Source organism: Schistocerca americana, chromosome 3, assembly GCF_021461395.2.
Source record: "Schistocerca americana isolate TAMUIC-IGC-003095 chromosome 3, iqSchAmer2.1, whole genome shotgun sequence".
NCBI lineage: Eukaryota > Metazoa > Arthropoda > Insecta > Orthoptera > Acrididae > Schistocerca > Schistocerca americana.
In genome coordinates this window covers 425212663-425501020 of record NC_060121.1, presented here as the reverse complement: position 1 = coordinate 425501020, position 288358 = coordinate 425212663, and the positions used below count along the sequence as shown (strand labels likewise).

Here is a 288358-nt window from a genome sequence, read left to right as displayed (position 1 = left end):
GTTTCCTAGATAGGGGTCAAATTCCAAATGATGTTCAGGTTCCTCACTATTTAGTAACTGTTTGAAATATTTAGCCAATATCATTGAAGTGTCGTAATTGTTATGTGCTACCTTTCCATTTGTGTCCTTCATCATAAGAGTAGGTGGAGTGTATTTCAACTGGTACTGTTTGAATGCCTGATAGTAATCTCTTGTCTTGTGGCGATTGAAATCATCCTCGATAGATTTTAGCGAGTCCTTATGAAATTACCTTTTGACCCTTTTAATTTCTTTGGCGGTTGATCGTCTAGCATTTTATAATTCTTCCCTTGAGCTTTCAGTTCTCTTTTGTTGGTCATTTAACCAGGCCTTATCTTTATGTTGAATCGCTACATCGCATTCCTCATTCCGCCAAGCATATTTCTTGTGTTTCCGTACAGGAGCTACTTCTTCAGCCAAGGCTTTTAATTGATTGACAGTGGCTTTTAGATTGTCACTTAAAGGTATTCTTGATCTCTTGTAATATATCTGATTATTAATAATATAACTAGGATGATATGTTCTATTTGTATCCAACATTTGAGGTTTGCTTTTTCTTTTAGGTGTCAGTTGCATTTTAATTCTTGAAATGTAGTGGTCTGAATCAACAGCAACGCCACACAGCACTTTAACATTATAGATTTCCATGTGGAATTTCTGATCTATGGCCACATGATCCATCTGGAAGTCTCCTAGCTTGACGTTAGGGCATTTCCATGTCATTAACTTATGTGGTCTTATCTTAAACCTTGTTGTCTTCAAAACCAATCCATTTGTAGTACAAAATTCAATTAACTGTTCCCCGTTTTTGTTTGTAATTTTATATGCTAGCCATTGCCCCACCATACCTCAAAATTTCTTGTCCTATCTTCACATTACAGTCTCCAAGCAGAATTTTAATGTTACTATCCAGTATGGTCCTTACTAGTTGATCAAGCCCATGCCAGAATTTTTCCGTTCCACCCTTGTCAGTTCTATTTTTAGCATTTGTTGGAGCATGAATATTTATCAGTGTATATATTTTGCTTTTCCCCCCTAATTGTTAACAATGCCATTCTTGAGAAATTGGATGAAAAATCCTCCAATATTCTATTATGTACCAAGAAACCCACACCAAATTGAGGAACATGTTCTATTACCCTTTCTCCTGGTGGTCCCTTACAAAGTCGATATTCTCCCGATTTGATTGGGTCCTGGGCAGTATTGCGTAACTCTTGAAGGGCTGTGATAACTATGTTCTGTTGATCTAAGACGTCTATTCAATGTTTCAATTTACCAACTTTCCTCAAAGAATTAATATTTACTGTTGCAAAATACGAAAATCTTACTGGTTTGTTAACTTTTAGCACCATCTTATCTGGAATATGTTGTATGTATGTTTGTTCATTCAGTGCATCACTAGGTACTCCGACTTGCATTTGTCCTCTGTGTGACACCCCACCATATCTGAATGGTGTCTTCGCCTGGATAATTTCGTCGTGACTGTCACAACTGGTGGATTCTTTCAATACAAGACTGCTCATATTTGCTTGATTGTCTGATCAATTCAAGTGTCTGACCAAGGGCAGGGTTTACAATTCGAGATGTGTCTGGAAAGGTGATGTGTCAGTTATGGATGGTAAAAATGAGGTTGATGGGATGTGTGTTTGGTCTGCGAGAGCTATTTTATTTCGCTCAAGTCTGCCAACAAGCTGTTGAGGACCCCCCTATCTGCCAACTGGGACATGCCACGTAGGAGTACACCTCTCCTCCTATTACGACACCATAACAGGTTCATGGATTCAGTCTCTATACTTACAAGAAAACAGAAGTACAAGTTTTGTACCGATTACAGGAAGCTGAATGCTGTAATGTCACCAAATATTCACCCATGACCAAATCACTTGCGTTTATGATTTAACCAGTGGTTTGGTTTACTTTACATGTAGACAACAGGGCTAAAATATCATTCATTTCGATATTATAGATGCATACAAATACAACTGTCTCCCTCACAGTTTTCAGACTGCAGCGGCAATGACTTATGGATAGTGCCCTCAGAAGAGTGACACCTATGCAATGTCTGGTGTACCAGGATATCATCATTTGTGGTGAAGACATCCATCATAATCTTGAAGGACTATGAACAGTGTTTGAGAGTAGGGCTATTGATGAAATATTGATATTTTTTCCAAAAAATATTGAGATATATATTGGCAGTATTCTTCCTTCCAATATATTGATATAAAAATGGCAATATCAAGTGCCAATATTTTTATTTTGTATTGTATTTTTTCATAATTTTTGGTAAATATCTGAAGTTATTCTTTTGAAATTGTAGTAGAACATAATTTTACTTTCACTGTGTGAAGGAGTATTACTACTTGTTGGTCTTTCACCATGTCCAATCTTTCTCTTTGCACATATAAGTGGCACAAAAGAAGTAGGCCAGTTGTACTTGGAAGTGACAGTGTGAATCAAATAACAAAAATTCTGATGTCAAGAAATAGCACACCCGTTACATCAAAAAACAATTTTTCACACAACTAGTGTGCTACTTCGTCACATCAGCATTCTTCAAAAACAATTGCTGAAAATGATGAACAAAAGTCTGATGACAGTGGGCAGAGACGTGTGAGGGGAAATGCTGATGTAATGGGTGTTCAGGGGGTACCAATGGAAACAGCAACATTTAGCATCACCACACAGTTTTGACACTACAATTTCTAGGTCGTTGGCATTGGCAGAAATGAAAACAACAGGAAGTCAACATGTGATGAAACCGAAAGACAGACTCTTCAGACACCTTTTATTGTGCACTTACAAGCGGTTACCATTGTTAGCAAAGTGGTTATCCCCAAGTATGAATGCACATCATTTTCCTTTCAGTTCTTGTTCTAAGGGGGATAAGCAGATTTTCAGCTTGTTGATGTACAAAATATCAGATAATAAATCAGTACTTAAACATACAACTCTAAAACCGGCAGCATATTTACAATGTGCGGCCGATATTTTTATAGACCCATATATCAATAGTTTTACCATTGATATATTGATACTTTTTTTTCAATATATCAAGAGCTGATAATTATGTTTTTTTTTTAAATATAGATATATCGGATTCCCAATATTTTTAAAAATATCAAGTCCTATTTGAGATACTGCACAATTTGGATCTTTCCCTCTCAAAATGTCATTTTGCTGTGGCTGAAATAGAACACAGGATAACAGAACAATTTAAAACTGTTAGAAGCTGTGAAGAACTATCCACAACTGATTAATATGACATAACTTCTCAAAAAAATCCAAAATTCAAAAAACCCTTCATCCTGGTTTCTGATAGTAGAAATTTTCTGTTGGGGGTAGTTGTTTCTCACACTCTGAATAGGGCTGAATGCAATTACTTGACAACTGAAAAAGAGTTGTGTGCACTTATTTAAGACATAAAGGATTGCTGATGTGTTTTAATCAACTGATAATTCATTGTAGTAATAGATCATGCAGAACTGAAGTGGTTCCTAAACCTGTGGGACTCCAGTAGCAGGAACCAGATGGGCCTTGGATTTAAGTGAGTACCAGTTTAAGGTAGTTCATCAGCCCAGAAAACTACGTAGCAGTGCAGATGGATCAAGTAGGAAAGTCTGAGTATGTTTCACAATTGGCAGAGAGAAAAGAGATTAATTAACGAACAAGACGCTGAGATGCAGTGCCAGTCCTGGAAACAATATCATAAATTGAAAGTAGTAGATGGAATCCATTACAAGAGCACTGCTAAAGGGAATAGTATCATCGTAACTTATAGCCTATGAGTACAAGTGTTAAAAGACCGTAATCATGACAGACCATTAGCAGGACACAATGGCAAAAAAGAGCAACTTATCAATGAGTAGCACATATCTGTTGGTGGCCAAAACAGAAAGCAGATACTTTCATTTATGTTGAAGTTGTGAGTCATGCGGTAAGCAGAATGATGTGGGCAAAACTAAAGTACAACTGCAAGAACTCCCAGAAACAAGTGAACCTTTTGAACAAATTTGCCTTGTTATTATAAGTCCTGTTCCAAAACAAAAGATGGAAATCATTGTATCTTGACAATTCTGAATGCTTAACAATACATGTATTAGTGACACAAATCTTGGACCAAAGACCTGAGTTTGTGGTGCATGTTTTTGTTAAAAGTAGATTTTGAAATTTAGCTCACTTTCTTCTATAATTAGCAGTCATGGTTCCACTTTTACTGCTGAAATGCTAAACCAGATATGCTGATTGCTGAAAGTTGACAAGTTAAGGTCAACACCAGCTCATCCTGAGGAGGAGATGCGACTGTACTGGTGTGATGATACAGCTGCTTTAATAGCTTATGTGATCAAACAACTACAATGTTCAAGTCACATATTAGGGGAAACGCACAACTTTATTTGAAATATTGGCTCAGTATTGTTTTAGGATCAAGCCGTGCACCATCTACTTTTGTGCCCAGCAGCTAAACTAGTTGCAAAATTTTTTTAACTCCTGATCTTGGAGTCTAAATTTTCTATAAAAATGGCAAAAGATTGTATTCTTTGAGATAACTGCTTGTAGGCAACGTCAAAGGATTTCAATTACCTTCAGTAAATCACACAAGTAATTGGAATAGTGGTCCTACAGATATGTGTGTAAGCATGAAATAAAAAAGTAATAAAAAACAATTGCAGTAAAGATTGCATATTTTAGTGGTAGCATAGTTCCCAAAGACTAACCCGACATCAGTGGTGAAACATACCCATTCCAATAAAAGGTATACAAAATAATCACTAGATCAGAAATAATTCAAGTTCATTGTAGCAATTAATATAAATTATCTAATTGCATGTAATCATACTATATTCTAACTATTTAACTCATAACCATTCTTGTGTACTTGTTCTTGCTGTACAGGTCTGTTTAGTATTAATCTGACTACAAGTCTGCCTAACATTTGCAAACAAGACAAGTGAAATAAGAACTGTAAAAGTGACTATTATACCGAATATTATCTTTGAAAAGTTACTTAAAATCACTTATACCAATTACAGGGCAGAATATGATTTATGGTATTGGTAGGTGGGAATTCACAAGACATGACCTGCATCTCAATAGGAAAGGGAAGGGTAAACTGGATGGGATGATAGTAAAATCTTTAAGGGGAAAAGGGGGGGGGGGGCACTGAAACTCACAGGAGTACTTTTTTAAGCTAAGATCAGTGTCCAATCATCCTTCATTGATAGAAATTAATCTTAATGAGAAGTTCACAGGCAGGTACTAGAGACGTTAAAATATCACAAGATACTCATAACAGTAAAGTGAAAAATAATGTTAGTATGTCATAAGATTCACATAGAAGCACAGTGAAAAAATAATGCTAGTATATTGCTGAACAGTTGAACAGCATATAGTCACAGGTATGGAAATGGTAAATGTAGGTGGATATAAGCTTTCAGCACACGTAAGTAGAGACACTATGGAGAGAGGAGGAGTTGCCATATATCTTAAAATCTGTCCTAGTGTGAAAAATTTGGAAACTAAAAAAATTTGCATAGAGCAACATATAGAATCATGTGCATGTGAGCTTAAACTAAGTAATGGCACTTTTATAATTGTAGCCACGTATAGGTCCCCATTGGGAAATTTTCAGCTATTTATGAAAAACTTGGATTCTTTGTTGTGCTGTCTGTCACACAGAGAGAAGAAAGTTATTGTTTGTGGGGATTTCAATGTAGATTTTCTGAAAGAGTCTGATAGAAAGCTTGACATGGAAGTATTACTTGGTTCTTTCAATTTGACATCAGTTATTGATTTCCCTACTCAGGTGGTATAGGAAAGCAGCACACAGATAGATAATGTTTTCATAGACCGAGATAAATTTAATCAAATAAAAACTTTTCCTGTTAAGAATGGTCTATCTGATCATGATGCACAGCTAGTTACAGTATATGGTATAGCTCCATACAGTAATGCAAAATGGTCCGCCAAAATAGTGTGTTCAATTAACGCTTTAACAATACAAAACTTAAGGAAATCTTTCAACAGTTAGACTGGGATGAGGTGTACGGGGAACATGATGATAATTAAAAATTTAACCTGTTTCATGATACCTTTGTGAGTATATTTCAAAACAGTTTCCCTAAGAAAACAGTGAAATATAATTGTTAGAAACCATGTAAAATGCCTTGGCTTACTAAAGGGATAAAAATATCTTGTGAACAGAAAAGGGAAATGTATCTTATAGCTAGGAGGAGTAATGATCCCAAAACAGTGAAACATTATAAAAACTACTGCACTGTATTAAGAAAAGTTATTAAAAAGTCCAGAAATATGTGCATTATGTCTGAGATTAGCACATATGATAATAAAATGAAAACAATTTGGAATATTGTTAAAAGGGAAACAGGGCAACTGAGAGTACAGGAATACTGTATTTCTATCAAACACAATGAAAAGATTGTTAACAAGAAGTCAGAAGTAGAAAACATGTTTAATAGTAATTTTTTTAAGTGATGTAGAAAAATAAGATCGAGCCATTCGTTAGAAAATGCAAGGCAGTGAATGGAAGAGGCAGTACCTACACAATTTGATAAAATTGAAATTCAACCCACCTTTCCTGAAATTAGGAAAATAATAAATTCACTCAAAAGTAAAAGCTCACAGAATACTAAAAGCTTGTTTCCAACAAATAAGTAGGATTCTCAGCTACATATGTAGTAGCACACTGAAACAGGGCATTTTTCCAGATATACTGTAATACACTATTGTTAAACCATTGCATAAAAAAGAGATAGGTCTGATGCTAACAGCTACCACCCAGTCTCAATTCTGACAGCTTTATCCAAAATTCTTGAAAAATTAATGTATTCCAGAGTAGCATCACATATCTGTAAAAATGAAGTACTAACAAAATGTCAGTTTGGTTTTCAGAAAGGCTTTCCAACAGAAAATGCTATATATGCTTTCACTAATCAAATATTAAATGCATTGAATAACTGAACATCACCCATTGGGATATTTTGTGATGTCTCAAAGGCTTTTGACTCTGTGAATCATGAATTTCTTCTAGATAAGCTTAAGTATTGTGGTATGATTGGGACAGTGCACAAATGGTTTAATTCATACTTAACTGAAAGAATGCAGAAGGTTGAAGTCAACAGTACAGATAGCCTGCAAAAGTCATCAAAGTCCTCTAACTGGGGAGGTATCAAGAATGGCATCCCACAGGGTTCAGTCTTGGGTCCCTTATTCTTCTTAATATATGTTAACGACTTGCCACTCTGAATTCATGAAGGTGCAAAGCTAATTCTTTTTGCTGATGATACAAGTAAAGTAATCACACCCAACAAACAAGAATCCGCTGAGGAAATTGTAAATAATGTTTCTCGGAAAATTATTAAGTGGTTCTCTGCAAATGGTCTCTCCCTAATTTTTGAGAAATACAGTTTATACAATTCTGTACAATAAATGGCATAACACCAATGATAAATATAGACAATGAACAGAAGTCTGTTGCTGAGGCAGAATACTCAAAATTTGTGGGTATCAGCACTGATGCGAAACTGAATTTGAAAAAACACATCGATGATTTGCTGAAACGGTTAGGTTCAGCTACTTATTCTATTAGGGTTATTGCAAATGTTGGTGACAAACATATCAATAAATTAGCCTACTACGCCTATTTTCATTCACTGCTTTCATATGGCATCATAGAGTCGTCATTAAGAGCGAAAGTATTTATTGCACAAAAGTGTGTAATCAGAATAATAGCTGGAGCCCACCCAAGATCACCTTGCAGACATTTATTTAAGGAACTCAGGATATTCACAGTACATTCACAATACATATATTCACTTATGACATTTGTCATTAATAACCCACCCCAATTCAAAAATAAAAGCGAAGTTCATAGCTACAACACTAGAAGAAAGGATGATCTTCAGTATTCTGGATTAAATCCCACTTTTGGCACAGAAAGGGGTGAATTAAGCTGCCACAAAAATCTTTGGTCATTTGTCAAATTGTATTAAAAGCCTGACAGATAGCCAACTAACATTTAAAAGCAAATTAAAAGAATTTCTATGACAACTCCTTCTGCTCAATAGATGAATTCTTAGATATGAAGCAGTAACTGAAAAAAAATAATTATTTTGTGTAAAGAAAACTTATGTTAAAGTGACACATTCCACATCATTACAAAATGTTGTATTCGTGATCTATGAAACAAGAATTAATGTATGTATATTATTTAAATTTGTATCAGCAGTACAAGCTAAAGCTGCTGTTTGTAACTTGAATATGAAAAACAGTAAAGACTGGAAAAACCTGAAAAATATCTTGGTCCTCTGATCGATGCCCTTAAATGAAATAATTTTAGATTGCTTGTTGTTACTGAAAAAGGCAAAAAACAACATTTGAGTAAATTTGAATTTGCCATGTAATGGCAGCATGTCGGCATCCACTAATGATGTTCTGTTGACTAGCAGTGCTACATATATAAAATGCTAGAAATGCTGTAATAATTAAATTCATGACGTAGGGTATGTATTAACCCTGAAAGTATACAATTCCACACCTTATTATCACTTTGTCATATACAGTGACTACATTCGATATGACAGAGGGAGAGGGAGATGGTGGCTACTGATCCCACTTCTTTATAACAAAAAGAAAAAGATAATATTAGATAATACCCTTTCCAAGGATAATATTTCATATATATAGTTATAATTTTCAGACAGATCTTTTACTCACATTTGACTGCTATTCAGTTTTGTATTCAGATTTACTCTCATGAAACATTTCTCCCAAGAGGGGCTGGGGGGAATGATGAAAAACTGTAAATAAATTATGCCATTGAGATACATAGTCACATATCCTGTCCTGTTGTTTGGGGATGCTATAATGCCACCTGGAAGACTAGGGGGATACTTTCCAAATGTCTGTGCCTAGCATTCCACTTAAGCATCTGTCATTGTAGTACAAATTTTTTTTCTCTTATATTTTCATGCTTATTGCAGTGTTTATATATAGACTTGCTCAATCACCTTTCCATAACACTTCTGTCATCTCCAGTTTCATAGTACGGTTCATTAACATTGTATTGGTACAAAATTTTACAATTGTTTGCAGGGTTTTGTACAGTACCTAGCAATGTTGGAGATACCCTGTATATTATGGTATGCAGGGAACTATTTGCATTTTTTGGTCCTCCATTTGGACAAGGGCTGAAGGAATACCCCAGAAAACCCCAACGGAGCAAATAGATTATTCCATAAGGTTCAGAAAAAACTGAAACTTTTACAATATCACTACAAATGTTCTTTACAGTCACATACTTTGAAGAAATAGAATTTCATCAATTGTGAGGCTTTGTAGTTCAATCTTTGGACCATCTAGGTATTTTTTTGACATCAACTGTTCATGCAAAATTTACAATGTTGGCACATCCACACGTGATAAAATTAGAATATTTGTTATTCAGATTCTTCAAAATGTTTGTTTACATGGTGAATAAATACAAAAAAATTCTCTTAGTTTTATACAATAGTGTTTGAATTATTAATTTTTGCCTACTGCCATTGACTTGAAGTGTCGTCGGATTTTGTCAAACACCATTGCTGGTCGTTGTGGAATGGAGGCGTGGTGTGTGGAACCCATCGTTGTAATTTGTTATAACACCCAGCCGGAACACAGTGTCAGGTCACAGAGCCTGGACCCACCAATTGCACAGCTGCATGGCTGGAACTCGTGTAAGCTGGAGTAATGTTGGCGCCTCCCTTCTGCTCCAGTGTACAGCATAGCAGTTCGGCTCATCAGGAATGTGTGCATGAAATTAAATTCACATTGCCATATTATATTCTGACTAAAAACAAATGTTAATTTTTCTGTGGGATAGAATGTCAAAAAATGATTAGCGCTCTTATTGTCAAGTACAGAACCAGTTTCAATCACTGTCTATCACATGGCTTCTGCTTAATTATGAGTGTCCTCACAGTCCATAACATGGTTGCCTTGCTTACTTCATTCATTAAAGAATTCATTAATACTTAAAGATTGCTTCACTCATTAGTCTTAGTAAAACTTGCCGCTTGTCACAGCACAGTCATTATGTAAGCATCCAGCTACGATGACTATGTGCACTCTACTCACTGTCGCAGAAACATTTTTACTCCAAGAACATGCATCACTCATTTATTCAGTGTCGAGTGCAAGGCAGGAATACACATTGTTGTTGCAGAATAAGTGTTATATTTTGATTTTAGTAAAGTACCACTGTATTTGCATAGCACTTTAGATTGGGTCACTCAATTATACTGTGTTCTTTGTGTTGTCAGGAAAGAATAAAGCATCACTAGACACAGTCTTTCTGATACCTAGTGTCTTTTCTTGTACATTTTCTGTGTGTATACTGATGTCTCATCACAGATTGTACATCATGCTGGTTAAAATTCAATATTACACTTTGTCCTGCCACTAACCACTGTTAATTTGCAGTCAGTTAGCACAAAACCACTTGTCCTGATTGCTGCCGCTGTAGTCTAATCCACGAACAATGTTGGTTCATGCAGGCTGAGACAAGGTCAGAGATTGCATTGTTGCTGGTTCCAAGTGGGAGTTGTGGTATATGCATACTCGTGCTTTGTGCTTGATGAAAGCATGTATTCTACAAATTATGTCTCTCATTTACTTGTATAGAATTTGTTGCTCACCACCACCATCAGCCCTGACAACACACAACAAGTGGAATAGAAATTTATTAAATACCTCACTGCAATTGTGTACAAGGCTCGCACTGCATACAACATTCACAGTACACTGTTCAAAACACTGCTGAACACTCATTGGCTGTTGGAGAACGTGTGTCATAGGTGTGCAGAATGAACTTAAACTCAACCACTATCATTTCTGACTCCAGCCATTACACACTTTGAATGGAAACTTCACATTTCCACAGATTAGAATTTTACAATATTTGTTCAATGTCAATTTCATTTATGTGAAATAGTTCACATTTTGATACATTTATCTATGTGTGAGCATCAGTGTGCCTATTTATTTATATTTCTTATCATGTCAAGTTTTTCCAATCAATTGATCGTTAGAACTGGTATCCAGACTCTGGCTTGGCTTTACAATAATTCTCTCTTGTTATTCATTAATTGAAAAATGTCATGCTCTCTTATATGCTGTCATTAACCTGTATGATTGCCATGTATGCTTGTTAGGCAATTCATAAGCAATGAAGCTAATAAAAGCCATTTACAACTACTATAAAAATGACAATTTTTTGAACACATACATACTTATCACAAACATAATGTAATAAAGTAAGGTTCCTAAAACAGAGTTAAATTTTGACATAAGTTCCACAACTGAGCAAAAGCATGCACTCAAATGGCATGACTTCGTCTAAATTGGATATTTATTTTATACTTGAAATCCTGATGGCATCAGAGATGACACGACGCTTTCAATGTGCTAGTAAGCCACACAGATAATCATCCTTCTCCATAATTCTATCTGACCCTTCTTTTCTTATATGGTTTCTGTAATTGTACAGCATCAGTTACAAATAAAACATTAAAGGTTTAAAAATGCTTATGCATCTATTCTTTTAAGTAATGAGTGCTAAACTATTACAAATAAGGTCTCTTTCATTATTTAACTCCTCTCCTCTCGTTTCCTTTTACTTCACTCCACTATCTCAAAACAGAAATATTTAGTTCCTTTCTTGTAATATGCTTAAAATATGCAACCCTCTGTCAAACACAGACTTATTTGCACAGATGCATTTTGCATTCTTGTTAGGCAATTCACAAGCAATGAAGTTATTGATAGTCATATACAACTACTATAAAAAATGAAAATTTTTGAAACATTTACATACTTAACACCCAACATGACACAATAAAGCAAGGGAAATCCTATATCTACTGTACCTGGGTGTATTTTGCTTCAAAATACCCACCGAACAGCACCTGCAAAACATAGTACAAGGATTTCCCACCTATATCAAAGATACTAACCATTTCCTAGACCGTCTGAAATCTGTGCCCATCCCACTCCCACCACACACCTTACTGGTTACCATTCATGCCATGACCATCTATATCAACATCTCCCACGTACATGGTCTGTCTGCTGCTGAAGATTTCCTCTATCAGTGCCCACCTGATACCAAACCTATATCACCCGTTCTACTTACCTTAATCAATTTTATGCTTACCAACAACAACTTCACCTTTGAGGGGCAGACTTACAAACACATCAGGGGTACGGCTGTGGGAACCGGAATGGCTCCTTCCTATGCTGACCTTTTCATGGGATGCCTGGAGGGGGCTTTCCCAGAATCCATGTCTTCAGCCCTTCTTTGGTTTACATACATTGATGACACCTTTACCATATGGACTCATGGTGAGGCAGTCCTGTTAAAATTGCTGGAATCTCTGAATACATTCTTCCAATTAAATTTCACATGGTGCTATTCCAAATCCTGTGCTGCTTCCCTTGATGTTGATCTCGTCCTCACCGAAGGCCAGCTACGCACTTCTGTCCACTTTAAAACTACTAACAAACTACAGTACTTACATTTTGACGGTTGCCATCCTTTCCGTGTCAAACGTTCCCTCCCATACAGCCTTGGCATTCAAGGCAAACTTATTTGTTTGGATGCAGACTTTTTACAGAAATACACCACCATTCTCAACTTGGCCTTCACTGGATGCAATTACCCCACCAGCCTAGTTCAAAAGTAGGCTTGCTGGGCCATCACATCCAATCCTGGTACTACTGATCCTTCCTATAAACAACTATGGAGCACAGCACTGTTCACTCAGTATTATCCTGGTCTGGACTACTTTGACAAGGCCATAACTTTCTAAAATCATGCGCTGAAATGAGAGCCATTCTGTCTGAGATTTTTGCCTACCGCTTCAAATAGCTTTCCATCACCCTCCCAATCTCCACAACATTTTTGTCAGACCCTATGCTCCTACTTCACCCATCTCCCTACCCTATGACTCCTATCCCTGTAACCATCCCTGCTGCAAGGTTTACCCTATGCATCCTCCAACCACCACCTATACCAGCCCTGTAAGTGGCAAGACATATACTTTCAATTGGGGAGCCACCTGTGAAATGACACGTCATGTACCAGATGTAACAGATGTTGTGTAACCGATGTTCAGCCTTTTACATTGGCATGACTTCCACCAAAGTACCAGTGAAGATGAATGAACATAGGCAGAGAGTGTATACTGGCAAAGCAAAATATCATGTAGCAGAGCATGTTCTACAGCACGACAATCATGACCTCGATGCCTGTTTCACCATACGTGTCATCTGGCCTCTTCCCCCAGACACCAGTTTCTCAGAATTCCACTGGTGGGAACTAGCACTGCAACATTTACTTTGTTCTCACCACCCACCTGGCCTTAATTTACATTAATTTCTTATTCCTCAGCATTTCTTCACAGTAACTACTCCTGTCTTCATTCGTTTTTGGTTTTCTACATATTTCATTTTCTTACCTGTCTTTTTTTTACTGTCCCCCTCCCACCTCTGTTATGTACAATGGATTTAGCTTCCACTCTTATTGACTCATGCACAGTGTTTTAGTAGTAATCTCTGTCTTACATATTACCCTGTCTTCCACCTTTAAGCTCTCAGGTTTTCAAATCTTGTCCTGTGCCGTCCCCAACAATCAGTCTTTCCTTCTCATCCCAACCCGTAAGTCTCCTCTGACTTGTAGTTCTGGATGACTTTTCTGAGATCTACCCATTGTCCTGGACCTCTCCAGTCCTTTTCCTTCACTCTTCTTTCTTTCCCTTTAGCCCTTCTGCCTGAAGAAGTAGTTACTGGCTCCAAAAGCTTACCTAATTATAACCTTACTTTACGTGTTAGTTCTACAGCCACTTGGTGAGTAGATTTTTTATCTATCCAGTTAAATTATAGTGTCAAAACTTGATTGCTTTCATTGTTGTATCTTGGTGTATTACTGACTATACATCTTCAAATATTTGCAAAGGTAAAATTCCTTTATCTCGTTAGTTTCCACATCTGTCAAAACATACCTACAAATATGTGGTATGTCTACCATCTTATAAGGTCCTGAATACATCATTTGCCACTTCTTGTTCATTTTATGTGACAAAGATGACACAGTATGGTTTTTTAACAATACTAAGTTGCCTAATTGGTAATTTGCAGTCTTTTGCACGTGTTTGTCAAATTTAGCCTTTTGTTTTTGTGCGTATCTAGTGAAATTATAGAACTTCACTCATTTTCTTCTCTCTAGACTTAGCAATTCTTGGCAGTCTAGGCAAAGGCAAAAGCAGTTCAGTCATCCCAGGCATATCCAACATAATCTCAGGTGGTGTGTAGCCTGCCACTGTGTAGGGTAGATTGTTATGTATATTTTTAGATAGCAGTACTAACTCAGCCCGTCTGGCATACTGTTTTGATGCACGTGTTTGTGCAAAATGATTGAGCTCTTTAAAAATCCTCTCCACTGGGCTGGCTTCTGGATGAAATGTTGCAAATAAGATATGCTACACCCAATGATCTGCACGGAAAGTTTTTCATGTGAATCCTGTAAACTATGATGTGTTATGTAATAGGCTAGCATGACATTTTCCAATTTTTTGTATGTAATCTCTCAGAATATTTTTAGCTATAGGATTCACAGTTAAAGTCTTCATGGTATTCAACTGTAAATATTTTTTAAATGTATCTTAACAGCTAGCAGATATTTGACTCCACCCCTAGCTGTGGGCGCAAAGGTCCTCCAACAACCACTGAGACTAAATGCTGTAGGCAGGTGGTAATGCTTCTAGTTCTGTGACAGAGTATGACCTTTTGCAGGTGGATAGTGCTCTGCTAGTGAAACCAATTATTATTATCTCTTTGTTTCCATCAGTCTTGTCAACTTGAAACAAACACACCCCCACACCATATGAGGATGCATCAATCATTAAGCAAAAATCATTTTCTATATTAGGATGGTAAAGAATGTCCACGTTTATTAGTGCATGCTTAATACATTTGAAAGCTTGCTGACATTCATCCGACCAGACCGATGGGGTATTTTTATCTAATGGATTCAAGAGAGCATCACTGCTGAGTAGCTGGTCAGACACAAATCTTTTTAAAAAAAAAAAAAAAAAAAAAAAAAAAAAAAAAAAAAAAAAAAAAAAAAAAAAAGAGCATAAATACTTTGTTTCTTTGTCTTTGGCCATAGGAATTCTTCAGTGGCCTCCATTTTCTTCGGATTGGGAACTGTTATGGTACATCCCAGGAATTTTATTTGCTCCCTCCCAACTTCGATTTTTCTAAATTTTTACGCCACAATCTGGAAACTTCCTCGACACTCTTCCACGTAAATCAAAATGTTCTTCCCATGTGGAGGTGGCAGTCAGCAAGTCATTGATATAAGGTTACCCTGTCCACTAATTCAGGTCCTAACATGGTGTCTAAGTATGTTACACACACTCACATTAAGTCCAAATGGAAGTACTTTAAATTGCTAACATCTGCCTCCAAAAATAAATGCAGTATCCTTTCCTGACTCTTCTGTCAGTGGCCTCTGCCAGTTAGAGGTGTTGATAAGATACTGATATCTTTTTCCAAAAAATATTGATGTAGATTGGTGATATTTTTTTCACTAATATATCGATATTGAAATGTGCCACAAAGAAGAAGACTCATTACATTGGGGAGGGAGATTGTGGTGTGAATGGGATAACAAGATTTCTGATGTGAAGGAAAATCACACCAGTTGCATTAAAAAACAATAACAGGCTGCTAGCTTGTTGATGTACAGAATATCTAATACTAAATCAATATGTAAATGTGCAACTCTAAAACAGGCAGTATATTTACAATGTGCAGCCAATATTTTTATAGGCCGGTATGTGAACATATTTGCTGTCGATTTATCAATACTTATATATGTATATATATATAAAGATAATGTAACTTACCAAACGAAAGCGTTGGTATGTTGATAGAGACACTAATAAAAACAAACACAAAATTCAAGCTTTCGCAACCCACGGTTGCTTCATAAGCAAAGAGGGAAGGAGAGGGAAAGATGAAAGGATGTGGGTTTTAAGGGAGAGGGTAAGGAGTCATTCCAATCCCGGGAGCGGAAAGACTTACCTTAGGCAGAAAAAGGGACAGGTATACACTCGCACACAGACACGTATCCATCCGCACATGGATATATATACAGGGTGAGTCACCTAACGTTACCACTGGATATATTTCGTAAACCATATGAAATACTGACGAACCGATTCCACAGACCAAACGTGAGGAGAGGGGCTAGTGTAATTGTTTAATACAAACCATACAAAAATGCACGGAAGTATGTTTTTTAACACAAACCTACGTTTTTTTAAATGGAACCCCATTAGTTTTGTTAGCACATCTGAACATATAAACAAATACGTAATCAGTGCCGTTTGTTGCATTGTAAAATGTTAATTACATCTGGAGATATTGTAACCTAAAGTTGACGCTTGAAAGCTCCGACGTTCAGTTGCGTGTTGTAACAAACACGGGCCACGGTCAGTGAGCAGCATCTGCAGGGACATGTTTACGATGATGACCGTGTTTAAGAGTGTGGCTGTAGTGCACTGTTGTGGTTTGGTCTAGCTGTCGCAGTGTCCACATGTAGCGCTTGCTGCTATTGTTATTCTGCATTCGTCTCCGCACGCAGACCAACTGTAGTACACTGTGTTACCAGACGTCTGTGATTTACCAGACGTCTGTGATAGTGTAGTGTTGTGGGAACTGTGACCATGGTGTATTCGAACTCTGAAAAGGCGGAGATGATACTCATCTATGGCGAGTGTCGACGAAATGCAGCTGAAGCCTGCAGGGTGTATGCAGAACGGTACCCGGACAGAGAGCATCCAACGTGCCGCACATTGCAAAACATCTACCGCCAACTGTAACAACAGGTATGGTCGTAGCACGCAAACGGGTCCGTAACAGGCCCGTCACAGGAGAAGCGGGTGCAGTTGGTGTGTTAGCTGCTATTGCCATGAACCCACACATGAGTACACGGGACATTGCGAGAGCCGGTGGACTGAGTCAAAGTAGTGTCATGTGCATACTGTATCGTCACCGCTTTCACCCGTTTTCATGTGTCGCTACATCAGCAATTACATGGTGATGACTTTAATCATCGAGTGCAATTCTGTCAATGGGCATTAACAGAGAATGTGTTGCAGTTCTACCGGTTTACCGATGAAGCGGGTTTCACAAACCATGGGGCAGTGAATCTACGGAACACGCATTACTGGTCCGTGGACAATCCTCGCTGGCTCAGACAGGTAGAGCGACAGCGACCGTGGACTGTAAATGTATGGTGCGGAATCATTGGCGACCACCTCATTGGTCCTCACTTCATTGCAGGGGCCCAAACAGCTGCAACATACATCGCATTTCTACAGAATGATCTGCCAACGTTGCTCGAAAATGTCCCACTGGAAACGCGTCGATGTATGTGGTATCAGCATGATGGTGCACCTGCACATTCCGCAATTAACACTAGGCTGACCCTTGACAGGATGTTCGACGGGCGTTTCATAGGACGTGGAGGACGCATAAATTGGCCAGCCCGTTCTCCTGATCTTACACCTCTGGACTTCTTTCCGTGGGGTACATTAAAGGAGAACGTGTACCGTGATGTGCCTACAACCCCAGAGGATATGAAACAACGTATTGTGGCAGCCTGCGGCGACAATACACCAGATGTACTGTGGCGTGTACGACATTCATTATGCCAGAGATTGCAATTGTGTGCACCAAATGATGGCCACCACATTGAACATCTATTGGCCTGACATATCGGGACACACTCTATTCCACTCCGTAATTGAAAATGGAAACCACGTGTGTACGTGTACCTCACCCCTCATGGTAATGTACATGTGTGTCAGTGAAAAACCCCAATAAAAAGGTGTTATCATGTGGACGTTATGTGCTGTTCCAGTCTCTTCTGTACCTAAGGTCCATCACCGTTCCCTTTGGATCCCTACATAATTCGGTGCTCTCCGATACACACGATCGAACAGCAGAGGAGTGGTACTCAAGCGTCAGCTTTAGGTTACAATATCTCCAGATGTAATTAACATTTTACAATGCAACAAATGGCACTGATTACGTATTTGTTTATATGTTCAGATGTGCTAACAAAACTAACGGGGTTCCATTTAAAAAAACGTAGGTTTGTGTTAAAAAACATACTTCCGTGCATTTTTTTATGGTTTGTATTAACCAATTACACTAACCGCTCTCCTCACATTTGGTCTGTGGAATCGATTCGTGAGAGAGAGAGGGGGGGGGGGGCTGATAATGATATTTTTTTTAAATAGTAATATATTGGATTCCTGATATTTTTAAAAATATCAACAGACTGCCATTAAGATTATTTTAAATCTATTGAAGTTAAATACCTCACTCAATAGAATTTCTAAAGTTGTTCTCCAAGGTTCTCACATCTAGTGCGAACAGGTACTATTACTTTATTTATGTCCCTCATACCTGATGCTACTCTGATCTTTCCTCCTGATTTTGCTTTGGAGCTCAAGGAACTGCTATATATTGATAAAGCTGGCTCAGTGATTCCCCATTGTATCATTTTTACTATTTCATTAGTAACAACTTCTTTCTTAGGCCACAGGATGGAGTATGTGGTGTGACAAAAAGTTTCATGGGGCACAATTTCAATACTATAGGTATATCCTATAATCACACCTGGCTTTTCAGAAAAGGCTTGTAAGTATTCTGTTAATAGCTGAGTTAGATCATCCTGCTGGTTGCTCTTCAAATAACTGAATTTCTTTATCTTGGAGCTAATTAATTTCAGTCTACCAAGAATATTCTCTCCTTCAGTGTTTGAATAATAATTTCCTTCGCCCAATAAGTCAGTACTAATCTCTTGTATTTGTAGGCCCCTGCAGCTTATCTGGATACTCTGACAGTATTTGCTATATATCTCTCTATAGCACGCCATATACAGCACAATTCTCCTCCCACTGTATTCTACACTAAGTTCCACCTTTGAAAGGTCATCTAGCCTTTTTCTGATAAAGGAGATCCCATCTCAGAATGCAGACCACTGACAATCCTTTTACCATAAGAAAAGAGCATTTTATGGCTTCTTCTCCCATTCTCATTTCCACCTGCACATGGTGCCTGATAATTTGAGACTGTGCACCAATGGCTCCAGTCACTTTACAGTTTTGTTCTGGATTTGTGGGTAATTTTTGTGCCCAACTTATTGCTTTGAATAAGACATAACTCAGGAAACTGGCCATCACTCCTGTGTCTATGTACACATCCACATGTAAGCTACCTATTTTTGCTTATATCACCACTTCCATCAACTCAACTTCAGTGCTTTTGTACATATGTGTACAGTTAGCAGTTCTGAACTAAGTCAGTTGGAGTCTGGACCTAGTGGCGAACGCACTGGGTGTTGTCATCTGGAAGATGTGTACTAAGTCTGTTGGAGAACAAGTGATGACGGTACTGCTTGAAATAGAGAGTTCAGTCCTCTTTCCCTGCAATATCAGAGGATGTGAATTACATTAGTACAATTGCAGTTTATTATTTGATGCAATTTTGATAGGTTACCAGTGAAAAAACATAGTTACAGTCAAAGTTCATAGGATGTGGACTATTTCGTAGGTGTGTGTGTATATATATATATATATATATATATATATATATATATATATATATATATATATATATATATATATATATATATATATATATGTTTCATAGGTATATATTAATAACACTTTCTTTGTCATTAATGTTATGCAAATGTGTGCATATTTCATGTTTCAATTAAATTCCGGTAAAATATTAGACATAGAACACTGTGTATGGTCTGAGGGGGACTGACAGTGAAAGACACTTTTTTTAATATATGTGTAGTATTTGTGAATTGTACACATTTTGAATGGTGGTATATATAATTTATTTTTGTGATTGTTGTCAAATTTGGTGAGCTTACCAAAGGTTTATAAGGGCCTGTGAACAGCCACTCCTGCTCATTCTATGTCAGACGGTCACTGAGGTGACACGTACGTTGGAGAATGGGTAGGTTGGTTTAGAAACTATAAAGTATTTGATTTTGGGCAGCAAGTAGTTGTGTAAATACTTAAATGTTCAATAAAATTCTTCAGGATATATGACTGCAACATAAATACCAGTTTGTAAAATTGTCCAATCTTTTGGCCATTGTTGCAGAAGGGCTTCCTCAACTTTTTTTGCCGGCTGCTGAATGAGAAAAACTAAGTTCTTATGTTCTAGTGGAAGAAGCTGATTTCATAATCTGACAGGATATTTAGTATGAGGAGGAGGGGTGTTAGACATCATTTACTGGTGTCTGCTTTATTTCTTGTCACTGATGGAAACAGGCGAACGAGAAACAGGTGGCATTTGTGGTATACCATCATTTGCATGCCTCATGCTGCCTGTTGCTGGATGGGACATGTCAGTACTCTGTGTACAGACAGCCACTGTGGTCTCCTATGTACCTGTGTGAGTTGAATTTGCAAATTCTGTCATTCCATAACAATGTTAACACTGGCAGCCAAGAGGCTGAAAGTCTGTACCCTCTTCTCTATTCCTGCTCAGCTATTTCTTTTGCCACTCTGTTCTCCTCCTCAAGGTAAGTGGCTGTTCCACTGGTACACAGCCTTCTCAAAATTTTATCTCTCTGTCATACTCATCCTGACATTCTGCCACCATTTGGTTAATGTGTTGTCTCAGATGAATGTATCTTTTATGTATAGATCTCTGTGTGCTAATCTCACTTACAAACAATAGTCCACACTCACAACCAATTTCGTAGACTCCAGAAGTATGTAGCTTCTTGACTGCAATTTTCATTGTACCAAAGACTTCTTTTTTTATTGCTGCTTCAGAAACTTGGCTTGATATCTAATTGGTGAAGATTTTTGTCCATTTTTTTGGTGATCCCTCATATATATGGTAATAGGACATGTTTCCTTCTGCTCTACCCTACGACCTTCATCCTCTGTCATCATATTTTTATTTATCATCTTCATCCAATAACCAGTGGCTCCAAAGATAGACTGGAGGCTTTTTAGTTCCACCCAGAGATCTTCTTCATCACTGAGTATCGGGCCCTCTTGGTTAAAGTGTGCAGGGTGCATTTCTTTTGCATAAGTTGATGGTTGGAGGAGGTATGTACATAGCTGTCAATGCTGGAGGAGTTTTTGTGGCCAAGTTTACTGTCAGGTACTTGGTAAACTTCCACCCTCTGTTCATAAAACTCCCCTTTCCACCTGTAATAGGTGGTTGTTAACATTGATGCATTAGTTCATACACATTGGGTGCCACACATTGGTGTAGGATGTTCTTGAACTCTGACATTGGTACATTTGTGAATAAAGATTTCACATTAAAACTAACCATCAGATCTGTAGCCCAGCTACAGTATCATAAAACAGAGACATTAACCTACAAATCTATGTGTAGCTCACTATAAGTTGAAGCTTTGGAGCTAGTATTCTTGCTTGTTTGCAGGTCAGTGAATTAATACTATTTGCTGTGAGCCTTAAAGGAAATGCTTCTTGGTGCATCTCCAGTACCACATATATCCTTGTGGAACTTGCCAAAATAATCAAATTGGCACAAGCACTGCTAAGGCAAACTAGGATGAACTTCAACGTAGGCAGAAGACTCATTCCACAAGTTCCACAGGCACCAATGATATATGCAGTTCTGAAGGTGCACAAAGAGGCCTTTCTTTTAAGTATTGATTTGCCAACCTAAAAACTGGCAGAGGAACTGGCCCTGAAGATTCAACATCTAGTGAGCCACACAGATCCGTAAGTTAAGGAGGAATGTATCTGAGCCATGGGTCTGATGGTTAGTTTTGACATGAAGTCTTTATTCTCGAATATACCAGTTTCAACACCATGAACATCCTAGAGGAACGTGTGGCACCTGATGTCTGCAACCTGTGTGTCATTGTTTAATGACCACCTATTTCATGTGAAAAGGGAAGTTTTATACACAAATGAACAATGTAGCCACACATTCCCCTCTTTCCTCTATTGCAGCAGATATAATTATGAGACATTTGAATAAACAGCTCAGAACTTGCATTATTATGCCCTGAGTGCTGCCTCTGGTATGTTGTGATATCCTCATCACCTGGGCACATGGAGAACTAGTGCTGTAGAACTTCCACCAGCACCTCAATCAAAACTATTTAATTTGCTATGGAGATAGAAAAGAATGGGGTGCTGACTTTGGTTGACTTGGAAGTTTACCAAAAATATGATATTAAACTTGGCCACAGAATATACAAAGCAGTCAGAAAGACTTTTGAAAAGCTTGTAAGGGTGTTGTAGGAGAGGTTGTGCTAAGAAATAATTGTTTAGAAAAGAATTCAGTACATTGTGATCTTTCCCAGTTATTTAGCACTGAAGTTAGACAGTCAGGTCATTGCACAAGCAAATTCAAGCAATTGCACACACTAAAATGTGAGTTACCACTTGTTGAAATGCTCATTACTAGTTAAAATTTGTGTTTTTCTGAAATGATAAAGTGAAGCTTGTTGAGCAAACACTACATTTGTATGGTTTGGGGACACCAAAAACTTTTGATGACACTGCCTCTGGCAGGCTGTTTGAACCTGCACATGCAAGTTTCACTGCAGGAAAACAAGAGCATCATACAGAGAAGCCACGACGTGGCGCCATTGAGACCACACTCCAGATGTATTATCGACTATTGATTTTTTAATTTTTAATTAATAGTCACTGTTTTGTTAATTACCTTACAATTACATTTATGGTGATTGATCTGTGAGGCTGGAACATTACATTTTATAGATATGTTTTTAATCTTTTACTTTTTATAATGGCTTTTATACAATTGAATTTTTCCATTTCCAGGTTGAGAGCAATTTTTATGTGGATTTTAAGTATGGATCTAATTCCACATATAGTATGTCAGTACATGTTTTATGATCAGATGCTCGTTTTATCATGTGAAGTAATTTTAATTAATTACTATGCATACCGCACTTTAACCATTACATTTGTGATACTGGTTAATCCTGTACACTTGCTATAATGCCCTCTGCTGGCCTCAGTTTCTTTGTATAAATACCAGATGCATTATGATCATCACCAGCACTTACTATGTACCTACATGTTTAGTTTGATGTTGATACTACATCAGAATATTTTATGGTATGTATGACTGGTATACATGGCTGTTAATCATGTAAACACTTTTTATCTTTCTTATGTAGCACCAGGCCTTTTATAGATTTAATTCAGCAAACTGAACTTCGTTGGTTACACACCATTTTTGTTTGTAACAGATCTGAAGATGGCAGTAGCCGAAACTGGTAATAGTGAAGTTTAAAAGTTTGTGTGATCAAGACAGACCTGTAAAATAAAGTGAGTAAATTCAACTGGGCTATAGCATTGACAAACAAAATGACAGGATATGTAACTATGAATCCCAGAGGGATAATTTATTTATAATTTTCCATGATTTCCCCCCCCCCCCCCCCCCCCCTTGTGGGCAATGTTTCATGTTGAAGTGAAAATCTGAATATAAAACTGAATAACAGTGAAATGTGAGTAAAAGATCTGTGCACTGAACATTATAACTATGTGTATGAATTATTGTTCTTGGAAAGGGTATTATGTGATGTTGTCTTTTTCTTTTTGCTATAAAGAAGCGGAGTCAGTTGCCACCATCTCTCTCTCTTTCTCTCATACATTTTTGTATACTTAAAGGTTAATATATGCATCAGATATTAATTTAGTTATCATTTATAAAAACCTTGCATCCTGCATGTCATGGTTTTAATTATTACAGTGTTTCTAGCATCTTCTAACTGCAGCACCACCAGTTAACAAACCATTACGTCACCATTACACGGCAAATTCCAATTTTCTCAACTATTGCTTTTTACCTTTTTCAGTAACAGCAAGAACTATCTAAGATCATTTCACTTAACGAGGTCTATGAGAGCATCAAGCTATTTTTCAGATTTTCCCAGTCTTTACAGTTTTTTATATCCAAGTTACAAACAGCAGCTTTGGCCTATACTACTGACAGGAATTTAAATAATATAAGTTATGTTCATCCCTATTAATGATAGAAGAGATTTTAAGTAACTTTTCAACAATACTATTCAGAATAATATTCGCCGTTACAATTCTTATTTCGTTCTTGTTCTATGGAACCCAGACCACAGCAGAAATTATTTTTCGCAAATATTAGGTAGACTTGTTGTCAGATTAATACTACACAGACCTGTACAGCAACAAACAAAATAACAGTCACCCTCAAATGTGGGGCTTGATTAAAATAGAAATCAATACTTCATGTATATAAAATAGAGATGAAATTTTTCTTTCATGAGAAAGAGGAGAAAATACTAACACTGAAACTAGAAAAAAACAATATTCTACTCTGAGATGAGAGTAATGCTGTATTGGAATTGAAAATTTAAAGCCAAACATGAATATACAGAAACTAATGATGTTGCAAAATTCTACATTTAAGGCAGTTATTAATGAAACAAGTGTGTCATTAACCAAAAACAAGGGACATTTTATCTGTGAAAACCATTCAAGTTCACATACTGTGGCATATTTTAAACTATTGATTGTATATGTCACTTTGTGCTATTTGATTTAAAGTGATAGTGTTTATATATGTAACTTTAATTGTGTGAAGATATAAAAATGCGGTTAGGGATCAGATATGGTAAAATTTGGACCTACGATGGGTTCAGAACTCAGTTCAGATTTAGTGTAAAATGAAAATATGCTGGAGTTAGGTACTGCCAAAAGTGATAGTGTAGCCACTACTACAGCAGAGACTATGCTGTGGGCAGGTGGCAATAGCCAAACAGAACCCATTTAACCTACTGCTACTCCTAGATAGAAGTAGTAGTTCAGGCAGCACATACTCTGATGGGTAATGGGTTACAAGCAGATAGAACAATAGCGGCACTGTTACATATACTGCTGCCAGATCCATTTCCTGAAATATTATGAAACTGAAGAACGAGATAAAGAAAGGAACAGGCAAGTTGAACAGAAATTGGCCAAAAGCGGTAAAGAACACAACAGACAATTTGAACAGAAGCTAGCTGAGCCTGGCAAGGAACTAGTGTCACAAAGAAACAATCAGTATGAAAAGGTACAGTCGGAAATATCCAAAATGAAGAAGGCTTATCAGGAACTTCCAGATTTAGTTACTAATCTTGCTATTGGAGTAAAAACTTTACAGTCTGCACATAAAGTGTTGAAAGATGATGTGCAAAACCTGAGTAGCCACATAGAGCACCTTGAAATAACACATCAAGAAAACATTGATCAGCACTTAGCTGACCAGGCTAAATAGAGAAAAAGTTTAGTGACTGACTAGAGGTGAAAGACAATGAGATTGAGAGTCAGATTAATACAATCCAGCAAATCAGCAACAGTGTAGCTTTCAGTAATAATCAGATGCTGAAGTTTTTAAAACTGAAATAGACCAGACAGATGGAAAACTAAAAGACAAGCTACCACATTGCCAACTTGATGTGCAAGACGCATTTCCAGTATGAAATGAGACATTTCAAGTAATAAGAAGATAGGAGACAACACAATACCTCGAATGAACACACATGGTAATGCACCAAGCAATCCGTGTACTTACGAATACCTACACTATTACAGTACTGGGAACTACAGCCCACAAAAAGAACTACTCACACCAGATAATGTTACTGGGGCAGCTTCATCTCTGTCGAGTATTATGTTTGAAGAAAGACTTATTAACCACAGACACTTTCAGACGTTTAAAGATGAGAAACGACCAATTCACCCAGTAATCTTTATTAAAAGTTTTTGCAATACACTATCCTTTGCCTGGATAGAGAAGCAACTAGTGCAGTTTATTGCTTATCATATCCGAGGAGATGTCAGCATGTGGACCAACGAAATTATAGATATCACACTATCGAACAGTTCACAAGGGCATTTTTGGCTAAATATTGGTTGTTGCCTTGCATTAGGTATCCATTCACCTCATCTTTGATAAGGCCAATAACCTTCTTGTTCTGTGGAACAATACCGTAAGGATTATCGGCCGTTTATGAGGTTGTGTCAAATTCTTTACCATGGCACCTCATTACTTCATACGGATCATAGTTCTCCACCCAGTAGATGAAGCTATTTGTATCCATAAAAAGTGAGTTAGGATCTGCCAAATGAGTTTTCGCAAACTCATAATAAAACTGGTACATGTGGAGTTTGAATAGGTCTCGTATGTACACCTCCACATAAATTGGTTTTGTAAACTTAACAGCAGTGTTCACCATCCCCACAGCAACAAAGTTCTATTGAATATATTGACTTGCTTAAAATCTGGTCTGGCAATGCATTTTCTCACGCCATAATGCTCATCCTATTTGGTTCTAATCAAAATTTCATGTATTTCCCTCAAATTCTCCTTGTTTTACCGAAAATTGAATTATTCATTAATTTATAAAAATATTTCTCAAATCACACATTGTGGAATCTCTCTCTCGTAACGAAGTCAATATACTCATACTCCTTCAACCACGGAGATTGTTTGAAGGAGATAGCCCAGGTGATTCTAACCAGCTCCATCCCCAACCTGAGACACTGCTGGATATTGTGAAAATGAATAATGCATCTCCACTTATTCCCCAGCGTTGTCATCAGTTTTGGGGTGGAGCCACTGCGCAGAAGTATTTAATCTGGACACAACAGCAAACTGGCAAGCGCGTCATGCAAACTAACAGGATATGTGAGTTCTGCCTCCACCATGCATCAGAATTAGCTGCCATCCCCCCCATGATTTTTCCACCTAATCCCTTACATTCGTCTTTGGGCACCCATCGAAGCTCACCAATTTGGCAGTGATGGTTGCATGGCATGCCCATAGAAGTTACTTACGTTGAGGTACTTTATGTAACTCGAATCAAGAGATGCATTGAACCTGTCACCCATCCATGGGTTATTTGCATTGGCATGCCTATGGACACATTGGCAAAGTCTCCCCTGGATCCCCTGCTCAAAGGAAAGAAGCATGTCTGGACGAGTCAATAATTCAATGCTGCACTTCGTTTTCTTGAGCATTGTATCCGAAGACAATCCGGGTGCTGTGTAATAGAAGACGGGATCCAGAGAATATGCGGTCATTCATAGACTCCAGAATTCCTTGAAAACATCAACAAGCAAGTGTCTTCTGTGTCCACATAAATCCATGCATATTCTCCTAAAGTGGAGATGTTGAATTTCTGTCTGACATTTACGGCATGCTCATACTCTGCATGCATTGTGGCATCGCCTATGAGGTTGATGGAGAATGTAGTTATGTTGGGTAGCATCGCTCCGTTGAGTTTCGCCATACTGTCCACATACTCATATGGGAAAACCCTCTTCCTAGTCACAAGTTGAAACTTTTCCTCATTGGGAAATACAGTTCAAGTGATAAGCATATTCTCCAGAGGTAGAGTTTCAACGAGTTTCTGGAGTGATGCCTACATGAAACGTAGTGTATCAAGGAAGTGGAGTGTAATTCTTGGCGTCATTCGTTTGGAAAATTAAATGTATTTCTCAGCGCTCTGAGGCAGGAAACTGACCTGATCTTTCTCCATGCCAAAATCAGACAAGTGCTCAACTAGAAGGTGGGCATCATACCCACTTGCTCATCTGACTTCCTTTTCTTCTCCAGGCCATAAACATGAACAGATATTCCGGTATTCTGCATCTCAAATTTATGTTTGTTCTGGATCCCGACAGGGAACTCAATACCATCGAAGTTGTAACACCCACGAATATTATCACCTACATGGTATGTACTGGTACGCTGAGGATGATTTCTGTAATTGTAATTTCTCTCGCAAACCGTGATCGATTATGCAAAATGAACCTGGTCCTTTCTATTTTCGAGATTAATGCATGCATCCTTATTAGCTGCGTCCTTAGGGAGCTTGATGTAGCTAGAACCTCAATTTACCAGATCATAGACATGTGGATGGATGTCCAGGTGTAGTGTTCGGCTAAGTGCTTTATCTGTCCCTCTCACTTCCATCTCAGAAAATCGAGCCAGTAAGGTGGATTTACGAAACCACTCGGGGACTGACGCGTTCTGCGTTATCGCGCCAGTCGCCCCCGCCCTCTCCCCAAAGACAATGAAGACCTGTCTCTAGCTGCACGGAGTATTGTTCTTAGCAAAAGTTAGTTTAAGTTACTTTAAGTAATGTGTAAGTTTAGAGACAGATGACAGTTTGGTCCCTTAGGAATTCAGATACATTCGAACGGAGGTGCGATAGTTCAATGCAGAGCACTGGCTCTGCATTTAATGGTGGGATACTGCGTACCATTGACTACCTTGAGGAGCTCCTTTTCCATGACAGGTAAGCACGCCCTAGGAAAACCAGCAGGGTCGCGGTACCCTCTGGCCAAATTCTCGATTATCGTGAATGAGATTCACTCCTCAAAGGCGTCTGCAGTCACCGAGTATTCTAACTGCAGTATGGTGTCACTGACCTGAAGTCCTTCACTAAAAGGATAGGAGAGGGAACTGCCGCCAGCCACAGAATCATCTCTATTACTACTACTACTACTACTACTACTACTACTATGAGGTGATGTCCAGCCTGTCAATGATGGGGCTGGTGAGATGCTGAGTGGTACCTGCCTTGGCAGTCATACCTTTCTCGGGCGACGACTGTGACAGGGATGAGGCTGAGAAGGAGGACGAGGCGGCACTACCGGGTCAGGCCAGTGGCAGCAATCTGGCTGTGGCGATGGTTCCTGATGCTGTTGCTGCTATTATGGATGCTGCAAGTCTGACCTAGTAACCTGAGGGGTGGTAGCTCGTTGCTCAGCCCACGGACGCCAGAGCGGCGGTGCTGGGGCAACGGCGGTGGCGGCTTCCCACGCGTTGACTAGCGGTGTTCTTATAGGTAATGCGTGCTTATAGGACACCGCTTTGGCAAGGAAGATGTGGTATCGATAGCAACGATGCCACGGCATAGGTTCATAAGTTGGCACTACGAGTCACCGACGACAGCGCACTCTAGCCGGAGCGGGAGAGCTTTACGAGCTCCGTTCCAGTTTCAGCCCATTTGATCGAGAGCAGACAGCTTCGCACCTCAGAGCAAAGTTATGTATTACTCTTGTTGCTAAAGTAAAGGTGATTTTAATTCACACTGCAGTACCGAGAGATTTTCACCTTTTCCTGCTCCTACCCACACGCCGCCTTCCAGGTGGGATACAAAAGAAGAAGGTTTAGCTAAGACCGATATGCATACCATGCTGTGCTGTGGCTGCGAGGATGCGTCTGCTCTAAAAGAAAGAAAAAAAATTGAGTACAACATTTGCTGTAGGGAAAGAAAGAAAGAATACAAACAATCGCATGGTTATAGGCAGAGCGAGTAATTACCTTTCCCACTCTGGGTCCACGGCGTGAGCAACTCATCAATGTTGGCTGGTATTTCTACCACCTCTTCAGGGAAGTCATTCTCCTCCTCTAAAAGGGTAAGATCACGTTGCCTTTGTACTTCTTTGTCTAGGGCAATTTCCCTGACCCAATGGTACTTCATGGTCGTCAGAATGGTCAGTCCATTTATCTACAACAGCAATAAGACATATATGTAAATACACATACTTGTTAGAGAAAAACCCTGTACTACTACAGACATATACAAAAAAAAATTAGATTCCTTTTTACACTTACAGGGCTGCTCTGCCGTCTCATTAGGGGCTGGAGACTGCCGCAAATGCTGGAATGCCTCCAGCTGTCTATCTGGACCGTCTAGCACTTTTAGAAATATCGCTGTAACAAGATGAAATATAAATACATATATTTTTAAATACATAGCTACTATTACTATTACTACTACTGCTACATAGATATTTCCCTCTTTTTCTAAAAACTTTCGTGATTTTTGGCGCCATGTATACGTTGCCGGTGGAGACAGTTCCACAGCGAGTGGCTGATATATTTTTCCAGTCCCCAGCTGTGTCTCCAAATGCTTCTGCATTTCCAGTATGTGAGCTTTTAACAACAAGAACAAGAAATAATCCGTTAATACAGAAAAAACAAATTACGCAACCAATAAGAAAAAAAAGTTTCTTATACTCACGTGGCAGTCGTAGGCGCTGGCTTTCCACATGAGGACGAGTTTGCTGTGGCCCTGCCTTTCCTCCTCTGCCTGCCACCTATCCTCGCATTCCAGGATAAAGTCCTGGAAAAGAAACTGAATTGCTGAAGAGAGCTTTTTAATACACTAAATTTTTTCCCGATTTAAAAACCGGAACCATATATATAAATTATTCACTTACGTCGTATTTCATATTCTCCCTCGTCTTCTTCAGCCGTTCTATAGAGCTTGCTACTGCCGCTGACGCTTGTGGTGGTGGAGGTGGTGCTGCTGCTGCGCTTCATGATTGTTTGGTGAGAGAGAGGGAGGCATCTACATCTACATCTATACTCCGCAAGCTACCCAATAGTGTGTGGCGGAGGGCACTTAACGCGCCACTGTCATTACCTCCCTTTCCTATTCCAGTCACGTATGGTTCGCAGGAAGAACGACTGCCGGAAAGCCTCCGTGCGCGCTCGAATCTCTCTAATTTTACATTCGTGATCTCCTCGGGAGGTTTAAGTAGGGGGAAGCAATATATTCGATACCTCACCCAGAAACGCACCCTCTTGAAACCTGGACAGCAAGCTACACCGCGATGCAGAGTGCCTCTCTAGCAGAGTCTGCCACTTGAGTTTGCCAAACATCTCTGTAACGCTATCACGCTTACCAAAGAACCCTGTGACGAAACGCGCCACTCTTCTTTGGATCTTCTCTATCTCCTCTGTCAACCCGACCTGGTATGGATCCCATACTAATGAGCAATACTCAAGTATAGGCCGAACGAGTGTTTTGTAAGCCACCTGCTTTGTTGATGGACTACATTTTCTAAGGACTCTCCCAATGAATCTCAACCTGGTACCCGCCTTACCAACAATTAATTTTATATAATCATTCCACTTCAAATCGTTCCGCAAGCATGCTCCCAGATATTTTACAGAAGTAACCGCTACCAGTGTTTGTTCCGCTATCATGTAATCATACAATAAAGGATCCTTCTTTCTATGTATCCGCAATACATTACATTTGTCTATGTTAAGGGTCAGTTGCCACTCCCTGCACCAAATGCCTATCCGCTGCAGATCTTCCTGCATTTCGCTACAATTTTCTAATGTTGCAACTTCTCTGTATACTACAGCATCATCTGCGAAAAGCCGCATGGAACTTCCGACACTATCTACTAGGTCATTTATATATATTGTGAAAAGTAATGGTCCCATAACACTCCACTGTGGCGTGCCAGAGGTTACTTTAACGTCTGTAGACGTCTCTCCATTGATAACAACATGCTGTGTTCTGTTTGCTAAAAATTCTTCAATCCAGCCACACAGCTGGTCTGACATTCCGTAGGCTCTTACTTTGTTTATCAGGCGACAGTGCGGAACTGTATCGAATGCCTTCCGGAAGTCAGGCAAAATGGCATCTACCTGGGAGCCTGTATCTAATATTTTCTGGGTCTCATGAACAAATAAAGTGAGTTGGGTCTCACACAATCGCTGTTTCTGGAATCCATGTTGATTCCTACAGAGTAGATTCTGGGTTTCCAGAAATGACATGATACATGAGCAGAAAACATGTTCTAAAATTCTACAACAGATCGATGTCACAGATATAGGCCTATAGTTTTGCGCATCTGCTCGACGACCCTTCTTGAAAACTGGGACTACCTGTGCTCTTTTCCAATGATTTGGAACCTTCCGTTCCTCTAGAGACTTGCGGTACACGGCTGTTAGAAAGGGGGCAAGTTCTTTCGCGTACTCTGTGTAGAATCGAATTGGTATCCCGTCAGGTCCAGTGGACTTTCCTCTGTTGAGTGATTTCAGTTGCTTTTCTATTCCTTGGACACTTATTTCGATGTCAGCCATTTTTTCGTTCGTGCGGTGATTTGGAGAAGGAACTGCAGTGCGGTCTTCCTCTGTGAAACAGCTTTGGAAAAAGGTGTTTAGTATTTCAGCTTTACGAGTGTCATCCTCTGTTTCAATGCCATCACGATCCCAGAGTGTCTGGATATGCTGTTTCGATCCACTTACTGATTTAACGTAAGACCAGAACTTCCTAAGATACGCAGACACACAACTATACAGACGAACTGACGATTGCCTAATGAGACTGTGACTGGAGGGGAGAGGATTTATACAGACTCACCGATTTGGCAGGAACGAACCAGGAAGAGCTGTTGATGGGAAGTCCTGAACAGTATTTTCAGTAGCCAGTAGCAGTTTAGCATTGTACCCCATCTGCCGATGAATGCTGCTCTGAGCACATAGGACAAGTTGGTGCTGGTGTGCCCAGCTACAGTTTTCGCGCGCTCATGGATACAGCATGAAAAACCCTGATTCCGGTCTGCACTTCACTCTGTGGCAAGCTGCAGCCACTGACGGACGCGCCGCCACTTTGCGAGCCCCCCCCCCCCCCAGTTACGATCGTGCCTCGTGTAGCAAACTACTGTGGTTGCGTATTTAACAATGTTTTTACGTGATGCAGGATCGTCTTCAGAGTTTCAATACGTTGTATTTATGCTCATTTATTTTAGCGATGTATTTTTTCGAGTGTATTTTGCCGAAAAGTGTTTCCATTCTATGTGCACCTAGGAAGACAGTGCAGTGTTTTGTGTGCGAGAGTGTTTGAAGGCAAATTCTTCAAAGTAACATCTGCCATGCGATTTGAGGCGCCTTGCCACGTTTGGCGCAGCTCCTCACCGTCGGAGGTTCGAATCCGCTCCGGGCATGGGTGTATGTGTTGTCCTTAGTGCAAATTAGATTAAGTAGTGTGTAAGACTAGGGACCGATGACCTTAGCAGTTAAGTTCCAAAGGAACTTACCACAAATTTCCAAACTTTAGAACAACATCTGCAAATGTACTGAAGCATTAAACATGTTACCTAATTTGTATATGCATGCAGATATTGAGGAGTAGTGGAGGAAGACTGAGATGTTTCACAAGTGTGCCGCAGTTTTTCTTTCTTTCTTTCTTTCTTTTTTTTAAAAAAACAAAAACAAAAAAAACAAAAACGAGGCAATGGTGGCAGACATCGCAAAATTTAAGCAAACTACCATGCAGCGATCTTTCTGAAAGTGCGTTTAGCGAGATATTCGGTTAGATTTAGTAACACCTGAAGGAGCTCTTGCTGAAAGGTAAGGGTATTTCTCACAAAAGCGCGCGAAGTGTCTCAGGGACGTTTCACAAGTGTGCTGCGATCTTCGGTGTTCAAGTGTGACGATATACGGTACATCGCAACATTGAGGCAAACAGATGTGCAGCAGTCTTTCTGAAAGTGCATTTAGAGGCATTTTCAATTGAAGTGAGTAACTCCTGAAGCAGCTCATGCTTGAAGACGAGGGTATCTCCCACAAAAGCGCATGAAGTGTCTCTAGAATGGATTCACGAGTGTGTCGCGATCTTTTTAGAGTCTGTGTTCAAGTATGGCGGTAGTGATATTCGTCGGCTCCCACAAAAGCGCATGAAGTGTCTCTAGAATGGATTCACGAGTGTATCGCGATCTGTTTAGAGTCTGTGTTCAAGTATGGCGGTGGTGATATTCGTCGGAATAAAATGTGTAAATATTTAAATATTCTCGTGGCATATGCAAAGCTCTCTCTCTCTCTCTCTACCTATCTATCTATCTCTGTCCAGTGTCACCCTCCTCTGGCATTACCATTTTTTATAGAAATAACCGATACTATTATACTATCGATTCTTGCATAGGTTAAAATTACCTCAGCTGTTTCGCCAAAACAAATCATATGATTTTGTATATGATATATTATATTTAATGCTAAAATGTATAAAAAGAAATTAATGTGTTACAATAGATATGTACTCTCAGTCAAAATTACTCTTATTTTAAAAATAAACGAAATTACGAAATTTGTGGTACACTTAAAATTCATATAATTAATTGTACAATCTAATGCTAATTATTAAATTTGTTTCTGGATTTATTTATGAAATAATGAAATAATTTGGTAAAGATTCTTCTCCTGTCGAGAAAGTTTGTAAACTCTTTTGCTTTGTAAAATCTTTAGCTTTATAAACTCTTTGGAAATTGTGGGTACTGCGGAATGTAAGTAGTGGCAGGCATGCCTCTGATGAAACACACTCATATATTTTGCTAAGCTTGTCAACAACAATGTAATTTTCTATGTGATAGAAATGAAAATTGTAAAGTCAGAGTGATTTAGAAGAATGGGATAAAATAAAAAGAAAATCACAGCAACAGGCAAATCTTCATCAGTTATTTCGTCTGCAGGAACCCGTTAAATCAAAATTTCAGCCGAAAGAATGTACCCCTTGACTTGGAGCCTACAGCAGCAACAACAACAACAACGAAATAATCAAGGTAAGTAAAATAGTTCTTCTTTTGTAATCTACTCCTCTCGAAGTTTTCAAAATTCCTGCAAAGAATGAGAACCGTAATGGTGATGTATGGGAGGGTAAGATTACAAGTGGTACATCTAATTCCTGTGTCATCTTCAACTTATGTAGGTGACAATATTCCGCAACACCAAATGCAATAACTCCTGAAGCAGTTCGTGTTCAGTGACAAAGGCTATGTGTGAGCCAGGGATGGGAAGGAGGATGAGAGCCGCTGATATATCCAACGCAACAGGAAGTGCTTCGCGCGCGGCCCTGTGGCTACCACATGGCCGTAAGCGGATGTTTAGACTCCTGGGGCAGGGAACCCAGCATGTACCCTCTCTCCCAGTGGAGCGCGTGCATCAGAGCGAACATCTTGCCTCTTGTGCTTTGGAAAACTGACTGACTGGACTTTTATCGAATGATATACAGTAACAGCACACACATTTATCAGCATGAGTTGCGAAGTGTAACTTAGCCCCATGTTGCTGCATTTTCATTATTTCATGAAATGTATTCGTCTTCACCAAATATCATTGCTGTTGACACAGACCTCACATGCATGGCATAGACATCTCATCCACTGAACACAGTAAACAATTACATCCATCCTCCTAGTTCAGCAGTTAGATGTGGACTGAGTCCTTTCCCCGTCATTTTCCCCCCAGACCGCCATATTGACTTATGTCACAGGAGGGGAGATGTGGTGGGACGACAGCACTCTCTAGTAGTTGTGTTGTGAGCTATTTCAGTTGGACATCGTGGTGAGCGTACCGAATGGAGCTACTGCCTACGACAACTCAAATTGTTTAAATAAACAATGCATACAAAATAAAGACTTACATCCAACAGCCCAGCTCAGACTGAGTCCTTTTCCCGCCAAATTCCAGATGGGGGAAGTGAGGGGGGAGCAGGTTAGCTTAGTGGAGCTAGCCCAGTTGACCTATTTTCCCACCAAAATTTGAACTTCCCGCCATGACTTCACTGTGACATCGCCACGTCTATCGCTGCCATCTTGAATAAATCTGGCAACAATGCAATGTGGGGTGATGCCTGCTTTGTCTCCCTGCTACTATCAGCATCAGAAATGCATGGCCAAAGTACCATAATCCTTTGTAAGCATTAGATTCTTTCTTTAACCATTTTACTGGGTATAACACTTTGTTGTAATATCTAATTATGTTACAAATTGTAGAATCATGAGGTTTAACAAGCAAATGCAATTGAGCATTAAATATCTGAAGTAAATGAGGGAATCGGGTCATTCGAAAAACCAGATTATTCGGAAAATCTAACTGTATCCTTTTATTTATTAAAATAAAAACTACATATGTTTATAATAACATGAATCTCTTTTATTATTGCAAAGGCAAGTAGAGCAGGAATGTATTTAGTGCAGCCTAGTAAATAAAATAATTGTAATACATACACATTTTGAACGTACAATACACATTTATAGAATTAACACTTTAAAAATCCTTAATTTGGGCCCATCAAGCAAGCCTACTCACTTACTAGCAGCTATGTCACACACTTTTTTTAAGGAAAGACGTCTGATCTTTCATCTTGAGTTGCAAATCATGGCAAACCAGTGTCTAAACATGTAAATGCTTCAGAAGCAGCTTGTATATTTTACTCTTCATTTTCTGGAGCACTAGTTGACGAGATCTTGGTGGCATCAGCTTCATCAGTGAGGAGGTTTACAATTTCGCTATGCTGCATGATATGGTGCCCTGAATCTGCATTGTCAACACTCGTCCATTCTACAATATCTTCTTCATCACATTCTTTAGCATATTGAACATTTTGGACGTATAATCCTGTTCATCATTTTCAATTAACCTTCGAGAACTTTCCCCCATACCCAAAATTTTATCTCAGGTTTTTTCGAAATCTGTTCCTTTCCGCTGTTCCATGCTGCTGTGATCACGTAGGGTGCATCTTTCAAATCAATATTTTTGTGATTTGTTAACTGACTTCCCTCTCCCGCCTTTTCTCTTTCTAAGAATAACTTACATAACAATTCTTTTCTGTAATACCATTTGACAGTCTGTATAATGCTTGATCCATGGGATCCATGGGCTGTAATAAGGAGCTTACATTAGATGGAAGGAACAACACTTTTATGAACTCGTCCTCTCTGTTTAAGATATCACATGATATTTAGCTTGTATCCACAGTAAAATACTGCATTTGAATCTTTGGTAATGCTAAATAAGCTAGAGCATCTCAGCAGCCAGACCTTTATTGGATATCCTGGCTACAAACATGCAGACTAACTTAGGAAACCAAACACTAGCAAAGGGCCCTTCCAGGACCAAATAACTAAAAAGCTGGGACCTTAAGTCCTTGTTTGCCAACCAAATATAGAAGGAATTAGCTGAGCTAAAGGCGACTGCTTGTCAAAATTTCTTTTACGTAATAATACTGGTATGGTTTTAATCCAGGATCTCTATAAAAGAGGAATGGTATATGGCTATGAGCTTAGTGGCGCAACTTGCTGCAATGTTTATGGCGTTGCTACTTATGTTATAGCTAACACTGATCGTGCACACCTAATCTCAGAAAATACAGCTGATGAAATTTAAAATGTTTCAATAAAGCCTGAAGAGCTCATTATCCACAATATCTACAAACCACGAGTGTAGAGTGGCTGCCAGATGTTCTGCCAATAACTGTTCATCCATCAATATATGCTGGAGAATTTAATAGCCACCATGAGCAATGTAATTACGCACACAACAATGATTGTGGTAATGCACTTTCCCTCAAAATAAGAACCTGTACCTTATTTTTGACACCAGGGATTTGGATGCATTTAGATCAGCTGCCTGGCAGAGAGGCTATAACCCAGACCTCTGTTTTGTCTCCTATGATTGTAAAGACCAACCAACTCCTACATGAAGAAAAGTCTTGTCAGACTTCCCAGAAAGCCAACAGAGGCCTGTTATCCTCAATATTGGGTTATCCCGTTAGTTAAGTCAGTGTCAGGACCTAGATGGAATTTCAGAAAGGCAAATTGTTAAGATTTCTCATTTCACCTGGAAAAATGTATTTGTATCATTCCACCAGAATCCCAGAGCTAGGCCTACAACCGTTCTGTTGGACCTGTTCTTATATCTGCTAAGAAACATATTCCTTATGGATAGAGAAGAGAATATATCCCAAGGTGGGATGAAAGATCACCTACATGAACAATTTAACAGAACTGAAGACAGTGACACTATTTATGAACTTCTTCATAGTCTTTATAAGGTAAACAAATTGTGCTTGCCTGAGATGGTAGAAAACTTGAATTTCAAGCATTTAAATAGGAGGATTTGGTTCTTGGTCCATAAACTGCTAACAGACATACAGAGAACAGAGCAAATGTGCTGCAACTGTAGAATGTGTGGTTGGAGCTGACTGAATGCATCTGAGTACAGTGCTACACTGAGACGTCCAGCCAGAAAAGTAGTTCATTTGCTCTAGGTGTTGTCAGCTGTACTACATTTACAAGGAATTTTAGAATATGGAATGAGAAGCGATGTCATGATCACTGCTGATCGTCATGTCATACACCTCTGGAAACCTATGTAGTTTTTGTGTTACAAAGAATCAATGTTTTATTTGATGTGTGAGGAGTAGTTTTATCACTTAACAGTTTGTCACCATAGTTTATCGTAGAAAAACTTGCATGAAAAATGTATGTCATGTGCTGGGGATATATTTCTTACAGTGGAATATTAACAGCGCTGCATTACACACGACTAATAGGTTGGAAGTCATACCACTCCAGCGTTATAGGTGTTTTAAGTGCAGCACTGCGTAGCTTTAGGAATGCATGTGTTTATGTTCCAAGGTCATTTCTCTCTTAACTTCTTGGTACTGACCTCAGACAGTAGAACTGTACTTTTGAATTGACAGCACAGCTGGTTTATGTAAAATGCTTTGAGGTACATCCATCTGGAGCTCCATCATACATAAACCACATGTTTCTTCTTCATAACCATCTGTTATATCACTACAACACTCTTGTATCTACTATACACTGATAAGGGGTGCTAACCACCTACACATGCACGCGCCCAGAGAGATCTTGTGCATTTGGATGGGCGCCGTGAGTAAGATTAGTGTGGAACAGAATTCCCAGTTATGAATTTGGCTTGCTCTGTGCCTTCACGAGACGTGGAATGTGGCTGTCTACTTCTGGTCAGCTACAAATTAAATCAGAGACAGTGTTGCAGAGAGCATCAGTCAAAGACAATATGAGGAGATCTTTCAATCTCTAACTTTATCTTAAGAATATGAGAATTCTCTGTGACTCCCATCAGCATGGGGAAAGATGTGCAATCGTATTTGTAAATTACGTACTATAATCAAAGTCCTAGAAATATGTAGATCACTCTCTGGTATACTTTGGTGTATATGTTCGAAACATTGAATGAACATATCGCGCAGTGATCTGTCTATATTTGTAATGGTACTCACAAAGTAGAAGAGAGGCAGTTCAGTGATGATACAGAAATTGAGAAGCATGCTAACATGTCATTGGCCGGTGTTGAAAAACTAGTAAAATCGCTAAAATGGATCGCACTGTCAACTGTGATGCTTCTTATAGTACATTGATGGCGTTTTTTCCGTCGCATCCATCCACTGCTACACTGTTGATTACCACATAATGACTGACTGAGATCACTTTTTTGAGATGGAGAAAGAGTCTTGCTGGAGGGGCAACACTGTCTGGGGATGGTTAGCACCAGAACAGTGATCACGTACTTGACTGTAATATGAGGAATCAATGGAAATGGAACACCAACACATCTGCTACCCCATCACTGGGAAAGATGAGTTTGAATGTAGAGGTCATCAATCACTTTCTGGCAGCTGTTTGGAAATGCTCCACAATGCCACAAAACTCTTTCAGTCTGCTTATGTTGTGACTGCCTTTTATTTAAATCATCCAGTATGTGTGTTGTGGAAGCAGCAGCACCCTGATTTCCAAAGTGTGATGTCCAGTTTTCTGTGAGAGCCAATAGATCGAGGCATGTTAATGTCAGTTTAGAATCTGACACAGATCTCAAAGTCATGGTTGAAAAAACAAAATGTATGGTGGTGTTCAAAACTGTAGTAATACACTACATGGACATGTAATAGTAGAAAAAGACAATGTATCAGACAACAAAACAGGGACCCTCTCTTGCAGCTGATAGTCTGTGGGATATGACCCTCCTACGGTATGGGCAATGAAACTTTACACTCATCTGTGCAAGCGACTTCGATCGCTGGCCACCTGCTCCAGTGGAACACTACACGTATATTTAACAGAATCGCCACATATGATCGGTACCAGCACACAGACGGCATTTGTTTCCTGATATATCAGATAGAAAAATACGGTAAAATATTATCGAGTTCACTGTCGGATGATGTTAGCGGAACTTTTACAGTTTGTGGTTTTTCTCTGTTGAGTGGTAGAAAATAATGACCATAGAGAGAATATTTGGGTGACAGATGTGAATGCACACTGAGTGATGCAGATATCCTTTGGACTGTAGTACCTGTATGTAGTTTAGAGATGCACAGCGATGCAGTCGCAAAATCCTCGTCCTTCTTCCTATTCTCATACTGTCTTTTATACTACCTCGTGTTGCTGGAGAAATCTTCGTTTTGGCCCCCTTTTTATTGGTCACGGAAACCACACATACCCAACAGTATGCCCTCTTGCATTGATGAATGCCTGCATTATTTGTGGCATTGTTCATCAAGGTACTGTTGGTTCAGACTGTCCTGCTCCTCAATGGCGATTCGGCATAGATCCCTCAGAGTGGTTGGTGGGTCATGTCATCCATAAACAACCTTTTTCAATCTATCCCAGGCATGTTCGATAGGGTTCATGTCTGGAGAACATGCTGGCCACTCTAGACGAGCGATGAAGGAAGTCATTCACAAGATGTGCACGATGGGGGCTCCAATTGTTGTGCATGAAGACGAATGCCTCGGCAATATGCTGGCGATACAGTTGCAGTATCAGTCGGAGGATGGCGTTCAAGTATCATAAATCCATTGCAGTGCCTTCCATAACTACCAGCTGTGTACGTCGGCCCCACATAATGCCACCCCAAAATAACAGGGAACCTACACCTTGCTGCACACGCTGAACAGTGTGTGTCAGGCATTCAGCCTGACTGGGTTCCCTCCAAACACATCTCTCACAATTGTCTGGTTGATCTCTCACAATTGTCTGGTTGAATGTATATGCGACACTCATAGGTAAAGAGAGCGTGATGCCAATACAGAGTGGTCCTTTCAGCATGTTGTTGGGCCCATCTGTACCATGCTGCATGGTGTTGTGGTTGCGATGATGAACCTCGCTATGGATGTCGGGAGTGAAGTTGCGCATATTGCAGCCTATTGTGCACAGTTTGAGTTGTACCATGACACCTTGTGGCTGCACGAAAAGCATTATTCAACATGGTGGCTTTTCTGTCAGGGTTTCTCTGAGACTTGTCTGTAGATAGCGGTCATCCACTGCAGTAGTAGCCCTTGGGCGGCCTGAGCGAGTCATGCCATCAACAGTTCCTGTCTCTCTGTATCTCCTCCATGTCCGAACAACACCGCTTTGGTTCACTCCAAGATGCCCTGACACTTCCCTTGTTGAGAGCCCTTCCTGGCACAAAGAAACAATGCGAACGCGATCGAAACGCGGTACGGACGCGATCGAACCGCGGTATTGACCGTCTAGGCATGGCTGAACTATAGACAACACGAACCGTGTACCTCCTTCCTGGTGGAATGAATGGAACTGGTCGGCTGTTGGACCCCCTCCATTTCAAAATGGCTCTGAGCACTATGGGAGTTAACATCTGAGGTCATCAGTCCCCTAGAATTTAAAACTACTTAAACCTAACTAATCTAAGGACATCACACACATTCATGCCCGAGGCAGGATTCGAACCTGCGACCGTAGCGGTCGCGCGGTTCCAGACCCCCTCCGTTTAGTAGGGGCTGCTCATGCATGGTTGTTTACATCTTTGGGCAGGTTTAGTGACATCTCTGAACAGTCAAAGGGACTGTGTCTGTGATACAATATCCACAGTCAACATCTGTCTTCAGGAGTTCAACGTCTATCTTTAGGAGTTCTGGGAACTGGGGTGATGCAAAACGTTTTTTGATATATATATATATATATATATATATATATATATATATAGCTCACAGTCCATCAGAATTAATATTATTGTAAAAACCTTTGGTATTGCGGCTGTTGAAATTGGATTCTAAGTGTGTGTACACAATTACAATCTAACCCACCCAAATATGTAAACAACCACGCATGAGCAGTGCCTATTAAACGGAGGGGGTCCGACAGCCGATCAGTTCCAGTCATTCCACCAGGAAGGAGGTACACGGTTCATGTTGTCTTTAGCTCAACCATGCCTAGAAGAAATATTGTAAATGGCATGCTACTGGGATTGTGGAATTCAGTTTTAATAAAACTATCTCCACATTACTTTTTAGCTTAGGGTTATATATCTGGAGAAACTGCAAACATTTTCATCCAGTGCTACTGGAAAAAAAAATTGTAAAAATTGTTCTCGAACAGTGTTACTGTTGTAGCGTGTAAGTTCCGACTTAAATTGGAATGATCGCTTGGATGAAGCTGAAGGAGGGACAGGGCAGAGACTGAAAAACAGTTACAAGACGTAGAGGGACTGTCTGAAGCCACGTTGGAATTTTGCTGTAACAGGTAGGTTCGAAAAAGGTGACTAATTTCGAGATATGAGAATGGCATGAATATGATTCAGCAATGGCTGTAATAATTAAAAGACGTCTCCATAGGATCCAACACAAGTATGTAGTAGACTGGACAGACTTGATTCCAAATCGCAGACAGCATTTCTAACAGAAACTCTAATGCTATCTGTGACTCTTGTGTGTGCCTGTAGAACAAAGACCGCTTTTTATGCAGGTTGACGGTAATATAGTCATTGTGATCGTGTCTTTAATAGTGCAGTCCTTATGCGAAATGTATGTTGCCGGCAGTAGAATCTTTGTGTGGTCGGCTTCAAATGTCAGTTCTCAATACTGTTCCTCGAAAAGAACATTTGATATAATTAGTGAGTGTAATCTGACTACTGAAAAACAGAAATTATTCGCCATGCGAAGTGACTCTCATGCCAATTTAATTAATTAGCCTATCAATTTGATGTGAGTGACATGCCACCTGGCAGATGGAGGCGATGGCTGGGGCACCACAGATATGATTCTGAGGCGATGGCTAGGGCACCATAGGTATGCTTTTCTCGTTGCGGTGGTATCTTGTAATGATATTTGAATCTCTCATCTACACAGGGAGAGATGACCATCGTGATAAAATCAGATGTATTACCGAATTTGTATTGTGATACATAGTATAAAAATTATATTTACAACTGTGCTGTTACCGTAAGAGAGAGTCTAACAGTGAGGGGGCACTGTGACAGTGGTAAATCTTGGCACTCCATCGTGAGCCAAAAATGAGTTTAATGCTCTAGTCCTGTGATACAGTACGTGACAGGTAAGAAAAGATATTTTTTTGCCTGACGAAAGAATACTTAGAAGGAATATAAGCTATGCCATAGACCTGTACATGACTTTCACAACAAGTAACGATACTTTAGCGATGTAAAAACGTGTGTATTGTCTGACTTTGTACGTTTCGAAAATAACTCGTATAAACGGGAGGAATCTATATCTTGTGTGAGAAATTCGAGGCACAGAGGGGTCCAAAAAAATGTATCCACTGTTTAAAAGTCCGTAACTTGCAAACTAATTGACGAAGTTGTCTCATTTTTGGTGAAAGTGTAGCTTAAAGTCCAACTTAAAGATATCACTGTAGGTGTTCGAAATGGTCACCATTAACATCCACACAAAAACGATGCCGCCGAACTGCAGCACGAACTACTGACTGCAACGTGTTGAGTTGGATATTTGCAGATGAATGTACGATGGATTCTCGAAGTTCATCCAATGTGCGTGGCTTTTGTCGATAAACGACGTCCTTTAGTGCTCCCCACAGGTAAAAGTCCAGAGGAGTTAGGTCTGGGGAATGTGGTGGATACTCCACAGCACCTCTACGGCCTATCCATCTTCCTGGTAGATTTTCGTCGAGATATGCCCTAACACGATTTTGGAAGTGGGCTGGGGCACCATCTTGTTGAAAGTAACTCCTCCGTCTCCATACAAGTCTCGGATGGCAGTTAAAATGGATGTCTGGAGCTTCTGAAGGAACACCTCACCGGTAACTGTGCCATCAAAAAAAGAATGGCTCAATCAAGCCCCAGTAAGACAACCCACACCACACATTTACTCCTGGCAAATTCATGGCTTAGTCTACATGGACGTTCGGATTTTCGGCGGCCCAGTAGATGCAATTGTGGCGATTTACTGTACCATTGAGTTTGAACTGTGCCTCATCAGACCACACAATCATCTCTGCAAACTCTTCATCGTTGCGCACCATGTTAGTAAACCACTCGCAGTACTCCATTCTACGATCTGGGTCGTACTCATTCATAGCGTGTAGCAATTGTGGGATGTAGCACTTCCACTTTGCTGTCTTCAAAATTCGCCGAACACTCACTCCAGTTTCACGGGCACAGTGTCTCACAGTAACTAGGTGCAATTAAGAACAAAACACTGACTATCTGGCGACTGTCATCTGACAAAACAAAACAATGCAATACAACGCTTGTGTGGCGATTGCCGCAACTACAATCTATTACACTACGAAAGATGAGACAACTCCATCAATTAGTTTGCCAGTTATGGACTTTTAAACAGTGGATACAGTTTTTTGGACCCCTCTGTATATGGTCAACAACATCGCTGGCTCGGAATGGCTAAGGTGGATTTTTTAAACTGGTGGGTCTGTGTCGGGGTGGAGTTGTTTAGAACTGCTGTATGCGTCCAAGCTGCAGTTGCTTGTTTAGCAGTGCACCGTGGCTGGCTGCAGCGAATGTGTTGCGTGAGAGAAGATTCGAAATGATGGACATCTGCGCTGGAAGTATTGATAACATCTGAATTCCTGCCACTCCAACATCCCCAGATGTCCTCCATGGCCGGGGGTGGTGCACTCTGGCATACATGCGCTTCAACGACTGCGGCTGCGGCGATAGTTTTCACCGACGTTCAGTGCTGGCAGTGTTCGAAGATACGGTGTGCTATGTGTGGACGTCTGGGAGGTGAGTGCACAGGAAGTGCGAGTGTTAAGCCCGGTCCACACACAACGATCTGTCTGCGCAGACATCGGCGCAGATGTCTGTACATGCAAAAGATCGCTGCAAATGTGGTGTGTTCACACGACACAAACCCCAATCTACTACTCGCCCGCCATCTGTCGGTGTAGAAAAGAAATATCAGTGGCAAGCGACTACGCTCTCCGTAAACGTCAAAAATTTAATTCAGTTATTTTGAAATATAGAAATGGAGGAAGTTTTGTTGTGGTCTGTGTTCGCAACTTGTGTTGCAAAAAACATTCAGACCAACCGCAGGAAACAGAGAAAGCGGTAAAAATGGTATAGACAGTGGCTGCTAAAGCGAAAGCAGTTTTCTCACGTAAATTTACCGCGAGAGTTGCAGGGCGAACCTAACGACTGTCGAAATTATTTGCGGATAGATGTCGAAACTTATAATTATCTCTTAAAGCTTGTAACCCCTCATATTATGAGAAAAAATACTTCATGAGAATGGCAATTTCTTCTCATGAACGGCTGGCAGTAACGTTAAGATTTGTAGCAACAGGAAGGAGCTACAAGGATTTGGAATTTTCAACGGCAATATCGAAACAAGCGTTGAGTGAAATAATACCCAACACATGTGAAGCTATTTACGCTGTCCTGTAGGATGAGTTCATGAAGGCAAGTCAAGTAAATTAAGTCTGCCAAGTAACAGATAATATTTTTAATGTTGTAGACGTGTTTGAAACACAGTAGGCCTATATTATTAGAGATTATATACCTACATGACCAATGAGCTATGGTTTACTTTGTTTCTGAGTAGGCATTTTCAGCTCGCTACTGTGTAGAAGCAACCTGTTACAAACTTTTGTTACAGGATGCAAAACTCCACTCTGAATTTTAGACAGAGTTCGCAACGAATTTTTTTATTTTTTTATTACTGTTTCTCTGTTTGCCGTGGCGGCGACTGCCGGCAATTTTTCAATTACAGCATTGTATGCTGCTGTCTTTTTGTCTCCGTCACTATATTCCGTCACTATATTCTTTATTATCTTCCACAAACATGGGTGGTTTATATATATTTCAATGAATTCACTTACAAACTCTCGAGAACACTGACGAGTATCAGCCATTTTAATGCCCTGTGCGCACAAATACAAACACTAGACTGAGCAAACAGCTGTTTCGCGCCAGGTTTGCGGCGATCTGCTGTCCACACGCTCCAACTTGTCTGCGCAGATGTTGTTTGAACCCACAGATTTGAGAGGTTTCGCTCAAACCTCCAACTCCAACTTCCATGTTTGTACACACCTCAGGTTGGTGCAAAACTCCTGTCCACACGCAACGATCTGTCTGCGCAGATGTGATGTGCGCAGACATTTGCGCAGACAGATCGTTGCGTGTGGACGGGCCTTTACAGCGATCTGTGACATCTACCCACAGCAACTACTGCTAAAGACTGGGTCGTGCTTTAAGTGTGTCATGTTTAGCGCTTCTCAATACATCGCAGTGGATTCTGTCTTGCAGTGGTATTTGCCGTTGTCTCTATTGTATCATGCAGTAGGCCTTCCTCCTTCTGAATGTAGCGAAGAGAACCAATTTAAGAATTCTATAGTGCTTTTAAAAAAAAATACACTTAGCAGACCTATATTTGTCGGGAACTCTATAACCGTGACGGTATAAATTCACGTTGAAATTTGAAATTCCAACTATCATTCCTATGATATATATTCTGAAGCACCATTTGTGTGCTCTTCAAGATATGATATTCTGCACCAGATTTAATACCTCCTGAAACACTTCGTGAAATGCCACACAAGAAAGTGCGCCAGGAAGGCTCGGGCAGCTTACAGCCCATGATGGAATGAAATACCCATGCTAGTTGTTATATAATCTGCAAAACAAACTACAGCTCTTTCTCTCTTTGTATGCAACGATCATTTTTAAAGCAGATATCGCGTCAGCCTGCTACTAGTTTTGTGAGATCGTCAATTTTTGTGTGAGAGATAACTGCCACAATCGCCTTATATACCCTACATCACCATCGTGTGGCCGAGAATTAATTATTTATTAATTTCAGCAGTACTTCTGGATCGATTCCCAATTAGGCATTTGCCTTGAAAGGAGTTCTCGGATGCGTCGGTATTCCGCAGGGATTTGCCGGATAAACTCCGTTTTATTTACAGTTCGGTCCGACCACGTCCGACGGCGCGTGTAGGACTTTCCTGTAACCTTTTACCCATCTCGTATTTATCTGGCTGGCTCTGAGCGCTATGGGACTCAACATCTGAGGTCATGAGTCCCCTAGAACTTAGAACTACTTAAACCTAACGAACCTAAGAACATCACACACATCCATGCCCGAGGCAGGATTCGAACCTGCGACCGTAGCAGTCGCGCGGTTGCGGACTGAAGCGCCTAGAACCGCTCGGCCACCGCGGACGGCTCGTATTTATCTCACACAGAAACGTCTACATGGTTACATTTAGGATTTATTTACCGCAAGTTAACGTAAGTATCGTAAAGTAGTGTAAACAGTTACTATTGTTGGAAACTCGGGATTAGCGCGAGGAGGAGCGGGGTGTGGGGGTTTGAGCCGTAACAGTAAGGACAACACGCGCGAGCAACAGTTCGGTTAAGCCACAGATACTCAACCTTCTACGGCCCAAGCCGACCGCCTCATTTTCGAAGGAAAAACTACTCAGTACCCCCGCCCATTTTTTTTAGAGAAATAAAATCAGACACAATCCCGATTTATAGATAAAAGACACAAAGTTTTCAACTAATTTTGGTCATAATACACTGTGGCGTGGGTAGTGGTCGTCAATGCCTCAGGTACCATACCCATTGAGAACCACTGGGTTAAGCACTCGTTCGGATAAATCACGCTCTACTGTAACTGTTTATTGAATAGCAAAATAAAAACAATATAATGATGAGAAAATTACTGAAAATGAACATACTTCTGATGCATCCAACTCCGACTCCTCTTCATCAAGTGATACTGGTCATTGGCCATTACCTGATGCAGAGCATATCAGAATTGTGATTATTGGAAAGGGCAGTTTAGTACGAGGGCTATTTGGGAAGTAAGTTTCGATCGGCCGCGAAATGGAGGCCACTGTGAAATTGAAAAATGTTTTATATGCAACGGTTAGCTAGAAGTTCCAGCTACTTATCTACATAGTCTCCGATTCGATTTGTTATAGCGTTGTGCCAACTTTCCAATACCCTCGACATAAAATGCAGCCGCCACTGCTTTCCGCCAATACTCTACGCTGGTCTACAGCTCGTTGTCTGTGCGAAAACGTTATCTTCCTAGCCAGTGGTTCATGTAGGTGGAGATGAAACCCAGAGGGAGCCATGGGGCAGTATTGTGGGTGACCAAACACTTCCCATCGAAAACGCTTCAAGAACATCTTCATTGCCCCTGCAATATGCAGGTCCTCGTACTTGGCGGGAGACTCTGTTTTTTAGGCATCTTTATGTACTCAGTGTGTGCCCAGAACTGAAAAGAGCGACGGTCGTACTAGAGAGACTGCTCAACACATCTGTTCAAAGTTTCATCGGATTTTCACAGTCACCAATCGGAACTTGCTTTCTGAATAGCCCTCGTATATCGAAACAAGGACGAATCTTTTGCATCTGTAGAAAGACCAGGTGAACACACTAAATGAACACATCGCTGTCGAACTGTGTTTGGTTTTACTCATACTTGAATGAGACTAAATATTTAAGGCAATGGATGCTATACTCGCCATCAAGAAAGAAACTGTACTGCTTTACCTGCCAGTTATTTGCCTCTGAAGGCGATGCCAACAAAAGTAAATTTATTTCTGGCTTCTGTCAGAGGTGGAAATTGAATCCAAAGATATAAACAGCACGAATCATGGTCTGAACATCTGTCAAATTTAGAAAAACGGAAAACACGCTCTGCAGGGTTGAAACGTAATAAAACCATTGACAAAGATCATCAGAAGATTGTCAATGATGAGATCAAGAAATGAAGAAACATTTTACGACGCTATTTAGATACCGTATTACATTATTTTTAGCCTAGAAAAACCTTGCTTTCTGTGGTCACCATGAAAACGTTTCATCAGAAAACAGAGGAAATGTGTTATAACTGGTGCAGTTGATGGCGATATAAGATCCAGTATTGAAATAACATTGTTTATAATTCCTAAGAGCCCACTGGTGGGTCAAAGAGAGCACCTTCTTATTTGTGAAAAGGATTACAAAATGACTTTATTTCTATTTTGGGTGAACGCGTTAAGGAAAAAATTATTGCACATATAACAAAGGCTAAATATTACGGAATAATTTTTGGCAGTGCTCCTGATAAAAGCAGAACTCACCAAATGATTCCATTGATTAAATATGTTGCTATAGAAGACGACATTGTGGAGGTTAGATACTCTTCTTAGGGCTATTTATATATCAGGAAAGTCTGCAGAGGATACGCAAAAGATATTCAACAGTAGCTGTAAAAAGATGTGCTGGATATTGCGTTGTGCAGGGCTCAAGATTATGACAATGATGTGACAGTGTGAAGTATACATGGAGGAGTAAGACCTACAATGGAAAATTCGAGTTGTCATCCAAAAACTCTGTTCAATCCCTGTGCTAATCATTCATTAAATCTTTTATGGAGTTCATGCATTCTCGTGTGTTCCCTCTAGCGTTACCTGTTTTGGAACTGTAGAGAGGTTATATTCAATATTCACGTCTTCTACATATAGGTGGGACAAAGTCTGAAACGACTGTCTGATACTCGCTGGAGTACCCATAACAATTCAGTTAAAGTCGTGAAAGAAAACATGGAAACAATTATGAGCACTTTGGGAGACATGCAAGCTCCATCCAAAGCAAACTTTGATACCAGATCTGCAGCAAGCTTCCAGTTATATGTACGCTATGTGATCAAAAGTATCCGGACGTCCCCAAAAACATACGTTTTCATATTAGGTGCATTGTGCTGCCACCTACTACCAGGTACTGCCAGGTACTGCCAGATACTCCATATCAGTGACCTCAGTAGTCATTGGACATCGTGAGACAGCAGAATGGGGCACTTTGCGGAACTCACAGACTTCGAACGTGGTCACGTGATTGGGTGTCACTTAAGCGATGGTGAAGTGGAAACTTGGAGGGACATGTACAGCACAAAAGCGTATAGGCCGACATCGCCTGTTGACTGACAGAGACCGCCGACAGTTGAAGAGGGTCGTAATGTGTAATAGGCAGACATCTATCCAGATTATCGCACAGGAATTCCAAACTGCATCAGGATCCACTGCAACTACTATGACAGTTAGACGCGAGGTGAGAAAACTTGGACTTCATGGTCGAGCGGCTGCTCATAAGCCACACATCATACTGGTAAATGCCAAACGACGCCTCGCTTGGTGTAACGAGCGTAAACATAGGACGATTGAACAGTGGAAAAAGGTTATGTGAAGAATCACGGTACATAATGTGGCGGTTCGATGGCAGGGTGTGGATATGGCGAATGCCCAGTGAATGTCATCTGTCAGCGTGTGTAGTGCCAACAGTAAAATTCGGAGGCGGGGGTGTTACGGTGTGGTCGTGTGTTTCATGGAGGGGGCTTGCACCCCTTGTTATTTTGCGTGCGACTATCACAGCACAGGCCTACATTGATGTTTTAAGCACCTTCTTCCTTCCCACTGTTGAAGAGAAATTCGGGGGGTGGCGATTGCACCTTTCACCACAATCGAGAACCTGTTCATAATGCACGGCGTATGGCGGAGTGGTTACACGACAGTAACATCCTCGTAATGGACTGGCCTGCACAGAGCCCTGACCTGAATCATATGGAACACTTTTGGGATGTTTTAGAACGCTGACTTCGTGCCAGGCCTCACCGGCCGACATCGATACCTCTCCTCAGTGCAGCACTTCCTGAAGCATGGGCTACCATTCTCCAAGGAACCTTCCAGCACCTGACTGAACGAATGCCTGCGAGAGTGGAAGCTGTCATTAAGGCTAAGAAGGGCCAACAGCATATTGAATTCCAGTATTACTGGTGGTGGGCGCCACGAACTTGTAAGTCATTTTCAGCCAGGTGTCCGGATACTTTTGATCTCATAGTGTAAATTTACTTTTTGACCTACGTCATCTTTTGGTACACGATACTAGAGGAAGTAAATTTAGTCCAAGGATATCTACAGCCTACAAAGATGACTTTGGATATACAACTCGCCAAATTACAAATCCTAAAAGAATTTTTAGTGATGGGACAGACTATAATTAAATACAAAGCTGTTACTTTTGGTACTAAACAATGCAATGATGTGGACATTAACATTGGCTGACGAGGAAGAAGGAGGGTAAATAAAACAATGCTGGGTGAACTAGGTCTTGAAGCTAGATTATCCCTTCAAGAGGAAGTCCGTCAATCAGTCTTTGAATTCACAGAGCAGTTTATGCAAGAGTAGTCACAATGATACTTGGCCATGAAGGAAATCACCAAATGTTTCAGATTGTTGGAACAAAATTTACGCTTGAATCTTCCGATGATACTTTGCCTATAGCACTGGAGAATCTGGTAGAAATTTACGACGAATTTGATAAGGGGCAGAAACCGATACGAGTGTGGACGTTACTACTAGATGGACAGCCCAATAAATCCTTCAGTTTATAGTGAAATGGGACTTCAGTGAAAAATTACCCTCAACATCACGTAAAATCCAACATTTCTTGTCCATTTGTGTCTCAATCGTATTATATGAGAGAAGTTTTTCTAAACTGAAATTAATAAAAAAATTGTCCCCGCTCTACGATGAATCAGAAATGACTAGCCAACTTTCCACTTTATCAGCTGAAAGAAAAGTTTCAAATGAAATAGATTTCAACGATGTTACTGAGAATTTCAGTGAAATAAAGGCATGATGATGTGTAGAATAATAATACCAATAATAACTACTGTCTCGTACTAAAGTTGCAAAACAAACTGATATTACAACTGTTCAGGCTTTGTTTGTAGACAAACAAAATAGAAGGTAATTTGTTTATTCGGTTCTTTATTATTTCTTTGCAATCTACTTGATGGTTACTGTGCTAACTGTAGTGCTTGGTGTCGTCGTCTTCTTCCCCCCCCCCCCCTCCCCCTCCCCACACCCGCCACACACTGTCAAAAAGATTTTTTTCCCACGCATTTAAGTTTACCTTTGCATTAGCAAGTTGACCTGAGTTGTCTAACGAGGAACAGATGGAGCCTGAACAGCTTTATCGTGTGTTCCCTTTTTTCTGGCGAGTTAATTCCATTGATTATGAAGACAGAGTGAGCCTAAATAACCGTCTTCAGTTCCTAACAATTACAAACAATCTGTAACCACAAAGGGAAACCTAAATAAAATAGATAACCGTCATTCCCACTCAGGCTCGAGTCTAGAGGTGGGGGTGGAAGGGGGGGGGGAGGCAAACCAGGGTATCTGCCCCGGGCGAGAATTTCAGGGGCCCCAAATTCATATTCTTAAAAGAAAAAAAAAGTCTTTACACAAAGTGCCTAGCATCCAGCGCACGTTGGTTTATCGATTATTCATGTTATTTTGAAACGCATCCCAGCCGGTTTTTGAACACATTCTAAGTTGATTTCTGATCGAATCAAAAGTTGATTTTTGGATGTGTGCATAGTCTTTATGAAGTCTATGCCAGTGAAATCTCCGTCGCATCTAGAAATAAAAAACTTCCCCACAGCCAAAAGGGGACAGGGCTATATAAGTTGAGCTGAATAAACCCGCACAGGTGAATGCCTATCACTTTCTGATTGCGTGGTTGATTGGGTGTGCGAATGATCAGCGTTGTAATGATTATTAGTGAAATCCATAAATTCAGACTACCAGAGTGGAAATAAACAACAGAAATAATAGGTAAGAAAGATTACATATTATCTTCTTGATGTAACCAAGAAAATGAAATTTTGATAGAAAATTGTTTGAAAGATCTCTGCACTACCAAAGGTACAGTCACCGGTTAGCAGCCACTTTAAGCTCTATTCTCGAAATATCACGGAAAACGCCTTGTACGAACACATAATAACACCTAACTGGAGAATAAACGCGGTATAACTGTACCTGTGGCTCTGGCAGGGTTAGTGGATGTAACTGGGGAATAAGTTTTGACAATGGCAGGAATAGCTACCAAGCTAGTGATGACAATATTGTTTATTAGAGAGAGGAAGGAGAAGAAAGAGGGACATGACACAAGTTATATGAAAGAATATGACGATTCCAAATTTACACAAAAATTTCGTACTACTATCTTTCGATCCCATGATCATTGAGAAATCGGAGCGTATGAATGAATTGTGAAACTATTTCCCAACATAAAACGTTTTGCATGTAGTAGGTGTAATAGGCATTTGATATTGGTACTTCCTGAATTATGTTCTGACTTGTTATTTATGTAAATGATGTACATAAAAATGAGCAATTGTGCTGAAACAGTCTCGCTTATTTTGACGTGTGCTACAACAACTTCTATATTAGACAGGCCTATTTCTTTTTATCTAGCAGACAGTGACAAAATAGACGTAATCAAATCGAGAAACCACACCAGTCTTGGGTACTACTCGTATAAACAGCGAACAGCATCAAAGGTAGCCGTTAGTAGGTTGAACCGTTTTTATTTTATGCTGCACGTAGTTTTGAAAATGTTTCTCAAGAAAAACTTGTTTAAAGTTCAGTGCAATCTTTTGGATGTATTTTTAATTCAGTCTGCATGAATATATATTTTTGATGCCGCTGAATACAAAATAGATAATTCAATATGGCGGATCAAAAATCATGTTTTGACCGAAAAAAGATTCGTTACTTGCGTTTAGTCCATAATTCCAGCACCGTATAGCAATGCTTCCTCTAACTCGGATTGTACCTGGAGAGCATATCCCCAGTTCTTCTTGGCGAGAAAAGCCGATCTGGCTGAGCTGGATATGCTGCGTTCCGTAGCCTGCACACGTTGTTTACCTTGTTCGGCGAATATGTTTGCATGCATACTCCAGTGTAAATCATCTTGTGAATGTGTGTCCCAGCACGACAACTCTTCTACCTGAGCCGGGCTTTCCAGCTGAGAGCGCCCCACGGAATCCATGACACTGCTTCGAACAATGGGCTGTAGAAACTTGTAACACACGGATCAAAAACTTTTTCGACCCAAAATTCTAGACACCTGAACCTGTCGAAAAGTCGAATTTCCGATCACTTTGAATGGAAACCTGGCCTTAAGCTGCGTTTGCCCTTGTATGCCTAGTCAATGTGCATCTGTGCTTGCCTCAAAAGCAAGTAGAGGCAAATGTATACAGGGTGGTCCATTGATAGTGACCGGGCCAAATATCTCAAGAAATAAGCATCAAACAAAAAAACTACAAAGAACGAAACTCGTCTAGCTTGAAGGGGGAAACCTGATGGCGCTATGGTTGGCTCGCTAGATGGCGCTGCTACAGGTAAAACGGATATCAATTGCGTTTTTTAAAATAGGAACCCCCATGTTTTATTACATATTCGTGTATTACATAAAGAAATATGAATGTTTTAGTCGGACCACCTTTTTCGCTTTGTGACAGATGGCGCTGTAATAGTCACAAACGTAGAAGTACGCGGCATCACGTAACATTCCGCCAGTGCAGACGGTATTTGCTTCGCGATACATTACCCGTGTTAAAATGGAGCGTTTACCAATTGCGGAAAAGGTCAATATCGTGTTGATGTATGGCTTTCGTGATCAAAATGCCCAACGGGCATGTGGTATGTATGCTGCTCGCTATCCTGGGCATCATCCAATGTGTCCGGACCGTTCGCCAGATAGTTACGTTATTTAAGGAAACCAGAAGTGTTCAGCCACCATCTCCGGGGGTACTCCGCAAGGATACCGCCCTTCAATTGTGCCATTCCATCACTAATCGAAGCGCTAGGTTTCAGGTGCCAGCCAGCCAGCCAGCCAGCCAGCCAGCCAGCCAGCCAGCGGTCCAGCCAAGAAGCAGCAGCAGCAGCAGTCGTCCCGGCCAGCGGCAGCGGTTCCGGCCAGCAGCAGCGGTCCAGCCGACAGCAGCCAGCCAGCCAGCCCGCCCTCCAGCAGCAGCAGCAGCCAGCCAGCCAGCCCTCCAGCAGCAGCCAGCCAGCCCTCTAGCAGCAGCAGCGGTCCATCCAGCAGGCCTTCCAGCAGCAGCAGCAGCACCGGCAGCAGCCCCGTCCACGGCAGCAGCAGCATTCCTGCCACCCGTCGTCGAGTCAGCGCCAGCGCCAGCAGCGTGGGACTCTGGTCTTCGTCCGTCTTCATCTTCCTCCGTCTTCGTCTTCATCCGTCATCGTCTGTCCCCAGCTTTTGTCCTTTCTTTTTCATTCAAAATGGTTCAAATGGCTCTGAGCACTATGGGACTCAACTGCTGAGGTCATTAGTCCCCTAGAACTTAGAACTAGTTAAACCTAACTAACCTAAGGACATCACAAACATCCATGCCCGAGGCAGGATTCGAACCTGCGACCGTAGCGGTCTTGCGGTTCCAGGCTGCAGCGCCTTTAACCGCACGGCCACTTCGGCCGGCCTTTCTTTTTCATTCTGTGCGGTTTTGCTTCCCCCTGTCGTCATGTCCGCCCCCACCACCACTAGCACCACTACCACCACAGCCATAGTTTATACTTCCCCCTCCGCCGCCATCACCACCATAACATGGTGTGCCCAGTCACATCCCCCTCCTTCCATCCCACCTCTTCTCACTCTCCCTTCGCCCTCGCTCTTTGTCGCCCCCTCTCCAGCTTCTTCCTCCCGGTCCTCTCCCTCTGATCCTTTCCCCCCACTCCCCCAGCCTGTCACTGCAGCTCCAGCTAGGGTGGTGGCCCGTCGGGCCACTGTCCATGCCCAACTCTCCCTATCGCCTTCGCCATCACCGCCGCCACCGTCACCGTCGCCGTCGCCTTCACCGTCACCATCTCTGGCGCTGACTGCTGCGTCCATGCTGGGACCTGTCCCTTCCCACCACCTCCCTATAGCCCCCGTCCCTCATATCACCACCCGCCCTTCTGCCGCCGTTAAACGCCCTAGTGGCACCACCACCCCCTCCGCTCCCAAAAAGGCCCCGCCCCGTCCTGCTTCCCCCCCGCAGGGTGCCATGGATGTCTCCCCACCTGGCCCTGCTCCCTCTGCCTCCTCCTCCTCCTCCTCCCCCACCTCTTTATACAAATACCTCCTCTCCCGTCCCGATCCTTCCCTTCTTGAGGCTCGGAATCTCTCCCTCCTCCTCCGCCAACACTTCTCTGGTGCCCCCATCTCTCTCCTCACTCCCAGACGGGATTCCGTTCTTATCTCCTCCCCCAGCCCAACCCTCCATACTGACATCCTCTCCCGCCTCCCCATCACCCGTTTTGGCCCCAACGCCTCCCTCACCCCTGCTCCTTCTCCATCTCCTACCCCCCAACTCCAACCCCTGCATCGCCCACCGACCCTCACCGCCGTGATCACTCGGCTCAGTCCATCAATCACGGAGGAGGAGGTGTTGGCAGAGCTCAAGGTGCATCCCACGCTGGACGTGCGAGCGGTCCACCGCATTTTCAACTCGGCCGGCCCCACCCGCCTTATGCGGGTTTTCTCTGAGGACGCCCCCTCCATTGACCGTCTCCTGAAGGAGGGTGCCCTCCTCTTCAACCAGCGCTACAAGGTCGACCCCTCTCGTTCCCCTCCTCAATCCCTGTGCTGCCAGAGGTGTCTGCGCTATAACGCACACCCAACAGCTGAGTGCCGCGAGGCTCCCACCTGCCCACATTGTGGGAAAGCGCACTTCCTCCAGCAGTGCCCTAACCTTCAATCCCCTCCATCCTGCAATACCTGCAATCTCCCCAACAGCTGAGTGCCGCGAGGCCCCCACCTGCCCACATTGTAGGAAAGCGCACTTCCTCCAGCAGTGCCCTAACCTTCAATCCCCTCCCTCCTGCAATACCTGCAATCTCCCCCATCCCACCTACTCCCAAAAGTGTAAACTCCGACCCCCTCCGACCCTTCCTGAACTCACCGTACCTGTCCGTCCTCTGGACGCCCCCACCCCTCCTGGCAATTCCCTTCGTCCCTCCCCCACACCGCTAAGGACATCATCAGGTTCCTCACCATCGTCCTTCAGAATGTTCATCCCATTCAGCGCCCCCACACCCTCCAACAGATCTCCCTCGCCGCCCGTTCCATTTTCCAACTCAAAATGCACGCCACCTACTCCAACAACCAGGCCCATTTCACCTTCTCCCATCTTGACACCCTCGTCTAAATCCCTGTCATGGCGCGACAGCAACGTATCCTTTTCAACAATATCCGCTCCCTTCCTGCCAACAAGAACCTCTTCCTGCACACCCTTGCCACCCACCACGTGGATGCCTTCCTCCTCAATGAAACCTTCCTCCAACCCCACCACTCCATCCACACTTCGCCCTATCTCCTCCACCGCTCCGATAATCCCCTCCCAATTGCGCGTGGCGGAGTTGCCATTGGTCACCACCGCCAGATCCCCGTTCGGCTCCAACCTCTCCTTCCCGACCCCACCGAACACCTGATCCTTAGTCTCTTTTTCCCCGGCCTTACCATTACCTGCGCCACCATCTATGTCCGCCCCAACACCCCTGTTCCCTTCGACTGCCTCTCCCACATTGACCGCACCTTCTCCTCCTACGTGATCGCCGCCGACCTCAATATCCATAGTCGTTCCGCTGCCCAGTTACGGCTGTGGCACCGGTTCCTCTCCTTCCTTCAAGGCGACCTCATCCCCATCCCCCAGCACACTCGTCCCAAATCCAACTCCACTCCCGATGTTATGCTCTCCTCCCTCAACCTCCTTGGCCGCATAGCGGTGGATGTCCTGGAGCCTATTGGTAGCGACCATCTCCCTGTCCTCCTCACCGTATCAGACGGTCGTCGCTCCCGCCCCGACCCTCGTAATGACCCTCCCCATAAATACGTCCATGACTATTCCCGTGCCAACTGGAATGCCTACCGGGATACCCTCTCCACCCGGGTCAGAAGCCACCCTTTCACCTACCACAACCCCGACAATGTCACGCATGCTGCCTCCTTTCTCCAGCAGACCTTGTCTGAGGCCGTGGAGGCCCACGTCCCTACTGTCGCCATCCAGCCCCACCATCCTACCTTACCCCCACAGGCCGTCCTCGTCCTCCGTGAATCCCGCCGTCTCTACCGTGCCTTCCTCCGCACGCGTGACCCGGACACACTATGACGCCACCGGCAACTCTAGCGACACATTCGTAATTTGCTCGCGGCTAAGAAACGCTGGGAGTGGCGACAGACATGCACTCGTTTAAATGCTACCCTAACTATCAACTCGTCCAAGTTCTGGTTAGCCTTCCGTCGCCTTACCAGAACTAAACCCTCCCCCTACTATCCTCTTCTTCATGATGATCACCCCTTCCCTGACACCCTTAGTAAGGCCAATCACTTTGCCTCCTACCTCTCCAATGTATTTTCCATCCCCGATGATCCCCAGTTCGATTACTCCCTCTTCCTGGATATCCGCGATTGAACTGACACCTCTGTCCCTCCCCTCACTCCTGGTTTCCAGTACTTGGACAACATTGCACACACGGAACTCAATGCCCCTATCACTACACAGGATCTCATTGCTACACTCCGCACCAAACGCAACTCCGCTCCTGGTCACGATTGTGTCACCTACCGTCACCTTCGTGAAGCTCCTGTCTCTTTCCTCTCCACCCTGGCCAGGCTCTACAATGTAGTCCTGTCCACTGGTTACTACTCCGACCTGTGGAAAACTTCCCGTATACTCATGTTCCTTAAACCTGGCAAACCGCCGTCCGCCGTCTCCTCATACCGTCCCATCAGCCTTACCTCGGTCTTCAGCGAGGTCCTGGAATCTATCCTCACCCGACGCACCCACCAGCATCTCTGCCAGCACCGCCTCCTTCCCGTTATGCAGTGTGGCTTTCGGCCGTCCTTCTCTTCCGACGACCTTCTCCTTCACCTCACCCATCTCCTTTCCGACCAGCTTAATTCCCGTCACTCCGCAATATTCCTCTCCCTGGACCTCGAACATGCATATGACCGCATATGGCATTCCGGTCTCCTCTTCAAGCTCCAAACCTTCGCCCTTCCCATTAACTATGTCCATCTGATCAGCTCCTTTCTCTCCCGCCGTCCTTCCTATGTCACCATCCATAACACAGATTCCTACATCTTTTTCCCCTCCGCCGGTGTGCCCCAAGGCTCTGTCCTCTCCCCCCTTCTGTACCTTTTGTACACGGCGGACATGCCACCGTCGTCACCCCCCGTCCACCTTCTCCAGTTTGCCGATGACACCGCCTTCCTTGCCCTTGCCCCACCCTACAGCGCTCCCAACACCTTCTCCACTCCCATCTTGACCGGTTCACCGCTTGGTGCAACCAGTGGTTGCTCAAGGTCAATCCCTCCAAAACCCAGGCGATCATTGTAGACAAAATCACCCCTTCCTTCCGCCTCCTTGATTTCTATATCACCATCTATGGCCGTCCTATCGCCCTCACTCCCACCCTTTAGTACCTTGGTGTCACCCTCGACCGTCACCTCTCCTGGACTCCCCACCTCCGGACAATCCAAGCCAAGGCACGCTCCCGACTCAGTCTCCTCAAGCTCCTCTCCAGCCGTACGTGGGGTCTGGACCCCTCCACCATCCTCCACACCTATAAATCCCTCATTCGGCCTATCCTTTGTTACGCCCATCCGGCTTGGATCTCCGCCCCCCCTACCTTTTATAAATCCCTCCAAATCCTTCAAAGCCATGCTCTCCGCCTCGCCTATCGCATCCGTCTCCCCTCCCCCACGCGGATCCTGTACGATCTCATCCCCTTCCCCCACCTCCTCCTTTTCCTTGAAAGGATACGCATCCTGTACACCTCCCGTAAACTCGATCCTCCTCAACCACTAGTCTCCCCGATCCTCTCCAACCCCCGCCCGCTGCCGCGCCTGTATTCCCACATCCCACCCAGTCTCCATCTCTCCACCCTCCATACCCTCTCCCAAGGTGGCTTCCGTCAGATCCCCCTCCCTGATGATGTCCTCCTCCCCTCCATCTACCCCTCCTATCAACTTTGACCCTGCCCCACCCCCCACTTCCGGTGTCCTTTCCTTTAGGCACCCTCCCTCCCTTCTCTTCCCTTCCCTTCTCTTTCCTTTTCCCCCGTCCCCTCCCTCCACCCCTCTTCCCCCGGGCTTCCCCTCCCGCTTCCTCCCTCCCCCTAACTCCCCTGCCCGTGGCATCTCTGCTCTCCCCTCTCGCTCTCCCACTCCCCTTCCTCCTCCTCCTCCTCTCTTGGCAGGTCCCCGGACTCGCACACGCATAGTGAACATTCGCGCGCCGGAGATCATCGCCATCAGTGTCTCGTGTGTGTGCCTTTGTTTTGTGTTTAGCGTTCTTTCGCAGTTACACCTCCACTGTTCACATGTGCCGTCGCAGTCCTCCGTGTTATGTGCTTCGTGTCAAGTGTTAGTGCTTTTATCGTCCAGCGTGAACGGCTTCATGTTTATTGTTTTTTGTCTCTATCTTTTTTGCCCGCCATTTTCATTGTATTGTCTGTGTCACCTATATATCATATGATTGTACCACTTAAGGCTGAAGAGCGGCGTAATATGCTGCTGACAGCCCGCCTGTATGAGGTGCTTAAAATTACAATAAAGAAGAAAAAAAGTTCAGCCACATGTGAAACGTCAACCACGACCTGCAACAAATCATGATGCCCAAGTAGGTGTTTTAGCTGCTGTCGCGGCTAATCTGCACATCAGTAGCAGACACATTGCGCGAGGACCGGGAATCTCAAAAACGTTGGTGTTGAGAATTATACATCAACATCGATTGCACCCGTACCATATTTCTATGCACCAGGAATTGCATAGCGACGACTTTGAACGTCATGTACAGTTCTGCCACTGGGCACAAGGGTAATGACGGGACGATGACTGATTTTTTCCACACGTTCTATTTAGCGTCGAAGCATCATTCACCAACAGCAGTAAAGTAAACCGGCATAATACGCACTACCGGGCAACGGAAAATCCAAGATGGTTGCGACAAGTGGAACATCAGCGACCTTGGCGGGTTAATGTACGGTGCGGCATTATGGGAGGAAGGATAATTGGCCCCCATTTTAATCGATGTCCATCTAAATGGTGCTATGTATGCTGATTTCCTACATAATGTTGTACCGATGTTACTACAAGATGTTTCACTGCATGACAGAATGACGATGTACTTCCACCTTGATGGAGGTCCGGCACATAGCCCGCGTGCGGTTGAAGCGGTATTGAATAGCATATTTCTTGACAGGTGGATTGGTCGTCGAAGCACGTTCACCGGATCTGACATCCCCGGATTTCTTTCTGTGGAGAAGTTGAAGGATATTTGCTATCGTGATCCACCAACAACGCCTGACAACATGTGTCAGCGCATTGTTAATGCATGTGCGAACATTACGGAAGGCGAGCTACTTGCTGTTGAGAGGAATGTCGTTAGGCCTACACGTATTGCCAAATGCATTGAGATTGATGGACATCATTTTGAGCATTTATTGCATTAATGTGGTATTTACAAGTAATCACGATGTAACAGCATGCATTCTCAGAAATGATAAGTTCACAAGGGTACATGTATCACATTGGAACAACCAAAATAAAAAGTTCAAACGTACCTACGTTCTGTATTTTAATTTAAAAAACCTACCTGTTACCAACTGTTCATCTAAAATTGTGAGCCATATGTTTGTGACTATTACAGCGCCATCTGTCACAAAGCGAAAAAAGTGGCCGAACTAAAACATTCATATTTCATTATGTACTACACGAATATGTAATAAAAAATGGGGGTTTCTATTTAAAAAAAACGCAGTTGATATCCGTTTGACCTATGGCAGCGCCATCTAGAGGGCTAACCATAGCGCCATCTGGTTTCCCCCTTCAAGCTAGACAAGTTTCGTTCTTTGTAGTTTTTTCGTTCGACGCTTATTTCGTGAGATATTTGGCCTGGTCACGATCAATGGACCACCCTGTATATTGGTGCATGCCTCTTTTTCAATATGTTCACAAGAGTGATCCCATTCACACCTACAGAGGAACACGCACGCTATTTACAGTGATCAAGGTGCAGCTGCAGGTTAAATGCACCTGTGTGGCCGGGCTGCAGGAGGCAGCCAAGCGTGCAGGCAGTGTATAGCCAACGAGGCTGCAGCATAAACCTGGCCTGTCTACAGACAGGCTGAGGACCATCTAACACTACTTACAAGGTGTGGTGTGCGTACTGTAAGACCTTCAGTACACACACCATCAGATTATTTGACTTGTCGCTCTAACGATGTAGGCGAGTGTCAGCAATATGTCTCGTGGTCTTATCGTGGCATGTTTATCTTCTGCCGTTAGGTCAGATGATAGAAATGCCACTTGCACACTTAGAGTAGCAGAGTGACGGTGACCAAACTTGACAATCTGAAGTTTCTTTGGTATTGGTACGTTAATCTTATTCTCACATATATCTCTTATACTGGACAAAAGTGTCTATACATTTGTCTTCATGGCTATGTACAGGAATATGGTAATCTTGTTAGGCGCAAACTGAAACTTGACTATAGACTGGTACAGACAAATGTAGAACTCGTACAGACTGGTGCAGACAAATGCAGACTGACTGATCGGAGGGCTGTACACTCGTTATAATACCTCGCGTGTTCATGTATCACTGCACGAGTGTGATCCGCGAGGAGAAAAGGTTCTACGTTAGCAGCAATCTCATTGGCTGCGTTACATATTAATACGTGGATCGGCGGAAGCAGAATTTGGTCTGTCTCTATGGCAGCATCATCTCGTAGTGCGGAGACGGACGAGCGCTGCGCCTGCGCTGTTGTGCTTAGCAGGGCGCCTCCGGCTCCAAAAGCCCATATAGATGATGTTTCATTGAATGGTTTGCATGCTGACACTTGTTGATCTGCAGCAATTTGCTGAAGGATTGCACTTCTGTCACACTGAGTGATTCTCTTCAGTGTCTTTGTCCCGTTCTTGCAGGATCTTTTTCCAGCCACAGCGATGTCGGAGATTTGATGTTATACCAGATTCCCGATATCCATGGTACACTCGTGAAATGGCCATACGGGAAAATCCCCACTTCTTCGTTACCTCGCAGATGCTGTGTCGCATCACTCGTGTGCTGACTATAACACCACGTTCAAACTCACTTAAATCTTGGTGACTTGCCGTTGTAGCAGCAGTAACAACAACTGCGCCAGACAATTGTCTTACATAAGCGTTGCCAACTGCAACGCCATGCTCTGCCTGTTTACATATCATCTGTATTTGAATACGCATGCCTATACCAGTTTCTCTGGCACTTCAGTGTATCCGCTCTCGCCGACACAAACCATTTATGAAACAAAGCCGCTCATAAAGGAAACAGGGCGGTATCGATACATTAAGGGCCCAATAGCCACACCTCTTCTTCAACACGTATTCTTCAGAAGAATGAACAGCCCTGGATCTATGGCTTTCCGAACCGAGGCAAAACTTGATAGTGGAGCCCCCCCCCCTCCTCCCCCTCGCACGTTTGAGGTGGACGTCAAAAATTGAGAAAAAATCGATTTTTCAAATATATGCTCATTTTATAGCGTGCATCTTTCTGAAGAGTATGATATATAAAACATATATATTCGAGGAAATATAAGGCATATTGTTCGGTCTTAAGTCTGCCAATATACAGTACTACGCATCTTCACACAGCATTCTTCCATCGTACATCACTGTATCTCGCTCTGTGAAATTCAAATGTGTATATTTTGTAATGGATGCCATCAAAGCTATATTTATGACAGTGGAAATTAAAATGTCCTGTGGAGTCTCTCCTGCTCCCAGTCGGCCAGATTGACATATTAGTCCCCTTGAAAAAATCTTACAATGACTACTGGGTGGGATTATTTGTGTGAGAGAGAATAAGAACTCTTCAGAAAATTTGCACTCTCTATTGCCTGTTAGCCAATAACTTGCTCTTTTGTGTGAGGTAAAATTAAATATGGGAAACATAAAACTAGTAAAGACAAGACACAAGCAAGACAGTACACATTTCTTCAACCCTTAGGTCCCACCTTTTTTTCTATCTAATCTTGCTACAGCTTTACACAGCGAGCTTTCCTTTCTGTGAAAGAATCTATTATCTCATCAAAGTTCGTCAAGCGTTCTGCTGCACGAAAAATCAAAATGTTCAACCTATTAATGTCTACCTTTGAGCACCAAAAAGTAAACATTTTTCTTGGGAGCTTATACCTATAACATATGAAATTTGTTAATATTAACAATTTTTTGTAAAGTCATAAAGAGTGAAACAAACCCTCCAAAAAAGAACTCAGAATTCGCACCATATCGTTAAATTTAAGATTACTTCATTGCGGTTAGGTACAAGCTCACATAAATTTAATGTTGTATCGACTGATGCTATCCATCTTTGATTCCAAATAACCTCTGAGGCCTGAGGGGCTACAACGCACGCATTCTGCGTACCTCAAACTTGCAAACCGATGATCAAACTGTAACTACGGCGCCATTTTCTTGTATAGAAGATCGATCATAATCCCTAAAGAGATCCCCTCTTTGTCTTTTCGCTGTTTCAAAAAAAATTTCCAAAACTTTGCCCATTTTTTGCTCATTTGAATGAGAATGTGGCCTTAAGCATGTAAATTACTGTTAACAGAGCGTAGAAGTTGAACATTATAAATACTGGATTTTTTCGTCAGTAATTACATCTATATAATTAAATTTTACAGAATGTACGCTACAAATATGTCAGTTTCCAAGCATTTGTCAGTTTCCAAGCAGAGCAGGGTTCTCGTTTTGCCACCCCAGGCCTCCGACAGACCTATTCTGCCACTGTTGTTAAATCAACAATTCAGTAAATTAAGTACACATTTCACGCTTCATAGACGCAGTGACTGATATCAGATCACGCGACCTAATCATTTTCCTATTCTTTCGGTGCATCTGCTGCTATTGCTACAAGGGAAGTCGTGTCAACCGGAAGAATCAATTACCGTTTAGTGCATCACAAGACAAAAAATACGACCCGACGAAACCAGAAACTCGAACAAATGTATTAGGATGTACTAAAAACTGGATTTCAGTCTGAAGACTGTTTCACGTTTATTCCTTATAAGCAGACAATTTTTTTGAAGCAAGGGTTCGTTAAAAGCGAGAAGGAATAACATTGTTCTTATGGGAGTTTCAAGAGCACCGACAGAAAAATTCGTTAAAAGCTGTATTTCCTTAAAAGCGGATTTGTTAATTTGGGGTTTTAATGAATAAGAAATGCCGAAGTCCTGCATATCATGGTAATAATAGGACTGCTGAGTTTGTCAAATAATAATAATCACAGATACATATTATAAATAGTATCCATCATGTTACAATTCTTTATTCCATTATGGTGGATTCATACAGTATTAGTCATAAATGCATATTACTTCAAAATGTGAAACTATTATTTGCATATGAAATTATTTGAATGCAAACGATATGGTAGAACCTTCAACACAGAAGCTATCACTGGAATGCTCATGTATCTGAAGTAACCACAGTCAAGTATTGCAAAGTATTTCTACCAAGTAAAAATGTTAATCAATCAATGTTTACATAGAACAAACTAAAATATGTTGAATTTAGAGAGATATATGTCAAGGTTTGATGTTAATAAATGCGAGGACTAGGACTGAATTATTCTTTTAAAATACATAATAATACAAGAGTAGTATACTTCTCATATGCAGCATATTGTAACGGTGACAACATGACAAAACCTGTTCTTTACTGAATACCTTTCTAAACATTTGTGTTCCATTAAATTCATTACTTTTTCAGAAATTATTTTATAATGACAGAACTTTTTGCACATCATCAGAGAACATAATCTCCTCACATATTTTCTACTTTAAAATTGGTTCTCTGGTTTAATTTCATTTTGAGCAACCCCCTAACAATTTAATAAAATCTCTTCTCCAAGAAATTTAACACTTAATTCCAGTGTACCAAAATTTATCTGTATATGACCAAGTTCTCACCTCTTATAGTTTTCAAACTTACATGTGGTCTCAAAAATCTCCTAACTGTCAGACTTTCACAGTAAAATGCACTTCAGATAAAACACAAAAGTTGTTAAAGTTTGAAAGCTCACCTTAGTATTCTCTTCTCATAACAAAATCCTTATATATAAACTTGTAGCCTTCTGCAGGTGAAAAATACGTCCACAACCTGCCTTACAATTGAAATAAATGGTTGTAGCTCTGCCATAAGTTGCATTGACATGCATCTTTTTTTAATTTCTTAATGGTGACTAGTTTTGGACACCTATGTCCATTTTCAAACCATCTGTAAGTGTGACAAATACAGGCGATAGCCCATGTACAAAAACTGTCCCTGTAGTGGTCAAAGCAGTACTATGCCCAACTCAGCAAAAATACACCACACAGGACGAACATCAGAGAACTCTTTATTTATGTCTGTCTTATGTGGTGTATTTTACTGTTGTTGAACTGGCCATAGTACTGTTGGTCACTGCACAAGCAGTTCTTGTACACAGGCAATCACCTGTATTAAGGACGGTTTGGAAATGGACACATGTGTCTGAAATCAATCACCATCAAGAAATTTTAAAAAAAAAAAAATGTACGTCTCAAAGCAACTTATGATGGAGCTACAACCACTTATTTCAAAATCCTTATTAATGCTTCCATTAAAATGACCATATTCCATTGCTGACTACAGATCTTGAAAATGACAGTGGTGAACAAACAAGTCTGATTTCCTTCCTTTTCACTTACAAATATAGCACAATAGTTTCCTAAATAGATCGAAGAATTTATGTTTATGCAATCTCCATAAAACCGGGCACCACAGAAAGTTGAATTATATCTAATGTCATTAGTTGCAAAAAGATCTTTCCCCTAAAGCAGCCAAATAACATAGCTTCTCAAATGCAATTCTTCTTCACTGAGCAAGCATAAATATAAACATATCTTTCAATCATAGCAGTGAAAAGTACCTTTAGTGCAACCATGTTTCAAATATTCTCAGATTCAACCAATTAGACTCAAACTACATTGCAGAAGCATAAGAAACTTTTTCCCTCTTCGGGAAATAATAGATTATTCATTGATAGTGCTGTGAAACTATACTTGAAAAACTCTAGTACATGTACACCTAACATCCAATGAATAAGGATAGCATGAAAGTAGAAGATAACTTGAAAGACTTGCAGAATAGTCAGAGAATGAATGGGGCTCTGGAAACAGAATTTTTTTAAGCAAAATACATGTTAGCTCACGGCTCTGTGTTCACCAGTCACATAGTATACAAATGGGCATATAACCACCTGGAGTCCTTGAAGTGATCGTGTAGATAAATCACCATTATTTTCGAAATCATCTGCTTCTTCTTTTTACGTAAATTTGTTTCACTGCATTTGTTTTGAATTGACATTACACATACACATTGTTAGTGCAGGTGTGATTTCAAGGCTGCTAGAGTGTGTAAGAACAGTTAGCAGACATTTTACATCAGTGTAAAATTGTCTCTTAAAAGGCTGAAACAGTTAACAATGACTCTGTAGCCAAGCTATATGTAACTATGTACAGTCTCAGGGAGAGTAAGCAAAATCCAAGGAATAAAGAGCACTGATGCTGCAGCATCATCTGTGGCAGCATGTCCAATTCCACTTGACAAGCCCAATGACAACAAACAGCAGATGGCGGCAAATGACTATGATGTGTCATTACATTAGCCTCTATGGTGGAAGCAAAGCACCATCTCTGAAACATGCAGCAAAACGCATATGCCATCCAAGCTGGTTGTGCATGCTGTTTGTGGAATTAAGTCGAATAGCTGTTGAGCTTGCAGTTGCAGTCATGTGAGGTCGTGGTTGCAGTACTGGCACGGATATATGAAGCTGTTCTCTTGAAACACTGGCCAGTCAAAATTGTATGAAAGATGTATGCTAGTTTGAAGTGGTCAGTGAAGAGTCGTGGTCTTGCCATTGATGGAAGTATCTAATGTCCATGCACTTCTTTGTAACACACTGTGTGAGCCTGTGTATGGAGTTTGTGGAGAAGATTTCACACTGTCTGTTCATTGTGTTACCTGTGAACAGTTGCCCCCGTCGTGCTACACGTAACAGGTTGTTGTACAGTGTCTGCAACCTTGATGGAGATGAAAACAAGAGATGCGCTCACACAAGTGATGTAGAAAGTCTGGCTAATCATGCAAAGTGGACTGCAGAGAATCAGTGTTGTTAAATTTGCCCAGAAGCCATGTTGGTTCGCCAAGAACCAGTTCTGCCGATGAAATGTATGGTTTATACGCATTTATAGACCAAGTAACACAATCGGTAGAGCAGTTGCCCAAGTTGTGTCCTGGAACATGAGAGCAGCTTTGAGCAAACAGTACGACTGCTTTAACAGACCATTGCTTGCTGGTTTGTAACGTGCAGTTTTATGGTGGACGTACCCGCAGAAAATTGCAATGTTGGTGTATGGCTCTGATTCAATTTGTTATGTGCTATGAGCAACCAAATCTTGATAACCATGTGTACATGAAAGCGGAGGCTAATGTTTCCATGGAGATGTTGCCCAATGGTAGTGCCTCCGGCCATCGAGTGAAATGATCTATGATAGTCAATAGGTATTGCTGAGCATCCGCTGGACGTGACGGACCCACTGCGCTGAGATATACATGCACGAAATGTGAGACTATGTCGGAGAATTTGCCCACTGGTGCAAGTATGTGATGAGACACTTTGCTGTATTTGCGTGGCATGCAGGTGCTCATCCTCTAGCGGCAGTCCTCCTCCATTCCCAATCAGACAAAGTGCTTAAACCGCACGTGGAACATCACATTGACTCTCTGATATGAAGCAAGTTCTGTAAATTGTCAAAATCTTACTTGCGAAACTGAGCAACCAGGAATGACCGGTATCTTCCATTCAAGATGTCACGATATATTTTAACATCTGCACCAGGGATGCAAATGAATTGCAACTTTAATGCTGAGCTGGTACCTTTCAGGATAGTGTGAAGGTCTAGGTCAGTCCATTGCACCTGGGCAACTGCATTGAAAGCAATGGGGCTCAAAACGCTGTTGACTCATGAAAGGCAGTTGGCTATCATTTTGTCCATACCACAGATGTGGCTGATTTTGGCAGCAAACTGCATGATAAATTCCAGATTATTATATTATCGTGATGAACAGTTGCTGCTATTTCACTTGAATGCATTGATTAACAGTTTATGGTCCACACAGACAGTGAAATCTCTCGTTTCTGTGACCAAAAATGGATGATGGCTTCATGCATGGCGAGACGTTATCGGCTGTAAGTACTCCACTTTCGTTGTGACAGCAACAGTTTATGAGAATAAAAGGCTAACATTTGCCACGAATCATCTGCTTGTTGTTGTAATACTGCACCTATAGCTGTTAGGTTGGCATCAACAACTATTGCTAAGGCTGCTTCAAGTGTAGGATGCGTCAGAAGTGCAGGGTTTGTCAACTTTGTCAAATGGCATCAAAAGTGGAGCTCATGGCCTCAGCTCACTGCACCGCAGAGTTTCCCTTAACATTTGGACTAGAATATGCTGCAGTTAACACTTCTTGTAGTTCTGCTGCCTGCAGTGGATGCCAGTGATAAAAATTTAGCATCCTTAGAAACTGACATTGCTCCTTGACAGGGCTTAGCTTCTGTATTCTGATCTGACTCCGACCGGTCCTCACCGGTGGCCAACCCAGTTACTGCTCACACTTACGCTAACCCCTCACCTGTAGTCGAGTGGGAGGTCGCCCCAGGGCGAAGCAGGTGGCAAAAGACTTCCCAGGCGGCAGCACGTAAGGCCTCCCCAGTTTTTCTGACAAACAGGTTCCAGGTGCTGTCTGTGGCTGACATTGTCGCTGAGCCAGATGCTGTCGCCTGTCCTGTTTCAGAGGAAACCACTCAGCCTGCAAGATCCAGGAAATCGCAGAGGGTGGAATTATTGGTAGTTGGGAGCTCCAACGGTAGGCGCATTATGGGGCCCCTTAGGGACTTGGCTGACAAGAAGGGTAAGAAAACCAATGTGCACTCCATGTGCATACTGGGTGGAATCATTCCAGATGTAGAAAGGGTCCTCCCGGATGCCATGAAGAGCACAGGGTGCAGCCAACTGCAGGTGGTTCCTCACGTTGGTACCAATGATATGTATTACTTTGGATCTGAAGAGATTCTTTCTGGTTTCGAGCAGCTAACAGAAGTGGCAAAGGCTGCCAGTCTTGCTTGCAAGATGAAAGCAGAGCTGACCATTTGTAGCTTAGTCGACAGGGCCAATTGCGGACCTCTGGTATAGAGCCAAGTGGAGTCCCTGAATCAGAGGCTCAGATGGTTCTGCGACCGTGTAGGCTGCAGATTCCTCGACTTGCCCCAAAGGGTGGTTGGGTTTCGTGTTCCATTGAATAGGTCAGGTGTTCACTATACGCAGGAGGCGGCTACACAGGTAGCAGGGACTGTGTGGCGTGGACTGGACGGCTTTTTAGGTTAGAGTGTCTCGGAAAAACACAAGAAGGGCTTCAGTCACATAGGGAGCAGGCTGAACACAGGAAGAACGTAGAGACAGGATCATTGGTATAACAGTTGTAAATTGTCGTAGCTGGGTTGGGAAAGTACCAGAGCTCTAAGCGCTAATAGAAAGCACTCATGCTCAAGTTGTTAAAGGCACTGAAAGCTGGCTAAAGCTGGATATGAGCTCAGCCGAAATTTTTGCGAAGAACGTAACGGTGTTCCGAAAGGATAGGCTAAACAAGGTTGGCGGTGACGTGTTTGTTTGCTGACAGAAGTAGTTTAACTTGTCGCGAAATTGAAGTAGGTACTTCCTGTGAGTTAGTATGGGCAGACGTCATTGTTGGCAACCGGAGTAAAATAATAATTGGATCCTTTTACCGACCTCTCAATTCAGATGATACAGTTGCTGAAAGGTTCAAAGAAAACTTGAGTTTGATTTCAAACACGTACCCGACTCATACGATAATAGTTGGTGGTGACTTTAATTTACCCTCGATATGTTGGCGGAAATACATGTTTAATTTCGGAGGTACGCATGAAATATCATCCGAAATTGTGCGATTTGGTGCCTACTCGATACTGTAGGGACATTCGTGCTTTTATTAATATGCACAATATTATGCAGCACCTGCTTCGGAGCTCCAGGGGACCTAGTTAGAGCAGTAAATCGGCATAATAAAGATATGTAATTACAGTCCTTCTCTTGCATCAGTTTGCACCGTTACAGTTGTGCTATGACGAAACCCAGTTTTACTCACACCAGTCACCCTGTTCACTAATCGGGAATTCGTCACATCTGGCATAAACTGGCAGTACACCAGGAAATCCGCACCAATGGTTAGCTCTGAGACATCACTGACATTTAAGTCCCAGATCAAAGCATGGCAACATCATATATTCAATTCTACATGCTGAGTATGTCGATACTGTGGAACTGTTTTAGCAACCGACAAGCAGAAAGTTTTCAGTGGGCAACAGCGATGCACCAAGGTCCATGACAGTATCCTCAAATTGGAACCTGTATCTACTAGACGTTTTAGTCCTCACCTGTCACAAATAAATAGGAGCTGTGATTCTGTCCACCAGCTGAGTGCACCTAAGATCAACTGTTGCTGGCATTTGAGAACAAACACAGACTTGTGCACTTGTGTGCCTGTTTGCCAAACTTTCAATGATACCGACATACAGATCGTTCTGGGTTAGAAGACGAGATGTTATTCGAGGATTTGCTCCTGGATCTGCGCAATAACATCATCCGTCCTTGCTGAGCATTTGTTGGATGTGGTCTTCTCATGAAATGGCTACTCTTCGGATGAACTCAGATTTCAGTTTCCTATAACGTTTCTGCCACATGCATTGCAGTTGTAATATCTTGAACTTCCTCGGTATATTGATGGTCAAGTTGGCTCGCTACCAAGAAAAACTTCATTGAATCATTGGTAATTCCTACATAATGAAAATTACATTACGGGACTGTGGGGCAAGAATAGTGGCAAACATATGACTAATCACGATTCTCTGGATTCTTCTTGCATCTTGTAATTGTCATCTTGCATACTTCTTTAAACTTGGATCACTACAGGGTCACCAGTTTATGTGCACCTGTGATTAGGACTGCTTGACTTTGTTAGGTGTGTTATCTTGTAAGTCTGCTAGCATGTGTCAGTTTATCCACTCTCTGAATTATGTAGAACAATAACTTTATTTATGAGAAAAGTGAACAAATGCATTCAGCTCATTTATAAACAGTTAGGCACCATTCATATCAAGGCGATATAAGATAAGTGATACATCATAAGAGATAAGTGATACATTGTAAAAGACATACGGTACGTGAAATGCACGGACAGATACTTGAAATCTAAAGGGAGGTGACAGAAAATATTCACAGCGGTGCAACATTTCGTAAATGACATATCTCCCCCACTGCCACTTGCTGGTCTCTGCTGCGATTAGTAGCGTGCAATATTTCGAGCTGTTAACATGATGGGAAGAAGAGAAGACAATTCTGTACTTATTCCATTAATTTATTGAAAGCTCATCAGTGCATCTGAAATTATTCCATTGCCACATACAGTAAGGGCCAAAATGCGTGAAGCTGTTGAGGCCAATACTGCCGAAATTTCAGCACTAAAAAAGTCTGTGTCTGAATACGAGAAAAAGGCACGAGAGTTGGAAGTGAAACTATCTGCCGCAACAGACGTGCTAGAACAGTACCAAAGGCGAAATAGTCTACGACTGTTTGGAGTAGCAGAAAATAAGAAAGAAGACACAGACAACCTGCTTATAGAGGTTGCGCATGAAAAATTAGGTGTTGAAGTGACCAAGGCAGACATTGACAGGAGCCATCGGGTGGGACGAAAACTACCAGGTGCTACCAAACCTCGTCCAATAATAATTAAATTTGTCTCGTACCGAAAAAGGGCAGAGATCTTTACCCAGAAGAAGAAGTTAGCAAGGACAGGACTTACAATAAGGGAAGATCTGACACACGAACGGCTAAAGATTTTAAACAGTGCCATTTCGGTCTTCAGAATGTGTGGACTCAGGATGGCAGAGTAATCATTAAGACAGCAGCTGGAAAGAAGACAGTCACAAACATGACAGAACTGAATAGTATTAAGTGAAGCTACTCGAGCCAAAAGTGCAAACTTAACACCATTTGCAAATTGTAACAGCCCCATACTCAGATATAGTCTTGTAATTGTATTAACTTTTTAATTATACCCATATTTGTAACTTTCTACTAATTGTTTTTGTAACTGCATTAACTTTTCACTATTTTTTTGTGTCTGTAGCTCTAACCATTACTTAATTTTAGTTACTGCTAATACTTTTTTCATTTTCTCAGTTTATTCTCTTCCATTCTGTAATAGTTCTATTGCAATTATTAGTCTCTCCTTTAGTTCATTAATCACCCATCTCTTCGGTTTAAATTGTTCATAACAAAAATCATCATCAATATCACTTTAGCAAATTTCAATCTAATTGTAGCTTCCTACGATAATTACTACCAGTATCACTTTAGTAAATTTCAATTTAATTCTAGCTTCCTACGATAATCTATTAATTATTAAGCTTACTTCTCTCTGCTGGCAGCATTGGCCTCTTAAATAACTCCCCTTTCCCTTATCTCCACCCTAACCTGTTTCGAATACGCTAATTACATTTCTCCTCTTACGACATAGGATACACAGTGACACACAGCCGTCACTATTTTGGTCATATTCTCCTTGCACCGAATACCACTACTCCATTTTCTATACTCGCGCAACCTCAGGAAATCTCTTGCAGTCGCCTTTCTTTCGGCACTCGCGGAGTCACAAACAGGGCGCACAAAATCTCGGACACCCCTGTGTTATGTCACTTGGCGGAAGCACCGGCCAGTGCCCCTCGCGGCAGGTAGTGTCTAACAAAGGGACAAACCAGTCTGCCACCCTACTTCAGGCTGCTCAGCGGAAAGCGTCAGAGCTTTTAGCAGCTCACTGCAACATCCAGTCTTTACCTACACATTACGAAGAACTTAGCCTCCTCTTCAACCAACTAAACTACCACGTAATCCTCTTATCCTAAACGTGGTTGAAACCACACATATCCTCTGCATCTATTCATCTCCCAGGGTACACATTTCTTAGGGCAGACAGATCAAAAAAGCAAGGTGGCGGGGTCGGCGCATATATACGAACAGATCTCAAAACTAAAGTCTTATGTACGTCAAATCCTGCTGAAGAAAAAGAGGCTGAATTGATGTTCATTGAAATAAATATACAAAGTCGGAAATTCTTGACTGGCGTCGTGTACAAGCCGCTAAAAATAAACTCAATAAGTTCCTTCCAATCGGAATTACATTCACTTCAGTGTCAATACGAACATGTCATCGTAATGGGTGACTTGAACATAGACCTGCTAAGAGACACTCCCTCCGCAATAAACCTAAGAAGACTGTTTAGTTGCAATAGCATGAACATCTTCCATTACAACCTACACACCATACGGCGCACAGTCATACTCTTATAGACGTAATCGCAACGAAACAGACTAACAGTCAGAGATGTTGGTCAAACATCGGCCCCTGGCCTCTCAGCACATGATGTGATATTCCTGGCCTACTCTGTTCAGCCCCCAAGGATCAAATAGCATTACATAACTTGTAGGAACATGAAACGTATTGACCCTGACGCTCTAACAGCCGATTGCTTAGAAATTTCATGGCATCAAATAATCAGAGAACCTACAATCGACGGCAAAATTAATGAACTTGGTGATAAACTCACTGCCCTCTATGACAAACATGCACCTGTGCGCACAATCCGTGTAAGAAAATCTCCTGCTCCATGGCTGACAGCTGAATTACGTCAAATGATGACTAATAGGGATGCTGCCCACAGGCGTTTCAAGGCCGATCCGAAAGCCGAGCGTTTCGAAGAATATAGAAAGCTACGGAACAGAGTGAAACAATGCATATGCAATGCTAAAATCAGGCACGCTCGCTCCCTTGTATGCAGCGATCTGACGCCCACGACTCAATGGAAGAATCTCCGTAGCTTGGGGATCGGAAAGGCAAAATCGGAAACTACTTTTCATGTGTCAGCTAACGAATTAAATGAATTCTTCTCTGCACCTCTGAATACCAGCACGGCTGATAATTACCGTCCACAAGAATCCCCAAACAGGATAACTAACAACGATACCTTCCATCTAAAACATGTAACAACAAACACGGCAAGAAAAGCAACAATGAGAATCTCTTCTGATGCAATAGGCAACGACAGTATTGGTATAACCATGATTAAGAATGCTGCCGATATCTTAGTACCTGTCTTAACTGACATATTTAATTTTTCCCTCGTGAACGGAATATACCCCACTGCATGGAAAAGAAGCATAATTCGACCCATCCCTAAGATCGAAAACCCGCAACTGCTTAGTGATTACTGACCAATTAGCATACTGCCTGCTGTTTCCAAAGCACTTGAATATATTGTTCATGACCAAATCACTGAACACTTGCATGAATTCAGCCTATATGAAAAATTTCAATCCAGTTTCTGCAAACATCACAGCACATACACTGCTCTAATTAAAGTAACTGATGACCTGAAATATACCATCGACAATCTAAAGGCAACAATATTGACGCTACTGGACTTCAGCAAAGCTTTTGACACTGTTAACTTTGACATATTGCTCAGAAAAATGCAACAGCTTAATTTCTCTGATAGTGCAATGAGATGGTTTGAAAGCTACTTAAAAGACAGACAGCAATGTGTTGTCTGCGTAAATGAAAAATCTTCCTGGAAACATGTTTCCTCGGGAGTGCCACAAGGACCAGTCTTAGGACCACTTTTGTTTTCTTCATATGTCAACGATATTTCGTCGGTTCTGTCCTCCTGTAAATATCATTTCTATGCCGATGACTTCCAGCTCTACCTAAGTGTCAGACCCGAAGATGTAAACACTGCAATCGCTCAGATGAATGATGATCTGTCTTCAGTAGTGACATGGGCGAAAAACCTGGGGCTTAAACTAAATGCAAAAAAGACGCAAGTAATCTTAATGGCCCATCAGAAATTAATAAGTTCAGATTTCCGCGAACGGCTACCTCCTATTCTGCTCGACAGTACTCCAATGCCATATCAGAAAACAGTGAAGAACTTGGGTGTAACTTTGGATGACCATCTCAACTGGGCGGAGAATACAGTCGCAGTGTGCCGAAAGACGTCTGCTTGTCTCTATGCTCTCAAAAAGTTTCGGAACATATTTCCACAGGACTTGAAATGCCAGCTCGTGCAAGCACTCGTTCTACCGAACCTCCACTATTGTGATGTGATTCAACAAGGCACGAGTAGTGAAAACAAAAGACGGCTAGAGCTAACCATGAACGCCTGTGCGCGTTACACCTGCAACATTCACCGATATGATCATGTTAGTGCTTCATACTCCGAGCTAGGATGGCTGCGGCCGGACAAATTGCATGACTACCACACTCTATGTCTACTTCACTGACTCCTCGTCGCGCCAGCACCCCAGTATCTTGCTTCAGAGATTAAAAACCTGTCATGCCATCATAATCGAAACACGAGGTCACTCTTATTTGGTATCCTAACAGAGCCCATTCACAAAACAAAAACTTTTGCAAACTCCTTCTCAGTTGCCGCTGTCCGCCTCTGGAACAAACTGCCCCTTACCTTGCGCAAAATTCAATCTCCTGCTGCTTTTAAGAAGAATTTGAAGCATTTCTCACTATGATCCTCATAAAGTTCTCCACAAAATTAATGTACCAGGCCAATCCTCTCATCTGTCAAATAGCAAAGCTAGCGTCTCCTATCTTGCTCCTGAGATGCCTTCCTCTTCATCTGTCTCTATTAGCCACACAATCTTATTTTCCTTTATATTTCCTTAATTATGTTTCATCATGTCTCTCTATTCTTCTCCTCCCTTCACCATGAGTCTCCCTCATACTCCCCACTGCCAGCACTCCTATCTAAAATTTGTCTTTTCAATAATGTCTAATTATAACAGTACTTATGATCTACGAATATAAACTCTATATGTAATTATTTTTCCAGGTGTACCTTTCTAATTGTTTATTTCACTTTTTGTACTAGATGTAGTTTAACATGTCTACTAAAACATATGAATGTAAAATAAGTAGAATGCCTGGTTAGATGTAAGAGAGGGCCTGATGGCCCTGATCTTGCCAGGTTAAATAAATCAATAAATAAATACAGTAAGAGTGATGTGATGAGTACCACATGGAGGAAAATTTCATCAGAAATAAAAGACAAAGGTAAGTGGATTGCTTATTTATTTATTTATTATGTAAAAGACAAGTATGTAATTAAATTGTAATATTATTAACTCATATTGTAAAAATTTTGAAATGCTCTCACAAAATAAGTAATTCAGTTATATTTCAAAGATTAATTATAATTTAATTTAACATAATTGTCATTTACAAAAATGCTGCTTCAAATTAAATTTTCATTAACTAGATAAATTTAAGAATTTAACATTATGTTAAATTAACAAATGGTGCTCTATAATGAAGTATGCCCAACTGTTTTATTTTAAATTTTCATATTTTTTTATGTTAATTTGAACTGTTTACAGGTATATAAAGAATTTGTTGTACTAAATGGCTGGATCTTGTAAACTTAAGCATCTCCATTGTGTAGGGATTGCACCAGCTGGTTTCAGGAAGTATTCACCTATTTATTTTGTAAGCGATTTGCTTCCTTCAAATTGTTGCTTTGACTGAACGCACTGTTATCTGGTAATGCTGGTATAATGGCACACTTATTAAATTGTTGTGGAAAATATGGTTGCCCTTCTCGTCAGCGTATAAAATTATGAAGCACGCATGCTGCCTTAATAGTCTGCACAGTGTTACTTTTGCTGGTATAAATTGGTTGGTCAAATAGACAAAATTTTGAAGTTAGCATTCCAAAGCTGCATTTCACACTTTTTCTGCCTCTTGCCAGTCGAAAGTTGAATGTTCTTCTTGCATCATTTAAAACTCTTTTTGGAAAGACCCACATTATATTATGCTGGAGAGGGAATGCTTCATCTGCCACAAAGTAGGACCGAAAAGGATTCTCATTTGCCTCTCCTGGCAAGGGAGTTGCTTTGGGTAATCTCAATTTATTACTGTGCAATAATTCTCTGAGTGTTGATTTGCGGAACACAGCACAGTCACTATTCCATCCGTAGTCTCCAACTTCTATTGCGGTGGACATTCTATCTGCGTCAGACAAAGCCATTAGAACTATTGAAAAGGATCCTTTATAATTATAGTTTGTGGACCCAGTATTTGGGGAACACTGAATGTGGAAATGTTTCCCATTGAGGGAACCAATACAGTTAGGTAAATTCCATAACTCATAACATTTTGATATTTGCTTCCAAGTTTCCTCAATTGTAAGTGAGAACATATAGCAGCACAAGTCAAATGAACAATGTAACTGACAGTTGATTTACATCTGTAAAATTGCAAGGAAAGATCCTGAAAACTGCTTCCAGTAGGTACCTGAAAAAGTTACCAAAATTGTGTGTCTTCATTTTCAACAAGTTTGACACTACAATAAAAACGAAATAAGAACTATAACATATATATTAACAAAATTGAGGGTTTTAAATCATAAATAGTCGGATAAGTCTCACTGTGTTTTCATATGTATAAACAACATTGTTTTTTCATTTTATTAAACAACATTTTTAAGTAAATCCCACTGATGTTTACTTTTTAAAATCTTGTTTCAGGAAAGAACTGTTGAGAGCGATGGAAGAATATCAGAATAGCACATGTGCATTCGCTGAGACCACCAAAGTCTGGTGCTAGCCAGAATTAAAAGAAAACTTATTACTTGACTAAGCATTTAGCTTTTCTGCAATTGTTTTTGAAAGGGGGAAAATATGTCTGGCAATCCTCACGTTGAAGATACAGCAGTAGAGGAGTGCAATATTTCTCAAAACGATGAAAGCGACATTTGTTGAAGAGGATAAAGCTTCTTCTATGCAATTACTTGAAAAACCCGCTCGTAAAAACTCAAGTGAAGCACACAAAAAATGAAAGGGACATGAAAAACTGTGTTAATAAAACTGACCAAGATGCTGAACAGCATTTTCTTCTTTCTCTTTTACCTGATATGAAAAATCTTAACATGCATCGGAGGGAGATTTTCAAAATACAAACACTGTCTCTTTTACATAAGTTGTTGGAAGAGGACGAATAAGAGAATGTAGAATCCAATGTTTCAGTTGGTTCCGGTCCTTCTACTTGGAGTTCGTCACCCCATCATGACATCTTACAAACTCAGCCTAACATGAGCAATATTGCAACGACTTCGGGATTCAATCTCATTATCTCACTGCTACAAGAAAGTGAAACTAATTGGGACAATTTGTAAAATATTATAAACCATTATAAAAATAAAACTGCTCAATTTCATTAATAATACTGTTTACATATATTTCTATTTACCTTATACTAATCAGAACTTTTTCATCTGGAAAAATAGCCTTCCTGAAGTGTGTATCTTTATTTCAGAGGGTTTGTGACACCAGGCACTTCAGGAAATAGAAGTTTTCACGATTTATCCGATAAAACTCCCAGAGATTTGATTCACGTAGAGACAGCTCTTGAGAAACAACAGCTGAGATGTGGTACACGTTGGTAATATTGTAGGGACGTACCCAGTATTTCCTTTTTCTCATCCTACACCTGAACCAATAAGCCACTATGTCGTCTTCCTCACTTGAGCTCATATCTGTAACTGAAGTAGCGAGACTTGCGTTCACACCACATATTGCCCATGTCACGCCGATATATCGCTCGCCGTCATGAACCTTCCTAGCATTATATTTCTTACTACATATCATTTATCTTATGTTGCCTTAGTATGAATGACGCCTTAGGAGACTTTTACATCAGTATAGAACTGACTCTTAAAACGCTGAAACAGTTAACGATGTATTAGTAGTCAGTCTATATGTAACTATGTAAGTTTTTCCGAGAGTAAGCACAAAGCAAGGAATAAAGAGCACCGCTACTGCAACAAAATCTGTAGTGTCACGTGCAATCCCAGTTGACAAACATGACGACAACAAACAGCAGATGATGATGATGATGATGATGATGATGATGATGATGATGAGTCACTACAGCATCAAAAAACTACAAAAATGGATTGGAGGATGCCTTCAACTACGTAGCTACTATTCAGTTTTGCACCTCAGAAATCCATACCACTTTTAGTTTCCCACCGTTAACATTCTTTGATTTTTTTTATTCTGTAAGACAAATTAACATTTTCATTGCAGTTTACATTTGAAATAACATTCTCTTTTATAGTGAGAGTTAAGTTTACAAATCCCACAGTACCTTAAGTTGAAAATTGTTCCATTTATACATTTGCCAAAGGTTTGCATTTACTTAAATATTTTCCTTTTGGATCTAATTTCTGGTATTTTAATTTCTTTTCAGTAGATTTACTTCTACTTTTGTTGACATTTGAAACTACGGGTACAACATTGATACTATGTCTAATTTCATTTGTGACATACATAACAGTTTGTTGACAAACAACATCCACTGTTGCCAACCCTTCTACATTGCAAATTAAATTCTTGGTATCTTCCAACAAAATTTCATTCTCTATAATATGAATATTTTCAACTTTTATTTATTTGATCTAATTCTACATTTACAATATTATTTTCGACAACACTACCCTGTGCATCCAAGTGTTTCTGCTCTGGCTCTACCGCATGTTCTTTTTCTAATTCTGCAACATGATTGTTGAGGTTTTGATATCTCATTTCTCAAACTATTTACTTTATTGTTAACAGTATCAAATTTACAGTATCAAATTTACAGTATCCTAACTGTTGATGCCTCATTTTTTTAACTGTTTGCTATAAACTGTTATTTAGTTTGTTGTTCCTTTGAATTTTACAACCCAAGACTTTATTCTGATTACTTAAATCATTCCTTTGTTTGTCCATTTTTTTTTTTTTTTTTTTTTTTTGTCAAAAAGCTTCGTGAATTAACAGAATAAATTACTATAAAAATGGCATACAAACTGATAAGGTTAAAAACTGATTAGGTTCTTCAGTCTTATTTCTCATACTGAACACTTTTTCCTACCACACCAATTAAGTGATGTTTGGTTTGTGGGGCACTCAAATGCACAGTCATCAGCGCCCAAACACACCAATTAAAAAAATAAATAAAACATTAACTAAAAAGTCCACAGTTCTTCATCGTGGGCAAAAAAGATACCTACTGTAGTACTTACATTTTCTATGTGCAGTAGCAGACACAGTTGTCTTCTAACGAGTTACAGTAATCATTTTTAGCGAAACACTGCTACGGGGGTAACACATACAGAATACATTGCCAAGCCTTCCAAAATCTCTTGTGGGCATTCTGGCAGAGTTTGAGACTGAAATGAACTATTTGTTAGGAAACTCCTAACTCACTGAAGATTATCTTCATACAGACTCTTATAATCGATGTTTTATTTTGGATTATACAATGAAGTGCCAAAAGTCATGGGATAGTGACATGCACATATTCAGATTGAATTATTATTATGTTTAGAAGATATAAAAGCGCAGTGCATCGGCAGAGCTATTATTTGTACTCAGGTAATTCACATAGAAAGTTTTCTGATGTGTGATTATGGCAGCATAACGGGAATTAACTAAATTTGAACACAGAATTCTTGATGGAGCAAGACTCATGTGGCATTCCATTTCAGAAATTGTAAGCAAATTCAGTGTCAAGAGTGTGCTGAGAATACCGAATTTCAGGCATCACATCTCGCCATGGACAATGCAGTGGCCAATGGCCTCCACCTAATGACCGAATGCAGCAGCGTTTGCACACAGTTGTCAGCACTAACTGACAAGCGAAACTGCGTGAAATCACTACCAAAATCAATGTGGGACTTAACGACTGTTTCTGTAAGAATGGCGCAGTGAAATTTGGCATTCATGGGCTATAGTAGCAGGTGACTAATGCAAATTCCTTTGCAAACAGCACATCATCTGTAGTCTCTCTCCTGCACTTGTTACCATACTGGCTGGCTGTACGTGACATGAAAACCACAGCCTTGGTAAGAGCTGATGGTAGCGTTCCAGTGCTGCACAGACCCCATGAAGCAATGGACCCAAGTTGTCAACAAGGCAGTGTGCCACCTGGTGGTGGGTCTGTAATGGTGTGTTTACTTGGAATGGACTGGTTCCTCTGGTACAACTCAACCGATTGTTGTCTGGAAATGATTATGTTCAGCTATTTGGAGACCATTTGCACCCATTCACATACTTCATGTTTCCACACAATGATGGAATTGTTATGGATGACAATGCGCAATGTTAATGAAACTCAATTGTTTTGCAACTTGCGTGAAAAAGTCTGGATAATTTAAGTGAATGGTTTGGGCAACCAGACTGCCCAACATGAATCCCATCAAACATGCATGGGACATAATTGGGAGGTCGGTTCATGCACAAAATCTTGAACTGGCAACATAGCTCAATATTTCTGCAAGGAGCTTCCAACGACTTTTTGCATCCATGCCATGTTAAGCTGCTGCACTATGCCCGGCATAAGGAGTGCTGTCAGGATATTAGGAGATACCTCATGACTTCTGTCACTTCTGTGTAATTATTATTCCCATTGTAATCAGATTTTAATAACATTTTTGTGTTTGACTTACTTCTACGCTTCAGAGACCCCTCTCTGTGGGAATGCAATTCATCTGAGGAAAACTCCCATTTAAGGTAAAGACTATTTGTCCCCCCTGTGATTCATTAAGGGGAGTATGTACGTCCTATACCCACGGTGTTAAATTTGCAATATTGATGACCCATTATCTCAGAACCTGTGACACATAGAGATCTGAAATTTTTGGGATTTATAGTATCACTCCTTATCTGATTACTAAACCAGAATCAAAATGTACAGAGAAATAATTAGCTGGTTATGATTTTTTAAAAATGTGGCTCAATATTTTCTTTTAAAAGTCCGTTAGAGGTAGAGATGTTTTGGGAGGTTCAGTAGCTGCAGTATACTAAGTGGTAACATAGTGTAAAATTAGAGATATGTATCTGTAATAGTTCCTGAGATACTGGGGCAAATAATTTTAAAAATGCCATTTCTGGCAAATCAAGTTCAAAAATGTTATTTGACATTAACTTACACATGGAGGCATGCAAGCTTCTAGAAACAGGCATGCCCATAATCAGCATTATCTGGATCCTGTTCTTGTCTATCCTGCAAACCTAGAAGCTTCCTTCTTTTCCTGCCTCTTGCTTCTTTAGTCATTTCCTCTGCTGCACGCTGGGCTTTCATGATCCTAAGTCAATCCATTCGCTGAAAGGCTTTCAGTGTGTAGGCACCTGGAGTGATATCAAGTTCCTCTAGTACCCCAATTCTTCCTTTTATACCATCATTAAACATTATCACAGCATCACAAACACCCAAGCATAGAGTTTTCCTTCCTACAAAGACATTTTTTGGTATATGTGTCCAAATTACATTATTGAAAGACTCATTCGGGTTTTGTGTTGGATCATGGAGACATTTGGAAAGAAGGTCAGGATGAACTAATTCTCTATATGTTGGTTTAATAGCTTCCATCACTGCAGGTGGTATGTTATTTTTGTGCCTAAATTGTTCCTCGCTACCCACTGCCTGAGCTTTGTGGTACTTGCACCATGAATCAGCACCAGGTGGACAAAGACCATGTATAGGTTTATCATCAGTGGAAGATTTGTGGAAGAATGTAGCCCACACTGCTCGTTTCATCCCTTGTAGGTCATGTGTATTGTTTCTTACTGCCATTCCATAATAATGCTGGAGTTCATCAATGTTTTTGTCTGTAAGTCTTCCTTTAGCATTTAGAGTCTTTCCATCTCATAACGTCTCTTTTCTCCTTTTGTCTACTTCAATTTTCGGAGATGTGTTCCTGTCCGTTTTTGAATGTGGCCCACACATTCAATCTTAACAATCTGCTTATTACCATAAGGTTGGCTTTCCACTAATGATTTGTAAGCTTTTGAATCACCATCCCCCAAGTACACTCAGTGTAACACACACCTCTCTCCTGTTGTGAATGTCTGAACATAGAAACAACTGCAGTAGCCTCCATACCCCCACTAGTTCCCTAATAATTCTTAGCATAATTTGTTTTATGTCTTTCACTTGTTTCATCAACTGATTTACACTGATGACAGTATGTAGTTAGCACTTCAACGTCTAAAACTTTACCTGCGTCAACACTAGTGACAGTTCCAACTGCATTTTTTGATGTGTGACCCCTCTTCTGCCATGTGCCATCAACTGCCACAGATAAGTCTGTTGTGTTATTTAATTCTACTGTTTCTTTAGCAGCAGCTTTCATAGAAGCAACAGCAACAGATTTGACACATTCACCAATTACTTCTGTGTACTTACTTGATCTGGTTGGTGGGTTTGGCAAGTTCAGCGTTGCACATAATACTTCAGCTGCAGTCAATCCTTTCCAAATGCACCTCATTCCATACAGGAATCTAACATTGCTCTCAAACAAGTTATTCTTGCACTTTTCGGAAGTCCAAAATGATATCGAGAGCCTGCAAACTTCGCACTGAATATCAAGTTTGTTAGCCAGTCCAGTCCTTGCAGATGAGTCCTCAAGAGATGCTAATTTGCCCACCACAAACCTCACATGCCACAGCATCTTGCAAAACTTGTCCTAACACACTCAAATCTAAAAGAACATAACCTAAACTACTTTGATCTTTGCCAATAAATAAATCCTCATGGTCTCCAAGTTTCCTCTCCAGAGCACTAGTAAGCGTGTCCTTATCATGGGTCTGTGAAAAACCAATTTCAGGATCAACACTGGATTCAGATTTTGTGATATGCTGATTTCCATGGAAACATCGCTTCTTAAAACAACCCTCTCTTTTCGTCATGTTGAAAAGAGGTATAAGAGTGTAGAATAACACACCAAACCACAAAGTTTTTGGTTCAAAACTTATGAAACACGACAACCACAAAGTAAATAAACAAATTGCATGTGCTATACCGCCATTTCTGTTTACACAGTGCATCCAACCTCTTAACACAAACATTAACATGATTTCAAGGAATAAATAGCTGAAAACCACAGCCTTCTAGATTGAATAGTTCAAGAGATAGAGATACTTAGGCAAGTCAGTGCAGAATGACCAGATAGTTTTACACACACACTATTAACTTTGAAATGATAAAAACTACACTTCCAATTGGAATTTTTTGACAAATAATGCATCAAATTATTCAGGAGAGATCAAATATTAATAAGAGATAATAATCCGAAAATGTCACTTTTTGACCAATTCCGCCATACGTACTCCCCTTAAGATGGGACTGACTGTTATGTAAGCAACAGGTATATCATTCAGATATCAAATGACTAGCACAACACTGACATAAGGTACCATTACTTTACTTCCTTATTTCACGATGTTACAAACATTTGTAAATACGGGTGCTTTACACTACTTGAATGACAATACAGTTCCAAGAATCATTATTACTAATGTTAATCAGACCTCTACAGGTAGAAAATAAATCTTTAACTATTGCAGGTAGGAATGTTATCGGAGGTAGCTGGAGCATTAAGCTCGCATGTTAATAGTCTTCCCTCCACCAGGTCCCTTTCCTCAGAAAATTCTAAGCGAAGACCAGAGAGCTTCACAGCCATCGATCTCTTATGGCGACCTACATCACAACGTTTCTTTCGTGGCCTTTTCCGTTTGGTTGGCATTGGTCCTTTTGGATTGTGCAGCTTAAGGTGAGCCCGCAGAGTAGTCTGAAGCAAAAATACAAAATTCACAAAATATGAACTGTCATGTTAGAGCTCTACAAAACTAGCAATGTATGTTTTGATTCACATCATGCATATGCAATAAGTTATCACCAGGACCTTAAACTTTTATATACAAGATGTCGCAACTAACCAACAGGAAGAATATGATTAACAGTTGTGAAGTTATAGGTACTCATATTATGAACAGAGAAATAGAGAATTTAATTCTTACCATTTCAAGAAGCAAAGATACCTCTACAATTTAGACAAAGTTGCCGAAAGTTTAGCTCATGGAAAACAAAAGCCAAAACAGTGGCTCATAATAGTACACACACCAGACTACACATCATATCCATTTCCCTGCTGCATTCTTTATATTTTATTATATAATTACCACTTTATGGTAAAGCATATGACTGCAGCATGCTGCTGAAATGGAACAAACTAGTTTGTTTAAAACAATATTAATGAAAAACATGAAATAAGAACTGAGTTTAACAAAAATTACATTCTTACTCTACCACTGAAACAGTTACTAGCATTGTCCTACACGACTAAAGCATTTAGCTCCACAAAACGGAATATTTTAAAAATACGATCAGAAGACACGCACTTCTGTTTTCATTTAACCAAGTAAACACCATACAATCAAACATCACTCAAGATACCTACAATGAAATTTACCTCCTTCATAAAATAGGGAGTGAAGTCAATAACGGCAATCTTCCTTTACCTTTTACACATAAACCAAACATAATTTCTCTCTCTGCAAAGTCTGTGAAGTACCGCTATTGTCTCAGTCTTCCTCATGTCAAGATCGTCCATATAATTTTTGTATCATTATTATCCATTTGCCATAAGTTGGCATGTCATCTTCAAGTTGCTTAAGTAAATGAAACCCATTTTTTTAATTAAAACTAGTGTAGATACTTTTTTTTTCATGGATAAAACAGTTCAACTTTTGAATACTTAAAACCAAAATAATTAATATGCTGCAGGCCAATGAGTAATGTTTCAGATACCCCTTGAAGCCTTTTGCAGTAGCATAACTAGATAAAACAAAATTGATTTTCAAACCTTATCAACTGAGATAAAATTTTAGATTTTTATAGCTCTTGTTGCCATCATCCTTTTCAAAGTGGGACAAGTTACGCTACCTCTTATGAGTGTAAAGGTGTCAGGTAACTTCTCTTCCCACCAACCTTTAACTGTCAAACATTTTTCTCTCTTTCTGTTGGGCGCCCAAAACACAGAGGGACAAAGGACGTGCGCTGTAACTCAGATTAACTGATAAAACCCACCCTCACGAATAAAACGCAAACTAAAGCTACTGCTGAGGCATTGTCGCCCAACACCGCAAGTAGGGTGCTGGGAAAGTTAAAAGTCCGCCACAGAGTGGCTAAAACTGGGCAGTCCAGAAAGAGGACAACGACTGTCATTTGGGAACCACAACGGCACAGAGGTAGGTTCTCGCAACAGAGGATAACCATGTGTGAGCCACATATGGCCAATGCGGAGCCGACAAAGGACAACCAATTCCCTGCGAGAAGCCCGCAGGGAAGACTTCCACACATCCACAGTCTCCTTAATGACATGGAGTTTGTTGTGCATACTGTTATGCTACTCTGTCTCCCAAAGCCGAAAAACCTTGCGGCGTTAAGACAGAGCACAGGTCAGTTTCAGAGATGCCAATCTCCAGGAGTGGTTTCTGCACAGCCTGTTTGGCCAGCCTGTCAGCAAGTTCATTATCTGGGATTCTGATGTGTCCTGCGGTCCACACAAACACCACTAAACGACTGGACTGTTCCAGGGCAGAGATGGCCTCCTGGATGTTCACTACCAAAGAATGGTGAGGGTAGCACTGGTCGATAGCTTGTAAGCTGCTCAGGCAGTCCAAACAGAGAAGGAACGACTCACCAGAACAGGAATATATATACTGAGGTGGACGAGATATGGCCACAAGCTCTGCAGTGAACACACCGCAGCCAGCATGCAAGGAATGCTGTTCAATATGGCCTCTCTGGACACAGGCGAAGCCAACATTGCCATCAGCCAACGACTACTCGCTGTAAACAACTCCAGGGTCCCAGAACATGTCAAGAATCGAGACGAAATGACAGCAGATAGTAGCGGGGTAACAGAGTCCTTAGGGCCACGAAAAAGGTCCAGACGAAGCTTCAGCCAAGGTGTACACCATGGAGGTGTACGTGAATGGACCTCAAGTACAGGTGGTAAACGGAAGGACTCCAGTTCGCAGAGAAGGGATCGAATGCGAAACACAATCGTGTGCCCTGACCTGGGCCGCTGATGTGGGAGATGAACTTCTGAAGGTGCGAAAAGGAGACGGTAATTTGGATGCTGAAGAGAACTACGAATCTGTGCAACATAACTGGTGAGCAGTTGCGCACGTTGGATCCACAATGGAGGGACTCCGGCCTCCACTGGGACACTGATCACGGGACTCGTTCTAAAAGCTCCCGTAGCTAGGCGAACGCCACAATGGTGCACTGGGTCGAGTAAACGATGCTGAGGGCGCCGCCGAACTGTAAACCACGCTCCCATAATCAAGGCAGGCGTAGAGCTGCAGCAGCGTAGAGCAATCTGCACCCCAGTTGGTATTGCTCAGGCAGCAGAGAGCACTGGGGTGCTGACAGCACTCCCACTTAAGCTGACGAAGGTGAGGTAGCCAAGTCAACAGTGAATGGATTATCATTAAGATAAAGTTTAGGTTCCGGATGAACAGTACGACGCCTACAGAAGTGCATGACAGAAGACTTCGCAGCTGAAAACCGGAGGCCATGGGCTAGAGTCCATGACTGCGCATTGTGAATGGCTCCCTGTAGGTGCCACTAAGCAACACCAGTACTGGAGAAGCAACATGAAATGCAGAAGTCATCCGCATACAGAGAAGGGGAGACCGACGGTCCTACAGCTGCTGCTAGGCCATTATTGGCCACTAAAAATAGAGATACACTCAATACAGAGCCCTGTGGAACACCATTCTCCTGAATATAGGGGGGGGGGGGGGGGGGGGGGGAAACTATGGGAGGCACCATCTTGGACACAGAAAGTATGGAGCTACAAGAAGTTTTGGATAAAAATTGGGAGGGGGACCCGGAGACCTCACTCGTACAATGTGGCAAGGATATGTCATTACCAGGTCATGTCGTATGCTTTACATAAGTAAAATTGGCAACCAGGTGATGACATCTGGAAAAGGCAGTTCGGATGGCAGACTTGAGGGACACAAGATTATTAGTGGTAGAGCGACCCTGGTGGAAGCCACTCTGACATGGAGCCAGTAGGCCACATGACTCCAATCCAACTGCCGACACACCATATCTTCCAGCAGCTTACAGAGAACGTTGGTGAGGCTGATGAGCTGACAGCTATCCACATGAAATGGATTTTTACTGGGTTTTAGCACTGGAATGATGCAATGGAAAGATGCCATCGTACCAGATCCGGTTGAAAATGATGAGGAGATACCACTTGTAGTCAGATGAGAGATGATTAATCATCTGACTGTGGATCCGATCTGACCCAGGAGCAGTGTCGGGGCAATGTGCAAGGGCACTGCAGAGCTCCCACACTCTAAACGGGGCGTTATAGGGTTCACTGTGGCGTGTATTGAATGAGAGGACTTTCTCTTCCACCCGTCGTTTGAGAGTGCGAAAGGCTGGGGGGTAATACTCCAACGCAGAGGCTCGAGCATAGTGCTCAGCAAACTGCTCGACAATCGCGTTTCCATCCGTAGAGAGCACGCCATTGATGTTAATGCCATGGACACCTGTTGGGGTCTGGTACCCATAAAGACATCTGATCTTCGTCCAGACTTGGGAAGGTGACGTATGGCACCAAATGGTCGACACACACTTCTCCCAACACACCTGTTTCCGTCATTTTATAAGCAGACAAACGCGGGCACGGAGCAGCTTAAATGCTGTTAGGTGCTCGAGGGAAGAGTGCCGCTTATGTCGCTGTAGAGCTCGTCGACACTCTTTATTTGCCTGAGCAACTTCTGGCGACCACCATGGGACTGTCATTTGCCAGGGACACCCTAGAGAATGAGGGATCATGTTTTCCCCCGCAGAAATTATCGTTTAAGTGACCTCTTCAATCACAACATCGATGGCACCATGTGGGGGAGATTCAACGGTGACAGCAGAGGTGAAGGCTACACAGTCTGCCTTGTTTAAAGCCCATCTGGGTAGGCGTCCATGGGCATTACACCAGGAGAGTGACAGAAAGAAGGGGAAGTGGTCACTACCAAACAGGTCATCATGTGCTCTCCAGTGGATAGATACTTGAAGTCCTGGGCTGCAAATCAATGGACAAGTAACTACCATGGAGTCACACTGAAATGTGTGGGGGGGCTCCAGCATTTGAGAGGCAGAGGTCTAGTTGGGACAGTAAATTTTCAACATATCTCCACAGCCAGTAAGCATGGTGCTACCCCACAAGAGGTTATGGTAGTTAAAATCTCCCAAAAGTAGGAAAGGTTTAGGGAGTTGATCAGTCAGTGCAGCCAATACATTCAGGGGTACCGGACCATCTGGAGAGAGATATACATCGCAGACAGTTATTTTCTGCGTCGTCGGTATCTTAACAGCCACAGCTTCAAGAGGGGTTTGAAAGGGCACAGGTTTACAGCATACTGAGTTCAGGACAGACACAAACTCCACCTGACACTATTGTATTCACTACGGTTCTTGTAATATCCCTTATAGATGCGGAGGGCAATGCAGAAAGCAGGTGTAAAGCTTAACAGTTGTCGTAGCTGGATAAAACCACCGCAATTCTACAGGATGATGATGTGTTCGTGAGACTGGGAAGACATGAAACACTCAATGAGGCTGTCTACGCCTTAGGGTCACCGACTTATTTTCTGAACAGGCTATATCCATTGTTTCTGAGGGTCTGGGGAGATCTAGGTCCTCAGCGGATGCCAGAATCTTCACTTCATCTTCAGACGCAGAGCTTGTAGGCAGTGGTGGTGCGGGTGCCACCGCAATTCCCTTGATCTGGGGGTCTTCTTTCTGGGTTTCTCTGGCTAGGAGGGCTTCACTGATTCAGTTTCCGGGACTGAGGATGATCATGAAGCTCTACGACCAGCTGCTTTTGAGCACTTCAGCCACTGGCGGGTGTCATCTTTCCCACTAGCAGAAACCTAGGAATGGTGTGACCCAAGGGACCCTTTCCTAGTCAGAGGAGCCGAAGAAAACTTACGCTTCTCTGGCTGAGAAGTGGGGACAGGTGTCCCCAATGGTTGGGGGTCCAGTGCTCCTGAGGTAGGTGGTGCCGGAGCAACAGGAAAGGAAGTGCTCCCCAACATCTAGGGGGCAGGTGTAGTCTTCCAACTCTGAGAGCTGATTGGAACTCGTGCAACTGATGGGGCTACAACTGTTCTCATAGCGGCAGCATAAGAGGAGGTCATAGCCACAGGATGTAGGCGTTCAAATTTCCTCTTGGCCTCAGTGTAGGTCAGTCAGTCCACGGTCTTTTATTTCATGATTTTCGTTTCTAGCTGTAAAATCCTGTGGTCTGCTGGGCAAAAGGAATGATGCTCTCCGCAGTTGACACAGATGGGAGGCGGGGAACATGGAGTATCGGGATGGGATGGACATCCACAATCTTGACATGTGATGCTGGAAGTACAGTGGGAAGACACATGGCCGAACTTCCAGCACTTAAAGCACTGCATTGGAGGAGGAACATATGGCTTTACATCATATGAGCAGACCATCACCTTGACCTTCTCAGGTAATGTGTCACCCTCAAAGACCAAAATGAAGGCAACCTGATTCTCTCTCAAACCCAATGGATGCGCCAGACGAAATGAACTCCTCGTTGCCCTAAGTTGGCACAGCTCGTCGTCAGACTGCAAAAGAAGGTCCCTGTGAATTATGATACCCTGGAAGATATTTAAGCTCTTATGGGGTGTGATGGTTACAGAAACATCCCCCAGCTTGTTACAAGAGAGTAATGTCTATGACTGGGCAGAGGATGCTTTTTTTTATCAAGACTAACCCTGACCGCATTTTGGACAAGCCCTCCACCTCCCCAAACTTGTCATCTAAATGCTCTACAAAAATCTGAGGCTTCATTGAGGCAAAGGAGTCCCTATCAGCTGTCGTATATACGATGTGCCGGGACAGATAAGGTTCGCTGCCATCCTTAGACTGGCATTCCTCCAATGGTGTGGCCAAGGAGGGGAATGATTTAGGATCATAATTCCTTGCATTGTACTGAGACTTGGAAAGCTTAGAAACTGCTGGCGTTTCATCACCAGCAAATGAAGATGTGGTACACTTCAACACCCATCATCCGCTCTGATGCTACCCACTCCGACCAGTGGCCCTCCCCACGGGCACCACCCAGCTGCAGCAAAGGCCAGCTGGGAGGATGGCCATTGCCGGGAGTCCCGATGCCCCATGGTGACGGGCATCTACACCTTGGCATACGTTGGGACTTAACAGTGCAGGCACCAGCACAGCGATCGCTGTGTAGTCAGGGGGCCTACAACCAACAGGGTACATGGCAGCCCCACCACAATGGACTGGCTACCATGCTGGATATGAGGTGCAAAGAATTCCATGGTCGTCGTCGGCACAGAAAACTACACTGCATAGTGGGTGGAGGAAATCGCACCCAGGAAGGTGTCCTGGCTCAAGAGATGGAGGATGAGCGGGACTGCAAAGCCACGATGAGAAAGTGGGCTAAAGATCTCAATGCATGATGGACACGATGCACCACGTAAGGCGCCCTTCCCCAATCGGCTCCCTCTTTGGGAAAAATTTGAGAAATGGAGGTCAAACCCTACAGGGGACCATCACATAAAAGCCAAAACATGTGAGACTCCTTTTAGTTGCCTCTTATGACAGGCAGGAATAGCTCAGGGCTATTCTAACCCCTGGTCCCGCAGAGACAGTGCTGTAAGGAAAATGTTTGTTTTTGTCTTTCAAATGACACTTCACTTTACTGTGACAACTGTGAGGACTAAACAAGGAACATTTTCATTGTTACTAAAATATACATTATTCAAAAATTATTGTAAGAACTGTGCTACAGGACTTGTAATAAAATTAAAGACATGACTGATGCAAGTAGTCTGCACTGTAATGTCAAACACTGCCTTGATTTGCTTTCTTCTGTTAGTTACTTTTGTCCAAATTACACATGCAACAATTTAGCTGTCGATACGAACTGCCTCTTTCCAAAACAGCAATGATATGTGACATTTTTTGTACAGTTCAGGTGCTTCAAATTTGCTTGTGTCACTCTGGATATTAGCACTATGCACTGCTATGCACTCTTCAAAGCCAATCACATACTAGGCAGGAAGGGCCATACAAACCTGTCATTAAGTGGTTCTTTGTATAACAAGAATGAGTAACTACACACACACACACACACACACACACACACACACACACACACAAAGATTCTGTTCTGACAGTACATTTCTTTCGTTGTATTCTTCCTGCATAAAAATTTCTGGGGGGGGGGGGGGGGGGGAGGGGAGGGAGGGGTGGTTTCAACATGTCTGACTGGACCATTCCCTTGTCAGATGTTAGTGCAATAGGTACACACAATCTCTGGCAGCAAGCTCGACACCAGTCCACCACCAACAACGGAGCATGAAGCTTTGACAAAGCCAGCCACTTGTGCTGGTTCAAAAATGGTTCAAATGGCTCTGAGCACTATGGGACTTAAAACATCTATGGTCATCAGTCCCCCAGAACTTAGAACTACTTAAACCTAACTAACCTAAGACATCACACAACACCCAGTCATCACGAGGCAGAGAAGATCCCTGACCCCACCGGGAATCGAACCCGGGAACCCGGGCGTGGGAAGCGAGAATGCTACCGCACGACCACGAGCTGCGGACACTTGTGCTGGCTGAAGAACCTTAGGCAAAAGGAAATGGATAATATGTCAAAAAGTGTCCACAAAAGCCTCCACAATTTTGTCTTTGAGGAATGTTTGGAACCACAATTGGCCTGCCTAGTCCAAGGATTTGTCACTAAGAACTGATACAACATGTATTTCTGGCATGACAAGATATTCCTCGGGATGATGTTTGGAGACTCTCTGCTTCCTTACCATGAAGAATACAACAGTGTATATGTTCCAGGGAGGAGCAGTAACACTTTGTACTGATGATGACAGGCATCAGTTGCGAATGGAATGAAAGTTTAGGCATTTAATACACATTATGCGATTAACATCTTGACAAAGTTTGATAAATATCAGATTGGTCTTCAGTTAGTTATGTTATTTGTTCCATACATCATTAGAATTATTCTTCTATCGAAATGATGTGTAACAAGCCAGTTTACAGTGTATGAGTAATTGATCAGTGTTAACATTAATGAGCAAATTATTTTTTTTATCCTACTCATGCAACTAAACTTAAAAGAACAATTTTTCCCCCATGGTGCAACATTATTCGTATCAACTTATTATTCTCATTCTTCTACAGTGTATTGTGTACTATTTTTGCTACTTCCTTCAATGATTCTCACTTAACAGTATGGAGCAAGTTTTGCATGAAAAGGTAGTACATTCATTACACCGCATTGCCGTGTGTCTGTACCAATATGTTAGCAGCATATTCTCTCTCTGCAGTAAACTAGCTTTTACATACAAAACAACTCGTGAAAAGTATAGCTCGTAACAGTTTATGTGGAAAAAGCTTCTTTCTTTTCTATTCATCCACAGCTTCAGAACAAAACTCGTTTCAAATGTTCTTGCACTTCACTGTGATGTGTACATCAAAATGCTCACCACGATTATAGTGAAACCATGAAAATGTTACTCAACATTGGCAACATAAGAAAAAACAAGCTTCCTTCTCAAACGACTTGTAAAAATGTTCATTTGGAATTTATGAATTGTTGGATATTCCAAAATTCATTGTTAAAATTTGTTAATTCTTACAGTTCGTCTATGTTACAAGCACTTTTCATATACTGGGAAATGACAAAAGAAATAACCAAAGTTGACAGACACATCTCACAATGTTGTGTATGTAAACACAAGCAGTCTCTGATGAAACATACAGAAAGCTAATACATTTTGTAAATTTTTCTTCTTCACTGGACAGAGCTTTTTTTCATCCCTGGCTGGCCTTTAGGCCTAGAATGTGAAGGATGGGATGACTTGGTCACTGATCTGAAAGTCTTCTGCATTCAATTTGAATGACTGTTCTGTTTATGATACATTGCCTAACACAAAAGTACTAGATTCGGTATCTTCGAAACTGAACGTATCAGCGATAAAATACAGGAAGCAATAGGTTCTTTACAATTTGAACAAAAACAAGACTACAGTTATAAAGAGTTGAAGGATTTCAGTGACTTGTATAGTGTGCAAATTGCTATGAAAACCAAAGACAAATCTCAAAAGAAAATTAAAGTTCAAGGAGAAAAAACAAAAATGTTGTGGTTAGCCGACGACACTGTAATTCCACCAGTGACAGCCGAGGACTTTGAATGCCAGTTGAACAGAAAGGATAGGTTTTAGATGAGATGACCACCAATGAAAGTAAAACGAGGGTAATGGAATGTAATCAAAGTAAATCACTGAGCGAGATGTGCAGTGGCTAGCATAGTGGACTCACCTTCGGGAGGAGGACGGCTCAAACTGATCCCTTCAGGCCATCCAGTTTTAGGTTATTTGTGATTACCTTAAATAACCTCAAGAAAATGCCATAACAGTTCCTTTTGCACATTCTTGGAACATTCTGAGCTTGTGTTCCATCTCTAAAGATCTATACGTTAATGGGATATTAAATCCTATCTTTCATCTTTCCTCCCTTTTCAAAGTAAAGTGAATGTACAGATGAAGAACAGACTAGCATGGACAGTTGCATCAAATCAGTCTTTCAACTGAAGACGAAATCATCTTGTAAAAATTATCTACGTTGCTTGAGGTAGTATCAGCAATATAGCTTTATTTCAATGCAGTTTGTAACTTTTTTTTTATCTGAAAATTTAATAACGTATATATTATCACCAATAGGTTGCAAACATGTTATGATTCCTTCATGAGGTTTCATATTTTTCGCAACACTATTCTTGGAGCTTTTGCATGTCCGCACTCTGGACATAACACTAATAAGAAGGTTGTCTTATAACCCTGGTCTCCAACAAAGAGCGTTCAGAAAACTAGGTTATTCATCAACAAACACAGATTAATCTCAAGGGAAAAAAAAGACACCAATCAACTAATCAGTCGGGAGCAGGTATGCATGTTATTCATTTTGGTCATCAGATAACAAGAAAGGAAGGATGATTACAGTTTAACATCCTATCGATGATGAAGTTATCAGAGACACAGTAAAAGCTCAATTTGGGGAGGGTAATGAGCCGAACTCTTTCAAAGGAACCTTGCTAGTGTTCACTCTAAGAGTTGCAAGGAAATAATCGAAAACCTACATGTTGATTGCCGTCAGAAGATTTGGGCCACAATACTCCCGAATAAAAATGCAGCGTCTTAGTGATGCACTGCATCATTCGGTGATATTAGACAACAAACTGGCTTCTGAAAACATACACGCAAACTATGCTCAGTAAGCGGATGTCCTATCCTTTTAATGTTTGTCTTGATATAGACCATTTCTCATCAGTCAAACACAACTCTAACAATACTTAACAATTACGGTACCAGTACTCCTTAAAAATTAATTAAAAAAGTGCTTAACCCTTGTGCTAACACACAATCCATCAATTATTCATATCAGCATATTAAATATGGCCTAAAACAATATATAATGCCAACAACATGTGGTCTTTCCTATCAGAAAAGGAAATTTGTTATTAACCACATACCATGCATCTGGACTTCGGTGATCTCACGGGAACCGGCAGTGTCGCATGGTTATATTGTGGCCACAAATATCTTAACTGTCAAATTCTTGTCTGTAAAAATGTAGGCCATCACCATTTTTCACACCATCTAGTTAACATAAAAGTGATTTAGTACTATAAAAAACAAAATTGTAGATAAAAATAGCAATAAATAATAAAGATACAGACATACACTGATCAACCAAAATATCAAACATCTGTGTAATAGCATGGTGATACTCCTTTGGCATTATGAGCAATTAGCTATGACACAGATTTTAAGAGTGCTTTACTACGTGGTTGAAAGAACATAATGCTGAATCTTCACACAAAGGTCAAAACATGTAACAGAGTATTGGCAAGTTTTCACCAATAGGCTTCAATATTGTATTCACTAACATTCAGAGTGTGTGTGAAGAGGTTGGGAATACTATATGCTGCTTACTATGCTTCTGAATACTTATGCCTTCCCCAGCATTTTAATACAGTCTGCATGATGAATGTTTTACACTATTGAATGTAATATGTATGTCCAAATCCTACACATCTACTACCAGTTTCTGTGTGGTTAGAACAATTCCAGCAGTCTTGCCATTTCTGTGTCTCTATAAGCCACTTTTGAATGGCAGGGGAGTGTTTGGCTTTATTTAAATGTTGGCACCTGAGAACAAAGCCACACAAATACAGCGCCATCTATGGATTGTTTATAAAGCTATAGAAATCACTGTTTTCGTTTGGTAGTTATAAGGCTGTGAGTGAAAGCAAACAACAATGGCTTTGAAAACTGTTGCTCCCACTAGTTCTAAAGTTTGTGCTGTAATTTAATTTTTGCATCTGGTATGGTCTAGGGCTGCTTAATCTTGTCAGTAGTTTGCCTACAAAGGGTACTCAATATTTTAATTATCACCTAAAAATATAAAGTTACATTTTTTTATTTATGCTGGTACATGTTTGCAAAAAATGGCTCTGAGCACTATGCGACTTAACTTCCGAGGTCATCAGTCACCTAGAACTTAGAACTAGTTAAACCTAACTAACCTAAGGACATCACACACATCCATGCCCGAGGCAGGATTCGAACCTGCGACCGTAGCGGTCGCTCGGTTCCAGACTGCAGCGCCTAGAACTGCACGGCCACTCCGGCCGGTTACGTGTTTGCAGTCCTGGTACACAGTAAAATCTCTGAGCCATAGTACTGTAACACGCAATTACAAGAGAGATAACAAACAGAACAGCCCACTGATGAAGTTGATCATACTCTGATGATTTATTTTCAGAGCAGTGGAAATATTGCAGAAGTATCAGGTCAATACAGATGGCTACAGGCATCACCTGGATTGCCCTGACGCATATACAACATTTTGCCTGCTGTGAATACCTGCGGGGTACTCCATTTTATCAATGGTTGGTGCTATTTTGTTTTCGCTCATCTAGTAGCATGTTACAGTACTATGGCTCAGAGACTTCAGTGTGTACCAGGACTGCAGTCATGTACCAGCATAAAAAAAAAAATTATGTAACTTTATTTTTTGAAGTGATAACTGAAACTATGACTACCTCTTTGATCCAGTATACAGACTAATCAAACTGTAAGACAAATGGACCTAAAACTATAATCTGATGAATTACTGGTGTTCCGACTGCTCCATCAGCTACATGATTTTACATTTAACAACTTCTACTCTACATAAATTTTACAGAAAAGCTCTGAAGTGTGTGCAAAATGGGTACCAAAGAAGACCAAAGAGTGTGAACTGGGTGAGAACTTTTTACCACTGTTGAGAAGATGAGAAAGATGATGTATTGACACACACACACACACACACACACACACACACACCAGTGCTGCCTGAATGCAAAATGCTGATACTTGCAACACTGTGATGACTGAAAGCACAATGCTGGGACTGCAGTTTCACGATAGCCAGGGATGAAGGGTCATGTCAGATGGAGTGGGATGGGAAGAAAAGATAAGTGGGGAGCAGAAGGGAGAGTTGAAGAAGGGAGGCAAAACCTTGGAGAGAGGCAGCAGATGTGTGAGATAAGAATACAGGAAGAGGAGGAGGAGGAGGAGGAGGAGGAGGGAGGAGGAGGTGGTGGTGGTGGTGGTGGTGGTGGTTTGTGGGGGCACTCAACATCAAGGTCATCAGTGCCCGGACATGTTCCCAATGTTTCCAGTTTCAATCTCGCCACTTCCCGTATGATGATGAGGACAACAAAGACACTCAGTCCCAGGGCGGAGAAAATCCCCGATCCAGCCAGGAATTGAATCCTGGACCCCGTGATCCAGAGCCAGCAACGCTAGCCACTAGACTCCGAGCTGCGGATGGAATACAGTAGGGAGAAGCAGCAGATGTATGGAAGAACCAGCAAGTGCATGAGGTAAGAATGAGATGTCTTGGCACTAGAACTGGTGAGTTTGTATAGCACATAATGATGACGACATGGAGGAGTGGGTTAGGACTGGATGACAAAACAGAGGAAACAAAGACTGTTGGGAAGAGGGTGTGGGCGTAGGGGGTGCGTGGGACTAAGGCCAGGAGGACTATGGGAATGATCGATGTGCTGCAAGGGTAACTCCCATCTACACAGTTCAGAAAGTCTGCTGCTGAAGTGAAGAATCCAGATGGAACGCATTTTGAAGCAACCATTTAAGACCACATTTATTACACTGCCCAGCAACCCACACCACATCCAGGTCCATCCATATACCACAACCACTACCACCCCCTGTCTGTTAAAGAGATTTGTGCAAGACCTGTACCATCATCACTCTAGTGCAACTTACTCTTGTGTCACCACAGGCTTATCCTATCCCATCATAGACAAGACCACCTTTGAAAACAGCCACGTCATGCAACAGTTCTGCTGCAATTTCTGCATAGCATTTCAAATGGACATGACCACTAACCAACTCTCCACCAGAATGAATGGCCACACCAAACTGTAGCCAAAAACACAGTTGACCATCCAGTGGCAGAACATGCTGGTGGGCACAACATGCTTGGTTTTAATGGCTGTTGCACCCACACCATCTTCGTCACAGTTTCTACCTTTTCTGTTCTAACAGCTGCTTCCAACCCACCCCCCCCTCATCATTGTCATCCTGCACTGCATAAACTCACCAGTTCCAGCACCTGTGTATCACATTCCTATCCTTTTGTGATGTATCATGCAGCGTAACTTGCTATGACAGTGCGAGAGAGAGAGAGAGAGAGAGAGAGAGAGAGAGAGAGAGAGAGAGAGACACACAAAAATATTGCATAGCAATCTGATTGCTATGCAAAAGAGCCCTAAAGAATATTTCTCCGTACTTTGGTTATCACTTTCAGCTCAACACGCTATCTGCAGCAGCTGGAGCAGATTTCTACAACAGCGGAAGCATGTAATCGCTATCAGTTTCACACATCGCCCTGTGTACACTGTATGTATTTACCCACAACAGTGAACATACAGTTACTCACACACATAGAAAGACAATACAAGGTGGTGTGGGAAACATTTCAGTATAAAGGTCCTGTACAGCTAAATAGTAATTAGCCTAGTAGCAGTAGTAAATAAATTTATTTTTTTTCAAAGGAGCCTTTATACTGTGCACCTGCTGCCTTACTGCAGGCCATCAGACACAAATTCCCAACTTTCCCTTCCACTCTCCACCTCCTTTTTCACCTTCCCCCACTACCTGACAACTCCTTACCCTAATTGTGTGTGTGTGTGTGTGTGTGTGTGTGTGTGTGTGTGTGTGTGTGTGTGTGTAAGGGTTGGGTAGGGCGGGGCGGAAGTTCACACGCATGCTTGAAAGGGGATTGGTCCAAATGCTAGCGATGTTTTCATTCTTCTTTGTGCACTTGTTGGCACTCCATGTGTCTGCTATTTGGTAAGTTGTTATCTTTATCACTTAATTATTTACATTCTGCTAGAACTTTCCATTCCATACCTATGAAATTGAGACATTTCATCCAATACTGTCACTATGGGAAACTGTCCTTCCAAACACCCCACTACACACTCTGCAGACATGTGAGATAACAGAACTATTTCTCTATGGCTTTGATATCTGTTTTGGCATACTTCAAACTGCATGGCCTAAGAATATTCATTCTGAAATAAGAGGAACTCACAATGTTCTGGGTAACCACTGCACGTAACGATAAGTACAAGCAAAATGTTCAAGCTGACTGAAATACTGCATTAATGATTTATTTTAGAAAGTAACTGGAGAAGCTAAAAAATAAAAATTAACAATCAAATACACAGATGTTACACATTAAAACTTTAAGAGATAGTAAAAAGAAGGTAACTTAACATATAAATACAGTACAGCTGACCTGAAAAATGAAATCATGTGGATGCAAAGAACACATGTGGCAACAAAACAATCATTTTCAGTATTTAATCAATTATTTCTCAAAACATTAACCCTTTTTTAGCTGCTTGTTTAAACTTTGGGCCACAATATCAGTTGACTGGAGTATTCCATGGTTTTCGTGTTTAATTCATAGCTTTATGAGTGACTTAATTATTTCAATTTTGTTATATGTGTACTTGTCTTATTTTCAGGCCAAACTGAGTGACTCTGGCGAAACTGCTCTTACAATCAGCTGTGTCCACTTGTTAATACCAAATTAAATTTTTATTAAATAAAAAAGAATCTGTGTGAGCATGGGTGTTCTCACTTAAATACACTCCTGGAAATTGAAATAAGAACACCGTGAATTCATTGTCCCAGGAAGGGGAAACTTTATTGACACATTCCTGGGGTCAGATACATCACATGATCACACTGACACAACCACAGGCACATAGACACAGGCAACAGAGCATGCACAATGTCGGCACTAGTACAGTGTATATCCACCTTTCGCAGCAATGCAGGTCGCTATTCTCCCATGGAGACGATCGTAGAGATGCTGGATGTAGTCCTGTGGAACGGCTTGCCATGCCATTTCCACCTGGCGCCTCAGTTGGACCAGTGTTCGTGCTGGACGTGCACACCGCGTGAGACGACGCTTCATCCAGTCCCAAACATGCTCAATGCGGGACAGATCCGGAGATCTTGCTGGCCAGGGTAGTTGACTTACACCTTCTAGAGCACGTTGGGTGGCACGGGATACGTGCGGACGTGCATTGTCCTGTTGGAACAGCAAGTTCCCTTGCCGGTCTAGGAATGGTAGAACGATGGGTTCGATGACGGTTTGGATGTACCGTGCACTATTCAGTGTCCCCTCGACGATCACCAGTGGTGTACGGCCAGTGTAGGAGATCGCTCCCCACACCATGATGCCGGGTGTTGGCCCTGTGTGCCTCGGTCGTATGCAGTCCTGATTGTGGCGCTCACCTGCACGGCGCCAAACACGCATACGACCATCATTGGCACCAAAGCAGAAGCGACTCTCATCGCTGAAGACGACACGTTTCCATTCGTCCCTCCATTCACGCCTGTCGCGACACCACTGGAGGCGGGCTGCACGATGTTGGGCGTGAGCGGAAGACGGCCTAACGGTGTGCGGGACCGTAGCCCAGCTTCATGGAGATGGTTGCGAATGGTCCTCGCCGATACCCCAGGAGCAACAGTGTCCCTAATTTGCTGGGAAGTGGCGGTGCGGTCCCCTACGGCACTGCGTAGGATCCTACGGTCTTGGCGTGCATCCGTGCGCCGCTGCGGTCCGGTCCCAGGTCGACGGGCACGTGCACCTTCCGCCGACCACTGGCGACAACATCGATGTACTGTGGAGACCTCACGCCCCACGTGTTGAGCAATTCGGCGGTACGTCCACCCGGCCTCCCGCATGCCCACTATACGCCCTCGCTCAAAGTCCGCCAACTGCACATACGGTTCACGTCCACGCTGTCGCGGCATGCTACCAGTGTTAAAGACTGCGATGGAGCTCCGTATGCCACGGCAAACTGGCTGACACTGACGGCGGCGGTGCACAAATGCTGCGCAGCTAGTGCCATTCGACGGCCAACACCGCGGTTCCTGGTGTGTCCGCTGTGCCGTGCGTGTGATCATTGCTTGTACAGCCCTCTCGCAGTGTCCGGAGCAAGTATGGTGGGTCTGACACACCGGTGTCAATGTGTTCTTTTTTCCATTTCCAGGAGTGTATATTGAGTTACTGTCAGGTGAGACAATGACCGAACATAGGTTTATACCAATTGTGTTCACTTGTTCCCTAAATCTTGTTCCTAAGTTTGTGTCTGGGTAACATATATCCACACAAAGAAAACAATTTTTTTTGGGTTTAATAATTCTGAAAGAAGATTTTGCACATTCTTTTAACATTCTTCATAAATCCAACAAATTTAACTGCATCGTACCTCCTGAAATGACAAAGCTCAAAAGGAATGTAACTTTTGGTTATGTATTAATACGACAACTAACTACACACTTGATATCAAAATCACCAAGTCACAACAGTCAACGGAAAAATTGCAGAGTAATAGTTATGAATTCATTATAGTTACAAATTGGTTGGAAATAAAATAAAATCAAGAGTCGTGTGACAATGACCAAAGTACACAGTTTCTTATTTTATCATATACAAAGCAAAAGGGGGTAATGTACAATAACAGTGTAGGGAAAGACAGATTCCTACATGTCCTAAAGAAGACACATTAAGTTGCAGACAGGTACAACTAAACGACACTTATACAAAGCCCTCAGCCGCAGCATCCATCAGCAAACCCCCCCCCCCCCCCCCCCCCACACACACCATTCATACACACAAGCAAACACACCTCATGCACACATGACTGTCAACTCCAGCATCTTGGGTCAGTAAGCAACTACCACATGGCAAACATGCAGCAATCTGGAAGGGGTGGGGTAGTAGTGTATGGGTCGTGAAAGTAACGAATGCTGTCTGGCGGAGTGTGCATGGACTAGGACGCCAACAAGTGCAGCATCAGGAGGATGTGAGGCATGGAAGTGCAGAAATGAGAGGCGAAAAATAAGAGGAGTGGGGAAAGGTGGGTGGGTGCGCTGGCAGAGGGCAGTACATAAACAGAACTGGGGACGAGAATGAGGAGGAGATGACAGCACAAAGGGGGTGGAAACTGTTGGGTGGATAGTGTGGGGACAGTATGTTACTGTAGGGCAAAGTAGACAGCCCTGTAGCACAACATGCAGCTAAACATAACATACTTGATTTCAATGGCAGCTTAGTTGCCCGAGCCATATGGATCCTTCATTCCACCGCCAACTTTTCTGAACTGCGCAGATGTGAGTTATTCTTACAACACATTCTCCGCTCCTGTAATTATCCTAGCCTCAACCTATGGTAACATACTGTCCCCACACCCTTCACCCAACAGTCCCCACACCCTCTGTAATATCACCTCCTCCCCATTCTCATCTCCCAACCTTTTTATTTGCTGCCCTCTGCCAACGTGCCCAACCATCTTTCCCTGCTCCTCTTCCTTTTAGGTCCTTTTTTCCCCACCTCCCTGCCCCACAACCTCCTGATGCTGCACTTATTGACATACTAACTGCTGCACACTCCCCACCTGTCCACTATTATCCCTCCCATTCCCTGTCCCTTCCACATTGCTGCTTGCCTCCCATGTGATGGCTGCATTCTGTCCCAAGATACTAGAGTTGGTAGTCGTGTGTATGAGGTGTGCTTGCTTGTGTGCATTTGTATTTTGCTGATGGAGGCTGCGGCCAAAGGCTTTATGTAAGTGTCTTAATTGTGACTGTCCGCAACGGAGTTTATCTTCTTTATGGTAAGTAGCAGTCTGTGTTCTCCTACATTTTTTATATTTCTACCTGGAGTTTTACATACAATTAAGTTTCACATTGCAGAGAATGTTAAAATCCCAGATGTTTAACCCTTTTTGAAATGTCATCAATTATTTCCCACATCTGGTGCCTATAAAACAGTGTATGGTGACTATTAGCTGAGGTACTCTAGACAGATAGGTAAATGAACACCCTGTAGAACAGATGTCAAGTTGCAGAAAGGCACAACAAAAAGACTACAACACAATTAGCTTTTGGCCAACAAGGCCTTTGTCAAAGTTAGACAACATACACATACACATGCACACACTCATGCTAATGCAACTCACACATGTGACCACATTCTCTGGCAGCTGTAGCCAGACTGCAAGCAGCAGGACATCATAGGAGAGGCAACCCGGTGGGGTAAGGAGGAGGCTGGGGCAGGGGCAGGGAGGGAAGGGGGAGGGATAGCAGGATAGGGATGGGGGACAGTAAAGTGCTGCCGGGGAGTGAGCAAGGATGAAGTGGAGAGTGAGGCAGCTAGGAGCAGTCGGGAGGTTAGACGGAGGGTGGGGGAGAGAGGCGGAGTTTAGCAGCAAATAAGAGATGTAAAATGACTGGGTGCATTGGTGGAAAAGAGGGCTGTGTAGTGCTGGAATGGGAACAGGGAAGGTGCTAGTGGGTTAGGACAGTGACTAACAAAGGTTGAGACCAGAACGGTTATGGGAATATTGAATATATTGCAGAGAGAGTTCACATATATGCAATTCAGAAAAGCTGGTGTTGGGGGGGAAGGATCCAGTTGGCACAGGCTGTAAAGCAGTCACTGAAATGAAGAACATCGTCTTGGGCAGCACGCTCAGCAACAGGGTGGTCATTCATGCGGACAGACAGCTTATTGGGTGCCATGCCCACATAGAATGCAGCACCATGGTTGCAGCTTAGCTTGTACATCACTGACTAGTTTCACAGGTAGTCCTGCCTTTGATGGGATAGATGAGGTTTGTAACAGAACTGGTGTAGGTGGTGATGGTAGGATGTATGGGACAGGTCTTGCATCTAGGCCTATTAGAGTGATATGAGCCATGGGGTACAGGGTTGGGAGTAGGGGTGGTGTAGGGATGGATGAGGATATTGTGTAGGTTTGGTGGGCGTTGGAATACCGGAGTAATTACGAGCTGTAAAGGAATGGGTGAGACCCTTGGTATTTTTTGAGAGGGACTGCTCATCACTACAGATGTGGTGGTCGTAGGTGGCTCTGCTGTATGGAAGGGAGTTCTTGGTATGGTATGGGTAGCAGCTGTTGAAGTTGAGGTATTGCCGGTGGTTGGTAGGTTTGATATGGACAGAGGTGCTGATACAGCCATCTCTGCAGTGGAGGGCAACAATGAGGAAGGTGGTTTGATGTGTTGAGTAGACCTGGTGAAGTGAATGGGGGAGAACATATCGACGTTCTGGAGGAATATAGACAGGTTGTCCTCACCCTTGACCTAGATCATGAAGATGTCATCAATTAGTCTAACCCAGGTGTGGAGTTTGGGATTCTGGGTGTTTAGGAAGGACTCCTATTGATGGCCCATGAACAGGTTGGCATCTGATGGTGGCAGGCGGGTGCCCATTGCCGTACCCCGGATCTGTTTGTAGGTAATGCCTTCAAAGGAAAAGTAATTGTGAGCGAAGATATACAGGGTTATTACAAATGATTGAAGCGATTTCACAGTTCTACAATAACTTAATTATTTGAGATATTTTCACAATGCTTTGCACACATACAAAAACTCTAAAAGTTTTTTTAGGCATTCACAAATGTACGCTATGGCCCCATTTAGTGATTCGGCAGACATCAAGCCGATAATCAAGTTCCTCCCACACTCGGCGCAGCATGTCCCCATCAATGAGTTCGAAAGCATTGTTGATGCGAGCTCGCAGTTCTGGCACGTTTCTTGGTAGAGGAGGTTTAAACACTGAATCTTTCACATAACCCCACAGAAAGAAATGGCATGGGGTTAAGTCGGGAGAGCGTGGAGGCCATGACATGAATTGCTGATCGTGATCTCCACCACGACCGATCCAACGGTTTTCCAATCTCCTGTTCAAGAAATGCCGAACATCATGATGGAAGTGCGGTGGAGCACCATCCTGTTGAAAGATGAAGTCGGCGCTGTCGGTCTCCAGTTGTGGCATGAGCCAATTTTCCAGCATGTCCAGATACACGTGTCCTGTAACGTTTTTTTCGCAGAAGAAAAAGGGGCCGTAAACTTTAAACCGTGAGATTGCACAAAGCACGCTAACTTTTAGTGAATTGCGAATTTGCTGCACGAATGAGTGAGGATTCTCTACCGCCCAGATTCGCACACTGTGTCTGTTCACTTCACCATTAAGAAAAAAATGTTGCTTCATCACTGAAAACAAGTTTAGCACTGAACGCATCCTCTTCCATGAGCTGTTGCAACCGCGCCGAAAATTCAAAGCGTTTGACTTTGTCATCGGGTGTCAGGGCTTGTAGCAATTGTAAACGGTAAGGCTTCTGCTTTAGCCTTTTCCGTAAGATTTTCCAAACTGTCGGCTGTGGTACGTTTAGCTCCCTGCTTGCTTTATTCGTCGACTTCCGCGGGCTACGCGTGAAACTTGCCCGCACGCGTTCAACCGTTTCTTCGCTCACTGCAGGCCGACCGTTGATTTCCCCTTACAGAGGCATCCAGAAGCTTTAAACTGCGCATACCATCGCCGAATGGAGTTATCACTTGGTGGATCTTTGTTGAACTTCGTCCTGAAGTGTCGTTGCACCGTTATGACTGACTGATGTGAGTGCATTTCAAGCACGACATACGCTTTCTCGGCTCCTGTCGCCGTTTTATCTCACTGCGCTCTCGAGCACTCTGGCGGCAGAAACCTGAAGTTTATGAGTTTTTCTACGTATCTGTAGTGTGTCGTGACCATATGTCAATGAATGGAGCTACAGTGAATTTATGAAATCGCTTCAATCATTTGTAATAGCCCTGTAGTTGGTCATGGTGACTAGGAAGGAGGTGGTTGGTTTGGAATCCGTCACGCATTGGGAAAGGTAGTGTTCAATAGCATTAAGGCCATGGGTATTGGGGATGTTAGTGTAAAGGGAAGTGGCATCAATAGCAAAGAGCAGGGCACCGTGTGGTAAAGGGACAGGAACTGTAGAGAGACTGTGGAGGAAATGGTTGGTATCATTTATGTAGGAGGGCAGGTTACGGGTAAAAGGTTGAAGGTTTTGGGATACAAAAGCAGAGATTCTCTTAGTGTGGGCACAGTAACTTGCCAAAATGGGGCATACGGATGTTTGGGTTTACGGACTTTAGGAAGCACGTAGAAGGTAGGAGTGCTGGGAGGTGAGGAGAGAGATGGACTCGTGGGAGAGGTTCTGGATGGGCCATGACCAACTATATCTTCATCCACAATTATTTTTCCTTTGGAGGCATTAACTAAAAACAAATCTGGGGTACAGCTATGGGCACCCAGAAGGCACCGTGCTATGCAAACTTATTCATGGGCCATCTAGAGGAATCCTTCCTAAACACCCAGAATCCCAAATGCCTCATCTGGTTCAGATTCAATGATGACATCTTCATGATATCGATCGAGGGCGAGGGCATCCTATCCACATTCCTCCAGAATCTCGACACCTTTTCCCCCATTTGGTCCTATTGAACCCAACCAAGTCACCTTCCTCGATGTTGACTTCCACCACGAAGATGGTTGTATCAGTATTCTGTCCATGTCAAACCTACCAACCACCTGCAATAACTTCACTTTGACAGGTGCCACCCATTCCACACCAGAAAGTCCCTTCCATACAGCTGAGCCACCTGTTGCCATCACATCTGTAGTGACAAGCGATCTCTTTCGAAATATACCAAGGGTCTCATGAAGCCTTCACAGATCGTAATTACCCTCCCAACCTTGTACAAAAACATCTCCCATGCCTTATCTTTCCAGTCTCCCAACAACTCCCAAAGCACCACTGTCTGGCCACAGAGGAGCATTCTCCTTGTGACTCAGTACCACCCTGGACTGGGATAACTGAATTACATTCTCCACCAGGGAATTATCTCATTGTGCCCTAAAATCAGAATCCTTCCTACTCCTACAACAGTGGTATTCCACAGCCCAACGACCCGACACAATACCGTCATCCATCCCTCTACAACTCCAGCTGCCAATCCCTTGCCTCATAGCTCATATCCCTGTAATATACCTAGATGCAAGACCTGTCCCATCCATCCTCCCACCACCACCACCACCACCACCACCACCACCTATTCCAGTCTGGTCACAAACAACACCCATCCCATCATAGGCAAGGTTACCTGTGAAATAAGTCATGTGATTTACAAATAAAGCTGCAATCACAGTGCTGCATTCTACATGGGCAAGACAACCAACAAGCTATCTGTCCACATTTATGGCCACCTACAAACTGTGGCCAAGAAATAACTGGACCACCCTGTTACTGAGCACGCCACCCAAACGAACGTCCTGCATTTCAATGACTGCTTCACAGCCTGTGCCATCTGGATCCTTTTCACCAACTACAGCTTACTCACTAGACCCTTCCTTGTTCCCATTCCAGTACTACACAGCCCTCTATTCCACCAAACGCACAAAGTCTTTTTACTTCTCTCCTTTTGGCTACCCCCCCCCCCCCCCCCCCCTCTGCTGCTTCTTTTTTTCTTTTCCTTTTTCTTCTTACCCGTCCTCCATCTAACCTGTATGCTCCCAGCAGCACTGTAATATCACCCACCCCTTCCCTGGTATCTCTCCCCCTCTCCACCCCAGCCTCCTCATTATCCCCACTAGTTGCCTCTCCCATAATGTCCTGCTGCTCGCAGTCTGGTTCCAGCTGCCAGAGACTGTGGTCATGAGTATGTGCGAGTTGCATTTCCGTGAGTGTGTGTATCTTGTATAATTTGGACAAAGGCCTTGTTGGCCGAAAGCTAATTGTGTGACAGTCTCTTTGTTTTGCCTTTCTGCTACTCAGTCTCTCCGCTGTATGGTGGGTAGCAACTATCCTTTTCATTATTATTATTATTATTATTATTATTATTATTATTATTATTATTATTATTATTATTATTATTCTGTTACGTTCCATCCTGGATTTTCTGTTGTTTAATTTAGCCTGATGGCTTTTCTTCCATCCCAACACAGGGCTGTTTTACTTTGTTACTATTTTCTAATGCATTACTAAGTGTCCTTCCTTCTCTCTCTTCTTTTCTGTGTATCTCTTGTCACCTCACAAACTGCACTGCATGTTCTACTAATGAGCCACACTGTATCAATCATCTTGGCCACACACAACAGACCACAAGACCATGCCGATTGTTCATGAAGCATCATTTGTCCCATATTAGACATGCCGATATTATTAATCCTACGCCTTCATATAGATCACTCTCTTGGTGTCACCTATGTGTGTTTTCGTATGTTTTTTCCAGCACCCTTCCTGTGCCAGAAGAACTTTTATCTCATGCTAACAACCCTTCCCCACCCCCATTACTTCCCCCCTCTATTCCAGTTCCCACCCACTAATTTTGCCAAACCAAGCTCTTCTGCTGTCCCCCCATTAGTCACTTACCCACCCACAGGCCTGCAACACACATTACACATATTTTTGTTTTTCATTTAATCTCTTTGTGATATCACACCAATTTCAGTTGGTTTTTACCTTTCACTATTTGCCTACTCCCTAAGATTTCATCCTTTTCCCCCTTATTTCATCCTTTTTTTTTCCTTTTGTATTTCTTCCCACGTGTTTGAGTGTATTTTTGCACATTTTTTCATATGTAATTCTACAGCATTTACATATTTTTTCCACCATCATGGATCCTTGCTCCTTCCGTCTGTATCAACACAGAAAAGTTTCCTTGTCCCTAGCCAGAACCCAGTGCCACATACTGTTTCTGCATCGTTGCTTGGCTTAAGGAATCTCCCCCCCCCCCCCCCCAAAATGACCTTACCATCAAATAACCAATCTCCGGCTGCCACTCTTCCTTCCACAATGACCTCCATCTGTTTAGATTCCGCCAAACCTTAGCCCTCACCAACATAGTCCTGTAAAACCATATCAATCAGTCCCAAACCACCTTGCAATACCTTCTCTCCATTATTAAAATTCTCCTGCTATGCAATCCCAAATTCCTGGATCCCATAACACACACAAACTCTTGCCCTCCAGGAACTAGAGCAACATGCACAATGCCACCTCAAAAAACTCTCCAACCTGCTCACTTCCTAGTCCTACCTTGGACTACCACTGTCCACCACCTCTACAACAACCTCCAAACTTCCTCCTCGTCCCCTCAGAGCTGACACACCCTGTCTCGCAGACTTAAATTCATCCACCTATAAACACTGCCACAGTGACCCCATTCCAGAAATCCAGCACGATCTCGTCTCTACTCAACCACTAGGGTCATCCCCAAACCTCTTGCTGGAGTCTCTCTCTTTCCACACCCATACCATTACACGCACTCCGACCTTCTACATGCTTCCTAAAAGTCCATAAACCCTACCACCCAGGATGCCCCATTGTGGCCAGTTACTGTGCTCCCACTGAGAGAATCTCTGCTCTCTTAGACCAACACCTTCAGCCTATTACTCGCAACCTACCCTCCTACATAAAAGATACCATCCATTTCCTCCACTGAATCTCCACAGTTCCTATCCCTTTACCACAAGGTGCCATGCTCTTCACTATTGATGCCACCTCCATTTACACTAACACCCCCAATGCCATGGCCTTACTGCCATTGAATAATTCTTTTGCCAATGCCCGACAGATTACAAAGGCCAACGAAGGAAAAACTTTTTTGCTGAAAATACCTTATTCTTATATTTTTCAGGGTGGGAAATCCAAATATGATACTTAAAAAACTGTATCACCCACCATTACTTCGCATTTTACAGTTAAATTTATTAAATTAAGCCATTTTTTAAAGAATTTAACAGCTTTTATATAGTTAAAGTAATTTAAAAAGGAGGTGTAATGAATGTAGATGATGATGGTAGCACTGCTGAAAAAGCATTTGCTGGCAAAAAAGGTCAATTCTATTTTTGCATTAATAGATGATGTTTTGTTTACTGTCAACCTAACCTCACTTTCCTGTTTCCTGTACATACGCTCAGTACAATGTCTAATCGTGGTTGTAAAAACTCGCTGACAGTTTCTGTTATATTTGTGCTGAATTTGTGATTAAAAAACACCAAAGAAACATTACAGACTTTGTGAAAAAGGTTTAGTTATCATACTTTGGATCTAAAGTTGGTGATCAAGATAAATCTTGGGCGCCACATAACATATGTTATGTGTGTGTTGAAGATCTGAGAAAACCGTCCAAAAAGGAGGAAAAACCCTTTAGATTTTCTGTTCCTATGATATGGAGGCAGCCAAGAAATCATTCCGATGATTGCTACTTTTGCAGTGTTGATATTACTGGTCATAATTCGGAAAACATGAAGGTAATAAGCTACCCCAACCTTCTGTCCACCATCTGACCAGTAGGGCATGGTGTAGATTTGCCGGTTCCTGAACCACCAGATGATTTAAATTCTATTCCACAGAAGTATTTTCTGATTTACAATCTGATTTAGATGAACCAGATGATGATGATGAATTCTATGGTAATACAGGAAGTCTGAGCCCAAATTCTTTACTCAGACCGAGCTTAATGATTTGGTTAAGGATCTGGGCTTAACGAAAGAAAAAGGTGAATTGCTTTGCTCTAGATTAAAAGAAAAGAACTTATTGGCAGTCGGAACCAGCATATACATGTATAGAAAGAGAGAGAGAGAGAGAGAGAGAGAGCAGCAATTTTCCAAGTTTTTTCAAGAGGAAGGTGATTTAGTGTACTGCTCAGACAATCCCAGTCTGACGAATGAGTTTGGTATTGAATACAAATGGTTCAAATGGCTCTGAGCACTATGGGACTCAACTGCTGAGGTCATTAGTCCCCTAGAACTTAGAACTAGTTACACCTAACTAACCTAAGGACATCACAAACATCCATGCCCGAGGCAGGATTCGAACCTGTGACCGTAGCGGTCTTGCGGTTCCAGACTGCAGCGCCTTTAACCGCACGGCCACTTCGGCCGGCTATTGAATACAAAAAGGACGACTAGAGGCTGTTTATTGATTCATTCAAAACTGGTTTAAAGGCGGTATTATTACACAATGGTAACATGTATGCATCTATACCTGTTGGACATTCTGCACATATGAAAGAAAGCTATGAAAACCTAGAAATAGTGCTAAATAAAATATGCTATTCTGCTCATGTTTGGATGATATGTGGCAATCTAAAAGCAACATGCATGCTACTTGGTCAGCAAGGTCGCTTTATTCAAATTTCCATGTTTCTTGGGTGAATGGGACAGTAGTGCTAGGGATCAACACTGGTGCAGAAAGAACGGGCCTGTGAGGGAGTCTTTAAAACCTGGTGAGAAGAACATTCTACGCAAAAACCTTGTAGATCCAAAAAAAAGTACTACTACCATCTTTACATATAAAGTTATGTCTAATGAAACAGTTCGTAAAGGCTTTGTCTAAAGATGGGCCATGTTTTAAGTATCTCTGCCAAAAGTTTCCACACCTTTCAAAAGCTAAACTAAAAGAAGGTGTCTTTGTTGGACCTGACATTAGAAAACTGATGTTTGAGGTTAACTTTGAATTCACAATGACCTTAAATGAGAAAGAAGCACGGGTATCGTTCAAGCAAGTCATGACATAGTTCTTAGGACATGAAAAAGACCTAGAACATGTTTCTATTATAGCTAGAATGTTAAAAAAGTTTCAAACTTTAGGATGTTTAATGAGCCTAAGAGTTCATGTTTCCAACAGTCACCTTGTGGACAATATGAGATATGATAGTGAGGAGCAAGGAGAGCGTTTTCACCAGGACATTAAACTGATGGAAAAACGCTACCAAGGCTGCTGAAACAACAACATGATGGGGGACAACTGTTGGTCACTTCACTGACAAGTTCAGCAAATAACTCATAGAAAAAGCTACACAAGACGCTTCAAAGAAAAAAGAGAAAGAAACCAATTCCAGCTGACAAGTGAAACCTCTATTAACATATATCATTGTTTTAAGTAGTTTACTGTAAATACAAACCATGCATATGTCGTAACAAAGCGTTTCATTCATTTCCCTATTTACCTTACAGCATAGGATTTTAAAATTATATAACAAAAAGCATACTGATCGAAAACAAGGTGTGATAAGAAAGCACAACAACCCCTAAGGTTACATTTGGATTTAGCTCATAAAAATGTATAAAGATCAGCTATCAAAGTAAAAAAGTTTAAAAAAAATTTTTTTCGTTGGCCTGTGTTAGAAACCAACTACCTCCTTCCCAGTCGCCATGACCAACTATATCTCATCCACAATTACTTTTCCTTCGAAGGCATTATCTTCAAATAAATCCGGGCTACACCTATGGGCACCCGCAATGGCACCATCCTATGCCAATCCATTCATGGACCATCAAGTGGAATCTTTCCTAAACACCCAGAATCCCAATCCCCTCACATGGTTCAGATTCACTGATGACATCTTCATCTCAAGGGTGAGGACACCCCATTCACTTTCCTACAAAACCTTGACACCTTGTCCCCCATTCGCTTCATCCATTCCTTCTCAATCCACTAAGCCACCTTCCTTGTTGTTGACCTCCACCTCAAACACGGCTTCATCAGTACCTCTGTCTATATCAAACCTACCAACCACTAGCAATACCTTCATTTCAACAGCTGTCACCCATTCCGTACCAAGAAGTCCCTTCTCTACAGCCGAGCCAACCATGGCTGTCGCATCTTTACTGACAAGTGGTCGCTCTCAAAATATACCACGGGTCTCGCTGAGGCCTTTACAGATCGTAATTACTCTCCTAACCTCGTACAAAAACAGGTCTCCCATGCCTTCTCTTTCCAGTCACCCAACACCTCCTATAGCCCAACCGTCCAGCCACACAGAAACATTCTCCTTGTAACTCAATACCAACAGGATTTGAGCAACTGAATTACGTTCTAGGCAGGGTTTTGAATACCTCTTGTCGTGCCCACTGTCCTTCCTACTGCTCACACAGTGGGTTCCACCACCCACCGAACCTACACAATATGCCCTTCCATCCCCACACAGCCCCTGCTCCCAACCCCTTGCCTCATAGCTCACATCCCTGTAATAGACCTAGTTGCAAGACCTGTCCCATACTTCTTCCCACCACCACCTACTCCAGTTATACCACTGAAGGCAGGACTACCTGTGAAACCAGTCATGTGATCTACAAGCTAAGCTGCAATCACTGTGCTGCATTCTGCCTGGCAATGACAACCAATAAACTGTCTGTTTACATGAATGGCCACCGACAAACTGCCGCCAAGAAACCACTGGACCACCCAGTTGCTGAGCACGCTGTCCAACATGATATTCTTCATTTCCATGACTGCTTCAGAGCCTATGCCATCTGGAATCTTCCCACTAACACCAGCTTTTCTGAACTGAGCAGGTGTGACTCTCCATGTAACACAGCCTGCATTTCTGTAGCCATCCAGGACACAACCTGCGTCAAGTCATTGTCCTTACCCACTAACCCCTTCCCTGGTCTCATTCCAGCAATACACAGCCCTATATTCCACCAACACACCCAGTCTTTTTACTTCTCTCCTTTTCCACTAACTCCCCCCTCTCTTCCGTCTAATCTCCCAACTGCACCTAGCTGCCCCAATCTCTATGTCACCCCTGCATGCTCCCAGCAGCACTTTAGCATCACCCACCCCTACCCTGCTGTTCCTCCCTCTCCCTGCCCCTGCTTTCTCTATATCCCCACTCGGTTGCCTCTCCCATAATGCCCTGCTGCTCATAGTTTGGCTCCAGCTGCCAGAGAGTGTGGTCGTGTGTGTGGTCAAGTTGCATTTGCATGTGTGTGTGCATGTGTGTATGTTGTCTAATTTTGACAAAAGTCTGAATATAATAGAGGGAAACATTCCACGTGGGAAAAATATATCTAAAAACAAAGATGATGTGACTTACCAAACGAAAGTGCTGGCAGGTCGATAGACACACAAACATACACACAAAATTCAAGCTTTCGCAACAAACGTTTGCTTCATCAGGAAAGAGGGAAGGAGAGGGAAAGACGAAAGGATGTGGGTTTTAAGGGAGAGGGTAAGGAGTCATTCCAATCCCGGGAGCAGAAAGACTTACCTTGGGGGGGAAAAAGGACAGGTATACACGCGCGCGCGCGCGTGCGAGTGTGAGTGTGTGTGTGTGTGTGTGTGTGTGTGTGTGTGTGTGTGTGTGTGTGTGCGACTGACATCTCTGCCCAAACTTTTTGCCTATACAAATGTCCGCTTGTGTCTGTGGATGTGTGTGTGTGTGTGTGTGTGTGTGTGTGTGTGTGTGTGTGTGTGTGTGTGTGTGTGTGTGCGCGCGTGTGTGCGCGTGTGCGCGCGCGCGCGCGCGCGCGCGCGCGTGCGAGCGAGTGTATACCTGTCCCTTTTTCCCCCTAAGGTAAGTCTTTCTGCTCCCGGGATTGGAATGACTCCTTACCCTCTCCCTTAAAACCCACATCCTTTCGTCTTTCCCTCTCCTTCCCTCTTTCCAGATGAAGCAACCGTTTGTTGCGAAAGCTTGAATTTTGTGTGTATGTTTGTGTGTCTATCGACCTGCCAGCACTTTCGTTTGGTAAGTCACATCATCATTGTTTTTAGATATATTTTGACAAAAGCTAATTGTGTGACGGTCCTTTTATTGTGCCTGTCTGCAACTCAGCATCTCCGCTATATGGTGAGTAGCAACTGTCCTTTTTTGTTATATTGTTACATTCCATCCTGGATTTTCCATTGTTTAACAATTGAACACATGTGACATAAATCAATTGCCTCCAGTGAGTAACATCTCAAGCAAACGGTTCTTTGTTGATTTATCTACAGTGGTGTCCAAAATTATAGCAACAAACCGCTACATCTCTGTGTTCGCTATGGAAGATGGCACACTGGACAATGGAGAACCATGCTAATGATAACGTCACGGCACCTACGAAATGGTGTAGTGTTTACCGGGTACTCCCACATCCACTGTTGCTGTGTACACAGTCAAGGACAGTGCAATATGGCCCCTTATTGTCAGAGAACTGCTGTATGTGTACCTCTGACATCTTCAGAGAAGCGAACATCTAGAGTGTAGTCATAAACACAAGGCCTGCATTGCTGCCAGATGAGATCACACCCCAAATTTGGTACATTAACCGACTGTCAGGATGTGTGTGCAAATTTGTTAAATTGAGGGGGGAGGGGGGGGGGGGGGAGGAGCCTAACATTTTCGTCTACCATTATGCATGCTGTAGATGTTTATGTTCTGTATTCCTTACATTATTTCTACTTTACTATCACCCGTTCATACTGTTTTGTGGCAAAATAAGTGCAACTTTACAAAATTTTCATTTGTTGCTTTAATTTTGGACACCATTGTAGTTGCAAATCAGTTTAAACAATGGAAAGTCCAGGATGGAATAACAACAATATCATGAAAATATAGAGTGCTACTCACCACAGATAGCAGATACTGAGTAGAAGATAGGAACAATGGAAACCCTGCCATATGTATTAGATTTCGGCCAAACAGCCTTTTTGTGTAGTACAATATACATACATATTTACAGAAGCACAATGCACTTGCAGACATACACATGACCATTGTCCTTGGCTGCTGTGGCCAGACTGAGTGGTAATTGCACCTGATGGGAGCAGCACACTTGTGATGGGGGTAAGCAAGCAGCATGGGGTGGGGAGTGTGAATAGCAGCGTGTGGTGGGGAAAGGTGTAGTGCTCCTCGCAGGAGCGTGCTGGGATGTTATAGAGACAAGTAAGGCAGCTTGGTGCAGTAACTCAGAGTTTGGGAGAAAATGACGGGGGGGTGGGGGGGGGGGGGCAGAAAAGGAGAGAAGTAGAGGAGGGGAAAAGGACTAATGGGTGTACTGGGTTGTGCTGGAGTGGGAGCAGGGAAGGGGATTGGTAAGTGGTGGATAGGGAATCACGAAGGCTGGGGCCGTGGAGGTTACGAGAATTTAGAATATATGGCAGGGAGAGTTCCCATCTTTGCAATCCAGAAAAGATGGCATTAGTAGGAAGAATCCAGATGGCATAGGCATCAAGCAATCATTGAAGTGAAGCACATTACGGTGGGCAGTACGTTGGGTACTGAGTGGTCCAGCTGTCTCTTGGCCACAGTTTGTCACTGGCATTTCATGAGATGAGATAGCCTATTAAACGTCATGCCCACGTGGAAAGCAGCACAGTGGTTGCAGCTTAGTTTGTAGATCACTTTGCTTCTTTCACAGGTGGTGGTGGTGGTAGTGGTGGTGGTGGGTAGTGTTTAACGTCCCATCGACAACAAGGTCATTAGAGACGGAGCGCAAGCTCGGGTTAGGGAAGGATTGGGAAGGAAATTGGCCGTGCCCTTTCAAAGGAACCATCCCGGCATTTGCCTGAAACGATTTAGGGAAATCACAGAAAACCTAAATCAGGATGGCCGGAGACGGAATTGAACCGTCGTCCTCCCGAATGAGAGTCCAGTGTGCTAACCACTGCGCCACCTCGCTCGGTCTTTCACAGGTAGCCTTGACTTTGATGGGATATGCGATTTCTGCAGCCTGACTGGAACAGGTGGCGATGAGTGCATGTATGGGACAGGTGTTGCATCTAGGTCTATTTCAAGGATATAAGCCATGATGTGAAGGGCTGGAGGCAGAGGTGGTATATTGATTGACAAGGATACTGTATAAGTTTGGTCGGTGGCAGACCATCACTGGGAGGGATGGGAAGGGTAAGGGATAGAATATTTCTCATTTTAGGGCACAAGAAGAGGTATTCAAAACCATGCAGACAATGTAATTCTATTGCTCCAGTCTTAGGTGGTAATGAGTCACGAGTTGAGTTCTCCTTTGTGGCCAGGTGGTGAGTACATGGGAGGGGTAGATGACTGCAGAGATAAGGCCTGGAAGGTCTGTTTCTGTGGAAGGTTGGATGGGTGATTCCCATTTGTGAAAGTCTCAGTGAGACCCTTGGCATATCTGGAGAGGGTTGCAGGTAAGTTTGATATGGATGGAGGCACTGACGCAGCTATCCTTGAGTTGGAGGTCAATATCGAGATGACTTCTTGGGTTGAGGAGGACCTGGGAGAAAGTGTTAAGGTTCTGGAAAAATGTGAATAGGCTGTCCTCATCATTTGCGAAGATCACAAAGATGTCATCAAACAATCTGAACCAGGTGAGGGGTTTGGGATTCTGGGTGTTAGGAAAGATTCCTCAAGATGACCCATAAATAGGTTGGCATAGGATTGTGCAATGTGGATGACCATTGCTGTTCCATGGATTCGTTTGTAGGTGATGCCTTCAAAGGAGAAGTAATTGTGGGTGAAGATATAGTTGGTCATGGTGACCAGGAAGGAGATTTTTTTGGGTGATTATAGCTGAGGTAATATGTGGGCTGCTGTTATCATATGACAGCAAAATTTGGTATGTACGATTTGCGCTGCGGGAGGGGGGGGGGGGGTGGAGCTCCAATTTTAGCCACTTGGTGCAAATCTAGTGCTGCAAATGCAAGACAGATGTATAGAAATGTGAAATGTTTCCATATGTAATGGATTATGAACGGGACACGTGAGCAGTTTAACGGAACCCCAAATTTGGCAGTGCTGTGTACTCACTGCACCATGTAGGGTAAAATGTGCCTTGTCACTCGATAGAATATTGCCCGACCACATGTCATCAACCTCAATCTGTGCCAGAAAGCAAATTCAAACGGTTGCTGCAGAACAAGAGGTTCCAGTTGCTGCATTATATGTATCTTGTATGGCTACCAGTGTAATGCAGACTGCAGAACTTGTGCTGTTGACCACAGGATGAACAAATATAGTGACACTGAATGAGCACTAGCACTAACCAGCTGCATGGTCATTTACAGCTACAGCAACCTCATCAATAACGTCCACCGGGCTAGGAAGCCTTCATCTACCACATTCCACACCAAGCTCACCTGTGTGTTTTCGACGTTCATTATCATCACCTTTAAATCATGCAGCACTCTAATTGCTGCCATTCATTCACATAAATCAGTTTCAGTAACAGCCCACAGCCCACGGTCTCTCTTCTTGACAGCCGTACTACTGTTTACTCATGTTATTCTGTATCACCACCCTCAATTACTTCTGCTCTGAAGGTACCAACTACAAAAAAATCCATGAACTATCTAGTGGAATCCTTCCAAAACACCAAGAATCCCAAAGCCCACACCTGGTTCAGATTCACTGATAACATCTTCACGATCTGGACTAAGAGTGTGGACACCCTATCCACATTCCTCCAGAACTTTAACACTTTCTCCCCAGTTCACTTCACCTGGTCCTCCACAACTCAACATGCAGCCTCCCCCTCTCCCTAAACTGCCTACTGCACCTACGAGCCCTACTGTACCCACCATATCCCTGCATGCTCCTACAAGAAGTACTACACCTTCCCCCACACCACCCTGTACCTCCCCTCACGCCCCAAGTCACCTCCTTATCCCCACCACCAGACAGCTGCTCCAATCACTTACAGTTACGACTCAGTCCAGCCATGCTTCTGCTTCAGGAGGAGGCTGTTTGACATAAAGCTAAAATATATAGCAGTCCTTTTGTTGTGCCTATCTTCGATTCAACATCTCCTCTATGTGGTGCGTAGCAATCTGTAATTTGTTCTCTTCATAATATTGTTGAAAATCAGTTTAGGTGCTGCCGGCTTGGTTCAGTGATCTGGAAGCACTGGAATTCTTACATATCATGCAGTTTCCTGTCAGGATGGCAATGAAGAAACAGATTTATGGAACAGATAGTTTACTGAAAATTGCTCGAATCATTGTGAACTTAATTTTACTCACGTTGAATCACCATATGTATACCAAAAGTGCTTATTCAGACAGGTTTTATTTTTAACATGTAGCAGTGATGTGACATTGCAATATTCTAATTCACTATTCTCTTATACACTGATAAGCCCGAACATTATGACCACTGACCAATTATCAATATAAAACCACCCAGGCGATAGCAGTGTCACCTGGCGAGGAATGACCGCCAATCACAAACAATGGGGGAAGCTGCACAGTCTATCTGAGTTTGATCAGGAGCAGATTGTGATGGCCCAGAGATTTAGCACAAGCATTTCGGGAATAGCACAACTTGTCAAAAACAAGCATTTCGGGAATAGCACAACTTGTCAAAAACAAGCATTTCGGGAACGGCACAACTTGTCAAGTGTTCGAGGAATGCTGTGATGAGTGTCACCTTCAAAATGTGGCGAAGCCAAGGTGAAACCATGTCCAGATGTGGGGTTGGGCAGCCACCCCTCCATACAGACATCAGACACCTTAGGCTGGGCAGGCTGGTAACACACGACAGGCAAAGAACTGTGGTGGAACTAACATCGAATTTCAATGCTGGGCAGAGTACAAATGTGTCTGAACACATGGTGCACTGACTTGCCAATAGGACGGTGGAAATCGGTCATTTTCCAGGGGAACAGCTCCTTGACACCTGTACTGCGGGACAGATAGAAACTGGCAGTAACTATATTATGCTCTGGGAATATTCATGTGGGCATCCACGGGTCCAGTGGAGCTTGTACAAGGCATCATGATGGCCAAGGAGTATCGTACACTAGTTGCAGACCACATAACCACCTCATGACGATCGTATTTTCTGGTGGTAGTGGCATTTTTCAAGAAGGTAATGCACCATATCACAAGGCCAGGAGTGTTATGGAGTGGTTAGAGTAACACAGTGGCGAGTTCCAATTGATGTGTTGGCCCCCTCAATTCACCAGATCTGAACCCAATCGAACACATCTGGGATGTGACTGAATGTGGCATCAGAGCTCATTGTGAACTAGGAGGTGTGTGTGTGTGTGTGTGTGTGTGTGTGTGTGTGTGTGTGTTTTGCTTTAGGGTGCAAAAAAACTGGGGTCATACGCGCCTAAGTCCGAACTATAGAACACGAAGACGGAGGAGTTAAAAGAAACGTCTATAAGTCAGTCCCAATTGACATAATAGAAGACAGCTAAAAACTGGCATGTGGAAAAAGGGCTAAAAAAGACAGTATACAGAAATGGAGGTCCAAAACTAAAATTAAATGGCCTTCACCATATTGCTTTGGCAGATAAAAAGTAAAATGCGGTTGACGGCCAGTGTGCCATTTGCTAAAATGGCCAATAAATCAGATGGCAAATCCAAGCGGGAAAGTAAACGGTTAAAAAATGGGCATTCCATCAGGAAGTGGCAGGCAGTTAAAACTTGGGCACAATGTGTATAAAGTAGTGGGGTAGCACCACTTAGCAAATAACGATGGTTTAAAAGGTAGTGCCCAATACACAGCTTAGTTAAAATGACCTCCTCCAGGCAGGAGAGCCAAAAGGAGGTCGTCCAAGCAACTGGGCGAGGTTAGAGCTTATCCCATGATAGAGGACCATTGGCAATGCCAAAGGGACACCACCTCCTGACAGACGGCAACACATAGATCATTGGACGGAATGTAAGTACTCGTGGGCTGAGGTATGAGGACTGCAGCCTTGTTTCCTGGCAGACTGACCTGACCAGGAACCCACAGAAACATCACACTGGCTCCACCACGAGTGAGCAAGCGACAGTTTTCCTGGACCCGCTGCACTAAGGGATGGGTGGTGTACAGCACACAGACTTTGAAGGGAGCTGAGTGAGTGTGAGCAGAGGACACAATTGAAAACGCTATGTCACCGGATGTACTCCGCGGGCCGATACAAGGCAAAAAGCTCAGCTATAAATACTGAGCAGAGTGCCGCAAGCCGATATCTAAAGACACAGATGCCAATGACGAAGACACACCCGACCCCACAGTCAGTCCGAGAGCCATCAGTGTATACAAAGGTACTATCATGAAGTTCCATGTGAAGGTCGTGAAACTGAAGGCCATAGACCGAGGCTGCAGTAGTATCCTTAGGAAGCGAATGAGGGCCAAGGTTAACATGGACAACTTCACGAAGCCAAGGTGGTGAAGGTTCACACCCACCGGGAAAGTTGTAGGTAGTGTGAAGTTTAGCCGCTGTAGTATGAGCCAGAAGCGGACTCCAGGAGGTTCTTTCCACAGTAAAATGTTCAGTTTGAGTTAAAAAGTTACATGGAGAATTACCTGGCAGTGGCAAATTCTATTTTATTGTAATACTGCTTCTTTAAAAGCTGAAGCTGTTTTGTGTGTGTGTGTGTGTGTGTGTGTGTGTGTGTGTGTGTGTGAGAGTGAGTGAGTGAGAGAGAGAGAGAGAGAGAGAGATGTCATTTCTTCTCAGAAAGCTCCCACTGAAAATCAACAGTACCAAATATCCCAGACAAAAATACCTGGAAGTTTGAATCACATCATATGCACATACACATCCTAATAATAATTGGCTGAAAACATATGACATTAAAACTAGCAGTTCCACAAAATACTTGAAAAAGTACTTTTTATCACCTGTAACCCTTTCAGTTTTTACACTTTCACCATAATCTCTAGTTGTTCCAATAGATTTGAATTCCCATCTTTATGTTGCATATACAGGATTGTAACAACTTCTTTAAATCCCAAGGAATGGTGGTCAATTTCGTATCTGAACATTGCTACAGCTGATTGTTTTAAAGTTATTAATCCAAAATCTGTGTTAACCGTATCTTGTTTTTCAGGCAGTTACCTTTGAAATATGAAAGAATTAGCACTTCTGCATTATGAGGGGTTGTGCCAACATATTAGTTTACAAGTTACAGCCTGAACTTCTGAAATGATGGCTAGATGGATTCCTTTGCAGGAACAAATTTGGTGTTGTAGCATGTAGGATGTGTTGGATATGAAGAGGATACATCAACGCTGAATCTGCGGTCAATTTTTCAACTACACAACAGAAGGTGCATTATCCCATCCATATAAAGTCAAATGGCTGCAGCACCTCAGTAGTGATGTTTTGTGGTTGAAACAGTAGTTACAATTTTGTTCTCATAATTATCAACAGATAGCAGGGGCATATTGTCATTGTGGTTGAAAAACAACATCAAGAAATCCTGATGACTCCTAATGAACTGAATGTCTTTGGCAGTAGTAGACAGGTACTGTTAATGTTAAATAAATTTTGCCTATTGTCATCCTTCCTTGATGCTTTATTCCCAGGAATATGTACGTGTCATTTCAAAATTCAAAGTTGATAGGCATGACATAAATATATTTCAATTACACTGTTATGCCTGTTCCACTTCACAATGAATTAAATACAGCCAATAAAACTAGTGCTGAGATGTTATGTTCACGTAATATGCCCATCATCTGTGACACATTACATACTCTGACCTACTGCCTCATTTGCTCCCACTTTATGGCATGGTTCCAATAATTTGCGATTAAGTTGCGCTTATTTATTAAACACGTCATAGTAAGAAGTAATTAACTGATATTCATTCTTTGTTAGGGTATTTGTTTCCAAAATGGGTTACATTAGCATCATATCCTCCCTACTGAAACAGACACCAACTAAATGAGGCATATATACAAATTCTGGTAGAAATTGCTCAGATTTTCATTACTATGTTTCCGAATATATGCGAGAGGTACAGATTCACCATGGACAATGGGGCAGCCAATGTGTTTGTAATTCATTTCATTCTGTGTGGTTCAGAGTGGGAATTCGATGATACCAGTGATGTTATGAATGACAAACGAGAAGATTCGGTCATTGATAATGACCCTGCAAATTCTTTCACAATTGTGATTCTCAGTCAGACAGTGACTAGGGATCTGAAGCTCAACAATGATACAGGGGTAAAATTTCAATTGTGTATAGGAGAGACAAAATAATACTGAAACTACATTTTCAGTTCACTAAATATTCCAGTAATTGGTGGTTTATTACAAAATTAGTGACAAAAATCTTGCCATGGCTGTTAAGTTCTTATTAATAAAAATATACACATCAAAAAAAGTTTCAATTCACCCCAGTTCAGAGTGTTCCAGAACATGTACAGAAAATTGGAATAGAGATAAACATAAACATCATTTCTGCCCTTTTATTGCTCATGAAAACCACACATTGCATGTTGTACCACCGCACAGTGAGACCTTCAGAGGTGGTGGTCCAGATTGCTGTACACACCGGTACCTCTAATACCCAGTAGCATGTCTTCTTGCATTGATGCATGCTTGTATTCGTCGCGGCATACTATCCGCAAGTTCATCAAGGCACTGTTGGTCCAGATTGTCCCACTCCTCAATGGCAATTCGGCGTAGGTCCATCAAAGTGGTTGGTGGGTCACGTTATCCATAACAGCCCTTTTCAATCTATCTCAGGCATGTTCGAAAAGGTTCATGTCTGTAGAACATGCTGGCCACTCTAGTCGAGAGATGTCGTTATCCTGAAGGAAGTCATTCACAAGATGTGCACTATGGTGGCGCAAACTGTTGTCCATGGAGACAAAAGCCTTGCCAATATGGTTGCACTATCAGTCGGAGGACGGCATTCAAGAATCATACAGCGGTTTCGGCGTCTTCCATGACCACCAGTGGCGTACGTCAGCCCCACATAATGCCACCTCAAAACAGCAGGGAACCTCCACCTTGCTACACTCACTGGACAGTGTGTCTAAGGTTTTCAGCCTGACTGGGTTGCGTCCAAGTATGTCTCCAACGATTGTCTGGTTGAAGGAATATGCAACACTCATCGGTGATGAGAACGTGATGCCAATCCTGAGCAGTCCATTCGGCATGTTGATGGGCCCATCTGTACCATGCTGCATGGTGTTGTGGTTGCAAAGCTGAACCTTGCCATGGACGTCGGGAGTGAAGTTGTGCACATTGCAACCTATTGTGCACAGTTTGAGTCATAACACAATGTCCTGTGGCTGCACAAAAGCATTACTGAACATAGTGGATTTGCTGTCAGGGTTCCTCCAAGCCATAATCCGTAGGTAGCAGTCATCTCCTGCAGTAGTAGCCCTTGGGCGGCCTGAGCAAGGCATGTCATCAACGGTTCCTGTTGATCTGTATCTCCTCCATGTCCAAACAACATCACTTTGGTTCACTCCGAGACACCTGGACACTTCCCTTGTTGAGAGCCCTTCCTGGCACAAAATAACACTGTGGACAAGATCGAACGGTGGTATTGACTGTCTAGGCATGGTTGAACTACAGACAACATGAGCTGTGTACATCCTTCCTGGTGGACTGACTGGGGTTGATCCGCTGTCGGACCCCCTTCGTCTAATAGGCATGGTTGATTACATCTTTTGGCAGGTTTAGTGACTGTGTCTGTGACACAATATCCACAGTCAACGTCTATCTTCAGGAGTTCTGGAAACCAGGGTGATGCAAAACTTTTTTTTGATGTGTTACATTCCACAATATCAATTACAAGGTCAACTTGTGTCCTGCTACTGCAGTAGAAATTCCTTTAAAAGCCACTTCAAGAAGCAAAACCAAAACAGGGTCTGGTAAAAAAAAAATTTCAAAATGGACATACTTTTATGGTACACTGCAGACAACTGTAACTTTTAATGATAACAAAAGAGATCTGTTTACAATGTGCACATATGTTCTAGATACTCCTTCATTAGTCATTCTTAATAATACAACTGTCACGCCTTCCTCAACAGATTGTACCTCTTTGTAAGTGAATAGAATGATTGTGGTCAAAAAACTAAGCACAAAATATTCAAGTAAAGTATATTTCGTAAAAATTCAGTTTTTGTTTCTTTATGTGAGAACGTATGTTTCCCTGTTTCCATATATAAGTAGTAATCTAGTAAGGTATTGTATTTACATGATTATCACACGATTATAAGATGATGTTTTTTCCCAAATTCATCATTTGAGAAATGTGGGGGTTGTGTTGTATTCACAGATTAAGCTACTGTTGCAGAGTTCAACATTGTTAATATGGGAGTCGTCTTACATTTATGGATGAATCTTTGGGAACTGGCGTCATGTGCAGATTTATTTTGAAGAATTTGAAAGGACAGGGATGGGCAAATGATACATTCTATCAGGCTTGAAACATCCCAATACACCAAAGCACTCGATACAGTATCAACCTCGCTCGAATTATCATGTGACATTTTTGACTTGGACAGCACTAGCACAGGATAGTATTAACTACCCACTACAATAATTTATTGCTCGGCTTAAAATTTGACAATTTTGTGACATACAGGAGGGAATAGCATTGAGTTCCATCATCTTATAAACTCTTTCTGCATGTGAACCGGTTGAAACAGAAGTTTTCATAAATGTACTAGTATGGTATCATACACAAACATTTATGACGCTATTTAACTAAAGTTAACACTCAAGGGCAAAAATGCTACAGCAAAAAGACCACCACCAAACCAGCGTTTTATTTGGTTATGAGAGCCTGCTGTGACAATTTACCAAGCGAGTTGCAAATGAGAATTTCAGTTGTTGTTCACCTATTAGAATACCGGATAAAAACGTTACCAGCTTTAGAAGATAATTGTGACATTCAGTGAAACATGGAAGAAAATTAATCCAGTTTATCACAAAAATAAATTACAGTGGCAGGACCTGTCACGGAGGCAGCACCAACAGACGTCACTAGAACATGAGATGAGCGAAAGTTCGTGAACTGGACTGAATCATAATTGCAATCTTTTTTTTTTATGTATTGGTTGCTGTTGTTATATGTGACCTGCATCCTAGAAGATATTGCAGCCCGTGTTTCGCAGTTGATCATTCACAGCACTATGGAAGGATTTGAGGGAGAACAGTGACACCAGCTTGGCTGAGAACTATGAGTGCAGGGACGGGAGTGGTGTGTGTACAGAAAATTTTGTAGTTCTGCCAACAATGGGAATCTATACTGCATACTTTGGCTTTCCATAAACTTCTGTGACATTTATACTGGAATTAGCCTGAATCCATTTGTAGCTGGAATTGAACTGACTTTAAAATTGGACAATTACTCAACAAAAGTAGATGTTTCCGCAGAAGACAGTGAATGTCTAGATAGAGGCCAGTGGCATATTTAACGTGTTTGGTGCTGTAATGTTTCTGATGTTCACTTTTGAGGTTATGTCGGGAATGAAGAAGGATGTGCCAGCTGCTGGTTCTACACAGGCAACAAGAGAGCAGCGGGCAGACAACATTTTGGCAACAAGAGAGAATGTCACGTTCTCACATCAGTATAGAAGCGAAATCTTGCTATGTTTTTGGGAGAGGGAGCAGCTGTGTTCTCAGGCCGTACCGTAACCACAACCTCAGAAATCACAACATATTAGGCAAAACAGCCAAATACTTGCAACAACAAAGATAAATTTAATATCTGTGCTATTCGGATATTAACAGTTATTCAAAGTAATGATACTGTAGCTAACAACCTTAGTAAGCAAAAAAGTTTGTGAAGATGAAAATTAATGAAGGCCATTTCATTTTTTTAATTTTATTTCTTCTTGCGTTATCAAAATTTAGACAATTAATAAATAGCATGACGTTAGAACATAGTGTTAACTTTTTAGACAGATACTTTATATCAGTAAAACAATATGTAATTCTGATTAATCAGAAAAGTTAATTTCCCCCCCCCCCCCCAAATAGCTTCTTAAAAATTGGGGAGGTCATCTTGCATTCAGGATCATCCTATACTCAAGTAAATACAATACTATCTCCTGCTTTTAACTGAAGGGATGTTATTCTGTATAATGGACCTTTTGATGACTTGCACCATGCTGGATATTCTGTGTTTTCAGGGAGACCGAAAGTGACCAACAAAACCAAGAAAAAGGTACTGCAGCAACTCCTTGCACTCAGTTATGCTGGCAGTCCCTGTCAGCAGTGGCAGCATTATCCCCAGTACAGTTCCATCAATTCAAAACGTATGAAATAGTCTTCAGCTTTGGAGCATCAAGTACGTGCTCAAGACAGGGAGATGAACTTCCTGCATGTTGCTGGTTGCAGAGTACACTGGATATACGAGGTGAGTCACCTAACATTACCGCTGGATATATTTTGTAAACCACATCACATACTGACAAATCGATTCCACAGACCAAATGTGAGGAGAGGGGCTAGTGTAATTGGTTAATACAAACCATAAAAAAATTCACGGATGTATGTTTTTTAACACAAACCTACGTTTTTTTTTTTTTAATGGAACCGTGTTAGTTTTGTTAGCACATCTGAACATATAAACAAATACGTAATCAGTGCCGTTTGTTGCATTGTAAAATGTTAATTACATCCGGAGATATTGTAACCTAAAGTTGACGCTTGAGTACCACTCCTCCGCTGTTCGATCGTGTGTATCGGAGAGCACCGAATTACGTAGGGATCCAAAGGGAACGGTGATAGACCTTAGGTACGGAAGAGACTGGAACAGCACATTACGTCCACATGATAACACCTTTTTTTTGGTCTTTTTCACTGACGCACATGTACATTACCATGAGGGGTGAGGTACACATACACACGTGGTTTCCATTTTCAATTACGGAGTGGAATAGAGTGTGTCCCGACATGTCAGGCCAATACATGTTCAATGTGGTGGCCATCATTTGCTGCACACAATTGCAATCTCTGGCGTAATGAATGTCATACACGCCGCAGTACATCTGGTGTAATGTCGCCGCAGGCTGCCACAATACGTTGTTTCATATCCTCTGGGGTTGTAGGCACATCACGGTACACATTCTCCTTTAACGTACCCCGCAGAAAGAAGTCCAGAGGCGTAAGATCAGGAGAACGGGCTGGCCAATTTATGCATCCTCCACGTCCTATGAAACGCCCGTCGAACATCCTGTCAAGGGTCAGCCTAGTGTTAATTGCGGAAAGTGCAGGTGCACCATCATGCTGATACCACATACGTCGGCGCGTTCCCAGTGGGACATTTTCGAGCAACATTGGCAGATCATTCTGTAGAAACGCGATGATGTTGCAGCTGTTTGAGCCCCTGCAATGAAGTGAGGACCAATGAGGTGGTCGCCAATGATTCCGCACCATACATTTACAGTCCACGGTCGCTGTTGCTCTACCTGTCTGAGCCAGTGAGGATTGTCCACGGACCAGTAATGCATGGTCTGTAGATTCACTGCCCCGTGGTTTGTGAAACCTGCTTCATCGGTAAACAGGTAGAACTGCAACGCATTCTCTGTTAATGCCCATTGACAGAATTGCACTCAATGATTAAAGTCATCACCATGTAATTGCTGATGTAGCGACACATGAAAACGGGTGAAAGCGGTGACGATGCAGTATGCACATGACACTACTTTGACTCAGTCCACCGGCTCTCGCAGTGTCCCGTGTACTCGTGTGGGTTCATGGCAACAGCAGCTAACACACCAACTGCACCCACTTCTACTGTGATGGGCCTGTTACGGACCTGTTTGCGTGCTACGACAATACCTGTTGCATACAGTTGGCGGTAGATGTTTTGCAGTTTGCGGCACGTTGGATGCTCTCTGTCCGGGTACCGTTCTGCATACACCCTGCAGGCTTCAGCTGCATTTCGTAGACACTCGCCATAGATGAGTATCATCTCCGCCTTTTCAGAGTTCGAATACATCATGGTCACAGTTCCTACAACACTACACTATCACAGACGTCTGTTAACACGGTGTACTACAGTTGGTCTGCGTGCGGAGACGAATGCAGAATAACAATAGCAGCAAGCACTATATGCGGACACTGTGACAGCTAGACCAAACCGCAACAGTGCACTACAGCCACACTCGTAAACACGGTCGTCATCGTAAACATGTCCCTGCAGATGCTGCTCGCCGACCGTGGCCCGTGTTTGTTACAACACGCAACTGAACGTCGGAGCTTTCAAGCGTCAACTTTAGGTTACAATATCTACTGATGTAATTAACATTTTACAATGCAACAAATGGCACTGATTACGTATTTGTTTATATGTTCAGATGTGCTAACAAAACTAACGTGGTTCCATTTAAAAAAAACGTAGGTTTGTGTTAAACATACTTCCGTGCATTTTTGTATGGTTTGTATTAAACAATTACACTAGCCCCTCTCCTCACGTTTGGTCTGTGGAATCGGTTCGTCAGTATTTGATATGGTTTACGAAATATATCCAGCAGTAACGTTAAGTGACTCACCCTGTATAATTCCAGGGAAAACATACTAGTCACCGTTTCAGAACATGTAACTTTTAATAACACATAACTTCAGCAGACCGCATACAAGATTTCTCCTCCATGTCACAAGCATGGCTACTAAAAATTATGACAACTCAACTTGGGATTTACTACTTATGGGCCTCCTCGTATTTGTGTAGTACGTGGAACAGATATCATTAGAATGTAATAATTTTAACAGAGACCAGTACATACATATTAGGGCAGAGGAACAGGTTCTGGATGCTGAAGAAAGTTAAGGACGACTTGATGGCTATGAGCAGCATTGAATGTAGTACTGACTCTTTGCATTCTGCAATGACATGTGGACCTGCAGCAAGCTACAGCTGCTGATTACCAATAAATTTGCCTTCCCATGCAGATATAATTTCCATCTACCTATGGACTGTTCTTAATTTTTCTGCTTCACACACAAAATGGGGGATTGCCCAGGTAATTTATTTAATTTGAAATGGCTTGGAAAGTGAGATTTTTATTCACATTGAAGGATTTCTTTGAATGTAAAAAACCTGTAAAATTTGTGCTGATGAAATTTATGAATCTGCAAACACAGTGATAATACAAATAATTAGTGTCTTCCAAGTACATGGTATTATTTAGAAGTATTCAGTAATAATAGCAGCAGTCAGAATTAAAAGCAGCCATTATTTTTAAGAATTTTTCCAGTGGAGAACCATAGGACTAATGATATATGTATCATAAACTGAAGTATTCTGAACATAAAGTTCATGTAAATATAGAGGATGATTGATAGGTCATCATAGTCATCGTCATCAACATCATCATCATCATCATCATCATCATCATCATCATCATCATCATCATCATGTTTTCTGCTATATTAGCAGATCCTTTGCCTCTCCATTTTCTGCGATCCATTGCTTCCTTCTTAAGGCTGCTGTATGTTGTAACGTCCATCACATCATCCAGTATCTGATTGATAGGTATAAGGAACCAAATGAATCCATTTGTACAGTATACCTGACTACTTAGTTGTCTTCCACAGCCAGGATGCAAGCACGGATAATTCTTCTTATCATGACATGCGTGGATATGGTGGTCCAGGTTCTTCTTTTCAAAATAGTACCTGTGCAATTTAAATTGTAAAATGTTTTTATTAAAACAAATTTTTATGAAGAATTTAGACAGTAATACAGAAGTTTCTAAGCAGATAAGCAATTCACTCAAAGATAAAAAAACATTGTTCAATTATATGGAAAAACCAACATAACATCAAAGCTTCATAATTGTACTTTGTAGTTATATAATCAGTTCCAAATAAAGGAAACCTCATTAGTGTCAACTACAACAAAGAGATTAAAAAAAAAATTAAGTGAAATACCCCAAAATTTAATCCAAATTAGTCAGTCCAACAAACAGAGTCTTTCTTAAGTTCTTGATCCATACATATCAGAATGTCAGTATTCTAAGAGACGGGACAGGGGGAGTAGGGGGGGGGGGGGGGGGAATAGGCACAAATTGGATGTCACAATTCACTGTTGTGTCCACTTTCTAATAAACTTGACTTACACACACACACACACACACATTGTGGTTACAAATAAACTATTTAAGAATCACCCTGTTAGTCTAAAAAGTTTCGAGACTGTATTAATAAAATATAGAGAAACGTTAAGGTGATGATATTAAAACATTTCAGGGGCCCTGCATAGTCTTTCTCCAATTGATTAGAATGTATAAAATGTTCGTACTATCACGTAAAAATGCCAGGAAAGACCTTCTTTGGTATGTTGTTCACTCATGCATCACATTCGCACTTTCTTCGATCTTGGGGAACCACTCCCATCAATTTGTCATGCAGTCATGTTTTATAATTTATTACAACAAGAGAAAACAATTTTATTGATATCAGTATTCAACACAGTCACTCTGCTTTTCAATGTACTTGGTAAACCACTGCGAACCTATCTGATACCATCTGAAAAAGTGGTGTTCACTAGAAAAGCGAATTAGGAGGAGAAATATAGACATAAACTGTGCTCAAACTGCAAACAGTAAAAACATGCAGTCGTGAGTTATGCCTGGTCCTTGGCCTGTTCTGTCTCAAGTCGTATGTAAACAAATGGCCTCGACACACAGAGAAAATACATTGGAGCATGAAACACAGAGTTGAATCAATGGCCTCAAAGCATATTTAAGTGGACCGAACAGATGAAAATCTGATTGGGTGAGACTGAGATAGTAAGCAAATTGCTCCCACACCTTGGAACAAGAAGAGTTTGAGCAGAGTGGGCAGTAGTATGTGGACCTTCCAATAATCGACCTTTAGTTTATTGTGAATTGCACGCTTCAGTTTGTTTAGCAGCATATCACTGTAACATTTACTGTTAACCTCTTTTCCAGGTAATGTTCCAGGATTGGTCACCCTGAGTCCCAAAATCTGCAAGCATAACTTTTCCTGCAGATGACAGTCTCTTGAATTTCTTTCTGACTGGAGATGCAAGGTGCTTCCATTCCATGCCCTGGCATTCACTCTGTCGTGCAAAGTAATGAATTCGTGTGTCAGAAATGTTTCACCTTTGTTAGCATGACAGTCCAGTAGGTGCTGACAGATTTTCACATGGTTATGTCTATGCACTTCGTCTGATTGTTTTGGAACCCATCTTGCATAGACTTTGTGAAAGTTGAGCCTGTTATGCACGGTTTCATATGCAGAAACATGACTAACCTGCATGTGGTTTCCCAAATCACCAACAATCACTCTTGTGTTATTCAGACTCAATACAGAGACTTGTTGAATATTGGCATCAATTTTTGCCATAGCTGAACATATTGCTCTTCGTATTCCTCGCGCTCATTTGACCACTTTCATCTATTAAGTCCATAGGTAAACACTTCTCTGTGGCAAAATATTGTCTCTCTACTGTACTGAAAGTTTTTTATGACTTGCTGCTCCTGGGACATCTTCAGACCACAAAAAAACTGATTATGGAACAATGTTTGTCTATGGTGCAAACAGACAGTGGTGTGGCCATCTTTATGTCACAGTACAGACTGATTTAATAACACTGCAGTGTACCACAGGTGAAGACAATGGTCCCATTTAGCACCAGATTAGTGCACAAAACCATACAGCCAACCTAATGACAATCAGGGAAAAATTGCAGATAGTTATTTACTTATCTCCAAATCTCATCACCTGTGATGATTTTTCTGAGAAAAGGATTTTCCACTTTTTCTATTTCAATTAATTGTGGCAGGATAGTTTTGTGAGATTCATGATATGCAGGATAAACTTCACAAACATATTTCTCTTCTTCAAAATATTTTTGAGAATAAACACTTGTCTGCGAGGTGTTTAGTTCACTGCTCCACTGTAGAAGTCATTTATACACCAGGAAAGGAATGAAATAAGTCTCGGAACATTTTGGACAGATGGCATATAATTACTATTCCCCAGATTTGTATGAATAAATAGATGTGTAATTTCAATCCCAAATTACAATATTGCTTTCTGCAGTGAGAGAAATCTGTGAAGCTACTTACCTGCCACAATTGTTGTAAGGGCAATAGATCACTTCACGTTCACTTGGATCTTGATGTACCATCACATGTGAACGGAGGCGTGTCTTATTGTAGAATACTCTTCCACAATGATCACAGACGTATTCTGGAAAAGTAACAACAAGAAGCTATCTTCCACACTTTTCAAAATTACTCGATATGAAAATTTGTTTTCAAATTCTGGAATGCTACTGCAACAGTCACAACAATTGCTTTAAAAAGCACCACTTAACCTTAAAATAAACCAGCAGACACCTTGTTTGAAGAATCTACTTGCATCTCTAACACACAAAATCCACATAGGCAATTTGTCTTTCAAACATGATGATAATCTCACACACACACACACACACACACACACACACACACACACACACATTACGCTAAGTTACTCCATCCAACTGAAACTGTATGCCTTAAAAGGATAGTGGCATCAATGGGTTGTCAACAGAAAACTCCTTTTCCCCAGCATATTCCTTTCTCATATGACCTTGAGGACACTGAGTGTCAATGTAATGAGAGAAGAAGCATGCTCAGTGCTGACTGGATGAGGTGCAAAGAAGGGATTTTTTTTTAAATTTTCATTGAAACATTTGATAGGTATAATGGAAACAGGACTAATATTTTTGGAAGTACATGAATACTTAACACAACACCTGATTTGGTAAAACAATTTCTCAACAAGATGGGACTCAAAGAGAACATGAAATGTAAAGAACTGACAAACAACAATAATAGAAAGTCCTTTAAGTAGGAATACCCTTTCACAATTTAGAACTGGCAAATAAAACTAAATTCCCATCCCCCATGAAAACAGTTGGGTGTCTCTTCAATAAGACAAGAATAATGCCCAAAAAAATAGAAGCAGTAGGAACTTTAAAGATGCTCCTACGAACATAGCAGTTCTAACAGAAACATTTTTGACCAAAACTGGCAACACCCACAATTTTACTGCATTCATCATCAAGCAAAACATGGTAACAGTGAAAGACCCACAAGAAGAACAGCAGTCCTCACAAATTAACACCAATAACCAGAACTTTCAAACAGGAACATACACCTGACAGAAATGAAAAACATTACAACAACATCAGCATACTTCCAACCGAACAAAACAGCTACTGACATAACAGGTGAAGTAAACCATCTTTTCACTCAGAGTAAAAATAATAAACCACTACTTATAGTAGGAGACAAATTGCAGAACAGATATACAAAACTATTCGGAAGGATATTCCTCTGGAAATAAGTATCCAAGGAGAATGGCAAAAAGCATAAAGAAAGAAGTAACAGGCACTTTCGAGAACAACAGGCACCAGAAAAATTGGAAGCAAAATCAGACAGCATAAAACAAACTGAAATGCAAAAGAAGAGCGAAGAAAATGACCCAACACTGAGTGTTACAGGCTAAGGATAGCTGTACTAGAAAGCCTACACCAACTAAAATGGTGAATAGAGAACACAGCTCTCCTAAGACTTACGTCGAAAAACAATATAAGAAAATTCTAAAGGAAAAGAATAGAACATTTTGGGAAAGAGAAGGAAAGAAACTAGTGGAGGAAGCCACATGAGACCCATATACTGCCCTAAGCCCCAGAAAATCAACCAAAACACATTACACCAATATGAAAGAATGAGAGACGCACTTCGACGACATACTGAACAAGGAAGGACTAAAAGGACGACCAGAGGACAAACAGGAGGTATTGCCACATACAACTACAGAATGGGTCCCATTGGCCACAAAAGAGGTCAGTGAATATTCAAAAAATGCAGCCCGAGTACGAAAGCCAATCTGCACGAAACTCTACAATAAGTACATAGAAACAGCCTTCATTCCATAACAGTGCATACAACCGACAATAAAAGTGCTATATTAAAGGGAGACCCATTAAGTCCTCTGTTACTTATTCTTGCAGCAGAAGAAGATGTAAGAATACCCAAAGGGAGGATGTAACATCATACCCATACGGAGACAATACTGTAATAGGCTCAAAGGACATTGTAAAACTACACTAAGCAATAAACAACATGGAAGATTGTTGCACTGAATGCGGCTTCAAAATAAATGTGGCAAAAACAGAAATGATGGTGCTCACAAATGGTGCAAGAGAATCTGCATCAGCTGAGATCTTCATAAGGGAGGGAAATCTGAAAATTGTACCAGAATTGACGTAAGTGGGGTCCAACACAAGTGCAAAATGTTTCACAGAACATGTGACAGAGAAACTAACGCAAGCAATAATGACTATCCGTGAAATAATCCACATTAGACGCCTCATCCCAGAAACAGCAATTCCATTATTCAGAGCCAAAATCTCACCAATACTGCTGTTCACCATAGAAATCATCAGATAACATCTCACAGTGAAAAGCCTAGCGACATTATGAAGAGTAAAGATGACCTACTCAAAGAAAGCACCTGGAGTGTCTAAAACAACGCAATCTAGATTTGTATACCTCCAAGTGAGGGAATTGTTCCTCACTGAGCACCTATGGACAAACCTGATGCATCGGAAAAATCTACTAAAAACACTGAAGGAAAAAAGAGAAGACATAACCCCAGAAGTTTACAGTACAGGCACCCTGATTGACCGAACATGGACAAAGGAAAACTTCAAGACGAGACATGTGTTTACTAGAGTGGCAGTCTATGGTTTCCACCACCTTACTTGCAATAACATGTCATATCATAAACCATATGAAATGTGAGAGTGTAAACTGTGTCATCAAATATGTAAACATTACCATACAGAACTCTGTACGAAAAGGACATGGTCAATAAGTGGATATGCAAACTGCAACATGTACTTTGAACTCGTATGGCTAGTTGGCTGAAATAAATTATTACATTTTTTTTCCCCCATATCTTCCAAATGAGATGTTTGGCCACCAAAAAAGTTACAGAGAAACAATATGTCCAAATCATTGTGACCAAAGTCTTTTAAGTATTTTTGGAATGTGTTATGGATGTTGTGTATGTTACACATGCCGAAATCAATCAAGCTTTTTTCCCCTAACAGGGTCAGGGACTCATTCATAAGATGAGATTCAGAGGTTTGTTAACATTGGGTCCATCATAACGTATCATCTACATCCATGGTTGAAATTTTATGGACACCTAATAAGAATGGTTGAAAACCACTGAAAAAAGATCTTCAAGTACATCATATCATTACAGTTTACCTCTAAGTAGGTAGAAGCGGTCAAAAGATATGCGAAAGAAACTGGTATTACACTAGTGATGATCCAAAACAGAAGAATTCAGAAGCAGAGTCAAAAGCATCAATTCAATTAGAGAGAAACCAGTTAAAATGAGATTCATATATTACATTTCCGAGAAGGAGAAAGAGGAGGTTCTAGGAAGAGGGGAAAACTAAGCTCAAAAATCCTTAATTTTTATGTTGTCTGTTATTGGCCAAACTCAGAAGAAAGAAGAAAAATAAAACTGACTTTACAGACCAAAATTTAAAAATACTGACTGAAGTTGGTCAATCTGGAAAATACTGACTTTTTTTAGGTCTAATGATTTTACAGCCCATTTTTCATCTCTGCAACTGGTTCAAATACAGTGTACAGTACAGCTCCCTTTTTAGGTGCAGCTCATGAAGTTCATTTAAATGAGCCACTTTTTATGATAATACTTGTTCACTATATCATTACCCCGAACACTGTTGCATTAGACTGCAGTTCTGTGATATAGTTGGGCAACATTGCTGATGTTCAAGCTGCTGTTGATGGGCAAACTGAGTTGTCCACGAAGTGTGGAGAATATTTCGCATTGCAGGGTAATATCTATCTCTGTATTTGTTCATCTCTCCCGTCCTCTCAATGACAGTATTACACCCAGGTGCCTGAGTGAAAACAGTATTGTTTCACATTTGTTTGAATGTTTGTGCATGTATACATAGTCATATGTTTTTTAGTTCTTTGTCGTTGTGTGCAGCAATGGAAAAAGTGGACAAATGAAAGACTTACAAATTTAATAATGTGGCTCATCCCTGACCAGAGGTATGGGAAGATGAAAATAATCTACACAAAAATTACAATCTGAAAAAACAATTGGCAAGCTGTTGCTGATGAGCTTGAAATCACACTTTGATGAAGCATACAAAAAGTTCTGACATCTTTGAACCTATGCCAAATGTGAGGCAAAAAAGTGTATGTGGCTCTTCATCCACATGGTTTGAATGCTGTCAGTTCAGGGTGTATACATGGACAAGGAAAAAAAATTCCCAGATTTCCGGTTACAAATACACTTTTTCCATGTTAAGTGACAGTATACTTTTCCTTGGAACAGTAAAACTTATCAATCCTTTGAATGGTTATGGTTTTATATGGCGGCATACAATTTCCCAACCCTTTCGTAAACAAAACTCAGAAGGGGGGGGGGGGGGGGGGGGGGGGAATTGCAACATTTTGGAAAGATCTTTGATGTGCAGCACCACATACACTGCACATTTTCGTATTACGAAAGTATAAATTAAAATTGTACCAAACACCGCATGTTACTTCCTGAAACATTGAAATCAAGATTGTGATGCGCCTTTGTAAGCCAGTCATAGCTCATGTGACGTGACCTTGCCAGCCGATACAGCGGATATTAAGAGCACAGGACACATGATATAGTCAGCCAGTAGCATTACCACTGCTAAGTAGCATGAACACACAAACAGAAAAAGTTAATGGTTTAGATTAATATACATAGTGTTGCTACAAGAAAAGCAAGCCTTTCACATATAATATTGGTAAATTATTCAAAATGACAGTCACAATTGCATTATTTATTTTCCCGCCTACTTGTTTCATAACTATCATAGTTACCAACCGTGCACAAGCAGGGTGACGACTCCAGCGAGCGACCAATGGTGTAAATTGCTCTGAAGATGACCCCATTACGGGATGAAACCGGTTGGCGGCAAAATAAATAATGCGATTGTGACAGTCATTTTGAATAATTGATTATAAGTAAATTAATCGCTGTTTATCTCCATACAACTATGTTGTCTAAAAATTTATAATATTGGTCTTGACAATTAATAAGCTGCAAGAGAAGCTAAACTTTCAAGTATAATGTTGATCTTTTTTGCGCGTACTACACTTCAAGATACATCACACGAATGTGCCAGTAAAATTTCTAATAATTACATAAATGTCTGATCATCTGGGCTTGAAATTTTCTGAATGGTTGTTCTCAAAGAATTGATTTTTAAATTAGAGTCAAACGCTCTGCGAGTTAAGAAATTCGTTGCACATTCTCACATGTAGTTCATCTTGTGTAAAAGGAAATTTACTTCCAAAGTAACACTTTTCAATCAATCATTCGCAATATTTTGCTGCAATGTGTTAGAAAGAGGTTTGTTTCAGCAGTTGCCATAGAGTGCCAGATAACAGGCGTCACCATGCTTGCACAGCTACGATGACCCAGGAAGCCCGTATGTTTGTACGTGTAAAACATTAAAAGATCTTACATTATGTCGTAAAAGAAACAAGACATCAGAGGATACTGCAAGAGCATCGAAATTTCGTGAACCATACTAACATGCATAATTCAGCTTAAAGTGCCCATTCATATGTCCAGATTCAGTTGTCAATTTTCTTGTAGTACCAGTACCATATTATGTCATTTTTGGTACTTTATTATGGCATAATGCCATATGTGCTAGAAGATGAAACCATGCCCTTTTGAAATGCAGCGAACAGTTGAAACTAGCCAACAGTGTGGAATTAAACACTTTGTTTCAAATACATTGACTGCCTCAGCGGAAAAGATTAATAAAAGCCAAATTCCTTTAGTGAATTGTCTAAAATAACTTCATTGTTTTACTAGGCAATTAATTCTTCGCTGAAATTGCCGCCCGGGGCAGATATCCTGGTTTGCTCCCAGTGAATATGGCAGCTTGCGTGTGCCAGTAAAATTTTTCTGGGTAGCATCTTACTGCGTGCTGCTACTGCTTATTCAGCTAACAACCACTCTTTTGTATCCAGTAGCGGGAGAAGGTACTACACATGCGCGACTCAACCGCGCACGCGCAAGCCCATGCACCTGCTTCCAACTGCTCACAATGAATCTAATGTAAACAGTTGTGACGTTAGTTGGCTGGTTTAAAATGGGGAGGGGGAGTCCAAACTGCGAGGCCATTAGACCCTTGTTCAAAGTAGAACAATTACCCATGGGGAAAGAAGAAAACAAAGAAGACGTATGGCACAATAACAGGAGAAAGGAGGAACCAGAAGAAAGACAGAAGGACAGCAAACACTACAATGGACAAAACAGGACAAGAAAACCACAGACAGGTGCAAGAAACTGGGAGAAGAGATTAAAAACAAGAAAGCAGATTACCATGGCTGGCTGACCATGAGAATAAAAAAGGAGAAGCCAGCCAATCTGCAACACATTAAAACCTCCACCCTAAAAGCCCTACGGTGGAGAACAAAGAGGGACAAAGGACATGTGCCAAAACTCAGACCAAATGATAAAACCCACCCTCACAAATAAAATGTAAAACTAAAGCTGCTGTTGAGGCATTGTCGCCCAACACCGCAGGTAGGGTGCTGGGAAAGTTAAAAGTCCGCCACAGAGCGGCTAAAACCGGGCAGTCCAGAAAGAGGAGGATGACTGTCATTTGGGAGCCACAGCGACACTGAGGTGGGTCCTTGCGACGGAGGAGGTAACCATGTGTGAGCCACATATGGCCAATGCGGAGCCGACAAAGGACAACCAATTCCCTGCGAAAAGCCCGCAGGAAAGACTTCCACACATTTGCTTTCTCCTTAATGACACTGAGTTTGTTGTGTATACTGTTATGCCACTCCATCTCCGAAAGCCAAAAAACCTTGCGGCGTAAGACAGAGTGCAGGTCAGTTTCAGAGATGCCGATCCCCAGGAGTAGCTTCCGTATAGCCCGTTTGGCCAGCCAGTACATTGCCTGGGATTCCAATGTGCCCTGGAGTCCACACAACCACCACTAAATGACTGGAGCGTTCCAGGACAGAGATGGCCTCCTGGATTATCGCTACCAAAGGATGGTGAGGGTAGCACCAGTCGATAGCTTGTAAGCTGCTCAGGGAGTACGAACAGAGAAGAAACGACTCAGCAGAACAGAAACTGAAGTACTGAAGTGCACGAGATACGGCCACAAGCTCTGCAGTGAGAACACCGCAGCCAGCATGCAAGGAATGCTGTTCAATATGGCCTATATGGACATATGAGAAGCCAACATTTCCATCGGCCATCGCCTCGTCACTGTAAACAATTTCAGGGCCCCAGAACATGTCAAGAATCGAGACAAAGTGACAGCGGAGAGTAGCGGGGTTAACGGAGTCCTTAGGGCCATGCAAAAGGTCCAGATGAAGCTTTGGACAAGGTGTACACCATGGAGGTGTACATGAATGGACCTCAAATAGAGGGAAGGACTCCAGTTCAGAGAGGAGGGATCGAACGCAAAACACAATCGTGAGCCCTGACCGGGCCACCGATGCAGGAGATGTACTGCCGCGGGTGGGGAAAGGAGACGGAATTTGGATGCTCAGGAGAACTGCGAAAGTGTGCCGCATAACTGTCTAGCATTTGTGTACATTGGATGCGAAATGGAGGGACTCCAGCCTCAACCACGACACTGATCACCGAATTCATTCTAAAAGCTTCCGTCGCTAGGCGAACACCACAGTGGTGCACTGGGTTGAGTAAACGCAATGCTGAGGGTGCCACTGAACTGTAAACCAGACTCCCATAGTCAAGGAGGGATTGAATAAGGGCTCTGTAGAGCTGCAGCAGCGTACAGCCATCTGCACCCCAGTTGGTGTTGCTCAGGCAGTGGAGAGTACTGAGGTGCTGACAGCACTCCCGCTTAAGCTGGCAAAGGTGAAGTAGCCAAATCAATCGGCTGTTGGAAACCAGTTCTAAGAATTGATAAGTCTCCACTACAGTGAGCAGATCGTCATTAAGATAAAGTTCAGGTTCTGGATGAATGGTATGATGCCGACAGAAGTGCATGACACACGACTTTGCGGCTGAAAACTGCAAGCCTTGGGCTACAGTCACTTACTACACCCTATGAATGACTCCCTGTAGGCAGCACTAAGAAACTCCAGTACTGGAGGAGCAATATGAAATGCAGAAGTCATTCGCATAAAGAGAAGGAGAGGCTGACGGCCCTACAGCTGCTGCTAGGCCATTAATGGCCACTAAAAATAGAGATACACTCAATACGGAGCCCTGGAGAATGACATTATCCTGAATATGGGGGGAACTATGGGAGGCACCAATTTGGACACGGAAAGTACGGAGCAACGGGAAGTCTTTGATAAAAATTGGGAGCAGGCCTCGAAGATCTCACTCGTATAATGTGGCAAGGATATGATGTGGCCAGGTCTTGTCATACACTTTTCGTAAATCAAAAAAGATGGCAACCAGGTATAAAAGGCTGTTCAAGATGGCAGACTCAAGGGACACAAGATTAACAGTGGTAGAGCAACCCTGGCGGAAGCTGCCCTGACATGGAGCCAGTAGGCCACATGACTCCATCCCAACTGCCGACACACCATATCTTCCAGCAGCTTACAGAGAATGTTGGTGAGGCTGATGCGCCGATAGCTATCCACATCAAGCGAATTTATACCGGGTTTTAACACTGGAATGATGGTGCTCTACAGCCATTGCAATGGAAAGACGCCATTGCACCAGATCTGGTTGAAAATGATGATGAGATACCGCTTGCAGTCAGACGGGAGATGTTTAATCATCGGACTGTGGATCCGTCCGGCCCAGGAGCTGTGCCGGCCCACTATGCAACGGTGCTGAGGAGCTCCCACTCTATAAATGGGGCATTATAGGGTTCACTAAGGCATGTATTGAAGGAGAGGACTTTTCTTTCCATCTGCCGTTTGAGGGTGCGAAAGGCTGGAAGGTAGTTCACCGACACAGCGGCTCAAGCATAGTGCTCAGAAAAGTGCTAGACAATCACGTTTGCGTCTGAAGAGAGCACACCATTGATATTATTGCCAGGGACACCTGTTGGGGTCTGGTACCCAAGAAGACATCTGATCTTTGTCCAGACTTGAGAAGGTGATGTATGGCAACACCCAATGGTCGACACGCACTTCTCCCAATACACCTGTTTATGTCGTTTTATAAGCAGGCGAACATGGGCACAGATCTGCCTAAATGCTATTAGGTGCTCGAGGGGAGGGTGCCACTTATGTCGCTGTAATGCTCACCGACACTCTTTAATTGTCTCAGTGATTTCCAGTGACCACCAGGGGACTGTCTTTCACCATGGGACACCCTATAGAACGGGGGACCGCATTTTCCACTGCAGAAATTAGCGTTAAAGTGACCTGCTCAATCACAATATTGATGGCACCATGTGGGGGAGATTCAACGGTGACAGCAGAGGTGAAAGCTTCCCAGTCTGCCTTGTTTAAAGCCCATCTGGGATGGTGTCTGTGGGCATTACGCCGGGGTTAGTGACAGGAAGGTGGGGAAGTAGTCACTACCACATGGGGCGTCATATGCTCTCCAGGGATAGAAAGGAGAAGTCCTGGGCTGCAAATTGATAAATCAATGGCCGAGTAACTACCATGAACCACACTAAAATGTGTGGCGGCCTCAGTATTTAAGATTCAGAGGTTGAGTTGGGACAGTAAATTTACAACATTTCTGCCATGGTCAATAAGCATGGTGCTACCCCACAAGGGGGTTATGGGCGTTATCATCTCCCAAAAGTAGGAAAGGTTTAGGAAGTTAATCAATCACCACAGCCAATATGTTCAAGGGTACCGCACCATCTGGAGGGAGATATACGTTGCAGACAGTTATTTCCTGCGTCGTCCATATCCTGACAGCCACAGCTTCAAGAGCAGCTAGAGTGGGCACAGGTTCACAACATAAACAGTTCAGGACATACTCCACCTGACACACTATTATTTTTGCTACGGTTCTTGTAATATCCCCTGTAGCCGCGAAGGGCATGGATCTGCACTGTCGGGAACCAGGTTTCCTGGAGGGCAATGCAGAAAGCAGGTGTTAAGCTGAACAGTTGCTGCAGCTCAGCCAGTTGGTGGGAAAAACCGCCGCAAATCCAGTGGAAGATGATGGGATCGTGAGACCGGGAAGGCATGAAACACTCAATGAGGCAGTCTACACCTCACGGTCACCAACTTATTTTCTGAACAGGCTACATCCATAATGTCTGATGGTCGGGTGAGATCTAGATCCTCAGCAGATGCCAGAATCTTCACTTCATCCTCAGACGCAGAGCTTGTAGGCAGTGGTGGTGTGGGTGCCACCGCAATTCCCTTGGTCTTGGGGGTCTTCTTTCTGGATTTCTCTTGCTTATCCGTGGGTTTCTCCGGCTTGAAGGGCTTCACTGATTCAGTCTCCGGGACTGAGAATCATCATGAAGCTGTACGACCAGCTGCTTTTGGGCACTTCAGCCACTGGCGGGTGTCATCTTTCCCACTAGCAGAAACCTGGGAAGGGAGTGACCCAAGGGACCCCTTCCTAGCAAGAGGAGCCAAAGAAAACTTATGCTTCTCTGGCTGAGAAATGAGGACTGGTGTCCCAGATGGTTGGGAGGGGGGGGGGGGGGCACTAGTGCTCCTGAGGTGGGTGGTGCAGGAGCAGCAGGTAGGGAAGTGCCCCCCACCATCTAGGGTGCAGGTGTAGTCTTCTGGCTCTGAGAGCTGATTGGAACTCACAGAACTGACAGGGCTTCAATTGTTCTCGTAGTGGCAGCATAAGAGGAGGTCATAGCCACAGGATGTAGGCACTCAAATTTCCTCTGGCCCCAGTGTAAGTCAGTCGGGCCATGGTCTTTTATTTCACAATTTTCGTTTCTCGCTGTAAAATACTGCAGTGTGGTGAGCAAGGGGAATGATGCTCTCCACAGTTGAAACAGATCAGAGGCGGGGCACATGGAAGATTAGGAGGGGATGGACATCCACAATCTCGACATGTGATGCTGGAAGTAGAGCGGGAAGACACATGGCCAAACTTCCAGCACTTAAAGCAGCACATAGGGGGAGGGATATATGGCTTGACATCATAGCAGTAGACCACTACTTTGACCTTCTCAGGAAAAGTGTCACCCTCAGATGCCAACATGAAGGCACTGGTGGCAACCTCATTATCTCTCTGACCCCGATGAATGCGCCGGACAAAATGAACTTCTTGTCTTTCTAAGTTGGCGTGCAGCTCGTCAGACTGCAAAAGAAGGTCCCTGTGGAATATAATACCCTGGACCATATTTAAGCTCTCATGAGGCTTGATGGTAATGGAAACATCCCCTAGCTTGTCACAAGACAGTAATGCCTGTGACTGGGCAGAGGATGCCTTTTTATCAAGACTTACCCTGACCGTAATTTGGACAAGCCCTACACCTCCCCAAACTTGTCATCTAAATGCTCCACAAAAATCTGACGCTTCATTGAGACAAAGGAGCCCCCATCAGCTCTCATATATACAACGTGCTGGGGCAGATAAGGCTCGCTGCCATCCTTAGACTGGCATTCCTCCAATGGTGTGGCCAGGGAGGGGAATGATTTAGGATCATTTTCCTTGCATTGTACTGAGACTTGGAACACTGAAGAGTCTGCTGGCATTTCATCACCAGCAATTGATGACTTGGTACGCTTCATCGCACGTTATCCCACATGATGCCACCCACTCCAACCAGGGGCCCTCCCCAAGGGCGTCACGCAGCTGCAGCAAAGGCCTCCTGGCAGGATGGCCATTTCTGGGAATCCCGATGCCCCAGGGTCACGGGCATCTACTCCTTGGCATATGTGGGGAGTTAACGGTGCAGGCATCAGCAGAGCTATCCCTGTGTAGTCAAGGGGCTACAACCAACGGGGTACATGGCGGCCCCATCACAATGGACTGGCTACAGTGCTGGATATGCGGTGCAAAGAATTTAATGGTCATCGTTGGCACAGAGAACGACACTGCATAGCAAGTGGAGGAAATCGCACCCAGGAAGGTGTCCTCATTCAAAGGATGGAGGATGAGAGGGACTGCAATACCATGATGAGAAAGTAGGCAAAACATCTCAATGCATGATGGATAAGGTGCACCATGGAAGGCACCTTTTGCCAATTGGCTCCATCTTCAGGAAAATTTTGAAAAATGGAGGTCAAACCATACACATAAAGGCAGGAATACCTTGGGCCTATTCTAACCCCTGTTCTAACTCAGGCCTGTCACGCTCGTCAGAGGCAATTTGTTGTTATGAAGCATTGCATAGTCTTCGTAAAGCCTTTGGCACGTTTTGCTGCTGACAGATGCTAGTATGAGCACTGTGTGTTGTTGTACATGGCACATTACCTTTCCAACTAAAGTTTTATTTTAGTTTTTTTTTCCTCTCATTAACGTTTTATTGCTCCAGTAGCGGTATACAGTAATATCCTTTTTTAGAGTATTATTTCTTAGCAGCTAAAATTACAAAAATTTTACTGAAAACTATATTAAAAAAATCCCGGTATTCTGCAAAATTCCTGGGTTTTCCTGGTTTTCTCCCAGATAAAAAAATTCCCATGATTTCCCTGGATCTTCCAGGTCATTTACACTAAATTTCATACAATACTGAGGAATATCTGAAGTAGGAATTGATGGTATTACCTGGGGGGGGGGGGGGGGGGGGGGGGGGGGGAATGCAACTTTTCTTGATGAAGTACTTCTACCAAAGCATTATGCGCTCTTGATACCACAAAGGTTGTAGGAGGGGAGGAGGGGGAGGAGGAGGAGACTGGTGTTTAACGTCCCATCAACAATGAGGTTATTAGAGTCAGAGCACTAACTTGCATTATGCAAGGATGCTGATGGAAAGCAGCAGCGCCCTTTCAAAGGAACCATCCCTGCATTTGCCTTATGCAATTTAGGGAAATCACAGAAAACCCAAATCAGAACAGCTCGGCGCATGTTTGAACCACTGTTCTCCCGAATGTGAGTCCAATATGCTAACCATTCCAAGAAGTTTACTGATGAATAGTTAACTTTGATGTGGTACAAAAAACTTTTGTATGTATCGCCAACAGCTAAAAACCAGAGCATTATCACCAGTCAGGTTGTAATTGGTATACCCTGCCTTCTATTTGTATTAGTTTTAGCATTTCTTGGACCAGTTACTTGTATAAGAAATTCAAAATCATTTTTCGACAGTCTGGTAGGATTCCAGAACAGCATCAATACATTAGTTAAATTATCAACAGCATTCCACTTACTGGAAAAAACGACATATCCACAAAGCCCAATTTCTCTTGGTATTTATAACTTGATTTCTTGTGTTATTTGAAAGCAGTACAGCCACTCTTACTTCCACCAGGTCTCATCCTTCCATTTGTCCATTTTCTGGCAATAGTGTAGCCATTTGTAATTACTTCTCCACCAAAAATGTGGCACCACAAACACTGCTGGGTGTGGGCGGTTGTAATGTTAGAGCACACGTAACTGCAATTTGTGTGGCCACAATGTTGTCAGACAACATTATTGTGATGCATTGTTGGCAATATGCAATCTTTATAGCCTAAGTGAAAGACCCATACAGTGTGCTTCCACTCTTCTTCGACAACAGCTCAACTGTTCCCGACACTGCCCTGGCCCAGGCATGGATGAAGCAGCCTCCACCTCCTCACGACTTCAACAATGCCTTGGATTCCTGACCTGCCTTCCTCGCATGGATGTAACACTTTAAAACCTCTGCATTCCATAACACTCATCCAAAGGCTTGTCTCCTGCCTTCCTCCAGCTCCTCTGCCGTCAGCAGTTCCACCTCCTGCACTGACTGCTCGGGCTCCAACACCCTTGCCAGCTCTACTCCCAGGCCCCCCCAGCTTCAGGACCCCCAGCCCACCCTTACGCCCCCTCCATCAGACCCTCTCTTTTACTTCCTGTGCTCTCAGCACCTGATCACTCCGTGAACTCTCCTCCGTCTGAGGGTTGTGTCACTCCGCTGATCTCAGCATGTCCCCTGCTGAGAGATTACGCTACCTTCCTGCCCGTTGTTGATGCTCAGTCCACACCCTTGGCACCCTCCCCCCTCTCCCAGGACTCTTCCCCTCTGTGTTTAGGTCACACTCACGTCAGGCTCTTGCTTTCTTCTCTGACAGGTGATTTCACAGTGCATGTCGTGTGCATTACAGGACCCCACACTGCACCACCCAGAACTGGTTGCTCTCCAGGAAGTCTCCATTTCTGACTGTTTCCTGTGGCATCAAGGACCTTCTGCTCTGCATAGAATGCCTGCCTTTTCTCATAAGGAAAAACTCCACGGGACACCAGCTGAGCTCACCCAGAATTCTTGTTCTACGGTCTTGAAAGTTTTGCTGCTCCTTCTTGACCACAATACCTTATGGTGCTTCTTTGAGCAGACACACCCCTCCCCCCTTTCCCTCTTTGTGGCTGCCTCTGTGCCACTAACCACTGGCCCTGCCTCCAGTACCAGGCTTCTGCTGTTGCTTGTACCCATACCTGGGTCTGCCATCCTGCTCTGGGATGCCTTTGCTCTACAGAAAGCACTACTCTCTTTGTGATGGCTCTGTCATCTCTTCTTTGGGGAAGAATGGTCGCAGTATTCTCAGCTGCGGCCTACTTCACAGCTGCAGGTCACACAGCACTATTTCTCCACCATCTCCTCATCAATAAAAAGGGATACTGTACCTTGTGCTTTGGGTATGCCCCTCCCACCAACCGCACAGCGGTTTACCAAAAGTTGCTGCCCTTCCCATACACCAGTAACATGAATGTGGGGTGGGACGCCACACTTCCAGCAGCCGCACCAGTACCACATGGCGCTATGCTTGCCGCATGTAGCACTGTTGTTGTCGGCACTGTCTCGCCTACACGAGGCATATGCCACTGCACTGCTTTCCTGGCACTCTTTCACTGGACAGCTTTACAGGATGCTGCCTGGCCAGTCTCCAAGCAGTTGACATCGAGACTTCATAGTTCTCTGGACTTAAACACACACACACACACACACACACACACACACACACACACACACACACACACACACACACACAATTTGGCTAGTTATTACTTTTACTCCTAAATTATGGCACAATAAAATGCAATTAAGACTAAATGATGTTGTCCATTTGACAGAATGATACAATCTGTTTGAAAAAGAAGACTATATTAGGCTTCATTATCTAGAACTCAGTGAGCATAATTGATGTGAGAGTTTCACTATCATAACATTTCATAGACAAGAGTAATAACATTTTCAGGTTTTAATCCTTCAGAAATTTTACAATTTATCAAGATAAACAACTGGAACAAACACGGAAAAGGATAGAGACACTGGAATTACAATGTAATGTGAAGACCTGCTTGCACATTATGAACAACTGAATCTACAACTGTGGAATAACATTCTTTCTAAATTGATTAGACTAAAAATTCTGATCAGAATTGCTCTGTTTTTACGTAAAACTTTGGCATACCTTTTGGGTGCTCAAGTGCCACATGTTTTCGAAGCTGTGTCCATGTTTCAAAAACCTGCCTACATTCACCATTGGAACATGTGTGTTGTTTATGACATCGCATGTGCCTGTTGAGATCCCCAATTTTCAGAAATCCTGCATTACATATCGTGCATCTGTAAGGACCAGTGCCGATTTAAAACTATACAAACAGAACATAAAAGAATGAAATGCTTGCTTATTAGCAAAATTATACAAAAATCAATTACTTCTGGAAGTATTTGTGCATCTTTCTTTATTAAACTCAGTGGTCTAAATGATGGAATAAATAATAAATTTCATGCCTCTGTAATCTGATTTTCCTCACTAGGAGCTGAAGCATATAAGTTTTCAAGCAGCACAAAAAAACGTACATTGGTCACATTACACTACAATAATTTCAACCTGTCAACTAACAAGAAATCAAGAGTAAAACTGTGAGCCGACTGGCACTGGAGCCAATGGAATAGGGAACTTTACTGTATTCCAGGGTTCCATAGCTTCAGTGATATCAGAGTGCAGAATTACCTTTCTACCAGTGGCAGAGGAAAAAATAAAATATAACAACAACAACAAAACACAACAACCTGACAAATTTTCACATTTAACTATCTCATGTAGAATCCATTACATGTCATGACAGTTCTTTTTCAAACCCCATCAAGAACTAATATCAACTTTGCCCAATGACACCACCACCTCCTCCTCCTCCTGACTTTTCACTGAGTATCTGCCTTTTTTTTATTATTATTCTTTACATTTCCTAAGGACATGTGCATCCATATTCCAGTAGTAGAATGAAAATTATAGGAAGAGAAATAGGCAAAATTCATTATCAAAAATTCCTGTAAAACATCTCACACCTTTATGTCCATTTGGATAGGTTACTAAAAGAATCTGAATTTAAATAAATCTAGTTTATCCACCTAATCTCACAATGTAACAGTTTAATGTGAAATACATGGTTAAATGTGGAAAAATTGAAAAGAAACTTAAACCCTTTATAGTGTAACTAGTAACTAAACTAGAATGCATATTAATGGTTAGAAAATTGGTACTAACTGAATAGGTGGCACACCAGTGTGCTCATACATATGTGCTTTAAGCTGACTGTGCTTCCGGAAACTCTCCACACACACAGTGCATTTAAAAGCTTTTGGTTCATGTTTTGACTTGAAATGCTTGTTTATGTTCCATTGGCTTTTCATCTTGGCCTCACATCCTGGGAATGGGCATCTGCAACACCACAGTGACTTTTGTTATACAGCAATATTACAACAGCAGGAATATATTCTGAAACTCCAATTACCTGAACAAAATTTCTAGTTCTTTGCGCTGATGGGTGTTCGCTATGTGCCTCCTGAGATGGCTGTTAGTAGTGTATGCTTTGTCACAACCATCAAAACTGCATTTGTATGGAAGCTGTGAAATAATTTCACAATTAATATCATTTTAAATAACTAACTTAACAGAATATCACAATGCAATGAGTAAAAATGCCACTATTTTTACCACAAACGGGTAACCACAAAGTACCTTCTACATTTGTGGTGGGTGCCAATTTTTTACCTGTGTTTTCAGTATGTTTACAAATTCAGTTATTCTGCTCAGGAACGAAGAAGATACATGTACATGCTCTTTTAAATAAACCAAAGGCAAAATTTTGATTATAATGTCTGCCTAATTGCAATTTTCATGCCTCTCACCCACATTCTGCAAATCTAGAGTTGAGGGTCGCGGCAGAGGGGGGAGGGGGGGGTGCTGGAATGGAATCATTTACTTTCTGCACCATGTTAATTGCAATTACTACAAATGCCAGGTGGCCAACATAGGCCTAGAGGACCATATTCGATACTAGTCATTGGCTTTGACCAGTGATGTAATGCTAAGGGCTGCTGCGATGTCACATTTTGGTGTGTATTTTCAGTTTGGTAATAGCTGATGAAGCAAATGAATATGGAAGCAAAAAACCTGATTGCTGTGACAAGACTGATACCACAGATATCACATTACAGTCACCACGCTGTTTATGACATTCGTTACACGTTTCCAACATTACTGGTCAAAGTTGACATCTACCATGGAATATTCCTCTTTATCCTCTGACAATGTATGAGTTTTGGCCAGTCACAAAGTTTTTGTGTATATTTACAAATATATTTGATGAAGTATTTTGTCACTAACTGTGACTAATGGCGCACACTGGGTACTTCCAGTTGCTTATTCAGTAGCATTCAAGAAAAAACTAATGAAGAGCTAATGAAAACTTGTCACACAGCTTAAAAGGACACACAGAAAACCACTAGTTAAGAAATTATATGTAATAACAGTATATCTACATATGTACTCTACAAAGCACTATGAATTCCGCGCATGATTGAAATAGGAAGTTCGAGTAATAGTGGTGGTATTCGATAAAATATCAGGTAACCGTAACTAATAAGTCATGCAATGGTATACTTTTATTGTGGCCCAGAATGAAAACCAACAGCAGCAATTTATTCAACACTATATTTAGTGCAGCAATCCTGAATTCTTCAATGGACAGAATAGTGTTTTTTACACTAACAAGTGGCCACAACCAAGCTCTCAGCATTACTTTTCTCTGCACACAAGGAATTAACTTTTTCCCCATAGGATGGTAATTATTTCAGTCTTCTGTCCTGTATAGGTGTTTACTTTGTTTCTCAGGAAGCCTACGTTCAATAGACCTTCAGGTTGCACAATTTAACTAAGGACACACAGAACATTTGTAAATCATTATTTGCTAAATAAAATAACGACTCAAACTGCATGGTCTACATGAAATTGTATTTGCAGCAAAATAATTTAGAACCTACCTCCCCAGTATGCGTAGACAGGTGGGCTGCCAGGCGCCATGGCCTACTGAACTCTTTGTTGCACCCAGGATAGTGGCAAGTGTGCTGTTTTTTTGTAGGACTTGAGTCATCTTCAGAGTCTGACACTACTACCTTCACAAATGCACTGGTATCATACCTTTTAGCATCAGTGTAATCCACATTGTCTCCTGTCTCTGTGGCGGATGTTTCGCCCGATTCTGAGCTGTGACCCATTGAATTTACGAAATGAACCCAGAAAGGGAAAGTATCACAAAAAACTACTAGTTCCTCGTTTATCTCAATAATACATTATCTTCAGAAAAATTCAGGCTTCCTGAAAATAAGGCAATTGTTTATTACAGTACATTAAGCATTTAATAAGCACACACATCTTCCATCCACATAATGTAATGGAATGTCAGGAGTTGCAAAGCTTAAACTTTCTTGACACTTAGAAGGAACTTACTCTCAGATATTTGTAGGCTATACATCATGTTATTCGATGTAATGTTACTCATAAACAGTTTTAAAGGAATAAGACAGCCATAAAAACGACAATTTCAAAATAAATGTGAGAGAAATTTTATCCTTGATCCGAAGGTACACCAGTTTCTACAGCTAGAGTAACTGCAGAAACTATTTTTGCCTGAACTGTTACTTACGACAAATTACAGCCCGAAGATATTTCTTCTATACGTGGGGCTAAAAATGAATTAGTGATGTTACGAAATTTCTCAATTATTCCATACCGTTATTTTCTACATGCGAAGTGCTCTCAATGCGTGTGTAGAATTCCAATTAAAACTCGGGTAAACAAAGCGTGTAACACTACTTCATGAGTATCAAAATTTATAAGTTAATAAACTCGTTCCACACTGCGTTATTAGGGTTCCATTCAAATACTTATAATCTTTTTAAACATTTACATATTACCTGCGGTATAATATTGTTAAATTCTACTTACGGCAACGGCGGTTTCATTCTGGGAATTATGTGACGTTTACATTAATGAAAATATTTTGTTATGAAATGTTCGCTTTACGATGATAATTAATTTACCCAACGGACAGGAGAACATACAGTCATACAACAACCCGTCAACCACACACAAGCAACAACATTAATAATTTACTTCCTGACAGGGTCGTTGCCAACATCACAACACTACGCCGCCAGAGTAGTAAGTAAAATTTTACCCAAATTATTGAACAAATACTGCAAAATATAGAGCAAAAGTTGAATGGAAAGCACTCTTTGCCGTGTGCTTCACACTTTCACAGTGGTACACATAATACGGAATTTACGGAACGGGTGAGGGTCCACTAAAGTTGGCACCCTGCGTCAGCGTCTTACTAAAACAAGATGGCGACTAGTTATGAAGGACAAGTAAGCAAAGAGCCCATGACGGAAGAGCAAATTGAAGGTGTGAGTCTTCCGTGAGCGGGGAGTTATTTCGGCCGTCCTCGATTGCTGCCAACATTACACGCATACTTAACACGAACACCAAGAAAAGTAAAGCAATAATTTACTGTGGTTAAATAGAATGCATTTTCGAATAATGTTAAATTGCAAGTATTTTAGGTATACTTATCGGTATATAATATGCCTTAATATTTTCAATATAAACTAATTTATTTGGAAGTATGAAAGTATATAACTTGAGGATAGCATTTACAGTGTCGAGATTATTTTTTCCTGTAAAAGAAATTACTTCCCATATATTTTTTTAAAAAAAGTAAGTTGTAGCGTTGTTGACTCGGTACTTCGTAAGCTAATATTTTGACCAGCGTAGTGGGTATCTGCTCCATATTATCGTCACAACAAGCAAAAAGCGCCTTATTTTCGTATTACATTGAACGAGTGAGGTTGTACCGGTTCTTGAATACCCTCGTAAGGTGAGCATTACAGTGTTGAAAAACTATGTAGTAGGTGTTGACAAGTTCTGTTTACCAAATTATTTTGCTTGTCGTATCATGTCTTCGCGTAGATATTCTACCAGTAGAAGCATAATTATTTGCTAAAGTGCAAGTGTTAATGTACCGGTTCAATAAAATAACTGCTGGTAAGTGCTACAATGAATTCGTGTATAAGCCGATGCACGTCTCGTACAGCAAGCGTAAATAACAAAATGCAATTGGTATTACCGTACAGAGACGAAAATTATTACAGAATTTGTTGGCGAATATTCTTTGTCCTACATTACTTTTGCGTGTTTGGACCGAACAAGAAAAATAAAGAATGTTATGACCAAATAATATTTTTAGGCGACAACCAATAGCAGAAATGCAGTATGTCGTAGGAAACATGACAAGAGTGCCGTGTTATAAATTCTTACTTACCTGACAGATTTGAACAATAAACCTTTCACATGTAACACCTGATCGAACGCGGGAATAACATCCGTATTACACTCAATTATTGTGCACATCAAAATAACAAAGCTTCATAACTAGATTATTTGGCGCACTTCCTGAACAGTAATAGCGTTCAGTTTCTCTCTCGCCCCTGATAGCGAACAACACCTCGTTATGAAGCTCCGTTATTCTGTTTTGCAGAATAGTTGTGACTGATACGAAGTGAAATGATTAAGCTCCACGCTTTTCCGACTTGTGGATTATGAAACCTAATATACGTGTCTGTATTATACATACGATCTGTTGGTAGTATTAATGTATGTATAATACGTACCACTCGTTCCAAGTGATATTAGCATAAATTTTCGTTTTCATTTGTTCCGAAATGCATCTGATTTTGGAAATCTAGTAATAATTTAGACAGTTCTTATCCAAATCTGCGAAAGTGAAGTGAGCAGTGCATTGTTATGCAATCGTTCGTGATGTGCAGTTCCGTCGATATATATCATGGACTAACTTAGGCAAAGTCTGCTCTCAAAGCCTATTTACTGCTATTACTTGTTTTTTAAGTTATGCAGAGCTTGGGATCTCGGGTGACGGCACGCCGCTAACACTGCCGCTTCCCTCTGCACTGGTCACTGCAGTCGACAATCAGTTATTGTATTCGAGCCGTAAAAACTAAAATGGTTTCAGAAGAGACTATAGACCAATTCACAAACGATGACGGTTTGTGCATGTCAAGGCATAAGGAAAAAACAGTCCGATGATGAAGTGTATAAAAAATAGAAACCACTTTGTGGCTGGTTACTCTATACCATCAACAATTTCAGTTTAGAATCTCTTTGGACGTATTAACCTCTTCTTGGCCACTCATTAATAAAAAATAAAATAATGCGTTCCACTGCTCCAGTGTTCGTTCAACAGTTGAAAGAAATGAAAGCCAACGAGTCTGCGCTGGATGTAGTATTTTATGTGCTTTAAAGTACATATATTTTTAAAATTGAGCTAGCTGACATTGCCGTTTGCAACTTACTTTTAAGTAATTATACACATGTCTTGCAAGTTCCTCTCATCGACAAGGAAGTGCTTTGCAACCGTCATTAGCACACAAGTGAAATGAATGAGAAATGCATTTTGATAATATGATTCTAGGGAGAAACTCTCTCTAGTCGACAGGGTACCGAATTTTGCTTCCCTACCATAGCATTTGCACCATCTGAGTCAAAACCAACGACGTTTTTTAATGGAATGTTGTGTTGTATTAACGGTAGAGTGAGTTCTTCATACAGGTAGCCGCAGTTACATCAATTACGGGCATATCATTATTTCAGTTAAACTGAAGAATCTTCTCAATATTTGGCTTTAAAGTCTGTTGTAATAGCAGACAACAGTGCAATGACCATGCAGTATCGGTACTTTCATCTGCCACAATGAAGAATTTGACTTTTTGGATAATAAAATCATTTTATGAGAAGGTGCTGCAGCATATCTTAAAACAACCGTGCTTTTGTTCCTTTTCACAAGAAGATTTTGTGCTATCTTAGAATCAGAAAACGCAATTTTTAACATAGCTGTCAGCTAGGAATGCGGCAATTTTAAGCTCCGCTCCAGCAACGCAATTTTAAGCAAAGCTCCAGCGTTGCTGTGCCTTTAGACTAAAACTTTGCAAAAGTTAAGCTGATCTTTGCTGTGGTACCACTCATTTTCTTGATTGTATGTGTTTTTTGATACAGTTAGAGTAGCTACTATAGAATAATTAGTGTTTGCATTTTGCCGTACAGCAATTATTAAGGGTGTCGCTTCCATGAACGATATGGTGGGTCCTCCTCCAATGCATTGCATTACCGTATTGTTGAAGCCTGTGCTGAGGTGTCTTCGTTTTTAGTTAACCCACGTCTTTGGGTCTTCTTTTCTTTGGTGTAGAAACACCGCACATCTTTCATCACTACCGAACATTACACTCGCTTAATAAATTACACAAATTAACACAAGATACCATATGCTATATGATACGGCGTGCTACGTGCGTCGCAGATACAGTATGTTTCTTTCTTTAATTTTTGTACACAAGGATTAACACATTGCAGTACTGATTTGTTGGGTGCACAGGGAACACTCAATATTCCACAGGATGCAGTTTACCTACCTGCTAGATTTGTTCTTCGTACAGTTCTCAAACGTCGACAGAACACAATAAAAGTTGGGATTGCTGGAAATTACAGATGCGAGAGAAACTTGGGGAGAGGATAAATATTACCGAAAATCCGTTCTTAGAGGGGGAACTTTCGCTGATATTTTCGATGCCAAATACAGCCTCTGCTCAAATTCTTTCGAAATAGGTGCAAATAACGGCAGCCATTTGTAAAAATGTTTCGTACTGTGACTGGTGGTGTTAGAACGACATGGGCAAAAGATGAAAGCTACCGCACGACGCTGACAGCAGTTAAGTACCAAAACTCGAAATCTAGACTGTAAGAAACAACTTGTGCTACACGAATCTCGTACAGGAAGTGTGTTGATAACTGATGATAAAATAGTGCTTTCTACCCATAGTGAAAAATTTCATTGTTAGGTGTAGTTTGACTCGAAACCAATCTTATTGTTCTTAAGTAAAATACGAAACCAAGTTCTACGTCTATAACCCTTGTCTTCTTATGAATAAAAAAATTGACACATAAACTAATTCAGGAGAGTAACATGGTTACGACATTGGTTCTCGACAGAGGAGTGAATACGCAAGTAACCAGCAGTAGAAATACAAAATATCAGAGCACTGTGGCTGACCCAAGTGACTACAATGTTCGAATTAGGTATGAGAAAAAAAATGAAAACGGAACGTATTTAAGAAAGTTTAGAATTTATTAATAGATAAATCACTTCCACGAAGGTAGGCTGGTTGTCTTTCTGTGAGGTAGTAGGCCGAGAGTCATGTATCGAACATGGTTATGAGTCTTCAGTCATTTTCTTCTGTCTGGGGACCACAGCCTCGATAAATCCGGAGGAGGACAACATTCCACCACTCTGTATTTCAGATTACTTTATTCTGGTATAGTAGTTTCTGGTACACCCCGTTCTGAAATGTATCTATAGCAACAGATATGACTACATCGTCGACTCGTTAAAAAATCACGTGCCAAGTTTATTTGTGCTTAGCATTGCCGTCAGTGTTGATCATCTTGTAATACACTTGTATATGGAACTGACACATGTGTATGACCGAGCAAAATAATCGGGCTGACATAAAATTTTCCTTGTCACTGTCATACAAATGCGTCAGTTCCATGAACAAGTGTGTGTTATAGCTATGCATTACAAGATGATAAACACTGACGACTGTGGTATGCACAAATACCCATGGCACGCGATTGTTTGACGAGGCAAGAACGATGTATCCACATCTGTGGCTATATATGCATTCGAGAATGGGTAGTGCCTGGAACTAATGCCTTCCTAAGCGTCACTTACACACTGTAAACTGATAGCAGAAAACTGAGAAATTTCATAAAAGTATCTGCCTCCGTAGCAGAGGTCATTAATACACGTCTGCTGTTGCGCTCCAGCTGAGACTAACCATCGGCCACAATTGACTCGCTACGATGCGTGGCGCAAAACCAAGGAAGAGATTGGACGCAGCGCATCCGATGTGGACTCTAAACCCCATCGCTAAGGGCGTTGCTAAGCAACAACGAACAAGTCCCGCGCAGTGTTCGTACATCTGAGGAAGTGGTTCTTCGTGCGCTCTCTATTTGGGCGTGTTTCTCTCTACCGAACCAAAATGATACGGTAGTGTACTGACGTGAAATATGTAATTTAATTTACATTCTATTTCAAAGTGAGTTTAGAGTGGAATTATCGCAAAACGTAAACTTAATAGATCTGTACCGAGAACTATCGGAATTGTGGAATGCGAAATACGATTATCACATAAAATAAAAAAAAACATGATCACACTCTTGAGTGCGACCTTACTCGATAAAATTCTGAACCACCGGTCCCCCCCAATCACCTCTGACCCACTCACGTCTGTATCATCACATTGGGTAACCCAGTCTTCCCATCAAGGAAGACATCAGATTTGACTCTTTGGAGGAATTTGTGAGTAACTTTACTTGGAAAGTATGGCTAAGCAGGAATGGCTAGAGAACAAATCTGAGGATGTAGCAGCATATATCGTTGTTGTTGTTGTTGTTGTTGTGGTCTTCAGTCCTGAGACTGGTTCGAGGTAGCTCTCCATGCTACTCTATCATGTGCAAGCTTCTTCATCTCCCAGTAACTACTGCAACCTACATTCTTCTGAATCTTTTTAGTGTGTTCATCTCTTGATCTCCCTCTACGATTTTTACCCTCCACACTGCCCTCCAATACCAAACTGGTGTTCCCTTCAGGCCTCAGAACATGTCCTACCAACCGATCCCTTCTTCTAGTCAGGTTGTGCCACAAACGTCTCCCCAATCCTAATCAATACCTCCTCATTAGTTATGTGATCTACCCATCTGATCTTCAGCATTCTTCTGTAGCACCACATTTCGAAAGCTTCTATTCTCTTCTTGTCCAAACTATTTATCGTTCACGTTTCACTTCCATACATGACTACACTCCATACAAATATTTTCACAAACGATTACTCGATGTTAACAAATTTCTCTTCTTCAGAAACGCTTTCCTTTCCATTGCCAGTCTACATTTTATATCCTCTCTACTTCGACCATCATCAGTTATCTTGCAAGGGGCAAGATAGATGCCCCTTACAGGAAAGTTAACGAGACCTTTGGAGTAAACAGAACCAACTGTATGAATATCAAGAGCTCAGAGGGAAAACCAATCCTAAGCAAAGACCGGAAAAGCAGAAAGGTGGAAGGAGTATATAGAGGGTCTACACAAAGGCTATGTACTTGAGGGCAGTGTTATGGAAGTGGAAGAAGACTTAGCTGAAGATGAGATGGGAAATATGATACTGCGTGAAGAATTTGACGGACCCCTGAAAGACCTGTGTCGAAACAAGGGCCCGGGAATAGACAAAATTCTGCTAGAACTATTGATAGCCTTGGGAGAGCCAGCCATGACAAAACTGTTCCATCTGCTGAGCAAGATTTGAGACAGACAAAATACTCCCAGACTTCAAGAAGAATATAATAATTCCAACTCCAAAGAAAGCAGTTGCTGACATGTGTGAGAATTACCGAACTATCAGTTTGATAAGTCACGGCTCCAAAATACTAACACGAATTCTAGACAAACGAATGGAAAAACTGGTATAAGTCGACCTTGGGGAAGATCGGTTTGGATTCCATAGAAATATATAAAGATGCAAGCATTACTGACTTTACGAGTTATCTTAGAAGAGAGGTTAAGGAAAGACAAACATACATTTATAGCATTTGTAGACTTAGAGAAAGCTTTTGAAAATGTTGACTGGAATACTCTTTCAAATTCTGAAGGTGGCAGGAGTAAAATACAGGGAGCGGAAGGCTATTTGTAATTTGTACAGAAACCAGATGGCAGTTATAAAGACTCGAAAGGGAAGCAGTGGGTGGGAAGGGAATGAGACAGGGTTTTAGCCCATCCCCAATGTTACTCAATCCGTATATTGAACATATAGTAAAGGAAACAAAAGAAAAATGTGGTTAGGAATTAAAATCCAGGGAGAAGAAATAAAAACCTGGAGGTTTGCCGATGACATTGTAATTCTGTCAGACAGAGCAAAGTTCTTGGAAGAGCAGTTGGATGAAATAAAATGTCGTGTGGCTAGGGCCACCCGTCGGGTAGACTGGTCCCCTGGTGCAAGTCTTTTGAGTTGACGCCACTTCGGAGACTTGCGCGTCGATGGGGATGAGATGATGAGAAGGAGGAGGAGGACAACACAACATCCATTCCCTGAGCGGAGAAAATCTCCGACCCAGCCTGGAAGCGAACCCGGGCGCAGTTGGACGGAATGGACCGAGTCGTGAAAGGAGGATATAAGATGAACACCAACGAAAGCAAAACAAGGATAATGGAATACAGTCGAATTAAATCATATGATGCTGAAGGAATTAGATTAGGAAATAAGGCACTTAAAGTAGTAGATGAGTTTTGCTGCTTGGGCAGCAAAATAACTGGTGATAGTCGAAGTAGAGATGATATAAAATGTAGACTGTTGATGATAGCAAGGAAAGAATTTTTGGAAACGAGAAATTTCTTAACATCTAGTGTAGATTGAAGTGTCAGAAGTCTTTTCAGAAAGTATATTTATGGTAGCGAAACATGGACGATAAACAGTTTAGACAAGAAGAGCATAGAAGCTTTTGAAAATGTGGTGCTACAGAAGAATGCTGAAGACCACGTAAATAATGAGAAGGTACTGAACAGAATTGAGGAGAAGAGGAATTTGTGATACAGTCTGACTAGAAGAAGGGTTCGGTTTCTAGGACACATTCTGAGACATCAAGGGATCACCAGTTTAGTACTGGAGGGAAGCGTGAGGGTAAAAATCGTAGAGGGATACCAAGAGATGAATACCCTAAGCAGATTCAAAAGGATGTAGGTTGCAGTAGTTAAACAGAGGTGAAGAGGGTTGCACAGGATAGGGTAGCATGGAGAGCTGCATCAAACCATTCTTTGGATTGAAGACCACAACAACAGAAACAACAAGTTTTATTGGTAATCAAAGAAATTTGAAATAAAGATTACATATTTTTTCAGTGCATCATTAAGAGTCCAGCACACTTCAGGAATACTCGTTGGGAGCCTTTACTTGGATCTGTGAAGAGATACATTAAACTGATAACAAAATTAAAAAGAAACAACAATAAAGGAGAATATTAGGCTGCTAAGATCGCGTGTTTTAATTAAAAATAAAAATATTACAACACGTCATCTTGGCTGCAAGCCATTCTTATTTACCAAATATGAGATCGCTCCCAGCAAGATGCGCAACTTAGATAAAAAATAGTGTTATTGCCATTCTCTCTTTAGAACGTACTGCATCTCTATAATTGGTGTCTCGATTCTTTATTACTGGTCCAGTCGTTCCACGATGTGTAATAAAAATATCCAAACTCTGCATTACTATTGTCATCCAACTTCTGATTGGTTTTATGCTGCGCTACACGAAATCACCTCGTGCGCCAATGTTGTTATCTCCCGAGTGGAGGCCACGACTTTGGGATCACGGTTTTACTACAAACTTTGTACACCTTTTGTACGCCATTAAAACAACATAATGTGCTAGTAGTAAGGTGCAGTACTCAGGTACTTCCGAGAAAATCGCAAAAGAACGTTTACGTGTCTATTGTGTAACTGATGTATCTGTGCATAGGGGCCGGAGATTAGAGTTCATTGCGATCAAGTGGCGAGTCGTAGTAGCGAAGTCGGTAAGGCAACGAACTGCCGAATCAGAGGTCGTGTACTGCTGGGTCTGAAAATATTCTGTAATTAAAAAAACTGAGTTAATGTATCAACGACGAACTGAAACGTGTCTTGCGCGTCCGCCCCGAGCAGATGCAACGAACTAAAACGAATAAAATGAGATTAAGAATAAAAAATTGGTTACCGCTCGAGCTTCGTAGAATGAAAAGTATAAGAGGCGATAGTTCAGATCCCGTTGAAACCTTCATTTTTGTAATAAAAGTGTAAATTCTGTGATATCAAAGAAATTGCACGTACACTATTCGTTCTTCCTCCATTAGCAACGCCCCACCGCTACGCGAGTTAGATGCCAAATGGGGCCTGCCTCTGTGCCTGCAACTCGAAGCGTCGAGGTGCAAAACAGTTCCGGGTACCTTACCAGATTACGTGTGTAAGGGATTTCGCAAATCACGACAGGCATACATTTCCAGGAAAACTATGCGTTTATTCATTTACATGTCGATAGTTATAAATAGGTTTGTTCCAATAATTTAATTAAAAATAGTATGTTGTCATATAACATGAAATTCACTATACGCAAATAGATGTATTTTTTAATTATTTTACATCTAAAATGTCATACAAATTAAATAATATCACCACTGATGGAAAAACACATTAAAATTTACTGCATACAGGTTCGTCGTTCGAAGCTCAAACGTTAACCACTTGATCACCATGAACTCAAGCATTTGGCATCTACTTACAGATACATCCGTTATATAACAGATACGTAAAACTTCTCTTGCGATTTTCTCGGAATCGCTAGAGTAGCGCACCCTCCTGCTTGCTTATTGTCTTATTTTAATGGCCTACTAAAGGTGTACAAAGTTTGAAGTAAATCTGTGATCCCAACGTTGTGGCCTCCCCTTGAAAGAGTAGCACATACGCCAGACGTCCTCCATTATTTGTATGATGTATTCCAGTCGCTGTCTCCCCTAGAAGAGACTCCTGCCTTCTACAGGTCCCTCTAGTACCATTTAAGTTAACCCTGATACGTGAACACAGGGCTACCCCCCCGTCCCTTCTTCTTGTCAATGTTTTCTACACGTTTCTCACCTCACTGATTCTGCAGAGAGCCTCCTCATATCGTGTCAAGCCACCATACTTTCTTGTTTCTTTTCTCGTTTCCCACAGTCAATGATTAATTTTTGTAAAATGCCATACTTCAAACGTCCATCCTCAGAAATTTGTCCCTCAAATTAAGGGAATTGATGTTAGTGGGCTTCATTTGATCAGAAACACCCTCTTTACCTGTGATGGTGTGCTCTTTAATGACCTCCTTGGTTCGTCCGTCGTGCGGTTACATTGCTTCCAATACAGCAGAAGTTCTTCACTTTGTCTATTTCGTGGTCCCAGTTCTGACGGTTAAGTTTCTCACTAATCTCATTTCTGTCTACTCCTGGTTACTTTCGCCTTACTTCGGTTTACTCTTAATCCATATTCTGTGGTTAATTGACCGTTCATTCGATTCAGCATGTCCTCGCTTTCAGTGAGGACAGCCACGTCAATCTTACCATTGATATCCTACTGATCAATAACGATATATAAATTGCTTAATATATTTTCGCCATATATCTTTCGGCTTTTCAGCACTGGTGTCTTCCACAGGCGACGTTTTCTGTGGTTTTCCACCATCAGATGATAAACAAGTATGAACACAACACTTCCAATTTTTCATTGTGTAGTCGTGCATTTATACTGACGCGCGCACCAACGAAGACAGCTCCATTCTTCGCTGCTCCGTTCAAAGAAAATGGCTCTGAGCACTATGGGACTTAACATATGAGGTCATCAGTCCCCGAGAACTTAGAACTACTTAAACCTAACTAACTTAAGGACATCGCCCACATCCAGGTCCGAGGCAGGATTCGAACCGGCAACCGTAGCGGTAGCGCGGTTCCAGACTGAAGCGCCTAGAACCGCTCGGTCACAACGGCCGGTGTCGCTGCTCCGTGTCGCACGTTTGTGTGCGGCGCGGCGCGTCCGGTGTGGACCCGGCTTTAGCAAGACACCGTCAGATTACCTGTTCAAAAAGAAGGGAAAATGCGGATAGTAAAATACGGGGGAACTAAATTATTGATCACACTTCTTTACAGAACTGTACACTCTTGAATTATACAAGGGGGACTCTTAGATAAACATCTTGATACCATTGAAGAGGAGTTCCGCATTACGCAAAACGAAACAGTAAAAGTGCCCTTAATAAGGCGGAATTTCTCTCCAATTATATTTGCAAGCACTGGAAGAAGAACTGCAACATTCACAAGAGGATTATCTTGGTGTGAATTGATGTGTCCCTAGAGAATGTTACTTCAACAGGTTGAAATTATTACAAATTCCAAAAATACTTACAACCAGGGCCCTATTAGGGATGTATAGACACCTAGGCCGAACCTGTGCTGCAGGCTCTAAAAGGAAAAAAAAATTGTCAGTTAACCCACAAAAATTTGTTTTAGTGAACTCTGATTAGTAGCACATGTTGTTGTTGTCTTCAGTCCTGAGACTGGTTTGATGCAGCTCTCCATGCTACTCTATCAACGCACCGTTTATGGTTTATTATTTAATTTTGTACAGTGTTGCTATACAACTTATGAACTGATGGCATTTAAAGTCTTTGTTTTTATGTCTGTTAGTAACACATCTTTTTGCAGTGATAGCCTTACTTTGGTGCTGCTCTTATTCTTGTAATTGTAAATACAAAAAATATTTTTGACATTGGTAGTTTTTTAAATATGTTTATTTACTTGACTTTGCTATTTTCGCTAGGACGTTACGATGTAGTAAGCTATCGACAGCCGGCCGGTGTGGCCGAGCGGTTCTAGGCGCTTCAGTCTGGAACCGCGCGACCGCTACTGTCTCAAAAATTCAAATGTGTGTGAAATCTTACGGGACTTAACTGCTAAGGTCATCAGTCCCTAAGCTTACACAGTACTTAACCTAAATTATCCTTAGGACAAACACACACACATCCATGTCCGAGGGAGGACTCGAACCTCCGCTGGGATCAACCGCACAGTCCATGACTGCAGCGCCTTAGACCCCTCGGGCTATGGTCGCAGGTTTGATTCCTACCTCGGGCATGGATGTATGTGATATCCTTACGTTAGTTAGGTTTAAGTAGTTCTAAGTTCTAGGGGACTGATGACCTCAGATGTTACGTCCCATAGTGCTCAGAGCCTTGTGAACAAGCTATCAACAGGCGCTTTGGATCTTAAGACACCTTGCACGTTTCCCGCAATATCTCGTTAACTAATAAATTTATGTAAGATTGGTTGTCGCAAGCTTGAGGGACTCCAGAATATGGCGATAGCAAGTAACGATTTTGTGGGTCTGTTTAATGTTAAGTATGTAAGCGAGAAAAAGTTTATAAAGGTTTGAAACTATGCTTAAAGGTTGCTGGATGAAAACACACTGAGGTGACAGTTCGTTGGATAGCTCCTAATATCGTGTCGGACCTCCTTTGCCCTGGCGTAGTGCAGCAAGTCGACGTGGCATTGACTCAGCAAGTCGTTTGGAAGCCTCCTGCAGAAATATTGGGCCATGCTGCCTCTATAGCCGTCCACAACTGCGAAAGTGTTGTTGGTGTCCCATAAATGTTCGAAGGGTTCATCTGGGTGGCCCAATCATTCCCTCAAATTGTCAATAATGTTCTTTAAAAGAAATCAAGAACAATTGTGGCGCAGAGAAATGGTGCATTGTCATCCAAAAAATCATCGTTGTTTGAAATCCGTGAATGGCTGGAAATGGTTTCCAAGTAGCCGAACATAACTACTTTCTGTCTATCATCGTTTCTGTAGACCAGAGGAACCAGTCGATTCCGTGTAAACACAGCTCACACCATTATGGAACCACCACCAGCTTGCACAGTGCCTTGTTGACGCCCTGGTTCCAAGGCTTCGTGGGGTCTGCGCCACACTTGAACCTTACTATCAGCTCTTACCAACAGAAATCGGAACTCATCTGATCAGGCCATAGTTGACCAGCTGTCTTGGGTCCAACCGATATGGTCACGAGCCCAGGAGAGGGGCGGCAAGTGATGTGGTGTCAGCAAAGGCAGTCGAGTCGGACATGTGCTCACATAGCCCGTTAACGCCAGATTTTGCCGCACTGCCCTAATGGACACATTGCTTTGTGCGTTTTAGGCAGTGTTGTCTGTTAGCTGTGGTCTACGCAAACGACGCTGCTCTCGGTCGTTAAGTGGAGGCCGTCGGCCACTGCCCTATCCATGGTGAGAGGTAACGCCTGAAATTTAGTTTTCTTGGCACACTCTTGACACTGTGGATTTCGTAATATTGAATTCTGTAACTATTTCCGAGATGTAATGTTCGATGAGTCTAGCTCCAGCAGCCGTTCGTGTTCATAGTCAGTTAATTCCCTCCGTGCTCCCAAAATAACGCTGGAAGCCCTTTCACACGAATCACCTGAGTACCAATGACAGTTCCACCAGTGCACTGCCCTTTTATATCTTGCCCACGCGACCGCCATATGTATAGAAACATATCGTTATCCCTTAAATAATGTCACCTTAGTGTACACGGCAGTCATGAAGAGTAGCACCACCCTGAATGATCTAATCAATCCACGGCAGACTAGCTGGGTATGTTGCAGACTATCAGGTATGCCAGTAGTTAGTTTAGCAAGGTCAGCCACGCACTATGTGGGTGGGGCCATGACTTAGTGCCTGTCATTTGATATGAGAGTGTCTCAAACAGCCATGTTGGCTAGCACAATAATGGGTAACGTCACTAGCGCATCATATGCGCCTTCACTATACGCAGGTGACATGTTCGAAAGCAGGGTGTCCAGTTATACTAGTTAATGAGGGGCCGCAACGTGGGGCTGCGGAAGTTTCTTCTGTCCTATCGTCGTATGGCGCGCCACAATGCTCGTACTCACATCACCATTATCCGTTGGTGGCGGCAATAAATACAGGAAGGCACATATGCTCGACATGGAGGATCTGGATGTCAGATACGCATCCCAAGGAAGGAAGACCAACGGATTGTCCGCCTTTTTGGGGGCCATCAGCAGGCTGTCCTGCCTTGTAGGCAACATTCCGTAAACGCAAGTATCATTGGCAGGCAGTTGCATGGCACACGGCTCGCCGCACTTCGACCATTACAACGCCTGCTACTCGCACCCATGCAGTGTCACGTTCGACTCACCTGGTGTCGGCGACGACCCTGTACACTAGTGGTGGATCACGTGCAGTGACTGTTGCCGCTTATGACATGGAGGCGACTACCGCGGGGTCCATGTCTGGAGCCGCAGTGGAGAGCGCGCCGAGGAATGGTTTGTGGTCTCCCTTCACACATCCCGCCAGCCTGGCATGATGGTGTTGGGAGCGATATCGTATAGTGCCCATTCGTCTTTTACTAATTCTAACAGGTTCTATTACAGCTGCACGGAGCAAGGAGAAGATCCTGCAACTGCTGGTTCTGCCGTTCATTAATGCAAACGCTCACGCTGTATTTCAGCAGGATAATGCTTGTCCTTATATACAGGGTGACAATTATTGAACTATGTGAAAAAAAACGTAAATTAGTTACTAACTATGGCGTGCACGCGCTTATTTAACATGTAAACGTCACCGAGCGAGGTGGCTGAAGCACATTAGACTCGCATCTGAAGGACGACGGTTCAAACCCACATCCTGCCATACAGATTTAGTTGTACTGTGATTTCCCTAAATCGCTCCATGCAAATGCTGGGATGGCACCTTTGAAAGGGCACCGCCGCTTTTCTTTCCTATCCTTGACGCAATCCGAGTTTGTGGCGCATCTCTAATGACTCCGATGTCGGCGGGACGTTAAACCCAATCTTGCTTCCTTCCTTTGGGGGCGGGGGAGGCATGATGCGTGCCATCAGGACTTCTCCTTCACCCACCAGTGTGCGAGAATGGCGCGCTCACGTGCAAGCGGTAGGGGAAGGAGTATCACAGGACAACATCCGAGGCCTGTAACACTCCATTCTGCAGCATTTGGACGCTTGTATTCACAACCATGGGGAAACGACAAGATTGTAACACACAGGTTTTGTGGCACTGTAGCGCAATAAATGTTGGTTCTTGAAACTAGAAACTGTAATCATTTCGTATCTGTGGTCCCATCTACGTGCGCACCAATAATCATTGCAGTCCGCCTTATCCTGTGTGCAGATCTTTTTACGATGACAAGTGTAGTCTGGGCAATTTGCGCTCCATTTTAAGCAAAATGAAGGTTTTACACATCTAAATGTCGACGATATCCCGAACCATGTGTCTTAAAGTGATACAGTTATGCAGGTATATTCAGTGGTATATGTTAATACTGCCTGCAAATTGTGTTGTAAATAGTCGCTAATAAAGAAGTAATAAATAAAACGTGACGTCTAATGCGGAAGTTTTACTGCAAGAACAGGGAATAAGTAATTTATAAGCGATAAGCTTGTTTCCTATTATCGCTTTGTGTGTTTGTGTGGCGGGGAGGGAAGGGGGGGGGGAGGGGGAGAGAGGAGAGTCAGCTAGGAAACCTTCCGCAAAGGTTCGAAATTATGCGCAAAGTTTATTGGAAATCGCTAATTGCTCCCATTTTGAAATAATGTAGGAATGAAGTTCGGGTATTGTTTGCGCGCCATCAGTTATGCTACCTCAAGACACACACATTTTCTTATGGTGGTACTCTTTCAACGTAAGATTACACCTCTTACTGAGAAGATTATGACAGCATTTTTGAATTCGTTCGTTGATTACGCTGAAAAGAAGTCGGATTTCCGGGAAATCGAGCTCACTTCAAACCCCCAAAATCCCGTCACGGTATTTCGAAAACCTTAATGATCTTGTTAATTGAGATGCCGCACATCTGACCAGGTGTCGCTGGGAAATTTACACGAGGGACTGCAATGTGTGAGAAACTAATACTAATAAATTCGTATCGGTTATCCATTGACAAATTCGACCGAATAAGCACATACAGGATAATTACGTTCAAGCCATTTACGATTATGAGATCCCGCATCACAGTATTAAAAGAAACAGGTTTTTTCATTTTAAATTATTGTGGTATGGGCTTCTTCGTGTTGTAGACTCCTAGGCTCCAGTGTAGTAAATTTGCGTATAAATACGACACTGCCCAGTCTTATTGTTAAATGAACGAAGTGATTTCCGCAACAAAATCTTTTCTCGAAGCATTGTCTTGTGTTATTAGGTCTCTTCAACTTCTTTTTGTCTCTTTCTTTTCTGTGGCATCTTTCTCTACCGGCTCGCACTTGTCTAATAATAGCTTGACGGAACGGATGCTCCATTCTGGGTGTGAAGTGTGCGCTTGCGACAGCCAGCAACAAGTTTGTCAGTCGCGGATTGTGTCTCCGAGAGGGTTGTCGTAATTTAACCCGACCAAAAAAAAAACCACGCGGTTAAAAAATCCGCCAAAACACGATAAAACGAACTATAATTATAAAATTTAATTAACAGTACAAAATGTTAGTCTTACACAAATTAGAGGCACCATATTTAGTGAAGGCAACTATTTACTTCTGCATGAATTTATTTTGTTGATATTGTGTTTTAACCTTTCTTGCAGTATAAGAAACAGCGAAATAACATTTACTGTTCCTGAAAAAAAATTTACCTTGCTGTAGAATCTTAATGATAGTAAACTAGACCTTATTTCTTTTCGGAAGCATGCAGCAATTTATAGAACTTCATTAATTTCTCGTTCCCTTTTTTTCCTCTCTCGTGAATTGTTTCTTAATTTTGACCAAACAGTGCCGATGGTGGAGAACATTCTGTCAGTGGATGCAGTGCTGGTAGTTTAATGTTTCAAAGGGGGTTTTAATTTATTGAAATTTGGTTATTAATGCTTTGTTGATTTGTGGAGATCTGTTTAGTAGAAAGTAGGTTCGGGCCGCTCTTGCTGAGGTATTTTTCACGAGATAAACTATATTTATCTCCTGTATTTAATTGTATTCTTTAAGTCCACAAATAATCAGCTAGCTCTTTCAAGATATCCTCAGGGCTTGGAAGAACTCAGACACAAATGTCATTATTATTTTATTATTATTATTATCAATAAACTTTTTAACATGGCTCAAGCACGGTTGTAGTTGAAATTACTTGCATGCTGCGTAAGCAAATGTGGTAGTTGGTCCAACTAAGATTATATTACTGTTGTGCACGTACTTGAGAGACACTGCTTTCTCCCAGGACTGCACTTCAGCTGAAATGAAATAATTTAATGCTGGGGCGCTCCTCTGCAACGTGGTGCTGTGAAAGAAAATCTGTAAACTGAAATGCGCGTATTGCGGCCGTTAGCCACGGAAGCGTGAAGAGATTTTCTTCCCCGTAGTACTAAAAGCTAAGGATTTGACACAGGGAGAGGCAGTCATACAAATGATAACATGTACTGTCATTAACAATAATAATATATATTCTGAAGCCGATTGAATGAAATGTTAGTACTTTAACAACGGACCTGAGTACAGAGCTGTTAATCGAATGACGGCCACAAGGAAAGGGGGGGGGGGGGGGGAGAGAGGGAGAGAGAGAGAGAGAGAGAGAGAGAGAGAGAGAGAGAGAGAGATAATAGTACGTCTGTTACCTTTATACCAATTAGGACAATGATCATACTCTAGGCTAGGACATCGTACCACAGTAGGGTAAAAAAGAGGAACTGATAATGTAGTTCTAAAAATGGGTTAGTGTTCTGAATAAATTAATCAAAAGAATTTCAATTGAATTATTTAATCAATCCAGAAAAATCCAATAAAACTCATAAAATACCAATTTTACCCTGTAGGTTGGGTGTTTCTTAAAAATACCCGGTTTCTCTCAACCCTGTCATGCTGGCGCCATGTTTTCTAGGGTATGTCATATTTTCAACAACGGTACCTATTTTTTTTTATTTTTATTTTATTTATTTTATTTTTATTTTTTTTTTTTTTTACTAATTTCCACTTTCAAGTCTTCCTGTCACAATCTGTTTTATACTGTGAATACTTTCAATCTTATATCTGCGATTTACGACTTACCAACTTCGCACTACTACGTAGTTAACTGTAGCCTTCAGCTGGGATAATTAGAGCATAAGTATTTTGGCATCGTGAGCAGGTCTCCCGGCATGTTCAGTCGACGAGTTACTACATAACGAGCAAGATAGCCATTGTTCCTCGTAGCTTAGGCAGTACTTCTACACTACGTTAAGATGCACTCCCCACACAACTCGCGAGAAAATAGTGCGCGGGAGAAGAAAACTCTTTTCTAAGCAGCCTTGCCCCAGGGTCTGTTAGTCAATAATGTCTTACGACTCTTGTTTTATTTGTAATATTATATCTATTACCAGTCTTTGGATTAAGGACGCACTTGGCTAGTACAATCGCATCGATACCTGGTCTTCAAATTACCGTTTGATGCGAATCCTGGCGGCAGGTTGACAATAAAGAAACTGTATAGCTGTGTATTTCAGCGAAAGTAGAATTTTAAATAAATGTTCTATCTTTTGTCTCTAAGTGCAGTCACGTCATGTAAATCCGTGATAAAGGTAATTCATAAAAATCTGAACTTTCCGAAACCATTAAGATACAGGACGTCAGTAATAAGGCTGTTACAGTAACGATGACAACAAGTTTTTCCGTATCAGATTTCGCAGGCACCAGTCTATGAACACTTTCATTTTTCATCGAGGCTGCGTTGTGGTACGTCGTTTACTCAAACGATGAGTTGATTTCGCCAAGGCTTGCAGGTGCATGCCCCAAGAGCTAGGAGCCCTGTAGTTAAATGACCAGGTAAAATTATGAATTATGAGTAACCGCTTGAAAAATGCTCATTGCCGAAATCAGATGATGCGTGTAAAATAAATGACTGTGATCATAATACAGCCAATTTGGAGAATGGAAGTGTCTTTAACAGTGACTACTATTATTGAAAGGAATGTTGAACAAGTTTGGGGATATTCCCTTAACAACTGTGAAAGTATGCAAATTGCAGAGTATCTAAGGAGTCAGAACCAAATACGCAGCCGTGGGTACGAAGATCTGGAGCCCAAAAGGATGAAATAGAGAAACATTAGTCATGTATGCCGTTTTCAGTTGGAAGACTCATCTGATCCAGATCATTGCGCTAGTCTGTCCTGTGTGAATACCTTTATCTCTGCATAATTACTGCAGCCGACTTCCTTGTGAACCTGCTTGCTGCAGTCGAGCATTGGTCTTAAAAAAATGGTTCAAATGGCTCTAAGCACTATGAGACTTAACATCTGAGGTCATCAGTCCCCTAGAACTTAGAACTACTTAAACCTAACTAACCTGAGGACATCACACACATCCATGCCCAAGGCAGGATTTGAACCTGCGACCGTAGCAGCAGCGCGGTTCCGGACTGAAGTGCCTAGAACCGCTCGGCCACATCGGCCGGCCATTTGTCTTCGTTTACATGAGCTATATGAAATATTGAGTTACGCCTCACGATATGTCGTCTCAGTCGGTTCCTTTTTATCAAGTTGTGCAAGGAATTACTTTTCTCTCAGATTCGTTTCGGTACCTCCTCATTGGTTATACTATCTAACATTCCCCTATGACATTTAGTTTCAAAAGGTTCTATTCCCTTCTTGTCTGAACAACGAGACGAGATTAGAGTAAAAAAGTGTTACAGTACAGTTGCAGTCTACGGTATATACACAAATCGAAAAAAAGGTTTTGCATCACCCCAGTTCCTAGAACTTCTGAAGATAGACGTTGACTGTGGATGTTATATCATAGGCGCAGTCCCTTTGACTGTTCAGAGATGTCACTAAACCCGCCCAAAGATGTAAACAACCATGCATGAGCAGCGCCTATTAGATGGAGGGGGTGCGACAGCCGATCCGATCAGTTCGTCATTTCACCAGGTAGGAGGTAAACGGTTCGTGTTGTCTGTAGCTCAACCATGCCTAGACGGTCAATACCGCGGTTCGATCGCATCCGCATTGTTAGATTGTGCCAGGAAGGTCTCTCAGCAAGGGAAGTGTCCTGGCGTCTCGTAGTGAACCAAAGCGATGTTGTTTGGACATGGAGGAGATACAGAGACAGGAAATGTCAATGACTTGCCTCGCTCTGACCGCTCAAGGGCTACTACTGCAGTGGATGACCGCTACCTACGGATTATGGCTCGGAGGAACCCTGACGTCAACACCACCATGTTGAATAATACTTCCCGTGCAGCCACAGGACGTCGTGTTACGTACGACTCAAACTGTGCGCAATACGCTGCATGATGTGCAACTTCTCTCGATGTCCAAGGCGAGAGCCATCTTTGCAACCACACCATGCAACCCCCAGGGGGTCCACAAATCTTTTGTGGATACGTGCGTAGCGAGCACGGGACCCCGAGCTAATGTGGCCTTCCTTCCTTTCCGGGCTGCATATCTTCCTTTCCGCATCCTTCCCCATCCCCCATCTTCGCCCCCCCCCCCCACCTCTGGCTCTTTCCTTCCCTTTCTCCCCCTCTGGGAGTATGGTTTGTGCCTACGTCCGGAGACGGACGCTCGAAACAGTAACAAATTCTTTGCTTTCTCCGCTTGCAAGTCTTCGTTCTTCTTCTGTCCTTCTCTTTTCCTTACTTCTTCTCTTTGCCCTTCTCTCCGCTGCGGCGTTTGAGACCCCTCTTCTTTCCTTTCCCTTTCTCTTTTTTTCCTCCCTGTGCGTGTCTGAAGGCCGACCCACGCATTTCCATGCGTAGCCAGTGACGGGGTAACGCGTAATTCCCCGCCCCGGGTAGACAGGTAGGACACGTACGTACCCCCTGGTAACGGCCAGGCCCAGGGAGGGGTGATTACCCAAGCTGATACCTTCCGAAAGTGCCGATTGGTCCCTCCGTCCGTTTGTCGGGAGTGTGACCTGAGGTGTGAACAATCACCTAAGGCGGGAGTGCCCTCAGAGAGGGCCCCCACAAGGGAGGAGTGCGCCATCGGAAACGCCGGTAATCATGGGGGATTCTTCCGCAATGGATTCCTCACCTTCCACTATATCCGCTCACAAGCGTAAGTTCACTGAGTCTCAGCCACAGACAGTTCTTCCATCGTTGTCACAGTTCCTTGTTGTTTCTCGGTCTGATGAAGGTCACAACTTCTCCTCGGTCAACCCTTTCGTTATTCAGAAAGGTGTCGACGCAATTGCAGGTCCTGTAAAGTCTTGTTCCAGATTACGGAATGGCACCTTGTTGTTAGAAACAGTCAGTGCCCTCCAGGCACAAAAATTGCTGCGTACTTCACTTCTCCACACCTTCCCTGTCCGGGTTGAAGCGCACCGCACTTTAAATTCCTCGCGTGGAGTCGTTTATACACGCTCCCTCAATGGATTGTCTGACGAAGAAATTCAGCACTACCTGTCTGACCAGGGCGAAACGGCTGTTCGTAGAGTTATGAAAAGGGTTGACACGAACATCATTCCAACCCGCACTGTCTTCTTGACATTTGACAAAGTTCAACTCCCGTCGAAAATAAAAGCAGGCTATGAGATAATTTCCGTTCGCCCCTACGTCCCAAACCCTACGCGTTGCTATCGGTGTCAGCGGTTCAATCACACCAGCCAGTCCTGTTCCAATCCGGCCAAATGTGTTACGTGTGGCAAGGAAGCCCATGAGGGTGCTTGTCCACCTCCATCCCCTCGCTGCATCAACTGTATGGGTGACCACGCTGCTTCCTCTCGAGATTGCCCCATTTTTAAAGACGAAAAGCTCATCCAGGAAATCAGAGTGAAGGAAAAGGTGTCGACCTTTGCTGCTCGAAAATTATTCGCCAGTCGACAGCCCACCGTGCCTCAGACAGGAAAATACAGCACTGTCCTTGCTTCTCCTCGGCCAACAAAGGAGGCGGCCACGCAGACTTGCGACCTCACCTTTAGTGCCACGGTCATCAGATGGGCCAGCGCAAAGATCGCCCGTTCAACCTCACCACTTTCGCCTGCCCACTCTATGGCTCACCCTTCATCGGGTTCTGCTAATTCTCGAGCCCAAAAGTCAGACACTAAGACTTCGAAAAAAGAGCATACTCGTGAAGATTTTTTACGTACTCCAACTTCACAACCATCGGTTCCTCCTTCATCTAAACATCATATTTCCAAGAAGGCTAATAAGAAACCTAGTTCATCTCCTTCCCCGCCAAGGCGTGTCCCATCTACAGCACCACCTGGCGGAAATCGCCCTCGGCCGTCTTCTGTGTTGCCGAGGCGCACTGCTGGCGGCCGATCGCTGGTGGCAGGAGCTGCTCCTGAACAACCTATGGATCAGGATCTTCTGCCTTCGGCTGAATGCCATTCATGCTGCCGGTCGCAACTCTGAGCAGTCGTTGAGTTGACGGCAACCTTGGTCACATTCCTCCATTTTCTGTTCACCCTATGTCCATTATCCACTGGAATATCCGCGGCATTCGAGCCAATCGGGATGAATTGTCGATCCTCTTACGATCCTACTCGCCGGTCATCTTCTGTCTTCAGGAAACAAAGCTGCGTCCCCATGACCGCTTTGTTCTCCCCCATTTTCAGTCCGTCCGATTTGATCTCCCCTCTGTTGAAGGCACTCCAGCCCATGGAGGACTCATGATTCTTCTCCATGATACTCTCCATTATCACCCAATCCACTTAAACACTTCCTTCCAAGCTGTCGCCGTCCGTCTTTCCCTTTCTGGATATACCTTTTCTCTTTGTACTGTATACATTCCATCGTCCACACCAATGGCACGAGCTGATCTCCTTCATCTTCTTGGTCAGCTTCCACCCCCATATTTGCTGGTTGGGGACTTCAATGCCCACCACCCACTTTGGGGATCTCCACATTCTTGTCCACGTGGCTCACTATTGCTAGACGTTTTCCACCAACCGGATCTAGTTTGTCTCAACACTGGGGGCCCTACATTTTTGTCTGCCTCCACGACAAATTTCTCTCATTTGGAACTTTGGGTCGGTACTGTTCCGCTAGCTCGGCGCTTCGAATGGTTCGCCCTTGATTATACACAGTCGAGTGACCACTTTCCATGTGTCCTTAGACTGCAGCCTCAACTGCCATATATGCTCCCGCGACGCTGGAAGTTCGCCCAAGCCGACTGGACACTTTTTTCGTCTCTAGCGACATTCGATGATCGTCACTTTCCTAGCGTCGACGATGAGGTCACACATCTTACCGACGTTATTCTTACAGCTGCGGAACGTTCAATACCACGCAACTCCGAATTGCCCCGGCGCCCCCCAGTTCCTTGGTGGAACGAGGCATGCCGTGATGCAATACGTGAGCGGCGACGTGCTCTTCGCGTTTTCCGCCACCATCCTACTTTGGCCAACTGTATCCGCTATAAGCAGTTCCGTGCGCGATGCCGTCGCGTCATCCGCGATAGCAAGAAGGCGAGCCGGAAATTCTTTACTAGCTCATTTAACAACTTCACTCCCTCCTCGGAAGTTTGGAGTCGAATTCGACGGTTATCTGGCGCGCCTAGTTTCTCCCCGGTCTCTGAGCTCACTGTCGCGCGTGATACGTTAGTGGACCCCGTCGCAATTTCTAACTCCTTAGGTAAACACTTTGCTGAGATTTCGAGCTCTTCAAATTACCCGCCAGCGTTTCTCCCGAAGAAACGTGCAGCGGAAGTGCAACCTCTTGCTTTCTTCTCTCAACATCGCGAAAGCTATAATACTGTTTTCTTCATGCGGGAACTCCAACATGCACTCTATTCTTCTCGCTCCTCCGCCCCAGGACCGGATGGTATCCACATCCAAATGTTGCTGCATTTATCAACCCTTAGTCTGCGTTACCTCCTTCGCATTTATAATCGAATTTGGACCGACAGTACTTTTCCCAGACGATGGCGGGAAGCTATCGTCGTTCCTGTTCCGAAACCTGGAAAGGACAAACATCTCCCCTCTAGCTATCGCCCAATTTCTCTCACGAGTAGTTTATGTAAGGTTTTGGAGCGTATGGTGGCTCTGAGCGCTATGGGACTTAACATCTATGGTCATCAGTCTCCTAGAACTTAGAACTACTTAAACCTAACTAACCTACGCACACCACACACATCCATGCCCGAGGCAGGATTCGAACCTGCGACCGTAGCAGTCGCGCGGTTCCGGACTGAGCGCCTAGAACCGCAAGACCACCGCCGCCGGCGGAGCGTATGGTGAATTGCCGTTTAGCTTGGTGGCTGGTGTCCCGCAGTCTTTTAACACCTGCCCAATGCGGTTTCCGAAAGCATCGTTCTGCAATTGACCATCTTGTTTCTCTATCCACTTATATCATGAACAATTTTCTCCGGAAACGCCAAACAGTAGCAATATTTTTTGATCTGGAGAGAGCATACGATACCTGTTGGAGGACAGGCATCCTCCGCACACTGTTCTCTTGGGGCTTTCGAGGTCGGCTGCCACTATTTCTTCGCGAATTTATGGCAGAGCGCACATTTAGAGTGCGGGTGAACACTACGATCTCCCGTACTTTCTCCCAAGAAAACGGGGTACCCCAGGGCTCCGTGCTAAGTGTTGTACTGTTTGCCATTGCCATAAATCCAATTATGGACTGTCTCCTTCCCGATGTCTCGGGCTCCCTCTTTGTGGACGATTTTGCGATCTACTACAGCTCTCAACGGACCAGCCTTCTTGAACGACGTCTTCAAGGCTGTCTCGACCGCCTCCACTCTTGGAGCATCGAAACAGGCTTCCGCTTTTCTCGCAGTAAGACCGTTTGTGTTAATTTTTGGCGACGTACGGAGTTTCTTCCACCCTCCTTAGATCTAGGACCTGTCAACCTTCCGTTTTCGGACGTCGCTAAATTCTTGGGTCTTATGTTTGACAGAAAACTGTGTTGGTCCTCCCACGTTTCCTATCTTTCGGCTCGCTGTCTGCGATCCCTCAACACCCTCCGTGTCCTGAATGGTACCTCCTGGGGAGCGGACAGAGTGGTCCTTCTCCGCCTCTATCGCGCCTTAGTGCGCTCGAAATTGGACTATGGAAGCATAGTTTACTCCTCTGCTCGGCCGTCTATTCTTGGCGTCTCGACTCTATCCACCACCGTGGATTACGTTTAGTGTCTGGAGCTTTTTACACCAGCCCTGTGGAAAGCCTTTATGCTGAGACTGCTGAACCTCCGCTGTTCAATCGGCAAGCTGTCCTTCTGAGTCGTTATGCTAGCCATCTGTCTTCCATGCCTGCTAATCCAGCCCATGACATTTTTTTCGACGCCCCCTTGGATGTAGGGTATGCAGCCCGCCCCTCCACCCTACTACCACCGGGAGTCCGCTTCCGTCAACTGCTCCATTCTCTTTCCTTCCGCTTTCCTAAAACCTTCTTGACAACTTGGGGTACAGCACCGCCTTGGCTCCGTCCCCGGATCTGCCTGCTCCGTGACCTTCGTCAATTTCCCAAGGATGGTACCCCTTCACTTGTTTATCATCGGGCATTTGCTGCTCTATGTGCACAAATGAAGGAAGCCACATTTATTTACACTGATGGCTCGAAAACATCGTTAGGTGTAGGGAGTGCCTATATTGTTGGCGACACCCCAAATCAATTTCGGCTTCCCGACCAGTGTTCGGTTTATACTGCAGAGCTTTATGCAGTTCTCCAGGCTGTCCACTACATCCGCCGCCATCAGCGGATACAGTATGTTACCTGCTCAGATTCTCGCAGCTCTCTCCTCAGTCTCCAAGCTCTTTACCCCGTCCACCCTCTGGTCCACCGGATTCAGGAGTGTCTGTGCTTGCTCCACCTGGGGGGCGTCTCGTTGGCGTTCCTCTGGCTCCCGGGACACGTTGGTATCTGTGGAAATGAGGCGGCCGATATAGCGGCCAAGGCTGCAGTCTCTATTCTTCGGCCAGCTATTCAATCGATTCCCTTCACCGATCTACAGAGCATTTTAAGTCGTCGAGTTGTTCTTTTATGGCACGCACATTGGTCGACACTTCCCCATAATAAATTGCGGGACGTGAAAGCTCTTCCTTGTGCTTGGACCTCTTCCTCCCGAACGCGTCGTCGGGAGGAGGTAATTTCAACTAGACTCCGGATAGGACACTGTCTTTTTAGCCATCGACATCTTTTAAGCGGCGATCCTCCCCCACTCTGTCCCCACTGCTCTCAGCTGCGGACGGTAAGACACCTTTTAATTGAGTGCCCCTATTTTACTCCGTTACGCGCCCGTCTACAGCTGTCGCCTGATATATCGTCAATTTTAGCAGATGACACGCGCTCGGCCGATCGCGTTCTCGAGTTTATTAGTGCCAGTGAAATGAAGTCAGTCATTTGAAGCTTTTTTTTGGGGACTACCAACCCCTTTCTGTAGTGGATTTTTAAGCCTTCCTTCTGCTTTTAGTTTCTCCAATTTTTGAGCTTCGTTCCCATTTCTGCTGGTTTCCATTTTCAGTTTTTACTGTTTCCTAAGTCACGGACCGGGCGCTAATGACCATAGCAGTTTTGCGCCCTCAAACAAAAAAAAAAAAAAATGCAGCGCGGTACAGATGGGCCCAACAACATTCCGAATGGACCGCTCAGGATTGTCATCACGTTCTCTTCACCGGTGAGTGTCTCATATGCCTTCAACCAGACAATCGTCGGTGATGTGGTTGGAGGCAACCCGGCCAGGCTGAACGCCTTAGACAAACTGTCCAGCGAGTGCAGCAAGGTGGAGGTTGCCTGCGGTTTGGGGTGGCATTATGTGGGGCCGACGTACGCCGCTGGTGGTCATGGAAGGCTCCGTAACGGCTGTACGATCCGTGAATGCCATCCTCCGACCGATAGTGCAACCATATTGGCGAGGCATTCGTCTTCATGGACAATTCGCGCCCCCATCGTGCACATCTTGTGAATGACTTCCTTCAGTATAACGACATCGCTTGACTACAGTAGCCAGCATGTTCTCCAGACATGAACCGTATCGAAGATGTCTGGGATAGATTGAAAAGGGCTGTTTATGGACGTCGTGACCCACCAACCACTTTGAGTGATCTACGCCGAAACGCCGTTGAGAAGTGGGTCAATCTGGACCAACAGTGCCTTGATGAACTTGTGGATAGTATGCCACGACAAATACAGGCATGCATCAGTGCAAGAGGAAGTGCTACTGGTCATTAGAGGTATCGGTGTGTACAGCAATCTGGACCACCACCTCTGAAGGTCTCGCTGTATGGTGGTACAACACGCAGTGTGTAGTTTTCATTAGCAATAAAAATGACGGAAATAATGTTTATGTTGATCTCTATTCCAATTTTCTGTACAGGTTCTGTAACTCTAGAAACCGAGCTGATGCAAAACTTTTTTTGCGTGTGTATAAATGACGTAGAGGATAACCTCACAATCTCTGTGAGGCTGTCAGCGGATGATGCTGTTGAATACAGGAAGACCGCAAAGTCAAAAGATTGTAGCGAAATGCACGGACCCGGCAGCTGACCCTGGACGTAAAGAAATACAGGGTGAGTTAGGAGGAAAGGTACATGCTTTGAGGGGTGATAATTTTTGTGATTCTGAAAAAGAAACTTCGTGTGGACTTATGCCCTATTCCGAATGGTTTCCGAGATAGAATACACTTAATGTCACTTTTGTACGTTTTTCTTGAATAACTCGAAAACCGCATCCTTCAGTGAAAACGTGTCGCAGTACAAAATTGAACTATATTAAACTTCCTACAAAAAAGATCCTATTCCTTTTTCCCCCACTAGAACTAATGGTTTGTGCGAAGAGAGCGCGAGAATGTTGAAAAACTCGCTCGACGTAGTGCGCTGCAACTTACAGGGTGTTTCAAAAATGACCGGTATATTTGAAACGGCAATAAAAACTAAACGAGCAGCGATAGAAATACACCGTTTGTTGCAATATGCTTGGGACAACAGTACATTTTCAGGCGGACAAACTTTCGAAATTACAGTAGTTACAATTTTCAACAACAGATGGCGCTGCAAGTGATGTGAAAGATATAGAAGACAACGCAGTCTGTGGGTGCGCCATTCTGTACGTCGTCTTTCTGCTGTAAGCGTGTGCTGTTCACAACGTGCAAGTGTGCTGTAGACAACATGGTTTATTCCTTAGAACAGAGGATTTTTCTGGTGTTTGAATTCCACTGCCTAGAACACAGTGTTGTTGCAACAAGACGAAGTTTTCAACGGAGGTTTAATGTAACCAAAGGACCGAAAAGCGATACAATAAAGGATCTGTTTGAAAAATTTCAACGGACTGGGAACGTGACGGATGAACGTGCTGGAAAGGTAGGGCGACTGCGTACGGCAACCACAGAGGGCAACGCGCAGCTAGTGCAGCAGGTGATCCAACAGCGACCTCGGGTTTCCGTTCGCCGTGTTGCAGCTGCGGTCCAAATGACGCCAACGTCCATGTATCGTCTCATGCGCCAGAGTTTACACCTCTATCCATACAAAATTCAAACGCGGCAACCCCTCAGCGCCGCTACCATTGCTGCACGAGAGACATTCGCTAACGATATAGTGCACAGGATTGATGACGGCGATATGCATGTGGGCAGCATTTGGTTTACTGACGAAGCTTATTTTTACCTGGACGGCTTCGTCAATAAACAGAACTGGCGCATATGGGGAACTGAAAAGCCCCATGTTGCAGTCCCATCGTCCCTGCATCCTCAAAAAGTACTGGTCTGGGCCGCCATTTCTTCCAAAGGAATCATTGGCCCATTTTTCAGATCCGAAACGATTACTGCATCACGCTATCTGGAAATTCTTCGTGAATTTGTGGCGGTACAAACTGCCTTAGACGACACTGCGAACACCTCGTGGTTTATGCAAGATGGTGCCCGGCCACATCGCACGGCCGACGTCTTTAATTTCCTGAATGAATATTTCGCTGATCGTGTGATTGCTTTGGGCTATCCGAAACATACAGGAGGCGGCTAGGATTGGCCTCCCTATTCGCCAGACATGAACCCCTGTGACTTCTTTCTGTGGGGACACTTGAAAGACCAGGTGTACCGCCAGAATCCAGAAACAATTGAACAGCTGAAGCAGTACATCTCATCTGCATGTGAAGCCATTCCGCCAGACACGTTGTCAAAGGTTTCGGGTAATTTCATTCAGAGACTACGCCATATTATTGCTACGCATGGTGGATATGTGGAAAATATCGTACTATAGAGTTTCCCAGACCGCAGCGCCATCTGTTGTTGAAAATTGTAACTACTGTAATTTCGAAAGTTTGTCTGCCTGAAAATGTACTGCTGTCCCAAGCATATTGCAACAAACGGTGTATTTCTATCGCTGCTCGTTTAGTTTTTATTGCCGTTTCAAATATACCGGTCATTTTTGAAACACCCTGTACGTAGTTTTTGTAGGCCAATTTAAGGTAGTTTCCCGACAGGATAGACCACGAGTATCCCGTATCAACTTGCTCTACACTTCTGTAGTGTATTGTAAACAGTGACAATGTTTGACAGTACAGAAAAGACACTTGTGGCCTATTAAGTCGGGTAACTACCTTAAATTGGCCTACAAAAACTACGTAAGCTACAGCGCATGCGCGTCGAGCGAGTTTTTCAACATTCTCTCACTCTTTTCACATAAACCATTAGTTCTAGAGAAAAAAAAATTGGAACATTTTTGTAGGAGATTTAATATAGTTTAATTTTGTACTGCGACACGTTTTCGTTTGAGGATGCGGTTTTCGAGTTATCAAAGAGAAGCGTACAAAAGTGATATTGTGTTGTATCTCGGAAACCATTCGGAATAAGGCATACGTCCATATGAAGTTTTTTGCTCAGAATCACTAATACTATCACCCCTCAAAGCATGTACCTATTCTCTTGACTCACCCTGTATATGTTTTTAGTTACTTACGAACGGTGGACGTTGTAGTGTGGACCGTGTCAGAAAGAAACATAGAACGTATACTGCATGACAAAAACTATCCAGAAGGGGAGCAGGAACAAATGAAACTTCACTTGTAACAGGGCATGTGACGTTATTTCAGTGAACACAAAATAGTCAAAATACAAGGAACTTCGCAGTAGGAACCCACTTACCAGTATGTTTGCACCTCCTCTGGCCTAGATGCATGCTCCGATTCCGGTGGGAAGCTTGTCTAAGCCCTCTTCTGAGGCCTGGCCCACGGCTGTTGTAACTGGTCTTTGCTGTCCTGGATACTGGCACTGGAACAGATGTATCCGAGCTGGTTCCACACATTTGTCATGGGCAGATCTAGGGATCTTGCTGCCAACAACAGTACCACATCACGCAGACAGTTCGTAGGGATACGTGCCATGTGTGGACGAGAATTTCATTGTTATTTTCAGGAAAGAGGCAGCACGATAGTACCGCATAAGAGGTAGCAGGTGAGGACGCAGGCTGCGCGTGACGTACCGCTGCGCTGGCAGAGTTCCCCTGATCACTGTTGTTGTGGTCTTCAGTCCTGAGACTGGTTTGATGCATCTCTCCATGATACTCTTACCATCTGCAAGCTTCATCATCTCCCAGTACTTACTGCAACCTACGTCCTTCTGAATCTGCTTAGTGTATTCATCTCTTGGTCTCCCTCTACGATTTTTACCCTCCACGCTGCCCTCCAGTACTAAATCGGTGATTCCTTGATGCCTCAGAACATGTACTACCCAACCGGTCCCTTCTTCTAGTCAAGCTGTGCCACAAATTCCTCTTCTCCCCAATTCTATTCAATACCTCCTCATTAGTTATGTGGTCTACCCATCTAATCTTCAGCATTCTTCTGTAGCACCACAATTCGAAAGCTTCTATTCTCTTCTTGTCGAAACTATTTATCGTCCATGTTTCACTTCCATACATGGCTACACTCCATACAAATACTTTCAGAAACGACTTCCTGACACTTAAATCAATACTTGATGTTAACAAATTTCTCTTCTTCAGAAACGCTTTCCTTGCCATTGCTAGTCTACATTTTATATCCTCTCTACTTCGACCATCATCAGTTATTTTGCTCCCCAAATAGCGAAACTCCTTTACTATTTTAAGTGTCTCATTTCCTAACCTAGTTCCCTCAGCATCACCCGACTTAATTCGACTACATTCCATTATCCTCGTTTTCCTTTTGTTGACTTTCATCTTATATCCTCCTTTCAAAACACTGTCCATTCCATTCAACTGCTCTTCCAAGTCCTTTGCTGTCTCTGACAGAATTACAATGCCATCGGCAAACCGCAAAGTTTTTATTTCTTCTCCATGGCTTTTAATACCTACACCAAATTTTTCTTTTGTTTCCTTTACTGCTTGCTCAATATACAGATTGAATAGCATCGGGGAGAGACTACAACCCTGCCTCACTCCCTTCCCAACTGCTGCTACTCTTTCATGTCCCTCGACTCTTATAACTGCCATCTGGTTTCTGTACAAATTGTAAATAGCCTTTCGCTGCCTGTATTTTACCCCTGCCACCTTTAGAATTTGAAAGAGAGTATTCCAGTCAACATTGTCAAAAGCTTTCTCTAAGTCTACAAATGCTAGAAACGTAGGTTTGCCTTTCCTTAATCTTTCTTCTAAGATAAGTCGTAACGTCAGTATTGCCTCACGTGTTCCAACATTTCTACGGAATCCAAACTGATCTTCCCCAAGGTCGGCTACTACCAGTTTTTCCATTCGTCTGTAAAGAATTCGCGTTAGTATTTTGCAGCTGTGACTTATTAAACTGATAGTTCGCTAATTTTCACTTCTGACAACACCTGCTTTCTTTGGGATTGGAATTATTATATTCTTCTTGAAGTCTGAGGGTATTTTGCCTGTTTCATACATCTTGCTCACCAGATGGTAGAGTTTTGTCAGGACTGGCTCACCCAAGGCCGTCAGTAGTTCCAATGGAATGTTGTCTACTCCGGGGGCCTTGTTTCGACTCAGGTCTTTCAGTGCTCTGTCAAACTCTTCACGCAGTATCATATCTCCCATTTCATCTTCATCTACATCCTCTTCCATTTCCATAATATTGTCCTCAAGTACATCGCCCTTGTATAGACCCTCTATATACTCCTTCCACCTTTCTGCTTTCCCTTCTTTGCTTAGAACTGAGTTTCCATCTTAGCTCTTGATATTCATACAAGTGGCTCTCTTTTCTCTAAAGGTCTCTTTAATTTTCCTGTAGGCAGTATGTACCTTACCCCTAGTGAGATAAGCCTCTATATCCTTACATTTGTCCTCTAGCCATCCCTGCTTAGCCATTTTGCACTTCCTGTCGATCTCATTTTTGAGACGTTTGTATTCCTTTTTGCCTGTTTCATTTACTGCATTTTTATTACCAGCCGTGATATGCAAGTATACCCGATGCTCCCCACACCGTGACGCCAGGAATAACGTCGCTTTGCCTCTCGAAAGTATTGAAAGAATGGGACCCGTCCCAGGTCGCCGCCATACTCGGAGACGTTATTCATCTGGATAGTGTATAACGACGATTCTTTGCTCAACCCACTGCGTCGCCATTCGTCAGTGGTCCATGCATTCCAGTCACGACACCATCGAAACACAGCCGTTTGTGTCGTGCTGTTAACGGCAACCTACGCACGGGAAGGTAATTCCATAGTCCGGCTGTTGCTGGTCTCTTACTAATGGCGCAGCACGACAGAGAATGTTGCAGGGAGTCAGCTACTTGTTCTCGGATGGCAGGTGCAGATGTGACGGGGCTACGATGTGCCTGGTGCACAATACAGCGGTGGGTAGGCGTGGTCGTCCAGAACATTGACGAGTTTCCCTGTCCTCACGTTCGCAGGCAATCCAAGATCGGGGCACTGTCATATCGAACCCTCCACAAATCTGTGTATTGCACGACTCGACCAGCTGGCCAAGTGTAAACACAAGAGGGGGGCCGCTTTCATACTCTTCAGAATGCTGTCTCATACGAATACGCGACAACTTCACATACTTTACAGTGATTGCATCTGACGTTGTTCACGCCCGTTACACGGGTGTTTGGCAATTGCCGTTACGAACTTCCACGAGTTGTGGATTGGAGAGAGTACATACCGGGTGATGGAAAAAGTCAGTATAAATTTGTAAACTTAATAAACCACGGAATAATGTAGATAGAGGTAAAAATTTACGCACATGCTTGGAATGACATGGGGGTTTTACTAGAACAAAAAGAAAAACAAAGTTGACAAAATGTCCGACAGATGGCGCTGGACAGCAAAACGTCAGTGACTGCACATGACAATCGTGTATAAAGGGAGCTGTAATGAGAGAGAGAGAGAATCAGATGCGCCCGCAGTCGCAGCATGTTGACGTTACCTGAAAAGGCGCTTTTAGTGATGCTGTATTATCAGAATGGAGAATGTGCTGGTTCAGCGTTACGATCCTACCGCCATAGGAGGGGATTCGAACGGGTAAAGATCCGTTGACAAATGCAGCTGTGGCGAGAATGATTTTGGATTTCGAAGCCACGGGTTGTTTGTACGATAGACCCCGTAGTGGCCGACCGAGCACAAGGCGTAATGCTGCTGAGACAGTTCAGGAAGAAATGGAGACTGTAACGGGTTCGTCTATGCAGTCGCACGTCTCACCGGCATTCCATACACTACTGTTTGGTTGGCACTTACGCGTACCCTCCGATGTTATCCGTACAAAATCCATCGGCATCATGAACTTACCTGGCGATTTAGTGAAGCGGAGGACATTTGCGGTGTGGGCGTTTCAAAAGATGGCGGAAGATGACGATTGGTTGAGTAACGTGTTGTGGACCGACGAAGCTCATTTCACGCTCCGATGGTCTGTCAACGCCCACAACTGCAGAATTTGGGCTATCGAAAATTCTAGAACTGTCGTGGAAACTCCATTGCACGACGAGAAAGTCACAGTATACGTTGGATTTAAATCTATCGTTATCGGGCCTTTTTTTCTTCGAGGAAATGCGTGATTCTGGTTTTGTAACTGCTACCGTGACGGGCGCGAGGTACGCCGATATGTTACAGAATCGCATCATCCCCAGCCTGGCTGATGAACACCTGCTGGAACGAACGACGTTTTTGCAGGATGGCCCTCCACCCCATATTTCTAGACGAGTGAAAGATCTCTTGCGCGCGTCGTTTGGTGATGATCATGTGATCAGCCGCCACTTACGTCATGTTGGGCCTCCCAGGTCCCCAGACCTCAGTCCGTGCGATTATTGGCTTTGGGGTTACCTGAAGTCGCAAGTGTATGGTGATAGAATGGTTCAAATGGCTCTGAGCACTATGGGACTTACCATATGAGGTCATCAGTGCCCTAGACTTAGAACTACTTAAACCTAACTAACCTAAGGACATCACACATATCCATGCCCGAGGCAGGATTCGAACCTGCGACCGTAGCGGTCACGCGGTTCCAGACTGTAGCGCCTAGAACCGCTCGGCCACCCCGGCCGGCCATCGTGATCGATCGACATCTCTAGGGAAGCTGAAACACAACATCCGACGCCAATGCCTCACCAAAACTCCGGACATGCTTTACAGTGCTGTTCACATTATTCCTCGACTACAAGTATTGTTGAGGAATGATGGTGGACATATTGAGCATTTCGTGTAAAGAACATCATCATTGCTTTGTCTTACTTTGTTATGCTAATTATTGTTACATTGTCATGCTAATTATTGCTATTCTGATCAGAGAAGCGCCATCTGTCGGACATTTTTTGAACTTTTGTAATTTTTTTTTTTATTTTTTTTTTTTTTAGTTCTAATAAAACCCCATGTAATTCCAAGCATCTGTGTCAATTTGTACCTCTATCTACATTATTCCGTGATTTATTCAGTTTTCAAATTTATACTGACTTTCTGATCACCTGGTATTTTGAATAGGAGTCCATGTCCGGAAACGTACCGTTGGCGTTCTACAACGGTTTCATTTCGGATGTGTAACGTGTCCATATCTGCTTGAGGAAAGAGAAAAAGCTTGTCCTGGTATGCCGTAGTGTAACAGGGTGAAGTGTACTACGTCAGATGGTCACCTGATGTCACTTAAAATCTGCCTTGCTTTGAGACCTCTTCAATACCTGTTGCAGCTCCGATGCAGTAAACATAGTTTGGTGCACGTTTTCGGAATACACAGCCATGCTCCTTGTCTATGATGAAGCTCGAGATAACGGAAGAGCTGCTAGTCGGCCGTAGTACGAACGTTTTCCACAGCGTAGCACTCCACGCACAAACCTTTTGCCGAAGCTATGCGAGCGGCTCCGTGAAACAAGTACCTTCACCGTGAGTAGGCAGAACTTTAGTGCTACACGGCAACGCCGCACGCCCGAATTCGAATGTGTACAGCATCGCTTTGAAGAGAACCCGTCAACGAGCACTTGTGCGTGCAATAGGTGTTACAGTCGTCTGAAGCATTCTGCTTCAGTAACAATTAAATCGCCGGCCGCGGTGGCCGTGCGGTTCTGGCGCTGCAGTCCGGAACTGCGGGACTGCTACGGTCGCAGGTTCGAATCCTGCCTCGGGCATGGGTGTGTGTGATGTCCTTAGGTTAGTTAGGTTTAAGTAGTTCTAAGTTCTAGGGGACTTATGACCTAAGATGTTGAGTCCCATAGTGCTCAGAGCCATTTGAACCATTTGAACAATTAAATCCGTGCCACTTACTAAGGGCACATGCCATGGGTCCAACCGATTTTCCACAACGCGTTGGCTGCTGCACGTGGTTCCACCACCGCTGCATCAATAAACGCCTTTTTCCATGTAGAATTCTGTTTACAGAAGAGGTCAGCGATTTCAGCGCAGGTTTGGTATTAACGTGTGGGCAGGTAATTTTGACGGTCGTGTGATTGAGCCATATTTCCTTCCACTCGGCTAACTCGTCCTGCGTACTTGATCTTCCTACAAAACATATTGGACCCTTTCTTGGAAGCTGTGCCGCTGAATGCCCGTCAGGAAATGTGGTTTCAGCGCGATGATGCACCACCTCACATTTCGTGTGCGGTTAGGAAAGATCTCAACAGATGATATGGTGGAAGATGGATTGCTCGAGATGGTCCAACCGCGTGGCCGCCTTGATGGCCTGTGAACTACTTTTTGTGGAGTCATATGCAAAGTTTAATTTATGGGACAGAGAGAGAGAGAGAGAGAGAGAGAGAGAGAGAGAGAGAGAGAGAGAGAGAGTGTGTGTGTGTGTGTGTGTGTGTGTGTGTGTGTGTGTGTGTGTGTGTGTGTGTGGGGGGGGGGGGGGGGGGGGGGTTGCTGGCTCTAGTTCTGGCCGCTGCACTATAAATTAGAGGCACCAGGTGGGATGGAGAGTGTGTACCAGAACGTACTTCGTAGGTACAATGTCTGTAACAACGTTCGTGGTCGCCATATCGAGCCGCTGTTATCATACATCAATACTGTTCTGTACGTACAATATGGCGAGTTCTTTTTTGTTTTGGAATAATGTAATCGCATAATGTTTAATTGTTAATACAAACAAAGGCGCTAAAGTGATAAAGGGATGTTTCGTTGTTTCCTTTCTAATTGTGACCTGCGTCGCGCCTAATTCAGTTCCTGAAGCGGAAGTGGATGAATTAGGTCCTGGGAGTTTGTAACGGGAATTTCGGAACACCCTGTATACTCTACCAGGCTTCGTAACAACATTAAATACGAAGAACAGTAATGCACTCTGGTGCCCGTTCTCCTATCACAGAGAATTGCAACTCTTATCATTTACAAGGTCGTTCTGAAATCTGTTAAGGATTTTTAAATAAAACAAACTTTATTGACTTTCTACATCTTTGTTATTCATATCCACATATTTTCCCAAGGTATTCGCCCTGCAGAATGTTTGATGGCGCCACACACCTCCATGTGTGAACCACCTCCTCGAATTCGAAACTCGATTACAGAACGTTGTTTCTCACATGCTGACAGTTACGTTACACATCGTCATACTGGAGCCATCTAGCGGCACAGGGTTTCAACTTGCGCCAGCGAAGCGGGAAAGTCGATCAAGCATGTAATACCTCAACCCATATTGAAAACAGAATAAAAAAATCGGAGGCATTACTTTTCAGCAAACCCTCGTACATACCTAAGGGAAAAATGTAGTAGACATGCTAGGTGCACGTGCGAAACAGTTGAATTACCTACGGACTACGGGAGGACACACGATTACCACACAGTACAGCATTTGGCAGTTAACGTGGATAATTCCATTATTTGCAAGTCATAAAAGATACTTCAGACGAGTAATGTCAAACATTTATAAATGGCTAATAACGCATTTATTTTCTAACGCAGTGCTTGGTAAACTTCAGTTTAGTTTAGTAATGTCATGTTCCGTAGATCATTTTCACGATTATTTTATCGATATGATGTGGAACAAGTTAGATTACAAGATATATATACACCCATGAATAGTGCTAATATTAATATTACTGAAATTTTTAGTTATACACATGAAACTACATTTTTTACCAGTTTTGAAACAGAACCGTATTCTTATTACTTTGATAAAAATCTTTCAGAACATGCTGCAGTCGCTCGATACTGCAGTGTATCTCGTTCGCAGAAAGATACCCGCAATACTGCAATTTCATTTGCAATTTCGGTAGTCTTCCGTGCACAGTGACAAATATGTTGTCAGGCTCGCAGTTTCTGAGTTGACTGAGATGTTTCCTTTACGTCTTCATTAATCGTTTAAATTGTTGCAGTCGACGTCCAGTTTAAGTCTAGACGTATAGTTTAACAAAGTAATGTAATCATTTTCGTAAAAGTCTAACTAATATGTGATCTATTATCGTGAACAGTGCATAACAAACTGAAAGACATACGTTGCCTGCAGATAGTAGCTTCAGTGATATTCTTGTAGTGTGTTTGGAGAGTCACAGTTCAATCTTTCTCATTGATTAATGACATAGTTTCTTGTCTCATCACGTCAATACGCGGTCAGTAATGAAGTTCTGTTTATTATCTACGTGTACATTAGGTAAAGCCAGTATGTAATATGAGACTCTAGTGCAGATAGTCATAATGGAAATACACATCCCATTACCTATGTAGATAATAAACTCATAACACAAAAACTGTACAGGGCCTTTTTTACTACATTATTTTTAGTGTGCGTGGTGTGTTGACATCATCAGTACAGGAAGAGTGCTCACTAGGAACAGTAAAACAGCACTAAGCAAGAAAAAACGAGGGCTAGAACTGTCTACAACGTCTTGAGAAAATATGTCAGCCAAGTGCTGCAAAGAATTGAAAATCTGTTTACATTTCGGGCCACCGAAGGCGCTTCAGTAAACTGGGGTGAAACTTTCATGACAAATCATAAATTGTATCTGTTTGATTGCAGATAGACATAACATCAAAATCATTAACAGAACACAACCATATATTCATTGCTCATATATGATCTCGTGTGAGTATCCCCTGTTACTACACTTCCAAAATATAATGCTTATTGCAGCATGGAACCCATTATTGCGGAACGCACGCAGCAAGGAAGGCTGTAGGAAGTGCAGCTCTAAATTAGAAAGACGCATCCGAAGCCAGGCCTTTGCATGCGATAAGCAAGCCAACGCGATAACCCTGAGACACGTAGGTCAAAGCTGGGCTCGGCGCCAACGCAAACGGCCTTCACAACCAATCGTCTGCTCTGTCACGAAGAGCGACGGAGAAAGCGACCAGCAGCCGTACCGAGTGACACGGCTGGAAGTTAAAGCATTAGTTATTTGGTGTTGCCCATTCCAACGGTAAGAAGATTACTGCATCCAGGTTAAACTGCTCCGCACTGAGTACAAATTACGAAGCGTAAATTATGCAAAAAAAAAAAAGTCAACTTCGCGGCGCTACGGACGCCAAAAGAAATTAAATTACGTGTTAACTTGTCGATACACCATTGGTACGCAATGTTAACGTTTCGAATGCTTGTACAACTCAGGCACGATATTATTGCACTTGGCCATTACCGAACCACACGGTGACGCTACAGTAAACAAGTACAGTGTTGAATGAGAAAAACACATCGCGCTACCAGCGCTTTAAGGTCAGTTGTGCGTATAATATCAACCCCGATTGCGCTCTGACTCACAATAAACCGACCGAAACGCCCTCAGTACCAGATGGAATAATTTTGTGGTCGACTAATAGGTCTTGTAGTGCGGTGTGGAGATACACAGTAATCTCTTGCTTACTTACGAAACTACAGTCTCAACGTGACAACAACAACAGAGTTAGAGAGTGAAAATGATTCAACTGACGTAAAGCAGACTACACACACACGAAGCAAATGCTGAGTTTTGTATTTGAAATCATTTGCACATTTGTATCTGGTGTATTTAAAGCAATTCAAAATCGAATCACTAAAAGCAACTGAAATCTTTAAAGAAGGTCTGTAAGCGACAATCAGTTACTGGCAAAATCAAGTTTCCTCAGAATTAACATAAAACTGCTGGGCGCAATTCCGAAGAGATGTGGGTAAGTGTGTAGAAATGTGTTACACGTTTATGAAATGTGTCGAGTGTCCCTCCTAGGAGACGTCAGGCGCAGTTTCTCTGATGTTTCGGTAGATACATGCAATTTCCTTTCTCCACTGTGTATCTGGGGTCAACCCAAACAAATACTGCGCATCACTTCTTTCATACGAGGTCCATTGTCGACGGAAAGCTTCGGTTTGTTTCCCGTTACGAACAAATTGATGTTTAAAGCGGAATTTTACGTGCCAGTTCGATAGAGCGGCCCCAGAGGTCCAGTGCGATATTCGTTTTCTCGATATGCAGTAACAGGGACAGCAGAACACGAACAATAACCAGTATTTCAGCAGCGATGTCCTCACTTTGGCCCATGCTGAGTGTCACCGCCATGCAGTAGCACTACTCAAGAGGAGGATACGCCAGGTGCCATCACCCAATTTCGGTCAGTGGCACAGCAGTCGAAATAAGCGAGTACGTGTCTCAGCTAATCCGTAGATAATCAACCGTTTCTGAAAAAATGACGGTCAAAGTTTACAAGGTAGTTCGAGGTACTTAACGTGCCTTTTACCGCTCAGTGCCCTCAGACGAAATGCTATCTCAGTAGTGTTGAGGTTTCTTCATTTTGCACCCTCTGTTCGAAACCCGATTATTATTTATTTTATTTGTATTGTTTTCATTTATCTACCCTCATCTGTAATAGGTTGCTACTCGAATGTTTCCTATCAAATGAGGGGATACAAGGGCATTATATTAATTGTAAAATTACAGCTAGCTTTCACCACAAGTGTCACACATTTATTGTATGTAATATATGTGTGTATAATATATGTATGTATGCTATGTTCAGGAGTGACAATCTTTTTAAATTCTCGTATTTATTATTGTTATTATTCACGTATGGGCCCCATACAGGACCACGCAAGGTAGAATTAACCAATGTCGATTTTGATGGTTGGCCTTCCTTCGTGTCCAAATTTGTTTAATCTTTTCAGAATGAAGTCTCTTTCTTTCATCAGGCCATGGTGTTCCAGTCCGTTTTCTAATTTCTCTCTGACCAACTTTCCAATCAACTATCTTTTGTCTGAATGAAAGAAATTCTTATATTTTATTCATACGTTTAAACTTCAGGAAGATTTGATGCCTTCCCTTGGATGATAGCGACCGTAGAAACTTTCGAAAGACAGATATCCCGACCACCACGAGCATCGCGCAATGACACGTTTGCCTCATTGACATTCCTTCGTCTGAATCTCACTCTGGAAAGAAACATCGTTAACATTGGTGGAGATTTTGCGCATTGGCAATAATTTCGCGGCAAACCGTTTATTGCGATTACTACAGGTATTAGATCGAAGACAATTTCAAATAATTTTTTTTAATTTTTGTTTTTTTTAATTCATTCATCCAACATACAATTAGTGGACCAATAAAGACAGCATTATATCAGTAAACACTGGAAGACATTCGTGTAATAATCTTCTACAGGCACGAGTATACAGTGTAATCCATTGATCGTGACCGGGTCAAATATCTCACGAAGTAAACGTCAAACGAAAAAACTACAAAGAACGAAACTTATCTAGCTTGAAGGGGCAAACCAGATGGCGCTATGGTTGGCCCGCTAGATGGCGCTGCCATAGGTCAAACATCATTAGAATTCCAACCAGAGTACAGATTCGAGAAACCTACAACATGTTTAATAGGTTCCACGTTGGCTATGAAGTATATCGTGCGAAATAAGCAGAAATTGTGGCTTATCAGTAGCTGCCCTGTCCGGGCACCTCTCAGGTTGGAACAGGGAATGAGGTAGGTAAATCACAGCTATCTCACACGACTCCTCCAACTTCTACCGAAAGTTGGCTTACAGTGTGTAGCTGCTGATATAAATTACCAAGATACTGACGAAATAGGTCACATTACTGCGGCAGCTTCTTTAATAGCACAATGTGCGTCAAACACATTTTACTTTTAGCGTATTCGAGATCTATAATAACGAATGAAGCTGTAGAACTTTCCAAATAATGTAGTCGCTGTTCAGTAGACAAAATAGTGTTCCTATTTAAAAACAAAATATTTTTCCCTTCACTTTGTGCTTTACTAAACCTAACTTTGCGTTAAACACCGTGGCCGCGCATAGTTCTATGTATGCAATAGGTTGCGACAGAGACCTGCAATTCTGCATATTCCGCTGACAGTACGAACGCTTTGAACTGGTTTCAAATTATTGAAAAAAAGGTAATGTAGAAAGTCTTAATAAAATCTGAACAATATTCTCTTTAGATTTTTTTCTAGCAAAAATATTAATATAGCCCAGTTTGAGATGTGTCACTTGCGTTGTAGATATGAATAAATAATGGTATTACACTACTGGCCATTAAAATTGCTACACCATGAAGATGACATGCTACAGACGCGAAATTTAACCGACTGGAAGAAGATGCTGTGATAAGCAAATGATTAGCTTTTCAGAGCATTCACGCAAGGTTGCCGTTGGTGGCGACACCTACAACGTGCTAACATGAGGAAAGTTTCCAACCGATTACTCATACACAAACAGCAGTTGACCGGCGCTGCCTGGTGAAACGTTGTTGTGATGCCTCGTGTAAGGAGGAGAAATGCGTACCATCACGTTGCCGACTTTGATAAAGGTCGGATTGTAGCCTATCGCGATTACGGTTTATCGTATCACGACAGTGCTACTCGCGTTGGTCGAGATCCAGTGACTGTTAGCAGAATATGGAATCGGCGGGTTCAGGAGGGTAATACGGAACACCGTGCTGGATCCCAACGGCCTCGTATCACTAGCAGTCGAGATGACAGGCATCTTATCCGCATGGCTGTAACGGATCGTGCAGCCATGTCTCGATCCCTGAGTCAACAGATGGGGACGTTTGCAAGACAACAACCATCTCCACAAACAGTTCGACGACGTTTGCAGCAGCATGGACTATCAGCTCGGAGACCATGGATGCGTTTACCCTTGACGCTGCGTCACAGACAGGAGCTCCCCCAGGGGGTCCACAACTCTTTCGTGGATACGTGCGTGGCGAGCACGGGGCCCCGAGCCATTGCAGCCTTCTTTCTCCCCCGGGCTGCATTTCCTTTCCCTTCTCCTCCTTTCCCCTCCATACCCCTTTCCCCTCGCCCTCTCCTCTCCCTCTATTGGTGTCCTTGCTTATGTTGGCCCCCGCTATCCTCCTGGTTCTGTTGGTTTTACACTCTGGCTTTGTTGCGTAATCATCTCCTCCTTTTGGCATTCCTTGGTCCCCCTCTGGGGTTTGACCTCCATTCCAAAATTTCTCTTCCGTAGTGTGAGCCATGGGAAGAGCACCTTACCTAGTGTCTCCGACGTGTGCCCTCATAGTATATTCCACCTTTTCTTCTACGTCGTTGTCTGATGCTAGGGTGCATAGCCAGCACGGTAGCCAGCCCGTGTGGTGGGGTCGCTATGTACCCTTTTGGTTGAGCCCCCTGAACACACAGGGATCACACTTCTGATACCTGAGCTGTGACCTCCTCATGCATGCCTTGGAGTGGTTGCTCGTCATCCTGGAGCATCGGAACTCCCGGCAATGGCCGCCGTGCCAGACGGCCCTTGCTGTGGCTGGGTGGCGCCCGTGAGGAGAGCCCCTGATCGGAGTGGGTGGTATCAGGGCGGACGCTATGCAGATGAAACGCATAAGGGTCCAAACCTCTGGCCGCTCTTCTGCGGCCGTCTCTCTGCGTGGTACTGATTCCTCAAGTGCTGCTTCTCTTGCCCCTTCGGCCTTCCCTTCCGTGGCTACCCCCTGGGAGGAGGGTCAGGCCCGTCGTCTAGGGGCAAAACCTTTGCCCCGTTATCTAGTTTGCACCAGGACTGATGGAGATACTTTCACCAGTGTCAAACCTTTATTCTTTGTGGAACACATTGAAGACAAGTTCGGCGAAGTGGACTCCCTGAGCAAGATGCGGTCGGGTTCATTACTGATAAAAACTGTTTCGGCTGCCCAATCTGCGGCCCTTCGTGCCTGTACCCATCTTGGCACAATTCCCGTGTCCATTACCCCTCACCAGTCTCTAAATATGGTACAAGGTGTTATTTTTCACAGAGACCTCATCCTTCAAACTGATGAGGAACTTCGGGACAATCTCGGACGGCGGGGTGTTCACTTTGTTCGGCGTGTTCAGAAGGGTCCTAAAGATAATCGTATTGATACTGGTGCCTTTATCCTGGCCTTTGAAGGGGATACCCTTCCTGAGAAAGTTAAGATTATGGTCTATCGCTGTGATGTGAAGCCGTACATCCCACCTCCTATGCGGTGTTTTAAGTGCTTGCGTTTTGGCCACATGTCTTCTCGCTGTACCCAGGACCCTCTCTGTGGTGACTGTGGACGTCCACTCCATGAGGGGAGTCCCTGTGTTCCCCCCCCCTGTATGCGTAAATTGTCATGGTAGTCATTCTCCACGTTCAGCAGATTGCCCAGTCTATAAGAAAGAAAAAAAGATACAGGAGTATAAGTCTCTTGATCGTTTAAGCTACACAGAGGCCCGTAAGAAATATGCACGATTGCACCCTGTGTCCATGACATCTAGTTACGCCTTGGTTACATCTTCATCCCTTCCTCCCCCTTCCTTACCCCCGTCCCGGACCCCTCTCCTTCCCCCCTCCCCTGCGGCTCCCACACCTTCTCCTCTGGGCGCCGCTCCCCCTCCCCAGCCGGAGAAGTGTCCCACTCCTTCGGCGTCTGCCGGTCAAGGGCGCCTCTCCCGGGATGCCCCTTCCCGGCACCTTCCAGGTCAAAGGTCTGCTGCAGCGCGGCGACCGCGAGAGCCGCGGTCTATCGGCCCCCAGGTCGCCCGGTCTCTTTCTGTTCCTGATCTTGCTGCAGCTGGCTCCATTATGCCACACAGCCCTCCTCGATCTCAGCCTGAAAAGAAGAAGAAACATAAGTCCCGGGACAAAGAGCCTCTGGTGTCACCGGAGGTCCCTTCCCCGGCTTCACAACCGGATTCTGACCTGTCGTTTATGGATGTCGCCCCCTCCTTGTCGGTGACGGGTGGGGACCCGGCGGTATGACTGGATTTAGCGTGTTCAGCCCTCATTTAAACCATCGTTCTGTGGTTCTCCAATGGAATTGTAATGGCTACTATCGTCACCTTCCGGAATTGAAATCCCTTCTTTCGTCCTACTCAGCAGCTTGTGTGGTTCTCCAGGAATCTCATTTTACTGATGCTCACTCACCGACCCTCCGTGGGTTCCGTGTTTTCTGTCGAAATCGGGTCGGACCCTTGCGGGCTTCTGGTGGCGTTTGTACGTTGGTCCGTACAGACATTGCTAGTACGTGGATTCCTCTCCAAACTACATTGGAAGCAGTTGCTGTTAGGGTCCACTTAGACTCTGCAGTCACAGTATGCAATCTTTATCTCCCTCCTGACAGGACTCTTACACCTGCTGCCTTAACCACCCTTCTTCAGCAACTTCCTCCTCCCTTCCTCCTCCTTGGGGATTTTAATGCTCATCATCCTTTGTGGGGCAGTGCCTTTCCATCTAGACGAGGTCTTCTTATCGACCAATTTATTGCAGACCACGACCTGTGCCTTCTTAATGATGGCTCCCCTACTCATTTCAGTGCTGGTCATGGTACCTTTTCTGCCATTGATCTTTCTCTTTCTTCTCCCTCTCTCCTCCCTTCATTACACTGGTCGCCACACGACGACCTTTGTGATAGTGACCATTTCCCGTTGATTATCACGCTCCCTTCCCGCTCCCCGATGGAGAGGTTACCTCGTTGGTCTTTCCACCGTGCCGATTGGCCTCTATATACTGCACAGGTCGAGTTTTCTCCCTCTTTGTCGGGTTGTATTGATGACGTCCTACGTGACGTGTCTGACGCGATTGTTCGCGCTGCTAACCTTGCTGTCCCGCGCTCATCTGGACAATTTCGTCGTCGGCAAGTCCCGTGGTGGAGTACGGCCATTGCCATTGCCATCCGTGATCGCCGTCGAGCTTTGCAGTACTTTAAGAGGCACCCATCTGTAGCCAGCCTTTCTACCTTTAAGCGCCTTCGCGCTAAAGCCCGTTATTTAATCAAACAGAGCAAGCGGATATGTTGGGAACGATTCGTTTCTTCCCTTGGTTCCACTGTCCCTCTGTCACGGGTATGGGCTACACTTCGCTCTCTCCAAGGTTGCCATCGGCAGTCCACCCTCCCAGGCCTTCACCTCCCAGATGGCATTTGTACGGACCCATTAGTTCTCGCAGAACATCTTGCGACCCATTTTGCAGTGGCATCAGCGTCGGCCTCCTATCTAGCTGCTTTCCTTCATCAAAAACAGCAGGCTGAAGCTGTCTCCTTATGTTTCACCACTTGTGAGTCAGAATCTTACAACGAACCTTTCACTGAATGGGAATTTCTTTCTGCTCTATCTGCTTCTCATGATACGGCTCCTGGCCCAGATTCCATTCATAACCAGCTGCTTCAACATCTCAGTGCTCCACAACGGCACCATCTTCTTCGGGTGTTTAACCGTATCTGGCTCCAGGGTGACTTCCCTTCTCAGTGGAGGGATAGCATTGTGGTTCCTGTCCTTAAGCCTGGTCAGAACCCCCTATCTGTTGACAGCTATCGGCCAATTAGTTTGACCAATGTTGGTTGTAAGTTACTTGAACGGCTGGTAGCCCGTCGGCTCACTTGGGTCCTCGAATCTCGGGATCTATTGTCCCCTTACCAGTGTGGCTTTCGAGAGGGACGATCTCCAATCGATCATTTGCTTCGCTTGGAATCCGCAGTTCGGCAGGCTTTTTCCCAGCGCCGCCATTAGGTTGCAGTGTTTTTTGACCTTCGCAAGGCCTATGACACGGCCTGGCGCCATCACATCTTACTAACCCTTCATCAGTGGGGTCTTCGGGGCCCCCTACCGATTTTCATCCGCCAGTTCCTGATCCATCGGTCATTCAGAGTTAGAGTTGGTACTGCTTTTAGTTCTCCACGGACCCAGGAGACGGGCATCCCACAGGGTTCTGTCTTGAGTGTCCTTCTTTTCCTCATTGCTATCGATGGACTTGTGGCCTCTGTCGGTCCCTTGGTCGCCCCTGCCCTGTATGTGGATGATTTCTGCATTTGGGTTAGTTCCTCCTCGATGCCATCTGCAGAACGGCAGCTCCAGGTGGCTATACGGCGTGCCTCTGCATGGACCCTCTCCCACGGGTTTCAATTCTCTCCTTTAAAATCGCGGGTGGTCCACTTCTGTCGCCGTACTACGGTCCACCCTGATCCAGAGCTCTATCTCGCTGCACAAAGATTGCCTGTGGTTCCACAGTTTCGTTTCCTAGGTCTTCTTTTCGACAACAAGCTCACTTGGCTGCCCCATATCAGGCTCCTGAAGGTAGGATGTTTCCGTAAACTCAATGTCCTTCGCTTCCTTGCCCACTCCTCCTGGGGTGCGGACCGTTCCCTCCTCCTCCGTCTTTATCGTGCTCTAGTTCTGTCACGTTTGGACTATGGTTGTCAAGTTTATGGTTCAGCTGCTCCTTCCACGCTGCACGTGCTGGATCCAGTCCACCATCGTGGTATCCGTTTGGCCACCGGTGCCTTCCCTACTAGCCCTGTTGATAGTCTCCTGGTTGAAGCTGGGATCCCCCCCCTTTCTGTTCGGCGGTCCCAGCTTCTGGTGTCTTATGCCCTTACTATCCGTTCTTCTCCCGCTCATCCTTCCTATTCTATCCTATTCCCAGACCATGGACGTCGCCCGCCTGACTCCCGCCCTCGGGCGGGTTTACCGGTTGGGCTGCGCCTTGCGTCTCTTACCCGTGATTTTCGGCTTCCTTCTTTGTCCTGTCTTCCTCGCTCCCTCCCCTCCACCCCTCCTTGGTTAGTTCCTCGGCCTCGAATTCGGATGGATCTCCGCCGCGGTCCGAAAGATTCCATCCCCCCGGTGGTGTTCCGTTCCTTTTTCCGCCAAATTTTATGGGAGTTTCGGGATGCTGTTGTTTTTTACACTGATGGCTCTAAATCTGCTGATCATGTTGGGTATGCCTTCACGTCCTTTGTTGGAACGGAAAATCATCTACTGCCACCCTCATGTGGGGTGTTTACTGCGGAATTGATGGCAATTTCCCGGGCCCTTACCTTTATTAAACAATCCCAACACAACCGCGTTTTGTTATGTACGGACTCGTTGAGTGGCCTTCTTGCTATTGACCGGTGTTTTTCGCGCCATCCCTTGGTCTCTGCCATCCATGACCATCTCGCTGATATTCACCGTGCTGCTTGTTCCATTGACTTCCTATGGGTCCCGGGCCATGTGGGTATCCCGGGTAATGAGCTCGCTGATCGTTTGGCTGGGGGAGCAGTTACTTACCCCCCGTTTTCTGTAACCCCTCCTGCAGCGGATTTACGGCTTCACATCAAATCCCACTTTGCACAGTCATGGGCCAATTCTTGGGAGGCTACTCCACTGTCTAATAAACTTCGTGCAATTAAGGTGACACCAGGCCCATGGCGTTCTTCCTTTCGCCTCTCCCGAAAGGACTCGACTACACTGTGTCGTCTCCGCATTGGCCATACCAGGCTGACCCATGGTTTCCTTTTGCGTGATGAGCCACCCCCGCTTTGTGGTTGTGGAGCCTTTCAGTCAGTGGCCCACATTTTGGTTGAATGCCCCCTTCTTTTGGCTCTGCGTGCTAAGTACAGACTCCCCCACACTTTACCTTTGATGTTGGCTGACGATTCCCGGATGGTCTCTCTGGTTCTAGGTTTCCTCCGGGAGAGTGGTTTTTATTCTCAGTTTTAAAGTTTTTAATCTCCCTCTGGTGTTGGGGCAGGGCGGTGAGTGTTTGGGTGTCTCCCACTGTAGGCAGTGTTCAGAGATTCCCGATTCACCTCCCTGACCGGAATCCTCTTTTCTTTCCCTTTTACTCTGTTTTTACCCCTTCTTTTTAAGGCTTGGTTAGTTTTTCTATTCCCATACGTACTTTCTGCATTATAGCAGTTGTACCTTTTAAGTCACAGGTGGTCTTGCCTATGCTGTTTCAGCATAGTGTTGGGTTCGTTCTCTTGCAACTTCCCTCATTTGTTTTTACTAATGGCAACGTGACTGCCCTTTTACGTTTCCCCTTTATCCGTTTTATTTTTCTGACTATACTGAGATGTCCCGTTAGCAGAATGGCGTCTATTTGAAACAAGGGACTGATGACCTTGCTGTTTGGTCCCTTTAACCTCAAACAACCAACCAACCAACAGACAGGAGCGCTTGCGATGGTACACTCAACGATGAACCTGGGTGCACGAACGGCAAAACGTCATTTTTTTTCGGATGAATCCAGGTTCTGTTTACAGCATCATATGGTCGCATCCGTGTTTGGTGACATCGCGGTGAACGCACATTGTAAGCGTGTATTAATCATTGCCATACTGGCGTATCACCCGGCCTGTTGGTATGGGGTGCCATTGGTTACACGTCTCGGTCACCTCTTGTTCGCACTGACGGCACTTGGAACAGTGGACGTTACATTTCAGATGTGTTACGATTCGTGGCTCTAACCTTCATTCGATCCCTGCGAAACCCTACGTTTCAGCAGGATAATGCACGACCGCATGTTGCAGGTCCTGTACGGGACTTTCTGGATACATAAAATGTTAGACTGCTGCCCTAGCCAGCACATTCTCCAGATCTCTCACCAATTGAAAACGTGTGGTCAATGGTGGCCGAGCAACTGGCTAGTCACAATACGCCAGTCACTACTCTTGATGAACTGTGGTATCGTGTTGAAGCTGCATGGGCAGCTGTACCTGTACAGCTGCCCATGCCCATGGCCCTGTTTGACTCAATGCCCAGGCGAATCAAGGCCGTTATTACGGCTAGAGGTGGTTTTTCTGGGTACTGATTTCTCAGGATGTATGCATCCAAATTGCGTGAAAATGTAATCACATGTCAGTTCTAGTATAATATATTTGTCCAATGAACACCCGTTTATCATCTGCATTTCTTCTTGATGTAGCAATTTTAATGACCAGTAGTGTACAGTGTGATTCAAAAAGAATACCACAACCTTAGGAATTTAAAACTCTGCAACGACAAAAGGCAGAGCTAAGCGCTATCTGTCGGCGAATTAAGGGAGCTATAAAGTTTCATTTAGTTGTACATTTGTTCGCCATTTCAGCCAGTAAAGTTTTTGGTCCCTTTTTCTTCGAAGGTGCTACTGTAACTGGACTACAGTATCTGGAGATGTTAGAGAATTGGCTGTTCCCTCAGCTCGAACAAGAAGCACAACAATTCATATTTCAGCAGGAGGGAGCGCCACCACATTGGGACTTATGTGTCCGTAACTACCTGAACGTCAACTACCCGAGGCGATGGATCGGCCGCCAGGCAGCCCGCGACAGAGCACTTCATCACTGGCCTCCAAGAAGCCCTGATCTTACCCCCTGCGATTTTTTCTTATGGGGGTATGTTAAGGATATAGTGTTTCGGCCACCTCTCCCAGCCACCATTGATGATTTGAAACGAGAAATAACAGCAGCTATCCAAACTGTTACGCCTGATATGCTACAGAGAGTGTGGAACGAGTTGGAGTATCGGGTTGATATTGCTTGTGTGTCTGGAGGGGGCCATATTGAACATCTCTGAACTTGTTTTTGAGTGAAAAAAACCTTTTCAAATACTCTTTGTAATGATGTATAACAGAAGGTTATATTATGTTTCTTTCATTAAATACACATTTTTAAAGTTGTGGTATTCTTTTTGAACCACCCTGTATTTTAGTAGTTGTGTCAAACATCGCCCATTCCAAATTTCAGCCTCGCATTCTTTTAAATGCGAGTAGAGTGGTTTAACCACTATGCCACCTCTCTCGGTTAGATAGCAGAGTCTGGCTCGATAAATGAGCTTTTGCCCAACGTACAGATCAGTGACCAACTTTTATTTAGAAATTGTTAGTGTGAGCGTATAGGGCAAAAGGACACTCTGCGGTTGCGATACTAATTTTTTTCAGTTAAAAACAACTTAATGTAATGAAATGTAAAGTGACTTTCTTCATATCAGTGCAATAAATTTTCTGCAGGGGAACCATGGAACCCTCCGCCTACCGCACTCGCTCATCACCACATCTGTCTGATATAATTATCTGTATCATTTAAGATCTCTTCTTTTCTTAAAGGTTCTCGTGTAATAAAACTACCCCATGTCCCATTGTGTCATAAACTGATTACAGTTAAGTTAAATAAATTGTTAAATGTTCGAAGTCTATAACATATATTCAGCCAGCCACTGTACAGTGCGTGGGGGAGGGATCAGCAGAAGCTCATGGGCTACGCTCCCTTATTTTCAGTGTAGTGAATAGGCTGGTCACTGGGATGAGGCGTGAACTTGTTGGTACTGACGATTCGTCTCCATATGCTATGGACACGCCTTTAAGAAGTCCCCATAGTCCAGAAACCAGGTATGGCACAGTCTGAAGAGAGCACGGGAACAAAGCCGTTGGCGAAATTTTTTTCCAAATTTTGGGAAGAGTTCGGCTTAAATTGGTGTATAATCGTAGATCCACGCATGTCAGATGCTACCTGACAACCAAAATTTGTAACCATGCACTGGTGAGGAGCAAAATGAAGGAAAAACCGTGAAATTTGATATATTTGAGCACAATTTGATGTTATACACAATCTGAACAACTGCTGCTACATAGAAACTGGTGCAAGTTTTCAGAGTATTCAAATGGTTCTGAGCACTATGGGACTCAACTGCTGAGGTCATTAGTCCCCTAGAACTTAGAACTAGTTAAACCTAACTAACCTAAGGACATCACAAACATCCATGCCCGAGGCAGGATTCGAACCTGCGACCGTAGCGGTCTTGCGATTCCAGACTGCAGCGCCTTTGACCTCACGGCCACTTCGGCCGGCTTTCAGAGTATTGCAAGTTGTAAATTACAACAGAATAATGGCAGACCTCGTTTCGGAAGGAATGTACAATCTCTTCGAAGTGCCACAGGTCCACCGTTTCCCAGGATCGATATTCGACTGGCATGCCGCAGATCGAACCTATTTGTTGTATAGATTATCGGCAACTTGTGTTTCGCAATGCTTCTACAACCTCCGTTGAGAATTTGTTTATAAAAGCGTGGAGGTTCCCCAGGAACATAACCAGGTCCTCTTCTATTTCATGTCACGGATTATACGAGTAAGTGCTATATTTGGAGCTGCTAGAGCCTTTACGGCATACCGAATTTGTGTCGAAGAACACAGTTTTGTAATCATACCTACCTAATGTACGGTATAAATTTCATTTGTCACTTATATACCTCTCAGTGTTGCTGGGGGGGGGGGGGGGGGGGAATACATGGCGCCGTAATCGTCTTGACGTAAATGGGGTCGGCTATAAATGACGGCTGCGGTCTGAATTGCACATTACACCATCCGTACTGTCCAGTGTGCATGACTGCACAAGTTGAGTAGTCAATAGATGTGGCATTGTTAGGTAAGCCCGTCCACCACGGTAAAGTCGTACCGCATCGGATGGGAAAAATCGGTTTTTAATTGCCCTGGGGCCATAAACTGCATAAAAAGCAAAATGACACCTGTTTTTACTTGTCATGGAGTTAGAGACCACATAAAAAGCAAAGTGACGTGTCCACAACAATGACAAGTGTCTCGGGAGTCACGTTCAGAATTCTTTGCGCAATGCGTACCTTCAGTTCAGTTCAATCACTTCTGTAATTGGAGCACTGAACATTACATCTTGCGGATAGTCCCGCAGCAAGAAGTGACAGGATTAAGATCAGGTGATCTGGACGGCCAGGCGTAGGGAAATGACAGCTGATAAATCTAGAATATCTGAAACGCCTCTGCAGCAGCCGCTTACTGGCTGTGGAATGTGCGAAGGAACGCCATCTTGCATAAAAATGATCCTACCCACACATCCACGCTGTCGAATGGTGGAATGACGTTGGTGCGCCAAAGATTCTCACAGTTTTTACCAGTGACGGTGTAGGTAACAGGATCAGCTGGACTCAACTCCTCGAAAAAATATTGCTCTACGATAAACGATGCCGTCAACCCGCACCACACAGTCATATGTGCAGAATGAAAAGTAGTACCGGTTGATACGCGTGTGCATTTTCTGCTGCCCGTATTCTGCAATTCTGCGTATTGACATGTCCTCGGAGATGGAAATGGGCTTCTTCTGTCAACTGTAAGTTCCAAGACTTTTCATTGTCCACTTCCATACGAGCAAGAAATTCCAGAGCGCCTGCTTCCGGCAGTAGGAAGCAACTATTGAACTTTGGTGGTCTTGTATGGATAGCAGTGCAGGATGCTTCTTAGGATTTTACGCACCGTGCTCGCAGGCATGTCCAGCGTTCGTTCAATTCCCCTTGCACCGCAAGTTTACACGCCACCGCTCAATTCCTCCTGTGGTACTGTGGCCACGTCTTCGACAGACACCGGATCAGCTGCTTTCTTCCCTCTGACACTCTGCACTTCGAAGGAACCTGCCTTTTCGAATTTTTGTAATAATTTTCTCCAGAGCCTTATCAACACCAGACCAATGCTCGGAACTTGTGCAGGGCGACTGGAGCACGGTCAGCGTTCTCGTAGAGATTTACCAGCAGCGCGCGATGTTTCATGGAAACGGTCAGCCGCGTGCTGCGCTTTTCTTGGTATGCATATCCTGATGCTTACAGCGTCACCTGTGGGCCTAATTTTCGTTAATTTGTTTGTTCTCAGACGTTTCCCCTTGCGCTAATAATATGCTGTTTAAATTTGACTTCATTCTGACCAATGGTTCTCTTTCTACAGCGTTTGGAACTGGAACTTTAGTTATGGACATCTTATACAGGGCTATTACAAATGATTGAAGCGATTTCATAAATTCACTGTAGCTCCATTCATTGACATATGGTCACGGCACACTACAGATACGTAGAAAAACTCATAAAGTTTTGTTCGGCTGAAGCCGCACTTCAGGTTTCTGCCGCCAGAGCGCTCGAGAGCGCAGTGAGACAAAATGGGAACAGGAGCCGAGAAAGCGTGTGTCGTGCTTGAAATGCACTCGCATCAGTCAGTCATAACAGGGCAACGACACTTCAGGACGAAGTTCAACAAAGATCCACCAACTGCTAACTCCATTCGACGATGGTATGCGCAGTTTAAAGCTTCTGGATGCCTCTGTAAGGGGAAATCAACGGGTCGGCCTGCAGTGAGCGAAGAAACGGTTGAACGCGTGCGGGCAAGTTTCACGCGTAGCCCGCGGAAGTCGACGAATAAAGCAAGCAAGGAGCTAAACGTACCACAGCCAACGGTTTGGAAAATCTTACGGAAAAGGCTAAAGCAGAAGCCTTACCGTTTACAATTGCTACAAGCCCTGACACCCGATGACAAAGTCAAACGCTTTGAATTTTCGGCGCGGTGGAGATGATGATCAGCAATTCATGTCATGGCCTCCACGCTCTCCCGAGTTAACCCCATGCGATTTCTTTCTGTGGGGTTATGTGAAAGATTCAGTGTTTAAACCTCCTCTACCAAGAAACGTGCCAGAACTGCGAGCTCGCATCAACGATGCTTTCCAACTCATTGATGGGACATGCTGCGCCGAGGAGGAACTTGATTATCGGCTTTATGTCTGCCGAATCACCAAAGGGGCATATATCGAACATTTGTGAATGCCTAAAAAAACTTTTTGAGTTTTTGTATGTGTGTGCAAAGCATTGTGAAAATATCTCAAATAATAAAGTTATTGTACAGCTGTGAAATCGCTTCAATCATTTGTAATAACCCTGTATATTATGCGCTACACATCATCAGTTACATACCCCACGATTTTTCCCTGTATTTTGATAGTGTGGGGCTTCATTTGCGAGTCATCGTGCCGGTAACCAAGTCTATTACCAATGTTCGCGTGACATGTAGGATAACATTAAACTTTTATCGCGGATGATACTTCTCAGCCCAATAAGACAAGCGTGTGAGGGGGGGGGGGGGGGGGGGGGGGGGGGAAAGAACAAATTAAATGGGACCACTGAAATAAGATTTTTGTCGTTCCATGTTCTTAACGGGAGCTATTTGTGACAGTCTGAGTAACGTGCTTCTGATATGGTGCTTGTGTACTAGAGGCGGTGTCCACATTACGATAACTACATCAGTTCTTATCTAGGCGAGCGATATGTTTGTAGCTGCACAGCATGGGTACTTGAGAGGCAGTTACATGTTACGACAGTTAATCAAAGCAAGTACATAAAGAGTCAAGGTTTTCTGATGTAACTGCTAGATATCTAGAGAATGATACGTTAAAGAGAATTACACAGTTGGAAGGCGGGTCTAATCTTAATTTATCAGTACTAGATAATGCAGATGCGTGAGAAACATGGGGCGAAAAACAACTGTTAGCCCCAGCGTGGCGGCTGTGGTGTCAAGTTATTGGCATTGTACCGGACATCTACAGCAATATTTCTACGGCCTGGCCGCCCAATTCCTGTGGAGCTCAAAAACTGCAGAGCTGTAGCCTGAGATGGGCGTTCGATAGTATCGCGTATGGGTTCAGTGGAGTGAATACCCGGCGAAAGTGCTAGTTTGATAGATTAAGCACGCTACAGCCTCACTTTTAATCTGCCAGAATTACGTCCATAAAGCTCGTTTTGACTCAGAAACGCCGACTGCTATATTTACTTGCAATATGGTTGGTGACGGCTAGGTACTAATATTTCCTGACCGGATTCGAACAATATCTTAGGAACTGCAACTAATCCACCTAAAAGGGTCGTGACACACTCAGTATTTATTGCGCAATAATATTGTCAATAAATTAGGCGGAAATGCGAGGCCAAGAACGGAATAGTATTATTGTGCAAGATTTATTGTATACCCGGGACATTTCAGTTAAAAATGCTGTCTTACAAGGGAAACACCCCATCGCACCCCGTTCAAGAAACTCCCCATCGCACCCCCCCCCCCCCCCCCCCCTCAGATTTAGTGGTAAGATGGCTCAGTGCACAGCCTGTCAAAAAATGAACACAGACCATGCATGAAAACAGGAAGATGGTGCGCTGAACTATGAAAAAAGAACAAAATAGAAATAGTGTACGGTCCAAGCTTAAGACGTGAAACATCGAGCGCATTTGCATAGCCACGGCATTGTGGTTATATGGTCACGGTGTTGGACTGCGGCGGGGGAGATCTGTGTTCAAATCTCCCTCGTGCCCTTTTTTTCCGCAAAATTATGAACTGTCCATCCTGACATTGATGTCTGTTCGGTGTATTCAGATATGTGTCTGTGTCGTGATGTAACGTCCGTGCGAAACAGCGAGGTGTAACGAAGGGGCCTCCAGACGCATTTGTTCTACACAGGTACGACATGTTACGACTCTTACGTCCCGTTTTGGAAGTTGTAACTCTTGACTTCCTTCCCTGTAACATAGTTCACCCCTATTGACTTGGGGGACTGATGACCTTCGCTGTTTAGTCCCCCTTAAACATCCAACAACCACCACCACCCTATTGACTTGTTGTTTTCTTTTCTGTCAGAGTTCTGTGCGGCATCTCGCCTGCTCTAACTATTCATCACAGTTCCTTACAATGGTAACATGTTCTTACCAAACGACTCATGTTGTATAATCATTGTATAGTGTGACAGTTGCCAGGAGAACAGACATGTCAGTGAGCGGACAGACAGTTCATAAATTTGTGAAAAAAATGGGACACGAGAGAGATTTGAACACGGATCTCCCGCTGTGCAGTCCAACATCGTTACGACCGAACCACGATGCCGTGGTTCTCGTAATTCTCTCGATGTTGCACATCTTTAGCTTGCACCGTTCAGTGTTTCTATTTTGTATTTTTTCCCCACAGTTTAGCACACTTTCTTCTTGTTTTCATGCTTGACCTTTGTTCAGTTGTTGACGGGCTATCTACTGGGCCATTTTTCACTAAATCTAAGGGGATGCGATGGGGAGTTTCCTTGTTAGTAGCGAACAATCGGCGCTCGACGATGCGGAACTCGTATTGTTGCGATTGCAATTGCAACGTACTGGAAATAGAAAAGCGGGAGGAAGCAGCGAAGGGCGAAAAGGGGCTTGGAAGGCGTCCTACACACCGCCATATCACCAAACTAGAGAACTTGCGGTAGAGCTACATGACTATCGAAGTTTTTTAAAGGATGAACGAGGAATTTTTCAACAAATTGGTGAACTTCGTTACACCTTATTTACACAAGATGCGGTTTATATACTCGCCGGATTTAGCTTTCCACAGTGCTGGAAGCGATCTGTAAACCTGAAAAAGTGAGATACGTTATTGTAGAGGACCGGTAGGTGGTACTGTTAGTTATGTCTCCAATAAATAATTGAAGATTTTGAAACGAGCATATAAAGTTTTGCCGTACTATTTCCTACACTTAAACATTTTTCCGAATTTGTCAACAGGCAGTTACTGAATAAGAAATCAAACCAATGTCCTGCATGTCCTTCAGCAGGTGATTCCTTTTCATCTGTTTCCCGATGTATTCATATTCAAATGGCGTCGCTGTACCGGTTGTTTACACGTCCGAAAATGACGAGGTCTCTGCGGGAACTGCCGTGTATTGCGCAATATCATCCTTACTCGGTACAACATATTGATCGGGTGTCAATATTTTTAAACCTCGACGGTCTCCTTCAGTATATTCCACAAACTGTCAATATCGCAATCATACAGTCAGTGCTGGCCTTTGTGGCCGAGCGGTTCGAGGCGCTACAGTCTGGAACCGCGCGGCCGCTACGGTCGCAGGTTCGAATCCTGCCTCGGGCATGGATGTGTGTGATGTCCTTTGGTTAGTTAGGTTTAAGTAGTTCTAAGTTCTAGGGGACTGATGACCTCAGAAGTTAAGTCCCATAGTGCTCAGAGCCATTTGAACTTTACAGTCAGTTTTATTGTGCAATAAGTATTGAGCATCTAAGGGCTCCGTAAGAGTGATTGAATGTTTCCTATGAGAGAGTGGAATGAGCTGGTAAATACGGAGGTGGTAAAGCAAAAGTAAAGTTCTTCCCAATACCAAGGTTTACTAGGTATGGTCTTGTTGGTATGCTCGTGCCCTTCTCCGACCTCTCTACTGACATAACCCAGCCAGTTACGGGGAAACCTTAAAGTAAGGTGGACTCGAAACTTAACATTTTGTTCATTAAACTAATTTTTGCCGGAGTTGAAAGAAGCCGTCAGTCAGAAAAAGTCCTGGGTTCTTTTAGTTTGTAATCTGGCAGTTACCTGCCGAGACACTACCCACCCTCTGAAATTATTCTCAGAAAATTCTGGACAGGGAACCTGCTGGACGCCAGGTCATGAAGGAAAAAAAAAGAAAAAAGAAAATTGCGATTGGGGGAGAACTAAGGTGTCTATTGATTTATAGGTGCCCCTGCAACTGGGAGGTTTGAGTGAGTACTAAGGCCGGAGAAAGGAAAAGACATAACAATAGTACCAAGCATAGTAAATCACTGTGATACTCAAACCAACCTTTGTGTTCAGGCAAGAATTACTGTTACTTAATTTGACTTCAATTCTAAATTTCCACAGCGGCTGTCCGTTAAAAATCCTGTTTTCCAAACAAGTTGCACAATCACGTCAGAAACTTTTCAGCAGTAAAGAAATAATGACTCAGTAGTATCACGACCAAAAAATCTTCAGATAACAGTGAGGTTTTCGCACTCTGTTTCTACGAAATCCGAATAGAACAACTCATTCGCAAAAGGTGTCCCAGTACATTTTAAAATAAGTCTATGTGTCAGACACAAAAAAGAACAGACTAGAGCTTCGAATTTCTATACTTACAAATTACGCTGGCAAGCCAAAACATAACGAAAATCTGCTTAATAGCATGTTGAAGCATCTTTGGTATCTAACACAGTATCTGTTCTGCGTGGCACCGATTGGACAAGTCCTTGGTAAGTTTCCGGAGATATCTGGCACTTGATGTCTACACACGTATCACGTAATTCCCGTAAACTACGGGCCGGTTGTTTGTGGGCATAGGTGTGGCACCATGTGGTGTCCCATGTGTGTTTCCCTGGATTCATATCATATGAAATTGGTGGCCAAAACATCAAACTAAGTTTATGGTCATGCTCCTCAAATCGCCATAGCACGACTCTGGTCGTGTGACACGGACAGCTACCTGCAGCAAGATGCCACTGCTGTCTAGGAGGACATAAGGCATAAATGAGTGTAAGTGGCCCGTAAAAATGTACGTAGTCCATAGCTGTCGTGATGCTTTGGATACCACAAGTCTCACGGGAGCTCAGGTGAATATCCTCCCGTCGCACAATACAGCACCACAGGCCTTTATCCACAGAGCAGTGAATGTTTCGAGTAGCCGTTCGCCAGGAAGACGACGCATCCGGTAATGGCTATCGACCAGTGGCAACAAGAAATGTGATTCATCCGACCAGGCGACATTTTCCTATTGATCCATGGATCAATTTCGATTATCCTGTACCAATTGCAGATGGCTCAAATGGCTCTGAGCACTATGGGACTTATCTTCTGAGGTCATCAGTTCCCTAGAACTTAGAAGTACTTAAACCTAATTAACCTAAGGACATCACACACATCCATGCTCGAGGCAGGATTCGAACCTGCGACCGTAGCGGTCGCGCGGTTCCAGACTGTAGCGCCTAGAACCGCTCGGCCACCCCGGCCGGCAACCAATTGCAATCTTAGTTAAAGATATCATTGGGTTAACACGGCAACACGTGGAGATCACCTGTTGGGGAGGCTCATGTCCAGCAGCGTGTGCTGAATTGTGTGTCCCGAAACACTTGTACCTACAACAGCACTGTTCTCTGTCGTCTGATTTTTCTGATCGCTGCCTACCCTGATTCAATATAGGAACACAAGGGAAGCCATTGGTCTGCCCGCCGTCTCGCCACATTGCAGCTGAAGCGCCTTTGGCTGCACAAGGGTACAGCTGGTTAACCCACTGGCCTAGATGCAACAGTGCCCCACGCTTTTAAGGAAACCATACCATAAAAAATTTGCTTCTTCCCACTTGCAGCTTTATATGTCAGCTTCGTGGGGAAGTGCTTTTCATTTCGTTAGTGGTCCTAGTTATTGTATTATTTCACAATTAAGAACTCATTGCAATTAAAATGAGGGGTCGCTATGATTTTGCATTGGGCGCATGTTAGATCATACATAGCTGCCAATGAAATTTAGGTTATATGTTGAATTATTTTTTACTTCGGAATAGGTCCACATGTAACTCAAGAAAGTGGTTTGTTTGTGGCTCATTCACTTCTGCCCACATGTGCTGCAGTCGAGCGAAAGAGAAGGATTCCAAACATCTATTTTATTTCCTAAATGTTTAGAGATATGGAAACGAAGTTTTGGTATGACTGCACGCAAAGAAGAGAGTATTTTGCCGTATGGTTGGCATGCGGCACTTTATCTACCTTCATATACGAGTAACTACGAACTTTTCAATGGAATAACGTAATTTTTAGGGATCATCGATAGCTGGTGAAACGAGCGTCAAAGTGGCTTCGCAGCAACATAAGTTCATAAATTGCATGTTTATTTTTAAACCAGGTATGTTGTTTTTCATATGCTTCTGTCCTCCTTTTTTCGCTTAATAAACCATTGTTTCAAAATTCTTTCTCAACTGCAACTGCGCTGGCGTGTTTGTGAGGTGACTTTGTATAAATTCCGCTGTGTTTTGACAAAAGAAGCAAATGCAAGAACAAAAATGTAGGATTTTTTAGTCAAAAATCGCCTTTGATGACTGGAGAAGAAGGACAAGAAGTCTGCGGCAATTAACTCCTTTTGTTTCCTTTCACGAAAGTCAGTGGTTGTGCTGAGGTGGGTAACCCAGTTCCCGTCAAATCACTGAAGTTAAGCACCGTAGGGTGTGGCCAGTACTTGGATGGGTAACTCTCTGGATATGGCACGCATTTCTGACTATTTTTCCCTTTGCCTGTGTGGCAGAAGGGACCGTGAAGGGATGATGGCACAAAGTCCCTATCACCAGTCTGTGCATCAGTCTCGTGCATTAAATCCCAAACCTCTCCACAGTGCCTCATGAAGTGAAGGCATGTAACACTGTTAATGGTGGTTGGTCAGTCGGGTGGGGACATTAAGCTTGATGGCCTCGTTGGTGCTCTTCAGTATTAGTAGGGTGCACAGGTTTCGTTCTCTCCCTTTTCGCATGATCTCAAAAACACACACACACACACACACACACACACACACACACATTTACAGTCTCATACAGTTCACATATACTTGCAAACATATTTCTCATACTTGGCGAAGGAAATGTGCCTGAAGCGTGAGGGCTAGGGAAAACCTTTCCACTTAGGTAGCTGAACCTGTTCTCCAGGGTCTCCCAGCCATTCATGTCGTTCGACTTTACTTGTAGCTCGAGGAAAAATCATGAGTTGTGAGTTTCATTGCAATTCATTCTAATTTCGCACAGTGTGTTCCTGAAATGTGAATATCACAATAACTATGACCATTAACGAAACGGTACGCCCTTCACCAGCTATACTGCAAGCAACGAAAAAATCAAATTTTTGTAACCAAATAGCTTCTGTAAAATCGTGTGAGAAAGATTCCTTGCAGCTGGCATGAACACCCCTCGATTGTATCAGTGCAGCTGGCGCTGACAGGCACTGCTTCGTACATTATGGCTTGCCGACAGGCACGTGTCCACACCAGTTGGCGTTACATGACTGTCACTGTGCGCAGTTGCATTACGTAATACAGTGATTTTCTCAGTGCTAGTTCAAGCCGCCTTCAACTAAGCAAGTAACCTGCTTTGTTTGTGTGTGCGCCCAGAGGGCCCCATAGACAGGCGGACGAGTTTGCTGACCTGCCTGCCTAGTGGGTCTGCCCTGACCCTTTCTTCTGTGTGTGCTTGAAGGGGTTGTGATCAGGTGCGTCGGTTTGAGCGGCAGACCTCTGACTGCTCTCCCTCATGGCTACCTGCCAGCCTACAATCCTTCAACGCAGGAGGTAGGGTCTGCTGAACAGTTGCCGGTGTCTACACAGACAGACAGGTTGGAGTTAGACGATGGATCAGTTGGTGTTCGAATTGTGCCTGTACAAGTGGGCAAGCTTCCAGTCTCCAGGCTCTGTAAGGAGCTGTGAATATTCTTTGTCATATACTAGTGATTTTTACCATCCTTAAACAACTTGTAGGCATGTGCTTGTGAGAAAGGGTGGAAGAAAGAGAGAAAGAACAATGTGATAAAACACAACCAATGAAGATCAGGGACGTGAGCGAGTGGCACGACCGGTCTCTGTGACCGAGCGGTTCTAGGCGCTTCATTCCGGAACCCCGCTGCTGCTAGGGTCGCAGGTTCGAATCTTGCCTCGGGCATGTACATGTGTGATGTCCTTAGGTTAGTTAGGTTTAAGTAGTTCTAAGTGATGACCTCAGATGGTAAGTCCCATAGTGCTTAGAGCCATTTGAACCATTTTTGAGTGGCACGACAAAATCTTTGCAATCAAATTAGTGGAAAAAACGAAACAAAAATAACCAACTGCCCAAAGAGCAAGAGCCTTTCAGGGTGCATTCTCTTTGCAGCTATGTTTACTTGAAATTACAGGTTCTTTTTTACCTCGGTATGGGAACCGTAATGCTGTCACCAGTGTAGTGTCGACAGACGCCATAGGCAGACATTGGCAAAATTACAACATCGGAACAGAAGCAGTTAGTGAAGCATATTGACTTTTACGAGTCTGTAACCGAAGAGCTTGTCTCGCCATGTATCTTCTCCAAAGCTACAACTAAATAGAACTGTCTCACGAAGTACTCCCTACCCTTGGTATCTTTTTTCAAAAAATGGTTCAAATGGCTCTGAGCGCTATGGGACTCAACATCTTAGGTCAGAAGTCCCCTAGAACTTAGAACTACTTAAACCTAACTAACCTAAGGACATCACACACACCCATGCCCGAGACAGGATTCGAACCTGCGACCGTAGCAGTCCCGCGGATCCGGACTGTAGCGCCAGAACCGCACGGCCAGGTATCTTTTTTCCCTGTGGCATATTGTCATTGGTTTTTTCATTGTACAATGGTGAGTGGCGTTGCGGGCACGTAACGTTGTAAAGAACGTAGATAATCGCAGCACTGGCGACTGAAGAATCATTATAGTGGCGATACGGTCCGCGAATGGGAAGTAGACATAAGCGAATTTGGCAAAGCCCACATTGTGCTCCGCCACCTGGAAATGAGCATTTAGGAAACAGCGAAGTTGGTCATCTGTCAGGCAACTACTGTGGTTGAAGGACGATGATACCAGGGACAGACAGGCTGTTGGAAGCCTCACCGCAGATCGTGGATGTCGGAGACTTACTCGCTCAGTAAAGCGAGATACGCGGCGATCTGTGGGAGATACGACTACACAGAACAAAGCCGGTGCCGGCTTAAGTGTTTTGGAACACGCCGTTTAGCACACGTTGTTGAATGGGAATCCGCAGCAGACGATTCCTACGTCTTTGCGTGTTGATCCAATGACACCTACAATTACGACTGTAGTGGGCACGGGATAATTGAGACTAGATCGTGCATCAGTGGAGACGTGTCGGCTGTTGGGATTCTTGTTTCAGCATGGCGGTGGCCATATCCTAATACGCGTCATCGGGCAAATGGATGCTCGAAATATGCACCGCACTGCGGAGGCAAACAGGTGAGGGAAAGATATTCACTTGGGCTTCCGTAGGATCTGTGGTAGTAACGGAAGCACCATTACAGATACGAATTATATGAACCATTCTGTGAGATCTCTTCATGCTTGATGTCTTCCTACACGGCGAAGGCATCTTCCTGCAAGATAACTGTCGGTGTCACAAGGTCAGAATCGGGCTGCAGTGGTTTGAGGAGCATAATAGTGAACTCGCGATGATCTCTAGACTACGAAATTTGCCTGATGTGGCCCCAGTGGAACACATCAGGGACGCTATTAGACATCAGTTCTACTCACTCAAACCACCGGCCCTTTAACTTGCGGGAGCGTCTCGACCTGTGCGCAGACCTCTGGTGCTACATACACCGGGAAACCTACCAAGAACTTGTCGAATGCATCGTACACAGAATCGCTGCTGTATTGCATTCCAAAGGTGAACCGACTTGCCATTAAGCAGTGTCTCACGATGATGATTTGGTTCATTGGAGGAGGGGGGGGGGGGTGATGCTACAATTTCATGGCTTGCACTACATCATCTTGGCGCCACCACGTGTGTCCACCAAATAAATTCCCACAGAGACACAACTCGGTCGGCATTTCCAGGATTAGCAGCACGTGCTTCTGTCAGTGGGCAATTACTTCTCATATTCGCACTTTTGTGTTGTGGGAAGACAGAATTGCTACAAACTGATTCAGTAACGTCGGGATTACTTTGAATTCTCTCTTCCAGTATAGTTTGTGATATAATTCAAGGCTAGTTGTACCTTGTATGTTCTGTTGATTAACAAAATAATATAAGCGAAATAAATTTCTTTTTTCGAAGGGCGTTTTTCATGTATGTCCCCACTTTTTCATTACATTGCAGTTAGTTCATATTAGTTTACTCATTAATTGTATAACTTGCTCCTACATACGTTCTGAGTTCCTTATGCCGGAGTAGTCAGCTAAAATAACTACACAATGTGTAATGACTGTTAGAAGCAACGTATGAAGGTGTGTTTTCCAGAGGTCTAATTGGCCCAGTAACATATGGCCCTGTAGTATCGGGGACCAAGTGGTGGTGTAAGGAAGTGTAGCTGAATTAAACTGGTTAATGCCAAGGAACTAGGTTAGGAGATGAGAACTAAAAGTATGAGATGACTGTTATTATTATTATTATTTATTATTATTATTATTATTATTATTTGGGCAGCAATACGGCTGACAAGAAAAGTGAAAAGCGTATAAATGCAGACTGGCTGTAGCAAGTAAAACTTCGCAGAAAAGGGAAATACGTTATCACTAAATATAATTGTAACTATTGGGATGTCTTTTGTGAAAGTATTGGAGTTTAGCGTTATGTGGCAGAGAAACATGGGCGATAAACAATATGGACAAAAAGAGAATAGAAGCTTTTGAAATCTGGTGTTTTAGAATGCTGAACGTTAGATGGTAGATCATTTAACTAATGAACAGGCAATGAATCGAAAAGGGGAGGGAGGAGCTGTGTGATACAACTTTACTACAGGAAGAGGTAGGGTGATAAAACACATCGTGAGGCATCAAGTAGTTAATTTGGTAATGGATGGAGTGTAGCGGGATAATAGTTGTAGAGGGAGACCAAGGATGGCCACAGTAAGCAGAGTTCAAAAGTGCATAGGTTGCAATAGTTACGCAGAGAGGGAGATAGACGAGAAACCAGACTTTGGACGTAAGACGACAACGGCATTAGGGAAGTAGCGGATCTTCGTCGAGTGCACTTAACCCGATTAACTGTGGCGCTTGTCCAAAGCGTCCTTGTCAGAAATTATCAAGTTTGCCCTGTAAGCGACCACAGGGGTTGGCGGAGTTGCAAAAAATATGTTTCTCAAGACACAGCCGCATATGCAGCTAAAAATACAGGCACATAGATCGGAATATTTAACGACAGTGCGCCTGGATCACATGTACTCGTTTTCCTCTTTGCGTTTCTTCCATCTCGCTGCAACCACCAATTATAAGCCAGTCGTAATTGTTTAACTGACTGTGGGTTGGGGGAGCATACACGTAATGGGGACCACAAGTATCTGGTAAAAATCCGAACTTATAGGACCATGAAGCACACAAAAGTAGGCAGCACTGTCGCTTACGACGCTTTCGTAAGTGCATGGCGAGCACGAGGCCTCAACGTAATGCAACATTTGCTTCCTTTCTTGTGCTACTGTCTCCCATCAATGGCTATCCTTACTTCTCTTTCTTTCTCATGGTGACAGCCTTCTATGTTGACCAAGCTATTTCCCTAGGCTCTACTTTCTTTCACCGGCATCTTCATTCATTTCCCATACGTCACTTTCCAGCATAAGTAATTTTGGTTCCCTTCTAAGTTTGAAATCCATTTTCAAATTTTTTTTCTGTTGTGTGCATCGACTGGTGAAGAACACGTTAAATAGTGCCTACTGCCTGTAGTGTTGACGATCCTTTAAGTACAGCAACTGCATAGGATTATGTATGCACGAAGCCAGTCCAATGGGGTTGGGTCAGTACCTGTATAACCCTTTTGGTAGAGCCGCCTGATGACTGAGCTGCTGGCTCCTCACGCGTGCCAAGAAGTAAATGCTTATCTTCCATAGGGCAGCTGGACTTTTTGCAGTGGCCGTCGTGTCAATTCCCTTCGCTGAGGCTACCGGGAGAGCCAGTGATCAGTGTAGATGGCAACATGCCGGTCGTTACTCACACGAAACGTTTCAGATTGAGCCGACACAATGGCCATTCTGATTTGGCCGTCTCAACAGACAGGTTAGATTTCAGTATGGACAGCTACAATCTTACTGCTTTCCTCACCGTGGCTACACCAGGGGAAGGACAAGTCGAACTACTGGAAGTGAGACAATTAACTCATTACCTTGTGTGTAGTAGAACATAAGGAGGTACTTTCACGACGACAAAACCATTGTATTTTGTGAAGCTCATAGAAGACAAATTTGAAGAAGTTGACAGATTGAGAAAAATGCGCGGTGTATCACTATTGATGAAGGCCTCCACTGCTACACAGTCTCAAGCTCTTCGGGTATGTGATGACTGGGTGGCATACGAATGACTGTTGCCCCACATAAAACTTCGAATATGGTGCAAGGACTTTTCTTTCAGAGACTTTCACTCCAGATAGAAGAGGAAGTACTATCTAATCTCGAATAGGGAGTTGCACATTTTGTCTGACACATGCAGTAAATGAATAAATAAATAAATCCCAAGGGTAAGGAAACTGATAAAGGCACTTTCATCTTATGCTTTAAAGGGAATGTCATCCCAGAAAACAAGTTAGTTCTGGCGTACAGGTATGATGTTAAACCGTATGTTTCACCGTCCATGAGGTGTTTCCAATGTTTAAGCTTTGGCCATATGTCATCCCGTTGCATGGCAGATCCAAAATGCGGAAAATGTAGACGAATGTAAGCCTTGTGAACAACCGCCTTTGTGTGTCTACTGTAGTCAATGGTAACCTCCACATTCACTGGTTTGCTCAGTATTTAAAAAAAGAAAAGACAAGAATATAATCACTTGACTACCTGTTATACACTGAGGCAATAAGAAAAATGAATCCCTGCATCTGTACACTTGGTGACCAATACTTAAAAGTAACTGCTGTCCACCCCCCACCCCCTCCAAACACTGTTTTTTCCAAAACAGAGGTATCACCGCCCTCCAGTCTTGTGGTCCCCACCACACCATCTTTGGGAATCACTTCAACACCCAGTTGGAGAAGCTACTGTAGCCTATGGGTCCCAGTGCTGCTAACTCATCTGTCCCCATGCTTACAGTGGATAAGTTCTTGCAAGAATCTTGACAACCAAAACTCGCGAAAGAGTTGGAGGAGGAGGAGGAGGAGGAGGAGGAGGAGAAAGCTGCTCCAATGACTGTGGAGGTGTCAGGTCCCCCTACACCATCGGATTCTGTACCAACATTCGTTGATGTTGCCCCTCCTGTACTGGTGACAGTGGTCCTGGGACTTGATCACTCGTCATGGCCCATTCACAGCTAACCAGTGCCTGAACTCCAACTAATTCCCTTTTACTCTGCAGTTTATATCGCCCATCAAGATACTCACTTCACTGATGACAAGTCTCCAAAGCTTCGTGGTTATTGTGTATTATATTGGTATCTTACTGGGCCAAGGAAAGCAACTGGAGTGTTCAGTACACTGATTTACATAGATGTCGTCACTGAGTGATTTCCCTCTTCACAACACTAGAAGCAATAGTGATGATAATACAAATCCCAGCGATCACCATGTGTTACATTTTAACATTTACTTGCCTCCAGCCAGAGCACTTACTTCCTTTGAGATAACCACCTTAATTCAACAGCTGCCTAATCTCTCTTTTTCTCCTACTTGGGGTTTTCAGTGTGGACCACCCCTTGTGGGGAAGTAACACTTGGTCCGGCAGGGGCCATCTGATAAATCAGCTTCTTTCCTATCTTGATCTGTGTGGCCTCGATGATAGCGCTTCTACCAATTTCAGCGCCGCTCATTGCTTCATTTTGGCTATAGATCTTATGATCTCTTCCCCCAGTTCCTGACTTCGCTACATTGGTTGCTCCACAGTGGTCTTCGTGTCAGTGATCACTTCTCGGTCATTCTGTCGCTACCTTCTTAACGTTCAACGAACAATTATCACGATGGTTTATCAAAGAGCCAGTTGGCAGTTATGTATGTCAGCTGCCACCTCCACTCCCGCTGTCAGATGGCTTCGACGAGGTAGTGTGAAACGTCTCTAACGCTATCACCCCCACTGCTGTTTGTCTTTCTAAAGGCATGTTCTGCTGCCAGCCAGTCTCTTGGTGGACCAAAGACGTTGCAGCTGTTACTCAGTCTCATTTTAGGGCCCTGCAATGTCTCGAGTGGCATCCTGCATGGTCCACCCTCCTCACTTTAAATGAGTTTGCACTAGGGCTCTATATTTAATTAAGTGCAGTAAGAAGGAATGCTGAAAGCTCTATGTCTCCTCCTTGAGAATGTACACTCCTTCCTCCCAGGTGTGGGCCGAAACCCATAGCCTTTTATGGTGCCAAACATCAAAAACTGTTCTGGGTCTCGTCCTTTACAGTTATCTCGGAGTGCAACGCGACCAACTTTCCAACATTGTCAGCATCCTCTCCTTACCCAGCTACCTCTCTAACACAAAATGACAAGTTGAGTACATCCCTCCTATATCTCACCCCCGCCCCTGCCAAGCTGAGTTGTGTAATGGACCTTTCACTGATGGGAAATGCTTCAGGCTCTTGCCTTGTCCTACATTTCAGCCCCAGGCCATGATTCAATTCGTAATCAGATAATCCAACATGTTAATCTTGCTCAAAGGGTACATCTGCTCAGGATATTTTACTTTACTTGCCTCAGAGCCTCGTCTTCCCTTCACATTGGCGACATAATACCATTTTTCCAATTATCAAGCCAGGCAACAATCTAATGTCAATCGACAGCTACCCATTGATTATCCCAACCAACGTGTTCTGCATTGCTTGTAAGGATGGTTGCCAACGGATTATGATATGTTCTCGAATCTCTGGATCGTCTTGTCCCTCTATTAGTATGGTTTCTGGGAGGGACGATCCGCAACTGACCATCTAGTTAGGTTGGAAACAGCAGACTAACCGGCTTTCTCTAAATTGAAACACCTTGTTGCAGTTTTCTGACCAAATTATGCACACAACATCGCATTTTATTTACCCTCCACGATTGGGGCTTCTGAGGCTTCCTAGCGAGTTTTTTTAAACCCACCGAGTGTTCTGTGTTACAACTGGTACTTCACTCTGCTCTCCACAGGTCCAAGAGAAAGTATCTCACAAGTTTCTGTGCTGAGTGTCACCCTCTTCCTTACCACCATCAGTAGGCTAGTGGCTTCTATTGGGTCACCGGTAATTCCTGAACTATATGTCAACGACTTTTGCATTTCATAAAGCTTCCCACTCAATAGTGTCGGCTGATGCCAGCCAGCTGTAAAGTGCCATCTGAAGTGTGTCTGCTTGGATCCTTTCCCAAGGTTTCTAATTCTCTTTCGAAGTGCAAGTCATGAACTTCTGTCATAATACCAGAGTCCATCCTGACCCAGAAGTGTTCTTCGGTATCCAGCACGTGTAGGATGTTCCACAGCTCGTTTTTAGGGCCTCTGATAAAAGTGGCAATTTGATGCCCCATATTTGACAACTAAAGCCTAGCTGCATGCAGGAACTTCATGCTCTCTGCTTCCTTCAGCCTGAGGGGCATAGACACCCTGGCACCTGCCCTTGGCTGGGATTATCAGTTGGCAGTTGGAAAGCACCTTGCGACCCTCTGCGGGAACCTCTACCGAGCCTTCTTAGAATTAAAATCTCTGTTTTCCCACAATCCTCCCCTCTCGACCCCGCCATATGTGGTTGGTATCCAGGCCACAAATTAGGACCAATCTATTTCAGGGCCCTAAAGTTTCATTTGCAGTCACAACCTTTTAGCGCCTATTGCTTTCAAATCTCCAAGAGTATGAGGGTGCTGCCATTATTTACACTAGTGGCCCTGAAACCATGGATAGGAAGGGATATGCTGTTACGTCTCCCTCTTGTCAGGAGCAACATTTGTTCTCGGGAACAGGCAGTGTTCCTATGCAGAGCTGATAGCCATTAACAGAGCCCTACATTTTATTAAAAATCTCTCTTGACCACGTTTTAATTTGCAGTGACTCAGTGAGCAGTGGTTGGTGTTGGAACAACGTCTCCTGCTATGTGGTAGGTCTGGGGGCGCTCGACCCTATCCATTTTTGTAGCTCCCTCTTTCATCCATCTTTTACTCTGTCTTAATTGCTAGTAGGAGCGGTTTACATCTTTCTCTGCTGCAACCTATTTTCCGTTTTAAGAGCAGCAATCTGTTGAATAGTGGGTACTCTTAAACGCCACTATAGTGGCTCTAGGGTGGGACAGGTTTCGTCACATCTAGAGCCCCAAGGACATCCAACTGGAAGGCATTCTTTGCTAACAGTTGTCTTCACTCTTAATCGGGTTGGCAGGCGTAGGACGCGCGTGGGGTTTCTGTCGCCATGGATTGAGCACTGGAAGACACCTAATCTGCTCTTACGTATGTGTAAATTATTTGTTAGTTCTGGCATCAGTATTGCCTTCAGTGCCTCGATTTTACCGCTCCTGTGTACTTTCATAGTCGGAACACGTTTCTGGCGAACTTTACTAACGCCAGACGAACTGTCCCAGGGCTGAGGAACTGATGCGCCCCCCCCCCCCCCCAAGTAACCAACATCCATTTTAATAATACAATAATCACAAACTGTAACTAACACTAGGTTTGTTTATAAATAAATAAATCTTCTGCTACCAGTCACGATTTTCTTTATTTTACTATTCGCACGACGCGTTTCGAGAAATAATTCCCATTTTCAAGTGCGTTTTTTTGATGTGTGTTAAGCCATTTCTTACTGTATTACAGTAAAAGTCAACAAAATGAAGCAGACTCACACACACTGACAACATCAAAAGAAATGACTTAACACACATAAAAAAAACGCACTTGAAAATGGGAATTATTTCTCGAAACGCGTCGTGCGAATAGTAAAATAAAGAAAATCGTGACTGGTAGCAGAAGATTTATTTATTTATAAACAAACCTATTGTATCTACAGTCGCAGGCTTTCAAAAACCATTTATAATGGATCAAATCAGATTGTAACTAACACTTCAGTCACAGTGGTTTGTTTGCAATACCTTGCGCCCTACCTTGAGGTCACAGAAGTCGTGAGATACCTCCTAAAATCGTGTCAGAACTCCTTTTACCTGACATAGTGCAACGAATTTCACAATAATGGACGGCTATAGAAGCAGCACGGCTCAATGTTTCTGCAAGGGACTTTCAATGACTGGTGGTGGTCTGGGTGGTGCGATCTGACCCATGTCGTCGTGTTTTACGGCCCTCAGTGAACCATTCTGCACACACCCATTGCACTGTCAAAACGCTAGGTCCTGCACGAGCAGCAATTTTCTGGATAGTGAACGTAACAATTTCTAGTCAGTGACGGGTTCAGTTGGACCAGAGGACCTACTCCTGAGTTTGAAAGAGGACGCATTATGGGCATGAGAGAATGTGATACATCTATCCAGAAAATAGCTGCTCGTGCAGGACCAAGCGTTTTGGCAGTGCAGCGGGTGTGTGCAGAATGGTTCACTGAGGGCCGTAAAACGTGAAGACATGGGTCAGATCGCACCACCCAGACCACTACCACTACCACCACCACCTGAGGTGATACACACCTCACTCTAATAGCATTACAGGACAGATCTGCGTCCTCCTCGGCTCTGTGCAACTGTGGGAACAGTGTAACATACCGTAAACTTATCAGGATTGACAATCCGTCGCCGTTTATTACGACACAGCAGTTCTCGCCTACCTTTAACGAACGTGCTAGGTGACAATGGTGTATGCAACGACGTCACTGTGGTCAGCTATCGCATCAGATAGTGTTTTCGGACGAATCCAAGTTCTGTGTGTTTGAAAATGATTGCCGCTGTTTGGTTCACCACAGACAGGGGGAGTGGCATCTTAGTGACTGCATTCGCACAAGACATGCAGCGCCAACTCTAGGCACACAGCTGGTGCGTGTCCAGGGCACTATGACCTACGTGAATGACATCTAGGGCCCAGTCATACCCTTTCTGCGCAACACTCCAGACGCCATATTTTCAGCAAGCCAATGGACAACCGCATGTTAGTGCACGAACACGTGCCTGTGTGGTGTCACAGAATGTCAGCCTTTTGCCCTGGCCCGCCTCACCAGACTTGTCGCCAATTGAAAATGTTTACAAGCACAGGCGTAAAAAAGATTTACGAAGGATTGCCCAGAAAGTAATGCACCACATTTTTTTTTCTTCAATAATTCTTTATTGAACATACGACAATTACACACTCGAAAGAAAGGTGTTTTATCTACACACCCTATTTTTCCTTGTAATCTCCATCCCATTCTGTGGTCTTCCTCCAGCGTGAAACAAGGGCGTGTATGCTCTGTCGGTACCAGTCCTTGTCTTGGTGGCGGAGCCAGTGGTTCACTTGTGGATCACCACCTCATCGTCCACAAAATGGCTTCATCCACGAATAGCATCCTTTAATGGCCGAAACAAGTGGAAGTCCGAGGGGGCTAGGTCAGGGCTGTCAGGTGTGACAGGATGGTCTCCCCGACCGCTGCAAATCGTTGAGCTCCGCCGAACTGTCTTCTGATAACTTCACTCTCCGTGCCTAGCGACTAATTGTACTTCTGTCGTCAGCAGATGCTCCATAGACTTTGCACATCCGTTTGTGAATATGCCCCAAAGTTTCTTTCTCTGCAGTGAGAAATTCAATGACTGCACGTTGCTTGTAACGTATATCACCTACAGACGCCATTTTGAAACTGCCCTGGAGCTACGCTATCTGTCGGAAGTGACGGAAACTTGGCGCGCTCACTCAGGAGACTTCAAATAATATATACGTATTGTTTCGCATTCGTATCATTGTTTTCGGCTGAGAAAAAAAATGCGGTGCATTGCTTTCTGGGCAACCTTCGTATTATTTTTGTTTCTTACACCCAGTAGAATGTTAATCATGTAAGAAGGTAATAGTTCCCTGTTATTAATAGGTGCGAAATTGTTCATGAATAACAGAAATGTGTTTAATACGCTCAAGGAAGGACTGAAGCGATGTTCGATTAGTTTTGTGGGTTTTTTATTCAGGAAATGGCTATTTTAGCGCATTATGATAAATCTTTTTTTATATATTTACCAAAACATCTCTGGTTCACGTAGAAAATCAACAATTTTCGAATAAAACTTTAATTGAATAATGACAATTTCAATTTCGCTATAAATGATGTTTATATATCTCGTAGGCTACGCGACACTGTCTGTTCTGCCAGATTCTAGACGTTTCACTGCTTACCGTTTGGTAGGGTAATCGAGTAAGACACTGATCACAAACACAGGCAAAGTGATCAAAGTTGGGTAGCACCCGATGGGTATTCAATGTTCCTAATGTATAAGTAACGCGGCTGTGATCTTAACTGATCAAAGCTACTAGCAAAATGGCAGTAGTCTACACTTATTTATGAGAGTCCCCAATAGCCTAGGGTAGTTTCACAACTCTAGTTGTGGTGCATACTCTGTCGCTGACTGCTTTGTTTCAATTAGGACGCGGCAAACTCGGCTGATTCCAATTATTTGTGACTGGAAGCGCAGTTACAAGCTGGGAGTCTGGGAGTCGTGCATAATACGCAAGACTGCCTTGCACAGGCGTACATAGCAAAATCTGTGGAACACAATATTCACCATCCGGGCATTGTCTAACAGCTCTCGGCTGTACGTTGAGGCTGATTTGCTCCGTTGTTGGCAGCATGGCTCTGCCCCTGCCGGCGGTGAGAGGCGGCGTCGCCCCCTGGTTGGCGCTCTGCGTGGCGTGCGTGGCGGCGCTGGGGGCGGCGTGGGTGACGCAGCGGCGCAGGCGCCAGCAACCGCCCCGAAAGTGGAAGAGCGTTGGCAAGCTGTCCGCAATCACCATCTACCCGCTCAAGTCCGGCCGCGGCATCAGCCTCAAGGAGGCCGACTGCACGGAGAGGGGGATTGCCGAGCCGGCGTCCGCTCGCGACGGTGTCTTCAGGCTCAGGGACAGGTAAGACACACTCCTATACGACCAGGACGCCTGGCACTAGCTGAGGTGCATTTTTATGGTCGTAAGTATAATATTAAAACTCCACAGGAAGAATAATAATTTGTTGTTGTGGTCTTCAGTCCTGAGGCTGGTTTGATGCAGTTCTCCATGTTACTCTATGTTGTGCAAGCTTCTTCATCTCCCAGTACCTACAGCAACCTACATCCTTCTGAACCTGCTCAGTGTATTCATCTCTTGGTCTCCCTCTACAATTTTTTACCCTCCACTCTGCCCTCCAATACTAAATTGGTGATCCCTTGATGCCTCAGAGTCCTACCAACCTATCCCTTCTTCTAGTCAAGTTGTGCCACAAATTTCTCTTCTCCCCAATTCTATTCAATACCTCCTCATTAGTTATATGTTCTACCCACCTAATCTTCAGCATTCTTCTGTAGCACCACATTTCGAAAGCTTCTATTCTCTTCTTGTCCAAACTATTTATCGTCCGTGTTCCTCTTTCATACATGATTACACTCCATACAAATACTCTCAGAAAAGACTTCCTGACACTTAACCGTAACTTGATGTTAACAAATTTCTCTTCTTCAGTAAAGCTTTCCTTGTCATTGCCAGTTTACATTTTATATCCTCTCTACTTCGACCACCATCAGTTATTTTGCTTACCACTTTAAGTGTCTCATTCCCTAATCTAATTCCCTCAGCATCACCCGAGTTATTTCGACTACGTTCCATTATCCTCGTTTTGCTTTTGTCGATGTTCATCTTATATCCTCCTTTCAAGACGCTGTCCATTCCGTTCAACTGCTCTTCCATGTCCTTTGCTGTCACCGACAGAATTACAATGTCATTGGCGAACCTTAAAGTTTTTATTTCTTCTCCGTGGACTTTAATACCTACTCCGAATTTTTCTTTTGTTTCCTTTACTGCTTGCTCAATATACAGATTGAATAACGTCGGGGAGAGGCTACAACCCTGTCTCACTCCCTTCTCAACCACTGCTTCCCTTTCATGTCCCTCGACTCTTATAACTGCCATCTGGTTTCTGTACAAATAATAATTTAAGAACTAGAAATAGTGGTAGTAAAAGAAAAAAATACTCTGACGACAAGAAAAATCGCAACACCAAGAAGCATTTGTGCGACATAAACGAAGTATGGTAGGCATGTATCTGAATCTGAATGATGTCTATTAAAATTTCGCGCTAGTCGCATAAGAGTGGCACTAATAGCGCCATATGAGGATGCCAATCAGGTTTACTTTAAACACATGCTGTAACGGTCGTGAGCGTTAGTTACCTTTGAGATTAGATATGATGAATTGATGTTAATGGCCGGCCGCGGTGGCCGAGAGGTTCTAGGCGCTTCAGTCTGGAACCGCGCGGCTGCTGCGATCGCAGGTTCGAATCCTGCCTCGGGCATGGATGTGTGTGATGTCTTTGGGTTAGTTAAGTTTAAGTAGTTCTAAGTCTAGGGGACTGATGACCTCAGATGTTAGGTCCCATAGTGCTTAGAGCTATTTGAACCAATTTTTGTCGTTGATGTTAATGAATGTTCTAATGCGACAAAGACGCCATTATCAACACCTCACTGAGGTAGGAGGAATTCATGTAATAGGGCTACGAGAAGCTGGGTATTCCTTCTACGATATTGCAGAAAGAGTTGGCAGGAATGTAGCCATTGTACATGATTGCTGGCAGCGGTGATCACGACAATGTACAGTCGCCAAAAGGCAGTGTTCCGCACGGCCACGTGGCACTACAGAAAGGTAAGACCATCGTTTTCGGCGTATGGCTCTGGCACATCGTACTGCATCTGGAGCAGCAATTTGAGCAGCAGTTGGCACCGAAGTGACAGAATAAACTGTTACAAATTGGCTACCGGTACTTCGAAGACAGCTCTGCGCCAGACCCCCGCCATTTGAGACTTCTGTGGTGACAAGCGAAAGCTCATTGGAGTGCAGGGTGGAGGTCTATTGTGTTTTGTGATGAAAGATGGTTCTGCCTAGGTGCCAGTGATGGCCTTGTTGGTTAGGAGGAGGCCAGTTGAGGGCTTATAGCCAACCTGTCTGCTGTGAGTGCTAAACACACTGGACCTACACCTGGAGTTGTGGTCTAGGGTTAGATTTGGTATGACAGCAGGAACACTCTCGTGGTTATTCCTCACACCCTGGCTGCCAATTTGTACGTCAGTCTGGTGATTCATTCTATTCTGCTGCACTTCACGAACAGCTTTCCAGGAGGTGTTTTCCAACAGGGTAACGCTCGCCCGTATGCCGCTGTTGTAACCCAAGATGTTCTACGCAGTGTCGACATGTTGCCTTGGACTGCTGGATCGCCAGATCTGTCTCCAGTCGAGCACATGTGGGACATCATCGGATGACAACTCCAACGTCATCCGCAAACAGCATTGACCGTCCCTGTATTGACCAACCAAGTGCAACAGGCATGGAACTCTATGCCACAAACTGACCTCCAGCACCTGTCCAACACAATGCCTACACGTTTGCCTGCTTGCATTCAACATCCCGGCGGTGACACCGTTTATTAATGTACCAAAATTTCACATTTGCAGTGGCCTATCCTGCGCTTACATTAACCTGTGATCTCGCAGTTTTAATCAGTTAAATGTGTTACCTAGACAAATGTATTCCCGGAATTTCATTACTCTACATTCGTTATTTTTTGGCTTTGCATATTTTCCGCCATTGTATGTCCCTGTTCGCGGAGCTGTCGGCGTGTGTAGGTAATATGATCGGGGAACGCAGTGGTTCGTTCGATGAAGTGGCACTGAAATGTAGTCCAAGTGAAGTAAAGCGTTCGTTACTGTGGCCTAGAAATTGAAAAATGTTAGTGCGTTGAAATGCAGTCGCTGATAAGTAAAAAATAAAGTCGTTGTCATTACTACCCAACAGAATTTTACCTAAAATTTTGTGCTATCTCAAGCCCGTTCTGTTTATCGAGAATTGGGTTAAACGAGAAAGAGTTTCACGAATTCTAACACCAGAATTTCACATTTGCGGCGGAGACGGAAATTTCGCTATTTAAGCGAGCAGGGCGTACATTTTTTGAAACCGGTGAATGGTCGACGCTGTAAATGAATGGAAAAAGAAGTGGGAACAACCGTATTTTAGTGTATGTGGGAACATTATGAAAGCAATAGGTCTCACAGAGCAAGACAGATACGTGCGCGTATGGATGTGCACAAGTGAGAAGATTTTCCTGAACACTTGGGTGTGAACGTTCTGAGGTAGATATTGTGTCGTAGCATAAGACAGTGATATCTCGAGGTCAGAGGGAAAGATGATTTTTTTCCCCGCTACTGCAAGGTTAACTGACACTGTGGCGCTTGCGTCGAAGACTGCTCTTTGACTCTGATAGAAAGACGAGTTGAATTGCTGTCTCACTTTTATGTTGCGTTTACCTGCTAGAAGTTCAACCACAATACTGCAATTTTTTCTGTCAGAAATATGATGATATTTAATGATGAGGCTGAACCTTCCCAAACAGACAGGCTCTCAATAATTACTAGGGCAACAGGGTCAGTCGTTGTTTTGATACCTGTTGCGTTTGTTTTTGACAGCTGCGAAAAACGTCGGAATGGACCTAAATCAAAACTAGCAAATAACTCATTTTATCAGACAAACACTGTTAGCAAGCAAGGGAATTTTTAGCAACAGAAATTAAAACCACAGGTTACGCGTGTTAGTGTGATTCTGATTAGGTGGTAGCACTTGTCGCCGATTCTAAGCGCGGCAATACATATTTAGTATGCATTTACCACAACGAATTGAACTGCCATTGCCAGAAACTAAAGAGTACCTGTTACACTGAGTATCAAAACATTAACATTAACTGTCGATTCGTAACGCATCGAAGGATAAGAGAGGTATACAGAGTCAGGGATTCGACGGTAAAGGCTCAGTCACACTATTGATTATCCTTCATCGTTTTAGTCATCACTCTTCTGACTGGTATGATGCGACCCGCCATGAATTCCTCTTCATCTCAGAGCAGCACTTGCAACCTAAGCAGCGGAGTGTGAAAATCATGTGAAGTGTGGTAAGACTCCCCTAGGCCCAGCTAGCTGAGTCTCTTGGAAGACCGTAAGCTTGCATAAGAGCTGAATTTAGAAACCACACCACCAGACCTCTGCTACGTCGAGTTAACCAAGACGCATCCATAAGACTAGCTGCTACCCCTGACTGAAAAATATTACCCAATATAAACAAAAGTTTGCCTTATTGCCGCGCGGGATTAGCCGAGCGGTCTTAGGCGCTGCCGTCATGGACTTTGCAGTTGGTCCCGGCGGAGGTTCGAGTCCTACCTCGGGCATGGGTGTGTGTGTGTGTTATTCTTAGCATAAGATAGTTTAATTAGTGTAGCGACCGATGATCTCAGCAGTTTGGTCCCTTAGGAATTCACGCACATTTGAAATAAAACTAGAGGAAGGGGAAAAAATAAAAAAAAAGTTTCTTTGGGTAATCTAAATCGAATAAGGTGAAAACTGGGATATTTTTGAGAGGTTAACCTGTGGTGAACTTAATGTCAAAAATTTGTGATACACCATAATTTTTTTAGCGACCATTACAAAGTGATACACTTCAGAATATATGCGTCAAAAATAACTGAATTCTGTAGCTGAACAGTCTTGAAATATACAGAGGAGGGAGAGAGAGAGAGAGAGAGAGAGAGAGAGAGAGAGAGAGAGAGAGAGACGAGTTGGTAGCTGTCAAATATATCAAATACTATAACCATCTGGAATAGTATAAAGCACATGCCTTCAGCTTGCTACGCCGTTACACATGGGCGTGAATATGTAGTTTAAAGGTTTTCTTTCTCATCGTTGTCATATCTGGCTGTACGTTCCATCTTCAGTGACCTCGTCGTAGACTGGATTAAGAACAAATCTTCATTCATTCTTTCTTTCCTTCGAAGTGAGACTGCTTTGTGTTATTGCCTGAATGTTTGCTAACTAAAAGGATTTGTTTTCGTTTGGTACACTTGAAGACGCTGGAGCAAGCCAGATCTAAACGTGCCGTGAAATTCTCACTCACTCACTCACTCACATGCTTACTCACTCGTCACGTAAACTGATCATGCTCAGATAAGTAGCAGCGAGAATATTACAGAATATCCAGAACTCCTTTGGCCACTACCATGTAATTAAAAAAAAAAAGTTTCTCCCTCGTATCTGGAATCGTCAATCTTTTCAAATCAGCAGTCTGCTCTTCACACTTCGTTTCTGTTTTGTGGTTGCTGATGATTCTCTTTAACGTGTAATTCCATCAAGTTTCAGGTGACATTTGAAATAATGTACGAGACATCAGCATTTTTGTCAACTCGCCACTGTGCTGAGCAAAATGAAAAGTGCGAGCTCGTTTCTGGCTTGCGTCCACTCGCTACTGCTGCTACCAGAGCAAGACCCTACTTCTTAATTTTTTTTACTCCACTGCTCGGTGCCAAATGGAAATGAGTCGGCAGCAGATACAAATTTGCCCAAGTGAGCGTTTAATCGGTATAAAAAGAAGCATGAACGAAAAATAATACAGAAAACTTTCCATACATCTTCCAAAGTGTAAGTGCTGTTTTGTCGCAGCCGGGAAATACCAGACCACTGATAGGCCGGTGGCATCTGCTGTGCTGTAGCATGCTTAGATTCAGGGCTATATTTGAAGCAGCTGGGTGCAGATAGTGTTTTTATACGCAGTTGATTGCAGGATCAAATGAGTGGAAGGTAGAGTAGATGCTGATTTGTGGTGGTTCCCCTTTCGGTCACCCAGAGGACACGGCGCTTTTCACGAAGAGGGCATGCTCTGATTTACATCGATCACTACCCTGGAAGGAGTACCCGCCAGTTCCGGAGTCTGTTCGACAGATTGTGTCGAAAGAGGGCAGCTACTGGTTTACAGTCTCGTCTGCCGTTTATTGTATGGGTAGATATATGTATTATTGTACATCCTCCATCGGATCCTCCCCCGCCCCCCCCCCCATCGTTTTTCCTCTCCTTCCCCCCCCCCCCTTTTTTTTTCTTTTCCCATCATCTGTTCAGTTTCCCTCCACCTGCCCTCGGCTGTGGTCTGTCATATTTGCCAACCTTTTAGTGCAGTGTTTCAAGTGAATGTCTCTTGTTTTTCGTCTTTCCAAAATGTTGCGAACAGAAACCATGCTGCCGCTGGTTGTGAATTTTATGTCTTTCGCGAACAGAAAACACTGTCGCCGTGTTTTTTTTAATTGTCTGTCCATTATTTTACCTGTCTGCTTCTATGTATTTTATTAGCACCATCATCCCTTTGTTCTATGTTTTTAAGTTCCACGGTTTTTTTTCGCCATACCATTTAAGTCTCCGATTTTATCGTCTGTTTTTATTCTTTATCATCTTCATCTTCTTAAAACAGTCTGTAGGCTGAATAGCGGGATACTAAGCTGCTGCCAGCCCGCCCACTTCGGGGGGAATCGGAACTCAATAAAGAGGGGGAAAAAAGACATATTGCATTTCACTAGGGCTGACTTATTTTCTCCATAAATAGTCATTCACATTTCTTGTATTGGTATTTCTCCAGTCAACAGTATAAAATTGTAACCATATGTTTGCAAACAATGAATAAATTTGAATATGGCATGGTTGGGCGTAAATGGGTCAGTTAGTTTAATGCCGGCCTAGTGGCCGAGCGGTTGGAACCGCGCAACCGCTACGATCGCAGGTTCGAGTCCTGCCTCGGACATGCATGTGTGTGTGATGTCCTTAGGTTAGTTAGCTTTAAGTAGTTCTAGGGGACTGATCATCTCAGATGTTAAGTCCCATAGTGCTCAGAGCCATTTTTTTGATAGTTTAATAAAGTCATTATAAACAGCGCTGTTGTGCTCCACAAAATTCCAGTCTGTCATCATAAACATAAACGTTGTGTGTGCGCAAGCAGTCATAACAGCGTTATCTGAGTACGGAAGATATCTTTCTTACTATTGAATTAATATTTTAATTCTGGAAGGAGCTGGTATTTCTCTGCGGGCGTCATTTCCTGAGTTATTGTGCCATGTATGTATAAAATATGGACAAGAGAAAGATGGAACGTTGTTTGAAGAAAGACGTTTCGGTGTAAAAGCATCTCCCGTTTTTGGTACGTTGGACATTTGCACCGTATATGCAACTTACGGCGATGGTCTACGTTCTTCCGAGATGGGGGACTGGCCAAGAATTCCCAAACCCGAGTTTGACATATCGTGCGTAAATTCAACTAGAACTGCTCCGACACTTCAGAATCTATGTTCCTTCAATTAAGACTGTTCTCTTTCCTTCTCTACGAGCATCTCCAATCCTGCAGGTCTAATAAGTCTGGGAAAAGAGTACTCACGGTTTTTTGTAAATAATGTTTATTTCGAAAATTGGAAATGTTAGTTTTTAAGAGATTCGTCGGTATCCACTGGAAATGGAAGTAGAAGTGCACCGAAATGATCATAATTATCCACTGTAAAACAGCGTTTCCGCTTCATCCCGTGCATGACTGTATGATAACCAAATTTAACTTTTAATAGCGGCGATACGACTTTAAATACGAAACGTTTCTTATAAGTAAGAAATAAGGCTTCGTAGATCGCGTTTCTCATGACTGAGGTTGGTAATGCTAAACAATATTGATAGTCTGCTGATGTCGATCATAGTAGCATTACGCCGTGATGAAACACACTGAGCGCTGCCCGATTAAAACCTCTTCTTGGGAGAACGTGCCGCTGCGCTAATTTTGTACTCGGTAATGAAATGTTTCAGACCGCCATATTGAACTAATAACAGAGCCGTTGTTGCGAACAGTTAGAAGTTTTTCTCTTTGAGCTTTCTTTGACTTTTTGTACAACATGGTTGGAAAGCCAACCGAAAGAAAACTTCATTAGTTATCCTTGCTCAGCTTTGGCTTTCGTACGTCGCTGGAATAGATAACGACTTCTGTGTTTTAAATTCCCATGGGGGCTTCGATTTGCCCGCAGCAAAGAGTTTTAACATGCGGCCTCTAGCGGCATTTGCACGCACCATTAACGTGATAGTCTTTTTGAGGTTTCCTTCCTGAAATTTTTTATTTCATCCAATACAGAAGTTTTATTGGAAGTTCGCACGTAAGGCCTAGTTCGTCGATTTTGGCATATAAATCTTGAATAAACTGAGAAACTTAAGTCTGGTCAGCTGACAGTTTTTCTCCGCTCATCTGCAAGAGACTAATGCCATGCCGCTTCTTATGTCGGACATCGTTCTTAGCCAATGGAATGTACAGTATATTACGAAAAGTCGGCACAAGGCCACATTGTAATGTAACATACCCTGGCACATCATTAAGACGTTCTCTAAGTTGAAGCTTTTTGTTGTATTTAATGAAACTAATTTTTTACAGTTTTTCTGCAGGTCATTTCAGCAATAGTGAGAAGTCAGTCGTTAAGTTTGCATGCTATCAAATGTTTGTAATGTAGTTTGTTTGTGAAATATTAATTCGCCATAGTAACCATGCTAACGTGCTACACTTCTCACTTTAATAACAGTTGCAACGTGTACTGAGATATTCATCAACTTTGTACCGTACATTATTTATTTAGTATGTGAAACACAAACTGTTCTAGAACGGCCTTCATCACTCTTTGAGGCAGCTTTCAGTAATTGCATTCGTGACTATAGTTAATGCAAACGAAACATGGCAGCTGCGGATACGACGGAAAGACAGTGAAATCGCACAATACATTCTGCATTTTTAGGCTGGACGAAATGGATGATGATGATGATGATGATGATGATGATGATGATGATGATGATGATGATGAAAGAAGAGGAAGAGGGGAAGGAGGAGGAAATGGATTGATCTAACAGATTTTTGTGAGGTATCCATTGAAACTCTTAGAACTCGCAGAAGGCGGCCTGAAAGTTACTCTAATTTTGTATTAGAGGAAGTTCGGGCTAAAATCTAAGGTACAGCCATACGTCTAAAAGACATTACCGGCAAAAACAAAACTAGAGATAGTGTGACACTTTAGACTAATATCATTTTGTCAACTGCATCAGATCTTGTAAGCGTTGGTCGCATTGATCGTCATATCACTCAGTCGTGTTCAGGATGCAAGAAAATGTGATGACTGATAAGGGAGGCAGAATGAAGACGAAATTACTAACGAACGTCACTAAAACAGACCCAATCGAGGTAGAGGTTGCTACTTAACTGTCTACGAATCGGACCTACTAAATTTTTTTTACTGGAATGCTCGTTAAATAATTCTGAGAGATCGCATTAGGTACTGAAATCCTCCCCGCTCCTCCTCCCCCAGTTGGACAAAATTACTAGCCCACAGTGACCTAAACCTAGAACTTAAGACACAGTAGCCTTTTTTTATTTATTTATTGACACAATCCTCTGGTCTCTATTGATCCATTGTAGACTGTGGACAACGGCTGGCATATATTTCTTGATACAATAATTTACCAACAGCCGTATGTATTGTAGAAATTTATTTTATGGATTTCTTATATGCTACCAGTTTCGGCGTTACACTGATGCCATCTTCAGGCCCCACACGTCATAGTCGTAAAATCGCTATACACGGAAGGAGCCATATAACTGGATCCGTGAATCAAATCGCTATGCAACAGCTCTTGGTGGCCAGGCGACACAGACTGGGGCGGTTTCCAAATGGAAACTGGTAGCATATAAGAAGTTCATAAAATAAATTTCTACGATACATACGGCTGTTGGTAAATTATTGTATACAGAAAAACAATCTTTTGGTGGCTGGTCTACGAACTCTTATTGCTGAAGCGAGGATTTCTGCTTCTTTCTTTCTTTTTTTTTGTTTTTCTTTGTTTTTTCGACAGAAAAGGAAAATGTGTCGGGAAACGTGAATAAACTGAACGAAATATATGAAAATCAACTTCTTCGTGTCAATTACGTACAAAGTATGTTTAATCAAAAACCTAAAGAGCATGCTTGAACTTGAGAGAATGTGTGAACTAGTCAAGAGATAAGTGGGATGTTTTGGCTAACGCGTAGCTGACGCAAGAGATAGGGCCTGGGAGTTGTTTGCTACGTCACTCTGTTTAGAGAAGTTCTCGGCTAGGAAGAACGGTGGCTGCTCGTCAATATTACGCAATGTCTTGTTTGCAGACGCTAGGACGCACTTTCGCTCGCGTCCTTAGCGAGTGCTTAAGCTCTGTCGGCGACTACACATTTTCTTCGTCCCCGCTTGCCTTGCCCCGCTTGTATATTGGTTAGACTTTACCAGTAAACCGAGATTCTTTACAGGAATCGAACTCCCACGTATAAAGCAGCATCAGACGTCTGATGACTTTACGATTGAGTTAATGTTGTAAACTACGATTGAGGTTATGTTTTAAACATGTGAGTTTAAGCATGTAAGCGAGGAAGCTTAAAAGTTTTAAGCTATGTTTAAACTTGATTGGTTGTCGCTAAGTTCTCTCATTATCAAACACTAGTTGAATACAGTCTCGGTATTTGCGGCCGTTGAGTAATAAACCAGGGTTTTGTTGCCCCTGGAAACGATTAGATAGGCAACCCTCATTTGGTATTGGGTGTCGTGAACCGAATTGGTCTTTTAATAGATTCCCGCACTGCGTAGCGGTAGGACTGGTGTCACTGTTGCTTTCATGCTCTTGCATCATCTTAGTGTTACGTACCTTAACTACGGATTGCATCACAATTTCCAAGTGAGTCTAAGAGTTAGATAAACACTCTTATCATAACTTTGTGCTTGTTGGCGCCCGTAACTACTTAGGCGCTGTGTATTGGCGATCGTAATGACTTCCTGTTTGTGAAAAGCGATTTTTGGAGTAAAGAAACTGCGGCTCAAGTCAACTATTCGTGCGGCCTGCCTTCTCAGCCACGTTTTATAAAAATATACATCAAGCAACTGACAACCGAATCCAAAACCGTGAACAAGCCTTAAGAGGTTCTGAAGAGTCTAATTTTCCTGCTTAGTAACAAACACAAAAATTTGTGTACATTGCCAATTAATAACAAGATAGGTAGATATGCGGCCCAAGGTTTCATTCCACAATGGCATTGTTGGCTCTTGACGAGCACTGAAACAAACCATTCAGAAAGTGTCAAGTATTTGATGGTGTGCTTTTATTTCAGTATGTGTGCCACTTAGTGACCTCGTGTCTGCCTTGGGTCTCGTAAAATTTAAAAATCTGGGAAGTGAGTTTCTATTTCTGTGCATCCTCCATTCGTTGTTTTCATTGGCATGACTATAATCTGTGCATAGTGTAAGCACGTGTGCTTCACCTTGGCCAATTTTAGATGACTGAGCAAAAGAGGAAACGAAATTCAACTCCCTAAGGAAATGCAGTCCTTGGGCTTTCCTAGTGATCAGAGCGTCTACCCTCACTGGGAATGGTGAGCTGTTGAAGTGTTGAGGAATCTATAGATTTGGAAGCAGGCATCCCAGACATCAAGAACAAAGTGCACACATTCATTCTTCTCAGTGAAACCCAGTGGGCAGTAAATAATGTGCTTCCTCAATATTAGAGAAAGTTCAATATTATCCGCCTCCTCCTCCTCCTCCTCCTCCTCCTCCTCCTCCTCCTCCTCTTCCTCCACCACCACCACCACCCCTTTCATTTTTCTATCACTCTTGTGAATGGTTCAATACAGCCCACCACGAATTCCTCCCCTATGCCAACCTCTTCATCCCACAACCCTCAGACATGGCCGACCAATTCGGCTCATATTTGCCAGGCCATTTGTGTACAACCTAAAGTGAAGACTCTAAAACATTTTGACTCAACAACCACCCCACTCCCCGTGCCAGTTCTTTGGGACAACTGTCCCTAAAGTTCATGATGCACAGTTGATTCAGAACTGACAGGAGAACTGTACACATTAATTTTCCAGAGTTGCACAGCGTACAAAACCATTAGTTCATGTCTACCGGGAACTGCAACAAGGGTTGTTTTTCTCGGTATGGGATGAAATACGTCGAATGTTCGTATTCACAACATTCTTGTAGTAATCTGAATTGTTTCCATACATCGAAACTTAAATTTTCACTCTTTACTGTTCCATGTAGTTGGCAAAATTTATTTGCCTACCTTGGTATTGTTTCTCACTGATTTACTTATGTCTGTAATGTCCGTATTAATATAAATTAAAAGTGGAAAGCAACACAAATAGGAAAAGAAATGCATTTGCAACTCGAACATAGGTTCTCTGCTCCCTACCCAGCACAGAATTTACCATTTGAGTCACATACGTGGTAATCAAAAAAGTTTCTTACCTCAATTTCTAGGAATGTATGCCTTTGCGGACCCTATATATGACAAAGGAAAAATGCTCAACAATGAGGCCAGTAGAGGTGATGGAGCCATTCATTTGAAATAATGGTTTATCATACTAACCTCTTACTACTTGGAAAGGAGAACAGTTTTCACAATGTCGCCACCACTAGTAACCTGAACTCTATGGCAGCGAGAAGACACCCATAAAAAAAATTGATTAATGTTGCTACAGAATACCACAGAAGTCTTTTTGATTGGAGAGCCTGTTATTGTTTTAGATGACACAGTAAGCTAACACAATAAGTAACTGAATATGATGCTGATACTTTGTTCTAATATTTAGATCAAACAGCAGCATTTTGCCAGTGCCGCGTCTTAAAGAAATAATTAAGATTAAAGTAGGAAATGAGGAGGTTCTTCGCAGAATCGGTGAGGAGAGAAACGTACAGAACAAATGCCATTAAGATGGGACAGGATCACAGGTGTTGATAGAAATTTATCATAGAGGGGGTATGATCCTAAAATTTCCATTTTTGATCTGACTGACTGGGTGTTTAAGAACTAAATTTGACAGAAAGTGTACTACGCCTATTGTACTATATGTCAAACAACTCAATATTTTTAAAGGTATGTTACAGTGATACCTAAAAGGCGAATGTACTTCATTAATATATGAGGAGCTACTTTTCAAAACACATTATGTCCCAAAAAGTAAATTTTTCAGGAGAAGCGAAAATCATATACCGCAAAAAATATTTGATTAATTTCTATGAATTTTACACCATGTATTCAGGTAGGGCTGTTGATCAAAATGTGCTTAATACAAGGAAACTGCTTTTTATACTTTCAAGCTATGAGCACTTTAGTGATGTACAAAATGCGTTTTGTTAGGTTCTCTTGGAAATCTTCCTTTTGATGTAAGCTATTTTGGACATAATGTGTTTTGACTAATTTTCAGCGACATAGAACTGGTTAAAATACTTTTTAATGTTTGAAAATACATTTTTTAGCATTCGGTAGAACATTTTAGCACCAGAAGTAGGAACATAAACGTAAATGTGCTTCATTTACAATAACAAAGTCCACAATATTTTTCCCAAAATAGGCTCTTCTACTAAACAATTACAAATAGTACCTTGGGCAATAAGTTGGTTACACATAGTCTGAGTGAAACATTCAAGTATTCCATTTTCTCTCCAGTTGTTTCCACATCTGAGGCTTAGTAGTTTTTCCACATCATATTTCTTTTCTTGTTTCAGCCTCGCCAGTGATGACACTTTGGAGATATTTGATACTTTGTTCAAGTTGTGTCCACGTTTACCTAATGGCATAAGTGCTTTGAAGGATCATTAAAATAGTAGGTGATGTGTGTTTTGATTTTCACATCAGTTACCCTTTCACCAACCACATATTTCTTCAAATGGAACCTTTTCAGATCACTGGTCCCATCTGCAGGCCCCAAAATTGTACTTAGTTCCTTGAAATCAAATATTTTCCAGTCTTTCCCTAAAATCCTTGTTTTTCCCAGTTCTGCATAAACATCCTGGTAGGTGCTTGGATTCAATATTTCTGAAATTTTAAGAAGTTTCTTTTCTACTTGTCCACATACTTTGTCAGGAGTTCAAAAGGAATGTCCGTGAACTGGAAAGCAGAGAAGTACATCAGTCATATGCACTACAGATTCTTTGTATAACGAGAAAGCAATTTCATGAATAACATGCTGATTTTTGTTTTGGCCAACACATCCATCCAAGAACAATCTGAGAAAAGTGACAGATGTGTCAATGGTCAATTTCTTTAAGAAATCGGTGATGGCCAAGGAAATTTCATGTGACCCTCTACCTGCCTGCATTTCATTCCAAATGTATAATTTAGGTTCTGCACCTGCCACATTTGTTGCACAAAAGCAGTACAGAGATATGTCTTGCATATTATGCCCCACCAGTAGGTTGTACTTGCTGTAAATCAAAGGCAAATTTCAGGTTACAGTCATACGTTTGCTTCATTAATTTGTGAAAAACTCTAGCGTATAATTTATGTGACCCAAGTTCAATCATTTGCTTATTATCTGTGTTGATTTGGTGATACTTTCTATGGCAGAAGCTACAGGTATCACTTGCTGGAGTTCCAAAACATAGATAAAATTTTGTATTAAATATTTATGTATAAAAAATTCTCTTCACTTTCAGATCAGATGTGACTGAATTGTTTTACATGAGGAAAATGTTTGTTTATACTCACGTCACTTGGCAGGTAACGGTGATGGTTCTTACTTCTGAAGTAGTGACTCTCCCTTTTCTGCACTATACTTTCCAGCTCTGTGGTCTCCTCCTCTCTTTTCAAGTACTCCTTCACCTGTCTTTAAGGTCATAAGCAATGGTATGCTCTCTTCTTTGACCAGTGCCAAAAAGCTTCCTGAAGAAATCAGCACACAAGAGCCCTACCACCTTTTGGATAAACCTGAAAAGCAGTAAAGGTAGCAATTACAATATTATTTCCGTAACACGTTTTATCAGAGTAATAAATCATAATTTTTTTTCTTACATAATAGTGAACTGATAGAGCAGTTGGTTTATTTTTTGGATAATTCCATATTCTCCTGCACTTAGGACTGCTCACATTGAGAAGGAAGGAAAGCCTTTTATTTGTTCCTTTTCGTCTGGTTTAGCAAACAGTCCCCTTATTTTGTGTAGACAGTTAACAGGAATAGAGCAACAAAAGCATCCTACTTTATGCTGGCAAGGAGGTTTGAAGCTCATGAGATGAGGATCCTTACCCTGATATCTGACAATAAAAAATTACAAGAGAAATAATTATACAGGTTAGTACAAAAAGATTAATTTGTATAGCTTTGCAATAACAGTAATTTTATTACCATTTACTCTTTCTTACCTGTTTCTATACTCTAATTCCCTTTTTGATTTGCTCTTCATTTGTTTTCTCATTCCGTGATTCATTTCCTCTCTGACAGTCACACATTCACTCACTATAATACTCTCCATCTTTGCACAACAACTTTTTACGTCTGACTTCTATTAAGTCCAAGAGACTGAATGATAAACATTTGTACACAACAATGTTGTAATACTGAGAACGAATATTAACTGGTCGTTGTTGGTCAGTTAAAGGGTTTTGCTTTAGTCCATCAGTCTTACATTGTAGCCAACATTGCTTAATAAAACAAAATGAAGGCAATTGTTGGACTTAATGCTGTTTGATTCAATCATACCATAGGACAAAATGCTATTTGTTGTGCATCTGCTACTTTCCAGCACTCTTTTTGAAGGTGTTAAAATGCGTTTGGACACAATCTGATTGCAGGAGTGTGTAGAGCGGGTAATAAAATACCGAATTTCATATCAAACTCAATTTTGTCCATGTGTTTTGAAAATTTGCTCCTCATATGTAAAGCACATCTTTTTGTATTATATGAAGTGGCCGTGCGGTTAAAGGCGCTGCAGTCTGGAACCGCAAGACCGCTACGGTCGCAGGTTCGAATCCTGCCTCGGGCATGGATGTTTGTGATGTCTTTAGGTTAGTTAGGTTTAACTAGTTCTAAGTTCTAGGGGACTAATGACCTCAGCAGTTGAGTCCCATAGTGCTCAGAGCCATTTTTTTTGTATTATCAGTATGAACAGAAATCCCTCCTTTATGGTTTAACAATATGGAGTTACATCCTCCAAATGATTAAATCCAGTACCTCCAAGCTAGAAAAAGAAGCTAGAAATATTTACAAAAGAAATTTTTGTTTGTATAACAGTTCAGTTTGTTTAATGCAGAAAATTTAAAACATGCAGCACAAAAAAGGTCTGCAGACTTCAGGAAAACCTGTTGGTTACTAACAAAAGCAACCAGCAGGAATGCCAATGATTAATGATTTTGAAATTGCAGAAAATGGATATAAACTTTTAAAATGTACTGCGCTACCATCTATAACACGTTGTCTGCTTACAAAACTGCACAACATAACGTGCTAATTGAGTTACCGAGTTATTTTCATACTTATTTTTTGAGGTTGACTAGCATAATTCAAGTTTAGGAAAATGAATTTTCCAAGCTACATTTTTTCAACTGTTTGATAGAAGTGTAGCTCAGGTCAGTATTCCAAGAGATGTAGGAAAACTCTAACAACTTCCAGTGGACTGGTCTGTCCATCTCTTAGTCTAGTTTTGCACCAAGATGATCCTCATATAGCCAGTTTGACACATTACTAGGTAGCCATGAAAACTGGACTACTGAATTCATAATACTGCAACTGCATCTTGAGCTCTGCTACATACCAAGCAGTTTGATAACATTCCACTTTCTGAAACCTTTAATTTTCCAGCCTTGAAATTTGTAATTTCCTCCCTCTCTTCTAGCTCAGAAACTGATATTTCCCCTTTTGGGTTGATGCATTTGGGTCCACAGATGAACACACTTAAGGTATCTTAGAATCTATTACAATTGCTCATGATTTCGAAACGTGATGTTATATCATTAATCTGTGATGGGTCATCTGTGGCCACACACAAATGGTAAACCAATGTTATGGCTAAGCTCTGCAGCAGCACATGAGGTGGTGTCCTTATGGAAATTGGGAACAGATACTGGGTAAGTATAATGCAGCCATGTTTATTTCATGCTGTGAACAGGTGTGAGAATTCGCATGCCAGCGTATTTGGAATGGTGTCCTTCTTCAGCTCAATAAGGCTGTAGGAGGAAATGGTGGAGAATGTATTCAGAACTATTTTGGCTATACTCTGTAGATCTTCACAACTTCAGGGCTGCATCAAAACTCACCTGACTGGTCATACCACCAAACAAACGAAAATTATGAAGTCATAACTAAAGCTACAGTACTTCCCGGCACTCTTGGCAGTGCTGGATTTGTGGTGTAGAATTATCACGGATGATCGAGCTGTAAAGGATAAGAACTGTAAGAGAAGACAGGATTTATAAAGAAACAAATAACTTGAGTCGTTATGTGCAACTACTACTCTGACATGGGGAAGATGTCAAAGCCGACCACAGATTTGGCTCGTATTTTACAGGTTGCTCGTATACAACCTAAAATTAAAGACTAAAGGTGTTTAGGCTCAGCACTGCACCATTATTGAGAAAAACCACCTCTATAGTTAGTGAGACACAATCAACTCACAATTGGAGAGATTGATAGATAACTGTCTTAAAGAAATAATTAAGACATGACTCTGGCAAAGTGCTTCTGTTCGATCTAAATATTAGAATAAAGTATCAGCATCATAATCTGTTAGTTATTGTGTTAGATTACTATGTCATCTAAAAGAATAACAGGCTCTCCAGTCAACAAGGACTTTTGTGGCATTCTGTAGCTACGTTATTTCATTTTGTTTCTGACTGTCAAAGAAAAAAAAAAAAAAAAAAAAAATCTTCTCACTGTCATAGAGTTCGTGTTACTAGTGCTGGAGACATTGTGAAAACTGTTCTCCTTTCCAAGTAGTAAAAGGTTAGTGTAATGAACTATTATTCCAAATAAATGGCTCCATCTCTGCTGGCCTCATTGTTCATAGAACAGTAAACTGTAATCTTTCTTTCTTCAAATGAATGCTAATATAATTATTAAAAATATTACAGCTGTTTATTGAAATTACTGGGTAGTTATCTGAAAGATAGCAACAAAAGAAAGAAAGAAAGTGTATGTTATAAATATACGTATTATTAAAATTTATGGCAACCAGATTGTTTTATAAATCCAAGTGTTTGAAAAGTAAAAGTATGGACAGCAGTGTGTGAAGGAAATACGCTACTCAGGAAACACGAAATCGTTAAGATATGAAGATACCACACACACACACACACACACACACACATATATATATATATATATATATATATATATATATATATATATATATATATATATATATATATATATATATATAGGGAAACATTCCACGTGGGAAAAATTATATATAAAAACAAAGATGAGGTGACTTACCGAACGAAAGCGCTGGCAGGTCGATAGACACACAAACATACACACAAAATTCAAGCTTTTGCAACAAACTGTTGCCTCATCAGGAAAGAGGGAAGGAGAGGGAAAGACGAAAGGAAGTGGGTTTTAAGGGAGAGGGTAAGGAGTCATTCCAATCCCGGGAGTGGAAAGACTTACCTTAGGGGGAAAAAAGGACGGGTATACACTTGCGCGCGCGCGCGCGCGCGCGCGCACACATATTCATCCACACATACAGACACAAGCAGACATATTTAAAGACAAAGAGTTTGGGCCAAACTCTTTGCCTTTAAATATGTCTGCTTGTGTGGATGGATATGTGTGTGTGTGTGCGAGTGTATACCTGTCCCTTTTTTCCCCCTAAGGTAAGTCTTTCCGCTCCCGCGATTGGAATGACTTCTTACCCTCTCCCTTAAAACCCACTTCCTTTCGTCTTTCCCTCTCCTTCCCTCTTTCCTGATGAGGCAACAGTTTGTTGCGAAAGCTTGAATTTTGTGTGTATGTTTGTGTTTGTTTGTGTGTCTATTGACCTGCCAGCACTTTCGTTCGGTAAGTCACCTCATCTTTGTTTTTATATATAATTTTTCCCACGTGGAATGTTTCCCTCTATTTTTTTATATATGTGTATATGTATGTATATATGTGTATATGTATGTATATATGTGTATATATGTGTATATGTATGTATATGTGTGTGTGTGTGTGTGTGTGTGTGTGTGTGTGTGTGTGTGTGTGTGTATGTATGTATGTATGTGTATGTATATGTATATATATATATGTGTGTGTGTGTGTGTGTGTGTGTGTGTGTGTGTGTGTGTGTGTGTGTGTGCGCGCGCGGCTGGACACACAGAGCACAGTGTCTTGTTGTATTGCTATTGATTTATGTGGGAGGGGGGGGGTTGCAAGGTGAAACACTACTTGAATTCCTCAAATAATGCCATGGAAGTTCTAGGGCCTAGTCATTAAGCAGATGGATGATCATTATCAGTGTGACATGTTATCACAACTGACTGCACTATGGATAGTTTTGGATCTGTATTAGGATACTGATGCAAAATCTGGTGATAAAGACCTGTATGACATAGTCTTTATCATCTTGCTGTCCGAGAGAGAGAGAGAGAGAGAGAGAGAGAGAGAGAGAGAGAGAGAGAGAGAGAGAGAGAGAGAGAGATGATAAACCAGAGCTTCTGTAAATATCATTAGTTAACAACCACTGTTTTAAAAGTGATGAGGGATGAGTTACGTTCATCAAATGCCAAAATTACTACCTGCAATAACTTTTTCTTGGGGAGTGGGGAGGAAATATGGCATGAAGTAATGTAGGTAAGGCTCATAACTTCAAGGTGGAATCAGGTTCTGGGAGAAATTCATATTGTGTTTTGCAGTGTAGCATATTGACATATCTTACGTGTGAGTCATGAATCAGGAAACGCAGAAATTTTTATTGGAATCCTCCTTGGGCCAGTGTAGGTTACTACTTTTGTGATACTTATTCTCTGCACACTTACCAGCATAATACATCATTTCTTTGTGTCACGATGAGGATGGAAGCAAATGTAATTGTGGCAGATACAGTACCATAGGTATATTTGCTATTAATGGATTATAGTGGAGACAAGACTACTAATTTTTCTCTGATAAAATGATATTTAAAATGAAGAGTGAGGGGATACTCAAGTACTTAGTGGAGAATTTGCCTCCAAAAGGTAATATATAAATTGTACTACAAAACTTTTAAGCTAAAGATAGATAAATCTAATGAAATTAGTGACACTCTCAGAGATGTTCATGGTTCCTTAAAGAATGGTTCTGTTGGCATAAAATATCAAAAAATGAGCATAATGTGAGTGAGTTATTTGTTAATTATTATAAGTTTCGTTATGGTGAATTTATTCAATATCAGATGTTTCTATGCTTAGGCTAAGCATCATTACGTTTTACACATGGATGTTTGGAATTATATTTAAACATTTTAATGGTTTTTAAACCTCATTATTAAGAGAAATCATTGTATTTAGTTATCTCGAGTGTTTTCACAGGATGCTGTATTTGTACCCTCCCATACTGCCCCCTTCTAATCAGTATTTTTCAAACATTGCTTTATTTGTTAATTCTGTATATTCCTATATTCACTGATTCTACGTGAACCTCATTTCTTATCTTATTAGTCCACTTTATTATTATTATTATTATTATTATTATTATTATTATGTTAGGAATACACCCATGATTATTATTGGGCAGAGATTGTGTATAATTTTTTCCAAAGTGCTCTTTTTGCGTATTTTCTTTCCAAATGTGATCAATTTGCCTGTCATCTACAGAGTTAAATCTCAAAGGTTAAGGCATACAAATAGTTGTGTAGGTGTTGTAATCTTATGTGGATTGATTGTAATTGCTGAAAAAAGTAGAATGAATGGTGTGTTCTGAGATAGCTGGAGACTGCTAAAATATTGAAACAGTGGCATGTGCCTTTTTAGGATATGATTTTACATTGTTTTTAATGTTTTTCGTGCTACAGTTGCTATTGTTTTGCCAAGCAGTAGGTTTCTATTTTCACAGAGATCTAATAGTTTTTTTCAATAGATAAATAATTTTTATTGCAGTAAAATAAATAAAATAAATCACAAATCTTACTTCAATTTTCAGGACGCTAATAGTATATGATCCCAACAATGGCATGTTCATTACTGGGCGGAAAATACCTCGTATTTTGCTTATAGAAGTCAGAGCTGATGGACCCAATTCTGTGGTGTTTTCTACTCCAGAAGGAGATACCTTGAAAGTTGAACTGCCACAGGACAAAAGTAATCTGAAAGAAGTAACGTGAGTAACAGGATTTTGTATTCTTAAATTTAATGTGTTGTTAAAGTATAGGAAATAAAATAAGACAATGAAGTTTTTGTTTCTAGATTCATTGACGATTTATTCCAGTTTATTGTTATGTATTATCTATTCTGAAATAAGAATTTTTTTAATGAAGTTAAATGGAATAATTGAGCTATCCTTTTTCAGACCTTGTTAAATTTTACAGTGGCTCAGAAATTCTTGCAGAAAGCTTCTCTTTAGGTTCCATGAACGTTAAATTTAATCAGTTGTAGATTCAGGAGGTGTGAAGAAAGTTGCTGGTTCTCTAAAAGAATGTTGTTGTTGTTTACCTAGTGACTTCAGAAACTGGCACACATACACAACATTTTTTTTCCGACAATTTCCTATTTGGGCAGATATATCTGACTGTGATTCACCCTTGTAGCATATGAAATAATAGATTAAAATTTACTTGCGTGAGAAAAATGCAGTTTTCCTGTTACACAGGATGTGGAAACAAGAAAAACTGTGGACTGTTGATTGTGGAGATGAAGCTGCTGCATGGTTTTCAAATCAGCTTACCAAGAAGCCTTCGGGCCTGCGGCTTGGCTATGATCTAGATAACAAAGTTGGTCTCAGGACAGTGGATGTTGGTCCTCTTGAAATATATAGAAAAGTTTATCCAATGCTTACATCCAAGGACATGGTTTGTATTTCAAAACATTTTCATTTATAATTGACCCAAATACAAATTTTACTAAAGAACGAGTACTATCTAAGTAACAAAATATGTATTTTATTCTCTGGAAAAAAAAAAGTTTTCTGAAAGGGGTAAAAATTTTTATAGGAGTGCATATTTATTATTTTAGCACTAACATGGAGTTTTGCCATAGATTACAGTTTTACATAAACGATTTGCTGTCCTGTATAATCACTAATGTCAAACTGGCCATTAATTCAGTATTTGTCAGTCAGGTGTTCTTTTCTGCTACTGCTTTCTCAAACTTTTATATTGCTCCAGTCAGAGAGGGTGCATTTACGACAGGTGTTCTGAAAATGTTAATTACATAAAATATTTTACAGACACAATAGTTAGTCTTTGGTCTCACCCGTCAGTCTCCTCAATCTTCTTCAATACATGTATTTTTCTCGAGCTAGTACCATTGTACTCATATCCTCTCTGATCTGTCAGTCCATCTCATTGTTGTTTTCCCCTTGGTCTGTTACCTCTGATGTCTTCCATCACGTTCATAATTATCTGCCCTTCTTGATGATTCATGTGTCCATCTCACTAAGTCTCCTTTCTTTAATTGCTGCCACAGTGTCCAATGAGTTATACAACTACTGCAGTTCATGGATTTTTCTTGTCATTGTCATCTCCATCCTTCCCTGGTCAAAAAGATCTGTCTCAAAACAGCATTCTTAAAAGTAAGGAGTTTTCTTTCTATGTTTTTGGCCCAAGACCGAGTATTTGCTCCATATAGTCATACCTTGATCAGATTTTCAGAAGTGGTGCAAAGATTGGCCACTAGCTTTAAATATTAAAAAATGTAATAGTGTACTCTTCACTAAAGACAGAAATGTATCCTAAGACTACAATATCAATGAATCGTAGTTTAAATCACACTGATACAATTACCTTGGTGTAAAGATTTTGGGGTTATGAACAGTGGCATCTTGTGAACAAATGTGGGAGTTGTGCTGTTCTTTTGATTATAGTGGCGATGGGGGGGGGGGGGGGGGGGTGGAGAGAGACAAGCACATAGACTTCCATGAGAAGGGCAGTGCTGAGGGGGGGAGCAGTTGCTGAGGTACTGACGACGTGTGTTTTTTCACAATCTGTTGCCTTGGTAAAAAATGGCTCATGGAAGTACAGCCAAACATCACTCAGCAATCACATCCCATATTGAGTAGAACAAAGTGTTAAAAATTGACTCTTTTGACGAGCGATGTTTCAGGTGATGAATCTGTTCAGTCATTTTTTCAGTTCTTAATAACCATTACAAAAGTCATATTCTGACCTACATCGGCCTTTTTGACTACTGTAAATGGACAATGTCATGTGCTCTCCTACCACCTGCTGTTTTATAAGATAACCCCATATTCAAACATTGTAATAAAGAAACCAAAAGTGTTAGAGATCTGAATTTATTTTCAATAAATACTTTGCTCCCAATACTGTGAGTCATGATTCATAAATACATATTTCTGAGCTTTATTTCTTTCTTCTTCCTTTTTTATATGTTAACTGTCTTGAGAAATGATAAAGTGGAAGGAATGCTAACTGTTAGTTATGACTTTAATGCATGAAATTCTTTCTGTCAAAATATTTGTACTTGAAAATTAGAGAATCTGAAAGTTTTTGGTTGTTTAGAAATTTTCTCCAAAACCCTCATTCTAAATGTTTTAAAAATTTCATGGTATGTTAGTTGGTCATTACACTTGGGGAATATACAATCAGAGGGGCAATACTTTTCTGTAAAAAATGTGTGAAATCTTTTAGGTAGGCCCAGCTCTACTCTCAAGGACAAAAAATTACGGACACTTAAATTTTTAAATAAATCACTGATTTTAAGTAAATGTCGTGCAACACTGGTATTTCTGAATCAAAATAACTACTTTACAACATTACAAGTGAGTGGGGAAACAATTCATAGTTTTGTTTGAAGCATTTTATAACAAAAATGAGGTACAGGATATTTATATCCATTTTTCTTTTTGTGATATTACTCACAAATTATTATTGTCTTCTGTTGTGATTTTACTTCTTCACGACTTCCCATGAAATAATTGCCTACAATGTAACAGTCAACACTGCACTGTCGAAAAGAGTTTTTTTCCACCAGCTTCCCATTGGACTTCTATAGTCAAGCTGAATTTGCTCAAAGACAAGGATGATCCAACAAGAACAGAATTTGGGAAATGGGAACTGCACTCTGATCTTTTCGTTATGGTCATTTGAAAGCATTAGTAGGACCATGAGGAGCCATAAAGGAGATTGTTTTTGCTGCTTATGAAAGACACTTATCTGTCCCACCCATCACTGATTATTGTACACACAAGAAATGAAGTGGCTCACAACAAAATCTTCTGACTTATAGTGTGGTCTCTGCATTTCACACACAGTTAAGTCTGCATTTAACAGAGAACCATTCTTGCAATGTATGTGCCACTCTGGAATGCAACCCAGTAGTGACTTGATTAAATTCCTACCATAGGCTTCATAGCAGACCACTCTCCGCTCTTTGTTAAATGGAATTTCCTTAATTCACTTTAATTTAGAATTGAGTTTCATGTTTGTTACTTACGTTGATATTGTGTGTACAAATAGCATTAACAGCTTCATGCTGGAGTTAAGTCTTGTTACAAGATGTTTACAGAGACCTCCTATCCTATGCAATTTTTTCATGACCTGTTGCTGAAAATATGCATTTTTGTGTCTTAATTCCTGTACTGCAGTGTTGAAAGTGGTTTTTAAAATGAGATGTTCCACCATCACTCACATACACATGTTTAGGAAATGAATGGCCTCTAGAAGCTATGTCATCAATTATCATGCCCACAGCATAGCATGCATGTGCACCGTCATGAATGAGATCGTCACTGACAATAGCAAAACAGTGTTATGTTCCAAAGAAGTGAGCAACACATGTGAATATTGATACCTGTGATGTGTGCCAGTGGTAACTTTGAATTTCTTTCTGCAAAGCAACAGACCAGTTCTCAGAAAAGTCAAAATGAAAAACTAATGTGTCAGTATTCTGGAATGTGGTTGATTTTACTCCAGCTATCGCCTGTCTCTGAATCCTCTGGATATGAAGGTGAGCTATTCCTTTCATGATCCAATACCTAACCTCTATAACAAACTTCTCTGGCTCTACTGTTTTCTCCACCAACTCTCCTCCCTCCCACAATGCATAAGTTGTGTTAGTGTCAGTATCCTAAAGGTGCAATGCTTCAATAGTTATCACTTCAGCAATAGAACACATTGCACACTCCTTCAACCAACATTTATCTTGCAGCTTTTGACATACATGCAAAAGCATGAGATCCATCTCTGTGTATTTCTTTCCTGTGACACTGCTTATGGCGAAACAAACAAAAATTTCAGATTGGTACAGTAAATATATATGCATACTTCCGTCACTGGCTGGCATTTTTTCCATTTCAGTTGTAAGGATTGGAGTTTTGTGAGACCAGTCTTAAATGTGGGTTCTCCTTTTTCTTTAGGAGATGTGCATCTCATATTGATCTTTTCATATATATTTTTACCTTTTTAACTTTTTTGCCATTTTCACTAACTGAGATACATCAGACTGGTTAGAACTTTGCCTGCTGCAATCTCTGTCATCACTTTGGTAATGTTCCAGAGCAACAGTGAGTGTATCATCTTGCAACAGATGCCCATCGTAAGAATCTGAGCATGCCCAAATACCTTTCTCCTTGTAACTCTCCAGGCTTTCCCAGCGATTTAATAACACCTTGGGTTGTTGGGTGTTCTGCTTGATATCAGCATCATACTTACACTCAAACCTGAGCCTTGAGGAGGTTAGAATTATTATTTATTACTAATATTAGTAAACTCCCATCCTTATTTTTACAACATTTTTCTATAGCAAAATTAGAAATTTCATGATATCTCGTAAAAATTGACAGTTTCACTTTATCTCTGAAAAAACTGATAATTTCATGTTATTTTTCACTCTATAATTTTCCCGAAATTTTCTTGTCCCTACCCATACCAAATAGGGCTAATAGGGGATATTGAGAATATACAAAGAAAGACAGTGGGTGACCCACATAATAGCATCAAGGGAATCCTGGAAAACCTGAACTGGCAGATGCTGCATATATGAGGAAAACAATGGAAAAGAAAATCTCAAATGGTACAAGGCAGATGCTACCTGTCTATGCCAAATGCGATTAAATGAGGAACCCAGGAAAACATAGTAGCCTTCTTACATAATTTTCCACAAGAACCACAAAGATAAAAACTAAAGAGAAATTCTTCAAAGGGAAACTTCAGCATGTTATTAGGGCAACTCTAAAAAGTTTTCAAAAATCAATGGAGGAATAATTTCAAACAAATTAGAATGATTTTATTGTCTTCCAGAATATTCGTCTTTAACATCAATACATTTTGCATTTGATGAAATCAGCCTTAATGCAATGCTGCCATTCTTCCTGACGCACATCAGAAACCAGGTTTTCTTGATGTTCCACCACTTCAGCTGATGACGAAAAGGTCATTCCACACAATTTTTTTTTTCCTTAAATTTTTTGAAACAAAAAGAAATTACAAGATGTTAGGTGAGTCCTGTGTTCTGGAAGGTCTATGCTGCTGACCTTAACTGAATGATTACTTTTGTTCTATGCGATAATGTGTTGTCATGATGAAAATTACTTTTCCTTTTGGGTGTTTTTCACAAACTGTCTCAAAAATTTATGGTGAAAAGGTGTTTGTGTTCTGATCACCAGTAACACTATGTCTGTCTTATAATACTATAGTAGCAGTATGGCCAGTTTCAGAAAAAAAATAGCAGCCATCTTCATATCAGAACTGAAAGTTTGTTGGGCTTAGGTTCTGTTCAAAAGACCCTGTGAACTGACTCTTTTCTTTCCAAGATTGTAAGTCAGTGCATAGGTATTTCTGAGCAGGAGTCAGTTTATGTGAAATCCATTAACAAAATTTTCTCACATGTGACTGTTGATGTAAAATGTTTTGGGTTTGACTCGTACCAATATTCATTGTCACCCAAATAACTTAACAAGATGTCTGTTGCTCTTCTTCAAACACTACTCGAACAGTGGCAATATTTGCATCTGTAACAGCAGATCTTCAGTGTCGTTCATGAAATTTGTCACTAGGAAAGATCAGATATCTTCGGAATTCACTGTACTAAATATAAATTGTTACCTAAGGTGGGGCTTCTTTGCCAAATGCATTTTGTAGCTGATCTTCACATTGTTTGAGTATTAACAACCATAAAAAAATTATACCCCAGATTTTGAGTTGGATCTCATGGCAGGCTATCACTTTGCGTAAGGTCCAGCTGAAAACACATTTTATAGCATAAATTTTGAAAATATGTAGATGTACAATCCCATTTCTGTTTCTTGTTATGCCAAACTAAAAGTTCCACATCAGATATTACGTCATAACTCATGAGATGAGAGATATATTCCATGTATATACACTATGTTACAGAACTGAAGACGACAGCAATGTTTGTCAAAACTGGTTGTTTGTAAACAAAGGAATACTTTGCAATCGTGATTTTAGAAAGATTTTACCAAGTGAGACAGATTGCTCCTTCTAAGTTCTTGGCGTGAAAAAATCCAATTGAAGATTTATTCCAGAACTTTGTCTAGTTTTGCAGTATTTGTGAGACAGAAGGAACAGCTTGAAAAATGGTCTTTTAGCTCATGCCACATAATTGGAACAGTGAATGGCATGGCTCAGCATTTTCCTTTCAGCCATTGAATTAGAGGTACTACAGATTATGCAGGTGATATGAGATGTAAAAATGTTTATCTTGATCAGCAACAGGACAACTGAAATACAGTTTGTACCTTCATAAGTCAGTCAGTTATTGGTTTTCATGGAGATTTTAAATTGAATTTCCCACACACATAATAAAAGCTATCAGGGAGGCGTAAACAACAGCAACATTTGCAGGTTGCTGCTTTTTTAACGAGTGTAAGTTTTGAACACCATAGCAATCTGCTCTCACAAGAAATACTTACAAAAATAACAAAAATCTGAAAAGTGTTGCTGTGCTGAGCTAAGTGTGATGAGAATTACACCCTGTGTACCAGAATACAGACTAATTGATATATCACCTCCCAGATGCTAAACGTCTGAAAAGTGTTTTTACTATTGTCTTCAGTGTTGTCTAAAAGACACCATAGTTAGGTCTTGTTTTCTTTTTTATACTTTGTGTATATCATAGTTCTTTTAGTGTAGATTTATGCCATCTGTGGCACCACAGGCAGATAGTCTGAATGTTGTAGAGCAGCAGTTGGTAGATTACAGAGCTCATTTTCATCTATTTTGTTTATCTTTTGCTGTCACTCAACTCTAGTAGTAGGATGGATGGGGAATGTGCATGCTGAGGCAGATACTGGAGGAGCTGGTTTCAGTGCACAAGCAGCTGATGACACCATTAGGTGTGGTCAGCCATCTGCAGGCTGCTGCATCAGGGCATAACAGCTTTGGAGAGACTGGCGCAGTGCATTGGCATGTCAGGTGTCGTTGGTGTCACCCACAGGGACACATTCCAGCGTACTCATTCTGGTGAAAAACCACACTAATTGCTGTTTGAGTGACTGGTTGTAATGTGTTTGTGTCAATTGAGGCAGAGTGCCAGTGGGGACTGATGGTCTGGCCTTGCCCAGTCACCCTGTTAGTAGACAAGTGACCAACCTTCAGCAGGGTCCAAGCAGGTCCATGGCAAGGAGGGGTTTGGTTGGTTGGTTGGTTGGGTGTTGGGGAAGGAGACCAGACAGCGTGGTCATCGGTCTCATCGGATTAGGGAAGGATTGGGAAGGAAGTCGGTCGTGCCCTTTCAGAGGAACCATCCCGGCATTTACCTGGAGCGATTTAGGGAAATCACGGAAAACCTAAATCAGGATGGCCGGACGCGGGATTGAACCATCGTCCTCCCGAATGCGAGTCCAGTGTCTAACCACTGCGCCACCCCGCTCGGTAAGGAGGGGTTTACTAGTTATCGAGATCTCCAATGTCAGGCATGTTATGGAGCCCCGTAGAGAAACAGCATTGAGGGCTGGTGAGAATTCTAGTGTGCACTTGTATTTTTGCTGGCAGCCTCATCAGAGGTGTGGAGGAAACCCTTCCTGCGGCTATCTTTGATACAGGGTTTACTTGAAGTTGTTGCTTATGGCTGAGGGTGCGTGTACAGTATTTTGTGTGTGTGTGTGTGTGTGTGTGTGTGTGTGTGGGGGGGGGGGGGGGGGGGGGTTGGAGGTATGGTATATTTTTAATATTTTGGAAGGTCAGAGGAGACTTGTGAATAGCCATAAAAAATGTTCAGATTTGACAGTGTTAAAAACCTGTGTAATACTGGCTTTTAAATCATTTTATTGAAAGAAAACCACCTGAATATGCTACATTTTTATGCCTTTCCCTGAGAGCTAGGGGGAGGGGTGCCCTTGCTTATGACGACACCAATGACATTTGTTGCTTGGGTTCTGAGGCCATTGTCAGTTTGCACATGCTACTGTAAGAAGTGGTGAAGACTGCTTGTCCTGCTCACAGAGTACAAGGAGAGTGTACTACTTGCCATATCATACCCAAAATATATTAAGGTCTTTCAGTTTGCAGCTGAGTGGTGGGTCACAGCCAAAGGCTTCATCAATTCTGTGATGATTTTGACTGCAGATTTCCGGACCTGCTTTATGAAATGGAGACTTGTAGGATTCCTTTTGATAGGTCAGGGCTGGGCTACACACAAGCAGTGGCTATTTGGGTAGAGGAGTACTTGTGGAATGCATTTGGTGTTTATTTAAGCTGGGTCATAGTTTGAGGTCCTCCGAACACTCACCAGTCATTACCCAGACAGTGAAATCAGATTGTGTATAAAGCAAAGACACTTCTGAATGTCAAAATTTTAACAGTAAATTGCCAAAGCATCACAGCAAAGCTCTTGGATTAACTGCTCTCCAGGAAAGCTGTAATGCTGAAATTATACTCAAAGATTGCATGAAACCCAAATAGAAAGTTATTAAATATTTAATGAGGCATGAAACATATATAAAAAAGACAGGTTAGATGCCATGGGAGGGGGGAGTGTTATTGCAGTCTATAAAAATACTGTTTCTTTAAAAATGAAACAGTCTGACTACAAAATTATCTGGACACAGCTAAACAGCCTAGGTGAACTCAAGATAATCATCATACATTTCTACTGGCCACCTGATTCCACTGTAACAGATACAGAATTATTCAAAGAAAGTCTATGCTCATTATCACAACAGTACCCTGATCATGGGACATTAGTTGGAGGTAACTTTAACCTACCAAGTATAGCCTGGAGTAGTTCTGAAAACATTTTGAAAACTATCTTGAGCATATAGTTCAATAACCCACATGAAGTGGAAATAGTTTAAACACTGTAGCGACAACCAGTCAGTATGGAGACAGGAATTAGTTATCATGGTAACGTACTTACCCCCACCCCCACTCAGTTTCCACCCCTTCCATCCTATCACTACCTCCCCATTCTCGTTTCACACTGTCATTGTGTGCCGCCCTCTGCCAATGCACTTGCATGATGGTAAGTAATCAGAGATGATCAAACCACATCCTTCGCCAGGGCTTTGTTTACCTATCATAATGCCTTGAAATGGGGGGGACATCCTACCCAAGATCCTTCCCACCTTTCCTAAAGTGGTGTTCCATTGCCCATCCAACCTCCATAACATCCTGGTCCATCTTTATGCCACCCCCAATCCCAAACCCTTGCCACAGGGATCATACCGGCAAGTGCAAGACTTGCCCAAGCCATCCACCCTTCCCTTCCTATTCCAGCCCTGTCACAGATATCTTACCTCATCAAACACCAGGCCACTTTGTATTGGTATGACTACCAATCGGCCGTCTACCAGGATGAACGACCACCACCAAACTGTGGCCAAGAGGAAAGTTGCTCAAACTATGTTGTAAAGTATACTTCAGACCCAAATTATGTAAATATAGGTGTCCCACAGGATAGTGTCCTTGGCTCTATACTGTTCCTCATTTACATAAATGACTTCCCACAGAGCATCAAGCATGGACAACCAATATTGTTTGCAGACAACTCAAATGTTCTAATCAGTGACAAATCACCAGATACACTGAAAGAAAAAGCCAAACAAACACTAAACAGTGTACGTGAATGGGCATCCAATAATAGACTAACACTAAATTAAAAAAAAAAACGCTGTTAACTTCTATGTCTGCAAAAAACCACACTATAACAACTTTAAGTTAAACGATGAAACCATAGAATGTGTAGACTACACAAAATTTCTTGGTATGCATGTTGAGTCAGTTAAAGTGGGAAGAACATATTAAAATACTTAGTAACAGAATCGCTACTGCATGCTATGCTCTTAGAATTCTGACGGCAGTGTGTGGTACTGCATGTGTCAGATCTGTATATTTTTCTTATATCCACTCTGTTATTACCTATGGAATAATATTTTGGGGAGTAAACTGTAAAAATATTCAAATAGTTTTCAAATTACAGAAAAGAGCAATTCGTATAATAACCAAAAGTGGCAGTAGGGCTCACTGCCTTGAACATTTCTGAAAGCTGGAAATCCTAACTGTCCCCTGTAAATACATTTTTCAAAGTATTATGTACGTAAAAAAAAAAAAATATTGGTTGCTATGTTAAAAATTCTTTGGTACGCAGCTATGAAACTAGAAACCAATACAATATGCACCTAGAGAGGAAAAATAAAGTTAAAACTCAACAGAGCTTGTTGCACAATGCCGTTAAATTATATAATAAATTACCCCAAAAAATAAGATATTGACACAATTGGAAGGTTCAAAACAAAACTAAAAAATTTTTTATTAAATAAAAGTTATTACACAGTAATGGACTATCTGAATTAAAACACATAGTGTAATTAAAGTAGCCTGCATTGTAATACACAAGGAAAAAATTATAATATGAAATCCAGAATTGTTCAGTACTATAAGAAAATTACATAAGGATATAAAACTAATGTAAGATACCTAAAAAAAATGTGTGTAAATATTAATTTTATGTGTATAAATTGGAGGTATATTGTATTGTATATGATTTTGCTGACGAAATCCACACAATGTAAATTGTTACATGGATTAATAAAGAAATCAATAATAAAAAAAAAATAAAAATAAAAAAAAAAAAGAAATTGCGGCACAACATGTAACTGAACTAAACATGTTTGATTTCAATGGGTGTTTCACAACCAGGGCCACATGGATCCTCCCATTCACCACCAGTTTTCTGAATTGCACAGGTGGGACTTACAGTCCCCACTCCTGTAATTATCTTGTCCTCAAGCTATGGTAACACACTGCCCCCTGCCCTCACCCAACCATGCCCTCACCCAAAAGTTTCTACCGCCTCTATCCTATCGCCTTCTCCCTACTCTCATTTCCCACCATCTTTGCATGCCAGCCTCTGCCAATGCACCTGCCCATCTTTTCCCAGCTCCTCTCCTTTTTCACTCCCATTTTCTGCATCTCCCTGCCGCACAGTGTCCCGATGCTGTTCAGGCAATATAGTCCCGTCACACTCTTCCAGACAGAATTCCTCTCTCCCCTCACCCGTACAGTGCTGTCCCTTCCTCATCTCTGCACCCTCCAGATTGCTGCTTCCCTTCCAAGTAACAGTTACATTCTGGTCCAACCTGCTGGAGTTGACACTTGTGTGTATGTGAGGTGTGCGTGCTTTTGTGAATGCCTGGTCTATGGTTTTCTTTCTTTTTCTGATGAAGTTGTGGCCTAAAGCTAATGTGTAAGTGTTTTTAAATGTGCCTGTCTCCAGCTTAATGTGTCATCTATGTGATAAGTAGCAATAGATCTTTTCTGTACATTGTTAAACACTTTTTTCTGTTACACATGCCTATGCACCACACAAGAGTCTGCTATAGGTGGTTGGCTGGCTTTCTCTTATTCTACCCATTGTTCTATCTAGGAAGTTCCCTTATTGCCTGACATTTTGATTAGTCCTGCACAACTAGTGACCAATCAATTAAAATGATGCAGTTCTCCCTCTCTCGCTATATTTAAAATGTTTATTTAGAAGCTGTAAGTATTAAAGAGGTATTCAGAAATTTTATATCTAGGGCAGATAAGTTACCTACACATGAAAAACTCAAGGTTGAGAGTTTTGACAGTGTGCATATTACCAAATCAATGACCTGTTTCAATCTTTTGATGTGGTTGGCAACATTGATATTTAATAGACAATATAATGTCCTTGGTTATCAGACTATTTCAGTGCAGATGCACTGAACTCTTGTGGAAGGAATCCAGTGTGATCTACATCTATACTCCGCAGACCACCATGAAGTGCATGGCAGAGGGTACGTCCATCCCATAATACCAGTTATTAGGGTCCATTCACGCATGGAGCACAGGAAGAATGATTGTTTGAATGCCTCTTTGCATGTAATAATTATTCTAGTCTAATCCTCATGATTCCTATGTGACCAATACATAGGGGGATTGTAATATATTCCTAGAGTCATCATTTAAAGCCAGTTGTTGAAACTTTGTTAACAGATGTTCTTGGGATAATTTTATCCAGTTCAGTTCCTTCAGTATATCTTGTGACACTCACACAGATGAAACAGACCTGTGACCATTCGTGCTGATCTTCTCTGTATATGTTCAGTAATCCCTGTCAGTCCTGTTTGGTATGGGTCTCTCACACTTCAGCAATATTCTAGATCCAGTTACCTAAGTGATTTGTAAGCAGTCTCCTTTGTAGACCGATTGCACTTCCTCATTATTCTACCAATAAGCAAAGTTAACACCTGCTCTATCCTTGGCCTGAGCCTATGTGATCATCCCATTTCATATCCCTACAAAGTGCTACACCCAGATGTTTGTCTAAGATGGTTGGTTACAACAGCGACTCATTGATATTATAGTCATAGGATACTATGTTTTTTCAGGCTTGTTTTTTTGTGATAGTGGTGAGTGAGTTTGATGGACATGAAGGGGCACTAAATAGTAGCGTGTTACAAGGTGGGAATTCGGATTAGACGGGAAGCATACTCGGATAGCCAAAGCAGTTAAGGTGACCACTCGTATAAAGTGGGAAATCTTGGTTAGAGTCCCAGTCCAGCACAAATTTTTTCACCATTGAATTCATTTCAATGCCCATTTACAGCCGAGGTCAGAATTTCAGAACGCACTCATCTTTTATTTGTTGTTGTGTTTACAATGCTAGTTCCATTCTGGTTATTAGCATTCTAGAATATTTTGCACAAAACATGCTGGATCTTAAACCAAATGCTGTACCATTTCTCATTATGCACATACAACTGTTAATCTTAAACACTTGAGCCACTAAACCTGCTACCCATTTAGTTCATAACTTCTCATTATGTTGTGTATCCCTGAATTCTTTAACTAACAAGTTTCCTTTTTTTGACACTTCCACTTATTACCTTTTGTCAAGATTACGTTATTTTTAATAAGCACAGTAATCAATATAACTCAATTCACTAAGATTCTGTCTACCTCCTTCTGTGCTGCATTTCCAGATTCTACTTTCTGCTCTTACCCTCTGATTCACACTGGCTGCTTCAAAAAACTTTTCTTTTTCATACAACACTGCCAAGCAAGTCTTTGTCCCCCAAAGAACTTGGCACGTAGCTCGGTATAGTACATTCACGCAGGTGCGTTACTATTCACACAGTTTTAGCATCAATCAATCTTTTGTTGAGGCAGATAAATAATGACACAATTTTTCTGCATATTTCATCCACTTTAAACAAAGAATGCTGTTGTATACTTTCTGCAGATGAGCAACAGTGTTACCCTTGGAAAACAGATCATGTCGCAAAACAGCGTCCATTTTTGTACTTCTAATTTTTAGTATTGCAGAATTTCAGCTTTTACAGTGAGTGCACGTGTAATAAGAACAAGTCAAAAGATAAAATAATGAGTACTCAGAGAAAAATATGTGATTAGAATTGCTAATCAATACTAATAATTACATATAGAATTACTTATGCATTTAATTTATTAGGTAATTCTTGATGTTTCAATATTTCTTTTTCACTATGTATATCTGAAGTGTATTTGGGAAACGTGTAAGACATTCTGTAAGTTTTTGGCGAGACTTCTAATTGACATGATACCTGAGGACTGGGGTCTTTTTCAAGCATTGTTAATTGGCGGTGAATTCTTTGTAACTAATGTCTTCTGTGAATTGCTGTTGTGGACAGTTGCATTTTTCCATTTTGAACTTCATTGTGTGAACAATGTTATTGTTTCAAGTAGGTGTGTGTAGAGAGTGAAGCCATGACTAAAAGAGTAACTCATGGACAATTGATGCACACCTAATAAACAAGAAAAATGTTCTGAACTATGCATGTTTTCACATTTACTCAGTATTTTCACCATAATTTCTCTGCTTCGATTACACTGTATGTCCATATATTTTTCCTGTGTGTGATTGTGATGATCATACCAGCTTCACTTTCTATGTAAGAATGACACGATTCACAATTGTGTTAGTCAGTAAAAGTACTGTGATTAAAGAATCTTGACAGAATTACAAACACAAAATTAATCAAGACCCTCATTCTTTCACGAAAATTGTATCGTGAAGTAGTCTCACAACAGTCATGATATGTGTGAACAGTGATCAGTAACCTAATAGTAGGTATACTAGTGTGCACATACATCAATATTTGCTGTGCAGAGTTAATTAAATGAACTGGTTTGCAAGTTTGTTACACATAGAACTGAATGAAAACATGAACAACTGTCTGAATGTTATTCTATTTAAATGTTGATCATCTTCCACAATAACATCAGAAGTCATTAACTTACTTCTAAAAATCCTTCCAGTGTGTCAGCTGATTAATATTTCTTTTCAGGGCATGTATACTGACTTTTCAAGCTACATGCTGATGACAGAATCATCATTAGAGGATCTGAGAGAAAAAGTCCCAGCAGAAGTGGCTCCCTCTTTGACAATTCGCCAGTTCCGACCAACCTTCGTTGTCAGTGGCACAGCACCATATGAAGAAGACAATTGGGGATGGATACGAATAGGTGAAAATGTTATTCTGAAAGATGTGAAACCATGTACCAGGTAAGACTTAGGTAGTTACTGTAAGAAATAGTTTTTATCATTCATTTGTTCATAGTGTGTGTGTGTGTGTGTGTGTGTGTGTGTGTGTGTGTGTGTGTGTGTGTGTGTGTGTGTGTCTGTGTCTGTGTCTGTCTGTCTGTCTCATTTTCCCTCTCCTTGGGGTGAGTAGTTGTATCAGGAGGCTAAGTAAGGGGAAAGAGGAGCAGAGTATGTGAGGAAAATTAGGGAATGTTTGCTAATGGCTGGGAGAGAGAGGCGGCAGGTGCTCAGCATAGAAATGTGGACCCAGTAAATTCATTCTGGCCACAGGCAGGGGAAATTGTGTGTAGCACATGATGTGGAGGAATGGATAAGGAAGGGGAGCTAGACAGAGGAAGAGGGTGACTATGAAGAAGAAAGTGTTCCTGTGGGATGAGTGAAACAAGAGCCATGGGGCAGTAAATCCTGCAGTGAAAGAATTTTCCACTTCTATTAGTTTTTTAACTTTTGATCTTGCAATATTTAATTTATAAAATCTGTCAGTTGCATTTGCAAGTACAGACAGTTAAAGGTCATGTAAAATGTCTCTGTTGTCCCCTATGAATGTAGGACATCAGAGTTTGAATGTGGATTATAGCACCCATGTGAACAAGATAAGCCCACATTTCAAACAAAGATTTGATACTTGCGAAAGTACTAAAAAAAATTGACCTTGAAACAAACTAATATGGATTTGCCACCCAGGTGAATATTTACACTTGAGAGGGGACAGTTTGTCATCTTATGTATATACACTTTTACCCATTTCCTGTACTGAGGTGTAAAATATGTAATTAGTATTTCTTTTATTGTGATTTGTCTAATGTGTGCTAGTGATACTCTTGCAGTGCCCAATTTAGATCACAAAAGTGAATTCATAACAACAGTGAAAAAATGCTTTGTGTTTAATACGAGTTACTGATCAAATGAATTTTCCAGAACTATGAAAGAAAATAATTGTAATTAACACAGCTTGTATAATTACGGCAGGAACTGTTGAAAGGTGAGGCTGAAAATAATCACTTGACTGAACCACAATCCACCAAAGTAGAAATTAACGGTAGTAGGTGGGTATAACTATACTCAGATCCCAAGCTGGCTCAGTTGTAACATAATCAGTCCAAAGAGTAAGCAGTGTAGTGCAGAATCATTGTCAGTAGCCATGGAGAGGCATGCATAGAACGGAACTGAAAGCGGATATGTGGCCATTTGGCCTTAAAATTGCTGGCTGATGGCCTGCTTGTGGGCTGGAGATGCTATGGTTATCATGGCTTGCAGTGAGCATTCCAGATGTAGGTGTAATGAGGCATTTGAGAGTATTGATATATCTAGTGGGATTACAAGAGAGACAAAAAAGGAAAGAATCATTTAGTGTGTTTGTTTATATTTGTGCACTGCAGTCACATGTGGCACTCTGTTTTGAGCCACAACACAGACACCTGCATTCCAGTGATTCTCCAACACCAGTTAACCTTTCATACAAATATAATCTTACACAATATAGATGTATCACACACTTACAGTTGCGAAATAAACCTTATGCCAATGTAGTATCTATATTCACTGGGAAACTCCTCTTATCAACACAGCTGAATGTGACCAATGATCTCAGTAAGCACTAAGGTAAGAACAAAAACAGAAAATTCTCATCTACAGATTGGCCAAACTAAAACTGGCCCCGAAAATATTTAAAATAAGACTGATGCAGGATTGAGTCTTAATTAAAATCACTGATGATCTGGAATCGCTGCTTATTACAATACAGAATACACAGCTATTTTGCAACCAGTTTTGCTTTACAGACTTCGCTTGGGGCTTTGCAAAAACTCTTCCAAATCTTGCACACACGCACACATTTTCCATAAATGGTGTTTCGCGTAATACTCAACAATGAACACACACCATTTTATTGTGAGCACCATTTTGTGTTGCATTCAGCTGGTCACTCAACACATTTTTACGTGACCGTTTTCCCAAACTGTCCCTTAACTGATATAAGACCTGAAATAAAAATACAAATCAAATAGGAATAAATTAATCCCCATAGCCGAATGAAATATGAAACAGTACTAGTGATTGCCAGTACTCAACGAAGTAGATTACAATTTCCTGTATCGAACTGCTTGTACAACTAAGTAAGAAGCCGCTATGGAAGCATTTTGCACTCGGCTGTAAGTGAGGGCATGCGCCAAGGGTCATAAACCAGCCGGAAGACTGCACAGTAGAATTCGTGGAAGACGCACATGCAATAAACAGTGCAGGTGGTGAGACTGGCCTGTGCTTTGAGGCAAGCCATGCCGTGCACTGGTTGCACTAAACTCACAATATAGATATCTCCAGATTTTTCCAGGAAAATGGAGTCTGTTTTAACAAGCTGTATTCACGCCATTTTTTGCAGCGACCCTGAAAAGCACTATTTCGGACAGAGTGGCAGTCAGTCGGAATTTGTTGAAATACACAGATCACTAAGATAACACCTCTGAGTGGAGTGGAACAGGAAAGTTCAGGACACCCTTAAAGAATGTGTGACATAGCCACTACATCTGGGCCACTGCAAAAACAGAATGTTTAATGAAATGAAAAAACAGCTACCACTAGTTAACCTAAAAAATTTAGGAGTGGTAGCAAGAAACAGCAGTCCTTACAGAGGTCCACCTGCGTTGGTTGGCCTGTGAATGTAGACAAAGCTGGGGAAAGAAAATGACGAAGTTTTTTAGCACCAAATGTAACAAGTTTTGTAACGGATTAACTGTAATTCTCACTGGTCAGCTTTTGGAATATTTATTGTTCAGCCAATCAAAATTAGCATATGTCAGAAAACACAGAGAACAAAGTCTTCCTTGTTGGAAGCAGACTGTAGAAAGTTACTGGCTAGGCAGGTGCCTTCTCAGGCAGACTGCACTTCAGCAGCAAGTGGCTTACATCCAGCTAAGTTGAACTTAGTCAGATGTTTTTGCTACAGATCCTTTGACTGATTCCACAGCCACTTCACCAACCACTTAGAGTATGAGTATAGCAAGATCGGGCTGCAAATTGTAGGGACAGTCGAGCACTTTTAATGATGTTCAATAATTTCCGTTTTCAGTTTGAAGGTGTGCTTACAGCTAGAATTTAAACATGCTTTCGACTTCAGTTATAGAAGCAAATGCATACCCTTCTATGTGCTTTCTATATTTATACTCTAACTTTTGGTAATCACAGTACAACTCCTGCAAATAATAATGTTTATCCAGATATACATCCATTTGACTCGTACCCCAGATCCCATGCCGAAGTGCCAAGGCTCTTGATTATTATTGTCAATGATTGTTTAACCACTTCTTTTACATTGTTATGGAATAAATTGAGTAACTAAAATCTTTGTTTAATTTTGTAGATGATCAAACTTCTGTATCATTGTTTTGGTGAGGAGCATTTTAATTATGTCAGACAGACAGGGCCACTTGAATGTCTCCAATGAAAGATTCACATTTTAAACTGCCACCACCCATAAACCACAACTGACAACTTAATGTCTACTCCTCTCACTCAGTCAAACATAATAAAACAGAAAAGAACTTTGCCAGAGTAGGCAGGAGATGAGCATGTGCAAGCATGTGACGGCTTCCAGTTGGTGCATCGTAATCGTGACATTCATTAACAAGGGTCATTTCCATATCACACTCATAAATATTTTCCAGGTCAGTTTTATTTTGCACATAGACTGTAGTTAAGATTATAACCAGGTATAATTCATTAGTCTTAAGAGATAAGGACACCATTAGTGTTGACTGAATCACACAATTCCATAAGTGAAAAAAACGTCCTTGTTATTATACTTGTTACTAAATGCAGCATTTTACTGTGGTCTTATTGGAACAATTGTTTTAGGGCATAAGCTTTCAAAAATTTGCCTGTGATGTCGCCAACACTGTTGAATGCTCCGTCTTGTCTAAATCTAAAGTTTTGACCATGGTTGCTGCATTCTTAAGACAGCGTGGAGGGAGGCCCCTGCATCCAAGGCTAAAAGTGTTCTGTTCAGTGACAGTTATTTTACGAGATGTGAGACTGTATCCAGAAAACTTTTATGTTGAAGATGGATGTTGATTTTATACGTGAGATAGCAAATGAGGAATTGTAAATGCTTCTGTAATTAATGATGTTGATGAGCATTAGGTGATGAATATAGTGGACTACGACATAAGGGTCTAGACAGAGTGACGTATGGAGGTTTGGATTGGTCCTGGGGAGCATGTACAGATAACCAAAGTGGTTAAGGTGATCACTCGTGATAAGCAGGAAATCTGGGTTTGAGTTGCACTCCACTGCAGATTTTCACATGTCACTGATGGGTATAGTACTGCTGTACCTAATAAAATTTATTTCTAAGAATTCACAATCAGCAAACAAATCTTGAATTTTTTGTGCAGCTGTGGGCTGTCAACAAGGTCTTTTCTTTCAGATAAGCATGTAAGTTCATCTGTAAAATATAGATTTTAAACTTCTGGTGCCTAAATCTGAAAATCGTAAGTGGTTCATTGTAGAAATTATTATGTCTTGCTTGGGATTTGAATATTGGTCCACACCCTTTAATGGTAAACTATTGCTTCCGAGCATTGAAATTTTTTTTTAGCAGGATGTTATAATGTTCAGTTGTTTTCTTGGTCAGAATTGTCAATAAGTTAAAAAATTGTAAAGTTGAAATATAATTGTATTGTGACATATGCTTAACAGTTGCTTTGAACATTGCAGGTGTGTTATGACAACTGTCCACCCAGACACAGTTAAGAAGTTTGATGATTTAGAGCCTTTGAGGACCTTGAGAAAGTAAGAAAAGCAATATCTTAATTTTTTTAGAAGAAACTGACTATATTTAATTTGTGACATATAAAATTCAGAATGACAGCTGGTCTTAGATTTTGGCTTTGGATTTTGTAATGCAGTGTACAACATTTGAATATCTGGGCTAAGAAATTGCTTGACTAATACATGCTTCTAATGAGTTATTAAGGTACCAATAGATTTCTTCTTAAAATACTTGGAAAGTAAATTTCTGATTTTTCTTCAAAACTGCTTGTGAAACAGATTTGCTCAGTGCAAGTTATATACGGAGAATCCAAGGCTCCTGACGCTCGACAGCATACTAAAAATTATGATGTTGGCCGAGAGTTATAAAAGAAAGTGAAATAATCTCCGTTGACATTGTGCCCTCTATTTGTTTAGTGTTAATACAGCAGTAGTCTTACAGTAACTTTAACAGAATTGTTTCCTGAGAGAGACGGTGTTGTAGTTGTTACCCATTTTTTGTTCAAAATCCCTGATGCCTTATCCTCGTCTAGATTTCTTACAATTTTGCTGCAGGGTGATGTCCAATGTGGTTCCTACAGTAGAGGCATGGCTGATTCTTCTTGCCATTCACATCCATCCAAGCTAGTGAAAAATACTGAATGATGTTGAGGGTCATCACTGATGGAGCTCTAGAGCTCTTTTCCTTCTTTAATAGTGTAAAATATTAGGTCCTAGCCATCCATGTGTGCTAACCTAGTTTTCCTTCGTAGTCATGCTAGTGAGTGGAGTAGCACTGCAGTAGGTACCACACTGGACTCTCATTCGGAAGGGTGGCACAGTCAAATATGTCTGGCCATCCTGATTTAAGTTTTCTGCGATTTCCCTAAGTTGCTTAAGGCAAATACCTGGATGGTCCTTTGAAAGGGCATGACCACTTTCCTTCTCCATTCTTCCCTAATCCAAACTTGTGCTCTGCTTTAATGAACTCATTATTGACAAGACATTAAACAGTAGTCGTCGTCTCCTCCTCCTCCTCCTTTTTAGTTGCCTCAGCCAGTTTCCAGCTGCAGGGGGAAAGGGAGTTTTCCCTAATCTTAAATGGTGGTGGTCTGACCCAACTAGGTAGATTTGAAGGACAAGTATTTTCAAAGCTCTACCACTTACACCATCATACATTGCAGAAAAAGTTCGAAATACCCAGCAAGGAGGCAGCACCTTACAGAAGAGCTGAGGCAGTAGCAGGAGAGCCAATGAGAAACCCTACATTCTGCTCCTCATTCTGTTTGGCTGAAAGGCCTACATGTTAAATAATTTTGTGAAGCAGTTTGGAACTCGTAAAATGGGGAGTTGGCCAGCAGAAATCAGAAAGAAGTAGCAGCATTTTTATTGTGTATGGTACAGGGCGATCTTTCATGATCGCCCAAGTTACTTAGTGCTAAACAGAAACCTGACAGAATCCAAACTGTGTTCCCAGGTGTGAGTGTGGAATTCTGCTTAGGATCTTTCTGTTTTTCCTCAGTGTGTTGCGGTTTAGCAAGTGTGGACTTGTTGGGTAAAGACAGAGACCTCAGATCAGAGTGTTGAGCCATTAGCTACTTGTAGGTGGTGTGTGATGACAGCGACACATTTGGCTAGGGTCCATTTATGTCAATAAATTTAATTAGTTTCCATGCTGATTTGGGACTAATGTATTGCGTGACTCTTTCCTCATTCACTTTGAACTATGTCCCAGTTTTGTTGTGTGATTATCAGCAATAATTGCTAATGGCCACTTGAAGGTGGTGTATGGAACTGTTAGTGGTGAACATTTTCCAGTACAGTGATCAGGCTTTTCCTTGGAACTAGTTAAATAGCTACTGGGCTTTTTGTTATTGGTTTTTAGTAGTGAAGTTCAACACTGTCTCCCTAGGTTAAGCGAGGCTGGCAACCCTTATTTACATTACTTGATCTAGGAGTTCTTCCATAGTAGAGGTAGCATCCTTTCAGGTTGGACACAAATCAGTGCAATCAGTGTACAAAAGAGATTGCTTACAAATCACTCATGCGACCGGTTCTAGAATATTGCTCAAGGGTGAAGCACTCGTACTAGACAGTATTGAATGTATACAGAGAAGGGCAACACAAATGGTCACATGCTTGTTTAATCTGTGGGAGAGTGCACAGAGATACTGAAGGAACTAAACTGGCAGACTCTTGAAGACAGGTGTAATCTATTCTGGGAAAGTCTATAAAAAAGTTTCAAGCACCGGCTTTAAATGATTACTGTTGGGATATATCACAGTGTCCTATGAATAAGATTTGAGGCATTCAAACACTCATTCTTCCTGTGCGCCATATGTGAATTACACAGGAAGAAACCCTAATAACTGGTACAATGGGACATATTGGTACCCGCTGCCATCCACTTCATGGTGGTTTGCAGTGTATAGATGTAGATGTAGGTTTAGATGTAGGTGTAAGTGCAAATGTCTTAAGACAATGCTAAATTAGTCTTTTTCTTGATTCATCAGGGACTGTGTCAACAATAATTGAAAAGAATGGCTGTTTAATTTCACTGATTTCTGTTCTAAAACACAATCATTTAACAGTTGTATCATCTGGTTTTAAATTTGTGGGCTTAAACATTTTGTTTCAGTTTTTTCATTAGAAAGATATGCCATCAGAAGAGGATCATGTCTGTAGAGTAGATGTATTATGTTTAAGAAATTACCACTTTGTTTCTTTATTTGATACTCAAGATGGCTGTGAAAACCAGTTTGATGTGGAGCTAATATTCTTGTCACATCCATTTGATCATACCCTTCAACAGAAACTGTTTTAATGGTTTTGCCACGTTTCCACATTCTGTAAGTAATGCACACCATTAAATGTGTAGAGCAAGTTTCACATACTTTTTATTTTCTGGCTTAGACCTAGCCAATCATTAATTTGCGCATCCCACCATGTATTTTCTCCATCTCCAAATAACCAGCACACAACACAGTATACTGCATTTAGAGCAGGGAATAGCATAATCAAATAATTCCATTTTCTGACCCTTTTTAATGTAATTTGATGATAATCACAGTAAAGCAATCTTTTGGTCTTAGTTTCACTAGGGAAATGACCTCGATGGCTTGCATGGCCTGCTGTATATAATTTGTAGTTTAATCTCTTCATCCAGTTTATTATAGAATAATATTCTATCAATGTTAAAAGGTATGTTTTGCTGATCACCCTAAAGCTGAGAAGAACACTCTGTTTATGGAGAACTGGCATCTATTTCTGACAGTCGGTTTTCAAATGGTAGAGCACCAGAATTTTCACTGATATTCATTTTAACAGCTGGTATTCTGTCCCCTATGAAGTTGCAGACTGTCAGAATCTTCTCCTCTCTCTCTCTCTCTCTCTCTCTCTCTCTCTCTCTCTCTCTCTCTCTTTTTTTTTTTTTTTTTCAGCTGTAATGACTTCCACTTTTTAAACTTTTAAATCAGACTTTTCTCCAATTTCACTTTTGTTACTACTTCTAGTATGTCTTTTTTGGGCCTTTATCTGTCTTCATTGTTTTTCTAACTTCTTTGTCTAGGCAGTCATTGGAATTATTTCTCTTTTTGATGGATTTTGCCCAAAGAAGAATAAATAAATAAATTAGAATGTACACTACACTACTGTGTGTCACCCTACAGGAAAAGTTACATGGTTTTGGTTCAGGATTCCTCCAGTAATGGCCACATACTTGTAGATGTGGAAGACACATGTTACTGAATGCTACTTGGTATTAAGTGTGTAAAGGATATTCGAATGAAACATTTTGTTTGGGAGTATCATTCTGCTGTCTAACACTAAAGTATGCCATAACCTTGCTTTTGTTGTGTGTATTGCAGCATTAAAGGCAGTGACTGCATTGGAATTACTGGGACTCGAATATGTTATTATTGAGGAGGAACACGCCTTTGATATTATTGTATGTTTTGGGTCCAGATTGAGAGCTGAGTGGTAGTTAGAGAAATGTTATTTGAAGACACTAAAATGTACAGTGGTTCTATTAAATATTCTGCATCCATTTTTATTGACATTGTTCCATATCAATTGCAGTATTGGCACTCTGTGCATAGGCAACTGAGAAAATAAATATTGTACTGAGAGTGCTCCCCTCCCCAACCTACTAGAACAGTGAAACTTGACACTGTCACGTAGCCATTTTTCCCCTTGTGTGTCAACAATTTTCCCAATTTAGAGCATGAAGTACTAATGGCCTCAGTCAGTTAGGTTGCACGAGACTGTATGAAAGTGATCAGTCATAAATTCAACCTTTCATTGTTGGTATATGTTATTTTATGCATTAGTATGTTTCTGTTTTCATTTTTGTGACATAATCATGTACAGTAAAATGTTCTAAGCAACTCACACGATATTCCATTAATTAATGTATCATTCTTATTGCCTTGTTGTTACCAAATTTGAAAATATATTGGTTTCTTTTCCAGATATCGTAAGGTGACCAAAAAGTCAGAACTGGCTATTGAAGGGGAAGCACCAGTACTTGGTCGGTATTTGGGACTGCACCAAGGTGGTTCTGTTAAAATTGGTGACGAGATCTTTGTTCCTGCTTAAAGACGGAGAAATTTCTGCTTGTCGTAGAGAAGAATTAAATACCAATACATAAAAATGAAACTGATGGGATGTTTGTAAGTTGCCATAAAAACATTTGTGTACAAGGAAATTGCACCTATGAAGAGTGGCACTGGTACAATTTTACGGGTATTGTCATATTTTTATAAGTTTGTGTTGGAGAGGAGTGAATATTCTTTAAACTGAAGAGTACTTACTTGAACTCCATTGTATTAAAAGCAGTCCAGAAATTGTCTGGCAGCTCTTACACATTTTTATAAAAAGAGACTTTTTGAAAGTCTACAAAGATTGTAACCTTGCATTTACAAAATAAATAGACTAAAAATTATATAAATGCAGTATCATTGTAAAAATAAGAGAATCCTCTGTTATTAAGATGACATTTGCTATGAAGGAAAATGCCATAAAAAAGGGAAATGTTGCAAAAGATGCTGTTGTTGCCAAAAGTTGATGTTAAGAATTGGCAGGTCATGAGATGTGATGACAGCCTATCCTGGGTGAATATTAGACAATTGTGCATTAACATCTCTTGGGAATAACAACACAGCCCCTTAATAGCACTGCATAATGCAAAACTGTGATAGGATCTGTTGTGCTGTAGACCTCTTCAAAACTAGGAGCACGGTAATAGTTGGCTGAATCGGATGAAGTTTGAACGGTTTTGTTGTGCTACTGTCAGCCAGTTGTGCAGTGCTGTGGATTTAAATTTACAGTAATCAAAAATTATTCCTTCCCCTGTCAATAGTTACAAATTCTTTGACAGTCTGTGAAATTAAGTGGTTTCATTTTCAGTGATATACAGATACCTCTTTTATTTACGAGGGCCGTTCAGAAAGTAACCTCCGGTTGATTTAAAAAATACACCAAGTTAAATAAAAATATTTTAATATATACATCTTACAACTACATCTTTGCACTATTTTTCTACATAGTCTCCGTAGTGATTGAGGCACTTATCGTATCTCTTCACAAGCTTTGAAATTCCTTCTGCATAAAAATCACCCGCTTGTGCCTGGAGCCAGCCTGTGACCGCATCTTTGAGCTCTTCGTCGTCATCAAACCGCTGTGACCCGAGCCATTTCTTCAAATGCATGAAGAGGTGATAATCACTTGGCGCCAGGTCTGGGCTGTAAGGTGGATGGTTGATAACGTCCCACTTGAAGGACTCAAGAAGGGCCGTTGTTCTGCGAGCAGAGTGAGGACGGGCGTTATCGTGCAAAAAAATGATACCGGAAGTCAGCATACCACGGCGTTTGTTCTGTATAGCCCGTCGTAACTTTTTTATTGTTTCACAGTACATGTCTTGATTAATGGTCGTACCACGTTCCATGAATTCAACCAACACCACCCCTTTGGCATCCCAAAACACCGTTGCCATCAGTTTTCTGGCAGAAAAATCTTGCGAGGCTTTTCTTGGTTTGGTAGGCGAATTTGAATGTGCCCACATCTTTGATTGTTCTTTTGTCTCAGGGTTCACGTACTTAATCCAGGTTTCGTCACCGGTCATGATTCTGTTTAACAATGGTTCTCCTTCGTCCTCATAACATGACAGAAAGTCTAATGCAGAGGCCATTCTTTGAGTTTTGTGGTGGTCGGTAAGAATTTTGGGCACCCATCGTGCACAGAACTTACGGTAACCCAATCTTGCTGTCACTATCTCATACAAGAGCCTTAGAAATCTGTGGAAAACCAGTAGACAACTCCGACATTGAGAAACGTCGATTTTCACGAACTTTTGCATCAACTGTCTGAACGAGTTCGTCAGTCACCAATGATGGTCTACCACTCCTCTCTTCATCATGAACGTTTTCTCGTCCACTTTTAAATAAACGTACCCATTCACGGACAACTCCTTCACTCATAACTCTTGGTCCGTACACGGCACAAAGCTCACGATGAATAGCTGCTGCAGAATATCCTTTGGCTGTAAAAAAACCTTATGACAGCACGCACTTCACATTTGGCGGGGTTTTGTATTGCAGCACACATTTCAAACTGCCACAAAAACTAAACTAGCGCAGGTACGACGTTCACTCGACCACAGCTTGATGCCGACTGACCTGTTCAGTGCGTGAACGCACAGATGGCGTCGCTACTCCCCCCACAACCCGCACTGTGACCAATCGGAGGTTACTTTCTGAACCACCCTCGTATAATCCATAGGGATTTCAATACAGCTTCATCAGAAATGACAAACTGCCTATTGGCTTCTGTCTCGAGTTCGATGGCTGACACTCATCTGACGATTTTACTGACGTTTCACCAGCACAAGTGGCTGGCATTGTCAAAGCTTCACCCTCCATTGCAGGTGGTTAACTGGTACCGAGCTCACGGCAGCAGACTATAGGTACCTGGTGTGTCAACATCCGAGGGCTTCCCCGCGGTCATTTTTGGTGTGGTTCTCCTCTTGCTACCTGCAATGGTCGTTCGCCATCTGTTTACCTTAAGGCTTTCCTCTTTCTTGTTGAAGCTATTCGCATGTTTTTGTATTTATACAGCTTCTATAAACAAGCGGATGTGATAGTGCTTCTCTACAGCCAGAATTTCTGTGTCGACGAATTTTATTACGTGGTCGGTCTCGCTCAGTGTGTACTCTGCCATGGACGATTTCTCCATCTGCCCCAACCTGCAATGTCACTTATGTTCTCTGATCCTGGTGTTGATTGATCATCCAGTCATTCCGGCATAAACTTTTCCGCATGTGCATGGTATGCAGTATATTCCTCACATTGCAAGTGGACCCCTTTTCTCCTTTGCTGATCTAGGACACTCTTTGATCTTCCTTGTCAGTTTGAAAATCGTTTTTACACTGTGTTTGTGCAATATTCGGCTGATTCTGTCCATCCCTCTGGGAATGTATGGCAGAAAGGCCATACCCGACATTTCTTTTTCTGATTTCTTACTTCGCCGAGTGTTTGGCTCTGTTACACTTTCTAATATAATTTGTGGAGTACTAATTGCTCCTCAGAACATTTTCCAGGTGTTGAATTTCACGTCTGAGGTGCTGTAGCTCACATATTCATCCTGCTCGCATTATGAGCATATTAATCATGCCTGATAACAGATGAATGTCGGCCGAAGAACCAGAGATAGAAGCCAATAGGCAGTTTGTCAACCAGTGGCCGTGAAAGCCTTAACAATTTTGTTCATCAGAAATGCCAGTTTGTATTGAAGTTTCAGTTGCACAGTGGAAGCTGCTATTTGTGTGAGGTCTTGTATTTTTTCTTATTCTGACAAATGTTTCAGATCTTGCATTATAGCACATCATGTATGGAGTGGAGGAAAAATGACTGTTTAAATGCCTGTGAATGCACGATAATTAGTCAAATCTTGTGTTTGTGGTCTGTGTGGGAGTGATAAAGAGGTGGTTTGTAGTATATTACTAGACTCCTTACTTAATACTGCTTCTTGATACTTTGTAAGTAGGCTTTCATGCATGTACCATCAGGCATCTACCATTTTGTTTCTCAGTATTTTTGTGATTCTCTCCCATGAATTGGACAAACCTGTGACCTTTCCTTTGTAAACTGATTGCTCTTCTAAGTAGCACAAGTCTTCAAACATTTCTTAGTGATAAAGACTTTTGCTACTCTCAAATTTTAATACCCATGTGGAATGACAAGATCATGTAGATAAAATTACACATTCAGAAATCTAATAATGATGCTTCTTTAAAAGAGCTATGTCTCATAAATACAGCATTAACAGAACATGTAATTTTAACAGAAAAAAATACACGTAAAAAGTTTAACCTTGTAATCCTAGTGCAATTTCTGAAGTAAAGATTTCCAGTCACAGAGTTTATATGATGACAGCCAGTAGATATAGTGAAATAGTGACAAGTAGCAACTTTCATAGCTTCTCACAACCATAAAGGGCCTTATAAATGCCACTTGTCTCATAAGACTGAGTTAAAGCAAATAACAAGGCACATGATCCTGCACACGTGTCTTGATGTGAAAGATTTACAGTAGGAATGGAAAGGTGGTAACTAAACTGAAATATACAGAAGACAAGGATAAATGGTGGGGTCCAGCACTTTACATTATGTAGGGTGATTCAGCTAAACTGTCACGTAGAATATAGAATAAAGACACAGTTATCAGGATAAACAACAATAACTAATATGTCACACTAAATGCATGTTTGCTGAGCATACACAAAGTGCCTCAATTTTGTTCATATTTGTACGTACATGGAATTTCAATATTCAGCAAATAAAATAGTCCCAGAACTTCCTGAAATCAGAAACATTAAATCAGAGCTGGTTTGAGAACATTTTTCCTCACAAGCAACTTATCAGTTGATGCTCCCCTTCTCCTCCTCTTTACCCGCCTACACTTTCATCTGTATCAGTTTTCACTACCATTTGCGATACAAATGTATACTAATCCTGCACTTGGATGGTACTGACATCCCTCAGCTTGGTGACCCAAGCAGCCACTACTAATTGTTCTATGTCCTGCAAGGAAATGTTAAATGTGTGGTGCCTCTGGTGCTCCTTTTATCTTGGCGCTTCAACTGTTGGCTTGTGTTCCCTTAAACCAGCTCTGCATTAAATTGTAAGAAGTATCAGGATGCATAAACTGATCAATGACCCACATGTTGCCCAGTGCGGATGCCTATACCCACTACCCTTGGTAGATGAGGCTAAGGACATGACATTTCTCCTCCTCCTGGCAAAAGAGTGAACCACTGTGTCAGTGTGAATATTGCATTCTGAATTTTGCATTCTGGTCATATTGTCACATACTAACGGTCACTGCCTTGTTCTAATGGCGTTGTTTCCATTTAAACAAAGTGATTGCTCGGGAGGTATTCATGTTCCTTATAGTGGAAGTCCCTGTTGTTGATATGCACCACAAAATTGTGACAGGACTTCGTTCAAATGACATGGGTTGTGTCAACTAGGTGGTGTGGGGGAGATGCACGAGCTATTCTGGGCCGATACAATTTTTTTTTTTTTTCCCCCTCTCCACACAATAGCACCATTTAGTATCACTTACATAACATGAAATAAATTTACACTTGGGCATACAAATAGTTTAGTTTCTGAAATTAAATTGTCACAAGAAATTTTATGAAAGCCTAGTGAAAATGTTTTTGAAATCCCTGCTGCCTACCACCCACTATGAAAGCTGAACACCCACTAGCCCACTAGGGAGAGGTACGAACTAGGTTGACTACTAGTGATATATGTGGTCGAGAGGTTGAAACAACAATGGATACTTTGTTTCTGTTGATTAAGTCAACAGTTTCAGCACTAGAAATGAAGAAGCAAGATATCTGGCCTTAATGGAGACCTGATATACACAGGATAAAGACAGTGAATGGTAACACTAAACACCTCCATGCAAACTATGAAACACATGCAACCTAGTCTGTATCTTTTACACTGTGTGAAAGATCAGGTAACCAGAAAAATTGTCAAAGAACCAATTTGGTCAGTATGATTGTACAACACTTGTCTAATGACACCTACTAAATCGAAGATGGTGTTACTTTATTGGGGGGGGAGGGGGGGGGGGGAAATTGTATCGGCCCAGAATAGCTCGTGCATCTCCCCCACACCACCTAGTTGTAACAGACAAGTTGGTGCCGCCCGCCCACCCTAGACACAATCAAAGACGTGCGAGAGGTATGTGGGGATAATTACATATATAACAGTCTCTTGCAGCATTTAAGACGCAAAATACAGCAAACCAAGATGAATTAATTGTCACTGATTGAATTTCACAAGTAATTGCAAAAAGTGGTAACAGTTGCAATATTAGATAAACTGTAATAACACTCTCTTATAAAACAATTTATTTCAACAGTAATGCATCAGGGTATACAGGAAATAGTAGAAATGTTGCCCCTGACCAGTAGCATTGTAAAGCGACAAATTGAAAAAAAATGGCAGTTAAAACTGTGGGAAAAAAAGGGAAAAAGAATACATTTAAGCATTCTTCAAAATTTTGCATTTTCCTTCGTAATGGAACTGACAAATGGACTTCAATTTGTTATCTTATACACTATCGTTGTGTTAAAAAGCATTTACTTAATATAATACTAGGTTAGGTGTTGCGATCAATAATAGATATTGGAACTGTATGTTCTTTGTAGCTTATGACCGTGATCTTTGGTCTACAACAGGTTTGTGGCACTTGAGTTTTGGCCGTGGTTGAGTGTAGTTGTTTTTCTAGTTTTGGCAATAAATGTGTGTTTTTGTTACAAATAAACCATGGAATACTGCATCATGATTTCGATAGTCCAGTGCTAATTAAAAAACCCGCACCTTTTCTTGGACCCAGAGCAGCAAAAGAAGCATCACCTAGACAACGAGAAGCCACGTGGACAACGCAGACTCAGCAGCATCAACAAAGGAGACATCACGGCCAGCTCTACAAAAGTACTATACAGCCATTAGCCACATTGTAACAGTGTCCTTATGGAGATAACTTTTCCAGCATAGTAGAAAGGGTTCATGACACCATGCAGCTGTATGAATCTGCCACTGTGGATAATAATGCTGTATTGATGACATATGTACATTATTTTGATGAAAATACCATATTATGAGAAGAAATGCTACTCACAATAAATATCATTGCATGTACAGCAGGATTATTTACATTTAATACTGTGAAAACATAATTTACAAAAATAATATTCTTTTGAATTTTATTGTTGCATGAACTACTGATGGAACACAATCAATGGTACTTTACTATCATAGATTTATTGCTTGTTTGAAGAAAGAAGTGCTTGGATTCATTGTGTGGTGCACAAACTTATAATAGGTAGACATATAAGTGCAAGTCTCCATTCATTATTAAATATAATAGTTTAAAACATAAACAAGATCAGATACAATTTAAAAAAAATAGAATGTTTCAACAGCTTTGCCAGGACATTTATGAAGATTTTATTAGGTTTGGTTTTGCACACACAAGTTCGGTGGCTGCAAAATCGTACATCTTTGGCTTGTTTTGTGTTATTAAAATGATAACCGTCATAAATTTTTTTGAAAGTAATAATGAGACCCATGTGCGTTGACAGTTAATGACAGTAAAAAAATGCCTTTTCTTTGACACATTGAATTTTGTCAATTTACTGATTCAAGGAGCTAATGTGCCTTTAGCTTTCAAAAGTACTGTATTTATTGACAGATTCCAACTACTTCATTATAATCTATTGAAAAGAGAATTTTATGATGTTTCTAAATTATCATCTATAATGCATGAGATGAAAGGACAGTAATGGTTTCAATAGGGACTTTCACTGAGTCAAATTGAATGTGGGAAGACTATTTGAAGATATTTTGAAGCTGAAGGTGTATGACTAAATAGAAAATCCTTTTGCCACAAAGACTGAGGAGACTGCTCCAAGTTACCAGGAACTGTTATAAATTAGAAATGAAGAAGAAAGTTACATTAATTAGATAGTGATGGATATGAAAACCTATGGCAAATTGCTTCCTTCCTCATACATTTTAGAATCACACTTTAATGCTGTTAACCATATTACAGTCAAAGAATGAAACCCCCTGAATATATCTGGGAGGAGACCTTCATTTGTTCCTTACAAAAATTATGCCAGATATCCAGAACTTAGTTTACAGCTTTAGCCTCAGGGATCTCATTAATAATTTAATAACCTAACAGTAATTTCATCAGACTTCATGCTTATGTTTGCAAAGTATAAATGAAAGATAGTTAACTATAGTAAGCTGTTTTAAAAATATGTATTCTGCCAAACGTAATGAAAATTTGACATGACAGATTTGGAAGATAATTATTATTGTATGCTTGAACTTCCTGTAAGTCCATTCATGAATTTTTTGCAGTTATTTGTCTATTTTATAAATCACTATTACTATTACTATGGTGGGAAGCAGTGGTTGGGAAGGGAGTGAGACAGGATTGTAGCCTACCCTCGATGTTATTCAATCTGTATATTGAGCAAGCAGTACAGGAAGCAAAAGAAAAATTTTGAGTAGGGATTAAATTCCATGGAGAAGAAATTAAAACTTAAGGTTTGCCGATGACATTGTAGTTCTGTCAGAGACGACAAAGGACTTGGAAGAGCAGTTGAACGGAATGGACAGTGTCCTGAAAGGAGGACATAAGATGAACATCAACAAAAGCAAAATGAAGATAATGCAATGTAGTTGAATGAAATCAGGCAATACCGAGGGAATTAGATTAGGAAATGAGACACTTAGTGATACATGAGTTTTGGCATTTGGGCAGCAAAATAACTGATGATGGTCAAAGTAGAGAGGATATAAAATGTAGACTGGCAATAGCAAGGAAATCATTTCTGGAGAAGAGATATTTGTTAATATCAAGTATGGATTTAAGTGTCGGGAAGTCTTTTCTGAAAGTATTTGTGTGGAGTGTAGCCATGAATGGAAGTGAAACATGGATGATATATAGTTTAGACAAGAAGAGAATAGAAACTTTCGAAATGTGGTGCTACAGAAGTATGCTGAAGATTGGATAGGTAGATCACGTAACTAATGAGGAGGTACTGACTACAATTGGGGAGAAGAGGAATTTGTAGCACAACTTGACTAGAAGGCGAGATCAGTTGGTAGGACATGTTCTGAGGCATCAAGAGATCACCAATTTAGTACTGGAGGGCAGTGTGGAAGGTAAACATTATAGAGGGAGACAAAGAGATGAATACACTAAGCATGTTCAGAAGGATGTAGGTTGCAGCAGGTACTTAAAGATGAATAAGCCTGCACAGGGTAGGGTAGCATGGAGAGCTGCATCAAACCAGTCTCGGGACTGAAGACGACAACAACAACAACAACAACAACAACAACATCATTACTATGGAACCAGCAGGTGATTCGAAAATTTTGCTACTAACAGAAATACAAGAGTGTGTTGTAGGTATAAGATGACTGATTACCACTGACATATATGGAAATAATGCATAAGGCATGCAGCGTCTTGGATGCTGTTCCAGGACTGGATCAGATGCATTGTGCCATGCTCTGTCATTTGTGCCCTGAAACCAATGGCAAAATCTTACCCTGATCCAATCAGATCTCGTTTGATGGACAGCAAGACACTACCTGGACAAAGGCAATATTAACTCCTTTATGGAATCCATATGAAACATGGTTATCCCTCTCAGTTATTTAGTGAATATGGTTCATCAATTTCAGGTTAATAAAAATAAAACTTGCCTTGCACAAACCTTCCTGGATTTGTTCCAGCACTCTAAATACATTTGTTTACATCAAGAGGAAGAACCAGCCCAATAATCAGTTCTACATCATATTGGATTGATGAAGTATGTAGCATTTTTGTTTTGCATGTTGGTTGCTATGGGTTTATTTATCAATTATAATTTTTTTATTTGTAGTTAACTGTTGCTGTTGGAGTTCACATATTGTAATTTTGTCAGTCTAGTAGGTAGGACGTGGAGTTGTGGGGGCTAGAAAGTGGAGTGCCAAGTGGAGAAATCAGGACATTTCAGCCATATTATTCTGTCTGAGTTGAACAGAGGAGTCACAGCAGTTGAGGCAGCCAGAAATGTTTGCATCATGTGCGGGGATATTGCCACTGGACAGAGCATGGCAAGAAATTGGTTTTCTCATTTTGAGGAGGATCATTTTGACATTAGCGACTCTCCACGTTCAGAAGACCTCTGGGATTTGAAGATCATCATTTAGATGCATTAATCCATGTCAGTGTACTAAAAAACTGGCAAATGCGAACAACTGGTGTCATTCCACTAGCGCGCAACATTTGCATGCAGTGGAGAAGGTTCAAAAATTTGGTGTGTGGTTACCAAATGCACTAAGCCAAAATCACAAAAACAAGTGGGTGGTCATAGATGCACCTCTGCTTTTTCATCAATTGGCACTTAAACAATACTGACTGTTCCTATCCTGTATCATTACTGATGACGAGAAATAGTTTCTTTATGCTAATGTAGGGGGAAAGAAAGGAATTGTTGAACCCAAACAAAGCAGCAACTCCCTATGCAAGTACGTGTGCACATCCACAAGAGATTATGTTATACATCTGATTGTTTACATAAGGATGTGTGGTGTACTAAGAGTTGCTTCCCTGAGGTGTAACCATCACTGCTCACAAACTCAACTTGAGAAAAATGACCAGGGAGACTACATGAAATGACGCTACTCCACGATAGTGCCTGCCCACATTCTGGTAGACTGACAAAATCGCATTATACAGGAGTTGGGTTGGGAAGTCATTCAGCACCCACCTTATTCACTTGGTCTTGCACCCTCAGATTTTCACATTCAAGGAACTTCCTATCTGGATGAAAATGTGCTCCGAACATGGCTTGACGAGTTCTTCGCCTCAAAACCACGTGACTTCTAGAGTCGCAGAATTGGAAAGTTACCCCAACATTGGCAGACTGTTGTAAATAGAGGCAGAGAATATGTTATTGATGACTAAAGTATCTGTTATGTGTATCTGTTGTGTTTATTAAACTTAAGGAAAAATGCTACAATTTTATGCACCAACCCAATAATATCAAACAGCCTGCATGTATTGGTAAGTGGCAATTTAGTGGGTGTAGGATTTAATTTGGCACAGACCTGCTTGTTAGGCTGAAATGAATTCAGATTGACATAACAGATCTGCCCTACTGAAGTCAGCTACTCCCATGCAACACTACCATCACTTTACTGCTCTGCCAAGTGATATTTGAACATGAATCACCAGGGTAGTTTTGGAACTGCCTGTAATAAAACACATGATTTCTCCAGGACTCAAACTACACTAACCCCTCCAGTCCCAGCCACACAGCCATCATTGACAATCTATAGCAACACTGAGCCAGTACACAACTAAATAGCTAGCCTATTCCCACTTACAGACAATTAACAGAGTGGTGATGTATGACACCATACCATTGGTTTCAGATAAAGTCTGTAGATATTGTCACCAACAAAAATATACTTTGAAACACCTATTAGAATCACTACCTGTGCAAATGTACATTTTCTGACTTATTTCACAGGGAATGAACAAATACAAAGCTCATGATGTAACTAAGGTGGACTGCCACCTGATATATATCCGGCCTTAAACAAGCCATGACATGTTCCTATCTACACAGTGGTGTGTCAGTCCTACTACATATAATGTTTGAGTCTGCTGTGACATCAGGAAGACCACTGTATCAATTACATTTCTATCTAAACTGTAGCGTCCTATGTCAGTTCCTCCAGTGGAAACTACTTAGGGACACACTATGAAATAATTCTCACTGTATTCTTATTCTTATGAAATGCATTTTTTTGATGGCCTGTTTTTCTTTACCCAGTCAACCATTCCTTGAACTTTTCCGTCTGCCAACTGTCAAGAAATATCTACCCTCATAAAATGCCTTAAATTCAGTGTGTGCTCAATCATATCCATACACCGTCACTCTTAAACTTTCTATAAACGTGCTCTTATGTCCATCATGATGGTGTGGTGTCCTTAGGAGTGCCACTGCCACCTTGCCTACCTGACATCGATATCTTCCTTTCCCCCTGTGGTCCCAAAAATTCTAATTTCAGTGCTTAATTAAAATTGAAATATCTCTTGGTCCACCCCTTGTATCATGATGCTGTTTTCACCAGACTTACTCTAAAAAAACTTTACTCACATCTATATATCAGTAGCCAGATGCAAAAACTGCAAACTGCATAAGTGAAACTAAGATAATTGCTACAAACTTGTCCCATCCAAACTAAAAAAGTTAAAGACTTTATTTCTTTTTTAAAATAAGTAAAAAGATAATTAATTACTGAGTGTTAATGGCAGAAATCTGCGATTAAGTTGTATGCATTAAAACCTTAAGTGAATTATTGACTTTGCAGTTTTTGCACCCAATTTAAGCAATGAGTAGGTTTTGCAAACGTATAGATCCAATTATGAAACTAACATTCGGTTGCAAAAGCTGCTATATGATTGTCTGGACAGATGTCTGCCTATTACACATAACGACCCTCTTCAACTGTCAGCAGTCTCTGTCAGTCAACAGACAAGGTCAGCCTGTACACTTTTGTGCTGTACGTGTCCCTTCACGTTTCCACTTCACAATCACACTGGAAACAGTGGTCTTAGGGATGTCTAAGAGTGTGGAACTCTTGCATACAGATGTATGAGACAGGTGACACCCAATCACCTGACCACGTTCGAAGTCTCCGAGTTCTGCAGACTGCCCCATTCTGCTCTCTCATGATGTCTAATGGCTACTGAGGTTGCTGATATGGGGTACCTGGCATTAGGTGGCTGCACAATGCACCTAATATGAAAAACATATGTTTTTAGGGGTGACTGGATACTTTTAATTACATAGTGTATATTGCATAATCCAACCGGTACCTGGATGTGGTGCACCATTTGCACCCCTGGGTAGAGCAACCTCTGCTACTCATTCCCATTCAGTAGCATGAAGAGATATTTGATACATTAAAGTTTAAAGATGAATGCAAGTAAGTACAGAAATATCTACAAAAAAAGAGATGTAACTGGTATTCTAATTGTGTCACATTTCTAATTACACCTGTAGCTAATGACAGTATTACAAGAAAAGGCATTCCTGTCGTCATAGTGAATGGAACAGTTTGATGTGTCATGCGAATGGAATGTCATAAGAAGGTATACTGGCAATTGTTGCAACAACTAAGTGCAGAATGGGAAAGAAGCATGATATCAGTGCAATTAATGATGGGCAGATTGTGACAGTGTGACGCAGGAGAAACTCTGATATCGTACAGGTGCTGGGCTTTTCCACATGTCAAGAGTCAAGAGGCTACCATGATTCAGGGAAAATCACTGCTACCTGAGTCAAAGTCTGTCAGATACAATATATTGATGACAGGCACCACAACTGATACCAATGATTGTAATAATGAATAGATGGCCCAGAGTGCATGCAGTAAATCTTTCACCCACTCGTTACCTGATGACGATGACGATAAACGTTTAGCAAACCTGGTATTGAAAATAATCACCAATAGACTCTCCACCCATGGAGAAAGTTCACCTTGGTTGATGAGTGGCACAATATTTTCGTTCATGACTTCAGAAGGGTACAATTAAATCAAAAACCACAGGAGGCAATATGCTCCATTTGCCAAGAGAGCAACACTGTGGCTTCAGACAGGAATTCTTGTGTGTCAAGTGTTTGCATCAGATGAAAAAGGGCCCGTGGTTTGCCAAGCATGGCTTCTCACACCCAAATGGTACACAAACCTCTTGTTTGATCGTGCATGTCTGTATATTTCTGAGTAGTACCCTGTAGTACATTTTTTCAGTTAGTCATTTCCTGTCAAGATTCTGATATTCCATGCTTTTTATACCGTAACCCTGCACACTAATGAATCGAAACATTATGTCCACCTGTTTAATAGCATGATGGTCCATCTTTGGAACACAGTGCAGCAACTTGGCATGGATTTGAGATGTCCTTTATAGGTTTCCAGGAGTATCTGTCATCAGATGTCTATGCGCAGGTCATGTTGATACCCAGTAGTGTCCCAGATGTGTTTCATTTAGCATAGATTAGGCGAATTTGGTGACCAAGACGTCAATGCGAGTTCATTATCATGCCCCTCGAACCACTGTAGCACGACTGAAATTACACTTATGCTGCTGGAAGATACCATTGGCGACGGGGAAGACACTGTGTACAGAGGGATACAGCTGTCTGTAATAGTGTTCATGCAGTCCACTGCTGTCATAGCGCCTTCAGTTACTATCAGAGGTCCCATGGAAGCACAGGTCAATGTCCTCCAAAGAATAACACTGCTCTCACTGGCCTGTGGTGAATGTTTCGAGGAGTTCTTTGTCTGACAGTGAATCTAGACGCGACCACCGACCTGGCATAACAAGAAAAGTGAGTTATCTGACCAGATGACACGTTCCCACTGATCCACGATCCAATCTCAAAGATCCTGTGCCCACTGCGATCATAACTGACGTTGCCATTGGGTCAACACTGGAACATGTAGGGGCATTTGTGGCGGAACCCCATGTTCAACAATGGGCACTGAGCAGTGTGTACCGAAAAACTTGTACCTCTGCCAGAATAGGACTCTGTCGTCAGATCAGTCACAGATCGCCGCATGTCCTGCATTACTGTGCCACAAGCTCGTCACTTCCACGTTATTTGGTGAGGTGTGGTCGTCCAACACATTGTCGCCTACTACTCGTGATTTCATCGTCCTCCAACTACTTTCCGTAGGCATGCACGACAGGAGTAAGCGAAAAGCCGACGATCTTCGGCATTTCTGAGATGCTAGTTACCAGACGACGAAACATAACAATCTGACTTTCGTCAAAGTCACTTATGTCAGTTGATTTCCCCATTTGTGGCACATTTCATTGCTAGAATGATTCTCTATTTATTTGTCTCTGCTCGGTTTGTATACTTTCCTTACCTCATTAAATGCAAACTATGCCAAAGGCTGCAATGAATCTCGCTATGGACAGTGTTCAAAATAATCGTAACTACTGAAAATTGTGCCAAATTTAAAATACATTTGGTAACTCGGGTTTTAGTGGCAAAAAATCACATAATTTTTGACACTGGTGGCAAAATTTGTGCTGCATATGAATGCAAAGAGATGAGATGAGCGTAGACCCGCGCATGGGAGGGGAATGGAACTGGGACCTTGTCTGCTCTGGGAGCCTCTTCCATTTCTTCCTGTCGAATACACTGTTTCACCCATTGTCCTTTTGGACGTTAGCTCACCACTTAAGTCTGGGTCTTCTCCTTCCTCTCGTTCCATCTATTGTTCTGCAGAATGCAATCTTAGGTATTCTCCGTCATTCTTGCTAGGCAACCTCACAGGTTCAAACTTCAGTGCTGTAGCACTTCGACGATGTTATACTGTGTCTACAGCTCGTGCAGTTCTTCATTTTCTCTCATCCTCCATTCCATGTTATTTTCATCAACTGCATTTCAAAAAATTTTCCTTAGTATTTTATTTTCAAATATTCACAGTTTTACTTCTTTTTAAATATTAATGCTTCGCAGCATTATAGTGTTACCAGTGCAATAGTTAATGGCTATAAGCGAATTTTGAAATAAATTCTGAGTAATCCTATCCTTAAGATACTGATACAAGCACAAAATGTTTTGTTAATTGTTGCTAGATGGGCATCTATTTCTGCGTCTGTTCTGTTGTTTTTGCTTGAAAGATTCCGTAAGTACACAAGTACACAAGTACCCGCGCATGGGAGGGGAATGGAACTGGGACCTTGTCTGCTCTGGGAGCCTCTTCCATTTCTTCCTGTCGAATACACTGTTTCACCCATTGTCCTTTTGGACGTTAGCTCACCACTTAAGTCTGGGTCTTCTCCTTCCTCTCGTTCCATCTATTGTTCTGCAGAATGCAATCTTAGGTATTCTCCGTCATTCTTGCTAGGCAACCTCACAGGTTCAAACTTCAGTGCTGTAGCACTTCGACGATGTTATACTGTGTCTACAGCTCGTGCAGTTCTTCATTTTCTCTCATCCTCCATTCCATGTTATTTTCATCAACTGCATTTCAAAAAATTTTCCTTAGTATTTTATTTTCAAATATTCACAGTTTTACTTCTTTTTAAATATTAATGCTTCGCAGCATTATAGTGTTACCAGTGCAATAGTTAATGGCTATAAGCGAATTTTGAAATAAATTCTGAGTAATCCTATCCTTAAGATACTGATACAAGCACAAAATGTTTTGTTAATTGTTGCTAGATGGGCATCTATTTCTGCGTCTGTTCTGTTGTTTTTGCTTGAAAGATTCCGTAAGTACACAAGTACCTGAAGCAGTCAACTTTCTTGAACGGCACTCCATCCGCAGTCAAAGGTGCATCACTTTGGACTTTCTTGCTTATGGCTAGATATTCTGTCTTCGTTTTGTTCACACGTAATCCCGTTTTGTCAGCTTTTCTGTGATAATTTTGCATCATTCTGACGAATTCTGTTTGGGAACATGCTACATCACATGCATAGGCATGTCTAGTTATGTTCATCCATGCAGCTGGATTCTTTCTGGATTAATTTCAGTAAACACTCTATCGATCTTCTCTAAGACGACGTTAAATGGTGGCCTTTTGTCTCTGTCCAGTGTACAACTTCAATTTCTTAGTTTCCTTACAGGTGACATTATACGACATAATGCACACACTTTAACTAATCTGACTAACTTTGAGGGTATTTCAAATTCCTTAATCATTAAAGGGGCGTTCAGTAAGTAATGGAATGCATTTTTTTATCGTCCAATTTCCATTGAGAAATTGCAGAATTAGTTGTGGGGCGACGTGAATACGTCCGCACGAGCCCCTATAGTTTCATGAAGCTCCGATAGGTGGCAGCGCTTTACGTAGCCTTCAAAATGGCATGTGGAACAGAGGTGTGTTCCAAGCATAGAGCTGTCACTGAGTTTCTTTTAGTGGAAAACCAGAGCATCGCAGATATTCCCTGGTGCTTGCAGAACGTTTACG

The 288358-nt window shown here is 42.1% G+C and overlaps 2 protein-coding genes across 4 annotated transcripts; one reads left to right on the top strand and one right to left on the bottom strand.

Annotated features, from left to right (window-relative positions):
• Positions 1-85313: 85313 nt before the first annotated feature.
• On the bottom strand, positions 85314-153640 carry LOC124605646 (transcription factor IIIA-like). 3 transcript variants are annotated; one of them, XR_006978667.1, is made up of 9 exons: positions 153284-153639; positions 152320-152653; positions 150789-150901; positions 150542-150715; positions 149462-149616; positions 134000-134123; positions 131474-131579; positions 96531-96620; positions 85558-85695 (listed from the first exon to the last, which is right to left on the bottom strand). XR_006978667.1 is itself a non-coding variant. In XM_047137468.1 (8 exons), the coding sequence occupies exons 2-8, from the start codon at positions 152551-152553 to the stop codon at positions 85459-85461; spliced, it is 1143 nt and encodes a 380-aa protein (XP_046993424.1). In that variant the 5' UTR covers positions 152554-152653; positions 153284-153640; the 3' UTR covers positions 85314-85458. The 3 variants fall into 3 exon arrangements, 1 of the variants encoding a protein (XP_046993424.1); XR_006978668.1 differs by having other exon boundaries at positions 96531-96657; positions 153284-153637; XM_047137468.1 differs by lacking the exon at positions 96531-96620 and having other exon boundaries at positions 85314-85695; positions 153284-153640.
• A 455-nt stretch (positions 153641-154095) lies between these two features.
• On the top strand, positions 154096-272212 carry LOC124605841 (mitochondrial amidoxime-reducing component 1). Its single transcript, XM_047137771.1, has 7 exons — positions 154096-154214; positions 226336-226611; positions 247492-247668; positions 248158-248356; positions 262273-262490; positions 267240-267314; positions 271742-272212. Exons 2-7 carry the CDS (start codon positions 226337-226339, stop codon positions 271866-271868), a joined length of 1071 nt encoding a protein of 356 aa, XP_046993727.1. The 5' UTR covers positions 154096-154214; position 226336; the 3' UTR covers positions 271869-272212.
• Positions 272213-288358: the final 16146 nt, after the last annotated feature.

What these genes read in the sequence shown, in the direction of transcription:
- LOC124605646 (XM_047137468.1), bottom strand. Translation starts at nt 152,553, where the DNA reads ATGGGTCACAGCTCAGAATCGGGCGAAACATCCGCCACAGAGACAGGA. An exon ending in GAACTAGAAATTTTGTTCAG is followed by an intron (nt 150,716 to 150,788) that starts GTAATTGGAGTT and finishes GTGGTGTTGCAG; the next exon opens with ATGCCCATTCCCAGGATGTG. An exon ending in CCTTACAACAATTGTGGCAG is followed by an intron (nt 131,580 to 133,999) that starts GTAAGTAGCTTC and finishes TAAATTGCACAG; the next exon opens with GTACTATTTTGAAAAGAAGA.
- LOC124605841 (XM_047137771.1), top strand. Translation starts at nt 226,337, where the DNA reads ATGGCTCTGCCCCTGCCGGCGGTGAGAGGCGGCGTCGCCCCCTGGTTG. An exon ending in GTCTTCAGGCTCAGGGACAG is followed by an intron (nt 226,612 to 247,491) that starts GTAAGACACACT and finishes TTCAATTTTCAG; the next exon opens with GACGCTAATAGTATATGATC. An exon ending in CCTTTGAGGACCTTGAGAAA is followed by an intron (nt 267,315 to 271,741) that starts GTAAGAAAAGCA and finishes TTTCTTTTCCAG; the next exon opens with ATATCGTAAGGTGACCAAAA.